At 38.9% G+C, this 288,358-nt stretch overlaps 1 protein-coding gene across 3 annotated transcripts; it reads right to left on the bottom strand.

Annotated features, from left to right (window-relative positions):
• Positions 1-66,689: 66,689 nt before the first annotated feature.
• Positions 66,690-183,492, bottom strand: PRKD1 (protein kinase D1). Of its 3 annotated transcripts, XM_081313028.1 has the most exons (19): positions 183,073-183,492; positions 113,546-113,684; positions 104,960-105,091; positions 100,751-100,911; positions 99,892-99,915; positions 92,097-92,307; positions 88,831-88,908; positions 84,832-85,033; positions 83,979-84,102; positions 82,728-82,805; positions 80,637-80,916; positions 80,063-80,115; positions 79,563-79,635; positions 78,464-78,570; positions 75,077-75,238; positions 74,200-74,298; positions 71,623-71,890; positions 67,536-67,621; positions 66,690-66,963 (listed from the first exon to the last, which is right to left on the bottom strand). In XM_081313028.1, exons 1-19 carry the CDS (start codon positions 183,265-183,267, stop codon positions 66,745-66,747), a joined length of 2,691 nt encoding a protein of 896 aa, XP_081169154.1. In that variant the 5' UTR covers positions 183,268-183,492; the 3' UTR covers positions 66,690-66,744. The 3 variants fall into 3 exon arrangements, with proteins under 3 accessions (XP_081169154.1, XP_081169155.1, XP_081169156.1); XM_081313029.1 differs by lacking the exon at positions 99,892-99,915; XM_081313030.1 differs by lacking the exons at positions 113,546-113,684; positions 183,073-183,492 and adding an exon at positions 107,990-108,176.
• Positions 183,493-288,358: the final 104,866 nt, after the last annotated feature.

Raw genomic sequence — 288,358 nt, 5'->3', positions numbered from 1 at the left:
TTCCAATTTTACTTTTGAGTATTTAAAAAGCAATGTGGTGACTGGGTTAATCAATAATTCAATAACAAAATCATTAGTGCAAATCTCAGGTTACAACATCAGATATTTCTACTCTTTTTCCCTTAACATTTGCTATAAGATTGCCGGGAGAAATATCAACAACCTAAGAGATGCAGATGATACCACTCTAATGGCAGAAAGTGAAGAGGAACTAAAGAGCCTCTTGATGCGGGTGAAGAAGGAGAGTGCAAAAGTGGGCTTGAAACTCAACATTAAGAAAACCAAGATCATAGCATCCGGCCCTCTCAATTCTGGCAAATAGATGGGGGGGAAATGGAGGTAGTGACAGATTTTATTTTCCTGGGCCCCAAGATCACCGCAGATGGGGACTGCAGCCAAGAAATTAAAAGACGCTTGCTCCTGGGGAGGAAAGCTATGGCAAATCTAGACAGCACACTAAAAAGCAGAGACATCACCCTGCCAACAAAAGTGCATATAGTCATGGCCATAGTTTTCCCAGTTGCAATGTATGAGTGTGAAAGTTGGACCATAAGAAAGGCTAAGCGCCAAAGAATTGAGACCTTTTAACTATGGTGCTGGAGAAGACTCCTGCAAGTCTCTTGGACTGCAAGGCGATCAAACCGGTCAGGCCTAGAGGAGATCAACCCTGACTGCTCTTTAGAAGGCCAGATCCTGAAGCTAAAACTCAAATACTTTGGCCACCTAATGAGAAGGAAGGACTCACTGGAGAAGAGCCTAATGCTGGGAAAGATTGAGGGCAATAGAAGAAGGGGATGACAGAGAATGAGATGGCTGGATGGAGTCACTGAAGCAGTAGGCGTGAGCCTAAATGGACTCCAGAAGATGGTAGAGGACAGGAAGGCCTGGAGGAACATTGTCCATGGGGTTGCGATGCGTCAGACATGACTTCACAACTAACAACAACATTCAAACTAGTACATTTCTAATTATATCAACTCAATAAAGACATCATTCTTACATTTATCAATATATTTTTAGCTTGTACATATCTTAATTACATTCAATATTCATAAACAATCCATATCCTGTTATTATTTTTTACATAATTTTAACTTCTCATCAATATTCCAATTTAACCTTTGATATCCATAATTTTCAGATTTTGGGTAACCAAGATTTTCCTTATCTCACTTCATAACAAACTATAATGTCCAAAATACACATTTTATCTATTTAAATATAATGTTCTATTACCTAAAAGTTATCTATTTCCCACCATATTAAGTCATCTACTTAATAATACAATATCCCCTTTAATAAATCAAAACCATTATATATATTGCCTGGGTTAATCAATAAGTCAAACATATTCATGATAATTAATTTTCTTTTCCTTTTTAGATCCAATTTTTCAATATTAGACAAATCAAATCCTTATTTTCAACTAGTTTCCAGCTATTTTAAATCTAATAACCAGAATTCCCCTTATCTCAACATCTCCCTTTAATCCTCTAATTGACAATATAAAATCCCCTCTAGTGAATCAAAACCCTTTTTTTAACCTTATTCTAGCTCTCTTCCTTTGCCAACTAGGCTTCCATATCAGTGCTTTTAAATCATTAAATAAATCTCCCTTCATTCTTATATATGTTAGTTGAATTAAAGAAGACTATTTGATTGCCAGTTTTCTGGAAGGACTAGCCCATTTAATTGTCGCGCTGTTATTCCAGTCCCCCATGTTTGCTCTGATATATTTATCTTCAATTCAATCTGTTCTTCTTCTTTCTCAAATTTCTTCTGATTTGTATAGAAAGTCATTGCCATTTTCAGTGTTATTACTTCCTTGTCTGGGTTTTCCATCAGCTGTACTTGTTGGTCAATTGAGTCTTCTGTCTTAGTATTTAATCGTTCCACTTCTTCTGTTGTCTTCTGCATTGTTGGTTCTTTGGTTGTAGTCAAAGTTTGGTTTTGTGCATCTAAGCTGGCATCTTGATCTTTTATTTTAGGTCTCATTTTATCACAAGCTGAAGGAATAGTTTCACGTATTGCTTTCAACATGGCAAGAATTTTTTCCTGGTCTTCATCCATCTTTCACGTGTCTGTAAATAATCTTTCTAGTAAACATTGTTTGTTAAGCAATAGTCTGTAAAAGTTTATATTCACAGTTCAAGAAGGCCAATTTTACTGCCCAGCTGTTCTTTTACAGTCGAATCTCTCACCGATATTGCCAAGGTCAAGAAAGTCTTATCTATGTTCTGGCTCTGAGCCAAGTCTCTTTTTAGGAAATAACAAATTGCCATGTCAAGCTTCATCACAAAATGTCACTGATACCATTTAAGTTTTGTTTTTTTTGTTTTTTTAAAGTCCCGAATTTTTCTAATTCTTCTTCCAGTTTTATTTCTTTTTTGCAGATATAAACAAAAGCCTCCAGTAAAGATAGGAAAATTTTTGGTCCCCAATTTTCAGGAACATATGAATCCAATTAGATTGAAATTATTATTTTTAATGCTTTGATTCCCCTGGGTAGTAAGACGCCGCTATTCTTAGAGGGTGGGATAAAAGTTCCTTTCCCTCTCTCCTCACAGGGGGAAGATACTTCAAAGAGCTTTCACAGGAAGAAAGTACTTAAGGTAAAGAGAAGATAAGATCTCACCCACTTTCATCCGTGTTGCTTTCAAAGTGCTTGGTAGTAAATTTTACTTCGGCTGTCAGCAGCTTAGTGGCGAGCCATATTGCTATGGCTGGTCTTTCTCCGTCAGTTTGAAGAGCTGCCCCAGATAAGAGATCAAAGAATGACACGTGCTGCAGCTAGACGAATGAGACAAGAGCAAGAACAGCAGAGAGTTATGATGGCATCTCAAAAACCTACTTACAGTGAAGCAGTGGGAGGAGTGAGGCCAAAGAGAGTGCAGGTGATTTTGGAAGAGGCGCTCCAAAAGCTTCAGGTTGCAAAAGATGGCGACAAAGCTTCTAACCTGGAATGTTAATGGTTTAAATTCACCACATAAGAGAAAGTATTTCAATATCTAAAGCAATTTAAAAACGATATTATTTGCTTACAGGAAACACATATTCGAGCGGTTGATCAAAAGTACTTGGTAAATTTTAGGTTGGGCACACAGTTTATTGCTTCTGCGCCTGATAAGAAAAATGGAGTTGTTATTTATGTTAAGAATACTTTAACAGTGAGTTTAATTGAAGCAGACAAACAAGGAAGATATGTTATAATTGAATTATTAATAGAAGGCAAGAAAACGCTTTTGGTTGGACTATACGCTCCTAATCAACAGCAAGGAGATTTTTACAATTTACTACACAGCAAAATTATTCAGTGGGATTATAAATCTTGTATTTTTATGGGAGATTGGAATGGCGTCTTGGATGTACAAATGGACAAGGGAGGCCTTTTTAAAAGCACGCCAAGTCATGCTAAACTGCCTAAATCTTTTTTTGAGATGAAGGATGAATTGGAATTGAGAGATGTTTGGAGAGAAAGGAACTTACAAGAAAAAGACTTTACTTTTTTCTCCGACAGGCATCAATCTTTCTCCAGGATCGATTTTGTATTAATTACTAATGATTTTTAACCTAGGATTAAGAAGATCAAGATTTGTCCAAGAACTATATCTGATCATAGTCCAGTATGGTTGGAGATAGAAAAAGATAATGGAGATAGACGGTCTTGGCGTTTAAATGAAAATTTGTTTAGATACCAGGAAAATGTGGAAGAGTGTAAAAAACAGATGAAAGAATTTTTAAAAATTAATATGCATAAAGGTACTTCTATTGAGATGGTTTGGGATGCAAGTAAAGCTTATATGAGAGGTGTATTAATATATTTGAATAATAAACATAGACGTAAACTGGAATTTAAGAGGAAAGAATTAGAGGATAAAATTAAGGAAAAAGAAAAGGCTTTAATTCTGAATCCATCCGATGGGAAGATCAAAGAGGTAATTACTTTATTAAGGGGTCAGTTTGATACATTAATGGCAGATCAAGTGGCAACTAACTTACAGTATGCTAGACATAACATTTTTTGTAATGCTAATAAACTGGGTAGATGGTTAGCTTACTTGTTAAGGAAGAAGCAAAAAGCTCGTAATATAAATAGAATAGAACATAAGGGTAAAGTAGTGTATCAGCAGAATCTTATTAAAAAGACTTTTGTTGATTTTTATTCTAAGTTGTATGCTAGAGATAAGATTAGAGATGTAGATATAGATGAATATTTGATAAAAGCCAATATTCCTGTTCTTACGCAAGAACAAAAGGAAGGGATGAACCAATTGATAACTGATGAAGAATTTTTTTTAGCAATTAAACAATTAAAAGTGGGTAAAGCGCCGGGAACTGACGGTTTGACCGCCGTTTACTATAAAAATTTACAGTTAGAAATGGTGGAACCTTTAAGGGAACTGTTTAAGACAATTCAATTGGGAGGAGGGGTACCTCCATCATGGAAAACTGCTTTTATTTCATTGATCCCGAAGGAAGATCAGGATGCCACCCAAGCCAAAAACTACAGACCAATATCGCTTTTAAATACTGATTATAAGATATTTGCAAAAATCTTAGCTAACAGATTAATGAAGGTAATGCAACAAGTGATTCATAATGATCAAACTGGATTTATAAGTGGTAGACAAATGGAGAATAATGTGACACACATTGTAGATCTATTGGAATTTTTGGAAAGAAATAATCAGATCCCCGCAGCGCTGATCTTTTTGGATGCTGAAAAAGCCTTTGATCAATTGGATTGGCAATTTTTGATGAAAGTATTAGAGAAAATGGAATTTGGGGAAAATTTTTTACAACCTATTAGGGCAATATATCAAAAGCAAACAGCCCGTATAATAGTACATAACAGTTTGACAGAACCATGTAATATTGAAAAGGGCACAAGGCAGGGGTGTCCGCTGTCACCTTTATTATTTGTTTTAACATTGGAAATATTACTGATTAAAATACGAGATTCGAATAAAATCAGGGGAATCCAAATAAGACATCAGGATTATAGATTGAGGGCGTTTGAGGACGACCTGGTTATTACAGTAACTCAGCCGGATTATTCAGTTGTAGAATTGATGGAGATAATAATGTTATATGGGAAAGTTTCTGGATTTAAGATAAACATACAAAAAACTAAAATATTGTCTAAGAATATGACTGTATCACAAAAGGCTGTTTTAGAAGAGCTAACGGGATTTGAAATAGTTAAAAAGATTAAATATTTGGGGATATATCTGTCAGCCTCAAATGTGAAGTTATATAAAAATAATTATGAAATGTTATGGGGAAAAATACAAAAAGAATTAGATAGTTGGAAAAAATTACAATTATCTTTATTGGGAAGAATTGCAGCAGTGAAAATGAATGTTTTGCCTAAATTTTTATTTTTATTTCAAATGATACCTATACTTAAAAAGGATTTAAATTTGGAGGAATGACAAAAAGGAATTAATAAATTTGTCTGGGCAGGGAAAAAGCCACGAGTTAAATTTAAGATAATGCAAGTTACGCGTGAAAGAGGCGGTCTTAAAATGCCTAATTTTAAATTATATTATGAGGCTGCTGCTTTGTCATCGATAATTTAATTTAATTTAATTAATTTAATTTAATTTAATAATATTTGTATACCGCCCTTCTCCCTGAGGACTCAGGGCGGTTCACAGGGCAGAATAAAATACTAAATACAAACATTAAAAAGAGATTAAATGATTGCCCGAGTTAAAACAATTGGAATAAAATTCTAAACACCAAGTTAAAATTAAGACACCAAAAATAAAAAACCCCACCAATCCCCATCAGGCTAGGCCGGCTTGAACAAACAGAAACGTCTTGAGATCGCGACGAAAGGAGCGAAGATCGGGCGCCATCCGGAGCTCTACCGGTAGCTGATTCCACAGCTCCGGGGCGCCCACAGAGAAGGATCTCCCCCTGGGGGCCACCAATCGACATTCTCTGATCGGTGGCACCCTGAGGAGGCCCTCTCTGTGGGAACGCACAGGGCGCAGGGAGCTTGATGCCGGCAGCAGATGTTCCCTAAGGTACTCCGGCCCCATGCCATGGAGGGCTTTAAACACCGTTACCAGTACCTTGAATCTCACCCGGAAGACAACTGGCAACCAATGCAGCTCACGGAGCAGAGGTGTAACGTGGGAGTATCGGGAGACTCCCAACACAACTCTCGCGGCTGCATTCTGTACAAGTTGGAGCTTCCGGGTGGTCCTCAAGGGCAGCCCCATGTAGAGAGCGTTGCAGTAGTCCAGACGAGAGGACACGAGCGCATGAGTGACCGTGCACAAATCATCCCGGCTGAGATAGGGCCGCAACTGGCGCACCAGGCGAACCTGGGCGAAGGCCCCCCTAGTCACAGCTCCTATATGGTCTTCCAAGGTGAGCCGTGAATCTAGGAGGACTCCCAAGTTGCGAGCCCTATCTACGGGGGGTAATAGTTCACCCCCCATAGCCAGAGGTGGAATGTCCGAATAAACCCGGGATGAAGGTATGCAAAGCCACTCAGTCTTGTCGGGATTGAGTTGAAGTCTGTTCCTCCCCATCCAGACCCGAACCGCCTCCAGGCAACGGGACATCACGTTGAGGGCATCACTGGGGTGGTTTGGGGTCGAAAGGAAAAGTTGGGTATCATCAGCGTACTGATGATACCCAACTCCAAAGCCACGAATGATCTCACCCAGCGGTTTCATGTAGATGTTGAACAGGAGAGGTGAGAGGACCGACCCCTGAGGAACTCCACAAATGAGAGACCTCGCGGTCGACCTCTGCCCCCCTGCCAACACCGACTGCGAACGTCCCTGGAGATAGGAGGAGAACCACTGTAAGACTGTGCCTCCCACTCCCAATCCCCTGAGACGCCGCAGCAAGATACCATGGTCGATGGTATCGAAAGCCGCCGAGAGGTCTAATAGGACTAGAACAGAGGAATATCCCATGTCCCGAGCCCTCCAGAGATCATTCACCAGCGCGACCAATGCCGTCTCCGTGCTGTACCCGGGCCTGAAACCTGATTGGTATGGGTCCAGATAATCCGCTTCATCCAGGACCAGAGGGAGCTGATGCGCCACCACACTCTCAACAACCTTCGCAAGAAAGCGAAGGTTGGAGACAGGACGAAAGTTGTTCAATACAGCTGGGTCCAAGGCAGGCTTCTTGAGGAGAGGCCTCACCACCGCCTCTTTCAAGACGGCGGGGAAGCTACCCTCACTCAGAGAAGCCGATATAACTGCCTGGAACCAGCTGCGTGTCCTCTCCCGGGCTGCATAGACCAGCCAGGAAGGGCACGGGTCCAATAAACATGTGGTGGTGCTCAGCCTCCCCATGATCCTGTCCACTTCCTCCGGAGTCACAGAATCAAACTCCTCCCAGGTGATATCGACAAGACCGCCCGTGTCCTGATCGTCAGACTCTGCCCAGTCAGAGTCCAGACCGGTCCGAATCCGAGCGATTTTGTCCGACAGATGTTGGTTAAACTCCTCGGCACGACCCTGCAAGGGATCCTCCCTCACCTCCTGATTTAGGAGGGAGCGAGTCACCCTAAACAGGGCGGCCGGGCGATTATCTGCGGACGCGATAAGGGTGGCGAAGTGGTTAGACCTCGCCTCCCTTATCGCAGCGAGATAAGACCTAATGTAGGCTCTTAGTCGCAATCGGTCGGATTCGGATCGGCTGGACCTCCAACCGCTCTCTAGGCCCCGTCTCCGACGCTTCATCTCCCGGAGCTCCGCAGAGAACCATGGAGCTCGACGGGATCTGCACCGGGTCAGGGGCCGCAGGGGTACAACCCGGTCAAGAGCCTCAGTGGCCGTCCTTTCCCAGGCTTCCACTAAGGCATCTGCCGAGCTGTGAGCAAGGGAGGCAGGTGGGGACCCCAGCGCTAAGTGACTGGTTTAATTTAACACAAGGGAGATTATTAAATCTTGAGGGTCATGATTTGTTATTTGGTTGGCATGCATATTTATTGTATGATAAGAAGGTGGATAATGTGTTTAAGATACATATTTTAAGGTATGCTCTGTTGCGAGTTTGGAAAAAGTATAGACATAAGTTAAATCATAAGATACCAATTTGGGCAATACCGAAACTTGCAATAGAAAATATAAATGTGGGATTTAAACATGATGAGACTACATATAAGGAAATCTTAAGTTTAGAAAGGAATGTATGGCAATTAAAGCCATATAATATTTTAAAAGAAGAAAAGATTGTACAAACTTGGTTTCAGTATGGGCAATTACAGACAAGATGTAAAGAGGACCAGAAAGTTGGCTTTTCGATGACTGATGAAAATTTGGTAAAACAAATTAGAGATCAAGGTCAAGCACATATAAAAAGGATATATAATGCATTGATAGAAATTGACTCAGAAACGGAACTTGTTAAAGATTGTATGATAAAGTGGGCCCAGAATTTTCAAGAAGTTATAACAATGGATACTTGGGAAAAGATTTGGGTTAGAAATGTAAAATTTACACAGGCCCAAAATTTAAGAGAGAATTTTTATAAAATGTTTTATAGGTGGCACTTAGATCCTAAAAAATTAGCAAGTATGTATCCGAATTGCCAGCCCAAATGTTGGAGGTGTGGCTGTGAGGATGCAACGTATTTTCATATATGGTGGACTTGTAAAAAGGTTAAAGCTTTTTGGATTAAAATTTGGTGGAATATGCAAAAGGTATTTATTTATTTATTTTATTTATTTTATTTCCATTTATATCCCGCCCTTCTCCGAAGACTCAGGGTGGCTTACAAGCTTAGCAGTAGCCTTCATTCTATGTATATGCCTGCTTGTTAGGGCTTTCACACACACCCCAAGCGGCATTATTACAAAGTCAGCTTATTGCCCCCAACAATCTGGATAAAGTTTTCTCCGCAATTGTTTTTATTGGGTATTATTACAGATACTACTGTCATAGATATAAAGTTGATGTTGAATTTAATTACGGCAGCAAGACTTTTAGTAGCACAATATTGGAAGAAGGAAGAACTGCCAACTATAGAAGAGTGGACTTTGAAAGTTTCTAATTTGGCGGAAATGGCAAAGATTTCAGCATATTTGAAAGATCAATTGCAACAGAGATACATTGTGGAATGGAGAAGATGGATTGAATATATTCAGAATAAATATGGGACTAAAAAAATATCATTTAGCATTTGAATAAGTAGTGGATTTTTATGACGTATAATTAGTTAGTAATTATTTTATTAATATTTTGAATATGGAGAGTTAAAGTGTGATAGAATTTAATGTTTTATTATTGTTGTTAGCATATTTTAGATTATGCTTGTTTGTATTATTATACCCTGTATTCAGCTCTAGGATGTCGGGGAGGGGAGAGGGGAGGGGAGGGGGGAGGAGGGGGTTTTTTGTATTCAAAAATGTATTGTAAAACTTTTCAATAAAAAAAAGAGCTGCCCCAGATCAAGCGGAAGGGCTGCCGCTCTTCCACGATCAAACAGGAGTCTTCTCTTTGCTCGTCGCCCCTACAGGGTGACTTTTGACCCTTTCCAGGGTCCCCCAGCAGGATAAAACTGGACCCTGGAGACAAGAGTCACTTCCATGCATCCACCAGGGCTGCAATCACAAACTGGAAGTCAAATTTTGCTCTATTTTTGACTTTATATCTTTATCTCCTTCTCTTTGTGGAATTTAAATGACACCTTTTAAATATCGTTATGGCACAACTAAAAAATTATTTGTTTCTTTCAGCATTCTGGTAATATTAATCCTGTAATATTGCAGACCCCTTTGTCTGCTTTCCTCAACCAACAATTTAGAATCACCTCTCTTTTTAAAAGAGAGGTTGAAATATCCCTGACATTTATACAATTCGTCAAAGCTGGCCATATGGTAATTTTCACCTGAAAGTATATTAGCATTCTTAGGCCTCTTATATAACAGCATAACTTAATGTGTTCATCCAGTAATAACTGTGACATCAAGAAAAATGTTTTGAAGTATGGCCTGATGAAAGTTTAACCAACAAATCTATACTTGCAGATTTGTTGTGCTCTGATTTTACAAAAAAAATGCAGGCTGTCCTTGTTTGACAATCACAATTGGGACTGGCAACTTGCTTGTTAAGCGAAGTAATTGCTAAGTGGAACTGTGACTATACATATGGTATCACTTCTGTATTCCTTTGCTTTACCAGATTCATCATAATGTTACTTCTTCATCATCATGTAACTTCAGTCACTAAATGAGGCAATTACTAAATACCTCCTCTCTCTTCTCTCTCTCTCTCTCTCTCTCTCTCTCTCTCTCTCTCTCTCTCTCTCTCTCTCTCTCTCTCTCTCTCTCTCTTTCTCCATTTGTCTTGCAAATAAGCTAGCCCTATGCCATGTGGGAGTTTATAGATGATGAGCAGGACTTGAAGTCAACACTGAGTCAAACACACACACACACACACACTACCAGTGCAGTTTGCACTAATATACCTATGGAAGTGCCAGAGGCATGGTGTCTCAGTGGTTAAAAATATTGAATTTGTCAGCTGGAAAGCTGACAGCTTGGATTTGAGATCCAAGTGCCATGCAACAGGGTGAGCTCCCATTACTTGCCCCAATTCCTGCCAACCTAGCAGTTCGAAAGCCGCTATATAAAACCCTAGTAAGACCACAACTTGAATACTGCAACCAGTTTTGGTCATCATATTACAAAAAAGATGTTGAGACCTTGGAAAAAGTTCAGAGAAGAGCAACTAAAATGATCAAAGGCCTGGAGACTAAAACATATGAAGAACAGCTGCTAGTCTAAAGAAAATAAGAAATAGGGGTGATATGATAGCAGTATTCCAGTATTTGAGGGGCTGCCACAAAGGAAAGGGAGTCAAACTATTCTCCAAAGCACCAGACGGCAGGACAAGAAACAATGGTTGGAAACTGACCAAAGAGAGATGCAACCTGGAATTAAGGAGAAACTTCCTAACAGTGAGGACAATTAACCAGTTGAACAGCTTGCCTTCAGAAATCGTGGGTGCTCCAACACAGGAGATTTTTAAGAAGAGACTAGACAATCATTTGTCTGAAATGGTATAGGTTCTCCTGCTCGAGCAGGGGGCTGGACTAGAAGACCTCCAAAGTCCCTTCCAGCTCAATTCTGTTCTGTTCTGTTCTGTTCTGTTGAAGGAAAAGTCTTTATCATGGTTCAGTCCAAGCCGGGAATAAACAACATGGTGACTGTTTTAGAAAGAAGGTTGCAGTTTATTAAAGAGGAGAGCCATGGCTCTCCTTTTCAATAAACTGCGATGTTCTTTCTAAAACAGTCACCATGTTGTTTATTCCCAGCTTGGACTGAACCATGATGAAGACTTCTTCATCAATTCTATTCTATTTTATTCTAAATACATGTATATAAAAAGGTACTACTTTGGTGGGAAGATAACAGCATTCCATTCACCATGGCCAGTGGTGGGATTCAGCCGGTTTGCACTAGTTCAGACATGTCAAACACAAGGCCCGGAGGCCGGATCTGGCCCGCGAAGTGGTTTCATGTGGCCCGCGAAGCCATCCTGGAAACAGTGAGGAAATGGCCCCCACTGCCTTGGCCCTGGCCCAAAGACCCTCCTTCTGTCAGAGACCCTCAGATCTGTCCCACTCCTGCCCAGGCCCCCATAGGCACCCTTGATGTGAACGATGTAGAGCTGGCCACACCCACCCAGTAGGCCATACGCACTCTAGCCACACCTACCCAGTAGGCCATGCCCACCCTGGCCATACCCACCCAGCCCCCTGACGGCAACCGCAATGCTGATGCGGCCCTCAATGAAATTGAGTTTGACACCCCTGTACTAGTTCAACAGAACTGGTAGCTAATTTTTTGTTGCCCAGGCCCACAACAGACCTCCGGAAGCAGCATCCACACAGAGAATCAGTTGTTCACATATTTGAATCCCACCACTGACCTTGGCATATCATTATGCTGACCACATGACTACAGAAATGTCTTTGGACAATGCTGGTTCCCTCAGCTAAGAAATGAGAATGAGCATCGGAAATGACTGGACAGGGGAAATCTTTACCTTTACCTTACCTATGGAGAATAAGGTTGAAAAGGAGATAAGATTATCCCATTCTAGCCAATTCATTCCTTGACCTTCATATGCTACAGTACAATTAGACACCAAGCTGATGCTATTTCAGGGAACTGAGATTTATTTTGAACCAGTGTTTACATAGGATTGCACTGTACCTATATTTGTATAAGTTTCTATTACTAATTTAGGGATTTGGCCCACAATATATATAAAATAGTGCTACTGGATAACATAAAGTAGAATACACCTGTTTAGAAAGGAAACCTGACCTGAGTCTATGTAGTTGCCTCAAGGATCAAGAAAGTTGAATTAGCAATACCATTTTAACATCACCGTTTTGTATATATAATTAGTTCTAAGAAATCAGCAAACAGCAAAATATTTACTTCAGTTTTCTATGTTATCATCCAAGTAATAGTTAAAAAACTTTGTAGTTAAACTACACAATACATAGATATATATTATTATGTTGCTCCAGCACTTTATTTTATTTTTATTTTTTTTGCTTCATTTCGCATGTATACCCCTCAGCAAAATCCACATCAGGACATCACAAAAGAGACTGGAGCAGAATAAACCTTATCCTTTTCTCTATCTTTTCCATTTAAAATTTTGATTTCATACATCCTTAAGGTGGGTCATGTTTGCCTTTTGGTTTTAATTTAAAATACAGGTGCACGTCAATTTTGGCAAAGCAAAAGAAGCATCCTAGCACATTGAGACAAAAGCCAAGACCTTGTGATGTTATCTTTCCTTAAGACTACTAAGCTTTGTTCTTCTTTTCTTTTTTACATCCTGTATAAGCATTTCTAAGTGAATCAGATCCAGGTACCGCCACTGATTGTGTTGTGTAGCATGCCCTTGGGCTCTACTATGGTGGGATCAGAAAGATGGTACTTGATGCTATTTTCCTTGGAGCATTTATGCTGAGCTTAGTGGTGTTGCTAATTCTCTATACTGCTGATTGTGAAGATACATTACAGCCATTTCATTTGGCAACATGGATCAAACAGATTTAGCCTTGTGCACAAAAAGGGAAAGAGTGAGCAGCAAACAAAGTGGCTGTTATCACTGCTGTATCTTTTTATTGGACAGCAAGGAAGACAAGGAGGAGTATGACACTGATGCCAAAGGGTCATGAAGAGTACCCATCAAGCATTGTATCTAAATGCTGCTTCAATCCAAAGAGATACTTAAGACTTATTTGATCAGTTTTGACATTAATTAACCTTGGTCAATTTCTTCTTGAGTTCCATTGGCAGGCAGAGAATTAGATACTGTGGGTATGTACATATAACAGTACTCAGATGCAAATGTATTTTTACCTGTGGAATAAAAAGAGACAATGTATGTATGTATGTATGTACTGTATGTATTCAAATTTCATTTACATTCTGAGGAGTTTTTAAAAGTGGTTTCCTATTCATTTAACTGGGAAATTACTATTTTAGTTCTCACTCTTAACTGATTCCTTTTGTGTTCAGTGATGTCACTTGTCACTATATTAAGTGGGCTGTGTGTCATAGTGACATCAATTTGTCTTTTGAAAGACTATTAATTGGTTATATCACTAATATGATTAATTCAAGGAACATTGTTCACACATTCAATTACCTTTAGCAACATAACTGCATGGTCAAATCTGAATGGCAAGGCTGAGATATCAACAAGTACAATTGTGATATCATCACATTCACTCTAAGTTTCAGGAAGATGAAAGTACATTGAAGTGAAGCATACAGTAAACAGAAGTATTGTGGGCTGCTACAAGACTCATTCCTGAATCTTCTGCTCTTGATATTTTTATTATGGGCTTCGATGATCAAATGGAGAAAATGTCAGCAGATAACAGATTTGATATATATATAGCTAACCTTTTCCAAAAAGACAGACAGAAAATCTAAAATGATTTTGACAAGGTAGAAAAATGGTACAGGATGGATAAAAGTACTTGTAGAAAGGATTTTGGAATAAACACTGAGGATCAATTGGAAAGGAAAGGAAAGGAAAGGAAAGGAAAGGAAAGGAAAGGAAAGGAAAGGAAAGGAAAGGAAAGGAAAGGAAAGGAAAGGAAAGGAAAGGAAAGGAAAGGAAAGGAAAGGACATTTTAAAAAATGTCCATGAATTTTGCATAAATATGGATTATAATGATTCTATGATTTACTCCTCACCTGAAAAGTTTCTTGGTATTGTGATGCTTTTAAATTTTAGAATACTTACATTTTCACCTAACCGAACAACTTTTGTTTCACTTATTAATTTTATATATTTTCCATGCTACGATCTCTCATACTAAGATTATTCAAAGTAATTTTCTTAATCAAATAATTTTAAAAAAATTATGCATGTTCATTTGCCATTACTTACAACTGTGGCTTTTAAAACAGCATTCCTAAACCAGAAAATGTTAATAATATTCTGAGATAGATTTATGAATGAATTAATTAGATATTTTAAAATATTGTTCATATCTCTTGCTAAAGATAATTCCATGTTACAAAACTTCATAAAGTAATATACTTTCAGAAGCTGGACATGTTGTCCTCATCTCTCTGTCCATCTCCGTCCTGTCTATATGTCTCCAGTAGGTAGTTAGAGACTATATATTCATTTATTCATGATTAATGCTCATTGTGTCAGTACATCATGTTCTTTATCATATTTTCCTGCAAAAGAATTTTCTCCAGTGACATTACGTTAATTCTGACGTTGTTTATGTCACCTGCTGAAAAAGGGTAGGGGAGAATTACCTGTGGCCAGATTTTTCCCTATAGCCCAGAACTGAATTTTTATTTGATTAGAATTGCAATTATAGCTTAGTTGTAAAGAAAGCAAATAATCCAACTTTGATGACAGAATCAAAGGTTCCTTCCTTTATCACGCAGTATTCAGTTGCATCTACATTTGGAAGGCTGAGCCATGGACGCTACAGAAAAGTAAATTATGACCTGAGATTGGGGAGAACTATTTCTGTCTTTAATTTAAGAGCATCTTGTCTTTTATAGCATTTACCATCAATTTTTAAAATTTATTTATCATGCTATTGATTTATTTCATTTGATTTAAAATAGCAGAAAGACACAAAGTTTATTAAAGTTTCTTATTTATTTAGATATACTGACAAATCACTGTTTGGTGAATAGATTAAGGAATATGCTCAAGAGAGGAACAATGCATATTTTAACATGAAATATTTTTAGAGTGTTAAAATAGTCAGAAATATCTGAAAAAAAAGAAATAATGCTAGATAATTGTTTAGCCTTGTTGGGAATAACACAGTAGCATACGATTATATTTATAATGCTTTAAGAAAACTGTTGCATGAAATATTTTGTTTAGCATTCATTAAAACTGTTAATACACTTTTATGGGCTATATTTTTAATGCACTTCATTGGTATAATTTGGTTATGTGACAAGAAGGAAAGAGTTTGGTGTTAAAATGTGATAGGAAATTTTACAGCAATGTGAGTTTTAATTTGTACTAGAGTTGTTTTCTTAATCCCACAACCCATCTTTTAATGATTGTTATCCCAATTTCTATTTTTTAAGCTCATTTTGTCACTGTTTTGTAACAGAAACACTGTAAATATTATAGATGTGGTAAACTATTATACTTGTTTTCTTATAAATGAAATGATCTGTGCCAACACTGACAAAATGAATTAATGTGTTACTAAGGCAACAGTCACATTATATGTTTTCTCTTTCACAGTATGCAGTAGAGCATATGGTTTACTCTTAATGGAACACTAGCTTCTCATTAACATACCAGTAGCAATGTCAGAATGTTCAAACTATCCTAACAGGAATGGGGGGAAACTTGTATATTAGACTCTTTCAGTTATATTGAGAAGAAGGTGATTTGTCTTCAAAGCTACAATATTCAGCTAACACAGACCCCTTTTTCTTCACATTACATTTCCCTCTCCCCCCCCTCCAAAACTTGATACTTGTTAGGAATTTGAACATAAATATTTATTTATTGCAAATAATGTATTACTCCACTTAAAATAATGTGTGACATGGATGCTTTGAAAGAGTTCCTGAGCAACTGTAAACTCAATGGGTTTTTTTTAAAAAAGGACTAATTTTTCTCCTACTCTTCAACATTTACAATATAATGACGCCTATATTCATCAAGGAAAATGCACTAATGAAAAAAATGAGCCGCAGTTCTTGGTTATTTTTATTTTCTTTTATTGGCAAGTAATGAGGCTGTAAATAACACACAATGAAACAATGAACTGAAATTTTTCAACTCTTTGAATTATCTCATATTGTTTATTGTATATTGTCCAATATTATTTATTTGAGTGAAGATACACAAACAGATCACAGCAGTGAGTGGAGGGGGAGGGATAACCAATTCATTTCAATGAAGGAGCTATTACAAAGACAAAGGGGGTGTGGATTCGGTTTGGATCCCTCTATTGAAATTAAGGAAAGCCAATCTTTTGAGAGCTTCATGTATATGTCCAGAATAAATTGTTAACTTTAGGTTACATTTATTGCAATGAACCTAAAACTCCTTTCACATATTATTCCTGTTGTATAAAGGGAACATCCTACATACATTGTAAAGTCTCCATGTCATCTACTCAGCATCACTCATGCTGCTTGGATCTGTTTTCAGGGGTCTGCTTATAAATGTGGCTTTGTTAAAGGGGAAAGGTTCCAGGTAAGTACCTGCTCATAAAAATTGGGATAATAATGCAGGAGGTCTTCTAGTCCCATAAATACTTATAGGCACATGTAATTTGTCTCTATGTGGGTTCTTTGGCTTTAAAATAAGTTATTTTTATTTAGAACCAGTCATCTATTGAGAAGAGAGGGAGGGAGGGACGGAGAGTTCAGATGAATAATTCCTTTTAATACAAAGAGAAATATTACATAGTTGGTTGCTTGCAAACATTGTTGTCAGATAATTCAAACAGGATCTCTTCAAATGCATTAAAGCTGAACAATGTTATTCTTCATCAAAACTGGCGCCAAGGAACAGGATCAAAGTGGCAATCATAAAGGACAATAGCACTGCAAATCTAAAAATATTAGTGCTACAAAAATTAATTCCTATCTCCTTTGTGAGTCTACCAGGTACCTTTATTAACTTGATTTACCTTTTACAGGTGATAAGAGAACACCTCTGTCAATCACCTCTGTAGCAATTCCTTTCAAGATTCCCCTTAAATATTAAGGAGGCTATTTCTGTTGCAGAGCTGAATCGGGTAGTTCAAAGAGGATACTCACGCAATTGTCCTCCATCCCTGCACACCTATACACACATTGGTAGAGGCATTCCAAGTGCCAAGGGATGCGGAAAAAGGTAAGACATTCCTCTAGAGTACACATGTGGTTCTGTAGCTGTTTTCACCTATTATACATGCAGTTCCCATTTTGTTCTCTTTTAGAGTAAATAATAATGTGCACATGACAAAAAAAGAATGGCATGTGTTGAAAAGGGATAGAGTGCCAGGCATGCAGTTATAACTATCTTGAATTTTTTGAACTACCCCCTGCAGATACCCCTGCTGTTTGCTAGCATCAAGTTTTTACTGTTCTCCATTTTATTTCTTCTCTAAAGTAATACACTTTACCAGTTATGTCAATGTAGCAAACCATTTTGCAAACTGATTTTACTTTTTTATTTTTATTTTGTCAGACACTGATTTAACAGAAATGTTCTGTTCTTAGGAAGCATTAGGATCTCTAGAGTTGAAGAAAAACTTGTACAGTTAATCCATTTCTTAAATTCATCAGATTTTAGGCAACATTCAATGTTTTACTCATTGAATGTTGCCAAATATTACCAACCCTTTCTCCTACTCCATAAAATTGCTCAGAAATAATCACAACCTCCCAAAGCTTATGTCAAGAGGTACAAGGAAAAAGGAATCCATTTCACAAGTAGATATAATTCTATTAACATAGTGGCACAATTGGACATGACCCTAAAATAGCATTCTTATTATTAGTTATTGTTATAACAAATAACAAATTGTCAGGGAAACCATGACAATTAAGTAACTGATATCCTTACTGAATATAAATTATTTCATATAATAATAATAATAATAATAATAATAATAATAATAATAATAATAATAATAATAATAATAATAATAATAATAAGTTGGAAGGGACCTTGGAGGTCATCTAGTCCAACCCCCTGCTAAGGCAGGAAACCCTATACCATTTCAGACAAATGGCTGTCCAGTCTCTTCTTAAAAACGTCCAGTGTTGGAGCATTCACCACTTCTCGAGGCAGGTTGTTCCACTGGTTAGTTGTTCTAACTGTCAGGAAGTTTCTCCTTAGTTCTAGGTTGCTTCTCTCTTTGACTAGTTTCCATCCATTGCTTCTTGTCCTGCTTTCAGGTGCTTTGGAGAATAGCTTGGCTCCCTCTTCTTTGTGGCAGCCCCTGAGATATTGGAACACTGCTATCATGTCACCCCTCACCCTTCTCTTCATTAAACTACACATACCCAATTCCAGCAACCGTTCCCTATATGTTTTAGCCTCCAGTCCCCCAATCATCTTTGTTGCTCTTCTCTGTACTCTTTCTAGAGTCTCAACATCTTTTTTACATTGTGGTGACCAAAACTGGATGCAGTATTCCAGGTGTGGCCTTACTAAGGCATTGTAAAGTGGTATTAGTACTTCACGTGATCTTGATTCTATCCCACTGTGTTGGCTTTTTTGGCAGCTGCAGCACACTGCTGGCTCATATTTAAGTGATTGTCCACTAGGACTCCGAGATCCCTCTCACAGTTACTACTATCAAGCAAGGTACCACCTATACTATACCTGTGCATTTGATTTTTCCTGCCTAAATGTAGAACCTTACTTTTTTCACAATTGAATTTCATTTTGTTCCATGACCAGTAGGCCCAAGTGCATTTTTGATATATCTCTTACTTAACATTTTATTAATTAAACAATAGTGCTTCACAAGAGTCTTCAATAGGATTGCAGCTGCATAAATTCTGCCTCCAACCTCATAGAAGGAAATCAAGTACATTCATCCTGTTTTTTTCAACCACGACTGTGTGAAGATAATTTGACAGAGTTGCAGACCAACTCAGCTTTCTGCCTATGAGACATCTGCCAAAGGTCAGTGGTTTTCAAGGCAGAATGCTCATTAGGACAACAACTAACAACTGTTTGGCTTCAACTTCATGATGTGCAGGGCAATCACTGAAATAAGTGAAAGGCGGGTGTATGTGTGCCATGGTGTAAGAGGGAACTGCAACTTCAACCCCTCAGAAGGATATGACTCTTTAATATGGCTTCAGGCTAGGATGTGATAGATAGACAGACAGACAGACAGACAGATAGATGATGGATGGGATGGGATGGACAGATGGATAGATAGATGATAGATAGATAGATAGATAGATAGATAGATAGATGATAGATAGATAGATAGATAGATAGATGATAGATAGATAGATAGATAGATAGATAGATAGATAGATAGATAGATAGATAGATAGATAGATAGATAGACAGACAGATAGATCATTTTTTGTGAGCTGCCCACAGTTGCTTAAGATGGGCATCCATATCATTCTTTTCAACAAATAAATAAAATATTCTTTTGTAGCCATGATGTGTTGAGTACTTGGGAGGTTTCTGGAAGTTTGAGATAACCAGACTAGTTAAACTGTCTAAAGTCAAGATTGGAGATTTACAGAAAAGTTGTAATTTGAGGTGCTGGTTGCTTGAGTGCCCTCTACTAGATTTTGTCTGTTTCTACTTCACAGTTTTGGAAACACTGGCCTATAGATTCATTCTGATGCCTATTTGATTGTAACTGAAATGTCAGTATATTTATATTTAATTTTGCAGATATGGATTCCACTTACTTCTAGAAACTTTGGGGGATGGTATTACCTTGTTTCCCAATCAAGTAGATTTGGATCATGTGGGACATCTGCTGAAAAAGTTCTGTGTTTCTCCAAAGTTATGATGCTTAAGTAATGCTTTGGAAGGTGTGGTATATCTAAGTTCGCCACAATAAAGTTATGGGTGCAAAGGCATAACATCTCTTGGGAATTAGTGAAACTACCAGCTTCTAGTTTCAGCTTTGAACTTCAAAGCTGAAGAATGAAAATTAATAATGGTGCTTTCTCTTTCCATCTATATTCTCCTATAATTATTTGAGATTTCCCTCAGTGCCCAAGCACACCAGTATTAAAGTAGTCATTATATCTAAGGTGTCTTGATAAATTAGCTAATCTTGTATTTTGTCTGACAGTGAACCAATCAATTAATTCTATCTCATTCCACTGTACATCTTGAACTAGCAGTTGAATCTCTGTGGCATATTCCTGCATTGAATGCTCAGCCTATCATAGGTGGTAGATCTCATAGTTGTCTGTCACTTGCTTGAAAGGATGTTGAAAATTAACCTTCAAGCATGCCGAAAATTAGCTACACTTCTTACAATAAATCCACCTTTCTCAAAGTGTCATTGTATTGTTTTCATTGTTTATTTGTGCTCATTTGGATGTTTGGATTTTTAAGTGAGGACTGCATGTTAAAATTACACGAAAGACCCACCGTGGAGAAATAGATTGTGAAAATGTCAGAATTCACAGAAAAAGAACTCAGAAAACTTACTTGTTTGGTCAGAGAATTAAATAACAAAAACTTTTCTGAAAGACTTGAAATCTTATGTAGACTTTTTACTGAGGGAAGAAGGAAATGAAATTATTTAAGGATTGAGAAATTAAGAAAGATGTAGATTTAACGGGGGTGAAAAGGACTTGTATAACATCTAAGAGGAAGGAGGAAAAACCACAGGTTGTCCTCAACTTTTGACCATAATTGAGACCAAAATTTCTGTTACTAAGGAAAACAGTTGTTCAGTGAGGTTTGCCCCATTTTACGACCTTTCTTGCCACAGTTGTTAAGTAAATCACTGCAGTTGTTAAGTTAGTAAGGTTCCTAAGTGAATCTGGATTCCCTGTTGACTTTGCTTGTCAGAAGGTTGCAAAAGGTGATCACATGACCCCTGGACACTGCAATGGTCATAAATATGAGTCAGTTGCCAAGTGTCTGAATTTTGATTACATGACCATGGAAATGCTGCAAAAAGTCATATGTGTGAAAAATAGTCATAAGTCACTTTTTTCAGTGCCATTGCAACTTTGGTCATTAAGCAGACTGCTGTAAGTTGAGGACCACCTGTATTAGAACAATCCCAAATAATAAGTGCCAGAGGTCATAAACAACAAATTCCAAACTTACAATAAAAACAGTCAGCTAAGAACATCAGTATATAAGACAAAATATCTGTTCATCTTTGGGAGAGGGAGAAATGGGAAACGTTGCTTTGGTGTATTAAGTAGCATTACCAGTGTATTACATTGTTAAATCATATGAAACAAAATATATATTTATTTTTAATAAAAAAATGCAGAAAAGAAAATGCATCAAGAGGGAATCCTTATGGGAGCGCAGAAATCCTCTCTCCAAAAGTAATGGCTTTGATCAAAATTAATATGGTATTGCTCTTGCAGCTTTGATTTTACTTTGCTTTTGTTTTATTTCTATTCTCCCCAGTCACCCTCCACATATTATCATAAAGATAAAAAACAAAAAGCTATCTAGTACACAAATAAATTGTGCTGAGCAAATATATTTTTCAAACCACAACTTTTTCAGTACAATGTATACTATAAGCTAGTACAGCAGGAAAAAAAGACAACCTGGTGGGAGAAAAACAAGGTTTTAATATTAAAGTGTGGCAATTTCATTGAATCATCCATTGTAGGAAACTATGATCTCCATACTCATTCTGTGTGTCTGCTTGTTATGATTGTCATTATCAATAACCAGATGTTCAATGTATAATTCACCATCAGGAACTTCCACAACTTTACTTAACTCTTACTTTTTTCAGTAATTCTGGGAATAGACTGGCTATAACCTCACATATCAACATACTCATTAACAACATGATGAAATCATCTTAGACTTGCTGGGAGGCCCCCATTAGTTACATTTTCAAAATAAGTAAACTCCAATCTTGCCTTCCAAATATTTAGGAAAAGGCAGCTCTATTTGGAAAGGGACTTTGATCCCAGTTGATCTAGTAATTGTGTTACTAACCTTATTGCTGAAACCCAAATCCCAAATGCCAATGAAGCATCTTTATCAAATATCATATATAGAGTTGAGCTTCCTAAAGCAATGTATTGATTAAACTTTTTTTTCATCAAGACAAAATAATGTCTCTGTATGGTTCTGTGTCATTACCAGTTCTAAACTCTCTGCTCATTAGGCAACAGTATTCTCACTCCTTATTCTCATCTCTTAGAATAGTTGTAGTTACCATGAATCTCTACCAAACTAGATCTTAGGGGAATTTACAATATGTTTTGTATGGAAGAAGGACATGAATATTTCATACAATCTGATAATTCTGTGAGAAAACTGAATATACAGTAATGCTTTTTTTACCTTTAGGAATCTTACAAAGATTCATGAACTAAATTTTCCATTATTTTAGATTCAATTCTTGAACATTTATTACATGATTTGCTGATTTACTCTGAGGATTCCTATCTTCGTTATGTTTGGATTTGTGTCAATTCTCTCCAAATTAAGCTTGAAAAATGTGCTTTGATATTAGACTATTCTTGGGGCCACTATATTTTTTGAAGAATTCTTGATGGTTCCAGCTAAGACATAGTTGGTTTGGTCTTGAGAGCCCTCTCTGCCCTGGAAGTCCTTTCTCATGAGGCTCTAGCAGCTAAAAGAAAGGAAAAATTTCTGCTTAATAGATTGAATTCACATTTAGCAATTTAAAAAAAGGTAAAGATTTCCCTTGTCCAGTCATGCCCAATTCTCACCTCCATTTCCTAGCCAAGTGTTAGCTAAAGACATTTCTGTTGTCATGTGGCTAGCATGACTATACACATGGAATGCTGTTACCATCCCACTGAAGTGGTACCTATTTATCTTCTTGCATTTGCATGCTTTTGAACTGCTAAATTGGCAGAAGCTGGGACAAGAATGGGAGCTCACCCCATCACATAGTACTTGGGTCTCGAACTGCTGACAAGCCCAATGTCTTAACCACTAGCCCACCATGCCCCCATGCTCTGCAATAGCAAAAGCCTAATATATAGGCTAAGGCACTTTTCCTTCAGGGGACATCTTTGCCTCTTTCCTTCACCTTTTCCTGGGAGATGGAAGAGCTTTGAAAAGTCAGGGTTAGGGTAAGGTTTTAAACTAACCTATTCTAAAGTATTTTTCCTTGATTCATTTGCTACCTATTCACATGACCACACTACTAGTTCTATTACTACTATTTTCCAGAAGATAATGTGGTATTAGAGGTTATTAATTTTTTATTCACTTGTACTTCAAAATCTTTAAATATTTTAAATACAATAGTACCAGCAAATACATATTAAACTCTGAAAAAAGAAAAAAAGTATAAAAAGTAAAAAAATGCAAAGAAAGAAAAATAAAAATAGGGCAAAAGGAAAGAAGTAGAATAAAGAAAAAGAAAAGAAATATGTAAATAAGCTACTTTTAATCTACATCCCAAATAAGAGCAAATTTGATAACTCATGATCCCTAAAAGTTACAAATAAATATTTCTTCTTCTCATAACACATTCCTTCTGTATGCAAAACCATAAATCAATTTTTCAGTTCGCAAACAGTTACCTCAGCTTTATAAAAACATGTCCTATTTTAAGCTTGATCAAACAAACCATTTTATATTCCTTTCTTTTATTTCTAACAATGTTGATCTTTAATTCAGATGCTACCTTTCTTCTTCGATATGTCTTCAAAGCTTTATAGATCTCTTTTGTAATCCATGGAAAGTTATTATCCAGGTCATTGCCATGATTTCTTTTGTATTTCCTCTTTGATTTCTAAAGCCTTAACCAACTTCTTTTGTGTATTCAGTAAAAAGCCCTTATCAGGGTTCTCTTAGATTTTTTTCTATACTGTACTGTAAGTGTAATACATACATTTTCCTATTATATTTCTAGTTTGAATGCCTTGTCTATATTGCAAACCATATTTTTTATCCAATATTTCTGATTTCCCTATTTTTGCATCAAGTAAAGGTCTCTTGCCTCTGTATGACTTGTAATAGTTTTCCTCTGCCACACAAATTTAGATATATCCTTCTGCCACTGTTTAAATAATATATCACTTGTTTAAATAGGTATTGTCTGAAACAAAAACATCATTCTAGGCAAGATATTCATTTTTATCATAGAAATTCTTCCCTGCAATTACATGGTTTCTCCCATCTTAAGATGTCTTTTTAAACTTCATTCTATGTTTTAACATAGTTATTTTGAAATAACATACAGTACAATTTGTCATAGTGATACCCAGATATTTTACCTTCTTCTCAGTCTTAAAACCTGATTCTATTTGATCTTCTATTTTTTAACATTTTCAACTTCTGTTCAATATTCTTATGCACAAAATTCTTTTGATTTGCCTATTAAGATTCAATTTCCTTTAAAGGATCTTCCAAAAACTACACAAATTCATATTAAGAATAAGGAATAGTTACAAACCCAGGTATTTGAAAATACCTTTGTGGTTGTCAGCACAAAGGAGAGAGTTTCCTCCTTTAAATTTCTGGGAGTCTACCTCTGCGAAGATCTGACCTGGAAAGTTAATACAACCCAGGTGGCCAGAAAGGCCCAACAGAAACTTCACTTTCTCAGGGTCTTGTAGAAGAACAGGGTAGAACAATGGCTTATGACACTCTTTTACCAGTCTACTATAGAGAGCGTCCTCTCGTACTGTATTGTGGTTTGGTATGCTGGTCTGAAAGCCGCGGATAGAAAAGTATTACAGAGGGTGGTGAGTACAGCACAAGACATTGTGGGCTGTCCCCTGACACCACTGGATGACATCGCCAGGGCTCGCTGCCTTGGAAGAGTGAGGAAAATTCTCAGGGATGACTCACACCCTGGACGGTATCTCTTTACTCTCCTACCATCAGGTAGGAGATATAGGAGTATAGTCAGCCATACCAACAGGCTGAAGAACAGCTTTTATCCATGGGCTGTTAGGCTTTTGAATGGGAAATAATTTTATAAACTTTATGCATAATTGACTTGCAAGGCCGTTGCATTGTGCAATTAGCTCACATGGTGTAATAAGATGGAGGGTTTGTGTCACTTTAAGTTGGGGGTAGGGGCACGAAGGGAGGCTCAGCCAATCTCAATGTATACATGGCTGTACTTTGACAATAAAGATTCATTCATTCATTCATTTGCATAACAGATAAATACAAAGAGATATTAGAATTTTGTCAAAGGGAATATAAAATAAAATGAAGAGAAGAACTAGTGGCAGAGGAATGTAGTTGTCAATAGTTTTCTTATGCACTGTTTTTTTTTTTAAAAATATTAAAGTAGACAAACAAGTTTACAGTTTCAAATATTGTAAGACTGAATTTGAATTGTGTACAAATGATGAATATGAAATTATTACAATGTATAAATTTGATTGAAAATTGAAACAGAAGAAGTGAAAAATGTACGACAGTGGGCTAAAATTTTGCCCATAATATATAAATAAAACAGTGGGAAAATATGTAGTTAAAAAGATTGAAATTTAATTTGTTATAATTTTAAAGAGAATTTTATACAATGATATACTGTTAGCAGAGAAATTAGAAATAAGGGCATTTCACATTTATGTTGGAAATGTGAAGAACATGGAGGGATATTTTATCATGTTTGGTGGAGGTATAAAAAAGCTAAACAAATTTGGATTCAGATATATACACTGGTTCAGAGGATATAGGGGTTTTAGATTTTAATCAAGGAAAATTTAATCTATTTTAATTGCTATTAATTTTTGTATTGTAATGTTGTTTTAATTGCCTTGTGAACCGCCCTGGGTTCTACAGGAGAAGGGCGGTATATAAGTTTAATAAATATAAATATATATTTTAAAGATTAATGTACAATTGAGACTAGAGGTTAATCTTTTGAGATTGGACAAATAGAAAACAGTTATGGAAGCTCATTTTTGTACATGGAAACTGCAGCGAGATTATGGTATGCACAAAGATAGAAAGATTCAGCATAGAGCAGGGGTGTCAAACTGCCGGCCCATGGGCCAGATGTGTCACACAGAAGCTGCGCCCACCCCATTGTCAGCAATGGCAAAACAGTCCTGATACATCACACGACATAATGTGACGTCACGAGTTTGCCATGTCTGGCATAGACGAACGGTTGGTGAAGATGACGGAACTTGCTGAGATGGCCAGATTGACTTCCTTGATGGAGAGAAGACAGCATCTATATTTATTGCTGACTATCAACTTTTTGCATAGAACAGAAAAATCAATAATTTATGATTTGTGGGTATGATGATTATACAAGATAGATTATAGAAAGAAAAGACTTGTGTTGTAACCATAGGGTAAGATAAATTTATAATTGCATTCCGTATGATTTGCAGTAATCATAATAATTCTTGTTCTCATGAAAAGCTATTGGTTTTTTAATATGGTTAACTCCAAAATCTTATAGTAAAAGTTGTGATATTTCAAATTTGTCTGAATTCTTAATTTTTTGATAAATTACTTCAAAATCTTATTCAGCATTTTGTCTTTTATTTCAAGTTCTTTATGTTCTTAAACTTAGAGTTAATTTTTCTTTTATTCAGAAATCAGCTACTTTTCAGACTTTCACACGGTGACTTTTCATATTTATCATTCCAAAGGCCTCTAACAACCTTAATATATTTAAATAAGCAATTTCCAAACGTGATTAGAAGCAAGGTTAATGAACTTAGTGTCCTCGAAAAGGTGTCAGCCATAGATGTGAGCTTGATTATTATTACCTTCATCTGTTGGACTCCGATCTGCTGGAGACTCTTTATGAAGAGCAGCTGTTAGGAGCAAATGTGAGCAATTCCCATTCCTTCCTTATCCAAACAGGTTCCAAAGAACATTCATCCATTCTTTGCTCTTCACAGACATCTCTACTTTCCATGAAATGTATTTAGATCACTATGGCTTCACTGGAAATCAAAACCACACATTTCTTAAGTTTGAAATCCCATATTTTCATCATAGTCAGAATCTGTATGTAAAACAAATAACACATGTAGGGCATACATATCTCATTCAGAATTATTTATTTTAAAATGCATTTTGCATGGCAATATAAGAACTTTCACTGCCAGGGGAAAAGTTGAGATGCTGTTGTCCACATTCTTGTGCAGAAATTGATTTGGATTTGTCATTAAATCTTATTTTAGCAACAGATTGTTGTTGTTCAACAATCAAAAGAGGTTCTTCTACTACATCTGAAGGCAATGACTTAGCATACCAAGAAGTAAGGCTCAGCGAGGGAGAAAAGCCAGGCCTTCAAAACTTTATGGAAGGGTAGGAGAGTAGAGGCCTGGTAAACTTCAGAGAAATGTTAAAGGAAAGATTATCCATTCACACATAGTGCTATGTCTGGATTTTTAATCATGTTTTGTTGTCCAGGTTCAAATATAAACTAACCATAATTAATATGCATACTGTATGTTTATCCAAAAGCAAGCTACATTATACAAGACAAGATTTAAACATCTGGTAAATTTCAGTCTTCTTATGAAAGCACAATCATTTTGACTTCAGATTCCCATAACATGGCTTCAGTTTAATTTGGAACACTATTGCAAAATATGATTTTCAATGTATTTTTTTACTTCTGAGATATACCCCCCTCCCCATATTTTCTTCAAACTCTGGGCCATTTCTGCAAGTAAGAGTTAAAGCAAGCATATTCAGTAAACCTACGTATATTCTTGAATTCTGCCAGCATGCAGAGACAACACCCTAATGGCAATTTGGAAGCCAGAACTCAGCAAGTCACCAAGTGCTAAATGTGCCTCAAATACAGCTCCCCCAAGTTAAAAGACAAAAGCTAGTTATACCCCCAAGTGTACATGTGTTCATATATACATAAACATCGTCAGAGATAGCTAGCACAACACATCTGTTCTTTTTGCAACAAAAATTACTATTCAAATGGGAGGAGTGCAGGGTGCATTGTAGCCATTTGCCAAATAAACTTTTCAATGTATCAGGAAAATGGAAAAAATGCTGGAACAGGGTAATCAGAGAATGGAATTAAATCTTAAGAAGAGTTATTAGGTATTGGGACTTTTTAGCTTTATGAGCAGAAGATGAAGAGAGGCTACGATAGCTAAGTTCAAATACTTTCCTGGAAATAACTCTTACTGAACTCAGAGAGACTTCCTTTTGAATAAACATGTTGCTCATTGCAGAATTTGTTATAGAGACTAATTATTTCATGATATATGCACGACAATTATAGTTGCTTAATGATGTTCCTGATTTGAACGAGATAATTAAAATGTGTATCCATATGACCCTCAGCTTCTGTCAGTTTCCTAGAGCTCGGAAGCTGACAATATTCTCTGTTTGTTTAGGCAGAAGGAGTTAGTGTTCCATAACATTAAAGTAAGCTTTTTGAAGGAGAAGTTTGGCTTTTAAATCCAAGAATCAGCAGTCCTGATGCAAATTATGTTCCATGTCATCTAGAGTAGGGGCCTGCAGGAATGCGAGCTGTTATTTCTGTGTGGTTGTTTTTTTCCCCCCTTATGATAAAATGTTCCTCCCCCTGGTGTGAAGTCTAAACCTTCTTCAACATCATGTAAATCGAAGCTGTTTCTTTCCACAAAGAGAAAATTAATTAGAAAGGAAAAGAAGCCAGCATGCTTATCGTTTGATCAGGTCCTTGACACAAGTAGTTCATGCTTTTCTTTTTTAAAAAAAAATGTCTCAGGCTTTTCATGTACACCTGCACTGAAGGCCTCATCAGTTTTATCTGAGTGGAATTATTAAGTTCCTCTAAGCTTGTCCACTAAAGAGGTGTCAACCGTGATGATGGAAGAAGGGGGAAAAAATCACCAAATGTCTTTAGCTTTCTCTGGCTGTTTGTTTTTGCCCTCAATTGGTAAGGAAACAAAAAGGATTTTAATCTTGTCAAACAAAAGCCCCTGAGTAGCCAGAGGCATCTCACTGACTACGCTCCAAGTCTTCTCGTTTCAGGTTGCAACATCTTCCTCTTTTGCTGATCCACAAGACTGCCTTTCTTACCTGGGGCTTGAAATGGTGAAGTGTGAAGCTCTTCTTTTTGTTTTGACAGGTGCTCTTTGCTAAACATCCAGTTTGCATGGGTGGTGCTAATACATGAGGGTAGGGGGAGGAGAAGAGAGAGAAACAACTTTGGGTATGTTAATGACCACAGTTAGCAAACCCCTGACTTTAATGTGTTTTATTAGCTAGCTTCAGTTTTAGTTCTTAGGGTAAAGTGGAGAAAACAAATTACACTGATAGAAAGGGAGTGTGAAAATTGTGTTCTTTGTTAAGAGCTTCCTGAACATCTTCTATTTCTTTCACCCATCCCCCCCCAAAATCTAATTATGGCTATGATGGATATCAAATCAGCAACTTCCCACTTAGTACCCCCTTGGTACTAACTGCAAACATGGAAAAAATACTTGGTCAGCCTGGATGAAGGCCAGGTGCATTGTGCTGCCTGTTTAGCTAATACCTTTGGCTATGGTAAATGATAAGTGATCCTGGGCAATTTACAAATTATTTAAAACATTAGAAATAAGAAATTAAAAGGATAATAAATAAAAAGGGGAGTAAAGATGGAAGAGCAATGAACTGGATAAAAAAAGGAAAAGAAAAAAGAAAGAAAGAAAGAAGTAAGAATACAAGAAAAAGAGAGAAAAGAAATATCTAAAGAAGTGGCTTCCAACCTTCATCACAAATATAAACAAATTTAGTAGCAATCACTAAAGTTATAAAAATTTATCTCTTCATCTATATTCTATCTCTTATCTAAAACTAAATCCATAAAGCCTCATCTTTAAGTCCAGGTGTTAGCAGAAAGTTCATAAAGAATAAAAAAAAGTAATACTATATTTTATTTTAACCTTGATCAAATAAATCAACTGTATATTTCTACCTTTTACTCTTTAGTTCATTCAAATCTTGTTGTAGGATTTTGATTTCTCTTCATTTCTTCTTTGTCCAATTACATAGAGTCCTTCAAGCTTTTAACAACCTCTTTTGTAAATCCAGTAGAAAAATGTTGCTGAGATCAATCTCTTGGTTTGTCATTGTATTTCCATTTTTAATTTTAAAACTTCATCCAGTTTCTTTTGCAAATCCAATGAAATAAGCTTTTTCTAAATCATTCTCTTGGTCTGTCAGTAGTAAGTCCACTTTTGATATTACCTCTGTCTTATCAGCTAAAATTTGTTCTATATCTCATATTTCTTCATTAGCATTTTTGGACATAGTCTGCTCATAGAAGCAGATTGGTACTCACATTCTTCATATTATGGCTACTATTACCTGATTCTATAATCATACTGCAAGCATGCCTTTTTTACCTAAAATCTTTAATCCTTCTACTATCCAGTTTTGAAATCATGAAATGATTGTTATATGTTATTTCTTGGGGGGGAAATAAAAAGGGTCTACTTTCCAGGAAAAGTTGTTGGTACTTTATAATTAATTCAAAAATCTTATAATATTTTCAATATTTCAATTTTATTTGGATGCTTAGTATGTTTATAACTTTATAAGATCAAAATCCTATTTAGCTTCTCACTGTTTATTTCAGATTGTTACATTTTTAAGGTTTGAATTAAAGTTTGATTTTGTTCAGGATTAAAGGCAGACTTACCCAGCATTTTCAAATGTACCATTCCAAAAATTTCTAAGAAGAAGTTACTGAGCAATTTCCAAAAGTGATTAGAAAGTGAGGTTTGCAAACCCAGCATCCTTAAAAAGTATCTGCTGGACTTGCAAGCAGGATGGCTAATTCTTGGTCTTCAAATCCATGGAAAACATGGAGTAGTCACCTGAAGCATATGTGAGCAATCTCCCATCTTCTCTTCATCCAGTTTCCAAGAAACTGGTCTATTCACCAGGTTCTTGGTCTTTGTCATAGTTATCAGCTCTGCTTTTCAAGATCCATCTTCAGTTCACCATATCTTTCCTGGAAGCCTTTCATTTATCTAGCTATAAAATACTATGATTTTGGTGGTTAGTGAATCCCCAGGTAAACAAATTCTTTTGTTTGCAAACCACTAAATGGGAACATCCAGTAGCACACCTGATATATATGAAAGACTGAACTGAGTGATTTGTTCTTAAGGATAGGCACCCAAGCCACAACAAGCATTCTCAGTGTGTATCATCCATCTGCTGTGCAGGAGTTCAGTTGTCTGAGTACTAGAATGCTCTTGAGCATGATTTTAAGCTTAGATAACTCTGGATCATTATATGTACGATTTGTGCTACTTTAGCAAGCAGTCAATAATCAGTCTATTTCATCAATTTTTGTTGCATTCAACAATGCAATGTTTCATGGGCCTTTCTCTAATTTTTTTTGCACCTTTCTCTAAAATGCATATTTTGTACATAATATGCTTCAGTTCATTTACTGCATTCTCTCAGCACCTGAACTGTTGTACTGGAAGAATTCACCTTCCATGCAGAGACCATTTGATCAGGAATCACTCAAGACTTCAATGTCTTCATGGAATTGTAAAGTTGTCTCAAAATGTGTTATGCTCCTTATACAGCAGAATTTAGCCTTGATTTTTTTTTAACAACAAGAATTATTATGGAGATAAAAATGATGATCTTAGCAGTAAATAAAGTGTTTCTGAATATTCTGAATAGTGCACGGGTCGGCAACCCGCGGCTCCGGAGCCGCATGCGGCTCTTTGAGCCGTCCCCTGCGACTCCCAGCTGCCCGGTGCGCGCGCACCTCTTCGAACGGGCAGTGGTGCGCGCGCACCTCTCCAAATGGAGAGTGGCACCGCCCGTTAGGAGAGGTGTGCGCGCACCTCTCCGAATGGGCGCAGGTGCGCGCGCACCTCCCCAAACCTTTGGAGAGGTGCGCGCGGACCTCCGCGCAAACGGGCAGCGGCGCCGCTCATTGGGAAAGCTGCCGCGGCCCGTTTGCAGGCTGCCGAAAGCGGCAGCTCTGCAAACGGGCCGTGGCAGCTTTCCCAACAAGCGGCGCCGCTGCCCATTCCGAGAGGTGCGCGCGCACCTCTCCGAACGAGCGGAGGTGCGCGCGCACCTCCCCAAATGTTTGGAGAGGTGCGCGTGGACCTCCGCGCGAACGGGTAGCGGCGCCGCTCGTTGGGAAAGCTGCCGCGGCCCGTTTGCAGGCTGCCGAAAGCGGCAGCTCTGCAAACGGGCCGTGGCAGCTTTCCCAACAAGTGGCGCCGCTGCCCATTCCGAGAGGTGCGCGCGCACCTCTCCGAACGAGCGGAGGTGCGCGCGCACCTCCCCAAACCTTTGGAGAGGTGCGCGCGGACCTCCGCGCAAACGGGCAGCGGCGCCGCTCAGCTGCCGCGGCCCGTTTGCAGACTGCCGAAAGCGGCAGCTCTGCAAACGGGCCGTGGCAGCTTTCCCAACAAGCGGCGCCGCTGCCCATTCCGAGAGGTGCGCGCGCACCTCTCCGAACGAGCGGAGGTGCGCGCGCACCTCCCCAAACCTTTGGAGCGGTGCGCGTGGACCTCCGCGCGAACGGGTAGCGGCGCCGCTCGTTGGGAAAGCTGCCGCGGCCCGTTTGCAGAGCTGCCGAAAGCGGCAGCTCTGCAAACGGGCCGTGGCAGCTTTCCCAACAAGCGGCACCGCTGCCCATTCGCGCGGAGGTACGCGCGCACCTCCGGTCGTTCGGAGAGGTGCGCGCGCACCTCTCGGAATGGGCAGGGGCGCCGCTCTTTGAGGAAGCTGCCACGGCCCGTCTGCAAAGCTGCCGAAAGCGGCAGCTTTGCAGACGGGCCGTCGCCGTCGGGCAACCGGGAACCAGTTCCATCTCATTTTTAAAAAAATGGCAGCTGCGTGCGTCCGCGCATGCGCAAAAAACCTTTTTGCGCATGCGCGTGCATGGACACACGCACGCGGCTCCCTCTTTTTTTAATTTGTGATGGAACCGGTTCCCAGTGGCTCTTTTTCTTTTTTAGGTTGCCGACCCCTGGAATAGTGAGATCTTGGAACAGATATTTTCATTTTTCTAAATTTAGAAAAAACATCCTTTGTCTTAGGACAAAATTAGGACAAAATAAAATATACAGTATTTTCCTAAATGGTTTCAGATAGTCTGGCACCCCGATACTTTCTGGTTTAAATCATGGAATCTAGGAAAGGGCATTAGAAAGAAAACAGCACAGGTGCAACACCAAGCTAGTTAGTTGAGAAACGAAAGATGGGATAGAGGTAACAAAGGGTCAGATACTTGTCTGCTTATCTTGGCTCTTACCCTCTGCTTTGTCATATCTCCCTATGCAGTGCACACTTTTAATTTAATGCAATTTGAAAATGTTAACATGATCCTTAATATTATGAAAGCAACTATGTGAGTGCTTCACTCTGATTTAAGCAAGTAAGGGAACACTTCCTGAGTGAATTGAATGCATTGATTTTATATCTTTATGAGATCCAATTGTACTGGATTTTTTATTATCAAGACACTAATATTTTAGCAAGTACTTGAACAATTAGTGACCCTTGAACTCTAACTGCTGGCTGGATACATTTTAATCCAGATCCACACAAGCTTTGGAATTGAAACTTTTAATCATCCTGGGAGACTCTCTTTGCTGGGAGATAATAAATGAAATAACATACTAATATTGCTGAACCCCTTGCTCTGCTAGACTTCTCCCTGAAATGTGACACTATCAATGGTTTTTTGCATGTATACTTCAAAGACAACTTTACTTCATGCCATTTCCACCATGTCAAATTGTTTCTTGAGGCCTGGGTCTTTTGTTATGTTAACAAGAGGGTTATTTCATTTTTAAAAAATCATTCTTGGCATATTGAAACATCTAATTAGATTTCCTCTCATTAGATGGGTCTTCTACCAATGAGATGCTACAGAAATCCTATTATAGATAGTTGATGTTCAAACATAAGTTAGTCCACCAAACTCTGAAATTATACAAAGAGAAGTGTGAATCTCTTTTAATTATTTATTAAAATATCTAAACTATAAGTTTGCTTTAATCATAATGCCCCAATGGTTTGGGGGGAAATTCCAAATACTGAGCAATCAAAGACAGCCAACTCACATTACCCCTATGATTATCCATTGTTTTTTTTCAATTGTTTTGTCATTTCTGAATCTTCATGACCTGCTGGACAGTAATTTGTCACAATTGCCTGATAGTAACTGTGCCTTTGAATACTTCTAACCCGAGGCTTGTGTTTGTCAGATATAGTGTCCATCTGTCTTATTTCTTTTGGCTTCTTTTTTTATTTCTATAGATATTTTTTTTCAATCATCAGGTTCTTCTCCATTTCCATGCCCAAAATATGTAAGCTTTAGCTTCATTATTGGAGCATCTACTGAGCTGTCTAGTTTCACTTCATCTAGTATTGAATGACTTGTTCCTCTTGCTGTCCAAGACACTCCCAACAATTTTCTCCAGCACCATAGTTCAAAGGCATCTAGGGCTATGTAAAGCTGGGAAGGGTGATTTGATTTGACAAAGCTTTAGTTGAATTATCCCATCAAAGCAGATTCACAAATCGAAGCAGAGATGTACTGTGAAGCAGTGAACTGAGTGTAGCTGCTTTGAAGTGTGTTGAAGCCTTTTAGAGAATATTGCAGATTTGATAGCAATTTCAGTTCCATATATGAAGAGTGCCAAGGGAGAGTTTAGTAATGCGAGGGGCTATTTCATATTAAGATGAGTAGCTAGCCAATCAGTTTAGTAGCTCATTAATTTTTCTGCCATTCAGAGTTATTTTTGGTGTCAGGGCTGATATTGTTTCAGTTCTCAGCTTCTTTAATGTGACCAACTACAAGTATAGCTTTGCTCTTGCTTGGCCTAATAGAATAGTACACTTCTGTGTTGATCCTGCCAACACAATTGAGTTTCAACTCTCAGCATGCTAAATATGGGTCTATGTTTTTATTCTGTGCAATCTGAGATACTTTTCATCTCTTGAAAATGAATAAACAAGTGCCAGGCTTACAGTTACAGGCACTGCCCCAAACTTCTTTAAGTCTTAAAATATGGCAAGGCTACATGTGACACTTGTATAATGCCAGCTTTATTTCTATGTCATTATATTTAAGTTTTGATTTGATTGGTCTGGTTTTAATTCCAGTTCAATTCCAACTGACTGTGGGTGGCTTGCAAAGTAAAAAAAAACACCAAGTAAATACAAATACAAGAAATATTAATCCCCAAAAGAATTACAAAAGAATTACAAAATGGCAATCCAGACAATTTACCAATTTGAAATGGTAAGGTGTCTAATCTGGGAGAATAGCCAGATTTTCAAGGACTTCTAGAATGCCATCAGTGTGGGAGCCCTGATCCAGATCTCAGAGGGGACCTCATTCCAGACAGCATATGTTATTACAGAGAAAGTGTGCTTCTTGGTTCCTGATAGATGATACTGTCTGATTGTACTGGCTAGGCAGAAACTATAGAAAATATCCTATGGTGTCAGCCTGTTTCAGCTTCTGCTGCTTCTGCCAATTAATTACAACCTGAAACCTATGACTGTGGCAGAAGACTTGAGTCATGCCAGTGATGAAGAATGGGGACAAGTCAAATTTGCCAACTAGCTATGCCAACCCTCCTGGTACCTCAGGAATCATAGTGATCAAAGGCAGGAAATCTAAAGCAGTTCATAAAATCATTTTTCTAAATCCTGCCCAGAAGACACTTTTTCATATATATATATATATATATATATATATATATATATATATATATATATATATATATATATATATATATATATATATATATATAAGAGAGAGAGAGAGAGAGAGAGAGAGAGATAAATAGATAGATAGAGATAGAGATAGAGATAGAGATAGAGATAGAGATAGAGATAGAGATAGAGATAGAGATATATAATGTTAAAATAACATTTTTAATATTTAGCAAACAGCATGTTGTCTGAGTTCATGTATTTAAAAAACACTGAATAATAATAAATTAATTATCATAAATGATACATTAATTAATCGCTCAATAAGAAGCCAAGCTTCTTATGCAATCATATTGACATTCCTAATACCCCAACAAACTCACTGATTAGAGGCAGCAAAGTACCTATCCCATAAATGAGAATTCAATAGTTATTCTTCTGAATCATGCCAAACCTTCACTACAGAAAATATACTGGGCAGATTAAATGTTACGGTAAGTTTTAAAACAAATTTCCTGTTTCCTAAAGCTAAAATTAGATTCCCTGCATGCCTAAAGTAGGGAGAAGGTTTAAATAAGTGCTTTGTGAACAGAATATGTGACATCAATGTGAATAGTAGGTCTTCATATCCTCCTATACCATGTCTCCCCGAAAATAAGACCTGGTTTTATTTTTATTTTATTTTTTGCCTCCAAAAGAGGCACCAGGTCTTATTTTCGGGGGCAGGGGGTATCTTTTCCACAGTCTCACCTCACAGTGGTAGCAGAGGAAATGCCTCTGCAGCTGAGAATGAAGCTCCAGATTGACATGCGCAGCACCCCACCCCACCCACCCCACCCCGGCCTGCATTTTGCCATCAGAGGCCTTCCAGAAGGGCTTCTGCAGCCGAGAACTGAGCTATGGATTGAATTTGTAGCTTGTTTCTTGGCTGCCAGAGGTCATACCAGAAGGCCTCTGACAGAGAAATGCAGGCCGGGGGATGCTGCAGAAGTGGTGAGGCAAAGCAGGTGTCAATTCGGAGGAGGCCTGGCTACAATCATAAATGGGTACGGGGCATGTGGGGCAGGTCCACCCTCCCACCCCTGCCCTAGTTTGATTTTTAGGTGTGTGCCTCACCCAAAACTAGGCGCTTGTTTTCGGGGTACATCTTATTTTTGGGGAAACACGGTATTTATACCTAAGTAGGAAAAGAAATATTGTGCAGAAGTGAAATTGTGGAAACTTCCCAAGCAATGGAGATCAATCAATGAAGTCTATTATTGTCTGTTGCTCTCTGCTCAATTACTAGTCAGGTAGAATCCATTTGCACATAAAAGTAATAGATATCAGAGAAAGAAAGATCCACACAAAAGAACAATAGAAATCAACATGTTAGGAGTAGCTGTAGTCAAAACTCCACATATTAGGAAAAATTTCATAATATGGATTTCCCTATTCTTAATTTGCAAAAGCAACAGTAATAGGATTGAAAAATATGTGCAATACTGATATGAACTGTGTGTATCCCTAATTAGAAATATTTATTAAATGTGGAATAAAAACTATTTAGGTAAATAAATGTTACTATGAAAACATGTTCTCCCCTGGATTTTAATTTCTTTCCTAAATCTCTGGGATGTGGGCACCTTCATTTGTGAAATCATCTAACATATTTCTGATGGGTGTTATTGATCAGAAACAAGGCTCTGTGCTCTCTGATTAGTTTGTGGTACCATTATGTAACTTTATGCCACAATAATAAACAGGACTCTGTATTCTATACTTAATTATTTTTGCCTAAAATTAGCCAAATAATTCAAGTGCTCTTGAAAAAAAAACAGTCAGAATTACCACCAATGTCCTGCAGTACTTCAGTGAATAGTCCATGTAGTGGTGATAGATAAGGTGTTTGACTTTAACTATTATCTAAAGGTCATCTGGGAGTTTGAACTCCAGAGGTGGCAGCTTTACTATATTGAATTCTATAGCAGATACTATGGATGACAATCAAGTTGCTTTCTGGAACAAAAACAGAAGAGTCTGTGAAGTGCAATGTGGTGTGTGAAGCACAATAAGTCCTCACCATATATGGTTTATCATATGTAAATTTGACTACCAACAGGACATTTCTGTATATTAAATTGTTTTGCTTGACCTTCTAAATCTACCAAGGTATGCTGATGTAGGAGAGTGATTGGCAAAGCTAGGGGGAGGAGTTAAACAAGGCATCAATTTAGAGTCCTTATGTAGCCACAAAAGAACAATCCACCCTCATCCCCACCTTTGAATGTCATTGACATATATCTAAATCTAACCTGATGCTGACTGTTAGTTGAGAAGTTTCCTTTACATAGGTTTTTAGCAATAAATCAATTAATTTGAACTTTCATGTGTGGACCTGGTTTTTCACACATGACAGTTGATACAATGGTTCTATTCATGGATGTTGTGGGATTAGGGTTTAGGGCATTTTAGTGTAAAAACAAGATTCGTTTTCACTTTTTCTGGAAAAAGAATAGAAAACCCGCTTCTGGAGGAAGAAATGGTGGACTGAAGATGGCTCCACATAAAGCAGATCTGATAACTACAGCAAAATGAAAAACCAGTGAGTAAACCAGCTCTTCAAAATCTCTCCAGACACATGTGCTTCAAGGGACTTGAGATTGCCTACAAGTGCTCCAGGCAGCTGTTCCTCATGAGGAGTCTGCAAAATGGTGGTCTGCAGTAGATTTAGAGCTCTGGGAGACGAGGGAAAAGCCATCTTGCTCAAACCTTGGTAAGCACCTTTGAAAGGACATTAAGTTTAATGTTGGTCTGTGGCCATAATAAAAATTATATTACACTAAGTTTACATGATTTCTTTTCTAATCATTTTGAGAAATTGCTTGATAATTGCTTTTCAGCTATTAGAAACCTTTGGATGGAAAGCATAAGGTGAGTTTCCTTCAATCCTTAGCAAAAAAAAATAACTACAAATTCAAGAACTTTAAATATGGGAATAAACAGCAAAGTATGATTAAAACTTTGATTTTAGAAAGTTACAAATAAGCTAAGAGTCTGGATAAATTTGAAATAAGATTTTGGAATTAATTATAAAGAACAATTCTGGTAAGAATAATATTTTTTAAGTAAAAAAAAGTAATAAGATAGAAGGATAGATTTAAAGGAGAACACATATTTTTTTTTACAATTACAGAATGAAACATAATATTTTAACATTGGACATATTGCTGCATGTTTTTCAACAGTAGTTAGAATGCAATATTGCAGGATGACTCTGCCCACTTCCAAGAGTTTGACCCTGACTGGCTCAAGATTGACTCAGCCTTCCATCCCTCTGACGTCAGGAAAATGAGGACCCAGATTGTTGAGGGCAATATGCTGACTGTGTAAATGACTTAGAGGCAGCTGTAAAGCACTATGAAGTGGTATACAAGTCTAAGTCCCATTGCCATAGACTCACCACTGGATCTTTGAGGTTCAGGAGGGTTTTTGTTTTGTTTTTTAAGAAAGAGTTAATGCTGCCTACTTTTCTTTCTTAAGACTTCACACCGCAGCATGCCTTTGGGGTCTCTGGGGTATTTGAAACTTCCCATGAGGCAATTGCTGCTCAGGAGGACTTGAAGAGGCTGGAACCACTTTGGATCATTGTATAAGGGAGACAGTTCTTTTACACGAACCCACTCTCCAGGCCGCAAGAGGAGGTGCTTCAGAAGCAAGTGGCAAAGCAGCTTGAGCTTGTGCTGAGATAGAGGATAGAACCAGTGCCAGACTATGTAAATATTGACTAACATTCATTTCATCCAGATCAACATTTTTCAATGTTGCTACAAATGGTCTCCCATACATCATCAATGTGCTACAAATGGTCTCCCATACATCATCTCAAAAGGGGACAAAGCAAGTTTCCCAGAGGGTGCAGCCAAATGCAAGTTAATGCAAGGGGAAGGACCTTTGGCCAGGGGAGACTGGTTTCCTGACAAAGTTTAGCTACCTGAGTCTTAAGGGTTTGGTTCATTCGTTCAACCTTGCCTGAGGCCTCGGGCCTATAACTAGAATATAGGCGCCAGGGGATTTTCAAAAACTTGCTCACCTCTTGGGTTACTTGTGAGGTGAAATGTCTACCATTGTCAGATTCTAGTCCTTTAGGGACTCCAAATCTGGGAATAATGCTTCTACTAGAGCCTGGATTACTTCCCTGACCTACTGAGTGGCTGTAGGGATTGCCTCTGGCCACCCAGTGAAAAAATCAACAAGGACCAGGAAGTTAGACTTGACCCCACATTTTGGCATTTCAGTGAAATCAGTTTGCCAGGCATCCCCAGGGTATCGAGCAATCCAAAAGTGCCCAAGAGGCACAGCTTTTCCACCCCTGGAGTTGTTTCTTTGGCATATTTCACAATGATCAATGGCCTGTTTGCAGACTGATTTTAAATTGAGATTTGCATATCGGTTCCTAAAGCATTTAGATAGAGGCTTAGGTCCCGAATGCAATGCCTGGTGAGTCCTAGTTTATTTATTTATTTATTTATTTATTTATTTATTTATTTATTTATTTATTTATTTATTTATTTATTTATTTATTTATTTATTTATTTATTTATTAATGGGATTTATATCCTGCCCTATCTCCCGAAGGACTCAGGGCGGCTAACAACAAAACATATAATAAGTACAGAAATTAAGATAAAAATTAAATTTAAAATCATCTGTGCAATAAATTAAAATTAAAAACTAAAAATAAATTAAAAATTGTAAATATAATTAAAATGCCTGTCAGTCCAGGTCAGCCTGGTGGAATAGGAGTGTTTTGAGGCCGCGGCGAAAGGACTGGAGATCTGGGGCCATCCGAAGCTCAGGGGGGAGCTGGTTCCATAGGACTGGCGCTCCCACAGAGTAGGCCCTCCCCCTGGGGGTGACCAGCCGACATTGCCTAGCTGATGGTACCCTGAGGAGGCCTTCTCTGTGTGAGCGTACTGGGCTATGGGAATTCGTTCCCGGCAGCAGATGGTCCTGCAAGTATCCCGGGCCTAAGCCATGTAGGGCTTTAAAGGTAAGTACCAGCACCTTAAATCTCACCCGAAGGGCAACCGGTAGCCAATGCAGCTCACGCAGGAGGGGTGTAATATGGGAGTATCGGGGTGCTCCCATCACTACCCGTGCAGCTGCACTCTGCACCAGCTGAAGCCTCCGGGTGGTCTTCAAGGACAGCCCCATGTAGAGAGCATTACAGTAGTCAATACGGGAGGTAACGAGTGTGTGGGTGACTGTACGTAGGGCATCTTGGTCCAGAAAGGGGCGCAATTGGTATATTAGGCGAATCTGGGCAAATGCCCCCCTAGCCACGACTCCAATATGATCTTCAAAACTGAGTCGTGAATCTAGGAGGATGCCCAGATTGTGTGCTCTATCAATGGGAGGTAACATCTCTCCTCCTATAGTTACAATTTTCCAAAGACATTGGTGGGGTAACTGTACCTTTCCCTCAACCACCCACCACCCATCTTCCCATTTATCCTTCCCATCCAAGTGATCCCATTGATCATAAAGGGGAGGCATTGTTTCAAGAGGGTCTACTGGAAGAAGGGGAAGGACACTGTTGGGGGCAAGAGGACTACATACGGCAACTTGTTTTGCCCAATAGTTGGCAGACTTGTTTCCCAGAGGTTGCATGGTTTAACCTTCCTAAACTCAGGTTCATTTACTTGGCGCAAACTACTTTTCCTGTTCCCAATGAGTCCCTAGAGATTTCTTGAACTTGTCCCACAAGACTTTTTGGACCTGTCTCTACCTACCCTGGAGATTGTCAGTTCGGGGTTGACCAAAACCCTCTTGTATATAGGACAACCAGTTCGGAATCTGGTCAAAAACCCTCTCTTATATAAGCCTACTTACAAGGGCTACTATACGGGGGACCCTCAACAAGCAGGCACTCCAATACCTATTTCCAAATATTTCTCAGTTCCTATTCTCAAATATTCCTCAATTCCTATTCCCAAATATTCCTCAATTCCTATTCCCAAATATTCCTCAATTCCTATTCCCAAATATTCCTCAGTTTCTATTCTCAAATATTCCTCATTTCCAGAACAATTCTATATACTTACACAGTTCTTCTGATATCCTTACAGCGGACTTGAACATTGGGAAGCCTCCTATTAACATTCAGGTTCAAGCAATGACAGGTCTGCCAGGTGCTAGCTGGGCCATGGTCACAGGGCTAAAAGGGCCAGGAGCGCTCTTGTCCTCATCCCCCATTTACACCAGTTTTCCTGGATGCTATGCTGAAGGTCATCTTGAAGGAAACCTCAGGCCTCCGAGCCATCATGCGATCCAGCAAAATCACAACCCACTGCCAAGAAGACCACCGGTTGCTTCAAATGCGGGAAAGAGAAATATCACACCGCAGAATGCCACCTGAAGAATCCCCAGGAGAAAGCAGACCGGACATCAGCCAGAAAATCTGGAAAGTCACCAGCCAAACCATGAGAGCCAGCCATGAAATGCACCAAATCCATAGAGTTTCCCCCCCTCCACCCAACGCGGGAAGGGAACTCTGGCCAACACTGCGGGAGCTTCCAACTTCTCAGACAACAACTCCGAGGATGAGCCCATGGTAAGTGGACCCATCGTGCCCCTCACCCAGGCAGTGACTATACTAGCCCCCTCCATGCCCGAAGCTGTCAAAGTTAGGGCCCTAATAGACTGCATGCATGCATTGCCTTATTAGTCCAATGCTGGTGGGGAATCTGAGCATTCCGGGGAGGAGGCTGAAGAAACAGATCTCATTCAGTCAATTAGATGGGTCCATAGCAGGGGGAATGCCAGCCACTAGCCACATTACCAATCCACCTCACTCTGATAAAGTGAGGAGACCATAACATTTGTGGTAACCCCAGGCATGGAGTGCCCAATAATAATAGGGATGACGTGGTAAGTAAAATGGAACCCCCAAGTGGATTGGAGGACAGCTGAACTCAGATTCCCAAAGGGAGATCGATTGAACCTGCCATCCCAGGGAATCCCCCAAAGCCTCGAAATGGAAAAGGTGGTGTGAGAAGAAAAATCGTAACCCAAGATACTTGAGGAGTACAGGGACCTCGCTGAGGTTTTTAGCAAGGAGAGGTCAGACGAGCTACCGCCTCACCAACCCACAGACTGTGCAATCAAAATTAAGCCAGGAGCAAAGCTCCCAAAACCCAGATTATACTCCATGAACCCCAAAGAGCTACAGGAAATGCAGAAATTCATAGATAAGAATATGGAAAGGGGTTTCATCGAACCAGCTTCCCCAAAGAAAGAAAGTAGCAGCCCCAGTCCTGTTCAGGGAGAAAAAGGACAGCACCCTGTGCTTGTGTGGATTACCGCGCTTTGAACGCAGTAAGCGAAAGCAATCTGTACCCTCTCCCCCTCATGAAAGACATGTTGTCCCACCTATCAAAGGGGAAAATCTTCACCAAACTGGACTTAAGGGAAGCCTATTACCACATTAGAATCAAAGAAAGGGATGAATGGAAGACCGTGTTCAACTGCTCTATGGGATGCAGTCCTGTCGTTTGGACTGCAGGGAGCTTCCACAGTTTTCATGCAATTAATCAATGATGTGTGAAGGAGCACCTATACAAGGGGGTCCTAGTCTATCTGGATAACATCCTTATATTCACAGAAACTAAAGAAGAACATACAAAATTAGTCAGAGCCATTTTGAAAAAACTGCAAGCTGCTCACCTTTACGCAAAACTATCAAAATGTGAATTTCAGAAGGAAAGGATAGATTATTTGGGCTATCAAATATCACCTGAAGGCATCAAGATGACCCCTGAAAGGTTTAGGCTGTACTAGAGTGGGCGCCACCCCGCAGGAGAAAGCAATTACAAAGCTTCCTAGGGTTTGCCAACTTCTATCGTCAGTTCATCCCTTCCTTCACCCAGATAGCCCTGCCCATCACAAATTTGTTAAAAATGGAAGGGGGAGGCTTGACCAAACCTACCCACTCGTTAAATTGGACAATGGAATGTCAAGCCACATTTGAGAGACTAAAGAGGCTTTTTTCAGCTGAGCCAGTTTTAAAACACCCTAACCCAGACAAGCCATTCATGATCCATGCAGATGCCAGCAATGTGGCCGCAGGGGCTGTTTTACTACAAGAAAATGACAAAGGGGCATTGCAACCCTGTGCATACACATCCTGAAAACTCTCTGACATGGAACAACATTGGGCGGTGTGGGAAAAGGAAGTGTACTCTGTGAGGTGGGCACTCATCTGGCGGCATTTTTTGGAAGGGAATAAAATCCCGTTCCAGGTCTGGACAGACCATAAAAACCTGGAAGCCCTCAAAACACCTAGGAGACTCACCACCAAACAAGCCCGGTGGTCACAACATTTTCACCAGTTCACTTTCACAATTAAACATTTACCAGGAAGAAAGAATTTCCTGGTGGACGCCCTATCCCACATGACCCAATATAATAGCGCATGACCCACCACCTCCAAACCACTCATGACTGAAAGGCAAATGGCAGCATAAGTAATCACCAGAGCCCAAGCAAAATTAAAGCAGCCATTAGCCAGCCAAGCGGGGATTGAATTCAGGAAAGCTTTGGAAACCGATGTTTGGTTCCAGAATCACAAGAACCTATGCACAATCACAGATGGCTTACCCTGGGTGGGGGAGAAGCTGTACATTCCAAAAACCCAAAGAATTAATTTTATGCAATTCTGCCATGACACAAAGTCAGCGGGTCACTTTGGGTTCGTGAAAACAATGCAGTTAATCAAGAGACAATTTTGGTGGCCATCTATGAAAAAGGACATTGAGAGCTATACGGCCAGTTGTCCAACCTGTGCAGCTGCCAAAAGACTGTAAGAAAAATCACCCGGACTACTACAACCAGTGGCAAGCCCCTCAGCGCCATGGAAGGAAATCTCCATAGACTTCATAGTAGAATTACCAGAGAGTAATGGAAACAGAGTTATCTGGGTGGTCACAGACCTATTCTCAAAAAAGTGCATTTCATTCCTTGCTCAAAGATCCCCACAGCTAAAGCTTTAGCAAAACTGTTTGTTCAACACATTTACAGAGTGCATGGGGCACCTCAATGTATAATATCAGATAGGGGAGTACAATTCACATATGACTTTCGGAAAGAGTTTTTGTCCCTTCTGGGGACCACTCAGGGGTTGTCATCTAGTCATCATCCTCAGACAATGGTGGGACGGAACATTCAAACTCAGTACTTGAACAATATTTAAGATGCTTTATAAATTTCCAACAGACAAACTGGACAGATCTACTCCCCTTTGCAGAAGTTGCATACAACAATGCTATACATTGCAGCACAGGCTACACTCTGTTTCAAGTGGCTACTGGCCAAAGCTTCAACCGCATGCCAGAATTAACTCCCACCGAACCAGCCATTCCATCATTAAAGGAATGAGTTATACAATTAAGGAATACCTGGCCAGTGGTTAGATGAGGCCAGACAAGCTTATAAAACACAAGCAGGTAAGAAAAGAGTCGAACCAAAACCATTTTCTGTAGGGGATATGGTGTACCTTTCCACAAAATACCTAAAGTCTTTGCAACTATCCAAAAAGCTAGGACCAAAATATGTGGGACCATTCCCAATCAAAAGGATCATAAACCCAGTGACAGTAGAATTGGAATTACCAAAAACCCTCAAAGTCCACCCAATTTTTCACTGCAGCCTATTAAAACGACAGCAGCAGTCACCTTTATGACCAACCATTCCTCCACCACCTCCTCCCATTATGATCAAGGGGAACAACATTTTGAAATAAAAGAAAACCTAGATTCCAAAAAATACCATGGTGCAACCCAATACTTAGTAGCATGGAAGCACCTTCCCTCCTCCCAAAATGAGTGGGTTCACAAACACATTAGAGCCCCCAAACTCCTAAAAAAGTTTCATACTGACTACCTGAACAAACCTGACTAACCTCTGTACATTTGTTTTGTCTCTCAACAGGTGGATCTCTCATATTTTTAAGGGGGGAAGGATGTCAGAACCCATATTTTTCCTGCTTGCCTATATTTCCTATGTTTCCCTGACCCAAATTCCATTCTTTTTTCTCCCTGGGTTCTGCCATACTCCTGGAGGGGAGGGGGGAGTGCTTGCGGGTTTATTGCATTGACCTCCTCTATTGCTACAATGTAACACTTGCTTTCCTGCATTATTTCTCTCTGAACTTTGTTTTCTCTAAACTGTCAGCTTGAAGAGTGGGGGAGGAAGAAAGGAATGTAACTGGCTTATCTCTGCACTCTCAAAAGAAGGTGCAAAGAGCCGCATAAACATCGCTATTACAACCAGAGCCTGCCTGATGTTATCTCCCCTTTCCCATTGATGGACTTAACACCTGGGGATTGGCCAAATTGAATGGACTGGACAAACTTTGGGGTAGGGTTTGCTTGGGGACACTTTAATCTATCGATTCACGTGGGAAAACCTCAGATCCTGTCTATTATACCTGCTATCAGCTTCTCCTAATAAATGTTCCTTTTGTAAGAGTTTGCTTCCATGAGTTCTGCTTTCTTGGGATGAGGTTTTGAAGTGGGCTCTGACAACTGAAAGCCATTGGGAGATCCAAAAGAACAAAGTTGAGCCCACTTCTTCCATCCAGAGCTCAACAAAGTTTATACCAAAGTTTATATCATTGCTGCATCAAGATTGAATTGCTAAGATGCTTGCTAACCTCTGTTGCTACTCAATTTGCCATAGAAACAGGGAGGAGGGAAAGCCTGGGAAAGAAACAGGAGTTTCAAGAAGCCATCCACTGACTGTGGGACCCAAGGTCATCAAAAGCACGTGTCTGATGGAGAAGTAGACACTTCCCATTACAAACAGAAAGAATGTGATTGGGCAATGTGAACACATGGTGGGTGCAGGTTATGAAAAGCCATTGTTAACTAAGCAGAATTTTGCGTGGGAAAACTAGAGTCGATTTTGCTTCTTCAGTGCTGGTATGCGTATTCAGTAAAGATTATCTCTTATGGCACCTTAAGGCCGTAGAGTTTCTTCAGGTTTGAATTCGCTAGCCAGATGGTTGACATGCTGTTTTCATCTCACATCCATGTCTTAAGCCTGACTGAAATGGAACCAGATAATCTGTGTTCTCTAGGGCATTCTGTCATTTTAGCCTCACCATAGTAATCATAATCTTTTCTGAAAAGATAAGACAATCACTATCTAAGTTGGCCAGATCCACCTAGAATCTCTTTAAAGTGGGAGTGGTCATGGTCACTTTTCCTCTGCTTCACTTCACAGATTCAGACAAAGACCAGCACTATTGGTCCTGCAGCTTCATGAACATTGGTCATGGATCTAACCCATGGGTGATAAAATTCACATCGCAAATCATTTTTATCAGTTCCTGAGAATTAACAAACTGAATTTCGTTCCAGATAACTTTGCAAGACTTTATCCCATTCACCTTTGACCTTGCTCATTTTGAACCATAAGTGATTTTCAGAGAAATGAAAAGTGAGCAGGCAACAGAATTTCATTTTTAATGTGGGCCAGTGTGCTCACAGTAAAAAATGGCAATAAAGATAAATATCTTGTTTTGTTTTGTCTTGCCTTGCCTTGCCTTATGTCTTATCTTATCATCTTGTCTTAAATGTTGCACAAAGTTCTCACAGCAGCACTCAAGAGACCTTCTTACACCTTATCCCCCAATAGATGCATGTCATTCAGAAAATGACTGCCAGAACTCAAGCCACTAAAGCATGGACAGCAGAGGATTAATTTTGCTTCGCTACTCTTATCAATACAACTTATAACTGAATGTGAGCTCTTAACCATATGTTGTCCAGTTTACCTCCTGCTCTCTTCATCCCACAATACTTTGGGAGAAATCAAGTCCTTTTTATCCGGGATCTATGAACAGGAAGAGGCTTATCTAGAGTAATGTCATCAAGCACTCTAGTCTTCTCCATCAAGTGCAATAAGCATTCACTTCTGTTTCCCAAGATACCCAGCCATGCTCACCATTGCTCACCATTGTCATCCAATCACCCCACTAAACTTCCTCAGACCAGGTTTTATTCTGACATAGGACTCCAAGGACACAATCTTCCACCAACACCTCTGATATGTCCAACAAAAATTTCAGAATAACAACATTCCATCCATTGGAATGCAATCATTTCAGATTGTTGTCCTTGATCACAACCCCCAAGATGACCTGGTATCAATTACCATTTGGGTTTGTTTTTTTTAAGAAAAAAAAGTTCAATGGCTCGTATCAATAAAACAGGTGCTAAGAAAGTTGAGTGGTGGCTTTCTACCACTCTAGCCTGCCTATATAAAATAATAATATCTGGAACTGTCTTTTCTACTTAAGACAAAAATTCCTTTGCAAAAGAACAAAATAACCTTTTCTTCAGAAACCAATTCCACTTTACATTATCAGTTTTCCGAAACATTTTAAGTTGGCCAGCCCGCTCTATTTATTGTATTTGTGCTTGCCAATGCTCTTTTATGTTGGCATTTTATTGTTCTTATTGCATTTCATGACTCCATGACTTTTTTTGGTATTTATTATGCCTTCCCTAGATATCTTTTGATGAAAGACAGTTTATTAAAATACAGTCTGATTCATTCCGTGCTTATCTATAAGGAAGCCCTACTGTGTTTGGTTGGGTTTATTCAGAGGTAAATGCACAGGATTGCAGTTTGAGAAAGAGACAACAGAGATAATCTTCCAATAAAAGAAACCTTCCTCCCCCTCCCCCCCAACAGCCTTTTTCATTTCACAAGTTGCTGCAGATCTGACTCAAACCATCCATTGCTACCTACCTGCCCTTACTACCAGAACATTAAAGCTTATATGAAAGACTGCTGGAGTGAATACTAATTGACAGGATTGGGCCCATGATGAACACCTGGGGCTGTCAATACATTCAGATAAACAGATGGCTGCAAGGAGCTTGTTTGTGGTTCTCAAAATTATTTTGTCAATGGTGCCATCTCCTGGTAGATAATTGCTAAGAATTATCTCCAAAATGCTTTTGCCTCTAAATCCCCGCTAATATTTATTATCATTATGCTAAAATTGCAAATTTTACAAGAAGAGAACTAGCTTAATCTAGTTGCCTTGACATTTTTATTTTCTCATATGCAACTGCTAAGGTGGTTTGGTTATTGCTGTTGTTGTTCACAGTAGTAATAGTGTCAAAAGATCATTCAAAAGCATCATTCAATAGCTCTTTGTATAATTAGATTCTTTTAGGAAAAATAGGTTTCAGCAAATGTGTTTATCCCCCTTTTTCAATTTTAGTTGCTTTTAGCTGAAATACTTTATGTATTTATCTTCAGTGAACATTTTAGAGAAGATAACTTGTGACAGAAGGGTTAGCCACAGATATCTTGGGCAAAATATGTTTGACTAATTTAATAGAAAATTGTTACATCAATTTTTTTCCCTTATAAGGATTCAAACCTGATTGACTGAAATACAGTATCAGTACTGAAAAAGTAGCATGATCTATTCAACTATTCACCCATGTTTGCCACCCTAGCTCTGGATTTAGTCATGGCTACATCAAACTTGATTTTATTTTTGACTAGGCTGGGACCATGATATAATCAGAAACAGAGAATGGCAGTATAGTCTCTCAGCATCCTGTCCCATATGTCTTCTCTCAGATGGTATATGTAGATCCTAAAGTTAAATAACAATACAGTAAATAAAAAATAGTGGCTGAAATCTTTTGAAGTCACCAAACCATCTACAATTTGGGAAATCCCCTCTTAAATTTCACAAGATTTTGTTGCAGATGGTCAAAATCTCATAAGGTTTTAAGAAAGAATGGCCATCCTACAGCCTCTCAAAAGATTTAGGACAATTTAAAAAATACTACTCAGATAAAAATGGATAATTTGTAAGAGTTTTTCATTGATCTGGGAAAGGTTGATGAGTTAGAACCTGCTGCATTTAAAATATGGGCATTCATTAAGATTTAGACTTGATCTGTTAATCTCTAACAATTTACAAACCTGTGATTTTTAGTGTCACAACTTTTGACCATCATTTAAACATCCACCTTTACAAATAATAATAATAATAATAATAATAATAATAATAATAATAATAATAATAACAACAACAATAACAATAATAATGTCTTCATGTGGATGCAATTGCACTTATATAGGGATGCTTCCTTCCATTCTTTCTGGCACAAAGAGCCTTGGTGGTACAATGATCAGAATGCAGTATTGCAAGCTAACTCTGCTGATTGCCAGCAGTTTGATCCTGACCGGCTCAAGGTTGACTCAGCCTTCCATACTTCTGAGGTTGGTAAAAAGAGGAACCAGATTGTTGGAGCAATATACGGACTCTGCAAATGACTTAGAGAAGACTGTAAAGCACCATGAAGAGATATATAAGTCTAAGTGCTATTGCTATTGCTATTCACATAATACCAAACTAGGGGTTCAAACACGCAAAGAATCAGCAGCTGCAAACACAAATCTACCCCCTCCTCCTTAGTGAATATTTAGGCATCAATAAAACCAATAGAGGTAAAGAACTTCATTTTACCCCTTTAAAGTATTTCTTTATGACTATTCTACCCTTTCATCAAGAGATTCATAATAATATGTATAGTATCCACTCTATCTTCTGCATTTTATCCTCTCCAAATTCTCTGAAATAGAATATTTCTGGCACAAAGGTATCAAATAACCCTCCCTGATAAATAAGAATTTGAACTTTTATTACACTTGTCTGACCCTGACATAATAATCATATTACCTGTCATAAAATGCACTTTCCATTTTTAAAAGTTTTATTTGGAATTGGGCAGGAATAAAAAAAATCCACCACATCACCACATCTGTGAACAGAAAAAATATGTAGATGACATTTTTAAACCAGATCTGAACAAATTCTTCTATATAATTTATACAATTTCCTTAGGGCAGAAGGTCCCCTAGTGGTGACATATCACAAATGAACAATGGAAAGAATTGTTTCTTAAGTTTTTCACTGTAATTTGATCAAAGCAGAGGAAGCCAGGGAGGCTGCAAATCACTGGAGAAATAATTGTACTTTGAAAGACAGGAAATACATGCTTCTTGGTTACTCTATGGCACCATATTATGATGATTTTATCAGGAATTTATCTTAATTTAAATTTTTATCTCGTATATTTTATTGTCCACATATTTTATATATTATATAAAATGATGTTCTGCTTAAACTTATATTTGTGTTTGTATGTATAATGTGTTTTATTAGTGTTGTACTTCAGTGATTGCTTAACCTCTGCCATGTGCTAAATAAAAATAAAACCTTCTAGCTAAATAATTGCAAACACATAATGCTCTATATATATGCTCTTTGGAAGAATTTCTAAAGCAAGTTTGCATGAGAATTGCTAGAGAAAAATATGAAGAGAATTTCCTTGTCAGACTATGGTCCAAAATCTAAGCCTATATTCAGGCATCAAAAATGAGTAAGGCTATATTCCACTAATCCAGGGTCAATATCAACTTCCAAGAGTCAACGTGACTATCCATTATTATTATGGCTCATCACACAGTCATCCAGATGTTTAGACTGGATTTGACATTTTTATCCACATTCAAGACTTTCTTAAGGACCTGGAATAGGCAGATGTTGATGGAATAAAGATATCATCACAGGATGCAAGCTGTTCCAACTAAAGCTGCCTTTTGCAATTGACGTTGTGATTTGGTCAATGCCAGTGGTGTTCAAGTGGTGCTCCAGTTGTTTTCAGATTGCATCCATGATGCCTATTACCAGTGCTTTTTTTGTAAAAGAAAAAGGTGCCGGAACTCACACATGTCATACAACCTGCCTTGCCTACCCTACAAAGTTCCATCAAAAAACGGTGCTGGAACTCCGTTCTGAGCGTTCTATGAGAAAAAAAGCCCTGCCTATTACTATTGATACTAACTTTACTTTCTTTTTCTATAATCATTTTATGCTGTGATTTTCTCCAGTTTTTTCTCTTCTATTCTGCTGTCTCTAGGTACTGTAATGTCCGCTATCCAGATATTTCTGTCTTTGTTATCGACAATTGTTAAGTCTGCTGTGATATGAGAAAGGTGCTTATCTGTTTGAATTCTAAAATCCCAGAGCAATTTAGTTTCTTAATTTTTTATGATTTTCTCTATTTTTTGGTTCTGTCAGTTCTTGCTTGCAGGCAAATGATAGTTCTTGCAGATCTTCCATTGAACCATTGTTGTTACTTTGTCATGCCATTGTTGGTGATCATTCTGTGTACAATCTTGCAACAGCTGGAAATGAATAGCATTCCCTCTATCTTCCACATTCTATCCTCTCCAAATTCTCTAAAGTAGAATATTTTTGGCACAAAGTTATCAAATAACCATCATTGATAAATAAGAATTTGAACTTTTATTGCATTTGCTCAAGTCTGACATAACAATTACACCACCACGTTGCCTGTCATAAAATGCGCTTTCCATTTTCCAAAGTTCCATATGGAGTTGGGTAGGATTAAAAAAAAAATCACCACATCAGTGAACAGTAACTGGTCCGCTATTGGTTCAGATATTTTGCAGAGGCAGCATTTGAACAATTTGAAACTTCATGAAGAGGTCAATGAGTTGAAAAGTCTGTCCTAATGAATTATAGCCATAACTGTCTTTGGGAGAATTTAGTAAATCTAAGTAATGCTGGAGCTACTTTTTCCCAAATGGAAAACTCAGTTGCTTCTGACTACTGTATAATTTAAGTGGATCATAACTAATTATGCTTTTCCAGCCAAGATATAAAAATGTATTAGTGATTTGAGTTTGCTAATTCAGTAGAGTTATGAATAACATTTTGTGACCATTTGAGTAAAAAGAGAGACAACTATCTTTATTTAAAAAGTAAATTCCATATATCTAGGACTCCAGAGAGATACAAGTCCTGCAGGAAGTTTGAAAATATGCTTTAAAATCTCTAAATGTTCCTGATAAGTGATAAACTAATTGTTTAGCTAAAACAAATAACAGGATTTTTTGGGGGGGAAATGTTTACAACCTGAGATTCTTGGTAGAGACTTTATCTAGATTGAGATGGAGGCTTTACAGCACCATTCTGGGTCAGGAAGGCAGGAAAGGAAGGAAGGAAGGAAGGAAGGAAGGAAGGAAGGAAGGAAGGAAGGAAGGAAGGACAGCTTTCTATTAAGAATTTGTCAATCAATATATCCTGAGCTTCATAATTTAAATTTATGATAATTAGCCAATTTCAAATTAGATTATATTATTCTTGATAAGTACTTTTGATCTTTGGTGTTGGAGAAGACTCCTGAGAATGCTATAAACAGCCAAGAAAACAAACCAATGAATCATCAAATGAACTAACCCAGCCCAGAGTTCTCAATGACCAGGTGCAAAGTTTCCTACTTCAGACACAATGTAAGATTGTCTAGCTCTCTAGAGAAGACTCTACCAAAGAGAAAGATGGAATGAAAGAAGGGGACAATCAGCAACAAGATTGATGGAGTCAGTTAAGTGATGAGTGTATGGTTGGAAGATTGAAAGGCCATATCAGGGACACATCATCATAGAGAAAATATGTCTACATGATTGCTAAGTATCAACAATGGAGGCAAATATACGTGTCCCAGGATCATGTTGCAGGATACAATCTAAGTCAGTCACCAGGGTCAGAGGTTTAGTCTTCCAAGCTTTCAGACTCATGCAGGAGCCCATCCTCAGGGAACATCTCTGTGTGTCACATTCTGATAGAGAGATCCAGATTGGTTCCTGCAGTCAACAAAGACTTTATGGCAAATAATCAATCAATCAGTTCCTGACAGTAAAAAAAAAGTAAGTGTGTGTGTGTGTGTGTGTGTGTGTGTGCATGTTTAGTAGACTCTAAAACAGGAGAACACAATCTGAAATTGAAGGCCATTTCTGAATTTAAAAGCCTGAAATACACTTCCCAGAATGTTATCGAAAAGTATCAAAATATTAAATACATAGAGAATAATCAAACTAATTGTTGTTGTTAGCTGCGAAGTCATGTCCAACCCATCGCGACCCCATGGACAACGTTCCTCCAGGCCTTCCTGTCCTCTAGCATCTTCTGGAGTCCATTTAGGCTCACACCTAATGCTTCAGTGACTCCATCCAGCCACCTCATTCTCTGTCGTCCCCTTCTAATTACAAACTACTTAATTATAATATTGATGCATAAAATATATTAAATTATTTAGGTTTTTTCCTCCAGGCCCACTTACTGCTTCTCAAATGCAGTCCTTGGTCCTAGACACTGTGAATTTCTACCAGTTTTCCTATCTTGCTTCTTAAAATCTATAGGAAATGAAGATTTTTTTAAAAAAAACCTGTCTTTACAATATTCATCATCTAAACTACACTCTACCTTCCAACTAGAATTATAAACTCGAAGGAGCTTCATCTATTAGTTCCTACTCTCCTGCCAAGTAGGAAAAATGCATAAAGCTGAGCATTTAAACTTAACTATGGATGCATGGCAATTCATAAACTTTTATTTAACTCCATTTGGATGTAAACACAAATTATTTGAAATGGAGGGCACAATGGCTCAGTGGGTAAACATGCTAAGCTTGTCAGCTGGAAAGCTGACAGCATGAATTTGAGACCTGAGCACCCTGCGATGGGATGAGCTCCTGTTACTTGCCACAGCTCCTGACAATCTAGCAGTTCAAAAGCAAGAAACTGTGAGTAAATAAATAGGTACCATTTTGATGGGAAGGTAACTGCGTTCCCTGCACCTCGGTGTATAGTCATGCTGGCCACAGAAGCACACAAAGGGTCTTCAGACAATGCTGGCTCTCATGACTAAGAAACAGAGATTCTGCCCTCCAGAGTTAGATGCAACTGGGTAAGGGAAAACTATATATATATATATTTAAATTATTCTAAATTATCCTATTTGCTTGTATATATATTTATGTGCATATTCTTGCTCCTGCTCTCTACAAAACTCTTTTTTGATTTGAACATCCAGTCTTGACATTATCTAAACTATTGTTGCTAATAACAGACAAGAAAGTGATTTTCAGATTGCAGCTACAGTGATGAGGATCATGGCCAGGAAGGGGAGGACATTGAATATAGGATAGGTCTTTACTAGCAGTCCTGGAATTCCAAACAAATTGGTTTTTAAAGGCCTATAAAGCCTCCAGTAGTCCCAATGCAAAGAGAGATCTTCATAGAAAGGTCTCACTAGCAAGGCTATTCAATAGCAATTGGTCCAGTTTATGACAGCCAGTTGTTAAATTGTCACATCCCACTCCCAAAAGAGAAAATTCTGAACTTTTGCTGGAGAATTCTGAGAGTTGAAGTCCACACATCTTAAAGTTGCCAAGGTTGAATATTCTGGAGATTGTTCTAGAGCACAGGTTTCAAACTCGATCACATCACATGACATATTGTGACATTTTTTTGCCTTTGCAGAGTTGGGGTGGGCATAGCCGGTGAGTGACACATCAGGCCCATGGGCCACCAGTTTGACATCCCTGTTCTAGAGGATTCAAACCCTTTCATTGCTTGTAAAATAACCAGATTCTGTTACCATGAGGAAATAACGCATAACTAGTGACAAGAATGACCAATTCTGTTTTATTCATCACATCAGGCTTATTGTGTTATCTTGTTTGTTTGAGGTGACCTGTATTTTTTCCTTTACAGATTGTAATGTTTCAGATTTATACTTGCACTTATACTTTATATTTGCACAGTTAATTAACATGCCATTATGGTAGCATATCATATTTATTGTAGAGAATTCTTGTTATGTTAGCATTTTACCTCACCTTACTATTGTGTTGTATATTTTAAAATTTTGCTGGTGATTGATTCAATAAACTTAATAGTAGTAATAGCTCTAATTGTATTGAAAATACTGAGATTTGAGAAAGTATATAATAATGTTTCATTTTTAATTCAACTTGATGCACATTATTGTGATTTTAAGAATGACAGTGTATCCTAATTTTTCATGTACATGAATGCTTATTTAGTTCAGTAAGATTTTGGGCATAAAATCATCTTACCTCTTAGCTAGTAAAGCCTTTAAAACTATTTTTTTGACTTAACAGAGAATCATATCAGCAATATTAAAAAGAAATTAGGAAGGGAAGACCTAATAAGGAAAATACATCTAAGCACTCATATTTCTATCATCCATACTCAAGAAGAATATCAAATTATTTTTTCAGTTCTCTGAATAAAGTATCAAGACCAATTTTCAAAAGTCCTTTATTATCAAGAAACACCATCCAGCTCAAAGAAAATTCTTTATATGGAAGATTTTTTTTCCTGTCACTCTTACATCCCAAAACTGCTGCATTTCTCACAGGTTTCAATTTATCTTTAGTTAAATTGTATTATTTTGAGTAGATTCCTGAGTTTATAATATCAGGATTTTACAGGTCAGCCTGTTTGAAATTTTACTGGTTCATGGCACCACCAAGTTTGAAAAACTCTGTTTTGTTGGTGTGGTTATGACTCACTACATGTTCTACAAAAATGACTATTATTAACTACACTAATCTTTCTAATTTTGAAGATATGTGGCAAATTGTTGGAACCACATCTTGCTTGCTTTAAGTAAACCCTTGCTCAGTTTTGAATTACATAAATGAAAACTAACACTAAAATAAGAAAATCATGTGATGTTATATTGCTAAGAAATAAAAATAGTTTACAATGAACTGCCATCCAGAAATGTAGGAACTAGGTCCCTGATCAAAGGAACATATTTTCTTAAGGCAGAGCAGATAACTAACTGAATGTCTAGGTAAAAACTTTGAGAGATTGAGTGCTTAGTGAGAGGCCAAGGGATCCAGAGAATCCTAAGCCAATTTCCCACAGCAAACCCCTTGCAAGGATTCCCAGATAATTTATTTATTTATTTATTTATTTAGTTTTCTATACCGCCCTATTCCCGAAGGACTCAGGGTGGTTTACAGGGCAGCATATAAAAGACAATATAAAAAGATAATATAAAATTAAAATGAATTAAATTAATTAAAGCCCAACAATTAAAACAATATTGAAAAGCTAAAACCCCTTCAGTCCAGGCCTGATAGATCGAAAAGCCAGGTTTTCAGGTCCCGGTGAAATGAATGCAGATTGGGGGCGGTCCGGAGTTCCACAGGTAAATCATTACAAAGGGCAGGCGCGCCCACAGAAAATGCCCTCCCTCTGGTGCTATAGAAAAAAGTGCTATAGAAAAAAGAAAATAAAAGCTAAGAAGTGAGGTCATGACAAACCATACCGGTCACTGTGCTACAAGTAGCTAGGGCAAAACCAAAGCAAGATGACCAGTATGGTTTGTTATGGCCTGTTCCTGTTCCTTTCTTAGCTTTCCTGTTTCCAGAATTGATCCAAATTAATAAAAACCTCAGGTTACGTATAAGTTAAGCATGTGGTCAAGGATATGTCGCTTAAGGTTTAGACTAGAGAAAATCTTTTCTTATCAACAAAGGCTGGTGTGCTGATTCCTGTCATTTCATGATATGTGATCATGCTAGCAAGAAGAAATCTAGGAAGGTGTACCATTTATGTATAGCAACAGTACATCCAGTGTGTGTGTGTGTGTGTGTGTGGGGGGGAGAGAGAGAGAGAGAGAGAGAGAGAGAGAGAGAGAGAGAGAGAGAGAGAGAGAGAGAGAGAGAGAGAGAGAGAGAGAGAGAGAGAGAGAGAAATAATCAAATAACTGTGCTTCTTAGTATTACAAAGTATATATGTAAAATACTCTTTCCTAAATATAAAAATATAGGTGCAATGAAATCCAGTGCAGGTACTAAATGATATTCAAATATTTGCCAGATACTGATTTCATTAATGAAATCCTGTCCACTGTACTTACTATTGGAAGCTGCTAACAGACTTATGCAAATATCTAAAATAGCCACAAGGTGGCAAGGTACACAAATACACTAACTCCAGCAAGAGAGAGAGAGAGAGAGAGAGAGAGAGAGAGAGAGAGAGAGAGAGAGAGAGAGAGAGAGAGAGAGAGAGAGAGAGAGAGAGAGAGATTTATACTCCTTTCCAAGAATATCTAAATTAATACACTCATAAAGAAGAAGTTGGTAGTAATAATTTCATTTTAAGGTATCATTTTGCATGATTTTTTTAAGTTGTTGAACTTCAGCTATTGTGTTATTTAAAAGTTTCTTTGGACACCTAAAAACTTTTTTAAAAATAATATTTTTGGAAGTATAGTAGAAAGGGGGCTCCTGGATATCTTATGAGTTGTTGGATGTTCCTTTAAAAATTTCCTGTGGCATTAGCATTACATCTTTTCAGGTAATTCATAATATTCATTCCTCAAAGATGAGGTGAAGCAATAATTTAAATTGCTCTCTGCAGCTACAATTAAGGTAGATAGATATTTCCAATATTGAGGAATCATTCGGGACTGATTTCAACATACATAATAGCACATTTTTAAAAGGAACAGAATACTGATCTAGCCCACTGAAATGGTATTTTTTAATAGTAATTTAGACAAGACTAGTTATTTTAAGGATTTGTCTGCATACCTGCCTGACTGATTTGCCAACTGTTCTGATTTCACCAAATAGGCTTTTTTTGTTTAGCTATGAAGAAAAATGAGATGTATTCTCTTCATTAATAATGATGCATGCTAGTATAAAAATATTTTATACGTTTTCTAAAATTTGGCATATTCAATAACCCAAATGAAAAGGTTTGCAGAGAAGAAAGTATTGCTTTATTGAGAAAATGCCCACTTTGTTATAGTTTAATGAATAATAAACATTTGTGGAAAAGTATATGTTAAGCCAGTATCCATCTCTTTTTCTAACTTTCATCAGAGAAATAATTCTCTTGATCTTCATCTGTTTATTCAGCAAACTAAGGAATTAATAGAATCTGTCTCATGCATACATTTTCTTCAGCCTGTGAACTAGAGGATTATGGGTTGTATTTGGAAAAAAATGAAATAACATGGAGGGATGCCAATGGCCAAAGAAAATGAGAAGCAGAATTTCCATAGTGCCATCACTGCTATTTTAAATGAAAGATGATGTGAAAGACCTCAGACTGAGATCCTAGACACTCTCAAAATTAGAGCAATATAAATTGCTTCTACAGATAAAGTCCAATATATACTTATACACTATTCTGGAAAAGCTTGGTTGGAGCTACAAATGGGCTATAAGATAGTTCATGACATTATAATGGCACCTTTCTTTAGCTGCAGCCTCTAGATGTGATGCACTTCATAATATGGGGCCATTCTGGATAGGTAACACATCAAGCGCATCAGACTGGTGAGGGTGGTCTTTCTTAGAGGAAGTGGGGGAGGGTGGTCCTGAGTCAGGTACCATGAGGATCTCTCTCATGGTAACCACATGGAGAGGTCCAGATAGTTTTCTAAGCAAAATGTTTGGAAGTGGTTCACTGTTGCTTTCTGCCTGGAGCTGATAGAAAGGAGCTTATCTCACTCCTATTCAAGTATGTAGTCTAGCATCTTTTTAATGGTTTTTAATGGTTTTTTAATTTTTGTATCTGATTTTTATTGTGTATTGCCCTGTTCACCGCCCTGTGTCCTTCGGGAGAAGGGCGGTATAGAAATCAAATTATTAAATTAAATTAAATTAAATCTTAGTCACTAGATCAAACTATATCTTTGTTAAATTACAGCTCCCATATCCAAAGTCAAAATGCTGACAAAAAATGTTGACAGTGATCAAATGCTTTCTGGAAATTCCTAGATATGCAGTTTTAGTTTTTCTAAAGCTCTCTTAAGACTTGCATTAAGACTTTATGCAATGTTATGAGATGATAGCTAGATGGGAAAGAGAGAGAGGATAGATAGATAGATAGATAGATAGATAGATAGATAGATAGATAGATAGATAGATAGATAGATAGATAGATAGGTAGGTAGGTAGGTAGGTAGGTAGGTAGGTAGGTAGGTAGGTAGGTAGGCAGGCAGGCAGCAGGCAGGCAGGCAATTTTTCTGTATCAGGGCAGGTTATGCCTCCCCAAAGCAATAATAGAGGAAAATGTGAAATGAAGATTGCATACTCTTTCAAATTTGAAGTAATGTAGTTCCACTAAAAACATTTCATCCAAACAATTTGCTTTGTTTTGCTCCAACCATAGAACAGTCCACATATGTTTTATTTTGAGTGTAAAAAAACTTGAAATAGCTCTCAAAGTTTCAAACATTCAGTGTTTCTATAACCAGAACATTTGAAACACTGTGCTATACACAATCACCAACTTTTTTCTGACCTTTAAATGAAGTTTCACTATGCATGTATTTTGTTTTGAGCTCAAAACTTTGCAATGGTTGTTCTGAGTTTCAACTCATTTTGCATATGGGGCAGACTGGACAGCTGGTGCCTGAAGAAAGGCTGAAACAAGCAGTCAGTGATTAAAACAATGGGAAAGCATGGAATTCCATGATGGGAAATCTCAAGGGCAGCAAACAAAATTTACTGTAAGATGATTTGCAGCCTGCAACACTTGGACCAAGAAGTTAAAAAAAGAACAAGAGCATATTTAGATTGAAATTGTTTTAGCGAGTCATACTGTGGCTACAGAACTCAAGTTTCATATAGATGTTCCATGTATATATTTGTTTTTAATCACACCCTTTTCTATTCCTAAAAAAGGTTAGGCTACATAACCCAAACACACAAATAACAACATGTTCATTTCAGCACAATAGTCACCTCATTTCCTCTACCCTTGCCAATTCCTTCTGTTGCACTTTCAAGGGTGTAATTCAAAGCAAGCTTTGGCCATGAAATATGATCCAGTTTCTGAGTTGGAAAGCAAACATCTGATTCAAAATGCAGCCTTTTGAAAGATTATACTAATTTGCACCCTCTTTTCTATCAGTTTTAATTTCTAGGTATAACTTCCAACAACAAACAGGTTTGGTAAGTTTTAAAATACAATGAGAGTTAAATACTTTGCAGATTTCACGTATCCTGCTATTGTCAGAGAAAATTTAACTTAATTATAATAATTGTGAAAAATTCAGCTATACAAAAGCCATATTTGTGCTGTTTTCTTGCATGTATCTCCAATTTTGACACATTTTCAAAGGCAACTTCTCTTGGAGACCATTATTGTTTGTGTGTGTGTGTGTATGTTTGTGTAGAGTAATGATTCAGTTGGCATTCTATGATTAAAAGAATTTTAAATGAAAACAATACAATAGAAGATAATGAGACAGTTTGTGCCACATCAGAGGAAGTTGTTGGTTTTTCAGTTGGCTTTATGTTTTCTTTATATTCCACATCATTTAGACACAACAAAGCATAGCTGATTTGTTTTGAAAATATTTGCAAGAATATTGAATATGAATTTTTCTTTACTGGATTGCCCAGTTCAAAAGGTATCTTCTTCTGAGAACAAATAAAGTAGCTTAATATTCTTTGATGAAAATAAAATAGAAGCAAGTGAGGCTTAAACCACCCTAGAACTTACTTTTATCATAGGAGTTCTAGATAATGGTTTTTCTATATTTGAGCTCAGGAGAAGGCAACTGATGCTGTTTCAGCATTGGACATAATGCCTGGGGATGAAGTTAATTAGAAGTCCAAAACATCTACAAAACACCAAGTTGCCTACTGTATTTCTTCTCAGCTGTGACAGAAACATGTCTTCTGAGCTCAAGGAAGCATGCTGTGCATTTTCCTCTATAGTTTCACAACAGTGTCAGCAGGTTAACTTAGCAGCTTATATCCTGAAATGGCTTGTGATGTTCAAAACAGCTCCTTTCATTCACAAAAAAGATTCTAAGCCCATGGTGGCGAACCTATGGCACGCGTGCCACAGGTGGCACACAGAGCCCTCTCTGTGGGCACGTGCACCGTTGCCCCAGTCCTAGGCCTTCAGCTGGGTTTTATAAAACCTTTTCGCTTTAGGCCTCTGCTGCCGTGTGCAAAAAGAAAAAAAAGGTTCAATCAATTAATTTCAACTTCTCACGGGGAAAAAAATATCTTGCAGAGTTGGAATTGATTGATTGAACTTTTTAGTCCCATCCAGTCTGCTGTTTACCACCGCAGCCACGCCTACCCAAGGGGCCACATCCACCCAATGGGCCACACCCACCCAATGGGCCATGCCCACCCAGCACCCGATGATTCATAAGTGGGTTTTGGGTTGCAGTGTGGGCACTCAGTCTCTGAAAGATTCACCATCACTTTTCTAAGCCAATGGTGATTCTTACTGGCAAAGAGGAGAAACTCTAAGTCAGTCTTACCTTAACACCATTGGTTACCTCAGAAGATACTCCAGAATTTCACAACTCAGGGCCTCACAGAAATAAATTTCACTAACAAAAGCAACCTATGAAATCAGTTCTACTCCAACTTCTTTTTTTCCCCAGCAGGCATCTTTTATGTAAGCTTGCAGGTCACATATGTTTTTCTGTAGCTTGCAATGTTGCTCTGAAGGGGTGGGTTAGAATGATAGACAATGTCTCACTCATGGACCCTGCTTAGAGTGCTGCTATGTGTGAGACATCAGCTTACTGAGCCTGACTGGCTCTTTCTTGGGATAGCAAAAGGACACGCTTCCACACCCAGGCAAGGCAGTCCAGGTGGAGCTGCTATACTACTTATATCAAATGGTTATACCGGGACAGCAATCTCTACAATGGCTTCTTCTCATTGCAAATTTGGGATAAGGATGTCTCAGTACTAAAAAGCTTATCAGTCCAAGAAAATGGCTGTACATCTGATATCTTCTTAGCAGGGACTTGATGCTAGTGGCAGAGAGCTATGACAATGACAGTAGTAGTAGATGGAGTTGTAGAGTTCTAAAAATTTAATTAATTTGATAAATAGGGCTTTTCTGGAGTTGTCAAGTTGCTGTGTCACCTATGGATTCATTTCAGATTTTTTAAAATAATTTGAATAATTGGTGCTTGATTGTGTGGTGATATTTTCTTCATTTTTCATTTGGATAGCTTTATAAGGTGAGAGTGGAACGTCAGTGTTGTAGCCCTGGGCTGATGCCACAAGAGCCTCAATTTTATCACATTGTTTGTCTGACAACTGAGAAATACTGTATGCAGTGGAAATGCAACTGCTGAGAAGAACATTTAAATTGGGTATGCTCCTTGTTCAAGAGACGAATGTATTGGATGCTCACTTCTTTACTCTGATGTTCTGAGGACATAAAAGTCTGCATAGATACAGGTAGCCCTTGACTTACAGCAGTTCATTTAGTGACCATTCAAAATTACAACACTCCAAAAAGTGATCTATAACCATTTTTCACACCATTGCAGCATTTCCAGGGTCATGTGATCATCTTTTGCGACCTTCTGACAAGCAAAGTCAACAGGAAAGCCTGATTCACTTAACCGTGTTACTAAATTAACAATTGAAGTGATTCACTTAATAAATGTGGCAAAAAAGTTCATAAAATGGGGCAAAATTCACTTAACAAATGTCTCACTTAGCAACAGAAATTTTGGGCTCAATTGTGGTTGTAAGTTGAGGACTACCTGTATAGGCATCATGGGTTACAAATAATATGCTATGATGAGCATAAACTGTTGAATGTTATTTCATAGAATAATTTTCTACATTTTTAAAATGGTTATATAAATTCCAAAATATTACCATGAAAAGATTTTCATTATATATTACATTCAACATTTAATTTGTTTAACATTTTCCAAGACTGAGCCCTTAAAGTTACTTTCAGTGTTAGGAATAAAACTTGGCCAAATAAAAACTTGCTATCTTTTATCTTGCACCAAATAGTTTTTCTTCATTATTTAGAAATGACAATAATACGTCACAAATTTGAAAATTAAAGATAGAATTCACTTCTATCTGACCTCTCTCATTTTGGGATTAAAATACTGTAGTATCTCTTTTGAATGGGATTGTGTTCTTTCTGAAGATCCAAATTCATAATGTTTGTCTATGGTCAACCACTATAAGCTTTTCTAAGCATCTATCTTAGCATGTGAAAATGTAGATAATTCAGGATGCAGTTTGATTAAGGGCACCACTGGGATTATTTGGTAAGAGCTTAGGTAAAGTTCCCCCCGCACATGCGTGCTAGTCGTTTCCAACTCTAGGGGCCGGTGCTCATCTCCATTTCAAAGCCGAAGAGCCAGCGCTAGTCCCAGGACGTCTCCATGGTCATGTGGCCGGCATGACTAGATGCCAAAGGCGCACGGAACACTGTTACCTTCCCACTGTAGTGGTCCCTATTTTTCTACTTGCATTTTTACGTGCTTTTGAACTGCTAGGTTGGCAGAAGCTGGGACGAGTAACAGGCGCTCACTCTGTTACACGGCACTCAGTTAAGAGCTTATCTGATCATAATTGTTCATGTCTTATTTACTGTTATTGTGGGGTTTTTTCAAGTCAGTTTTTACACCTCATGAATATTTGTTAATTCCTGGAGTCTTCTTGACAATATTTTTGGAGGTGGCTTGCTTTTGCCTCTTCCTAAGACTAAGAGGTTACAGCTGGCTGAAAGTTGCCTAGGCAGAACTAGAAGTCATGCCCTTCTGATTTGTTTCTTTCTGGTGGCTTTACCACTATACCAAACTAGCTATTTATGCCTTAAATACAACTCCTTAAAATACTGCAATGCGTTCCTTGTGACCTTTGAAATGAATATAGAGCACTGCTCCTGAATCAAGATCACATTTCCAGATTGTTTACTTTAATATATAAAGAAGCAGTTCGTGGTGAGGTTATACATTGCCTTCTTTTGTGAAGTGCTTTAGAATTAACTCTGTTAATATGCTTTGAGCCAGTCTGGTGTAGTAGCGACCATGCTAGAAACTGGGCAACCATGAGTTCTAGGCTCACCTTAGGCACAAAGTCGTTCCAGTGACTTTAGACCAGTCAATTTGTCTCAGCCTAGGGACAAGGCAATGGCAAAGCACTTCCAAAAACCTGCCAAGAAAACTACAGAGACTAGTCCAGATGGTCACCAGGAGCCATCACAGACTTTTAAGGCACAAATTGAATTAGAGGCAAGAATTATAAATATACAAGAGTGTCATTTCTCTACCAATTTACTCCTAACACTCTTTCCTTAGACAATTCTTGTTGCTTCCATCGCTACTAACTTTGCAAGTCCCAGTAATAGCTGCAGTTTTCTCAGGCATTTACTGATCTTCTGCTTGATGTAAAGAAGAATCTTTTTGTCCTTTTGTTTTGCTGGCTGGTTTGCGGACACAGATGGGCAGTATTTATAAATACATTTTAAAAATAAGTAACAGATTTACCATTAAATAAGGTCTAGCAACTATTACTCAAAGGAAGTGGAAATGCATTATAAAAAGTTAGCTTTGAAGAATTACTAATGGAATAGTAAATAGCTTGGATTGGTATGCTGAGAGCACCTGATCGTTTTTGCACATCTTAAAAATGGATTTTGTTCTGGGACTGTAAGGTCATTTCTTCTGGATATAAGTATTACATCTCAATCAGCATTTTCTTCTGTCAATGACATCTGCTACTGATCCTTTTATCCTGGTATGTAAGTTCTACAACCTGAAAGTAAAATGAATTAAATGTACAATGGATGTAATCTACCTCCTACTCTCATTCCCCTAGAATAACTACAAATCTTTACTAAAAGTGACTGTCATTGATCTTTGCAAATTCATTTATCCAAAGAGACAACCCCATAAATGGCCACTGAATCTCAACTGTACCTGCATTGAAAAAACAACAAGCTGATTGCTAAAGCTGGTTTTATGAAAAAAAAGCATTGCAGGTAATTCCAAAATTGATCAGATCACAATAATATCTTCAGGATAATTATCTTCAGAATCACAACATTGCTTTGTGATTACTTTGAAGAGAATAAATAATCTAGTGCTGTGCCAACAATTTCCCACACTTCTTTCCTTTACTCTGACGTAAAATACATTTTGATGAAAGGACTGCCACTCAGGCCTTTATTTTAGTTATAAGATGGCTAAGGGATATGTATGAATGTCCTGCCTTATTATACAACTATATTTTCAGTGTTCTACAGACTCTCTGTAAGTGCAGCCATCACATCCTGCATCATCAGTCAACAATAAAATAATTTCAAACGTTACCAGAAGTAGTTCTGAAGCACACGGAGGAAAAAAAAAAAGCAGAAACCTATTTTGTGAGGCAACAAAAGTTTTGGGTTAGAAAGTTATTTTGCAGAGTCTTTATAAATATTATTCAACAAATGCTCTCAGGTTAAGCCTGGCAAGCATTGACCCTGGCAAAGTAATTCAAAGTGTTGAGTGCTTTAAGCAGAATTTTATTCAAAACATTCATGAAAATATCATTTTGCTCAGCTTCTAAATGTACATTTTACAGCAGACTTTTATAAGAACAAGGAAATAAGCTATTAAGAGGAGGCTGCAGTTTCCATTATAAGGTGTCCATGCTTGAAAACAGGCTGCACCCTTACTATGAAACTGTACAATTTCTATTCATGCTTCCTGGTATCAGGATTCCAATACATTATTTCATGGCAAAAACAAAAATCACAAGTCCTTAACTTTATTTAAAAAACCCAGTAAAAAGTTGTTCATAGAACAGTAGTAGTAATCTACTCCTCAAGAGTTTGCAAACAATGCTCATTCATGCTGCACATAAAACTGAAGAACAGCCAGTTCCATTTGAGACAGAAGAGTTTGAATAAGAGAAAATCTTCACCTGAAAAGGCACAGTGGAAACAGGTCTGGATGCTTAACGTATAATAGAAATCATTCACAACAACAGGTGAATTATTCCTGGGAACTTTTTTTGTTAATATAACACATTTGTTCACAAATAATAATAACAATAGTAATAATCTGTTGATGTGACTTGGCAACTCCCATACATCAAATGGTGGCAACAGCATAACAGCTTTGTTCCCATCAGACAGAAATTAATGGCATGTTCTACAAAGCAAAAGTTAAACATGACCGTATGTATTTATTAAATTCCACAGTGGTTTGACAGATTGTGATTCAAAGGATGCTGACACGCTCACTGAGCGTTTTCAACTCTGCTTCTTCTGGTTCAGGATTTTCTTTGTGTTTAAGGCTCCGACTCATAAGGTGTGCTGGATACTGCAAACTATTGTCTCCTGCATATTGTTCCCACCGGGAATCGTCACTTTCATGGGTGATATAACGCTCACCTATTTTGCATTCAAGTTCTCGTAAATCTAGCCAGGTTTGGTAATCCTGTAAGACAAAATAACAATCTTAATTAATATTAAAAACACTGAGTGTATAAAGAAATAGTAAACCCTTCATATTCTTAGTAATAAGAGATATGGCGCCCCTTACTTTTTAAATGTTCAGATAAAGATTCATCTCAATATGCAGATGGACCATTAGTTCAGCTATTTCAGTTTAATCTATGTTACAGAATTCCTAGGTCACTGAGGCTTGTGGGTCGGATTTGAAATCCAATCATGTCAGAGATGCCAATTTGGGGAAAGATGATGTACACTAAATGGCAACAGTCTTCCAGGATTCTGGCAGTTCTGAACCCAGGACAATAAAGTATGTAGTGCATCATAACTTCTTGTCATCTGGGCAACATTGTGTACAATTCAGGTAGAATTACACTTGGATTCTGGAAAGCTCATCATATACTGGACCAGCCTGGACAGGAGGCTATTAGCATTTAAACCAGCCCTTTGTTTTTCAAATGTCCAGGTAATTGTGCTTACATTTATAGCAATTGTGGTAAACTGTTATCTTAACTAAAAATAAAAAAGCGGTAAAAGTTATGAAATTTATAGCATTACCTGCAGCCAGGGGTGGCTTAATGTCTTATCCACACTGTAACGTTTTCTCATTTTAACTTGCAACAAATTATTTATGAGATCAATAGCTAGAGAGAAAACAAAATACAATTTCAGACGACACAATCTCTAAAATATGCTTGAGTATCATGCTACCACAAAGTCAAAATAGGAAGGTCAAACTTATATAGAGTAAACCAATCCTTAATAATACTAAATATGTATAAAAAACTAAAATAAAAGAAAACTAGCGTCACTCTATATAAGCTAGAGAGTGATGGATTTTAGAGTTTATAATTGTTAGTATATGATTGTTTATGATTGCTTTTTAGATATATACCTTGTATTTTGCTCTGGGAAGTCGGGGGGGGGAGGGGGGAGGAGGGGAAGTAGGGGGGGGAGGCAGGGGAGGGAGGAGGGAGAGGGGGAGGGGGGAGATAGGGGGGAGGTAGGGAGGGGAGGAGGGAGGGGGAAGGGGGGGGGTTTAAAGGAAAACTGTATTTTAAAACTTTTCAATAAAAAAAAAAAAATAGGAAGGTCAAACAAATAATTCAGTTTTTGTCATCCATTGTGACCAAAAAGTGTAGCTTAAATGTGTTAAGCAGAGAAGTTCAATTGAACAGAAAGGCAATTACATCAGTCTTATTTTGACATTTGATTCAACAACTTAATGGGCAGGACCTTAACATACAATATACACATTCTCGTTTTTGCTTTTCTCTGTGCAGTTTCAGTGTTATATGGTTAGTATTATGGTTAAACTTGACAGCCAGCTGGGCATCAGCTGAGCCTTTCCTAGCAACAGTATGCTATTGGTCCGGCCATTTTGGCGGGATCCTTGAACTATGTGGATTAGCCGGCGGCTAGCCGGCAACTGTATATAAAGAGCGGATCTGTGGAGAGTTCCCCGTTCCAACCACAATAAACTGTTGTTCTAATGCAGCATCCTGTCATCTGTGTCTGACAGTCAACCCACAATACACAACAGTGGCGACGAGGGTGGGATACTGCTTGAGCTGAAGCACTAGCTGAGTCACAAGAGCTGAAGCACGGACTACGGGAAAGGAGGGAAGAGTGAACTCTCCCAATTACATTCCTTCCCATCAAGCAGTGACCAGACCAGACCAGAATGACGCAAATTGGACACGTACGCGAATTTGACGTCCGCCACCCAGGGCAATGGGGACAAGTCCAACTACTTCTTCTTCTTCTTCTTCTTCTTCTTCTTCTTCTTCTTCTTCTTCTTCTTCTTCTTCTTCTTCTTCTTCTTCTTCTTCTTCTTCTTCTTCTTCTTCTTCTTCTTCTTCTTATTCTTATTATTATTATTATTATTATTATTATTATTATTATTATTCTGTCACCTCCGCTAGCTTTAGTTGTTGGTCAGCTTTCCTAGGGCCCACTTCACTTCACATTCTAAGATGTCTGTCTCGAGGTCAGTGACCACCTCATCGTGGTTATCAGGGAATTTAAGCTCATTCTTGTATAGTTCTTCTGTGTAATTTTGCCACCTCTTCTTGATCTTTTCTGCCTCTGTTAGGTGGTCCTTTATCATGCCTATTTTTGCATGAAACATTCCCTTCATCTCTCCAATTTTCTTGAAGAGATCTCTGGTCCTCCCTATTCTATTGTTTTCTTTTATTTATTTGCACTGTTCTTATCTCTTCTAGGGACGCGGTGGCTCAGTGGGTTAGGACACTGAGCTTGTCGATCAGAAGGTCGGCAGTTTGGTGGGTCAAATCCCGAATGCCGCGTAGCAGAGTGAGCGCCTGTTACTCATCCCAGCTTCTGCCCACCTAGCAGTTCGAAAGCACGTAAAAAATGCAAGTAGAAAAATAGGGACCACTACGGTGGGAAGGTAACAGCGTTCCGTGCTAGTCATGCCGGCCACATGACCACGGAGACGTCCTCGGACAAGCGCTGGCTCTTCGGCTTTGAAACGGAGATGAGCACCGGCCCCTAGAGTCAGAAACGACTAGCACGCATGTGCGGGGGAACCTTTACCTTTACCTATCTCTTCTATTCTCTGGAATTCTGCATTCAATTGGGTGTATCTTTCTTTTTTTCCCTTGCCTTTCGCTTCCCTCCTTTCCTCAGCTATTTGCAAAGCTTCCTCAGACAGCCATTTTGCTTCCTTGCATTTCTTTTTCTTTGGGATGGTTTTAGTTGCTACCTCTTGTACAATGTTGTGAACCTCCATCCATAGTTCTTCAGGCACTCTGTCTATCAGATCTAATTTGTTAAATCTATTTGCCACCACTACTAAATCAGGGATATGATTTAGTTCATACCTGAGTGGCCTAGTGCTTTTCCCTACTTTCTTCAGTTTAAGCCTAAATTTTGCAATGAGAAGCTCATGGTCTGAGCCACAGTCAGCTCCTGGACTTGTTTTTACTGATTCTATAGAGCTTCTCTGTCTTGGCTGCAGAGCACATAGTCAATCTGATTTCTCTGTTGACCGTCTGGTGATGTCCATGTGTAGAGCCGTCTCTTGTTGGAAAAGAGTGTTTGCTATGACCATCGTATTCTCTTGACAAAATTCTATCAGCCTGTGCACTGCTTCATTTTGTATTCCAAGGCCGGTTATCTTCCGGTTATCTTTTGGCTTCCTAATTTAGCATTCCAATCCCCCATGATGATAAGGACATCATTTTTTGGTGTTAGTTCTATAAGGTGCTGTAGGGCTTCATAGAACCGGTCAATTTCATCCTCTTCAGCACTGGTGGTTGGGGCATAGACTTGGACTACTGTAATATTGAATGGTTTGACTTGGATTCGAACTGAGATCATTCTATCATTTTGAGGATTGTATCCCAGTATTACTTTTCCTACTCTTTTATTGACTATGAAAGGCTACTCCATTTCTTCTGAGGGATTCTTGCCTGCAGTAGTATACCTGATGGTCATCTGAATTAAATTCACCCATTCCTGTCCATTTTAATTCGCTGATTCCTAAGATGTTGATGTTCAGTCTTGTCATCTCTTGCTTGACCATGTCCAGCTTTCCTTGATTCATGGATCTTACATTCCAGGTTCCTATGGAGAAAAAATCTTTACAGCATCGGACTTTCCTTTCACCACCAGACACATCCACAGCTGAGCGTCCTTTCAGCTTTGGCCCAGTCGCTTCATTCTTTCTCGTGCTACTAGTACTAGCCCTCTGCTCTTCCCCGGTAGCATATTGGATGCTTTCCGACCTGAGGGGCTCACCTTCCAGCATCATATCTTTTGCCTTTTGGTACTGTCCATGGGGTTTTCATGGCAAAGATACTGGAGTGGGTTGCCATTTCCTTATCCAGTGGATCACATTTTGTCAGAACTGTCTGCTATGACCTGTCCGTCTTGGATGGCCCTGCACAGCATAGCTCATAGCTTCGTTGAATTACGCAAGCCCCTTCGCCACGACAAGGCAGTAATCCATGAAGGGGATATATAGAATATGATGTTTTGTTTTGATTTTTGATAAAAATAAAGGAAGAAGGAATTCACCCACTTTTTATTTAAAATATAACAATAAAATAATAAATTGAATATCAGCCACAATGTTGTCTGTAAGGTTTTAATTATATCTTTTTAATATTTGTATTTATGGATAATTATGGCTCTTATTGATAGATAACAGATATAAGTATCCCTTGACTTCAGATCACAAATGAGCACAAAATTTCTATTGCTAAGTGAGATGTGTGTTAAGTGAACTTTGTCCCAGTTTATGACCTTTCTTGCCACATTTATTAAGTGAATCATGACAGTTGCTAAGTTAGGAACATGACTGTTAAGTGAATCTGGCTTCCCCATTGATTTTACTTGTCAGAAGGTCGCATGACCTCAGGACACTGCAACTGTCATAAGTATGAGTCAGTTGCCAAGCATCCAAATTTTGTTCACATGACCATGGGGAAGTTGCAATAGTCTTAAGTGTGAAAAACATCACAAGTCACTTTTTTCAGTGCCATTGTAACTCTGAAGAGTCAATAAATTAAGGTACATTAAGGACTACCTATAATTATATTTTGACATCATCTATGAAAAGGCAGAATATCTTGTTCAATTAATAGATATATAAGTACAAATATAAATGAATAAATACCTCCATGAGAGATTTCCTTCCAGGGATTAGGTGGGTACATAAAAGCAGCATTCTGGATTTGATCATGAATATCCTCATCTTCATTGAATGGAAATGTACCACTGAGACTAACATAAATAATGACCCCCACAGACCACATATCAAGTGATCTGTTATATCCTTTGTTTCTCAGAACTTCAGGAGCAAGATATGCTGGTGTACCCACAAGTGAACGTCTGAATGACTTCTCTCCAATAATCCGGGCAAAACCAAAATCACAAAGCTTCACCTATTGGGTACAAAAATTGATGAGATAACTCTTATGAAGAAGGGCCATATCCAATATCAGATAAATTAATTTTTACTTATATAACAGGATGTGCCCCCTTCTTTCCACATGCATCCCACTCATTTACTGTAAAAGATACTCTCACCTACTGGGGAAAGGTGGTAGGTCAGTACTTGGTGTAATATCAATTTTGCTAGTGGACAAAAATAGTTGGAGCTAGAATCCCTGTATATTTATAGCTTCAAAAAAGCAATAAACTAGGCACAAGAGTTTCAGTTTGGCATGGGAATTTAGTACACAGAATATTTGATTTGTGTTAGCATTGTGCATGTTGGTACTGTGGCATTTTAATAGTAACTTACTAGGCTTCTTTATATCACTGATGCATTCTCATAAATTGTACTAAATACATACAAAACACATTTCTTTAAAATCACGCTTCAGAGTGATATTATTATAGTTCATTATGGTTCATCACACAGTCAGCCAGATGTTCAGACTGGATTTGGCATTTTTGTCTACCTATCAAGTCCTCTCAGGCAGATGTTGATGTTTTATGGTATTAGAGGTATCACCACAGGATGTAAGTTGTTCTGAGTAAAGCTGCACTTTGCAATTGACTGTGATTTTGCCAATGCTGATAGCATTCAAGTGGTGCTCCAGTTCTTCTGAGATTGCACCCAAGGTACCTATTGATACTATCTTTGCTTTCTTTTCCCACAGTCATTCTACTTCTAGTGGCAGGTGTTTGTATTTTGTTATCCTCTCCAATTCTTTCTGTTCTATTCTGCTAGCTCCACGTACTGTCATGTCCACTATCCAGACTTTTTTTTCTTTCTCATCAAGAATTTTTAAGTCTGGCATGTTATTTGGCCTGTCTATTAGAATTCTGAAGTTATTATTATTAGTGGTAATAGTGTTGAAATAATTTTTACATTCATGTAAAGCAATAATTGTAGAGCTAAAGAGAGAACAGAGGAAAGGAGTAGTAAATACAGTTTCTTATAGAATGTATATGTAACTAGTATCAGACTATACATTTCCCTAGAAATATAAATAAATTACCGTTCCTCATATATTTGTAATACAAATATTTGGTTGATTGCTCCATGCTCAAAAAAGCTTTTATTTAAAAAAATAAAAAAATAAAGGCAGGTATGTATGTTTTCTGACTTAATTAATTGTTCTTTGTTATTCAAAAGTTATATAGAGAAAGATGCATTGCTTTAAAATTAAGAAAACTATTCCAGGAGAAAAGGAGGAGGATGCTTTATCATCCTAGGAAATCAACCAGTAGCCACTAGGACTTTGGCTTTGACCACCACCAGGAAGAACATGTTTCATCTGTGTTCAGTCTCTATATTTGCAAGTGTACTATACTTCATAGAGAGTTTACAGCAAAAATTATGCAGATTTAGATACTCTTAATAAGACCTAGCTTGATTTTGGGGGATGGGCCTAATATAAGCCATACCCCCAAAATAAGCCCTAGTTTTGGGGTGAGGTGCACGCCTAAAAATCAAACTAGAGTGGGGGGTGTGTGTGGAGCTGCCCTATGTGCCCTGCACCCACTTACCAGACCTCCCCTGAATTGACACCTCACTGCCCTTGACAGCCCACTTCTTCTGCGGTGTCCCTGAGCCTGCATTTCGCAGTCAGAGGCCTTTCTGGAAGGGCCTCTGACTGAGAAATGCAGGCCAGAGCTCCATTCTCAGCTGCAGAATGAAGCTGTTCCTTCAGCCACAGAAGAAATGGGCGGGCTGGGCAGGGCTGTTGGTACTGCCATCACAAGGTGAATGGAAAAGACAACCCCCCCCCCAAAAAAAAAAATAAGACCTGGTGCCTCTTTTGGAGAAAACAAATAAGACCAGGTCTTATTTTCGGGGAAACATGATACAATCTGGAGTTCATCTTCACATAACTTCATACATATTAAAGTTTATTATTATAAGAGGCGATGATAATGTCAGAATTCCCCATTACAGTTAACTAACTTATGTATAGATGCACACAAAGAAAATCTAGAAAATCTCATGCAGGTTTTCACATATAATTTAATCTATATCCATATAATTCATGTTAAAATCAAGATGCATTGTTTCACATCTTGCAATTTAAAAAAGTATAAAATGATAAATGTTACTGGTTCCTTAGTTATGTTATTGGACTATGGTCATGGAGAGCATTATTGGAACAAAGAATTAAATCATACTTAAAGCTTGAGTGTCATAAATCAGTTTCAGTAACTTGTAATTTGTTTTAATAAAGGATTGAATTATATTACTGCAAAGAAAAATACTCTAACTTGCCTGTGGAAAAGGGTCAGCTGATGCTAGCAATACATTCTCTGGCTTGAGATCACAATGAACAATGTTTTTAAAATGAAGATGCCTCAAAGCGACAAGAATCTGTAAAGAAACAAATTAACTGTGCTGTAACATAGAAAAACCATTCAATATTTATTTATATATTAATACATTCCTAGAAATGTGATGTAACATCAACAAACACAAAGATTTAATTGAGCTCATTTTAAAAAAATATTTTATGATCCTTTTCCAAATTGGAGAAACAATTTACAAACTGAGAGGAACATATTAAGTTTCTATAAAACATCACCACTACTCTATTGCTATTACTGACTCTACAAAAACGTTGGCTCACACATACTGTCAGACTAATTCAGGAAAAGCAGTTCAGCAAATTCTTTGCTTAACTTAAATTGCACTGGAGAATTTGTTCAGTTTGAATTTAATATCCAATTACCAATTCACACCTTCTGAATCAATATATGAACAATGCCATAGTCATTTTTGGTATTCACACTTCTTAAGAGTTTTGCACAGCAATATTCCAAACAAAAATATGTATATTGGTGAAATACTATAAAGGAAAACTGCTTGTAAAAATGTGTTGATGCAAAAATGCATGCAAAATGTGTAAATTAGGAGAAACACACATGAAATATCCTTGTAAACTTTTTTTAAAAAAAACTGCAAACTAATGTAGAAATAGGACAAAACTGAAAACACTACAAGCCAAACAATGCCAAAATTTGCTTGTACATTCATCTCTAAATGACCTCTTTAATACATAAAGAATTTTTTTAAATATATTTTATTTATAGAATTGAATCTTACATGAAATGAAGTATCATATTTGATCTCCATCCTAATAGGCTCTTACCTGTGTAATTAAAAACTTGGTTATCCGCTCTGGCAACCTTCCTTTTTCACTTGACAAAATCATCTCCAACATATCTCCATGGAGCTTCTCCATAACAACAAACACCCTTTCTGGTGTCTCGAACATGCATTCCAGATTTACAACACCTAGGTGATGCAGATTCTATAATAAAAGATAAACACTATTTAAATGAGCCAATTTGTCTCCATCCAATGACAAGTTTCAGGAAATATTAGGTTATTGTTCAGCCATTCATTTTTCAAGTCCCTTGGTACCAGCGTAAGTACAACAAGGCAGGAAGAAAATACATTAGTAATGCTGTGCTAATTAAGTACCCAGGATAGCACACATCTGCTTAAAACATGTTAAAAATTTGGTCTGACACATTAACATTTTTCTCTAGATAGGGAACTTGGCTGTTTTGTTCTAATCAAATTACAGGTTGTGCTTGGCTCACAACAGTTCATTTAGTGACCATTCAAAACTACAACAGCATTGAAAAAAATGACCTATGGCTGTTTTTCACATTTATAACCACTGCAGCATCACCATGATCAAGTGATCAAAATTTGAATGCTTGGCAATTGGCTCATATTTATGACAGTTGCAGTGTCCCGGGGTCATATGATCAGCTTTTGAGAGCTTCTCACAAACAAAGTCAATGGAGAAGCCCGATTCACTTAACAACGTGTTTCTAACTCAACAACTGCAATGATTCACTTAACGACTATAGCAAGAAAGGTCATAAAATGGGGCAAAACTCTCTTAAAAAATGTCCCACTTAGCAAGAGATATTTTGGGCTCAATTGTGGTCTTAAATTGAGGACTGCCTGTATTTTATAATTTACAAAGTAATGTTCCCTCTTGTCATGTCCCCATCGGAGCCTGAATCTGCTGAGGAAGATGAGCTGGAACTGGAGCCGAGGGAGATTGAGGGAGAGGCGTCATTGGAATATGGGGAGGAGCAGGCTGAGGCAGGCCAGGGCCTTTCAGGATTGGCATGGCTTGAAGGCAGGGAGGAACAGGGGCAGGATGAACATAAGAGACAGAGCTCAGGCCCGACTACTCGGGAGGAGAGCACCCTGCCCCTCTTCACAAGGCACACCTGGGGACTGAGACTTAAGGAGACCCTGTGGGGAGGGGCATTTGTTGGGAACAAATGCTGAATTATTGGAGGTTTGTGTGCCATTGACGACATTGGAAACAACTCTCGAATCTCTTTTTTATGTGTTGTGATTTTTCCTTGTAAACCCTGAAGCTCTGACCATTGGAATGGCTGACAAACTTGATTTGGTGCTCCAAACCTCAGATTGAATGTTGGCTTCTCTTCTGAAACTACTCAGGCAAGCAAGTATTTCCACAGACTCCTTAGATTTGGATGTATGTTTCATATAAGGAACAGCTGCTGGAATTGGGTATGTCTAGTTTAATGAAGAGAAGGACGAGGGGGGACATGATAGCAGTATTCCAATATCTCAGGGGCTGCCACAAAGAAGAGGGAGTCAAGCTATTCTCCAAAGCACCCAAACGCAGGACAAGAAGCAACGGATGGAAACTAATCAAGGAGAGAAGCAACCTAGAACTAAGGAGAAACTTCCTGACAGTTAGAACAATTAACCAGTGGAACAACCTACCTCCAGAAGCTGTGAATGCTCCAACACTGGAAATTTTTAAGAAGAGACTGGGCAGCCATTTGTCCGAAATAGTATAGGGTTTCCTGCCTGAGCAGGGGGTTGGACTAGATGACCTCCAAGGTCCCTTCTAACATTATTATTATTATTATTATTATTATTATTATTATTATTATTATTATTATTATTATTATTATTATTATTATTATTATTATTATTCTACTTGGTCTTGAGTAAATTGCTATTCTAATCTAAAAACTTTTGAAACTAGTTGCAGGCAGAGGCTGCTGAAGAGGGGTGTGTGTGTGTGTCTGTGTGTGTCTGTGTGTGATTACTTGTTCTGGGACTTGCCAGAAACGTGGGAGCATTTGGGGAACATTTGGAGCAATAAAGGGGTGGTTTGAACTGCCAGCTGTGCCGTGCCCTGGGCCATCACACCTGCTCTTTAATATTTACTCCAGAGATATGTAGTGATGACCTATAAAGCCCTAAATGGCTTGGGTCCGGGATATCTGAGGGAACACCTGCTGCCGGCATCAAGCTCCCTTCGTCCTGTGCACTCCCACAGGGAGGGCCTTCTCAGGGTGCCGCCAGCAAAAGACTGCCAGCGGGTAACACCCAGGGGGAGGGCCTTCTCTGTGGGTGCGCCTGCCCTTTGGAACCAGCTGCCCGTAGAGCTGAGGACTGCCCCTGACCTTCGTTCATTCCGCCGGGACCTGAAGACCTGGCTCTTTGAGCTTTCCGACCAGGACTAAGAATTTTAATTTTAATTTTATTTTAATTGGGTTTTAATTGGCGTTTAACAGGGGTTTTATACTTTATTCAAGGACTAAATTTAATTATTTTAATTGTTCTTAACTTTTGTAATTTGTATTGTTATTTTAAATACCTTGTGAACCGCCCTGAGTCCTATGGGAGAAGGGTGGTATATAAGTCCAATAAACATAAACATAAACAATCTCCAGTTAAGAACCAGGCCTAAAGACAAACTAAAATGTTTCTGTGAAGTGAACTATGATGAATTAGAATTGACAGTGGAGAACATGTTCCCCATTAGCATCCATCATATAAAATTCTATGAATTTGCCACGAGTGTCTCTGATTTATTAACATTTGGAAAAACAGCTTGTCTTTAGCATCTATGCTGTATAACCTATTCCATTAACATCTAACTGTAAAACTACGTACACTGCCTCATTTCAGCTTAGTGTTCACATCTAGATCCAGATACAGGAAAGCTTTCTTGCTGTAAACACTGCTGCTAAAATTTAGATAATTTTGAACGTAAGATGTCATCTGCCCATGTTCAAGGGAGAAACTCATTTTTCTCTTTCTTTCTGTTTCTTTTTCTTTCTTTCTTTCTCTTTCTCTCTCTTTCTCTCACACACATAAACATTCAACAAGCTCCTCCCTTTTTTAAATGACTGATATGGGTTAATCTTACACTGTTACATTTACAAGTAGAAACAGAACCTTAATAAGCACTGATATATATATGAATTATAATTGTCATGGATTATCTTACAAATGTATATTAACTACTATAAATACTGGTCATTTTGATTTCCAAATTCCTGTCTTTAAAATAGATTAGAAATTATCTAATAAAGAGACATCACTTGAGAACTTTATCTGGTGATTCAGCGTAAAATTAGTTCCATAGATTTCTCCTGCTGGAGCCTTTCTCAGCAAGTTTTATTGCCCTGCTCCAAATTAAATACATACAGGATATAATTGGTAATTAAATAAAAGATACCTGTAAAATTGCAACCTCATTACGAAGTTGGCTTTCTTGCTTAGTTGGAAATCTCAGTTTGTCAATGATTTTAATTGCTACATCTCTTCCTGTTTTCCGATGTTTTCCTGTTTGATGAAAAATATGCCAATTAACATGATCGGTTCTAAGAAGCAGAGCCTTCTTAAAATTCACTTTTTTCTTTTCTTAAAATCTAAGTTTTTCCTTTTACAATGGAAATTTTTCTCGTCCAATTAACAATTAACCCAAGGCAGGTTTCCCCAACTAGAGACCTTAGCATATTCTAGGATAACAATACCCATCACTCACAACTACATTTCCCACATCAAATATAAAGAGGAAAGGCAATATATCTTCACATTTAAACTTTTTAAACATTTCTGATGGGACAAAAACAGTACATGAGAATTACAGAAGAGAACAAGATAAGAACAAAGGTTATGAGCCATTCTCTCTTTCTTGCTCTGCACAATAATTTTTATAGACATTTACAAGAGCAAAGACCTATGATTCTACCCAAACTACATAACAGAGTTTCGTTTGCAAACTCTGCTTCTACATTTTGTAAAATGTCAAGAAATTATGACACTTGTCTAAGAACTATAGACAACATAGTTCATAATTTTGCCATGCAAACCAGGGCACTTGAAAGTGCCACTAGTCATAGTCCAGTGTGTGTACATGTTTCCCACAAGCTATTATAGAAAAATAATAGAATATGAGGAGAATATGAGAGAAGTCTCAAGAGATCATCAGCCTGACGTCTTGCTTTCAAATGAATGTAGCAAGTTTTTACTTTTTAAAAAAGCAGCACAGTAATCCTGACAGGGAAGTAAATTTCTCTGAATTCAAATTCAAAGAAATAAAAATGCAAAAGAAAGTATTGCAAAGAGCTTTCAGAATCCTATAATCATGAACAATATTTCTCACATTAAACAATCTTGTGCCACTTGTTAAAAATGACTAAATAATTATTCTGTCTTCTGTTTAACATGCAATTAAATTTTGCATAACTTCCTATTATATAATATAAAATCTAAATTCCTAGAAATCCTGCATTTACATTTCATTTCCCCAAAGTATAGGTAAAGAGTCTTACCTCCGTAAACAATTCCAAACTGTCCAGATCCTAAAACGTCATCTGGAAATATTTGATACACTGCACTGATATCCTGGGAATACAAATTTTTGCAACTTGAATTAATTTCTTGAAACTTAAATTAAAACAAACAGCAAACAAACATGCCACTAAATTCCGCACAAAGGCAGTATCCTAAATTTTGGTCAAGGAGGTTTAAATCAATTTTGGTCAAGGAGAGTCAATTGTCCAATCTGATTTTGAGTACGGTGTCAGGCGGGTACAGTAAAAACAGTGAAAACACCAGCCTAAGGAAGAGCTTTCTCTTGTTAGGTTCATTTAATGTCTTCTGTAGTTTCTGAGATTAGCATAGCTAAGATACTTAAATACATATGTCACTGTGAATGGAATTAGATTTGATTTGAGAATGTCTTCATTTATTTAACTATTCTTAAATGCAGGTAAATAGGGGGGGGGAATCATACTGCCACAATAAAATATGGAAATAACTAACGAATTACCACATTTTCTTGGACTTCACAATTGGATACAGAAATGCTTATGGATATATTTCCTAGAAAGAAAAGATCCAATCATTATTTTATAACATGTAATATCAAATAAAAGAATATTACAGTATTGTAAACTACAACAGCAGGTAGTCATGCATGCATTTGTGAGAACTTGCCACATGCAAAGAAGAAAACAGGAATAAGAGTAAGGCATAATATATTACTTCTATGTAACCAAAGTAAATTAGAATTAAATTGCAATGAAAATATATTTAGATTTTTGCCTGACTCTGCCCTCTTCTGACTCCGCTCACCTGATAGCACTGACTTGAACCTTTGCCTATTAGTATGGACCTAGGTGCTGGGGTAAAATGGAGAAATCCATTTTATTCTTTGCACTAGTGTATCTACTATACTTTTTAAACATTAGTTCACTACCCAACAAATTGTTTCTAATAAATGTCTGTTGTTGTTGTTGTTGTTATGAGCCACTTCAGTGTTGTGGAGATGTCAACTGAGTCTTTAACTGGTCTGGGATGTTTCTGTGGTATACCTGAATAGGGATCAGAGACCTCAGACTTACTGTGCAAACTTGGTCCTGAACCAGTGGATGTTCCTTTGGGAATGACAGGCATCAGGGCATGCTGGATTGCCATCTCCCACATTCTCGCCACATCTGGGCCACAACCATTTGTGAGAATGCTGTTATTAGCTGAAGGACCTGGTAGGTTTTCAATGTTTTCCCCAACATAATAAACCACATTAGCTGTAGTTATTTCAAAGCAGTGGGGATTTGCTTCTTGTGGTAAAAAACTCAAATTTTTTGCAGGTTCCAGGGATAGTATTTCAGACAATGGAATTTCCTGTGAAGAACGGTTATTCACGTTATTCCAAGACTTCTTTTCCAAAGTTTGTTTATTCTTTGCAGGACTGGTGTTCTGCTTACTTTATATAGCTAAAAACTGATTTGTTCCCAACTTTTGAGAACTTAGTGAAATCCAGTTCTCAGCTCATGAAGTTCTATCTCTTCTATGATTTTCTGGTCCTTGCATCTTGGTACTCCACCTGGGGAGGAAGCTAAATGTTCTTTACAGGGTCAAACTTTGAGAATCAAGAGCTTAAACTTATCTTCCACTTAACAAACTAACTTCTAAATCAGGGGTTCCTAAACTTTTTGCCACAATAGCTCCCCTTAATCTTAATGTCACACTTCCTTTAAAAATTCAAATACAAAGTGAATACAACACAATGAAACTTTGGGAACGGTAGATTTACGATAGGATTTATGGTAAGATCACATGACCAGCATGTCTGTATGCCGAGGCACATGGAACACTGTTGCCCTTCCACCAAAGTGGTACCTATTTGTCTACTTTCATTTGCATGCTTTCAAACTGCTAGGTTGGCAGGAGCTGCGGCAAGAACAGGAGCACATCCTGTCATGTGGTACTTGGATATCGAACTGCCAACAAGCCAGCCTCTTAACCACTAGGCCACCTGGCCCCATAGATTTATTCTAACAATGGACAAATAAGAGGTTCTTCACACTTCCTCTGGACATGATCTATACCTCCCTGAGGAAGATATACCTCACAGTTTGCAAAACCCTGTTCTAAATAGCAACAGCTCGATCCTACCTCCCTCACACCTTGTTCCTAACAATCTACATATCCCTAAAGTTTTTTACTTTCTTTATTTATCAGATTTTAAAACCACCCATCTCCCTCACAAAGGGACTCACAAATATTCTGCTAGAATCCAAATAGTACTTTTAGCCAAAATCATGGTTAATATTAGAATAACTGGAAAGATAATTGCAGAGTTTTCTTTACCCTTTCTTCTTAGAAACTCCAATTAAAAAAAAAGCTCAGAGAAAGGTTAGGTTTAAATATTACCTCCAGTATTTTGCATGGCATCTGCCGATTTAAATATTATAATTATGTTTAGTAATTAAATGATAAATATTGGCGTCAATAGTGATGTATTAGACACTAGGTTTTTACAAATCATTTGATGAGCTGATTTGCTAACTACCCCACTGGAAATGTCTTCTGGGCATGCAGATGCATGTCCAAAAGATCTCGGGAGGACCTGGAAGCAGTTGCTCTGAGCTTTCAAAGCAGCTGCAGCTGCTTCATGGCTTTGAGAAGCAGATCCAGAGGGATGTTTAATTCATCAGTAAAGACTCATCAGATAATTTGCTCAGGCTTACTAGAAACATTGGAGAAACTTGGTAATATGAGGTTTAATTTGAGGTTTGGAAACCCACAATTTCCACACTAAGTTTATTAAAAATGTATTTTCTTGCTCAGATTCAAACTGGAGCTGAAATCAGATTCTCCCAAATCACTGTACTAATGGGAAAACTAAACCAAGTTTCTTTCCTAGAATTAGCATGTGAAAGAGGAAAGGACCTTTCCCACTCCTAGCAACTAGATAACCTTCTTCAGAGGGCAACTCTCAGTAGTGTCATAGGCTGTATTATTATTATTATTATTATTATTATTATTATTATTATTATTATTATTATTATTATTATTATTATTATTATTATTAATTTGTTCTTTTGTTTTCATATTGTGCCCACCCAGAGTCAATTGGAGTCAGGCAGCATCCAAGTCCAAATCAGTAAGTATGTAATTAAACTTTGTATTGAACCTGAAACCATTTTTACCTTGTAATATTTGCTTTCAGTTTCATTTTGAAACAAAGTGATACATTTGCTATCCAATCTCCAGTAGTGCCGCTTTCTCTGTATGGAAATAGAAAATTAAAATACTTTCATTATAGTAAAGAATGCAGCAATAATGAAATAATGCAATGATGCAGATTTATACTAATAAGTTAATACAAATAAGTGCTTTGGAACATCATTTTATATTGCCTAAAAGTAGTATGCTAAATCCAATCTCCAATAGTGACACATGTTTCTCTGCATGTTTCATTATGTTATTTTCTGAAGATTGCATTTTCCACTGGGTAACATTTATCAAATGTTTTCTTTAACTTTCCTTATAAATATTTATTATAAAATAACATTTTGCTTGCCAAAATTTATACAAAGTTTCTATTTATCGTTTCACATTAATTGATCAGATACAGACTGATTAATATACAACATTTTGAGTCAAAACTGGTATTATATGTGAAATCTTGAAGTGTTAGAAAAAGGATATTTATTTATTTATTAAATTTATATATTGTTTTCTAATTATACACAGGGTACTGTTCAAAGCAAGAAACTAGTGTCTATTACACTGCCTGTTTATAAATCCAAGGTGTCAGGCAATCAAGATGTTCTTGACCAGCAGTCCCCAACCTTTCCAGCTCTGTGGACCTCCGGTGGCAGTGGGGAGAAAAGAGGGAATGGATTTGTGCACGCAGCGCCTGCGCAAATGCAGCTTCACGAACTTGCCCACTGTTTGTGTGGTCCAGTTCCCAACAGGCCGCAGCTCAGCACCAGGCTGTGGACTGGGGATTGAGGATCCCTGTTCTTGACTTCATACTAACCAACATAAGCTGATGGAAAGGAATCGTGAAATATGTGGTGGAACATATTTATTCTTATAGACATCAATGAGAAAAGATTACTCAGTACAGAAATAGCTCCCTTTATAACCAAATCTTAAATGAAATGTTACAGTTTAGAAAAAAAATAGATGTTAGATGTTATTCCAATACATACAATAGGAAACCTATTTTGTGGGAACAACTGAGTTTCCCTTTGTACACTACCTAAGTTCTTTGAATACCATCCCAGGTTGTTTGCTTTTTGTGTGACTTCTGAAGTACTTTGTATACATGGAAATTAAACTACAGCACACACAATGTAATCATGAACAATAAAAGACTTCTGCAAAGTAACCTGAATGTTCTTTATTTTAGTGTTAAATAAATGAATAGGTTCAGCTAATTACTTCCTTACCAAACTGTCTTTGCTTGTGTAGTGAACCATCCATCCTTCTTTTATTACTGTACTACTTCTCCTTTTTGCATGTTTGACAGATTGTACCACTCTCATTAATGGTATATTATTGCTTGTTGCAGGGCTTGAAAAAAAGAACAGTAAACTGAATAACATTATTTGAATGAAGTTTTCAAAGAGGGACAATTTAAAGGGTTACTTGTTCCACTCAAGTAATTCTGAACAGCTATTTATTGCAGCATAGTAATATCTAGAATTGCATTCATTTGTTACATTTATGAACTTACATAGCCCCACCCCAACACAGAAATGTCACTAGAAGGTTCTGAAAGGAGCTACATGGCTACCTGTTCGATATAATCAAATTGGTTTTTGCACAATGCAGAAGGTTGATCTAGATCAGGGGTGTCAAACTCACAATGTCACATGATGTGTTGCGCCGTATTTTCCATTGCCGGCAATGGGGTGGGCGTGGTTTTGGCATGACGCATCCGGTCCACGGGCCAGCAGCTTGACACCCCTGATCCAGATCATACATAAGAAATCTTATATCTAAATGACTCATTCAGTACAATAGTATATATTACAATAAAACTAACGTGGAATTTTAAATTTAGACATGTATCATATTAATTCAGTATATTACTTAGAGAAAAGAAACCCAAGGTGGTAAACATATCAAAAAGACCTTCCTCCTCCTTTCTCCACAACAACAACCCTGTGAGGTGAGCTGGCCTGAGAAAGTATAACTGGCTCAAGGTCACCCAGCTGGCTTTCATGGCTAAGGCAAGACTCAGTCTCCAGCTATCTAGCCCAGTGTCTTAACCACTAGATCAAACTATGCTAAATTCACCTGATCATTCTGTTACTTTCATCATGGTCAAGATCAGTGTCCTGCATGTCTCCACTGTCACCTGGATTCACAGTCACCATCTCAGCATCAGGCACCATAGAATCTTCCATTTCATCTAAGAGGCCACTGTTTCTTTCACTGTCATTGTCATCACTTCCTTCTTCCATCACTATATCAGTCTCCATTCCTGGGCTAAGCAAGTCTGAAATGTTTAAAAAACTACATTGGTTTAGCAGTCTGGAAAAATAGTTCAAATTTAATTGGCTACATTATCCCACATCACATAAGTAAACCTCATCTCATCCTCAAGTCTCTAAATCTGCTTTGGAGGGCTCTTTACCTTTGGAGCAGATCTTTCAGTTGAGGGAAGGAAGAATAAAATTTCCTTTTTCTTTGGTAAATACAAATTTAGTCATTGGCTGAAACTAACTGAATAGAATATTATATCTATATCTACCTTTATGCCTAAAATAAATGTAGAAAATCAAAAGTGAAACTACATCAAGAATATTCTTTAATTTCTACAAAAATACTGTCTTGTACTTGTGACCATGAATTAGCATATTAGCCAATGCCAAGCATTCTTCCTATTAATAAACAAAAAACAGCACAACAACTTTTATACACAATGTAGGAATATGTAATGATTCACTTTATCTGTGGGATGAAAAAGGTCCTAAAGCTTGTCCCAAAAGTGCTTTTTCATGAGGCAACTGGACTTCCTTGGTTGTTGTTTTTTTGAAGACATTTTGCTTCTCATCCAAGAAGCTTCTTCAGCTCTGACTGGATGGTGGGAAAGGAGAGGATTTATATTCCTTGCAGACAGCTGGTCATTTGCATTCTTTTAGAGCAGAGGTGTCAAACTGCCAGGCCGCGCCCACCCCAGCTCTGGCAATGCAAAAAAAGTTGTGATATGTTGTGACATGTCATGTGATGCAGCAAATTTGACAGCCATGTTTTAGAGAGTTGTTGATGTCACCTGGAGGTTTATCTGTGTTGTCAGGGTCACCTGAGTAGTGCAAATGGCTATGGAGCCTTCATGGAACTGTTGAAAGGACTGTGTTATAGACTGAAGATAGATGATGTTGTATCTCTCCCCCTCTGTTGAGAGAGGGCTGTCCAATTTTGACATAGATGGCCTCTTTGACCCCTCTTTCAAACCAGTGGTCCTCTCTATCCAAAATGTGGAACCTGCTGTCTTCAAGAGTGTCCTTTGTCTTTTAAATGCAGATGGACCACTGAATCTTGTCCTGATGGGTTTGTTCTCCTATGTTGTGTCATGCATTTATGAAGTGGTTGTTTTGTTTCCCCAATGTACAGATCTGCACATGGCTTATGGCATTGTACTGCATATACCACATTGCTCAGTTTGTGTCTGGATATTTTATCCATGGGATGGACAAGCTTCTACCTTAGTGTATTCGTGGGTTACCTGATGAATATAATGTAAAGATAAACTATTCCACAGATGCATATATATATTGTTCTTGGCAACAATATAGAAATAGTTTGCTATGGTCAAGGGTATTGACTGCTTTCAATATTTTTCAATTTCTTTGCCTAATATAACACTCTCTATTTTCTTGTTCATCTTTCATTCATATCTATTTTTTAGCTTTTTAAGATCAGCTAATATTGGCTTCCATCTGCTGTAATCAGATGCACATAGGTGAAAGCAACATAAGTGAGTGAAAAGTATGAATAATAAGTAACATGTCATGTAGTAAGATGTAACTAGCTTTTAATCTACATTTATCTAATTGTATAAATAAAAAAAAACAGATTAAGCCAAAATCTTCATAGAAACTGTTCAAAAAAGGAGAAGTCACTGATGAAGGAGCAGATCACCAGGTGTTATGAAGGAGAGGAGATCAAATGATGATGAATAGAACTATTGACAAAATTAAACAACATTTTAGCAGCAATACTGTAGCCCACAGTGAATAAAATAGTGCATTACAATATAAGAGATAAGCCTGTAAAGATGTAAGAATACATACGCATTTTAGAAAAATATCCACAGATTACAACAAATAAGATTTTATCAAATCAATGGCAACATATAAAACTCAAATCTTTGTCACACCATATCTTAGATATTCATTTTCTAAGCACTGAAAATGAATCTAAAATATCACAATTGAATATTTCACAATAGTTTCTTACCAGCTTTATTCAATATTGTAAGCACACTAGGGAAATCGGCCCTTCTTCTAGCATCTTTTTCTGTAAGCGTACATGTTTTGTGCCAGAAAGAAATTGTTTTTCTTAATTATCTTTAGTTAGAATAATATAATGCTGTAAGTACCAGTACTGTTATCTTGCTTCTCTCTCTGGAATGAATTTTCAATAAACATTTTTCTTATCCTTGGTTGGTTATTTAAGGATGGCAAACACCCTTGTGTAATTTCCTGAAAGTCATTCCCATTTGGCAGACATAACAATTGCAGAAGCAAATACAGTTTGCCTATAAATTGATTCATTTTGGGGTGATTCTTCACAGGAAAGGTTGCTTCTAAATACTGAAAGACAGCACTACTGAAAAAAGTCTTTTATAAATACAACATTGATCAATTATTATTATTGGAATATAAATATATTTTTAAAAATCTGTCAATAGAAACTGTAAAATTAGAACTCTTTATTAGGAAGTCTGGGGTTCTTAATTCTCAACTTCATGATAGACCTTGATTGCACTGACCCTAGCATGTATAATAATTAAATGTCTCATTTATTTATTTTTTGATCAGTTGTGGGCAACATTTTTCAGACAGAAGGTCATTCCAAAATTGTTGAATAATACTGTATGCCAGAAGCTATATTCCAAAACTGGGCAGACACAAATCAAGAAATGGCTTTGGCTTGTCACTAATCCCAGAGTTGGTCCACGTTCTGCGGAAGAACATCTGAGAGCTGCTTTCTTGTCTCCAATATGAAATTCATTTAAGTTGAAGCATTAAAAATTACATATAACAGGAAGATTTATTTTATTTTTTTAAAAAAATTATATATTCATATTTCAAACTTCGATTGTCTTATTTATTATTTATTGACTAGAATGGTTAAAGACTAGATTATTACATTTACAGCAAGTGTATTAATAGCTTATTCTCAGTATTTTAAGTGTTTAAGCCAAGGCTTATTGACATACGTATTCTTTGACACACTATGATCTAAGCAGAATAGCAGAACAGAGTTGGAAGGGACCTTGGAGGTCTTCTAGTCCAAATGGTTGTCCAATCTCTTCTTAAAAACTTCCAGTGTTGGAGCAATCACAACTTCTGGAGGCAGGTTGTTTCACTAATTAATTTTTATGTCAGGAAATTTCTCCTTAGTTCTGGGTTGCTTCTCTCCTTAGTTTCTATCCATTGCTTCTTGTCCTACTTCAGGTACCTTGTAGAATAGCTTGACTCCCTCTTCCTGAGATATTGGAACACTGCTATCATGTCACCCCTTGCCCTTCTCTTCATTAAACTAGACCACAGGTCTGCAACCTGCGGCTCCGGAGCCGCATGCGGCTCTTTCAGCCGTCTCCTGCGGCTCCCAGTCCTCTGCCATGTGCAGTCCAAAAAAAAAAAAAGTGGGACTAAAAAAGTTCAACCAATCAATTCAAATATGCAGGGTAGGTGCATATCTCGCCTTGGCTCCACTCTTCAGTCAAACCCTGTTCTGCGCATGTGCACATGTACGCGCATGTGCACACATTTTTTGCAGCTCCCAGTATTTCCTTTTGTGAGGGAACCGGTTCCGAGTGGCTCTTTCACTGTTTCAGGTTGCTGACCCCTGGCCTAGACATACCCAATTCCAGCAACCGTTCTTTATATGCTTTAGCCTCCAGTCCCCTAATCATCTTCATTGTTCTTCTCTGCACTCTTTCTAGAGTCTCAACATCTTTTTTACCTATGTTTTTTTTCTTCATCTCACTAATAAATGACTGCTGGGGTTTTTTTTCAAATATTTTTTAGAATACAGAGCACTAATATCCTTGATGCAACTTACCTCCGTTAATGGCTACTTCTCCAAGGCAATCATTCGGTACTTTAGGTGCACAGCGTTTGTGACAGTTGAATCTACAATCTTTTTAAAGAAAAGATGTATAATTTGCACAAATTGCTTGGTTATAATGTGACAGTTTCAGATACAAAGAACATTGTTAAAGCTGGCTATGAGACAGTGGTTCTTGATCCAGACAACAGAAGTCAATTCGAGCAAACCAAGGTCTGATCCTATGGGGAAAAACCGGGAATGAGTTCCAGATATTTCCTCCTCTTCCTGGAATTACTTCCCTGCCAGCTCTTCCATGCAATTCAATCAAGTGGCTGCTCCACAATATAGGATCATATAAAATATATTTGTAAGCCTATCTTTAGAAGGCAATGACAAAATAGATCTAAATAAAGTATGACATTTCACATCTTAAAAAAGCTTTGCTTTATCTCAATTCCAGCAAGGATCATACACTAAGAAAATCTGCATTCTATTTGTATATTTGTACCATACTTTTTGCATCTTATATTCAGAATCCTCCAATATTTTGTAACTTTTATTCCAATTTTGCTACACTGTTACAGAAAGTTACTATGATGGACACAGTAGGATTTCAGTCTAATTACGAGAAATCTTATTCTTCACTCCTCTACAGCATATGAAAGTTTCATAAGCAGCAAAAATACATTCAGGGACACATTCAAGCATCAAAGCTAAAATAACTAATTATCTTTCAGTAACATATTTCTGAAAACTTATTCGAAGATTCAAGCCTATTCACTGTATGGTGCAGTAAGCCATCAATTGTAGAAAAAAAATTCCCATAAACACACATTTCTTAAAGACCTGCTGTTAAAGACATGCTGTATTGTACTTCCAAACAAGAGCAAGAGCACTTACATTTATAAAGTGCTTCATAGAGCTTTACAGCACTCTCTAATCAGTTTACAGAGTCAGCATATTGTCCCCAACAATGTGGGTCTTCATTTTACCAACTTCAGAAGAATGGAAGGCTGAGTCAGCTTTGAGCCCTGTCAAGATCAAACTGCTGGCAGTCGGCAGAGTCAGCTTCCAATACTGCATTCTAACCATACCATTTTATTCCAAATTCTGCCATTATTTTCCCTAGGCACAGTTATACTAATCCTGGTTGACGCACTGACATCTTTGCATGGGGGAAAGCCTTTTCTTAGCTGTAAGGAACAGATTGACATATCAGTCAGTCTTACAATCACTCTATAAACACGTACATCTGTATTTTATTATTTCTCCATTTCCCACATCTACAATCACTCTATAAACACGTACATCTGTATTTTATTATTTCTCCATTTCCCACATCTACACCTTCAGTCTTGAATAACAATAATTACTTTCTTTTTAGAAATTTATGAAATGAACTTTTATAGGATTTATTTCAATTTTACTGTTCCAAATATTTCTCTATATCTCTCTGTATAAGGTATATCTATATATCTAAAATATTCATTATACATCCCCTCACTAGAATGTCATCCCAAATTATTTCATTACTTCCATTTTTAATTCCATACTGCAAGCCCCTTGTTTAGTCTTTTATTATTTTTATCAAAGCTCCTCCACATTTTTTTACATATTTTTACTGTTCCTTACTGTCCTTAACTGCATTGTTGCAACTATCTTTCCCCCTCTATGCACATTATAACATATCCTTCTTCTATCCTAATTTCCATTATTTTATATGCACTTTATACACCTCTTTACTATTGCAATTCTTTCAATCAAATGATGCTCTGTCCCTGTTCAGAACTTTTCATTATCTTTGTATCTTTCACTGTGTCAGTCTTTTACCATACTCAGATCAGGCTTGTCAATTCATTCTTTTTACATGTCTGTGCACTGATAGATTGTTTAAACTATGCATTTTAAACAGATTTTTTTTTCTTAAGAAGGTATTAATCTGTCACTATTCCTCTTTTATTGACTCTCCCAAAGGCCCCTGTATTTCTTTTTCTGCGCTCTGTCTTATTATGCCCCCATTCATTAATGACATCTAGCAACATGAGTTTTTCCCATGAATTATCCTACAAACAGTTTAGCTTCCATCCTTTTATTATCACTATTAACATTATTATCAGTTTCACCTATTAGCACTTTGATTCATAATTCAACCTAAAACTTTACAGCCAAGCTTTTATACACAACCATTCTTCATAGCTCCATTGTACAAAATCAGGCTACTTTCAATCAAATCTACCATCCTTTTAGTTTGGCAAACATACAGCACAACTATTTGATTTTATTTCATTAACTGATGTATAATTTTAGCATTTATTCATCATAATCTTCCATATATGGTTATCAGTGGATAGGCACATCCATATTAATTTTCCATCCATCAGCTATAATATAGGTCAATCAAAGCCTTCACATAGCAGCTTTTAATAAGGTAGACAATATATAGACCAGCTTTATTCAGCTTTATACATTAGAACAATGTTTCTCAACCTTGGCAGCTTGAAGATGAGTGGACTTTAACACCCAGAATTCCCCAGCCAGCAGGGCTGGCTGCGGAATTCTGGGAGTTGAAGTCCACTCATCTTCAAGCTGCCAAAGTTGAGAAACCTTGCATTAGAGCAGGGGTGTCAAACTCAATTTCATTGAGGGCCGCATCAGCATTGCGGTTGCCCTCAGGGGGCAAGGTGGGTATGGCCAGGGTGGGCGTGGCCTACTGGGTGGGCGTGGCTAGAGTGCGTATGGCCTAGTGGGTGGGCATGGCCAGCTCTACATCGTTTGCATCAAGGGTGCCTATGGGGGCCTGGGCAGGAGTGGGACAGATCTGAGGGTCTCTGGCAGAAGGAGGGTCTCTGGGCCAGGGCCAAGGCAGTGGGGGCCGTTCCCTCACTGTTGCCAGGATGGCTTCGCAGGCCGCATGAAACCACTTCGCGGGCCGGATCTGGCCCCCGGGCCTTGTGTTTGACATGTCTGCATTAGAGTATAATAATTGGGAGAGACACTAGAGACATCTAGTGCAAGCTATATCTCTAGTATTCTAAGCTAATGAAGAGTTTAGCATAGCTGCAAACAAACCAATTGAGACTTTGCTCTCCACAATACTATATTTCAACCTGACATACTGTTGCCTGTATCCCACCAGCTAGGAAATATATCACCAGATAATTCAGGACACAGTAGTAACAAATAAAATATTAAAATGTTTTAAAAAATCTTTAAAACAAATGCGTTATTATCATACTTGCAAGTGGGTAACATATTTGTTTCAGTTCTAAATTGCTTACCTTTGCACTGTAAGCCTTGTCTAAAAAGTCCTTTAAGTAGCTTTTTGCAGTACTGACAAACTGTTGGCCTTGTATATGAGTGAATGACAAAAGTATGAGGCACTTTAACCTTGCAAAGCAAAATCTTGTCAAGCTGAATAGGTCGCCCAATGTGTGATTGCGAATTAGACCTCTTCTCTCTTCCAAATGAAAAGTCAGGTGGTGTTTTCTGCTACAATAGGTCAATAAAATACATAAAGTCATTTTAGTATGGAAGGTATTTTTTGCATACGGGTATGGCTGACTGATGAGAACAAATACGTTTGAAATGATCATATTGGTCTCCCTTTATTCTTTGTTAGCAAGCCAAAAAAATTACACACACAGACACACACACACATGTTTTCGTAAATTCTCACGGGTGCAGTTATGTAGGTCTTGGTGTATTCGGGTCTTTTCCCGTGTAGGATGCATTATACCTCGCCAAAACAGGAAAAGATCCGAATACACCAAGACACACACACACACACACACACACACACACACACATATGATATATATTCCACAAAGCATTTGTAGTGAAGCAGCCTTAAAGAACATCAGAAATGGACTATTAATTGAAACTTCTGGACATAAAAATTCTACACTTGACCAAATAACCCTAAATATGGCTTCCAATTTTAATTTTAGCAATGCGATTAATTTTAAATCCAATCACTTCTCCAGCATATTATTTAGTAAACATGAATAAGTGTGTGTGTGAATAAAATACAATAGAATACATGCATAAGAAGACTGTATACTTTTAAATACAGAACAGTGATATCCTTAAGTCATTGTTTAGAACTGACTAGATGAGTTGAAGAGAAAAATGGAATTAAACTTCAAACCTGTGTCCATTTCTACTGCAGATGTATAAACTGTAACCTTTCTGCATTTTATTTAATTTATCAATTTGTTTAATCAAACAGAAATATTTAGAATGGTTTTTGAATGTATCCTTACATATTGGGACAGTTTAGTCCAACATAATTAATGTGTAATAGGCACTGCTTCCCCTTCATGGATTACTGCCTTGTCGTGGCGAAGGGGCTTGCGTAATTCAATGAAGCTATGAGCTATGCCGTGCAGGGCCACCCAAGACGGACAGGTCATAGCTGAGAGTTCTGACAAAACGTGATCCACTGGAGAAGGAAATGGCAACCCACTCCAGTATCTTTGCCATGAAAACCCTATGGACAGTACCAAAAGGCAAAACGATATGACGCTGGAAGATGAGCCCCTCAGGTCGGAAGGCGTCCAATATGCTACTGGGGAAGAGCAGAGGGCTAGTACTAGTAGCGCCAGAAAGAATGAAGCGACTGGGCCAAAGCCGAAAGGACGCTCAGCTGTGGATGTGTCTGGTGGTGAAAGGAAAGTCCGATGCTGTAAAGATTTTTTCTCCATAGGAACCTGGAATGTAAGATCCATGAATCAAGGAAAGCTGGACGTGGTCAAACAAGAGATGACAAGACTGAACATCGACATCTTAGGTATCAGCGAACTAAAATGGACAGGAATGGGTGAATTTAATTCAGATGACCATCAGGTATACTACTGCGGGCAAGAATCCCTCAGAAGAAATGGAGTAGCCTTCATAGTCAATAAAAGAGTAGGAAAAGCAATACTGGGATACAATCCTCAAAATGACAGAATGATCTCAGTTCGAATCCAAGGCAAACCATTCAATATCACAGTAGTCCAAGTCTATGCCCCAACCACCAGTGCTGAAGAGGATGAAATTGACCAGTTCTATGAAGCCCTACAGCACCTTATAGAATTAACACCAAAAAATGATGTCCTTATCATCATGGGGGATTGGAATGCTAAAGTAGGAAGCCAAAAGATAACTGGAATAACAGGCAAGTTTGGCCTTGGAGTACAAAATGAAGCAGGGCACAGGCTGATAGAATTTTGTCAAGAGAATACGATGGTCATAGCAAACACTCTTTTCCAACAACCCAAGAGACGGCTCTACACATGGACATCACCAGACGGTCAACACAGAAATCAGATTGACTATATGCTCTGCAGCCAAAGATGGAGAAGCTCTATACAGTCAGTAAAAACAAGACCAGGAGCTGACTGTGGCTCAGATCATGAGCTTCTCCTTGCAAAGTTTAAGCTTAAACTGAAGAAAGTAGGGAAAAGCACTAGGCCAGTCAGGTATGAATTAAATCATATCCCTGTTGAATATACAGTAGAGGTGACAAATAGATTTAAGGAATTAGATCTGATAGACAGAGTGCCTGAAGAACTATGGACAGAGGTTCGCGACATTGTACAACAGGTAGCAACCAAAACCATCCCAAAGAAAAAGAAATGCAAGAAAGCAAAATGGCTGTCTGAGGAAGCTTTGCAAATAGCTGAGGAAAGGAGGGAAGCAAAAGGCAAGGGAGAAAAACATAGATATGCCCAATTGAATGCAGAATTCCAGAGAATAGCTAGAAGAGATAAGAATGCCTTCTTAAATGAACAGTGCAAAGAAATAGAAGAAAACAATAGAATAGGGAGGACCAGAGATCTTTTCAAGAAAATTGGAGAGATGAAGGGAACGTTTAATGCAAAAATGGGCATGATAAAGGACCAAAATGGCAGGGACCTAACAGAGGCAGAAGAGATTAAGAAGAGGTGGCAAAATTACACAGAAGAACTATACAAGAATGAGCTTAACGTCCCAGATAATCACAATGAGTTGGTCACTGACCTCGAGCCAGACATCCTAGAATGTGAAGTGAAGTGGGCCTTAGAAAAGCTGAGCAACAACAAAGCTAGTGGAGGTGACAGTATTCCAGCTGAGCTATTCAAAATCTTAAAAGACAGTGCAGTAAAAGTGCTACACTCAATTTGCCAGCAAATTTGGAAAACTCAACAGTGGCCACAGGATTGGAAAAGATCAGTTTACATTCCAATTCCAAAGAAAGGCAGTGCCAAAGAATGTTCAAACTATCGCACCATTGCACTCATTTCTCATGCTAGTAAAGTCATGCTTAAAATCCTACAAGCTAGACTTCAGCAGTATGTGGATCGAGAACTACCAGAAGTACAGGCAGGATTTCGAAGAGGCAGAGGAACTAGAGATCAAATTGCCAACATACGCTGGATCATGGAGAAAGCTAGGGAGTTCCAGAAAAACATCTACTTCTGCTTCATTGACTATGCTAAAGCCTTTGATTGTGTGGATCATAACAAACTGTGGCAAGTTCTTAAAGAGATGGGAGTACCAGACCATCTTATTTGTCTCTTGAGAAACCTATATGCGGGTCAAGAAGCAACAGTGAGAACTGGACACGGAACCACTGATTGGTTCAAAATTGGGAAAGGAGTCCGGCAAGGCTGTATACTGTCACCCTGCCTATTTAACTTATATGCAGAGCACATCATGAGAAAGGCAGGGCTAGATGAATCAAAAGTTGGAATTAAGATTGCCGGAAGAAATATCAACAACCTAAGATACGCAGATGATACCACTCTAATGGCAGAAAGTGAAGAAGAACTAAAGAGCCTCTTGTTGCGGGTGAAGAAGGAGAGTGCAAAACTTGGGTTGAAACTTAACATTAAGAAAACCAAGATCATGGCATCTGGCCCTCTCAATTCCTGGCAAATAGATGGGGAAGAAATGGAGGTAGTGACAGATTTTATTTTCCTGGGCTCCAAGATCACTGCAGATGGGGACTGTAGCCAAGAAATTAAAAGACGCTTGCTCCTGGGGAGGAAAGCCATGGCAAATCTAGACAGCACACTAAAAAGCAGAGACATCACCCTGTCAACAAAAGTGCGTATAGTCAAGGCTATGGTCTTCCCAGTTGCAATGTATGGCAGTGAAAGTTGGACCATAAGAAAGGCTGAGCGCCAAAGAATTGAGGCCTTTGAACTATGGTGCTGGAGAAGACTCCTGCGAGTCCCTTGGACTGCAAGGCGATCAAACCGGTCAGTCCTAGAGGAGATAAACCCTGACTGCTCTTTAGAAGGCCAGATCCTGAAGCTAAAACTCAAATACTTTGGCCACCTAATGAGAAGGAAGGACTCACTGGAGAAGAGCCTAATGCTGGGAAAGATCGAGGGCAATAGAAGAAGGGGACGACAGAGAATGAGGTGGCTGGATGGAGTCACTGAAGCTGTAGGCGTGAGCTTAAATGGACTCCAGAAGATGGTAGAGGACAGGAAGGCCTGGAGGAACATTGTCCATAGGGTCGCGATGGGTCGGACACGACTTCGCAGCTAACAACAACAACAACAACAAGGCACTGCTTCCTTATGTCATTTAGGAAAATCCACCTTCAAATGGCTCAGTAACATATATCAGGCAGTTCTAGAATACTCCCTGCAAGTGGTGGGATTCAGCCAGTTCGCACCAGTTTGGCAAAACCGGTTGCTAATTTTTTGTTGCCCAGGCCCAGAATGGACTTCCGGAAGCAGCATCCACACAGAGAACTGGTTGTTCACATATTTGAATCCCACCACTGCTCCATAAGAAAATGAAGGAATGCCTTAATTCTTTCAACAGGTAGTCCTTGACCTACTACCATTCATTTAGTGACCATTCAAAGTTACAACGGCACTGAAAAAGTGACTTATGACCATTTTTCACACTTATGAATATTGCAGAATCCCCATGGTCATGTGATCAAAATCTGAATGCTTGGCAACTCGTTGATATTTATGATGGTCACAGTGTTCTGGGGTCATGTGAACAATTTTTTGCAACCTTCTGACAAGCAAAGTCCATGAAAGACCAAGATTCACTTAACAACCGTGTTACTAACTTAACAATGCAAAGTGATTCGCTTAAGAAATGTGTCAAGCAAGGTCTTAAAATGGAACAAAATTCACTTAACAACTCTCTTGCTTAGCACCAGAAAATTTGGCCTCAGTGTGGTCTACGTCCAAGACTACCTTTATTCTCTCATCCCTTGAAGCTCTAAGAATCTACGTTCAGGGCTTGCAGGAGCTGCAGACAGATGCTAGATTCACGCCTTCAACATAATACATTGTTTTTGAACCCAAATTATCACAGAGCCTAAATGTTATATATACATCCCTATTGTTATAAATAAAGGTTATAAATAAATCTTTTTTTCCAGAGCAACAAACATGAATTCCCCAAAATAAAATACAATTAGAAATGTTTCATTAACATGAATGGTAACACTAGGTCTGAAGTTTTCAACAGAAAATTATATTATGTTGCAGAAATATGAGATGGTGTTAGACTTCCGGAGAAAAAAAGAGGAACCTGCCCCACTTTACATCGGGGAGGACTGTGTAGAGAGAGTTCCCTCCTTTAAATTTCTGGGAGTCTACCTCTGTGAAGATCTGACCTGGAAAGTTAACACAACCCAGGTGGCTAGAAAGGCCCAACAGAGGCTTCACTTTCTTAGGATCTTGCGGAAGAACAGGGTAGAACAACAGCTAATGACCCTCTTTTACCGGTCTACCATAGAGAGCGTCCTCTCATATGGTATTGTGGTTTGGTATGCCGGTCTGACAGCCGCGGATAGGAAAGTATTACAGAGGGTAGTGAGCACAGCACAAGACATTGTGGGCTGTCCCCTGACACCACTGGATGACATCGCCAGGGCTCGTTGCCTTGGAAGAGTGAGGAAGATTCTCAGGGATGACTCACACCCTGGTCAATATCTCTTTACTCTCCTACCATCCGGTAGGAGATATAGGAATATAGCCAGCCGTACCAACAGGCTGAAGAACAGCTTTTATCCGTGGGCTGTTAGGCTTTTGAATGGGATATAATCTTATGCAGAGTTGACTTGGGAGGCCGGTGTGTGGTGTAGTTGGTTCACATAGTGTGGTGGGATGGAGGGTTTGTTGTCACTGTGTGTTGGGGGGAGAGAGCACAGGGGGAGGCTCAGCTAATCTCAATGTACACATGTTGTACTTTGACAATAAAGGTTTATTATTATATCTGCTAAAGCTCAGGTATCTTGTATCAAAGTCATAGGGGATTTTTTTTTTAAATCCAGTATGTTTTGGTTAGCTACAGATTTCTTTGGCCCTGCTTCCCCGGGTAGCTAGCCAGAATTCCTGACTTGGGAAGCTTGGATTCTGACCAGGAAGCAATTGCTCAGATTACACTATGGAAACTACAGAAGCCAGCTGTTTGTCAGGCAATAAGCAAATTGCTTCCATTAATTTGCAGCAAGTATACTGAGTCTGGGCAATAATATCCTTGAAATACTTCAAGAACCTTTTGCAATTACTGTGGAGGTTACATGCATGTGCAAATGCTACAAGTGCCACATTGCCAAATGTTTTAGAAAAACTGATCAAATCTAAACTATCCTTTCAACAGCAAAACTTCACTATGTAGCAGTTCAGCTTTGGCCAACTATAACCAAAGTTGTGAAATAAAAATATCCATAGATCTTCATCCCCCAAATACAGGATTGTCAGCCACAAAAGGAAAAATAAATGGTGGAAGCTGCTAAATCTGAATAGGCAGCCTTAGGCCTCTGAGCTATCTGTGGCCTTTCCATCACCACTTTTGGGCTCCCAGAGTTCTCAGAACAGTGCCATAATGCAAACTGGCAATGTTTAATATTGCTGGGATTTTTTTCCCAGAAATGAATCCTTAAAAGAGTTAAGCTGTTCCTTGGAATTTTCATTTTGTTATTTTGGAACCACATTTCATGAAGGTATACAAAGGTTTTCAGTAAACACAGACATACAGACACACACACACATATGTGTGTGTGTATGTGTGTGTGTGTGTGTGTGTGTGTGTGAGAGAGAGAGAGAGAGAGAGAGAGAGAGAGAGTTTGACATAGTATATTTTTGTTTTGTTTCAAGATATGAAAGCTGAAATGTCACCTGAAATCCCAAAACTAATAACCTTCCCAAAGCGTTTTCTCCAAATTTCTATTTCTGTCAACAGATCTGCTTTCAGATGCTTTCTGTTTACTGATCCTATTTGTTTGCAAAACCTCTAATGCCCAAAGCATCTTAGCCCTTTTAGCACAGAGCTTCATCTTTTTCCTCTTGCATTGCATTTTCTTCTTTAAAACTTTTTTAAACTAATTTTTATTGAAGAAATTTTTAACAAAGTAAAAAAAGAAAATAAAGAAAACAGTAAAAGGATAAAAAGGAAAAAAGAAATAGAAAGAAAAAATATATATTAGTGCTTCCAAGTTTCTTGACAAGTTATACATTTAAATTTTGCCCTAAATTACCATAATTTCCTTCTTTCTATAAACTACCCTAATCTCCAAACCCATTAATCACAAGTTCATTTTTCTCTCCATTCAACTAAATCTTTTACTCCAAGCACCAGAATTATAAGTTACTATTCTACAAGATTTGTTTCAATTTAATAAATACATACATAAAATAATATTTGATAATGAAAGTTTTGGAAGAATTAGGCTGCAATGTACCATCTCTTAAAACATCGATATTTTCCATTACGAGCCTTGTCTTCTGGCATTAGCTATGTTATGATATAGCATAATGAAGCCTTGTCACATTATCCATATCCCTACATCTGGCTGATACATGCAAAAATATGCCTTTTCCACTTAAAATAATGGAGCATAATGCATCTGGAACTATAGAAGAGTTTCTCAATGTTTTATTTCTGTGCTGAGAATATATGTTTTAATCATACTATTATTATTATTACAACTTCCAGTTGAATAGAACTAAAGAATCATGATTTATCTATAACCTTATATGAAATTTGCAGCAAAACTAGAAAGGCCAAATTCCAGATGTCTTTTGATATGACACTTTAAAGGGAGAAGAGGAAATAACAAAAACCCACCTCAAAACTGGGGCTTGCAGGAATCTAGAAAATGAAGACCACATTCAGAACAAGGGAAAAAGAAAATGTAGAGCAATATTATTTAGAAAGTAAATATAAAGTTTAGAACAAAAAGTAAAAAACTGAAACTTGCATGAAATTATTTAATGTGTGCTTTCTCATTTCCCAATTGGTCATTTTTAAAATGTGTACAGATTCTATACAATTAATTGATCAAGTTCAGGAATACCCCCAATTGAACTAATCTGCCAACAAAATAACTAACAACAAAGATTTCCTTGTTTTCTTTGCTGCTTCTTACAATAAAAGAGAGAGAGAGAGAGAGAGAGAGAGAGAGAGAGAGAGAGAGAGAGAGAGAGAGAGAGAGAGAGAGAGAGAGAGAGAGAGAGAGAGAGAGAGAGAGAGAGAGAGAATTCTTCTGTGAGAATTAAATTCTGCTCATCCAAAGTTGGGTGTTTGCTATTTTTGAAAAAACATAAAGTTGTATAATTTAAAATTTGAACTTTAATACCAGAAATGAACTACTGTAACTTTTCAAAGTTCAAAATAAAAGAATGGAAGTAGATTGGAAGGCTCCGCATGCCTAAAAAAGCTAAGGAATGTTTTTTATCCCAAACATGTTTATCTTGCTGGAACAGTTTGATACAAAAATTTGGAAAATTCTCCCATACTGAAGAAATAAGAAGTAACTAAGATTTTTTCTCCCATAACTGTTGTGCTGTTTCTACAATGAGTTTGGTTATGGGATTCCAAAAGCAGTTATGCTGGGACACACATGTGAAAAGCTCATCTACACTAGAAAAAAATATTTAAATATATTCATTACTTGGCCTATTTTCAACATTTAGATATTCTGTACCTGGAGTCCTTCATCTGCAGGTGTAGATGAAAGTTCAGCAGACATTGTTCTGATATTACCAAGTCCTGTTAATGAAACATTTGATAATCGTCTCTTCCGGACACAACTGCAGTTGTTAGGGATTTTAAATGCACATCTCTTGTGATAGTTTAAGCCACATCCTGAGAAGAACATAAAAAACTATTATGCCATATTACAATATGATGGAAAAATTGAAATCAAGCACATAGAATACTAGTAAAGGTAAAGGTGTGCTAGTCGTTTCCAACTCTAGGGGCCGGTGCTCATCTCCATTTCAAAGCCAAAGAGCCAGCGCTTGTCCGAGGACATCTCCGTGGTCATGTGGCTGGCAGGACTAGACGCCAAAGGCGCACGGAACGCGGTGGCTCAGTGGGTTAGGACGCTGAGCTTGTCGATCAGAAGGTCGGCAGTTTGGCGGGTCAAATCCCGAGTGCCATGTAACAGAGTGAGCGCCTGTTACTCATCCCAGCTTCTGCCAACCTAGCAGTTCGAAAGCACATAAAAATGCAAGTAGAAAAATAGGGACCACTATGGTGGGAAGGTAACATAGAATACTAGACCTTTATAAAGAAAAGACTAACTTTTTTAAGTTTACATTTTTAAATAACAAAAAAAATGTACAGGTTCACCAATGTTTCATGGTTTGTTTCTGTAACACAGTCTTTCTCATCAAAGCAATTTTTCATACTCCGGCACATACTAACGAATCTCTAATATATGGATTCCATTTATGCTGTCAAGAGCATGCATTAAAAAGCAATTAGATTTGAAAAAGATTCTTCACTTAGGGATGATCTAACACATCTTATATTAGTTTCCCTTATAGAAACTAGATTTTTTTTTTTTCTGAAGTGATCCAAATTCAAATCCATATTTAGTAAGTAAAATAAATATGCAACTTTTCAACAAATAAAGCAATAGCACTTAGACTTATATACCACTTCACAGTGCTTTGCAGCCCTCTCTAAGCAATTTTACCAAGTCAGCTTATTGCCCCCAACAATCTGGCTCCTCATTCAACCTCAGAAGGATGGAAGGCTGAGTCAACCTTGAGCCATGTCAGGAGCAAACTGCTGGCAGTCGGCAGAGTCAGCCTGCAATACTGCATCCTAACCACTGTGCCACCACGGCCCCTAATATCCTTTTTCTTCTTCTTTAATCTTTCTTAGTGCTTTATCAATGTATTTAAAAAAGTGTTCTGTTTGTAGTATTTATGGTTATAAAATTGTTTTTACCATCACAGAGTCTGGCTAACTTATTGATCACCATCAAAATCTACTCTTCAACCTGTTTCTGTGGACTTCTGTGAACCAGCATGAAAAACCACAACTGTTGTTTATAGGAAACCAGCTAACAAGGAAGGTTTGCATATTTAGTGGTCCCTTGCAGGGAGTGTCTTTGTACATGCAGAAGATTGATGAAAAAGATGGGGAGGGGTATCTTTGTAAGAAAAGCACTGACCACAAGGAAAATGACCCTGAGAAGCAGCAAGTCCTCCAATGACCATGTTGTGTAAACAAGAATTCCTCGTACTCTTCAAGCACACAGAAAGCAACCTTTTCAATGTTATTTTATTAATTGACTTATGCTTCCTACGAGTTCCAGCTCACATAGTATTTGCCATAGAGTACCCTTGGCCTGAACCTTATTTGGACAAACAACTGGAGTTCTCAAAGCCAAAATTAAAGATGATTTGGGCACCATAACAAACACAAAATTGGAGCCCTTCTAGGAAAAATAATTCAACTCATATTTAACTTTGGGGCAATAAAACCCTATTGAGCTTATAAGACAGAGTTACATTTCAAAAAATAACAAATAGATTTTAGTACTGAACAATCCTAACTACAGAAGGAAAACATTCAGTACCTTTTTATTTAAACATATTCCTCTTTAAAAGTTTGCCCTGGCAGCTCATTGGTCTCCTTTGCACTACAAACAGCCACAACTGCTATTAACATCAGTCAGGTTTATAGAGCACACCAGTCAATTAAGCTCATGGACATTCCAGAAGTTAAAACAATCCTGTGCTTAATTTTGTGTTTGTGGTAGTCTTTCTTTATTCACAATAGAAGTGAATGTTTGGTACATGTTCTAAGAATGTTTGTGTTACTTGTAGATAACTGTTCTTGTACTTGTTACAGCAATATTCCTACCTTTAAAAGCTAAGTTCAGCAAACAGATATCTTATTCCTTTTTTTATAAATGATTTGCATTTGTAACATGAGGCTATTCTGTTTTAGACCTTTACTGACTTATTTTGAATATACACAAAGAACACTGACCATTTTTAGAAATATTGTTATATCTAAGTTGCAAGTCATTCTAGTGAAAAAGGAATACACTTTTCAAAATATGTTGGGGCAAATAAAAACTTTTTTTTTGTTATTGCAACTTGGAATTCCTCACCCTCTCTTTTGTTTAATGTACCATCAGAGAAGCCAAGAAAAGACTATTGTTTGAAATAAAATCTTGGAAAGCTGTTTTGCACCCAGTATGATTTGATGAAATATAAGGTAGAATTTTATATTCTTATGGTTTTTCTATGGCAGGCAAAGCCTGAATGGAATGGCAAAGATGGATTGGAACTAGAACTAGACTGAATTGAGAATAAACTTAATAGCTCCTACTGATTGAGCTAAATAGCATATATGGAAAGTTAAAGGATCCAATACTTAGGTCCTGCCCAGATGAATGATCTTACTTTCTCGGCAATCATATTTAACAATAAAGTATGTCTTTTCTCCATATCCGAAAATAAGACTGGATCTTATTTTATTTTTTATTTTTTTTGCCTCCAAAAGAGCACCAGGTCTTATTTCAAGGGGATGTCTTTTATACTCACCTCCGGCACCGACAGCCCCACCTAGCTGGTCCACTTATTCTGCAGCTGCATTCCAGGCTGCATTTTGCAGTCAGGCCTTTCTGGAAGGCCTCTGCAGCAGGGCTCCAAGCTATGGATTCAATCCATAGTTTGGTTCTCAGCTGCAATGGCCTTCCAGAAAGGCCTCTGACTGCAAAATGAAGACCTGGCTGCAGAAGACACCGCAGTAGAAGGCCGGCAAGGAGAGGTCTGGCTGTGTGGTAAATGAGTGCGGGGCATGTGGGGTAGCTCCACACCCCCGCCCCAGCTTAATTTTTAGGCATGTGCCTCACCCTCAAACTAGGACTTATTTTGGGGTAGGGCTTATATTAGGCCCACCTGCAAAAATCAATGTAGGGCTTATTTTCGGGGTAGGTCTTACTTTCAGGAAAACACAGTATATGCTCCAAAATATTTATATGTATATATATATATATATATATATATATATATATATATATATATATATATATATATATGTATATGTATATATATGTTGTTGTTGTTGTTAGTTGCGAAGTCGTGTCCGACCCATTGCGACCCTATGGACAATGTTCCCCCAGGCCTTCCTGTCCTCTACCATCTTCTGGAGTCCATTTAGGCTCACGCCTACTGCTTCAGTGACTCCATCCAGCCACCTCATCCTCTGTCATCCCCTTCTTCTCTTGCCCTCAATCTTTCCCAGCATTAGGCTCTTCTCCAGTGAGTCCTTCCTTCTCATTAGGTGGCCAAAACATTTGAGTTTCAACTTCAGGATCTGACCTTCTAAAGAGTAGTCAGGGTTGATCTCCTCTAGGACTGACCGGTTTGATCGCCTTGCAGTCCAAGGGACTCGCAGGAGTCTTCTCCAGCACCATAGTTCAAAGGTTTCAATTCTTTGGTGCTCAGCCTTTCTTATGGTCCAACTTTCACAGCCATACATTGCAACTGGGAAGACCATAGCCTTGACTATACGCACTTTTGTTGGCAGGGTGATGTCTCTGCTTTTTAGTGTGCTGTCTAGATTTGCCATGACTTTCCTCCCCAGGAGCAAGCGTCTTTTAATTTCTTGGCTGCAGTCCCCGTCTGCAGTGATCTTGGAGCCCAGGAAAATAAAATCTGTCACTACCACCATTTCTTCCCCATCTATTTGCCAGGAATTGAGAGGGCTGGATGCCATGATCTTGGTTTTCTTAATGTTAAGTTTCAACCCAACTTTTGCACTCTCCTTCTTCACCCGCAACAAGAGGCTCTTTAGTTCCTCTTCACTGTATATGTATATGTATACATTGCATATATATCATTCTGAAGCATGCCAAATACATAAAGGTAGATCTTTCACTTGCCTTCACATTTAAGTCCTTGACGTACAAGCCCCCAGAGCATTTCTCCACAGTGGTCACAGAAGGCTGGTGCTCTGTAGGAATGGACAAACAGAGCATGTGGCCGAATCTGAAAGTCTTCAAAAGTTGCAGAAGCTGGTGAAATAAAAGATAATTGAAGATTTTAAAAGATGGTGATTTAAGAGCTACATATATTTTATCACTGTTTATTGTTCATCTAAACAACTGAATACTTGAGTCTGCCACAGGAGTATACATTTGTTGACTTTTGTTAAACTGAAATGCAAAAGTTTTAGGAGGATAGTAATAATGAGTGGAGCACCTAGAACAGTTTACTTAGAGTTTCCAAAGTGGTCATCAAATCATTTGCATGAGTTCTGCATCTATAGAAACCTTTTTAAGGATTATTTATTAAAAGCATTTTAGCTAAACATGCTCCTAAAGAATATTGTAAATATTATTACTGCCCTGAGATTTATAATCTAAAAGATATGGCAGCGAAGAAAAATGGAAGAGGAATTGTTTAGAAATCCAGGGCTCAGATTTAACAGGGAAGCTTTTTCTCAATCCAGCAACAAAGGTATGGCTCCTTGTCTTCCTACTTACTTCCAGAAATTAAGAAAGAATAGAGAAATATATGTCCCAATGAAGAAAGAAGGATTAATTCTTTATAGCCAAAAAGGTGGGAAAAGCAGCATTTTATCCCTGACTGATATAAGGCAAATCCATTCACACAACACAAACTTGATAGCCTAATGGAATAAAAATGTTTAGATCAACCACTAAATGGAGGATAGTGTGAATAAATTGAAGGGCTCAGAAATAATATATATGTTAGATGTCTTCTCAGAAAACAAATGCAAACTGGTTATCAACTAAGGTAACTTCATTGGTGTTAGCGAGTATCAGGCTTGTTCCCTGTTTATTTGCAGAAGGTTGCCCTACCAGTATTGGTTGGGGTTGGGGTTTTCTCCTTGATAATTCCTTGATTAAAGTATTGGTTTTGTTTTGTTTTGGTTTAAATATTGGTTTGTGTGCTTCCCTGATGTATCAAAGGGAATGCAGGTGACCCTCACTTTCCTATCATTTGTTGAACAACCACTTGAAGACACAATGGCACTGAAAAAGGAGACTTACAATGGTCCTCACTGTTGCAACCATTACAGCATAATTACCATTTGCAATCTTCACCGCTGACTTCCATGTCCATGTGGAAACTAACAGGAAGTTGCAAGCTGCAGGCACATGATGCTACACTTAATGACTCACAGTGATTCACTTAATGACTGGGAGTAACATGAGTTGGATGTGGTATATGACATTTCACTTTATGACCCCATTACTGAGCAACAGTTGCCTGCCCCAACTGAGGTCAGTAAGTGAGAATTACCTATGTACTCCAAATATGTTAAGGCATCAGAGATCAAGGAATTTTTTTCCCCTGCAAAGAGGACATCACTTCTAAACAAACAATAGCTTGGTTTTTCCATGGGTTATATTTTGGTTCTCTGACTACTACTGTGGCCTTCACCAATTCCAGCAGTAATTTCTTCTCCTGATATTGTAGATAGCATATTTGAGTTAAGCTAACAAGGACTTACTTTAGCTTTGTTTTGAAACATGTTTTTGTTGTTAAACAAGAAGCCATAAACAACAATAAAACATGAACATTTAGTTTCTTCTCTTGATGTACAAGTGTGTTCATTTCAACAGACAGGGTCATTTTCGGCAGATATTCAGATACATGTACAAAAATATTAGTTTTAGCTTTATGCACCTATGTGTTTTAACAGGCATTCAAATTAAACTGTTCTGTTCATGATAGGCACACAATCCCATGTATGCTTACTCATAAGTAAACATAAATAGGAATAATTCCCAATACTGCAGCCTCTGTTACTGTAACAATTTTATTATACAGCCTTCATCCTAATATTCCAAGTCAGTTGATAGGGAAATAACTGACATATATCTTATTAAAACCACTGTTTGTCCAGCAAGGCTCTCTGCAAATTAATTGTGGGATTATCACAACTCATATCCTTGACATAAAATCAGAATGAGTAAACAGACTTGAGACTAAACCCAAACAAAAATGACAATTCAAAAAAAGTTAAATCAATCAAACATGTTTCCTATTAATTTATCTCATTAAGTAGGGTGCATGGTAAGCAGGGCTTCAAAATGAATCTAGTTTTTTTTTCAGCTGCAGCATGTGAAGATAAAAAAAATTAAAATAACAGTACATTGGAAGGCATGCAGAGTGATTCTTCCTCACAAATGAGCAATACACACCAGCATTAAAATGGGATAAAGACAAAAGAACGCTTATGATATCTATAAATCAGCTTTTGTTACATTTAAAATAATTTGAGCACAAATGTTAAAACAATCTGAGCACAAATGATGAACACATAAATGCATTTAGAAGTGAATTATGTGAACCAATAATCCATAAATATACCTGTAATGCAATTTTAATTGTCACAGGAGAAAAAGAATGTAGTACCAAATTTAGAGAAATTGCAGTGGAAACATATCTATGAAATATTATTCCTTATAATCCAAGAGCAATTGAAAATCACAAAGAGATCAGTTGTTTATGTTAACTAGCCCTATATATTTTTGTAATGTAAACTATGCATTTGATAATTTAACCTAGCTTTATTTAACAAAAATATAGTTCTAAAGCTTCTCAGCAATATTCCAGGGTGAATATTTAAAAGTAGTTTGTCCATACTTGAATGTATGCTTTCAAGGGATGTGCAAAGCTGTAAGGGGACTGCTTTGATTCCCAAAAGCTCCCATCCAATCACTCCAGGGAAGCACATTCATGAACATGGGGACATTTGTATATAGTAATGTCAGTAAGGCACAAGCCTGACCCTGTCACTGATGAAGGATCTCCCTCAGAGGGCCCAACCTTACCAGGTAGCTAATCCATGCCCAGAAAAGTCACATTCAGAGACAGCAAAACTACACTACCACACAAAGTTCAGTCAGGTATCCTAGAAAAGAAAATGGGAAAAATACCTTTTAAACAGCTTTTGAAAAGGTTTAGTATTCAGTTGGGGTACAACTCATTGCATTAGTTCAGGATAATTTAGGTTCTTTGTTGGGCAATTCAAAGGCTGTCGTACTATCCTTCACATCCCTACCTGAAAAGAGGTGCAGATAGAATATTTTAAAAAACTAAAGAGGAAAATGGGAAGACACAGTGCAGGGCCAATTTCATTTAACAAGTTCACTGCCCTAGCTACTCTCATCCTACTCTTTCAATTGATGAAGCAGTTGCAGGTGCTTTGATGCTTCTTTATCACAGCCTATAGATCTTTTTTTTAAAGCATTTTAATCCTGAATTATAAATTTAAATAAGACCCTTCTTTAATCTCAAATCTCTAGTTTAAATCATACTAGTGTAATTCACACCAGCAGAATACTAATTCTATAAATCTAGCCTCACTAAGCTCTTCGAACCTGATTAGAAACATATATATATATATATGGGATTGCAGTGCAATTGTTTTTCCTATTCATTTGAATGCTAAACTCCAATAAATCACTTCTTTTCCTTGAACATTTTTAGTTGCTTTACCTTCAGCCTGTGGATAAAATATAAACCTTAGAAACCTTACCAATACTCCACTATAGTGTGTTATTGAGTAATTTGTTTAATTAACATATGCCCCACAATAATTCTTTGGAAGGGTTTATGCCACTGAATCTATATACTACTAAAGATTTCATGTTTGTTTAAATTGGGTGAAATTGGAAGGTGCAGGACAACAATTATTTAACTAAGGAAATCTAAATATGTTGACTTACAGAATGCTGGAACCCATGATTCCCATGGGAACGAAATCTGAGACAGTTGTTGCCACTTCAGTGCCACTGTGCTACTGCTGTTCAGTGCCACCACTGCACTGGTCAACTGCAGTCAGATTATTCTCATTTTCAACATTCCCTGACAGCTTTCCAGAAGTTGATAGGGAAGCCAGAGGGAACTAATATGATGCTCCTTTCCACCTTACCACTAGCAAAATTAGTGCTTGGGGGAATCTGGTAGGGAAGGTCTCCCCCATCTGAGCAATCTCTGCCATTCCTTCTATGCTTGCACTGCATCAACTACGTGTACATTCCCTCCCTCCCTCCCACAATTAGCAGCAGCTACTTCTAGGATCTCTGCACCTCTCCAAAGTGTACAACTCAGGAACAAGCAGCAAAACATTGCACTCATTAGCAAAGTATGACAACAGTTGTGCATATGCAGCAGAGAAAGGAGCTAAGTCTTATTGAAACATCATTCTCTTGCTAGAAGCAACTCCAGCACCTGGCTTGCATACCATGCCATGACTCATGATATCCAGTTATTTACACCCTGGCTTGCCCTGTAAATAATCTGCTTGTCTTTGGACTGCAGACTTGGAATTCACATTTCTCACCTAAGTCCTTATCTACTTCTGATTGCTGTTTTCTGCTGCCTTGCAGAAGCAATTCTTCCTTAGGAACTGTGTCTGGCTCCTGAAGGGGTCCTAGGAAAGCCAGGACATCAAATTCTGTTTCATTCTTTAGGTAAGGAAATATGTCTGAAATGATGTTGTTGTTGGCAATATCTTATATAATGTGCTAATTCCCTGCTCATATCACAATAACAGTCCATTTCAGTTGGCCTCATTGGAATGTGTATCCTAGTTAATCACAGCCATCAACCATTATAGCTAAGTTCAGAAATATCAACTGATGATGAATAATCATGAATAAATGAAGTTTGCCACAACTGGCTGTCAGACTTGCAGTAAGATTCCTAGCTTGTCATCCTCCACAGTCTATCAAATCCAGTTAAACTGTTATATCAGAATCTAAAATATACTAAGAACTTTCAACTGGACACATCAATTGTTTTCACATGACACAATGAACCATAAACCAGCAAAATATAGTTTATAGCCTATCAGGTTGTATACAGTTTGTAGCCTATGGCTCAGAACAACATGTGAAATTAGAAAAAAATATGATAATTTGAAGAGACCATATTTAAATTGATCATCAAAAAACATGCTATATAAACATAGGGATCATAAAAAGACTGATTACATCACATTGAATTTGATTTTTTTAATGTGCTACACAATAAATATGCTTTCCACTTTGGTATAATGGTTTTTTAAAAAAAATTCTGCACAACAAACTATTTTCTACCAAGAAATAAAAGAATATCATCTACTTACCTGCCAGTCTATCTTTGATTCATAGAAGTTTGACATAAGTATGAATCACAAACTGACACAGAGATAAAATTAATAAAATATTTTTAAAACTGGCAGCATACACATGCCCTTATATTTGAGTCAAAATGTGGATTTGGGTGAATAATTTCTTATTTTTTCTTCCATACAATAATCAGTGCTACATTTCTTCCATATAAGAACAATTACTACTGTACATTCTTGGCAGTATATGAAAGAATGGGGTTTTCTTAATGAGATACATAGAAAAATAACCAATTTGTTAGACACCACAGAATAACATCATAGGAAAGCTTATAAAAATAATCCTGTATATGATTTGTTGTAGAGTGACTATACATAGGTTGTAAATGGTATGCTTACTAACACTAAAAAACTACCAAATTTCTATTTTCCATTTCTAATTGGAGATCAGATTTGCTCATTAGAGGAATATAGTTTGAACAGTTTATATTTTTAAGCTTACTTCTAGACAGTTACTAGTGCAATGCTATTTCATATGGTCCAATCTAGTGCTCAGATGCAGAAAAGGATTTTAAAAAATCATATTCCATCATTGGGTTAAAAGAGCCCCTATTAGAATTATGTGCAAAACCTCAATAACTCCTTCTAACCAGCTTCTCTTCTTAAAAAAAATGCCTGTATGAAATATCTCATTTTCTCTCTGATTACATTAAGTTGATATGCAATGATTTCCATGTGTCTTCAAGGATAAATCTGCAAAATGTAATTTTATATTGAATCAGTGCTGGTATAAAATTTAATATTTCAGATAAAACTATTACATAACAGTTTTCATTTCTTTCAATTATGTATTGCTGTGAATTTCATTGGCAAGTGGCATCAATCTGAGTTTTTAAAAATATTTTAATCTATTAATGCCTGAAGGAACAAACTTGTGAAAATTTCTCCAGCATTCTACTTTTTTACATTATATAAGAAACCTGTAATTTTACATGCCAGGGAAGACATCATCTCAAATTGAATGCCTATTCAGATTTATAGACCATCATTTTAAATGTACTTTTCCTTTCTGAACAAAAAAGAACAGATGTATGAAGAAACACATGAATTCTGATCCAGCGTTACTAAAATATGCTACTAAGTATAGAGTATGCTATTCTTTGTCTCTTCAAAAAGAAGAAGATGCTTATCCCTGTGGGATCTGTCAAATTCAGGATATAAAAATCTTTCACATAGTAGAATGTTTGGTAGGAAAAGAAAAGATAACCTCTACATCAAAATATGGATATTTTAAAATAACATATTTTCATATTATTTGAATGTCTTAATGTCTTACATCACATTCTATATCATTAACACAAATAGAACCAACTTTCCTAAATTTATAGCTTAAATTTCACCAGACAATATGGTCAAAAATGACTAAGGGAAAGAAGAAAATATATAGGCAAATGGCTTATCTAGATTCTGACTACATTTCATTATGTTGCAAACAATTACACTCAAAATACAATAATAAACAGGTTTATCTGGAAATAACTCAACTAAGCTCAAATAAACTTATGGAGTAGTACAATCATATATTATGTATCAATTAAACTCTTGATTTGTGCAAATTGTGAGAGAAAGGTAATTAGAATTTTACTTCTCAGGTGGTTCTACAGCAAGACATTGTCCCTGGCATCCAAACATTTAATCATCTGACAATACTTATCACATCATTTGGTTGAAGAAAAATTAAGCCACCTTCTTCAGCTAACTCTCTGTCCTAGCATAAAGCCCACAATGGTCCCCTATTAGATTGAGCATTTTAGTCATGATTGTTGGTGAATTTTCCTCATCATATCAATATTCATTAATTTATAATCTTCATATGACTCACCTAATAATAATTTAATAATTTATTAAACCTGCATGACACCCAACTCCCAATGACTCTTGGTAACTTACAGCCATCAAAAAATTGTAATAAAATCAACCAAAGATAAAAGATGGCAAGCATGGCAGACAGATGGAACGAAGCAAGGGATCTCATACCCCCTTGTCAAATGTCTAGGTGAAGAGCCAGGTCTTTACAACTCTTCTAAATAACACAGAATCAGAGACATCTAACTCCTGGGAGAACCGAGGGCAGGGGTTGTTACACAGAATATGCACTTTTAGGATCTTAATAGATGACATTGTTAATCAGAAACCCAGTATGCACCAATCCTGCAGGATTGAATTGAATTGACTTGGCAGATATATGAGAGATAAGCAGTCTCTCAGGTAACTAGGCCTAGGCCATGTCAATTTTATAGGCAACAACCACTAAGGTGAAGGTATGACATAGGCATACTCCCATGTAACACCTCTTCTCCGCGAGCTGCATTGGCTTCCAATTGCCCTCCGGGTGAGATTCAAGGTGCTGGTGATGACCTATAAAGCCGTAAATGGCATGGGCCCGGATTATTTAAGGGAGCACCTGCTGCCAGCGTCAATTTCCCATCGTCCTGTGCGCTCCCACAGGGAGGGCCTCCTCAGGGTACCGCCGGTCAAGGATTGCCGACGGGCGATCCACAGGGGGAGGGCGTTCTCTGTGGGCGCACCTGCCCTATGGAATCAACTGCCAACGGAACTCCGGACTGCCCCCAACCTTCGTTCATTTTGCCGGGACCTAAAAACCTGGCTCTTTGAGCTATCTGGTCTGGACTGAGGGGTTTAATGTTTTTAAATTGTGATTTAATTTTTGTGGCTAGACTTAATTTAATTTATTTTAATTTTATATTGGATTGTTTTTAAATTTTGCCTTGTAAACCGCCCTGAGTCCTTTGGGAATAGGGTGGTATATAAACCAAATAAATAAATAAATAAATAAATAAATACATACATACATACATACATACATACATACATACATACATACATACATACTGAGGCATACCCATTGCTGCTCATGCCACTGCATTCGGAACCAGTTGAACTTTCTAGGTTGTCTTTAAGGGAAGCTCCATATAGAGCATGTTGCAATATACATTTATATGGAAAGGCTGTTTCTGGATATTTAGCTTCTAATTCTAATTTTAAAAGAAATGATCTTTTCTCATAGAAAGAATTGAAATCAAATTGGCTAAATGTTCTCCATTATTAGAAATGTTGGTTGCTACATGCAGTCACCTCTTTCTAAACTGTTCTTTTCTTTTTAACATGGCCGTGCATTTGTTACAGTACATTTCAAATAAATATTTCCAATTTAGGATTTGTATTCTTACTTGTTCTTGCACTGCAGGAAAGGGCAGAATACCACCTACTTGCCCTCTTTTATTCCCCACATAATTAGTAGTCATTGAATATATATTTAAAGTTTTTAGGAAAAAAAGAATACAAATAAATATTTTACCTGATAAGACAACTTCAACCAGATCACCCTCTTGGATATCAACAGCTGATTTCACCAGCTGGAGTATATTTTCAGTAGTTGGGTCATGACGAAAAAGCAGGATTTTATCATACATCCCATAGAAGCCACATTCAGGAAACTGTAAATGGATAGTATCGAGACTTTATCTCAATTATAAACAGTATTTAAATATTATATTTTTATGAATTATTAGTTTTAACCTAGAAAAATCAAAAGTAATACAATCATTAGTTGAGAAGCTCATAATAAGTATCTCTTTCCATAAAGCTGTACATATAATTTCTACAATTTTCAGATAGACATTTTAGACAGCACAATTCCTATATATTCATCATGGAAATATACTCTTAAATATTTTTTTAAGTGAAAGCACTGTCCCAACCACATATATTCCTCATAAAATCCAGAAGTATTTTCTATCTCAGATACATATTTATTCTCTTATACAGTAGGTCATTTAGTCTCAGTACATCCAGCAAGTCATTTTGATGTGAAATAAAACTATGATATATAAGAAGCTGTAATCCCAGAGATGCTTTTTCACGAGGCAACTGGACTTTCTTGTTTTTCTTTCTTTGTTTTTTCTTTCTCTGAGGTGAAGAACCTTCTTGGATGAGAAGTGAAACGTCTTCAAAGAAAAACAAGAAAATCCAGTTGCCTCTTGAAAAAGCATTTTTGGGAACAACTATGACCTGGATGACTGAGAATCTCCATAGACAAGAAGCTGTAATATTTTGTCAGACAATAGATCCATCTGTTTCTTGACAGCTCTTCATGATTTCAGTGATACCAAGACCTTCTCAATTATTTATCTTTAATATTGCACAATGCATCAAAAGTCACATAAATTTTATTTGCACAGTACAACTTGTCCTTTCTTTTCCTCTTCTCCACCGTGTATTTTCCAGTACTTCTCAAATCTGCTATGGTAGCATTCTGGATCACTCCTGGTAGCACTGAACCATGTTTCCCTTCCATGTACAATCACATCTGCAGAGTCCACCTAATTTTGGCAGATACAAATTGATGGAAAAATAATAAAGTCCTTGAAGGATGTTGTTCAATCATATGTCACTGAGTTTCTTGCCAACTTAAGAAGTTGTAACAGAAAATAGTTAATCATGAGTAAAGGATAGCAATTAAGGAAAAGAATACGTTTGTTGAGTAAAGATGGTTATTTGTTAATTTCATCCCCTTTTATTCTACTTTCCCTATTTCAACTAAATGAGCTGACATTCATACTTTTATGCCAAATAAACTTCCATCTAGAAGCTGTTTTGTGTTTCTTCCATAATTTTTCAAAAAATAAATGATAGGTCTTAAAGATTATGGGGATATTTCCCTATACAGACCAAAAGCATAATAATATGCTAAGCTGGCAACTAGTCCAGAGCCAGTTGTATTATGGTAATAATTGTCCTTTGGCAGAAATAGAGTGAACAGATGCAAAGGGAAGAGCTTTCCCTTGTAATAATTTTTTTCTTCCCAGTTATCTATGGGGCTTCATCCTAAATCCATAAAGTGGTAAATGAACTTCCCATGCCAAAACAATATCCTAAATGTTCATAGTATAACTTATGATCTTGAATTTATCCCCAAAAGAAATCTGTCAAGAAATATTTGCATCAAAACATTTGTTTAATATACAAGTAAAAAATCTTCCAATTATTCTACCTCAAGAACCTGGTAACATCTAGCCCCAAGTGTCTTAATTCTCCCACAATCCCAAGTTGCTCTACATCACACAATATTAGAAAATAAATCAATGATTTTGGCATTCATAAAATTGTGTGAACCATGAAAAGTTTGAATATCAAAAAATATTATAGTCTTCTGTGCTTTTTGTCATTTAATTCTTTTAAAAATGTATGATTTAATTTTTGGGACTATAGGTACTATTTTACTAAGCTTTAATCTAAAAATAGATTTGTCAAAGCTTTATTCTTGAACACAATTTACTCTGCGCTCCATGAATGGAGTCTATAAGCCTAGTCCTGAGGGAAAATATTTTAGAATCATGACAAAAAGAGGGTTCATGGTTGGTCTAATAATAAATTAAACACTTTAAAAGCTAATTAGTAAATGACAGAAGATAATAAACACCCTGTACATATATCTCCATCAAATTTATATGGCTGCCCATGTGACAGAAAGTGACTCTGGGAAACATGTAACTCTCCTGAAAGAACAATCTATGGATATTTTCAATCATCCAGGTCATGGTTGTCCCAAAGGTGCTTATTCCAAAAGGCAACTGGACTTTTTTTCCCCTTTAAAAACATTTCACTTCTCATCCAAGAAGCTTCTGAACTAAAGAAGCTTCTTTGTTGAGAAACAAAACATTTTCAAAGGGGGGGGGGAAGTGCAGTTGCTTTTTGGAAAAAGCTCCTGAAAAAACAGTAAATTAACAACACTGAAGCAAATTCCATTAAGAACTGTAAGATTTATTTCCAAGTAAATAGGCCCGGGTATAGGGTTCAAGATTTTTTTTTAAATCATCACACAATCAAACAATAATGCATAGACATGTACATATAAATGTATTTACAAACAGTGGCTCAAAGATATAAAGTGCATTTTGTCATCAAAACTGAAATACTGTCTATGTTGACTCCATTCATGGTATGCTATACACAGATTGGATTTCTAAAAATATTAACTTTCAACTTTCAATGGAGTATATTTTAGCATGGAATTACACAATGAAGGTTTTTCAAAAGGCAACTGAGAACTTACATGGAGAACTGATTTCATAGTTTTTGTTTTCTCATCCATTGTGTATTACTTAAGAGTGTAAATGGCCCCTAATTTTGCATGCATATAGAAACTACATCTCCCTTCTTTAAGAAGGCAGGAAGGCTTTACAAAATTAGTTCTCTCTTTTAGGATAAGTGATCAGTTCTTTTCCTGCAGAAGAACAACAGGATTAACCATCATTATAATTTTATATAGCATTTCAGCAATAGTATTCTGTACTGCATTCCACCACTCATTTTTACTGTTCAGCTGGCCTTTCAAATTTTCTCTACCTCTCCTTTTTCACCTACCTTAGCTTATTAGTTCCCTGCTGATTTCATTCAGTTTTCTAAAGTTAATTACTCTCACTGAGTTCTGCTGTTGCCCTGTTTTCATGAAAGCTTCATAATTCTCTTCATTCTTCATATTTTGATGGTATAGTACTTTCTTTGTTTTAAGGGTTCCCCCCTCCCACGTAAATTTTAAATTATCTGTTGATTGGTTCTTTTCCTTTCAATTTCCTTCTTCCCTTGGAGTCTTTCAGAACTAAAGCCTGTTATAGCTTTCCTTTCACTCTTAGCAGGCCAAAAACCTGCAACCTCTTTTCTTTCAGCCTTTAAATTCTTTCTTTTGGTAGGACAAGGATGAATTTGGCTTGTTAAAACGAAAACCTTTTGTTCTATATAGTGCTGTGACAAATTTTGCCACCTACTTTCAGGCAAATCTTTGGTTCTGTAAAATACATTGTTTTTTACCACTTTTTTTTGCAGAGAGGGAAGAATTTCTTTTTAAAACATTGCAGAGGTGGCAAGAAAGGTTATTTTCGCACTGTTAAATGCATAAGGTGGCAAAGAAGTCTTTTCTCTCACACTTTAACACTAAAAATGCCTCAAGTGTGTTTAAAGCACAGCAACACGTCACTCATACAAACTTTTTAAGTCAGGGTACCTCCCAGAGCAATCACATAAAGAGAATTACCGGTAAGCTGAATACCAACACTGGATCTTCATACTCAGCTACCATTTTGTGCTTTAATTTCTTGCAATGATCTTGTGATTTCATAATATTGTGTCATGACCTGACTAGTACAGAAAATATTAACAGAAGTTCTTACCACCAGTAAAGCACGAGAATGTAATGTAATGTAAAACAAAATATCCAATCGCTAAAGTACAACCACTCCATTTCCATTGGACATTTCTAAATATGATTTGGATGGATAATCCATATATTGCAAATTACCTAAGGTACAGTAGTACTTTACAACAACAACAACAACAACAATAACAACAACAACAACAACAACAACAACAACAACAATAATAATAATAATAATAATAATAATAATAATAATAATAATAATAAAGTTGGAAGGGATCTTGGAGGTCATCTAGTCCAACCCCCTGCTCAGGCAGGAAACCCTATACCATTTCGGACAAATGGCTGTCCAGTCTCTTCTTAAAAACTTCCAGTGTTGGAGCATTCACAGCTTCTGAAGGCAGGTTGTTCCACTGGTTAATTGTTCTAACTGTCAGGAAGTTTTTCCTTAGTTCTAGGTTGCTTCTCTCCTTGACTAGTTTCCATCTGTTGCTTCTTGTCCTGCCCTTGGGCGCTTTGGAGAATACCCTGAGTCCCTCCTCTTTGTGGCAGCCCCTGAGATATTGGAACACCGCTGTAATGGGAGACTTCAACTATCCAGTTATCAACTGGGAGACAAACTCTGCAGTGAGTGGGAGATCAGACAGATTCCTAACCAACCTAGCTGACAGCTTTGTCACCCAAAAGGTGAAGGAGGGAATTAGGCGTAAAGCTATACTGGACTTAATTCTTACTAACCGAGAAGAAGTGATAGAGGGAGTTGAAGTTGCTGGAACCTTGGGTGAAACTGACCACGTCATACTGGAATTTAACATACCGTATATACTTGAGTATAAGCCGAATTTTTCAGCCCACTTTTTGGGCTGAAAAATTCCACTTCGGCTTATACTCCAGTCAACAAAAAAAACTTACCGAGGACTTGTGCGCGGCCGAGGCTTTGGTGCTTCCGGGATCGCCCGCACCTCTCCCAAGCCACCGCCGTCCGAGACCTGCCGAAGTTTGGGGAGGTGCGCGCGCACCTCCCCAAACTCCGCGCCTTGCCTGCCTGCTTCTTTCCGCAGCGGAAAGAAGCAGGCAGGCAGGGCGCGGAGGAACGGAGACTTGCCGACGTTTGGGGAGGTTTGGGCGCCTCCCCAAACCTCGGCAGGTCTCCGTTCCTCCGCGCAGACCTGCCGACGTTTGGGGAGGTTTGGGCGCCTCCCCAAACCTCCCCAAACCTCGGCAGGTCTCCGTTCCTCCTGCCGACCTTTGGGGAGGTTTGGGCGCCTCCCCAAACCTCCCCAAACCTCGGCAGGTCTCCGTTCCTCCTGCCGACCTTTGGGGAGGTTTGGGCGCCTCCCCAAACCTCGGCAGGTCTCCGTTCCTCCTGCCGACCTTTGGGGAGGTTTGGGTGCCTCCCCAAACCTCCCCAGGTCTCCGTTCCTCCTGCCGACCTTTGGGGAGGTTTGGGCGCCTCCCCAAACCTCGGCAGGTCTCCGTTCCTCCTGCCGACCTTTGGGGAGGTTTGGGCGCCTCCCCAAACCTCGGCAGGTCTCCGTTCCTCCTGCCGACCTTTGGGGAGGTTTGGGCGCCTCCCCAAACCTCCCCAGGTCTCCGTTCCTCCTGCCGACCTTTGGGGAGGTTTGGGCGCCTCCCCAAACCTCGGCAGGTCTCCGTTCCTCCTGCCGACCTTTGGGGAGGTTTGGGCGCCTCCCCAAACCTCCCCAGGTCTCCGTTCCTCCTGCCAACCTTTGGGGAGGTTTGGGCGCCTCCCCAAACCTCGGCAGGTCTCCGTTCCTCCTGCCGACCTTTGGGGAGGTTTGGGCGCCTCCCCAAACCTCGGCAGGTCTCCGTTCCTCCTGCCGACCTTTGGGGAGGTTTGGGCGCCTCCCCAAACCTCCCCAAACCTCGGCAGGTCTCCGTTCCTGTTTGGGGAGGTTTGGGCGCCTCCCCAAACCTCCCCAAACCTCGGCAGGTCTGCGCGGAGGAACGGAGACCTGCCGAGGTTTGGGGAGGTTTGGGGAGGCGCCCAAACCTCCCCAAACAGGAACGGAGACCTGCCGAGGTTTGGGGACGTTTGGGGAGGCGCCCAAACCTCCCCAAAGGTCGGCAGGTCTGCGCGGAGGAACGGAGACCTGCCGAGGTTTGGGGAGGCGCCCAAACCTCCCCAAAGGTCGGCAGGAGGAACGGAGACCTGCCGAGGTTTGGGGAGGTTTGGGGAGGCGCCCAAACCTCCCCAAAGGTCGGCAGGAGGAACGGAGACCTGCCGAGGTTTGGGGAGGTTTGGGGAGGCGCCCAAACCTCCCCAAAGGTCGGCAGGAGGAACGGAGACCTGCCGAGGTTTGGGGAGGCGCCCAAACCTCCCCAAAGGTCGGCAGGAGGAACGGAGACCTGCCGAGGTTTGGGGAGGCGCCCAAACCTCCCCAAAGGTCGGCAGGAGGAACGGAGACCTGCCGAGGTTTGGGGAGGTTTGGGGAGGCGCCCAAACCTCCCCAAAGGTCGGCAGGAGGAACGGAGACCTGCCGAGGTTTGGGGAGGCGCCCAAACCTCCCCAAAGGTCGGCAGGTCTGCGCGGAGGAACGGAGACCTGCAGAGGTTTGGGGAGGCGCCCAAACCTCCCCAAAGGTCGGCAGGAGGAACGGAGACCTGCCGAGGTTTGGGGAGGCGCCCAAACCTCCCCAAAGGTCGGCAGGAGGAACGGAGACCTGCCGAGGTTTGGGGAGGTTTGGGGAGGCGCCCAAACCTCCCCAAACAGGAACGGAGACCTGCCGAGGTTTGGGGAGGTTTGGGGAGGCGCCCAAACCTCCCCAAAGGTCGGCAGGTCTGCGCGGAGGAACGGAGACCTGCCGAGGTTTGGGGAGGTTTGGGGAGGCGCCCAAACCTCCCCAAACAGGAACGGAGACCTGCCGAGGTTTGGGGACGTTTGGGGAGGCGCCCAAACCTCCCCAAAGGTCGGCAGGTCTGCGCGGAGGAACGGAGACCTGCCGAGGTTTGGGGAGGTTTGGGGAGGCGCCCAAACCTCCCCAAACAGGAACGGAGACCTGCCGAGGTTTGGGGAGGTTTGGGGAGGCGCCCAAACCTCCCCAAACGTCGGCAGGTCTGCGCGGAGGAACGGAGACCTGCCGAGGTTTGGGGAGGTTTGGGGAGGCGCCCAAACCTCCCCAAACAGGAACGGAGACCTGCCGAGGTTTGGGGACGTTTGGGGAGGCGCCCAAACCTCCCCAAAGGTCGGCAGGTCTGCGCGGAGGAACGGAGACCTGCCGAGGTTTGGGGAGGCGCCCAAACCTCCCCAAAGGTCGGCAGGAGGAACGGAGACCTGCCGAGGTTTGGGGAGGTTTGGGGAGGCGCCCAAACCTCCCCAAAGGTCGGCAGGAGGAACGGAGACCTGCCGAGGTTTGGGGAGGTTTGGGGAGGCGCCCAAACCTCCCCAAAGGTCGGCAGGAGGAACGGAGACCTGCCGACGAGCCGCGGCCACACAGGGTATTCCTGTGTATTCAGGCTTGCAGAATGGCGGATCGGCTTATACTCGAGTCAATAACTTTTTCCAGTTTTTGGGGGTGAAATTGGGGGTCTCGGCTTATACTCGAGTCGGCTTATACTCAAGTATATACGGTAATGCAAACACTAGCAATAGAAAACAACCCAACCAGTGTTTTAAACTTCAAAAGAGCTGACTTTAACAAAGTCAGAGAGAACCTAGGAAAGATTCCATGGATGAAAAATCCTAAAGGGGAAAACAACCCAAGAAGCATGGTAAACTCTGAAAAATGTGATCATAAAAGCCCAGACCAGCACAATACTGCTGAAAAAGAAAAAGAAAAAATTCAAGAAGAAACCAACATGGCTGTCCAAAGATCTCTCTGACAAACTGAAAGACAAAAAGGACAAATACAAAAAATGGAAAGAAAGGCACATAACTAAGGCTGATTATCAGCAGACAGCCAGGACATGCAAAGATGAAGTCAGGAAAGCAAAGGCTCAGAACGAACAAAAACGTGCAACAGAAATCAAGGATAATTTTAAAAATGTTTCTTCCAACATATTAACAAGAAAAAAGTCAAGGAACTGTAGGTCCACTAAAGAGAGAAGTTGGCAAGGAAATAACAGGCAACAGGGAGAAAGCAGAGCTGATTAACTCATACTTTGCATCAGTCTTCACACAAAAAGAAACTAAAGCCCAACATATAAAAAAAACTACTATAAAAGACAAACTAGAAATAAAAATTAAAATAAGCCAGAAAATGATAAGAGAACATCTATCCGACCTTGATGAGTATAAATCACTGGAACCCAACAGATTACCGTACATCCCAGAGTTCTGAAGGAGCTAGCAGATGTTATCTTAGAACCATTGCACCACATCGTTCATAAATCCTGGAGCATCAGGGAAATATCTGAGGATTGGAAAAGGGCTGGTGTGGTTCTCATCTTCAAAAAAGGGAAAAAAATGGACCCAGGAAACTACAGACCAATCAGTTTAACATCAGTACCTGGGAAGATCCTAGAAAGGATCATCAAAAAAACATCTGTGAATAACTAGAAGCAAACAAAGTTATAACTAGTAGCCAGCATACGTGTGTTAAAAACAGTTCGTGCCAAACCATTCTTTGATAAAGTAACTAAACTAGTAGACCAACGAAATACTGTGAACATAGTATACTTAGATTTCATTTGATAAAGTAGATCACAACCTACTCCTTGGTAAGCTAGAAAAAGATGGAATAGACAACATCACCACCAGATGGATCTGTAGTTGGCTGGCAAACCGTACTCAATGAGTAGTCCTCAATGGCACCTATAAAGCCCTAAATGGCATGGGTCCAGATTATCTCAGGGAGCACCTGCTGCCAGCATCAGCCTCCCATCGTCCTGTGCGTTCCCACAGGGAGGGCCTCCTTAGGGTTCCGCCTGTTAGGGAATGCCGGTGGGTGATTCCAAGGGGTAGGGCATTCTCTGTGGGCGCGCCTGCCCTATGGAATGAACTGCCGGTGGAACTTTGGACTGCCCCGGACCTTCGCTCGTTTCGCCGGGACCTGAAAACTTGGTTATTTGATCTTTCTGGCCTGGACTGAGGGGGTTTTAATTTAACTTTAAATTTTAAATTTTAATTTGTTTTAATCGTGGGCTAGTCTTAATTTAATTCTATTTTAATTGTATTTATTGGTATTGTATAATTCGCCCTGTAAACCGCCCTGAGTCCTTCGGGAATAGGATGGTATAATTAATTAATTAATTAATTAATTATAAATAAATAAATAAATAATAAATCCACATGGAGAGAAGTAAGCAGTGGGGTACCACAAGGTTCCATCTTAGGCCCAGTACTCTTCAATATCTTCATCAATGACTTAGATGAGAGAATTGAAGGGGAACTCATTAAATTTTCAGATAACACCAAACTGGCAGGAGTAGCCAACACCCCAGAAAACAAACTCAGGATCCAATAAGATCTTGACAAACTTGAACAATGGGCCCTATCCAATAAAATGAGTTTCAATGTGGAGAAAAGCAAAGACTTACATTTAGGCAGGAAAAATCAAAGGTACAAGTATAGATTGGGTGAAACCTGGCTTAAAAACAGTAACTGTGAGAGGGACCTTGGAGTCCTAGTGCACAATCACTTAAACATGAGTGAGCAGTGTGCAGCAGCAACCAAAAAAGCTAACACAATCCTGGGTTGTATAAACAGAGGCATAGAATCAAGATCATGCAAAGTATTAGTACCGCTTTATAAAACCCTAGTAAGACCACACCTGGAATACTGCAGCCAATTTTGGTCACCATATCACAAAAAAGATGTTGAGACTTTGGAAAAAGTTCAGAGAACAGTAACTAAGATGATTAAAGGCCTGGAGACTAAAACATACAAAGAACGGCTGCAGAACCTGAGTTTGGCTAGTCTAAAGAAAAGAAGAAATGGTGACATCATAGCCGTATTCCAGTATTTGAGAGGCTGCCACCAAGAAGAGAGGGTCATGTTATTCACCAAAGCACCAGAGGGCAGGACAATACTGATCAAAGAGAGAAGCAACTTGGAATTAAGGAGGAACTTCCTGACAGTGAGGACAATTAACCAGTGAAACAGCTTGCCTCCAGAAATTGTGGGCACTCCATCACTGGAAATTTTTAACAAAAGGCTAGACAGTCACTTGCCTGATATATGCTTGAAGAGGGGGCTGGACTAGAAGACCTCAAAGGTCCCTTCCAGCTCTATTCTATTCTATTCTATTCTATTCTATTCTATTCTATTCTATTCTATTCTATTCTATTCTATTCTATTCTATTCTATTCTAAAGTTCCCAGCTCACTTTTCCCCTTTCACTGTGGCATTGCATACCAGTCTTAAAAATATTGCTTATTCCAGCAGCCTATCATTATGTAAGATTATGTAAGAGTTATTTCGTTACAAGATGGATGGCAAATAAATTCAATCAATAAATAAAAAAAATTAATATACAAATAGCTTACTGTATTCCTTTTTTCTGTCTATTAGTTGCTACAAATAGTTATTCCCAATTCCTAGGAATTCTCAGCAAGTCCTGAGTTTAAATGTTAACTTTTATCCTTACACTTTTGCTCCACGTACCTAGGTTAATGAAATATGCGAATTCAGTCTGTCTTTTGTTCTGTTAAAACCTTCTGCTTCCCAGCCTTTGCCTTTATTTGCTAAAGTCTGCAACTCTGTCCCTGTCTTACTTTGATGCAAGCTTCTTGGAATTTAATCAAAGTTAGTTTTCACAGAACTTTATTTCAACTCAGCTGTCTCTTTCTCTATATATCTGCTTAATTTTTCTTTGTGCTTTTAGTGTATCTGTTTATCTGCAGGCCTTTTTTAAACTGTGCATTTTATTCTCTCTGTTTCTTAAATATTAACCTCTACCCCTTATGCTATTTTCTTTGTATGTTTTCACTCTCTCCTACCCCATTCTACCCGAAAAAGTCTTTCCCTGAGAAATTCAGAAAAGCCCTTTTTTAGCCTTCCTTTTATAAAAATATTACAAATTCTTCTCTTGTATTTTGTTTTTAATTAGATTTATCATCCCATATTAGTCACTTATTTTGCTGATAGCTTCATATAAATATGAAACCCATCTCTTTTTTCCTAAAGTTTTAAGATATTAATTGTAAGATTGCAGGCTGCGGCTTCTACATGTCTCATAATTTGGGAATAAAAACAATGACAAGCTAATACAGATAAGAAATAAGCATCGTGTGGGTGAGTAACTTGTTTTAATTTTAGATGCAATTTTCTTGACCCATTTTTAATCTTTGGAACTAATAAAATTCAAAGATTTAATCTTTTCTTCCTTCAGTTTTAGAAAACTCCTTGATACATTATTTCTAATTCTGTGATGCTAGGCCTCATGAACTGTTTTGCAGTTGCATCTCCATTCAGTTATCTAAATGAAACTATAAAATGTTGGCAAGTTCAATACTATATGGAAATACATACACATACAGTACCCAATATCCATGTTTTGGTAAACTAATATTATCATCTACCCATACACCTGACACCCACACAAATTAAAAAGTATCTTTGATTCAGCCAATATAATCATGGCCCTACTAGATTGAATCAATAGTCTATCTGTGGTGGCACAATGGTGAGAATGCAGCATTGCAGGCAAACTCAGCCTATAGTCCGGAGTTCAATCCTGATAGGGTCAAGATTGACTCAGCCTTTCATCCTTCCGAGATTTGTAAAATGATGACCCAGATTGATGGGGGCATTAGGCTGACTCTGTAAATCACTTAGAGAGCTCTGTAAAGCACTATGAAGTGGTATATAATTCTAAGTGCTATTGCTATTGTTATCCACCTCCAGATCCTTTTGCAACAGTGCTCTGTGACATACCTTCCAGGAAACCCGCGTAGAAAATATAGAAACTCAAAAATAAGTGTGTTTCTCTGTTATTCAGGCCCAGCTGATATTCTACAATATATTTCCACTGAGTAAAAACCTATTCAAAGGCCCATTCACCATGATTCTGCCGCTTTTCAAGCCAACTAAACTAAAGGCCAAAAGCACATTCTTAAATTAATGATGTACTGCAAGGAACTTGTTGTTCTTCTGCAGAATCTCTTGTCAATCCAATATCCTCATCAGCAATGCAGCCTGAGAAATAACTTTGATGTCCCTCATGCTACTATTGGTCAGCAAGTATTGTGTAAATCATAACTATTTCTGCCCCTTTATCTGGAAAATACAAGGCAAGGATAACCATGGGAAAACATTTGTATTCTGCTATCCCTTTACTTATGTGTACACACAAAGCTGTTATCTATTCATTCATAACAATTCCAATTCCATTTAGTCTGCCTTAATTTTCAGAAGTTTCATGGTAATAAAGTGGAAGGTGGACAAGTCATTCCGACAGTGGATTTCCAACCATCCTTTGGTTACCATGGAAGCCAAAGCAAAGGCTTTGTAAAATATTAAACATTTATAAGCAGAATAAACAAGCACATCACTTGAAAGCAGACCAAGCACATTACTTGAAAAGACTCAATAGAAAATGTGTGTGTGTTTTCCCTTTAAAGAATTTCAGTTAATAGAATTATAGACAATGTAATAAAACAATATAGAAGACAAACACATAATGATATCTGATGCTGATAGCAAACTCATTCTTAGGGAGAAAGAGTACACTCTTCTTAACAGTAAATTAAGTAATTATTTAGTATTTATACATTCTTCTCAACTTTGCAATGCAATTCTCTAACAAAAAATATCTTCAAAAATATTTATATTGAAGAGAATTGCCACACAAATGTATATTAGTGAAACTGATATATACAAATATCTTTGTTAGGTAAATTGCTTAGAAAATATATCTATTAAGCAAAGAATTAAAACAAAAAGACTCATATTAGGAAAAGTAAGTACAAAATATGTATTGATTTCTATATGAACTCCTTTGATTAAAAATGTACAAATTAGAGGATTGTGCAGACCATTCCACATTAAAGATGCAAAACTCAAAAGTATGGTTTGTTTCTTGGAAGGCATCTCAAAATCTGCTAGGTATATGTATGTATGGACATGTCCAATGAGCATCAAAAAAAAAGCAACCAAAAAGTTTGGGAATGGCTCCAGAAGGATTTCTTTAAAATGAATGACAAGTGGAAAGGTTATTCAATTTAGATAATTGTAAATAGATGGAAATAAGTACAACCTCTCTAAATTCATGTATAGATAGCTACATATATAGACAGGGACAGTACACATACACAGTTATTGGAAACATTTGGTCGGTCTGTGGAGTCCTTGATGCTTTCTGAGCTTGGTTATTTTCATGTAGACATTTCATTACCAGACTAGGTAATATCTCCAATACTAGAATGGTGGGGTTGCCCTCTGTTTAATACAGTAGCTTACTCTGTCAGTGTTGGTGAATGTGTGCGGGTTTTCTTGGCAGCTCTTTGATCAGGCTCTTGTTTACTGCTTAATTGTTTGTCTGAATTGGTAGTTCCTTGATTAGGGTATTGTTTACTGCTAACTGTTGGTCTGATGTTAATCTCTTAACATCAGGATTAAAATTAATCAGATGTTAATCTCTATTGTCTTGATATTGATTGCTGGTGAGGAAGTGAATGGCATTTTTGTTTCCTAATCAAGAAATGACAAGAAGAAAACTACATTCCTACCATCACTGATAGGGCAAGCCACAGTATATAAACAGCATATACAAGCCTCACTCCCCTCTAGCAGGGAAGATGTTACCTAATTGGGTTATGAAACGTCTGCAAGAAAACAACCAAGCTCAGAGAGCAACAAGAACTCCACAAAAAAGATTTTAGAGACAAAATGACTAGCTCAGTGAAGATAGCAAATTCAATGGGCAACAGCTAAGAAGAAAAGCAAACTACAGTCATGCTCAAAATTGTTGGCACCCCAGAAATTTTTCCAGAAAATCAAGTATTTCTCACAGAAAAGTATTGCAGGAACACATGTTTTGCTATACACAGGTTTATTCCCTTTGTGTGTATTGGAACACAACAAAAAAAGGGAGGAAAAAAGGAAATTGGACATAATGTCAAACAAAACTCCAAAAATGGGCCGGACAAAATTATTGATCATCTGGGTTTTCAGTTTTCAGAGTTGTTTCATCTACATAATGCAGTTTATTGATGTTTGTTCTTCCAATTTTAAAAACATTCTTCCAAGCTACCCTCAATATCTGTTTAGCATATAAACAGAATAAATAATGAGACCATTAATCTCTTATCCTTCCTTTACTGATTTAGAGCTAATCTGTTTCCTCATTTTCCATTTTTACTGTGGTTTCCTTTCTTTATAGGTCTATAAGTATCAGTTTTGCATAAGGATAATGAATATTTTGGGATTCCTTTTTTTCTAAGGACATTCCACAGCTTGGCCTACCAACACTGAAAAACTGAAAAATAGCAAACAGACTTTCAATATTCAAAAAGGGAAACGAGAAGGAAAACTACACCTGTTTAATATTTGTACTGGGCAAGGTACTGGGGAAAAACTGTACTCAGATTAGAATTAAAATAGTTCCAGTCTACTTGGGATTGATAAGTCAATATTTGGAAATCTTAGAAGAAAGGTTTGTTGTTGTTGTTAGCTGCGAAGTTGTGTCCGACCCATCATGACCCCATGGACAACGTTCCTCCAGGCCTTCCTGTCCTCTACCATCTTCTGGAGTCCATTTAGGCTCACGCCTACTGCTTCAAGAAGAAAAGCTATGTTAGTCCATAGTAGCAAAAAATCTAGGGTCTGGTAGTACCTTTTCTAACTAACACATTTCATCAAAAGGTCACAACAGATACAATGTTATTTTTAACATAGTAGAATTGTTAATTGATAAGGTACTTGTAATCTGACTCACATGTAACCTGCATCTGCATAACCAATCTTTTTTCCCTTCCCTCTCATTAAAGTCCTACACTAAGTCACCCTAAGCCAGAGGTCTTCAAACGTGGCCCTTTTATGACTTGTGGACTTCAACTCCCAGAATTCCTCAGACAGCCTGGCTGAGGAATTCTGGGAATTGAAGTCCACAAGTCATAAAAGGGCCAAGTTTGAAGACCCCTGGTCTAAGCATTTGATGAAATGAGCCACAGCTCACAAATGTTTTAAGGCTTTTAATTAAATTTGTTAGTTAGAAAAGGTACTACCAGATCTTTCTGATTTAGGGCACTGTGTCCAGATGAAGAACATCATGCTTTAAAGGGGGAATAATGATTTCAGAGAACAGCCAGGTTGGTACAATGTCTGGAAAACAAGCTTTATGAAGAGGTGTAATGGAGCCTTGGTGGAGCAGTGGGCTAATGCCTCCTTAAGTAACACCAGCTGCCTGCAATTAGTGCAGGTTCGCATCCCACCAGGCTCAAGGTTGACTCAGCCTTCCATCCTTCCGAGGTAGGTAAAATGAGGACCCAGACTGTTGGGGGCAATTAAGCTGACTTTGTAATAATGCCGCTTGGGGGTGTGTGAAAGCCCTAATAAGCAGGCTTATACATAGAATGAAGGCTACTGCTAAGCTTGTAAGCCGCCCTGAGTCTTCGGAGAAGGGCGGGATATAAATGGAATTAAAATAATAATAAAAAAAATAATGAGTCATGTATATCTTGTAAAGGAGGAGACTGAGAGGAGATCTGCAACTATCTAAAAAGGTATCACATGCAGAAAGGATCCATACAGAAGGAACTGCCTGACAGTAAGATCTATTAGGCAGTGGGACAATCTGTCTAGTAGTGGTGGATTACCTCCTCACTTGAAGTTTTCAAACAGGGACTAGAGGACTATTTATCAGGAATGGTTCTCTGGATGATCAATAAGGTCACGTGAAAATCATATATTTTATGACACCTTATCACACAAAGAAAAAGAAAAGTATTAAAACAACCATATGATTTACATAAATGTAATATTGGCAGAAGTGCAACAAACAAGAATAAAATAATGTTGTGAATAGAGGATTAAAGCAATCAATAAAGTGCTGATTATTTAACAGACAAGAACAGGAAAACAACAGTACAAGAGGTGAAAACATTTTAGTAAATGACAGGGTTGCAAATAACAAGACCCTTTATATTATACTTGGAGCACTTAATATGAGTCCAGAGTACCATGTGATCCTAGACCATGAAATAAATTTCCAATGCTGTAAACCTAAGGATATAGACAAAATGTTTGAAAAAGTAGCTGAGCACTGTGATTTATCATACCTAAAAAAAGTGGCTCCAGATAGCAATTAAAACCTCTTTGAGAAAGAAGGCGATCCCACATTCCTAAAAAACGTTATCATATTTAACAAAAGCCACCATTGACATAAATAATAATTATACTTTAGTCATAAATTTCTCTCCCATAAATAACATGGGTTGGACTAATAAAGCACCTCATATGAAAATCACTGGTAGGCTTATTATACCTTATGGCCCAACAAAGATGAAGCAACTTTATTGTAAGCCGCCCTGAGTCTTCGGAGAAGGGCGGGATATAAATGGGATTAAAAATAAAAAAAATAAAAAAAATATTCCTACACAGAAGATTGATTCTAAAAAGTGGAAGTGGTTTCTGCAAAACCCCTTTTTTGTTCCACATGCTTTTTAGAATTAGGAGGAAGGTGATTTATACAGTTAAGGGCCACAACATTTTGCAAGACTGGGACCATACACAAAACAAATCCATGCTCTCTCTTCAAATAAAACACAGGTTGTCCTCAACTAATAACCACAATTGGGACTAGGATTTCCCTCATACTGTAAGTCATTGCAGTTATAAGTCAAGTCATCACATGACCAGACCCAATTTTGAGACCATTTTTACAACAGTCATAAGTCGAGTCAGACGGTCATAAATTAAGTAATGCAGTTGTAAGTGTGAATCCAGATTAACCAATGGCACGTGTTGCTAGAAACCAGCAAAAGACATTGCAAATCACAATCCCACATCCACAGATGCTGCAACCAGTCATAAATGTGAGTTGGTTGCCAAGTGCCTGAATTTCAATCATGTGACCATGGGGGGGTGCAATAGTTCAAATAAGTTCAAATAAAGGTCTGAGCTGACTTTTGCAGATGATGTCATTAATTTGCACCACGGGGATTAAAGGACTACCTGCACTTAAAAAAAAAGACTTAATTGCACTCAAGGGCAATGATTTGAAAGCACTGAAAATCATGAAATCACCATTTGCTACCAAATATCAGGGCCAAATCCTGGGAATAACTGCAGAAGAAACTTTAGGAGCTGTAGAAGAGGTTGGGAAAGGAACTGTGAGAGGTCCCACATAGTACCTAACCTTGACCTCTGTCACACTTTGGCAGTGTGGTTTCCACAAGGAAAAAGGATTACAGGTGCTTCTCGACTTACAACCCCAACTGAGCCCAGAATTTAAGTGAGAAATTTGTTAAGCGAGTTTTGCCCCATTTTACGACTTTTCTTGCCACATTTGTTAACTGAATCACTGCAGTTGTTAAATTAGTAATACTGGTTCCTAAATGACTCTGACTTCCCGGTTGACTTTGTCAGAAGGTTGCAAAAGATGATCACATGACTCCAGAACATTGCAGCTGTCATTAATACGGACCAGTTGTCAAGCATCTGAATTAAATCATGTGACCATGGGGATGCTGCAACGGTCATAAGTGTGAAAAATGGTCATAAGTCATTTTTTTTCAGTGTTGTTGTGATTTTGAACGGTCACTAAATGAACTGTTGTAGGTCGAGGACTACCTGTACTCACTCCTGATTTAAACAAAGCCAATATATTATATAGAAGAAATTGAAGAGGAAGAGGATTTTGTTTATTTGACTTTTAAACCTCTCTAATCGTGTGACTTCTGGTGCATTCAATTTGAACAGACAAATCCTTGCTTCCCAGGATTCCCAGGATACAATCTACCTATGAGAAAGCAACACTAAGGAAAAGGAAATAACGTGGCCATCTATATCTCTATTTATAGATCTCTCTATTTAAAGCTTGAAACAGTAGAAAATAGAATTTAAGAGGAAAAGACCGAAATTACATAGGAGAAGTTGATTTGGAAAAGTCTTGAAGAATGGAGTGGTGGCACCATGTAAGTGTTCATACAGGCTTGTGAAACAAAATGTATATTACATTAGTCACCACCTTTGTATTAAAATGTTAAGAGTTTTTGTTTTGTTTTTAAACTTTATACTGTATTGAAAAGTCCTTTAAAGAGCTGCTTTGTAGTAAATATTCTCAAATGAACAGACTCAAGCCTACACATCTGCATTCAGTTGAAACTATTATTCTTAGCTGATTATCAAAAAGAATAGAAGCATATTCTTTTGGTACAATGTAGATTCTTTTTCTTTTACAAAAACAGCACATTCATGCCACATTCTTTTCTGCCCTTCAGTGTTTTCTTGGGGCTTGCAAATACTTAAAATTTGTCTTCCTTTCCTCCCCAGGACTATGGAGTGGTTTCATACAATATAACTGTTGACATATTATATTCAGTTTGATAGTGGGTGGAAACACAGCCACCCCCAGTCAATCGTCACTGACTTCAGAATAGTTGACAACAAAATTCCATTTGTCCTGTTTGTGAATCATGCTATGAATCTTTAAAATTGTCTGTAATAAATAAGTTCAGGCAGTTAATCTTGAATGACTGTATTTTAGTATTCACCAATACATACTTTAGCCTAACACCCAAATAGCTTCATTCTGCAGAAATTTTATGTAATAATTTATGCACTTTGTTTAATTGTAATTCTTGCTTATGTCTTATTCTTTCTTAAATAAAATTGGGATTTGAGTTAACAAAAAGAATTGTCTGTAAAAGAGAAAAATCCCACTCTACATTTCTTGCATGATTCACTAATTTGAACATGAATGGTGATAGGATTAAGGCAAGAGGTTAGTAATTTATACTAAGATGAGGTACATTCTTCCTTAGCAGGAACTCTGACATCTTAGATTTTAAAATTTGATTTGAATTTTTCAAAATTCAATTTCTATACCCACCCTACTTAACTACGCAACTCTAGGTGGCTTAAAATCTTCTAAGATTTTATAAACTTATAAAATTAAATTATAATTAAAACAATGGAAACATCCATATAATAAATGAGTACAAACACTCTTCGAACACTGAGATGGATCAAAAATAGTCATTTATTGCTAAAAGATCATAATAAGCAATGAAAAGTAACTGTTTAAAGCATATCTACCTAATCTAAGCTTTCGCTGGTCCTCTGCCAGAGTCATCAGAGAAAGCACTGAAGCTTTGATAAAACTGTTGGTAAGCCTGTTTGGTTACGCGCTCTGCTCATTGGCCGCGTGATGGACCTTGCTCTAGCCAATCGCGACTCATACAAAAAAGAAGATACTGATCATGCAACAACTAGCCGAGAAGACAAGGAATGATCTGAAGACAACCCCAATTGAACAGATATGGATGAACCAAGGAAAGAGAGCGCCGCAACACACATACACACCAACACACAAAGAACATCCAAATACAGCAAGATCAACTAAATCATATAGCAGAAAGCAAGGGCGGCATATAAATAAACAAAAAACATTGGGGTGGCTAGTCCAGGGATCAGATAAAGATCAGTGGATAAGCACTGAAAGAAAGTCATACGTGCAAGTGAATTGGGGTGGGGAGCTGTTTGCAGAAATCACGGAAGGGAGTCAAGAGGGAAACCCAAGCATAGCACAGAATGGCCAATCACAAGCAAGGAGGGTAGAGAAGGAGGACACAGAGAACAAGGAAATACAAATACCAACTACTATGACATTGGATGAGGAACAACAAAAGAAAACAAGATCAGTTAAGGTTGTCAAACTAAAACAGATAGGGAGGAGAAAGATCTAAAAAAGGGACAGTAAGACCGGATTACAAGGGAAGCGATGCGAGACAGTCAGAACAATCACGATTGGCTAGAGCAAGATCCATCACATGGCCTATGAGCAGAGCACGGAACCAAACAGGCTTACCAATGGTTTTTCAAACCTTCAATGCTTTCTCTGATGACGCTGGCAGAGGACCAGAGAAAGCTTAGATTAGGTAGATATGCTTTAAATGGTTACTTTTTATTGCTTATTATGATCTTTTAGCAATAATCGACTGTTTTTTATCCATCCCACTGTTCGAAGATTTTATACTTTAAGTAAATATGCCTGGGATTCGTATTTTTAAAATTATTAAGAATTTTATATATATACTGTATATATAAGATCGGCAGTTTGGCGGGTCGAATCCCGAGTGCCGCATAGCAGAGTGAGTGCCTGTTACTCGTCCCAGCTTCTGCCAACCTAACAGTTCGAAAGCATGTAAAAATGCAAGTAGAAAAATAGGGACCACTACGGTGGGACGGTAACAGCGTTCCATGTGCCTTTGGTGTCTAGTCATGCCGGCCACATGACCACGGAGATGTCCTCGGACAAAGGCTGGCTCTTCGGCTTTGAAACGGAGATGAGCACCGTCCCCTAGAGTCAGAAACGACTAGCACGTGTGTGCGGGAGAACCTTTACCTTTACCTTTACCTTTATGTGTGTGTGTGTGTGTGTGTGTGTGTAAATTTTTTGATTGCTAACAAAGAATTAAAGCTATCCAAAGGATTTACACAAATATGAGCTGTCACTGCTGTGACTACTGCCTGTGGATGGCCTTGGGTTAGGCCGAAACAGGAAATAAGATTTGTCCCATGTTTGGGGCCTAGCAAGGTATTCCAAATACTTAACAAACGCTTAACATACACACACACACACACACACACACACACACACAGTTTCTTACAAGTTGATTTCTTATCATTTTCTCTTTATGTCCTCTCAGAAACTCCTTCACTATTTTACAAAATTCTTCCCTTTTGTAAATCCAAGAGAAAGCAATCCAAGTCACTCTTCTGATTTATTTCTATATCTCCTTTAATTATCAAGACTTCATCTAGTTTAAATCCAGCAAGTCATTTTTTCCAAATTATTCTTATTTTGAAATATTTAAAACTATATTCAAATCCTCATTCAAATCAGCCTCATTCTGTTTTATCCAGTAAAATCTGTTCCTCTTCCATAACTTTTGGAACCATTTTTACAATAGCAGACAATCTTAAGATTAATTTCTGACTGTATTGTCCCCAAGTATCCTTGAATCTTTTTACAATGAAATAATGTTGCTCTGTTCTGTATTAATGAGTCTCTACTTCTTTAATTATGAACTTTATTTCATTCTAGTTCCCTGTAGTCCATGGGTCCCCAACCCCTGGTCCATGGACCAGCACTAGGTCACCCATGCCAGAAACTGGGCCACACAAACAAGTAAAGCCCCATTCGCAGAATGCAGGCATCACGTAAAACCACGCCCCCTCTGGTGCGCAGAAAACCCTCTCTTCATGGAATCCTGGTGCCTCTGCTGTAGTCAAAGAACCTTATCATGTTCATTATCCCTTCACCAGGTCATCTTTCCCTGCACTTGTTGGCTCAGCATCAGTCCACCATTATGTCCCATTACTTTGTCTAAACAGTTTCTTTCTACTTGCTTTGCAACTGAGTTAATTTTTGACCAGAAAGCTTGCTGTTGTCCATTATCATAATGTAGCAGTCAAGAAATATGTAACCTCACATGTTAGATTGCATTCTTTTTAAGCTAATGCTTTTTCAGAAGGATGTGTGATTGTTAATCATTACACCAGCTTAAAATCCTCCATGCATTTTAACGTCTTAGGCTTTAACTCATGTTAATTTATTCAGCACACATGTCAGCCCAGAGCGGGTATTTTGAAATAATTATATCAGATAAAGTCACATCTTCTTATAATGTTCTTACTTCCTACTTCACTTCGTGATTGTCTGAGTACAAAATGGAACCAGGAGATCTCTGCATCCATCTCTTATGTAAATCTCACTTCTGGAGAGACTGAGCCCATCATGACATTGACAACTGGATTCACCACCATGTGGAAAATTTGTTTTGTTTTGTTTTGTTTTGGTTGGTTCTTACTGGGTAAGAACTGTTATTAGCCAATGTAATTTAAAAAGTGTACTTTATAGTCAAGTACTTAGTTAACAATATAACACCTATGGGAACCATGACGTTCATTACGGTTTTAATTATTTTAAGAACAAAATCTTGCAACATTGGAAAATCTTATGAAATTTCATTGTTCTCATGAGATATCAAGGTTAAGATAATTGAAATCTTTGGTGACATATTCAAGTTTATGTCATTTTAACAAACAAGCATGGTAACTATACCATGATATAAGATTATATAATAATTGGCCTGATGCTAAAAAAGATTATTGAGTTCTATTTTGGCATTATTTGTCAATCAATTTATTGTGCCTTACTTGAGGAACTATGCTTGGTTTAACATAAAATGTGAATTCAGCCCTAATTTCCATATTGCCTTACACATCAGTTTCACACAAATGTTAACTAATGTGAGAGGTTAAATAGAACTGTTAAGGATCTCAAAGATAGCAGAGAAATCCACCTGCATTACTCCTGCAAATTCAAGAGAATGCAACAGAACTGCTATATAGCCCATATTCAACACATACAAAATTTCCAAGAATATGTTTAAAAGATTCAGTATGATATAGTCTCAGATTGTGTTATTTCCTTGGTCAGAAAAGGTCACTCACAAGATAGGCAATGCAGTTTTAGTGCCCAAATCAAAACCATGAAATTCTAATTGCACCATGAATTTTGGATCATCCTTATTTATATTTATACAGAGAGAACCAAAAATTCAGGACTGGGATAAAAGAACACAAGCTATGCTTATAGGAAGAGTATATAATGAGTTAAATTACACCAATGCCCTTTTTAAAAAGCAAAACATTTTTAAAAAATAAAATGTTCTGGCAAGAATAAGAAAATAAGAAAAGAATCCTTTGGGCTAATATAAAACATGCAAAAATATGTAAACTTAACAAAAGAGCTTTGGATTTTTTTTCTCCATTGTGAGAGCACTACAATTTTAGCCAACTAGTAGGTGTTACTTTTGAACAAAATAGAGCTGATAAAGCCATACATTTCTCTACTATAAATATAACAGTCATTTTTCAAGAAGGTTTCAGAATATCAAGCTCTCTTTAAAGCTTTCAGAAATTTGCATAACGACTCATGCAAATAAAAGGAAAACCATATTTTTTTAAAAAATCAGTCAAATTATAAAACCTGTACTAAGTTCTAATTTTAACATATTTTGCAATTTTATGATTCAAAGTTCTAAAGAAATAATAAAACTATTATGCCTAGCAATAGTTATGTATTTATACAAATACATATAGCATATACATATAAATACCCAAGTATATACTACAATTAGCAAATATCAATCATTCTATACAAGTAGCACCAAGTTATATCTTTTCAGAATGTAGTGCATCATTTTCCCAATAGTGTAAGAACTCAGAAAATAACTTAAACTAGTAATTTCAGAGGCAAGACCAAAATATCTTGCTTTTTTTAGAATGTCCAAAGACATTACATGATATTCTTGGCAAGTCAGAAGTTCCTTTTTATATTATCCATAGTTTTGGACAAAGTGAACTGACCTCCAGAAAGAATACACTGAATTGAATGAGGTGTACCTCTACTAGTTTCATTAGAAATGATGAAATAGTTTCATTAAAAGTGATAATTCAAACTGATTTTTCCTGAGTAAAATAGAAGAGTCATGTTATTAGTTATGTGGTAAAAAACACAAATTGGTACTTCTTGGCTAGAGATTCCAAAGTTTTACAAGCAACTTCTATGTTTGTGGTAAGGCCATTAAACTCTGTACTACCTGATGTCTACATAAGCAACATTAAAACAATGGAAAAGATTAAAAGGCAGCTGATCAAAAAGTGGCAACAAAGACAGAACTAATATAGGATGTCCCAAAAGTCTTAGTACAATTTATGTTTCAATGTTTTAAAATTCCATTAAGACTTCATATATAGTCTATATGCATTCTGTCTATAAATCCTATTCTCCTGCTTTAAAAGTATAGACTCCTTCAAATTAATCATATCAACACAAACATGCAGTGCAGTGATTGCAGTGCAGTGTACAATCATGCAAAAATATTTGCTAATACTTTTTCCGAATTTTTTTTCAACTTCCCAGTCAAGCCTGTTCCCCTAGCCTTCCATGGTGATCTCCAATCTAAGTACTCAACGGAGTGGATCTTACTTAGCTTCAAGCCAAACAAAGTCAGCTACAGTAAGTGTTGACACCTGCCAAAACCTACCGTATTTTCCGGCGTATAAGACGACTGGGCGTATAAGACGACCCCCTACATTTCCTGTTAAATTATAGGGTTTGGGCTATACTCGCCGTATAAGACTACCCCTCTTCCAACGCACACCAAATAAAAATTAAAAAACATCAGATTTGATTTTAATATGGTAATTTTAATTCAAATGCTTATGACATGCAGGTGCTTAGTAGGAAAACTGTCACTTATAAACATAAGGCTGTTTGTCATCAAACATGTAAACATAAAACAGTGCAAGTGGATTAAACTATAATAATAATAATAATAATAATAATAATAATAATAATAATAATAATAAGAAGAAGAAGAAGAAGAAGAAGAAGAAGAAGAAGAAGAAGAAGAAGAAGAAGAAGAAGAAGAAGAAGAAGAAGAAGAAGTTGGAGGGGACCTTGGAGGTCATCTAGTCCAACCCCCTGCTAAGGCAGGAAACCCTATACCATTTCAGACAAATGGCTGTCCAGTCTTTTCTTAAAAACTTCCAGTGTTGGAGCATTCACCACTTCTAGAGGCAGGTTGTTCCACTGGTTAATTGTTCTAACTGTCAGGAAGTTTCTCCTTAGTTCTAGGTTGCTTCTCTCCTTGATTAGTTTCCATCCATTACTTCTTGTCCTGCTTTCAGGTGCTTTGGAGAATAGCTTGACTCCCTCTTCTTTGTGGCAGCCCCTGATTCCAGCAACCATTCCCTATTTTCCTAATTCACTTTTTCACTTTTCCTAATTCACTCTAAAGCTTTCCCTGCGCAGAGCCTTAAGTAACACAAGCTGCCTTGTGCAGGTTCGCATCCCACCAGGCTCAAGGTTGACTCAGCTTTCCATCCTTCCAAGGTAGGTAAAATGAGGACCCAGATTGTTGGGGGCAATAAGCTGACTTTGTAATAATGCTGCTTGGGGGGGGGTGAAAGCCCTAATAAACAGGCATATACACAGAATGAAGGCTATTGCTAAGCACATTGAATTGTGCTTTAAATTGTAAGCCACCCTGAGTCTTCGGAGAAGGGCAGGATATAAATGGGATTTTAAAAAAAAGACCAAATGGGAGATCCGCTCCAGGTTTTCCAGCCAGCCCGCCCAGTTCCTGAGTCAAATGTGTCCTTAGAGCTAAGCCGCTGCTCTGGCTGCTGGCTTCCCCACCTGCCTTTCAAGTTGGGATATACAACAGCTGGTCTTCAACTTTAGATGAAAAGACGCCCAGACCCCAGCCTGTAAAAAATCACAGACTGCAGCTTCTTCTCCAATTGGTCCTGCTTTCCCTGCGCAGACTAAATGGGAGATCCGCTCCAGGTTTTCCAGCCAGCCCTGTCCCTAAATTTTCAGCACCCAGCGTATAAGACGACCCCTGACTTTTGAGAAGATTTTCATGGGTTAAAAAGTAGTCTTGTACGCCGGAAACTACGGTAATAAAGGTTACATACTTTAATAATGACTGAAGAGGATATTTTTCAGGATATTTTCAGCTTGGAGCTATCCAGGGTCCTGCAACCCAAGTCTGACCCCACCTACCTGGGTAAGACATACACAAATACTGAAGGCTTTAATGAAACTCATCAAATGGAACTTAGAAAATGGATGACTGCTCATTTTACCAAGCATTAATTGCTCTTAATATGTTAATCAAAATTCTCTCTTTGTTAAAGAATAAACTCCTGCAACACTGGTAAGCTTCTCCCCGCCCCCCACCTACCCAAAATCTAGGTTAATGGTTGGAATCAATCTTTCTTTAGACCAGGGGTGTCAAATTGCCGGCCTGCGAGCCGGGCGCATCATCCGGAAGCAGCGCCCATCCCATTGCCAGCAATGGCAAAACCATCCTGATACATTGCACAATGTTTGACATGTCTGCTTTAGACTGATTTCCATTTCATTCTATTATATCAAAGAAGAAAAATTGTAAATCAAACTTGGAGGAATTCCACTGTCTAATTGTTAGCATTATTAGGATTGTAAATATCTTCAAGACAGCCTAATATGCTTCTTCAGATGAAAAAATCCCAGGTAATATAAAGCTCAAAAGATTAAAACTAGTATGAACTGTGCTCAGAAACAAAGTAGCAACAAGTGAAATTGTGTACAAATCTATGTCACATATTCAGTCTGACTAGTGCCATTCAACAGTTTCAAAGCCATAGTTGGATATAATAAAATGTTTAGAAAATATTTCTAAAAGTTTCACCATAAGAAATTTCTTGTCATGGTCCCTATTGCAGAAATAAAAGAAGGTTATTGTCTTGATAATCAACCTATCAAAGTCAGAATAAGGTCACATCAAAGGAAAATATCATTTAAGTGTGATAGTTTTAATATTAAAATGCTCTTAGATTTGCATTAAATATATCAAACCAAACCTGTTTAGGCAAGATAGGGCACACATGTAAATAAAATAACTTGATTCTAAAGAAAGATCAATTTTATATTACACTTCTCTCAGTAGACTATTTAAGTTTTAATGCACATGAATTGGTTAAAAGACTGTTTTATACATTATGGAAAAGCAAACTTAGTTATCCACCAAGTGTGCATTCAACAGATGTTCAAAAGCCACTCAAAGCTAGTTTCTCAAAATACACCTGTATAATTTAACAATATTTATCTTTTATATGGTTGTCAAATACAATGCATGAAATCGGTATATATTTATATACAGGTAGTCCTCAATTAATGACACTAATTGGGACCAGAAGTTATTTCATTAAGTCAACTGACCATGCAACTTAGAGAAGGCAATTCCAGCACTCCTTGCTGCCATTGTTTAGCGAGGACAGAGAAGATCGTTAAGCAAGGACCTCACGTAATGGCAACTTCCGAATTCCTGCTGGATTGCCCATTGATTTTGCTATTCAGAAACAAGCAGGGAAGGATGCAAATGATAATCACATGACTGCAGGATGCTGCACCTGCCATACAGATGCAGACCAGTCACAACTACCACTTGGTTAATGCCTCTGTAAGCATGGTCACTGAATGAGGGATCATTAAATGAGGACCACCTGTACATTATCTACATTTTAATGGAAATTCTGAACATTTTAACGTGAAATATTTTAATAACAATTATGTCATAGAAGAATTCTAGATAAGTGCATTGTGTATGAAGAAGGAGAAATATTCTAAAAGGACTGGAAACAAGAAATGTGCCAAATAATAAAATTACCTTTTTAGTCTGTTCTATCTAAAATAGTTTTTTTAAAGGCTATTACTAGAGTAGTAATTACTAATTTCTGAATAATTGTATTTGTGTTCTTCTAGAGGGTAGGTATGAGAATGCAGCTGTCAATTTTTAGTATCCAAAGAATCATAAAGTAGTTGTTTTCTCTTGCACAGTAGCCATAGTAGTAGCACAGATTGATTTTGAAACAGATGGCAGTTTTCAAAAATATTTTCAAACACCACAAGAAAGACATCCATCTAAAGAAGAAGAGAAAAATTAAAATATTCTGCTGGAATTGCATAAATCTCCTAAGCTGCTCTTTAGATCCCAATGTTGACTTCTTTTATATGATATCCTAAAACTGATCTTTGATATTGCAATGTCCATCTCTATGTTATATAAAGAGCAATCGCCATTCCTTTTTATATATGTAATAGTGCCAAGAAAGCTAAATGAATGAACAGTCTGTGATAAGCAATCCCATTTTAAATTGAAACATAATATATACATAGTTAATCATGATAACTGGGACCAGGGTTCCTAATTGACAGGTTTGTATCTTGTGACCATGTCAAATTATGACAGTTCCGGTTGCCATCATTAGGCAAATTCCTTTTGGTCAATAGGTATGCCATCACATGGTCACCATCTGTGACTTCCTGCTAGCTCCTCATTGGCTTTGCTTGTTGGAAGCTGGTAATGAAGGTCACAAATGATGGTCATATCATTGAGGGATTCTGTTATATCATAATTGCAAGCTGGTTGCCAAGCACCTGAATCACAATTATGTGACATGGGGGCACTGTGCTGCAACTATGACAATTGCTTATAAGTGTCCTCATTCAACACTGTTGTAACTTTGAATAGTTGCTGAACAAGAGGTCACTGAACAAAGATTACCCATGCAATACAATACAGTACAATATAATGCCATGAAATGCAATACTCACTATAGAATAAAGTAGTGGAGCAAAAATAAGACTTAATACTGAAAAATATGCTGAATTTCCTGCAAGTACATTGGTATTATAGCATACTTTCCACAATTAATGGATACAGTGTTCCTTAAGCAATATCACCAAAGCAGTTAGTAGCTATGGGTTTTCAGGATGCATTTAAACTTGAATTTCTTGTGTAATATTGTTATAACTGTAACAAACACCTAGTTGGGAAAGTAATCTGGGATTTTGTAAAATTGTGATTTGATATTACCTGAAAAACATATATTATAAAATATTGTATTTGAATGATAACTATACATATATAGACAGCTGTTTTGTACTTGATATGCATACATTAACAACAACAACTTGAATGTACACCAATCGGCATACATCAAAATGAATGTTTGTTTTTAAATATACAGGTGATCCTCATTTAATGATCCCTCATTCAGTGAGCATTCAAACTTGCAACAGTGCTAACAGGTGGTCCTAGCTAAAACCAATCCTCATAGTATTTTGGTTTGAGGTGCCTGTGGTCATGTGACTACCATTTGCAACCCTCTGATGTCCTTGCTTAACCTGAGATGATTCACTTAACAGTGGCAACCAGAATATCAGAATTTCTGCCACTAAGCAACATGGTCACATGATGTTGCATTATATCATCATGTTGTTTAAGAGTGGAAATTCCAGTCCTAATTGCCATCATAAATCAAATATTACCTATAATGATCAACTCATACATTGGAAAACATTTTATTTTAAAATAAGAGTTTCTGCATCTGAGTTTTACTATCATGGTGTCACAAAGACAAAGAGAAAGGGATGGAATGAGAAGAAGAGAAAGAAAAAACTAAACTTATACAATTACTTAGAATTACAATTCTTATGTTCCACTCTATTAAGGGAACTTTCAGAACTATAAGCTCTCAGCAGGACCATCCACTGTTTGAATGAAGTGAAGCTCTAGTTCATACACTGTACAAGTACCAAATTTAATTTTACATTATATTATCAAATTTACATTATATTATATGAATTTATGAAATAGGTTTTCAATGCATAATGGAATCCTAAAATATCTGTAATCATAATTTACTTAACAAAACTACCCGAAAGCTCTTATTTATGGTATTATTATGTTAGGCAGATTTATAAATGCCAATATTATGTGAAATTATCACCCATTACTTGTAGTTATATCATTTTAATTCTCCTTCTCTCATCTCAAATTCAAAGCATACATTTGAAACCTACAGAGATCCACAGATTTCTTTTTTAAACTAGCACTACATGCATCAACTCATGTTACATTACATTCAAGAGAAGTACTAGTGATTCCCATCTGTACATTATCTGTTAGGATCAATTGTTTGCATTCATATGTTAACCTTAAGTATCATAACAATTATATTATTATAATTATAAAATCCCCTTCATGGATTACTGCCTTGTTGTGGCGAAGGGGCTTGCGTAATTCAATGAAGCTATGAGCTGTGCCATGCAGGGCCAGCCAAGATGGACAGGTCATAGCAGAGAGTTCTGACGAAACGTGATCCACTGGAGAAGGAAATGGCAACCCACTCCAGTATCTTTGCCATGAAAACCCTATGGACAGTACCAAAAGGCAAAAAGATATGACACTGGAAGATGAGCCCCTCAGGTCCGAAGACGTCCAATATGCTACTGAGGAAGAGCAGAGGGCTAGTACTACTAGCGCCAGAAAAAATGAACTGACTGGGCCAAAGCCGAAAGGACGCTCAGCTGTGGATGTATCTGATGGTGAAAAGAAAGTCCGATGCTGTACAGATTTTTTTCTCCATAGGAACCTGGAATGTAAGATCCATGAAACAAGGAAAGCTGGAAGTGGTCAAACAAGAGATGACAAGACTGAACATCGACATCTTAGGAATCAGCGAACTAAAATGGACAGGAATGGGTGAATTTAATTCAGATGAGGAAGCCAAAAGATAAACGGAATAACAGGCAAGTTTGGCCTTGGAGTACAAAATGAAGCAGGGCACAGGCTGATAGAATTTTGTCAAGAGAATATGATGGTCATAGCAAAAACTCTTTTCCAACAACCCAAGAGACGGCTCTACACATGGACATCACCAGACGGTCAACACAGAAATCAGATTGAATATGTGCTCTGCAGCCAAAGATGGAGAAGCTCTATACCAGGGGTAGGCAACCTTGGCTCTTTTATAACTCATGGACTTCAACTCCCAGAATTCCTGACCCACTATAGTTGGCTCAGGAATTCTGGGAGTTGAAGTCCACGAGTCATAAAAGAGCCAAGTTTGCCTACCCCTGCTCTATACAGTCAGTAAAAACAAGACCATGAGCAGACTGTGGCTCAGACCATGAGCTTCCCGTTGCAAAATTTAGGCTTAAACTGAAAAAAGCACTAGGCCACTCAGGTATGAACTAAATCATATCCCTGATAAATATACAGTAGAGGTGACAAATAGATTTAAGGAATTAAATCTGATAGACAGAGTGCCTGAAGAACTATGGATGGAGGTTCACAACATTGTACAAGAGGTAGCACATAAAACCACCCCAAAGAAAAAGAAATGCAAGAAAGCAAAATGGCTCTCTGAGGAAGCTTTGCAAATAGCTGAGGAAAGGAGGGAAGCGAAAGGCAAGGAAGAAAAAGAAAGATAACACCCAATTGAATGCAGAATTCCAGAGAATAGCTAGAAGAGATAAGAATGCCTTCTTAAATGAACAGTGCAAAGAAATAGAAGAAAACAATATAATAGGGAGGACTAGAGATCTCTTCAAGAAAATTGGAGAGATGAAGGGAACGTTTCATGCAAAAATGGGAATGATAAAGGACCAAAATGGCAGGGACCTAACAGAGGCAGAAGAGATTAAGAAGAGGTGGCAAAATTACACAGAAGAACTATACAAGAACGAGCTTAAAGTCCCTGATAACCACAATGAGGTGGTCACTGACCTCGAGCCAGACATCCTAGAATGTGAAGTGAAATGGGCCTTAGGAAAGCTGAGCAACAACAAAGCTAGTGGAGGTGACAGTATATCAGCTGAAGTATTCAAAATCTTAAAAGAAGATGCAGTAAAAGTGCTACAATCAATTTGCCAGCAAATTTGGAAAACTCAACAGTGGCCACAGGATTGGAAAAGATCAGTTTACATTCCAATTCCAAAGAAAGGCAGTGCCAAAGAATGTTCAAACTATCACACCATTGCACTCATTTCACATGCTAGTAAAGTTATGCTTAAAATCCTTCAAGGCAGACTCCAGCAGTATGTGGATCAAGAACTACCAGAAGTACCGGCAAGATTTCGAAGAGGCAGAGGAACTAGAGATCAAATTGCCAACATACGCTGGATCATGGAGAAAGCTAGGGAGTTCCAGAAAAACATCTACTTCTGCTTCATTGACTATGCTAAAGCCTTTGATTGTGTGGATCACAACAAACTGTGGCAAGTTCTTAAAGAAATGGGAGTACAAGACCATCTTATTTGTCTCTTGAGAAACCTATATGCGGGTCAAGAAGCAACAGTGAGAACTGGACACGGAACCACTGATTGATTCAAAATTGGGAAAGGAGTCCAGCAAGGCTGTATACTGTCACCCTGCATGTTTAACTTATATGCAGAGCACATCATGAGAAAGGCAGGGCTAGATGAATCAAAAGTTGTAATTAAGATTGCTGGAAGAAATATCAACAACCTAAGATATGCAGATGATACCACTCTAATGGCAGAAAGTGAAGAAGAACTAAAGAGCCTCTTGTTGTGGGTGAAGAAGGAGAGTGCAAAAGTTGGGTTGAAACCTAACATTAAGAAAACCAAGACCATGGCATCTGGCCCTCTCAAATCCTGGCAAATAGATGGGGAAGAAATGGAGGTAGTGACAGATTTTATTTTCCTGGGCTCCAAGATCACCGCAGATGGGGACTGCAGCCAAGAAATTAAAAGACGCTTGCTCCTGGGGAAAGCCATGGCAAATCTAGAAAGCACACTAAAAAGCAGAGACATCACCCTGCCAACAAAAGTTTGTATAGTCACGGCTATGGTCTTTCTAGTTGCAATGTATGGCTGTGAAAGTTGGACTATAAGAAAGGCTGAGCACCGAAGAATTGAGGCCTTTGAACTACGGTGCTGGAGAAGACTCCTTCGAATCCCTTGGACTGCAAGGCATTCAAACCAGTCAGTCCTAAAGGAGATCAACCCTGACTGCTCTTTAGAAGGTCAGATCCTGAAGTTGAAACTCAAATACTTTGGCCAACTAATGAGAAGGAAGGACTCACTGTACAACAGCCTAATGCTGGGAAAGGTTGAGGGCAAGAGATGAAGGGGACGACAGAGAATGAGGTGGCTGGATGGAGTCACTGAAGCAGTAGGCGTGAGCCTAAATGGACTCCAGAAGACGGTAGAGGACAGGAAGGCCTGGAGGAACGTTGTCTATGGGGTTGTGATGGACACGACTTCGCAACTAACAACAACAAATTATAAAATATCACCCCTAAATTTGCCTGTGATTGCAAAGCACTCCTTAAGCTTTAACCAGGAATGTATTCTAATGAACCATTTTGGACCAGCATAGAACAGAATACCGGTGTTCAAAACCATTTGCTAGCATAGTTAAAAATTATCTAATTGCTAAACAAAAATTTAGCCATGATTTAATAAAGGATTATTGATTAAGTTCATATTTACTTTCCAAGTTTCAAGTATCTTGGTTATCAGCCACGGGGAATAAATTTGATGACAACAACTATAACAGAATAACAAAGTTGGAAGGGACCTTGGAGGTCTTCTAGTCCACCTCTTGCTCAAGCAGGAAACCGTATACCACAGGGGTGTCAAACTCGCAACATCACATGACGTGTCATGACGTATCGTGACTTTTTTTGCATTGCTGGCAATGGCATGGGTGCGGTTTTGCCATGATACATCTTGCCCGCGGACTGGCAGTTTGATACCCCTGCTATACCATTTCATACAAATGGTTGTGCAATCTCTTCCCACAAATTCTGAAGGCAAGTCATTCCACTGATTAATTATTTTAACTATCAGGAAATATCTCCCTGGTTCTGTATTGGTTCTCTCCTTGATTAGTTTCTATCCATTGCTTCTATCTTAGGGTATAATGGCTAATGATACTTTAACAGTGTGGATTGTTTTGTGCTAAACAGCTTTTTATATATAACACCTCCTTCATATTTTTGTGTTATGCTCTGAAGCAACCAAATCACCTTTTGATTCTTTCCTCTATATATTGATACTTTGACTCTGTGATAAATTATTAGTTAGGTCTCCTCATCTGCATTTTATACAAAACTTCATTCTTTCTCTATTGGAAGAAGGAAGAACTGCCGACTATAGAAGAGTGGACTTTGAAAGTTTCTAACTTGGCGGAAATGGCAAAGATTTCAGCATATTTGAAAGATCAATCCCAACAGAGATACATTGTGGAATGGAGAAGATGGATTGAATATATTCAGAATAAATATGGGTCTAAAAAGTATCATTTAGCATTTGAATAAGTAGCGGATTTTTATGATGTATAAGTAGTTAGTAGTTATTTTGTTAATATTTTGACTATGGAGAGTTAAAGTGCGATAGAATTTAATGTTTTATTATTGTTGTTAGCTTATTTTAGATTATGCTTGTTTGTATTATTATACCCTGTATTCAGCTCTGGGAAGTTGGGGAGGGGGAGGGGAGGGGAGGGTTGGGGAGGGTTGGGGAGAGGGGAGGGGGAGGAGGGGGCTTTCTGTATTCAAAAATGTATTGTAAAACTTTTCAATAAAAAAAACTTCATTCTTTCTCCAAAAGAAAAAGAATTTTTCTTTCTGGCTGCCCATGATTCTATACACAGTGACATTATTAAATAATTAAATGGATCTTTAATTAGGTAAGACTATCAAAAAAGATAACATATTTTGCATAAAAAACTGCTACATATTAAAAACAGGGACTGTAATGTATGCAAAACAACAGATGTTCTTATAGATATTTTGGGCTTTTCTCAATTTAATCTTAAATGAATAGAGAGAGAATTTAAATTGTGCTGAATCTTATTCTCCTTTAACTACAGTTACCACCAGATAAATGTTCCTACTTTCCCCCATTGCTAAGATTTGAAATGGAATATCTACATTTATAGGGAGCCATAGTCACCATCTTGAATAGTCTTACTGTATCTGTAACCATAGGGCTTTACTGTAATCATAGATGTCAGGCCTGTCCTAGCTTGGGCATTTAGAAAAGAAAGACCTTTGACTCAATTTGTAGCAAAAGATATACTTTTACTAAAGCCAAGTGGTTACAGTGTAAAAAAAAGCCAGATCTGAATATTCCCACATAAAGCTGATAGTTTTCCCTTCTCCCTTGCTCTCCCCACTTTGGTCATTTTGCAAGTGTCCAATAGAGTTCAAATTAGTTGTTAGGTTTGATATCTTTCTGGTGGGTGTTTGCATTCCATTCCCAGGCCTGTGTCCTTAGATTGTTCAACCATAGTCTCTGGTTCACATTTCTGGTTCCTGTCACTCCCCCTCCCCTTCCCAATATCCTCTTTTTCCCCCTCCCACATTTATGGCAGACTGCCATCAAAGCGAAGCAGGGCCACAGCAGTGTGATGGCAAATCTGACAATAGAATTTTATTGTTCATTTAATCTTCTTTCTTTAATTATCCATTAATAGTATTTGATTTTAGATGTTAGCCAAAACACTTGCATTACAATGCTTTTTAATCTTGAAAACATATAAGGACACAAACAAAAATTCAGATTTCTCACAAAATACTTTCAGCTACACAGAAAATAGGACATGTGTGGATTTCCAATAATACATTAAAACCAGCGGTGGGATTTAAATATGTGAACAACTGGTTCTCTGTGGATGCCCCTTCCAGAAGTCCATTCTGGACTTGGGCAACAAAAAGTTAGCTTCCGGTTCTGCTGAACTGGTGCGAACCAGCTGAATCCCACCACTGATTCAAACTTTGTATTATTCAAAATCTTACATAATGGTTATCATTATAATATCAGTGCTGGGTATCATCTTTACTTTTTTGTTACTCTAAATAATACTCAGTAAACTACAGAATAGTAGAAATTAAAACCTATGCATTTGTCTCCATGAAGGAAAAGAAAGACAGAAAAAGTGTAGGAAGGAAATCAGGAAATGAAGGGTTTTTTAAAAAAAATCATTATACATAAACTAGGAAATGGTGAGGGGATCTTTTTCTTGTGAAGAATCTCAACATCTTTCAATAAGCATTAAAAAAATAGCCAAAAATAAGCCAAAAAAAGTAGAAATTTATCTTAATGCAAATTATGCAATTCTCTCTTTTTAATGCAGTTACTCTTTTTTTCAAATTAGCACTACAGATTTAATAAAGTGCACTGTTGGCTGAATTATTCAGATTAATGCTCAATTAATTCTGGTGACAGTTTAGAATGGCAGATTGTAGATGAAGCAATCAGTATGACAGTTCCCTTTTTTAAAAAATCAATACAAATTTGAACTTGCTATTGAAAAAGAAAATGACATATCCACAATGCAACTTCAATATTATTAAATGTTCCAAGCTCTCATAATTCTAAGTTGCAACATTTCTTGTAAATTCTGTTAAATTTGCAAGACAGCACCACTAAACAGTTGCTGCTTTGAAAATACCTGAGTTACTATTGCATTTTTTGAATATCTGTATATACAATAAAATCACTACAGAAAAAATATATTAAGAGAAAGAAAACATCAGGTTGTCTGAATGGTACAATTTGCAATGTGGAAGAATCAAGTATAAAATTATTTATATTATTTACATAAAATTATGTGGTTCAAGAGTTCAGCAGAGAAAACAAAAGCATAAATTTGATCAAAAACAAAAGTTAGCTTGAACTTTAGCTTTAATAACTACTACTTCTTAACGTCTGCAAAACTTATTTCACATTTTTTACTTTATTAATACTTGTTCCAGGTATGTACTGAAGCAAAGAACCATAAAAATGAAATCTTTGCCAACAAACTTCCAAAATCACTTATGAAAAAGCAACACTTTATATTGATAAATTTAAATAAATTTATATTCCAACTTTCTTAACAACTGAAGGAAACTAATTTTGGAAAAGAAAATATAGTTTTAGTTGAAAATCCTTATGCAAATGATAAAAAAAGTGAAGCTGAGAACTTTGAAACCTTAAAAGTAGCAATTATGTTAATATTGATTTAAATAAGGATTGCATTGATGGTGCTGTTACACTTCTAAAATAGCTACATTAAAAAAGGAAACAAGCCAATAGGCAGCTTTTATAAATTTAAAATGATGACAACACAATACATTTAACATCTCATTTTAAGTTTGCATAATATAAAATTAAATTGAAGTTCTAAAGATTTTGAATTATAAATATTAGACTCTTGTGCATACTATGTACACATAATTTCAGAAATATTAACCAATTAGAATTTACCCAAATTATTAATAGATTAATATTAATATGATTAATTTTCCCTAGTTTTCACCAACTGCATGAAACAGTTGGATCCAGACTGTTATACTGAAAAACCTTAAAGCAGTGCAATGGGGGTTATACACAAAATAAATGTATAGTTTTTCCCAGCCATAAAATTGTTTCAAGACTGTATCTGCTAAATGTTAAAAGGTAATTTCTGGTAATTTCTGATGTTACCAAATCAGAAATAAACACACACACAATGCACATAGACATTCTAATCCCATAATTATGATCTGCAGTTAAATTTTGGGTTTGGCTAAGTAAGAGCACGTTGTGTCCTAAGATCAAACTTGACCTAGATGATTCAGTGGATATGCCCAAGTCATTTCCTTGGCAACAATATGGAAATGCTACTGTCATCCTTCAGGATTCTTTTCTGATTTCACCCTCCCCCCCCCAAAAAAAAAGTTACTAATGACATTAAGATACTTTAACTTTGGATTTAATCAATGTTTTCAAGCCTAGCCCCCAATTATAAATGGCATCATTACGTTTTGAAAATAAATTCACTAATATTAAGACCCTATTTGACTTTAGATATTTTTCTATTACTATGTAAATTCTTAACTTTAAACTATATTGAAATTTTGTGCTTATTATTTGTTCCAGGTTTTAGGAAAAACAAATTCCAATATTCTGCGCAACACATTTATCTACTTGGTAAACATTTATTATTTTGCAACATGTGTAAAAAGGTAAAGGTAAAGGTTCCCCCGCACATGCGTGCTACTCGTTTCCGACTCTAGGGGCCGGTGCTCATCTCCGTTTCAAAGCCGAAGAGCCAGCGCTTGTCCGAGGACGTCTCCGTGGTCATGTGGCCGGCATGACTAGACGCCAAAGGCGCACGGAACGCTGTTACCTTCCCACCGTAGTGGTCCCTATTTTTCTACTTGCATTTTTTATGTGCTTTCGAACTGCTAAGTTGGCAGAAGCTGGGACGAGTAACAGGCGCTCACTCTGTTACGCGGCACTCGGGATTCGACCCGCCAAACTGCCGACCTTCCGATCGACAAGCTCAGCGTCCTAACCCACTGAGCCACCGCTCATGTGTAATCCACCCCAATTCCAAGTGTAAGTGGCATACAACATCAAAAAAAAATCCCCCAAAAAAGAAGCCATGTAAAAAAACTGAACCCAGAACAGCATCACAAAGAATAAAAACCTCCAATAACAAAATTATCAGCAATAATTCAACTGTTCCCAGTCACTGGAATACACCTGTAATGTGGGAAGGCGAGATCTGTGGGGAGAATTCCATATGGTAAAGCTATGAAAGCTGGTATCTCATCTACACCTTGTAAATCCTATAAGGGGCGGAAATTTTCACCCGAACCATTCCATGACCACACTAGATAGACAAATTCAATTCTGGCAAGGTGTTACCTGAAATCTCCCAGATTATTTCCTTTTTTTCAGGGAGCTACCAGGACTTTAGATGACCCATATATCTTGGTCCTTGGCAATGCTAGCTGGACAGTTGGTAGTTGAAATCTACAGTAACTGAAAATCATCTAGCTTTTAGCCCAAACTTATAGCATATCTTCAATCGGCCATGTATTAATAGATACAGAAAATGAATCACGTGATCAAATTCAATTCTAAAAAATAGGATGTACTGTATATTAATACAATGTCCTTTTAACTGCTTATTCATCAAATTCATTCCACAAGCCTTTTATGGATACTGTAAGTAAGAGACACTGTGAACTGAGAGAAGAAATTATTTGTAGCTCAGAATTTATCTCTGAGGGGCTTTGGTGGTCTCTGAGCTTGGTGGCTTTCTTGCAAATGTTTTATTAGCAAACTAGGTGACATCATAAGTGCACATAAGTGCACATCTGCAAGAAAACCACCAAGCTCAGAAAGCACCAAACACCCCACAAACAGGAAACTAAAATCCTGTTCAGAAATTTACCCAAATGTAGAACAAAATGTTACATGCCAATCTTGCCTTTATATTCTCCAGTTTCAAATACTGGATGACTTATTGAATGTTATTGTCCAAAAAAAGCATACTGTATTTCTCCAAACACTAATGAAGTATTATTTGTGAACATCCAATATAATAAGGCTAGACCCACAATCCTGGAGAGCATTCTGCCACTTCAATATATTCAAGACTATGGTAATATAAAGTGAGTCAGGCCCTGGTGATGTCACAGACACAGCTATACAGTTTTCTTGGGAATAATATAGAAAGATTTGTCGTTGCTTTCTTCAGGAAAGTTTCTCTATGTTCTACATTGAAAGAGTGTACAACAAAGAATATAAAGTTAACATTTATAATATGTTTTTCTTAGTTAAAATCAATAGAATTTGAGTTTGACTCATTTACTCTGAATCCAATCCAACATGGTTTATTTCATATTACCCATTAAACTGTATTGGCTTCAAAGCTGAGCTGGCTTTTTTCTGCACAATATATTTTACAACATAAATCTTTTAAGAAAATGTCATCCACATCAACGCAAGGTCTGTGTCACCTTTTATTTCAGCAACAACAAAATCAGCCTTGAAAAATGCTTCAGGCCAGGTTTAAACCATTGACTGCAACTGCCAAAACTATTCCTTGGTTTCATATTAAAGAAACTGTGTATCCAAAAATAAGAAAATGGTGGGTTTTAAACAATGTGTAAATCAAGTAAGAAATAAACGTGTGTTGTCTTCTTAAAACACCCCTTCAGGAAGCAACAGATGAACAACTAAACCTGGAATACAATCAACTTAAAGCATTATTGGTGAACATGTGGCCTTCCAATTATTGCTAAATTTCAGCTTTCAGATTTCTTCTCCATTATTCATATAAGCAAGAACTTATAGTTCAGTAACATCTGAAGAACCATAGATTCCCACTATGGCTTTAAAAAAACAAGTATAACATTCATAATTATGTTTAATTAACCAAAATAAAAACTTATCTGGAAAGAAAGTAATGTTCATTAAAACAGACGGGAGAGTATTCATCTGGTTCGGAGAATCAATCTTGGAGCTTCAGAAATGTCCAAATCCAGTATAGTCCACTTCAAAAATAACCAATTAACCTGGATAAATCTGGGTATGGCAGATCTATTTTGCAGCTCCATTCTTCCATCCTCTATCAGGAGAATACAAATGGGTGTGATTTTTATTGGCATTAATTTTCAGCAGAAATACAGCTTTACAAGAGTATGATGCAATTGCACAGAAAATACATAATTTTTTCAACTTGATAATTGACTGTATGGTAGGAAATGGTCATACTACATTTCTGAGAGGTCAGTTAAGGAGGTTATGTATAAACTGAAGGGAAGGAGGCCCTTCAAGAATCTTACAGTACTTTGTGTTGCTTAAATTTAGAAACCAGAAATAATACAATAATATAATTCATTCATATATTTGTACTACAACTCCTAACATAGTGACTATGTTAGGAGTTGTAGTACAAATATATGAATGAATTATATTATTGTATTATTTCTGGTTTCTAAATTTAAGCAACACAAAGTACTGTAATGTCCAGGTAGGTGTAGGATAGAAAACATGCAGTACTTTCAGGCAGATAGACAAATATAGCAAGGATCAGCTGTGTCAAGCTAATGATTAAACAAAGTTCTCTCAAATCCAAGATACATTCACCCATCCAAGCATTCATTGTAATCAGGATAATCAACGGTACCTTGATGATTACAGGTCTTTGAGTATGTTTCAGACAGCTTCAAAAATACCACCTGTGATACATATATGAACTAGAAGATTGAAATAATTTCATTTTCATTCCATTTCCATACTTTGGTCACTCAAAGATTACTGAAACTTGATTTCTAGAACTCTACCTACAAGATATAACCCCTATATTGTTTTTTTAGATATAAAATGTGAATCAACACACATATTTAAGGTTTTGATTCTTAGTTTATTCCATACTCAGATCTTCAATGACTTATTAAAGAAGTTAAATCACATTTACACAATAAAAATTGAAAGGAAAAGTTTTGGCAAAATAAAAAATGTGTACATTTGGTTTACAAATCAATTGACAATTTTGAATTCTTAAGACTGAACTGTCTGAAGTTTATATTATTGTTTACAGTAATTATCTACATTTCAATTATGGTAAAATATGATATAGACACATATTTGATATGTTTGTTGAATGATTGATCAGATAATATTAATTCAGCAATATTACAAAGCTAAATTTTTAAATGCACATACCTAAAAATCCCAAATTTTCACAGAATGTAGAATTGAAGATAGTACTGCTAATTCAGGCTATCCAGATTTGTAAGTAGTAATGATGTGATGGTATTTGAATCCTGTGCATATTATTCACTATACAAATCTTAAAATAGCAGTTCTTATGTGTTACAAGACTGGCCTGTGAATGCAGTAGTTAAAGCACATTGTCTAAGCATCTGGAAAACTAAAATCTCAAAGACCTCTTCTTTCTAAACATATCATTAGATAATAAGGGTAATCTCAAATTTATTTAAAGTTATGGTAGTGAGCTACATGTAGAAACTTGTGTATTTACGCGTATTATTTAGCAACCTGCAAACATTAGCTGTCAATCTAAAAATATTTTACTTAAAAGGAATATGGATAAAACTATTGAATCATCTTGCATGACTAATTTGACTTTAACATTGCAAAAGCAGCATTATGATTAGTGTTATACAGTAATCAAGAGTTTTGTTATTTCACCTACAAACTATTTAGAGATCCTGTTAAGACCTCAGGACATTTGTATACATTGTCTTGTTTATATATCCTATGTTTAAGTCCTATAATACATCAGTTACCCTGCTTTAACCTGTGCAAGTTTTCTGAATGCCACTTATGGAAATTTTTCTTTATGAAACCTTCTCACAAAGTAGCTGCCTTATTTACCTTTCTTTTGTGCATTCAACTCCTGGTGAGTGGACACATTCCTGCAGTTTTCTTGGCAACATTTTTGGAAGTGCTTCACCACTGCCTTCTTCCTAGAGACAGAAAGTATGAGTGCCCCGCCTGGCTTCATGCCTAAGGCTGCACTACAACTCATAGTCCCCCAGTTTCTAATCCAGTTTCTTTAACCACAACAAGAAACTGGGTCTCTTTATGTGCATAGTGGTATAATGGTGCTGGACTAAAAAGCAGGAACATCCACATTCTAAACCTCTCTTAGCTACAGAAGCTGGCTGGATGACATTCAGCCAGTGACACTCTCTTTCAGCTCTAGATTGGGAAATTTGAAAAACATCTATCCACCAGCCATAATTAGCTAGCACTGCAAATTTACAGTCTACAGTATAATCTTCAGTGGTGAGAAATTCATCCTGCAGTGGATTGATGAAGGCTGATCATTCACACACATATGCCAAGGAGGCATGGAACCTGACTGGTGGTGATCAAAATATTGCAAGGTACTTTGGAGATCTTAGAATGCCACAGTGGGAATTCTGGTATCAAACTGTTAGAAATATTTGAAGCAATCCAATATTCTGCTCTTTCTCCTCTTCATCATCTGCCTTCCTGCATATATTAAACAGGCTTGTAGATGTTAGAATCTCATACATTGAGAGCTTCAGTTTTCTTCCTTCCATTGCATCAATATTAGAGAAACCTTTTAACACCTCTGGGAATTAACCCTGTTGCCAGTGCCATTGAATATCACTGTGGTAGTCAATGTTGACTGGTTTCATGCGATGAGGAATTTTATACCTATTTACAGAAATAAGAGCACAGCACATATGATCATATTTTCATGGGAAATTCAAGACTTCCTGAGCATATAAACTCATTTGTACAAAGAGTTTAACTTTTTATTAATCAAAACTGTATTGCTGATGAAATGTCCCAAAGACATGTGCAACAGTCTTTTCACTTTCTAAAGAAAGATGTGTTATAATAAAATTCATTTTATTTTATTTTCCTTCTTCCTTCTTTTCTTGCCTTTTCCCCTCAAGAGGATTCTGAATAAGCCCCTCAAGGTGCAGTCCAACAAGAAATGAACTCTTTTTCCAAATTGTTGAAAGGAGATGGAGAAGAATGGTTCAGAGAACGGAGATCTGAACCAAATTTCATGTTTTATTCACCTAGTAATATCTTCTGCTTACATGTTAAATTAATTGATGGATATCAATGGTACTTCCCAATATGGATGTGTCTGTTTGGTTTCTGATTCTACATTCCATTTAATCCCCAAAATGTGTTAGTCCAATGAAATAGCATCTCAAACTGAATTTATAATAAACAAATAAATATATATATATATATAAATAATTCTAATTAAAATGGTAGCATTTTGTACCAACATCATTAGAGACATGACTACATATCTGCAAGTTTACAAACTTTATTTAAAAAATATGACCTTTTAGAACTTGTCATCTTCTTAGAACTGATGACATATCTTCCTCACAATTTAAATCATAAATTTCAAAGTAAAATTCTTACTGCCAAATGTACTTTTCATATCATGTTCAGCCTTTCTAATCCTACTGGAGCTTCAGAAAGATTGATGAACATTCTTTGAAAAACTCACGGTTCAAATTTCCCCTGTAAGTTTCAAGAAATTAATTTAGCTCCTTCAGTTTCAGAAGTAACATTTTACACTGAAGAATCCAAGAGTATTTGGGTCTGATTTTATGAGTACTTTCTTACAAAAGAATAAATAGATTTCTTAAAGAAAAAATGTATTTTATCTATGCTAGTGGCATACAGTTCACTAAACAGCAGGGGCACCAAAATCAGGATTAGCTGAAATCTCCCAGTGAGACTAATTTTCTTATTCATTTTTCTAAAGTAATAATTTGTCTGAGGAATGTATTACCAACCTCATGAAGCCTTTACAAACTTGCAGGGCTAAAAGACAATGCTCTTTATAAGGGACATTTCAACAAATGGATCTCTATAAAGCCATTATCAATTAATATATTATGAGCCATTATTTTTCAAGAGGCTTAAGAGTTGCCTCAGCTGAAATGCTTTGTTACACTTTAGGCTACTCATGCTTAATCCCCCTTAATTTTGCTATATAAAATCATGTTTTATCTCCTTTGTGAACAAAGGAATACAACAATTATTTCTTCAACAACCTGAGAAATCAAAGAAAGTTACCGTATGTTACAGTAAGTAATGCCCACAATTTTAGAGCTGCAATTCTCTCACTAAGTTTAACTTATTCAATTATGTTAGATTCTTGCATAGTTACTTAATTAATCATGCAAAATTTCTGTCTTCCATGTTAAAAGTCATTAGAGAATTTTAATTACTTATAAATATTTAGGAGCATCCTTATCAGAAAATTTCCTAATAAAGGGGAATATATACATGAATTCATATACAGCAAACATAGACTGTGTATGCATGCTTTATTGTAAAGTTGTAATAATAAAATTATAGCATCTAGAAAAAGGCCTGGTACAGGAAGCTATAGACACAGGCTTCTTCTCAGAATATTTGTAAATTAAGTTTTTCTTATATAGTTCCTACATTCAGGGAATGAACAATAGAAATCAGCAATGGTACAGTTTAAAAGTAAGTGCATTGCATAGCATCACAACCACGGCAAAATAAAAATCCAAAATAAAATCACAGCAGCAACAGAGCACATGGACAATGCATAAATAGTACATAGACTAGAAAGGCTATGGTGGAAGTTCAAGGTGATAGATTTAAGTTACTGCTCCCTAACTCAGTACAAAAATGAAGAACCATTTCATTAAACTCTCTCTATGGAGGTTTACTTTGTTATCCTTTAGGCAAGAGATAAAAACTTTTCTTCTAAGCCTTTCTTAACTGAAAAAGCTTTTAACCACCATGAGTTTCTGTTTATCCTTGACCGTATGATTTCTATAATGAATTTTGAATTTTACAGTTTTAAGTGTATGTTGTTTTGAATATCTGGAAAGGGAAACAATTGCATAAAAATAAAAACAAATGATATTAAAACAAATGTAAAACTGTTGACATGACAAGGTTATGCAATTTACTGAAATCAGCTGGTATATTGTTTCAATTATGTTAACTTTGTTCTGCTGTAATTGCAGAACATCAGCCAACAATATATAATTCTGATTGTTCATACAAAACGAAAATCAATAGGCACCATACAAATAATGCCATCTCATTACAGGATTGCATACAGATCTATGTTTTTATTATGATGGACTAAAAAGCATAATGTCTGGTTCAAGCTTTTGTGCTGATTTGAATCTCCTGGTAGTCCTCTTGTGACCCCCAAGATAGACTTACTTACTAAATAAATATAATTTTTGTTCTATAAAACTATGTTGTACCAACTTAACTTCTTTATTTTTATTCACATAATGAGCATTATAAAGCAACATTTGAACCAATTTTTTAAAGCTCAAAATGATGTTAAGAATCCCAGAAGCCTAAGTAATATATTTAAAATTGTATGCAAAGTAAAACTAACTGTATTGAAAATCCATGATCATATCAACAAATCCATATTGAAATAGGAACCTTATCTATTTTTAGTACTTTGAAGTACTGCAAAAAGAAATTACTGGCACCATAGTATCTATAGCATTCAAATCAAACAGCCTTGACATGTGAGGAAAGAAATGAACAAGAGAAAAGCAAGCAAAGATCCAAAAGTAGATCTGAGGAACCAATAATGGTTAGTTCTAATGAATCATACTACTATATATTATGCCACTATGGCAAGTAGGCATTTTTCTTCATATACAAAGTAAAATATCTTTGCTTAACTTGGAACTCCCTACATGTTTGACTAATTGTAGTCCAATGCTATTGAAGGGTGACAAGCAGGGCCTTTTTTGCCATAGAACGCTCAGAATGGAGTTCCAGCACCTTTTTTGGATGGAACCTTGTAGGGTAGGCAAGGCAGGTTGTATGACATGTGTGAGTTCCGGTACCTTTTTCTTTTACAAAAAAAAAAGCACTGGTGACAAGTAAAGGGAGATTATAATAAGCTCAAGCATACAGTATATCAGTGTTTTTCAACCTTTTTTGGGCAAAGGCACACTTGTTTCATGAAAAAAATCACGAGGCACTCCACCATTAGAAAATGTTAAAAAATTTAACTCTGTGCCTATATTGACTATATATAAAGTAATTCTCTTGAATAGGAATCAAATAAACACAAAGAAAGTATTTTATAATTACTTTATTATGAAATAGTAAGTAAACAGAAATATGAAAAATTATAAAATACTTTATTCAGTGCGCAATCTGGGCTTGTTTGGCTGAACACAAAGCTGATATTCTGGCTGGAATCGAAGAAAGACACACGTAGCTCTTCGTCAACAGCTCTCAGTCTCTCTCTGTATTTAGTTTTTCTCTCCGCTACTGTGCTCGGGCGGGAAGGAAGTCGGAAGATGATGTCCTACTGTGATAGGTCCAGGTTGGAGTCTGGACCAATCACAGCCCGGACATCAGAAAAGTGGAGGGTGTCCCCCTGAGGAGCGCCAATCGGCGCCCCTGCTGGCCGAGGGCGGAGTCAAAACCCCACCCCCCCATACCCAGGACACAGTCCGGCGCCCACCTAGTGGGCGAAAATTTGACATTTTTTTAAAAAAAATCTTTCGAATTTTTAAATTTTTCCCACGGCACACCAGGCAACATCTCGCGGCACACTAGTGTGCCGCAGAACAGTGGTTGAAAAACACTGCAGTATATGCATGATACAGCTGCAGTAATAAGAGCATAATATGAAGCACAGAGATATAAAATCATCTGTCTCTTCAATGGCCAATTCTGAAATGAATTCACAAATGTTTTCTGAACATCATCTCAAAAAATGCTTTTACAATGCTCCTAAATTTTTAGGCAGTTTCATTCCATTTTCTCCCTCCATCCCCAACGTTGATTACCCTTATCTTTAGTATATAATAATATGACTGGAAAACATCCAGGAAAAAAGTCCTTCTTCCAAATAATCTCCCTCTCTATAACAAGCAGTTCATACTATGGAGGAGCCAGAACTGCTTTGTATGGAGCAAAATACTCTCACCCTCCTCTGAATAGGTTCTGAATCTACCAACTGCAAATATAGTTTACTTATCAAAATAAATACTCCCTCAAGTTCACTTTAACTCCTGGTAACTTCATGGACACACATATCCAGCATATTTTTCCAAATTGTGATTTCTCCGACAGCCTGGGATTTTCTAGTAGTTTCCCATCCAGTTACTAACCAGACTTGATCCTGCTTTGTTTTTCCAGATCAGTCAAAGTCAGAGAGTTGCCTCACTCTACCTAATGGTAGGTCATATCCAAAAATACAATATTTTTAAAAATGGGTGTCATTGTTGTTCCCTTCAGTTTTATGAGTCAGTAGCAATTTCAGGGAGATATTAAATTGAATCTTGAAACTACCAACTTTTTTGCTTTCATTTTCCATCTGCTTTTTCATTTTTTTCCCATCTATCGCATCCTTAGGGAATCAAATCTATTTTACACTAAAGATGTTTTCCTTTTGCGGTATAAAAGTATGTATTCTTGCTTATTCCATAAGTTGCTTTACAGGACTCATTCCCCACTCCTGTCTTTGTACTACCGTATTTTGCCTTAAAAAATGGATGCTCATTTTTTTCCAAAACTGAAATAGAAAATGGGTACAATCAAAACTGATAATATCCCTAGTTTGAATTCTTTCCACATTCTATTCAATCCATGAAACAAATAAAAACCAAGATTAGTTTGCAGAGTGTGACGAGTGCACACACACACACCCTTCAGCTGCAGTTCTGTGTCACATGCATCCATGCATACTAATATCTTAAAATGTGATGCTGGGAATTGGAGACAATTGCTCCTATGCTGCAAGGCACTTGTAAGATGTCAGTAATATCAGAGCAAACACCATGACAGTCAAATCCAAAATGTTCACTTCAGCAAATCAAATATTTAGTCACATGACCTGCAGATGTCAGGAAAAAAATGGAGTAGGGAGGAAAAGAAGATATGCACAGTATGTCTCAGACTGGGCTATTTTTGAAGATTTTTTTTTCTAATGATCAAAGTCACTTCAAGGCGGGATAAATCTTCAATTGCTTGTATTACTAAAACTTTCATAAAAACACTTGAGTTTGCAAGAATTACAAGACATATTACTGTTGTGAGCCACTCACAACTGTGTTTTGATGGACAGTGATACAAATCTTTTAAATAAAAAAAATAAAACAGGCATTCCAAGGCAATCAACAACACAATATTAGATGGCAGGTAAGCTTAACCAACAGGAATAACAATCCAATATGCTACCTCTTCCACAATACAGATATGCTACCTCTTACACAATATTATTTGTTCTGGTGAGTCTGTCAGCAGCTTTTGTAAACTTTGGCAACAGCAACATTGTAGATCAAAACAAAGGCACCTCTGGAGTGGCTGGGTAGATATGCTTACAAAGAACAGGTTTTTCAACCTCTTTAATATCATCGGAACTTGTCCAGGAGCTGAAGAAAATGCTACAGTCAGAAAGCAATTCTGTCAAGTTTGGAGAAAGCAGCAGAAACACAGATGTCACCAGTCAGCTGTTGAATGGTTGTGCATACTTGCAATGGAGGAGCAAACCATCCATGTTTGATGTTGGGTTATAGGCTGAAGACAGCAAGTGATTCTTTATTAGTGCTAAATATTTATTCTTCTGTGGTTCAGTGGTGCCAGAATACTAGGGCAACTGTGTAACATAAGGAAGCAACAGGGTCAAGCCAGAGACCCAGTTGGATGATTTTGCAGCATCCATCATCATGGGCAGCAGCTATAAGGTTGTGCCATTGGGACCTTTTAGCTGTTCTTCCTCCTGCTGGCAGTGCCTTCTATGTTATTTACATTTACATTACCAAATGAAATTAAATCACCGAAGACTAAGATTTATGTTCTGTACATTGAAAGATTAGGGTGAATGTTATTTTAAGACTGGTGATGACTGAGTTCATTTGTTTTCTTTTGAATATGAGAAGGACTGGTGGATAACAATATCCCCCTCAGATCATTCTAAGCTGTAAATGAGTTAGAGTAGGTTTTGTGCTCCCAATTACTTCTCCTGACATTTATTTATTTAGCGTATGGCTGGTCACACACAGAATTAAAAGCACTTCATATTTACAAGTTAGAACAGTTAAAACAATTTTTTTTAAAAAAAGAAGCAATTATAAAACCTAAGAGGAAAACAGAAATAACATTTCAGAGTTTAATGTTGAGTTTGGAGATCCAGTCAGTAGCTGCCGTTGTTACGCAGAGGAAGTCCTAAAAATCTCCTGGGTATCTTCTATTAGTGCATTCCCTCACTATATGTTGGATAGTCTGTCGGGGAGCCCCGCAATCACATTGTGCTGAAGGTGTCTTTCCCCATACAGCAGGTATGGGATTGGAAGTGACGTTTTGTCTCTGATGGTGTATCTGATTATTGTTATTGTTGTTGTTATTGTTATTATTATTATCAGATAATAACAAGACTTGGCAATGGCTAAGAGCAGGAAAGTTAAAGAAAGAGACCGAGGGACTAATTATGGCTGCACAAGACCAAGCCTTAAGGACAAATGCATACAAAGTCAAAATTGAGAAGACAGCAACAGAGAGTAAGTGCCACCCATGCAAAGAAGCTGAAGAAACAGTGGACCACCTGGTAAGCTGCTGCAAGAAGATCGCATAGACTGACTACAAGCAGCAGCATGACAAAGTTGCAACAATGGTGCATTGGAAGATCTGCAAGAAATATCATTTGCCTGTAAGCAAGAACTGGTGGGATCATAAAAAAGAGAAAGTCATAGAAAATGATAAAGTTAAACTGCTCTGGGACTTCAGAATTCAAACAGACAAGCACCTGCAACATAACACCCCGGACTTAACAATTATCGATAAGAAAGACAAAAAAGTCTAGATAGTGGATGTGGCAGTGCCTGGAGACAGCAAAACAGACAAAAAGAACTGGAGAAGATAACAAAATACAAAGACCTACGAATAGAAATAGAAAGACTGTGACAAAGGTAAGCAAGGGTAGTACCAATAGTAATAGGCGCCTTGGGTACAATCCCAAAACAACTGGAGCACCACTTGAACACCATTGGCATTGACAAATTCACCATTAGTCAATTGCAAAAGGTGGCCTTACTAGGAACTGCTTCCATCCTGCAACATCTATAATACCATCAAACATCCACATCTGCCTATCCCAGGTCCTTGGTAAGGACTCAATAGGTAGACAAAAATGCCAAATCCAGTCTGAACATCTGGCTGACTGTGCGATGATCAATAATAGTAATAATAATAATAATAATAATAATAATAATAATAATAATAATAATAATAATAATAATAATAATATAATGTTGGGAGAGACCTTGGAGGTCATCTAGTCCAACCCCTGCTCAGGCAGGAAATCCTATAACATTTGAGACAAATGGCTGTCCAGTCTTTTCTTAAAAACTTCCAGTGTTGGAGCATTCACCGCTTCTGGAGGCAGGTTGTTCCAGTGGTTAATTGTTCTGTCAGGAAGTTTCTCCTTAGTTCTAGTTTGCTTCTCTTCTTGATTAATTTCCATCCATTGCTTCTTGTCCTGCCTGCAGGTGCTTTGGAGAATAGCTTGACTCCCTCTTGTTTGTGGCAGCCCCTGAGATATTGGAACACTGCTATTATGTCCTCCCTCACCTTCTCTTCATTAAACTACACATACCCAATTCCAGCAACAGTTCCTTATATGTTTTAGCCTCCAGTCCCTTAATCATCTTTGTTGCTCTTCTCTGTACTCTTTCTAGAGTCTCAACATCTTGTTACATCGTGGTGACCAAAACTGGATGCAGTATTCTAAGTGTGGCCTTACCAAGGCATTGTAAAGTGGTATTAACAATTTATTTATTTAATTTAATTTAATTTAATTTAATTTAATTTAATTTAATTTAATTTAATTTAATTTAATTTAATTTAATTTCTATACCGCCCTTCTCCCGATGGACTCAGGGCGGTGTACAGGGCAATAAAAATACAATAAAAATACAATATACAAAAGTTAAAAATAAGATTAAATAGAGCTAGCCCATTACAATAAATAATTAAAAATACTAAATAAAATACCCCAAACCCATTAGACCAGGCCGGCTTGTTCAAATAGGTAAGTTTTCAGATCACGGTGGAAAGAGCGAAGGTCAGGAGCCATCCAGAGCTCAACCGGTAATTGATTCCAAAGGGCTGGCGCGCCCACAGAGAATGCTCTCCCCCTGGGGGCCGCCAGCCGGCAGTCTCTGACCGGCGGCACCCTGAGGAGGCCCTCTCTGTGGGAGTGCACAGGACGAAGGGAAGTAGACGCCGGCAGCAGGTGCTCCCGTAAGTAATCCGGACTCATGCCATTTAGGACTTTATAGGTAATCACCAGGACCTTGAATCTCACCCGGAGGGCAACTGGAAGCCAATGCAGCTCGCGGAGTAGAGGTGTTACATGGGAGTATCGGGAGACCCCCATCACAACTTGCGCGGCCGCATTCTGCACCAGTTGAAGCCTCCGAGTGGTCCTCAAGGGCAGCCCCATGTACAGAGCATTGCAGTAGTCTATACGAGAGGTCACGAGCGCATGAGTGACTGTACACAGGGCATCCCGGTTCAGATAGGGTCACAACTGACGCACCAGGTGAACCTGGGCAAAAATAGATCTTGATTCTATTCCTCTGTTAATGCAGCCTAGCACTGTGTTGGCTTTTTTGGCAGCTGCAGCACACTGCTGGCTCATATTTAAGTGATTGTCCACTAGGACTCCAAGATCCCTCTCACAGTCACTACTATTGAACAAGGTACCACCTATACCTGTGCATTTGGTTTTTTCCTGCCTAAATGTAGAACCTTACTTTTTTACCATTGAATTTCATTTTGTTAGATAGCACCCAGTGTTCACATCTGTCTAGATCCTCCTGTATCTTAAGCCTATCTTCTGGAGTATTAGCTACTCGTGCCAGCTTGGTGTCCTCTGCAAATTTGATGAGTTCCCCATCTATCACCTCCAAATCGTTGATGAAGATGTTGAAGAGCACTGGGCCTAGAACAGAGCCCTGGGGCACTGTTCTAGGGCCTAGAACTGGGCCTAGAACAGAGCCCTGGGGCACACACTTCCTTCCATGTAGATGTAGTTCCATTGAGGACCACACGCTGAGTATGGCCAGTCAGCCAGCTACGAATCCATCTGGTGGTGATGCTGTCTAACCCACATTTTTCTATCTTATCAAGTAATAGGTTGTGATCTACTTTATCAAATGCCTTACTGAAGTCCAAGTAAATTATATCCACAGCAATCCTCTGGTCCACTAATTTTGTCACTTGGTCAAAGAATGCAATAAGACTTGTCTGGCATGATCTGTTTTTGACAAACTCATGTTAGACATGACTTCTCCTGGCACTCTCAGGGAAGGTCTACTACATGTCCTAGCCCCTTCTAGTTCAGTCCCAATGGTTTGGGTAATTTCTGTCTCCTTTCCAATCTTCTCTTTTTAGTGAAGGTTGCAGTATAGATGATTGGGTTGCAGTTTGAGAGAGTTCTTGAAGAAATGGATTATCTGGATCCATTCAGTTATGTTTAAGCTCAAATACAATAGCAAACAAGCATTGCTTTCACCCATGGATCACTGGTGGCAGGACTAGAATAGGGGCAGTGCATCTTTCTGTCGTAGTTGATGTTTTGGTGGCTTTCAATACCATTTATCTTAGCATTCTTCTAGATATTTTCAGGGGAATTGGGAGGCAAAGTGTTACAGTAATTCTCTTTCTTCCTCCAGGACCAGTTCCAATCAGCGTTTATGGGGAAGGAGAAGTTGAGACCTCCGTCTTTGCTTTTTGGCATGGAATAGGTACCATTGGAGTGAAAGATATCCAATGATACATGCCCTGGCTGCCCAAGTGAGTGCTGATATGCTTATTTTCACAAGTACAAGTGCTGCTTTATTGTATTTTACAGTAAAATTATCATTCCATTTAGCTTTTGTTCAATTTCCATAAAAGGCTTCTGTAATATGTTCCACAATAGCAAGAGAGCGGTTGGAGATCCAGCCGATCCGAATCCGACCGATTGCAGTTAAGAACCTTTATAAGGTCTTATCTTGCGGCGATAAGGACGGCGAAGTCTAACTACTTTGCCGCCCTTGTCGCGTCCGCAGATAATCGCCCGGCCGCCCTGTTTAGGGTGACTCGCTCCCTCCTTAACCAGGAGGTGAGGGAGGATCCCTTGCAGGGACGAGCCGAGGAGTTCAGTCATCATCTGACAGACAAAATTGCTCGGATCCGGACCGGCTTGGACTCTGACTGGGCAGAGTCTGATGTGGAGGAATCAGGCGGTCTTGAGCATGTTATCTGGACTGAGTTCGACCCTGTTTCCCCTGATGATGTGGACAGGATCATGGGGAGACTGAGCTCCACCACCTGTTTGTTGGATCTGTGCCCCTCCTGGCTAGCTTATGCGGCTCGGGAGGGAACACGAGGCTGGTTCCATGCAGTAATAACTGCTTCTTTGAAGGAGGGTGTCTTCCCTGCCGCCTTGAAGGAGGCGGTGGTGAGACCCCTCCTCAAGAAGCCTGCTTTGGACCCGGCTGTTTTAAACAACTATCGTCCAGTCTCCAACCTTCGCTTTCTGGCGAAGGTTGTTGAGAGTGTGGTGGCACATCAGCTCCCTCTGTTCCTGGAGGAAACTGATTATCTGGACCCGTACCAATCGGGCTTCAGGCCCGGACACAGCACGGAGACGGCATTGGTCGCGCTGGTGAATGATCTCTGGAGGGCTAGGGACAGGGGTTGCTCCTCTGTCCTGGTCCTATTAGATCTCTCAGCGGCTTTCGATACCATCGACCATGGTATCCTGCTGCGGCGTCTCAGGGGGTTGGGAGTGGGAGGCACCGTTTTACGGTGGTTCTCCTCCTACCTCCAGGGCCGCTCGCAGTCGGTGTTGACAGGAGGGCAGAGATCCGCCCCGAGGTCTCTCATTTGTGGAGTCCCTCAGGGGTCGGTTCTCTCGCCTCTCCTGTTCAACATCTATATGAAGCCGCTGGGCGAGATCATTCGTGGTTTTGGGGTGGGGTATCACCAGTACGCTGATGATACCCAACTTTTTCTTTCCACCCCGAACCAACCCAGTGATGCCCTCTCCGTGATGTCCCGGTGCCTGGAGGCGGTTCAGGTCTGGATGGGGAGAAACAGGCTTCGTCTCAATCCCGCCAAGACTGAGTGGCTGTGCATATCGGCGTCTCAGGTTAACCAAGTTATTCCACCTCTAATGATGGGGGGTGAGGTGTTACCCCCCGTTGATAGGGCTCGCAACTTGGGCGTCCTCCTGGATTCACGGCTCAATTTTGAAGATCACATAGGAGCCGTGACCAGGGGGGCTTTTGCACAGGTTCGCCTGGTGCGCCAGTTGCGTCCCTATCTGGACCGAGACGCCCTACGCACAGTCACTCATGCGCTTGTGACCTCCCGTTTGGACTACTGTAACGCTCTCTACATGGGGCTGCCCTTGAAGACCACTCGGAGGCTTCAACTGGTGCAGAATGCGGCTGCGCGAGTTGTAATGGGGGTTTCCCGATACTCCCATGTAACACCTCTACTCCGCGAGCTGCATTGGCTTCCGGTTGCCCTCCGGGTGAAATTCAAGGTGCTGGTTATTACCTATAAAGCCCTACATGGCCTGGGTCCGGGTTATTTGAGGGAACACCTGCTGCCGGCATCAAACGCCCTTCGCCCAGTGCGCTCCCACAGGGAGGGTCTGCTCAGGGTTCCGCCGGTGAGAGATTGCCGGCGGGTGACACCCAGGGATAGGGCCTTCTCAGTGGGAGCGCCTGCCCTCTGGAACCAGCTGCCGGTGGAGCTGAGGACTGCTCCCGACCTCCGATCATTCCGCCGGGGCCTGAAGACCTGGCTCTTTGAGCTCTCGGGCCCAGGCTGAGGAGAAAATTTTAACTGGGGTTTTTAGTGTACAGGGTGAATTTAATGCTTTTTAACTGGTTTTAACTTTTGTATGTTTTGATTTTTAATTCCCTGTAAACCGCCCTGAGTCCTCAGGGAAAGGGCGGTATACAAATGCAACTAAATAAAAATAAATAAATAAATAAATAAGAGTAGTATCCAACTATATTAATATGGTTTTGCCGTTAATTTCAGTTCTGCAATTCTGCTCATCTCATTTCACCCTTCCGGGAATAGAATTCCAGATTAGCTATCCAGATTTCAAGTTCGTTATCAAATTCTCCACTAAATTTTTCACCACACTGAAAAATTGGTGAAATTGGGGAGAGGCAGTCTCTCAAATAACCGACTCCCATGCTATGAATGGTTTTAAAAGTCAACACCAGTACCTTGAATTAAACTCGGGGGAAAAAATGGTAACCAATGCAGTTCATGAAGCAAAAGTATAATGTGTGGTTTACGAAAAACACAAATAAATGTTCAGGTGCTGCATTTTACACCAACTGAAGTTTTTAGATACTGTTCAAGGCAGCCCCACATAAAGTGAATTGCAGTAATTCACTAGGGCATAAGTGACCATGAGAAGATCTCCTGGATCTAGAAAGAAGCAAAACTGGTGCACAATGTGAAGTTATGCAAAAGCCCTTCTAATCAGGACTGCTACCTGCTCTTTTGGGAGGAGTCATGATTCCAGGAAGACCCCCCCCCCCAGATTGCACAGAGTATCTGTTGAGCAGTGCAGCCCATCCAGGACCAAAAATGATAAAATCCTAGAACCAGATGGGCTCAAAGCCCAAAGCCACTCAGTCTTATCAAGCTTCAGTTGAAGCCAGATGATCCCCAGCCACACTATCCCAACAGCAAGTATTTTCTTTGCCAAAAAAGAATTAAGTCTCCCTGTTTATAACATCCAGGGATCTGTGACATTGTCAAATCCATTAATCTTCCCAATAAAGTCAGCATCACACTATGCTCTTTTTCTCTGTATTTACTCACTGTGACTATTTCAACAGAATTCTTCCTCTATTTCATGGTCTGCCTTTTCTTTCTCCAGAGATAAAGCTAGGCTTAAGAGTCTTTTTTTTTCAATTACACCTACATAACCATTTCTGTGCCTTTTCTAATGATCTTATTAAATGATCACTTCAGTAAGAACTAAATTTTCTGTTGTGTGCTTTACTTGAATTTCTGGGGAAAAATATATCTCCAGTGAATCTGTAAGAATTACAACATACACAGGCAGCTGAAGTAATCAAAGAACAGTACTAGATCACAGGCATGCTTAATCAACCAATAAGAATAATAACCTAGTCCTAACACTCTCTTCAAAAGGGACGCGGTGGCTCAGTGGGTTAGGACGCTGAACTTGTTGATCGGAAGGTCGGAAGTTTGGCGGGTCGAATCCCGAGTGCCGCGTAGCAGAGTGAGCGCCTGTTACTCGTCCCAGCTTCTGCCCACCTAGCAGTTCGAAAGCACGTAAAAATGCAAGTAGAAAAATAGGGACCACTACGGTGGGAAGGTAACAGCGTTCCGTGCGCCTTTGGCGTCTAGTCATGCCGGCCACATGACCACGGAGACGTCCTCGGACAAGCGCTGGCTCTTCAGCTATGAAACGGAGATGAGCACCAGCCCCTAGAGTCGGAAACGACTAGCACACATGTGCGGGGGAACCTTTACCTTTACCTTTAACACTCTCTTCTGCCTCTCTCGCTTTCTATGTATGTATGTGCACACATGCATACATACACAAAAATACATATATTCATACAGTACATAGGTTTAGAGGTTCTAATGATCAGAAACTACTTTATTAGCCTACTTCTGCCTTAGCATTGGCTATCAATCTAAGTAAGCATGGGAGCAAAAACTAAATAAATACCAATATAGTGCCAGAAATGATTAAATATTAGAAAGGAAGAAAGATGTTTTCAGATAACTTTCTGTATGCTTGTGCATTACATTATTCATGGAAATAAAAATGCTATTTTTAAAACCATCATATAGAGCTATTAGTATAAGGAATTGACAGGTTTTCATGGAAAAAACTGTCCATCTGGATGCATATTCCTGAAAAACACAGCAGTTTTCAAATCATTCAGATAGAGGAATTTACTAATCATCGTTGAATACAGAACAAAAAAAGCTAGCTGCCTTACAGTGTGTTTTCCGGATTTGGGGAAAGCTCCAGATCTACAAACTCTCAAGCTGTTCTCTTGAGACCATGAAGTTGGAATATCTTTACATAAAATATGAATACTACTATCTAGGCATTATCACTCCTGATATATATTAAAAAAGAAAACAAAAATGTCCTATAGCTCTCAAGCAGCAAAAAACAAATAGTTGAAACTAGACAGAAAACTAATCGATGTTACAGTACATTTAAAATAGAAATTTTTTGAAGGCGTTTCTGTATATCCCTATTTTAGTTTAAAATAAGCATAATTTTTGTTTTTAAAAAAAACCCTAGCTTGCAACAATTTGTGATTTAGTCTATCGGTTCTTAATACTTGCACAGATCTGCCCATCTGTGATAAAAAAAACCCTCACAAAATATTCAGTTCTTATATATTATTTATTGAAATGGAAACTACGAAGTTTATAGGGCAGGGGTGTCAAACTCAAGTTCATTGAGGGCCGCATCAGCATTGCAGTTGCCCTCAGGGGGCCTGGTGGATATGGCCTGGGTGGGCGTGGCCTACTGGGTGGGCGTGGCTAGAGTGTGTATGGCCTACTGGGTGGGCATGGCCAGCTCTACATCGTTCGCCTCAAGGGTGCCTATGGGGGCCTGGGCAGGAGTGGGACAGATCTGAGGGTCTCTGGCAGAAGGAGGGTCTCTGGGCCAGGGCCAAGGCAGTGGGGGCCATTCCCTCACTGTTTCCAGGATGGCTTCACGGGCCGCATGAAACCACTTTGCGGGCCAGATCTGGCCCCCGGGCCTTGTGTTTGACATGTCTGTTATAGGAAGTCAAACTGTTGGCTCCTTTCTCGTTCTCCAGGGCAAAGGGCCTCCAGAAACACTTCCTAGCCCAAAATGAAACTGCCATCAACACCAATTAGAATCTTTTGCTTACTGCAGGCTAACAGCAATAAATTAATAGTGTAAAAACCCATGTGCATATCCATATAACTTTGAGTGTAAACATAATATAGATGAGGACTAATGAAAACTGACTCAGAATTCTATTTTTAAGGAATTGCTTATTGCTAGCAACAGTATAAATTAATGACAACTATTGTTTGTTGTTTCCACATTCTTTTTTATAAAGTATTATCCTTAATTTTTCTCCTAGGCCTTCTGAATATCAAAGTCCTTGTCTATTAGACTGAAAAACAGGAAAAGAATGCATAATTTCTATTCAGAGAGATGCCATGCAATCTTGTCATTGCCAAAATAGTTCAGTAGCTGACAGGACAGGTTACATTTAGGGGAATTATACAAACAATAAGTAAAAATAGCAGCAATGAAAGGATACACAGGGGAATCCTGAACACTTAAGTCCAGGAAATCTGCAAAGACTAGAAACTATCTACAATACAGCAGGTTTGTCTAGAAATCACAATATAGAAACAAGCACATAGGGTAAGACATTCATCCACCAGTTTAACTGTTTCCAGTTGAATTAATCAACGTGTGGATTTGTGAGAGTAGCAGAATATTGGCATTAACAGAAGCTTCACTGAAGGACAAATAAAAGCAAAATTGCTAATTTTCACATAATGTTGATGAACCTATTATTTATTTCATTTCTCCATTCCCAAATAACTGCCAGTAAAAAGTTTTTCAAAACCAGTAATTACCAGTATGTAATCCAGCACTAGTTTTTCTTGGGAATTTGCCACTAGAAGGATACCAGATGGAGAGAACAAGTAAGCTTGCCTGAACTGAATATCTTTTTCACTGCATTATGATGATGTCACTAAAGAAACAGAGCAATGATTATCTGGAAACAAATGAAAGTTGGAGCTGAAAATGTGAAAATTCATCTTTTTCCTAATCTGGCCAACAAGTCTTGTCATGTTGTATTTTTCATTAATCTTTAACTTGAAGTAGTCATTCTGTTGCTTACAACAGTAAAAAACTAACATTTCAAACTAATAGACTGCTATGGATAACATTTACATACTGCTATATGATCACTCTCTTCTTGAAGCGATATTTTTCCAGTGCTAATAACGTCACTGGTTGACTTTTAAATCTTTTTTACCTACACTTAGATGATTTCCTACACTTAAGGTGATGAAAGAAAATGAATACTCACTAATGCAAACACTTGAAACTTTTAAAACCTTTTCAAATATAACTTCTGGAAAACATGGAAGAATTGTTATACTTAAAATACTACAGTAGTGATTAATATAAAGCATTTATGTCTATTGTTTGGCATTTCAGTTTTCTACATCTACCCATATGCTCTAATAGTTATCAGAATCAAAACATGCTTTTTGTCATTATTCATAGAATTTAATCTGGACGGCAACCTGGCCTATAATCTATAACCTAGTGATTTCCTGTTCATCTCATCTAACAGGAATAGACCCTACATAAGATCAGTCATTGTCAACTCTACATTGCCATATGTTGTGACCAACTATGCAGTTTGATTTGCCCACCCAAGTTCCCCTTAAAAACAATCATAGAAGAAGCAACTTCAATCATGAGCCAACTTTGTATAAAAAAATATTCCCATGTTGATAAATAGAAGTAAATGCTTTGGGTCACTAGATTTTTCTTAGGCCTGTATCCCTAACATTTCACATAACAGGTAGAATCTCTTTTTATATCATTAGAGTGAGGCAAGATTCAAACAACTGCCCTGGGCTACAATCTTTCAGCAGGTTATAAATTAAGGAAGCTCTTAATCTGAAGTGCAAGTCTACTTCAAAACATAAAATTTCTAACAGCAAACCAGATTCAGAGGAAAAGCAGACTTCATTGTCAGGGTGAAGAACACACACACACACACACACACACACAGAGAGAGAGAGAGAGAGAGAGAGAGAGAGAGAGAGAGAGAGAGAGAGAGAGAGAGAGAGAGAGAGAGAGAGAGAGAGAGAGAGAGAGAGACCAGGTATACAGGTAACAACTTGGATGCCAAGGTTCACTAGACAAGGCAGAAACATAGTTACGTAAAGCAGAACCCAAGAATCCAGAAGTCAATCAACACAGTCTGAGCTGTAACAGAAAACTATTTCAACACTTAACAGTGCTTGAGTAAAGCCTTAAATACACACTCTCTCAGCTTCTGCCAAGCACAGTTGGTGCCTATCAGACCTAATTACAAGGCCTGGCACTTCAAGCCCACATGCTACTTAGAAGCAGTGCTATTCCTGCTACATGCCTCTTCCCACAAATGTGCACTCCTCTTTCTGTCTTTTGCTTATGTCTAAAACCATAAGTGTTCCCATGAGCTAGGCAATCTGAGATTTAATTAAGATTCAAGTTTGTGAATTGGAACTTTTCAGTACCTAGAAATTCTTCCCTCTTTTCCCCCCACGTATAAGCTGTCAGATGTCAGGCACTGTCACCTAATTTTGCATAATGCTTTGAGTTAGGGATGCATAAAATGATTCAAATTTGAAAAGTGCAAAGTGGATTATTTTAGCCACTTCTATTTGTAGAATGGTCAAAGAACCTATTACAAGCTCAGTGCTTTCTCATCTATAGTGTTGTTATCATGTTGCAATACATGAACACTATCAAATCTTATAGGATCTTCTCTTGAAATCTTAGGGCACAATTGCTCTGAAATATACATATTCACACTTTTGAGGGAATCCCATGGATGCTATCTGAAGAAATTATGAGTGACATGATACTGGTGGGTGCTACATACCAATCCTTGCTCTTCCAAGATATTTAATGGAAGATGAAACTACCTGATCTCAAGGAAGACAGGTAAAATCTTCTTGTCAGTTCCTCTTCCATCTCTCTTTCACAAATATACATATGTTCACACATACAAAGTAACATAATGTAGCCAGATTAAACATCCTGGTGAATTATGCATCAAAAGGCTAAGGATTAAAACAAGAAAGCAGCAGAAAATTTGTATTCTAAAAATATTCTCTAATGTATCATCTGAACACTAGCTGGAAGATGGAATTTCTCATTTCATCAACTGAATTTTTGAAGGAATCTGGATCATGTTGATACATGTAAAACAGGGTAATCAATCACAGAAACATAATGGCCACTTTGGCTTTTGCTGGCCAACCCCACCCACAGAGACACCCCCTCCTTGGAGCCTTCCTATGTTCTGTCTTACTTGTTACCAGAAAAAAGAAACAGAGAGATATAGAAAAAAGAAAAGCTACGCAATTCCTTAGTGGTACTAGAAAGTGTCTATTTGAAAAATCATACAGTTAATAGCACTGAATGAAAATATGATAGAAAAAGTGATGCAAAGGTTTTTATCAATGTAAGTGTCATTGATACACTGCACACATACATACAGTGCCTCAATAAACAGAACTGGACAACTCGCCGTGGCCAAGTTGTTGTGGCCAATTCATCATGTCCAACTCGCCATGAGACAACTCACCACGAGACAACGTGCCACTGGACAATTTAATAATTCAATTTAATTTAAATAAAAAATCATTTTAATTTTTGTCATTCACATTTCATTCTATCCCTCCTTTTGCATCCTTTCTTTAATGATTCTATTCCAGCATTTCTTTGATATTAGAACACTTGTCCCTCAGCAAGTTGTCCCACGGCGAGTTGGCCGCAGCGAATTGTCATAGACCCTTTATAAATGTGCCAGCTCCATGGCTATTAGTGACTCTCTTTTATATATGTATAGCAACTCTGATTGTAAATACAAAATTCCCTGACTCTTCTAAGAACTTCCAGATTCATTTGGTGACCTGTCCCAGATGTATATCCTACAGCAAAAATCCACTAAAAAGTTCAGACTTCACCTTTATCTTCAGTAAAAACCATATCCCTTTCCTCACACTCACTTGTATGTATAATAAAGAATTTTACATTGTGAGTATATAATAATGGGCATCACAGTCAGGGTAGGCAGAGCAAATGGCTCCATATGGCTCCAATAAAAGTGCCAAATGCACCCTGCTGTCAGCACTCAAATTCTCAAGCACTGGGGAACTTAAAATAGAATCAGTAGCCTGTCATTAAATATCCAAATGCAAAAACAGTGGAGTGCACCAGGAAGCCAACTAGTAACACCTTGTCCACATGAACAACCAAAGTGTAGGTGTGTAATCACAAACTCACATCTCCTGTGGCTTACACATGATGTACATATACATCCCCCAAAAGTTTTCCTTTTCTTCTAATTTGTATCTGTTTTCTGTTCATTACCAACAACTTACGCACTAAGGTTAAAGGGTATACACTCCTTGATTAAATGCAGAAGAAAGAAGTGACATACAGCTATGGATAATTGCCTCACCGAAGGAGAAAGAAAGCCTGCAGAGCAAGTTAGGTAAAGACTCTAGTTGGGATGCAGCCAGCTAGCCCTCACTCTCTCTTCCTCTCCCCCCTCCTCTTTCCCACACAACAACTCCAATATAAAGGGAAAAATCTCATTGTTTTTTAGTCAAACTTCACAAGACTTCCTACTAAGTCATCCTTTTTCCTGAAAAGGCAGAAAAGACTGTTGCCTCTGGAGCTGAGAAAAAAATTGCTTATTTCCTTTATTAAAGCATACTTGAAAGTTTTAGACTTTACTTCTTATCTAACCAGACACCAAAGTTATTTTCTTTATGGTAATTCAACAAATTTGACTTGGTTACCTAAACTGATACATCAGAGCAGAAAACACATCGAAGGATAATTTAACATTATCCTCTGCCAGCTTTCCAGAAGTATTATTAAAGTTTAGTTTTAGTTTTAGTTTTATTAAATTTTTATACCGCCCTTCTCCCGAGGGACTCAGGGCGGTGAACAGGGCATATGATAAAAATACAAAACTACAAAAGTTAAAATAGAATTAAATTAATGCCCAAGATAAAACAATAAAATATACAAATATTTAAAACCCAAATTAACTCCCCATCAGGCCAGGCCAGCTTGTTCAAACAGGTGGGTCTTTAACCCGCGCCGGAAGGAGCGGAGATCCGGTGCCATCCGGAGCTCCACCGGCAGTTGATTCCACAAAGCCGGGGCGCCCACAGAGAAGGCCCTCCCCCTGGGGGCCACCAGCCGGCATTCTCTGACTGGAGGCACCCTGAGGAGGCCCTCTCTGTGGGAACGCACAGGGCGGAGGGGAGTTGACGCCGGCAGCAGGTGGTCCCCGAGGTATTCCGGACCCATGCCATGTAGGGACTTAAAAACCATCACTAAGACCTTGAAAGTTGTTGTTGTTGTTGTTGTTGTTGTTGTTGTTGTTGTTGTTGTTATTATTATTATTATTATTATTATTATTATTATTATTATTATTTTTAAAATGTAAAAATTTCAGCAATATCCAATTTTTTCTGTAGGTTCTAGTGAAGCTAAACAAAATATTGCTATAGTAGATTTTTGCTTCTTAATGCATTTCTAAACAAAATAATAACATGAACTTCACCTTGTATAGCTAATGACTAATGAAATCCCACTTTCGTCTGCAAACTGGGAAGACACTCCACCTCCAGGCATAAACAGAGTTTCCCTTTGATTAATTCTACATAGCAGAAATTATTAGAATACATATTTTAAATGCAGTTATAATAAATATAATAGCACTTAGCACTTAGACTTATATACCACGTCATAGTGCTTTTACAGTCCTCTGTAAGTGATTTACAGGGTCAGCATATTACCCCCAACAATCTGAGTCCTCATTTTACTGACCTCAGAAGGATGGAAAGCTGAATCAACTTTGAGCCAGTCAGGATTGAACTCCTGGCAGTGGGCAGAGTCAGACTGCAATACTGCATTCTAACCACTGCGCCACCACAGCTCTAGTTCTATAAGAAAGCTCTAGCTCAATTTAGCTTTCAACTATTTATATGCTATTTAAATTAACTAGCTGTTTCAGTTTCATGGGCAGGAATGGGAGGCAATGGCCTGGATTTTGGTGGGAAGGATTACATGTTCCTAAAGTTTGAAAATAATTAATGGAGTTGTTTATTTTATACTCTCTTCAGTATCCATTCTTCTTTAAATAAAATGTTGGGCTTACTTAATATAGCTTCTAAATAAGAGGTGTATGAAGAAATCCATGTTTCTTTCATATAAAAGCTACGAATCATTTCTTAGCATGTGTGGAAATGGTTAATACTTAATAACAAAATCATAGGAACTCAAAACATATAGTTTGATGCTTTTTGCTTTACAAGTGTTGACTCTGTCTGAATACAGGAAGAGAGGAATTGCAGAACAATTTCACAAGGCATACGTCTGGTACCCTTTCTTTAAGGGGCACAATGCAGTACCTTTTTTTTCTCTCAAAAAAACAAACACTGCCAGGGAAGTTATGTTGGAATGAATGCTGTAAAGAAATGTATTCTAGATTTTTATAATCAGTCATTCAATGTAAATGAGTAAAAATAAAAAGCAGATAGCAGTTTGCTCACAAACTAAGGAAGTTTCAGTGACCTTTTTATTGATATGGTGTAGGATCTTGCAGTTGAAGTTTTAGTCCTGTTTTGGCAGGAGGAATATAGCCAGAGATACTCCTTCCTGTATTTCAGCTAAAGAGATATACAGTATTTGATTCATTACATAATCGCATCACCAGAAATATATAGCCTCTCCAACTTCTTATGCTTCACCTGATTTTCCTCCAATATATTTTTTTCCTAGATCAGAAAACACGAAGGATATAAACAGAATTGGGGAAGATATATAATAGCACAAAAATCAACATTCTTCACCTTTTGAAATAATAAACAATTTTAAAAACCCGGAAAAAAGGTAAAGCATTCTGATATTAAGATCCCAAACCAAAGATACTTCCTCATGGAAAGAAAACTTCCAAGAAATTGGAAGTCGGATTGGAAGTCAGTACACAAGATCATCCAATAAAATCAGACCTAAGTACATTTCTTATACTTACTCTTTAACCATAAAGTCCAAATAGATACTTCTATATTGTGAAGGATTTAAGCTACTAAAACTAATAAAATGTGTTTATATCATATTTGGATGTAGTTGAAAAGCTTGCTATGGGTTAATCCTAACACACTGAAAATGGGATATGGTGTTTTAAAATTTCAGTCCTAACACTTTTGATTATATTCTGTTATATTTTATTTTTAAAAAAACTGTCAGAAAAGGTTAAGTTTGTAACCATTGTCTATAATGTGGTTTTAAGTGAAAGCAAATATAATGGCAACAGCTCCATCAAATATTGTGGATGGACACAGGTTTAATGAACAGGCTTCTTACAATCTTGCAGGCATAAAACCTATGTAATAATAGATATAAATAGATTTAAATAGAGGAAAGATCAAATTCAAAATGCTATCCTTGGAAACATGTTATAACAGTGCTATAGAATCCACATTTTCTTCCTATAATATTCTAAAAAAAGTTAAAGTATTAGATTTAATCAAAATTGCTCTAAGCCCATTGAGAACATAAAACATTTTATCTAAATAATCTATACAAATGTATTTATTTTATATAATTTATAATGCTGCCCGTCTCATACAAGTGACTCTCAGTGACTTACAAAGATTGAATATAGAAAAATCCCAACATATAATACCTGGCAACCAAGGATAAATAATCACACCACTCACCGAAAAACACATCAGCCACAACAGAGTTCATCTACCTCCTAGCCCTAATGCCTAGGAAAACAGCCCCAACATGCTTTGTTGTGGGGCTGGGACCATCTGAATCTCCAGAGGGCTGCTGTTCCACAGGGGAGGCAGTGCAATTGAGAAGGCATAGCTCCAACGCTCATCAAGATGTCATTGTTTGTTAGAAAGGATCTGGATTTGCACAAGGCCCATCATCCCGCATCATTACCACTATTACCACAAGACAAAAATCCCTGATATCTTCTCCCCCAGAAAATATAATCACCTTAATGGACCACCAATGTATAAAAGGGAACGATTGCACCTAGGCTGGGGTGACTTATTTTTCTTGTTTAGACTAAGAACATAAAACTTCCTACCCTATGTCACTTTCCTACTATATAAGCTGCGGTGAAAAAAATAAAGGTAAAATAAACTCTATCTGCACTGTAAGATGCATTTAATTGGATCTGATTCCGATTTTATTGCAAACCTTCCCCATCAATAATAAGTCAAGAATGTGGAAAGAATATGAGAGAAACATATATTTTCATCTCAAAGATTTGGGCTGCAAAAATCTGAACCATCACTGGATGGTTGCAAAGAGTTAGTGGTTTCTGCATCTCTTTGACTGATTTTTTTTTTTACAGAAAGCACTAACTGCAACAATAGATCAGTGATCAGGTTCTCCTTTCAAAGTTTATTATGTAAAGAGGTCACCTGGAAATTCCCCCAGCTGAAATTTAGCACCAATGCTTTTAAATTTAAAAGGTTCCTATCCACTCTGACATCATATTTTTGTCCTGAACAAAAAAGCCCTGATATACTTATCCCAATCATTTGCACCAAATTCAGTTTGTTACCAAACATAAACCTTTCCTTAAGCACCTAAAAGTTCACTGAGGACAATACAGGTGTTAGAAAATAAGACCTTGTTATTTCAGATATGTACACCTGTCATTTTTCCTTCAGTGCTAAGAGGTCTTAGCCTCTGCTACGGTATTTCCTTTAACAAGAAGTTAAAAGTACGGTATCTGTAATGTAGTTACGGAAGTCCCCAGTATAAAAGGGTAAAATCCAAAAGTATTTGTGGCTCCCGTTATCAGGTTCTTGGCTGTAACAGTTTGAGACTTCTGTCCTTATGCTCACAAGATTTGATATTTTTGCGGCATGTAATTGATTTCTAATAGTTTTTGTGAACCCTTCATTATTTCCTAATATGAAGTGCTTGGTACCTTACAGATTTCCACATTATAGTTTAACTGCCAACTTTTTCTTATTTCCAACTACTAACATCTTTCTGGTACTGCAATTTTATATGTTACCAATGCTTCAAATCACAACATTTTACCACTAGGAAAAATAAATAAAAACAAAATTATTAGCAGTACACATCACTCTTTCCTCACTATATCCCACCTGAATCATGCAATGCTATATCCGTTTTATTGTTTTCTAGGAAATAATGTATTTGTTTGCTGTAATAAAACTTTTAAAACAATTATCCATCTTTGTTCATAAACAAAAGGATTAGATCTATGCAAACTATAATCACCATGAAACAACAGCAGCAGCAACAATACAATTCTCCTCCCCAACTACTTAGTATGGTGCAGTGATTAGTCAGTGTGTTGAGTTTTAATGTGGGAAACCCCTGCTTGAATAGTCACTCAACCATGAAGGATGCTTGATGATGTCAAAAAGCTACAATGCATCACAGAATTGCTACTGTACAATGAGGGCAGATCATCGCTCTTGTGAACTTCCACAGTCTATTCAGTCTCTAATAAAGCAAATAAAAATTGGGTATATTGCAGCTTAATGCATAATCAATGCAAAACCACAATGATAATAACAAAACCACAATAAATTAAGATGTCAGTAAAAAGAATAACTAAGAATAAAGGACTCTATGGAGGCCTTGGTGGTCTCTGAGCTTGGCTGCTTGCTTGCAGACATATCATTATGTAACTAGGTAACATCATTCAGTGCTGATGATGTTACCTAGTCAGGTAATGAAATGTCTACAAGCAAACAACCAAGCTCAGAGAGCACCAAGGCCTCCATAGTTCAACCCTGAGCTGCATATATTGTTTTCTATGGTATTGACATTACAGGAATCTTTCACAGGCTACATCTGCCTTCTGATTTTGTCAACATTCCTTCTTAAACAGGTAGAACAGACACATATTAGGCAAACCTTTTCTGACCCTCAGTTGCAAACCCAAGGTTACTTGATTAGGAAAGTAGATTAGGGTACTCGATTACAAAATATAGTTCATTTCTTTGCAAATCCCTTTACACCACCATAAGAAGCATTAAAAGATTTCCTTCCAGACACCATCTTTATACCTTAAGCCTTAATTTCTCATTAAGACGACATCATTATCTTCTCACACACAAACAAACAAAAGAGGGAGAGGGGAAAAAACATTCAGTAAACAGGAAGTTGAATCTCATGGGAAACAAATGGTAGCTGGCTATGGATAAATAGAAATCTAATCAACTGTCATCAGGGGCTACTTTCTAAATCCATTTTATGCATCTGTGAAAATTGGCTGTTTCTTGAAAAGCCCATTCTATAACAAGCCAGTTCGTCTATAAAGTAGTACAAAGTAGTTCTTCATATCTTAAAAGGCTTTCTGTGAAACCACCAGCTGTTTGGAACTAACATTACCACTTTCAAAGAGGAAGGTGCAATATGTCCCCAAATAATAGCCCCTGCAATTTTACCACCTTCCAAACTAGGATGGAAACTCCTGGAAACCACATGGGGTAGATAGTGCTCTTGGGTGAAAATGGCACAAATAATATCATGTCAGCAATTCTGGGGTATGAATTACCCTATTTTCCTCAGCCACGTGCATTCATTCATTCCCATGTTCACCAAATCAATACATGTATTGATGTACCAAAGAAGGGGGAAATGTAATAGCACTCTCAAAGTGAAGGAATGGGGCTAAAGCAGATGATAGGGAAAGCGTGAGAAAGGGAGTCAAAATAACTTTTAAAATTTGGTATAATGGTTGACAGTTCCATAGATGAGCAAACAAGGCTGCTGCAAAATGCACATTCATCCATAAAAATACAGTACTGTATATCTTTTCAACGGAATAGGCATAGGGTTCGAGGCTGCACTTTTATTCACACGTGGTGCTCCCCAAGTTTGTTACCTCTGTTGCGGGAGATGTCTGGATGTTCTGAGAGCTCCTGACATATCCAAAGATTACTAGTTTGGGGAAACAATTAATCCAGGATTTGACTCAGCAGAGTTTAGCTGTTAGGGTTGCATTGCAAGATGCCACTTTTGTATCCTCTGCATACTTTTGGGAAATATTTTTTTTTAAAATCGGATTTATGGAATCCTCACATTTCAGCCCAGGAGTCTTCTTTCCTGGACTAGCTGCCGGATTCCATCTGTTAAGGTCAGAGCCGGCATTCCACATATCCCAGCTCTTACCGGCTTGCAGGCATCAGATTACTCGCCTGAGCACAGGCTGCCAAGCGTGCCGGCTTGTTTTGCTTTCTGGCTTGCAAAGTGGAAACTTTTATTTCCCAGCGGGCATAATGCAGGGCCGAGGGATTATTTTGACAGCTGCCAGTGCGCCCCTATCTCTCGGTTTCTTTCCAGCCCCTCCTACTAAACTCATTCCTGGACACAGGAGAAAGCCCCGCGGGTGGAGACGGACGAGGGAGGAAGAGAGGGAGAGAGAAAGAGAGAGGGGGAGGGAAGGAGAGAGAGAGAGAGAGAAGAGAGAGAGAGAGAGAGAGAGAGAGAGAGAGAGAGAGAGAGAGAGAGAGAGAGAGAGAGAGAGAGAGAGAGAGAGAGAGAAGTAAACTTTTTTTTCCCGCGCGTGGCAATCAAACTCTGCCAAGAGTCATCAAATAAATACAACTAACCACTAAGGAAAGCATAACGCGAGGAAAGCAAGGGGATTCGGTTGGAAAGACAAAGAAAAGACGCATCCCAACTTCATGACATTGTATTCTAGTCCGAGGACGTTGCAGTCCAAAGGAATTCGCTTTTATTAACTAAAATGAATCCCGGGCCGGGATTTAAACCTTCCTGAAGCGGTGGCCTCCGCCCCGCGCCCAGCTATCTTGGGAGACTTTGCCCAAACGAGGCGAGCAAGCGGGGACCGCGGGAGCCGGGATGGCAGAAGAGGCGGCGGTGGTTACCTAGCTGGGAAGGCCAGATGCTCTCTCTCTCTACGGTACAATCGGAGAGTCTGACGTCGCCCGCTCCCAAAAACCCAGCCGGGGAGGGAGGCGCCTTACCTTTTGATCGACGATGGAACAAGCCATTTCCCGGACGTGGGTCAGGCTGAACTCCCCCGAGGAGTCTTGCAGCAAGAGCACCGGCTCCCGGCTCAGGCCGATCTGAAGGTGGAAGGAGATGCCGCCGCCGCCGCCGCCGCCGCCGCCGCCGGGCTGCGAAGGACTGGGCGGCCGGATGACCGGCGGAGCACTCATCGACAACTTCCCGCAGCAAAGAAAGATGTGAGAGAGAGAGAACGCGGCTTAGTAAGGAGGAGTTTGCCAGAAGAAGTGGCCGCCGATAAAGTGGGGCTTTTGCAAACTTCCTTGAAGCCGCTCGGCTGGCAACGTGGAGGCGACGGCGGCAAAGGACGCCGAACGGACCTCGGCTACCCTTGGAGAGGAAGGCGAGCCTCGAGGGGGGAGCGCCTCTGCCGCCGCCGCCGCGTCTCCCAGCGCTCACTGGAGAGGGAGGAGGAGGCGGTAGCGGCGGCCACTGGGCGGTCAAGCGCGCTTTGCGAGAGAAAGAGGAAGGGCGGGAAAGCAAGCGTAGGCGCCGGAGTCACCACCCGGCGGCCTTGAGTAGCAACAGCAGCTCTGAGGCGCCTAAGTGGCGGGGCAGTGACCCAAACCCAAAGAGGCGGACCTCCCCTTCAGGTAGCCCAAACAAGTCCCTCTGACACGCTTTTCCCCTTGGCGCTCACTCCTCTTGTTTTTTCCCGCCCCGCTCGCTCCGCGGGGCGCTGAGTTGACTTCCAAGCTCGCCCCGACGCTTTAAGGAAGCGTCGACCTGCTTTGTCCCCGACAAGCGCTCCTGGACGCGACCTTGGCCTAACTGTGGGTCAGGGCTGGCTGCTCTGGCCTGTATCCTGGTGAGACTCTAGTGCGCTGAACAACTGACCAGTAGGTGAAGTTTAGTCCAACTCTGGCTAGAGAGAAAGAGTCACCTGGGTACTTCTGCTTATTTCATAGCTAGGAAAGTACAGGAGCCTGATTTGGAAAAGCAAGTTGGCAACCCTTTCTTCCCATCCTAACTTTGTTTTAAACTCCCTCTGCCCTGCCCTGTATGCCCTAGCTCTTTGCTAGCCACCTATCACAGCCTTTCTGTTTTCAGAAAACTCCCAACTTAGCTTTGGTTTTTCAGTAATTGCGTCTTTCCCATCTAGGTGCTTTCCGAAGGGGAGGGGAACTACAACTTCCATCTTCCCCAACCTGCATGGCACATTTGCTGAGGATGACAGGCTACCAAGTTGAAAAGGGTTGATCCCGAGAGAGAATGTTACATCCTCCAAGTTCCCTTTGATTCAAGTCAGTACCTTCAACGCTGCCTTCATCCCGGCTGCTAATGGTTCTTCCACAGTTGATGCTCTTGTATTAGTGAAAGGTAACAACAGCTCTGCTAGCAGAGAGAGCCAGAGAAAATTCTGAAACCTCCTGCTTTGTGGCTGCTTCTGAGCTGGGTTACAATTTTCATGTAAGCAGGAGCTTAAACCTGTCAGCTAATTCCTTCGAGTTGTCTCCCATCCAACAGAACAGCAGCGAGTGGTGCCATTACCCCCACCAAGAGGCAGTGACATGCAGAGAGGAAAAAGAGTGTGCTGTCACTACAGAGTTGAGGCTCTAGGGACTGTCCCTTATTTCAGCTGCTGCTGCCGCCGCTCCACCTCCCCCTTCATTTGTGACAGAAGAAGAACTAGCAAGAATCCCACCCACCACCTGTCATTTTTCTGTTTACCAAACATGAAGTGAGGGAAACATCCTATCTAGTGATTGTCATTTTCGGAGCAGAAGCCCTTCATCTACCAAGAAGGAGGAGTTTGTCTTTCCATCATGGGAACAAATGCAAGCCTACTTCTGCGTGTATTCCTGTCTTTCAAACAATAAAGGGAGGATAAAACACTGTCATTTGTTTAGCACGCTTGCATCCCATGCTTTCTCTAAAGATTGCTGGAAAGCCTCTTAGGAATATGTCTGGGGGAAAAGATTAGGCAATCATTTGAACTAAACAGGCTTTCAAATTTATTTTACCCTGGTCCAAGAAACTATCTGGTCTAGCCCACACTTGGTGCTTGCATTCCAAGTTGTCAGGTAGTAGGCTATCTAAGCTGTGCTGATAGTTATTTGTGAAAAGTATTTTAAGAGAAAGTAGAAAAAACAGGATATGCTTCATCCCTCCAAATTGTTTCTGCAAATATTAGATTAAAAATGTGGTTTTCTTTTTAGAATACCAAAATATTTTTATAGACTTAAACATCTGGAGAAGTTGCATACACTTTGGTGGGAAGTTTGTAACTGCAGACACATTTAATGTTTGCAATGCTTTTCAGTGTATTGTATTTTGTTTTGTATGTATATTGTAATGTTTTAGAGTACTTTTATTTTCTTTTTGCCCTGAGGCAAAAAGGATATCTGCATACATTTAGAGACAGTTCTAAAAGAAAAAAAGTAGCAAGAGTTCCTGCTGAAATACAACCCAATAATTATAAAGGCAGGACCAAGACATTCAGACGTAAGATGTAGCATACATTTTCAGACAGGACATGAGTTGTTGCTATACTCAGCCTGAGACAAGAAAATGCAGCCTCCCTCCTTTAAAAAAGTAAAGGTAAAGGTTCCCCCGCACATGCGTGCTAGTCGTTTCCAACTCTAGGGGCCGGTGCTCATCTCCGTTTCAAAGCTGAAGAGCCTGTGTTTGTCTGAGGACGTCTCCGTGGTCATGTGGCCGGCATGATTAGACGCCAAAGGTGCACAGAACGCTGTTACCTTCCCACCATAGTGGTCCCTACTTTTCTACTTGCATTTTTACGTGCTTTCCCTCCTTTACATAAACTAAAAACCTGGAAAAAAATCTAAGGAAGATCAAACTTACAAGTATTTGAAAAGAAAATATCATAATTGTAGGTTAGATATAGAAGTTGGGAATGGGGCACCACAGGGGGTAGAAATCACAGAAGAGTGGAATGACATGAAATTTTTCTCATGCACAAGTGCAGGCTACATGCAGTCATTCAAGTGGACACTTAAACAATACACATAAACAATTTGGATTCCTCTGAAATCGTATTCAAAGTATGACATACAAAAGAGATAAGACAACCATGAATGTCATGGTTTTGACAGATGAAACCCTTCAAAATAAATTTGAGGTATTGTTTTCCTTAAAGAATCTTTTATTCAGGAAACAAAGTGTTGGCACTACATAGTTGAACCCAAAAACTAAATTCCCCTCCCCTAGATACAAAGTAACAAAGTACAATTCCCATCCCCAATAAACAGTCATAAATCACATTCCCCAATTAGCTTGAAGCATGGGCTTTCTCCCCAGCTCTCCAGTCCGCCAAAACGTTATCAGCTCTGGACCCAGTTTGTCCTTCGATTCCCATAGCAGAGTTATTATTATGATGACTAACTGAACTCTCATTCCAATCCCCCCTCCCAGCACCAACTAATTCTAAAAGCATAGCGAAAATGGCTGCATTTTCGTCTGTTGTCAAAGCAAGAACATCCGATGTTAGCAGCATTGACAATGAGATTGTAGGGACACATGAAGAACTTTTCCATTCCAAATGTGGAATTCCAATCATTGTCCTTTTTTATCTCTTTCTATTCCATTGACAGGGATGCGGTGGCTCAGTGGGTTAGAACACTGAGCTTGTCGATCAGAAGATCGGCAGTTTGGCGGGTCAAATCCCGAGTGCCGTGTAGCAGAGTGAGTGCCTGTTACTCATCGCAGCTTCTGCCAACCTAGCAGTTCGAAAGCATGTAAAAATGTAAGTAGAAAAATAGGGACCACTACGGTGGGAAGGTAACAGCGTTCCGTGCGCCTTTGGTGTCTAGTCATGCCGGCCTCATGACCACGGAGACGTCCTCAGACAAGTGCTGGCTCTTCGGCTTTGAAACGGAGATGGGCACCGACCTCTAGAGCTGGAAATGACTAGCATGCATGTGCGGGGGAACCTTTACCTTTACCTATTCCATTGACCCAATAATGCTTGGAGAGTTTTCACGGTCATTTATTAATTTACTGGTAAAGTCATTTTTTTCCAATTTTAATTAGAATTACAGGAACAACTGAACTCAAGTGATATTAAAAAGTAATAGCAAGAGTAAATTACAACTTTTCAGAGATGTGGAGGGGTTGCTTTCTATTTCTCAATATCTAGCCTTTTTTAACAGATAGATAGATAGATAGATAGATAGATAGATAGATAGATAGATAGATAGATAGATAGAGTATTTGTTAAGTAATAATGAGTTGTCACAGTTGTGACTACAGCTTGTGGATGGCCTTAGGTTAGGCTGATACAGGCAATAAGGTTTGGCCCGTATTTGGGCCTGGCAAGGTATTCTAAAATACTTAACAAATACTTAATACATATCTCCCTTGCCTCTCAGCTAGCAAAGCGAGAAAGAACCTGTGGCCTAGAGGTTAAAACAACTGTCTAATGTGTGCAATCGGCCCAGGTTCGAATCTCAGAAGGGTATGGCTGACTGGTGAGAACAAATGAGTTTGAAATGGCCATATCAGTCTCCCTTTAATTCTTCGTTAGCAATCCAAACAATTTACATATATATATATATATATATATATATATATATATATATATATATATATATATATATATGTATATGTATATGTATATGTATATGTATATGTATATGTATATGTATATGTATATGTATATGTATATGTATATGTGTATATATATATATATATATATATATATATATATATATATATATATATATATATATATATATATATATATATATATATATATATATATATATATATATATATATATATATATATATATATATATGGATCTTTGGTCATTCGGGTTTTTTCCCATGTAGAATTGAAGGTGGGAAAAAACCCGAATGACCAAAGATCCACATACAAACACCCGCGAAAACCTCAGAAAACATATATATATATATATATATATATATATATATATATATATATATATATATATATATATATATATATATATATATATATATATATATATATATATATATATATATATATATATTAGACAAAAGGTTGAGAAGTACATAAAGATACATCTGTTTTGCACAATTTATTCATAGGATCTTCATAGAATCACAAAGCTGGATCATAGTTTAGGGTTATCTATTCTAACCACCTGTTCTGTGCAGGATCCACTAAAGCATCTGTGACCAAGGACTTTCCCTCCAGTTCTGTCTGAAGAACTCTTGAGCATGATTAGGCAGAAACATCCAGTCCATATATGGCATCTCTTATCGTCCTCCTTATCTTATATAGGCTTCTCTGGAAGCAAGTCATGTTTTCTTTCAAAAATGAAATTTAGAGTAGACTAAGTATCTTTTCCTGTTCTATCAAGGAGGCTTCGCACCAAATGCTAGACCAAAAATATTGGTTGGGTTAGATCCCAGTATTTATAGTTGTGCTAATCATGCCACTTAGGAAACTAGCTATCTGATTTGATAGATAGTGCTCTCTATCAAAAGATTATTGCCTTCAGAACATCATCATTTAGGATCTAATTTGAAACAATTCTGGTATCAGGCAAAAGACTTTATACCAGACTGCATAAAATGTAAACACTTTTCCATTCCAAATCAACCATGGGTGGTTGATTTCTTTTGATCATTATCTGTAGTATTTAATCACCAATGGATTACTTCAGACATCTTTAGGTGACTTACAGAATGAAAATACACCAAATTAGTGTCAGAACAGTTTGAAGTCATCACTTTTCAATTCTGAGAATTGTTCTTTCCCCCCCCCCATGCCTATGCAAAATAATAAGACTTTCATTTGCATTCTCTAAATACCAAATGACAGATGATAAAAAGGATAGTCTAGTATGCATGTCTAAATTTCAGGTTTATAAGTTGCTGTCAGTTTACTTCTGTTAAGCAATTTCCCGGTAAAATTGACATGACTTATGGCTGAGTAATGTTTCCCCAAATGAGAGGATATGGCCACACAGCTTAGGATATATTGTGTTATATTGTACTTACAATATGTTGTCATCAGTTTAGCTGAATTTAGGAAATTTTATAGTCCTTATTATTTTTCCACTGCCTCCATTCATCTCCAGTTCTCATAGAGTGAACAGTCTGGTGATTTTGAATGGCAACCCCTTGAAGCCCCAATCAGTATGAACTATCTCCAAAAGATCACATCAAGTATGGTATTTAAAACTGGGATTAAATTGTTTGGGATTCAGATAAAAGAAAAGCTACCAGAAGACAACTGAACTTATTGTCCCATTCTTTGAAAAGAACTAGAAATGTGGTTGTTCTAAACACTTTCACATTGTCCTAGTACTTTTTCTTCAGGAAAGAGCCAATCTTCAAAGTCGTAGCTATAAAGAGGTTTGTACAGAAACTTAAGCTAAATGGAGAATGTAACGTAAGAAGCCTGCACTACTCTTAAATGATACAATTTGAGTAGGAAAGTCACTATGTAATTATTCTGAAATAAACACCACTTCAAAACAAAAGAACTCTTGAAAAGCATGGCAAATTAAACTGTTCTGAATCTTGGACCCTTTTCCTTCAGAAATTGTTTCACCAGACTTTCTGGAGCAAGTATGACTTGGGCTTTTTTTGATGAAAAGGTATCTATTTTTTCAGCTTGATAAAAATAAAAAGAATTTGGGTTTATAATATATTTTTCCCCACAAACGTAAGCAACTAATTCAATCACAAAACCCAATCCATGTTAACAATACTTTATCTTCCCCTGTCACCTCCTCTGGCAAATGTGGGATGGGGGAAATCAAGCCAATAAGCCAGCATCACACTTGGATACGGCCTACTCAAAACTGTAAACAGAGTAACCTCCATATAAAATTCAGCAGTTTTTCATCATACTTAGAATTCTGATTCTATTCTTCTCATTATTCACATGTACACTAAGAAAAGTTCTTCATATCTTTTTAAACAAGGTTAGGCTAGAGAGTCATAAATATAGTCATAATTTCTACTTTAGAGTAACTAGTCTGATTTCAGTTCAAAACACATGATATAAAGAGTTTATGGGGAATCACAAAAAGGTTTCTGGGTTCTTCTGCAGGAAATATAAGTACATTTTTACCAATTGCCAGATATTTTTCAGTAGCAATATAAGAATTTCAGGGGGAAAGTAGACTGATTTTTGAAAGATTATTTTTAGAATTAAATCTTAAATTTAACTTTATACTAGCAAAGCTTGCTTTATCATATGCGTTGATAAGTTAGTGTTATCCAAATGAGTTGGACTATCATTCCATGTTGTAGTCCATTCTAGCATAATTTGAAGGTGCTATGTTAAGAAATGCAACTCTAACAAGTACTTTTGGGATTGCTAATTTTGGAGTTTCAAGTAGCGAGCTCTGTTTATTTTCCCATCATTTTCTGAACTATGAAAAATTGTGAGTTAATTTATTTAAGCATCTTGATTATTGGAGTTGTGTTTTTCACATATAAATGAGCCACCACAAATAAATTGAGAAGCATGGAACTTCCATATCTCTTGTTGTCAATTCAGACCCAGTTCTGAATAGGGGTAGATGCAGTTGCAAATCATTACTAGACAATGAGAAGCGAAATGAATCTCATGCATCAGTACTTTTAAAAGGGAGGAGGAGGAGGAGGAAAAAATATATCACTTCAATTATTCTTTCTGTCTGAAATTTGGCTAGGACCCAGTTCCATCCCATGCTTAATTTATTACTCAATTCAGCTTCATTGTGATATAAGAAGAATATTTGGCATTTCATATATTACTTCCAGGTATCCGGAGAAGCCTATTCAAATTGAAATAAACACTGGCATGGTATGATATTATTATACTCTTCTGAATTATGTCATTCAATTGCATATATTAAATATTTATTCATTTAATTAATTTATATATCCCCCCATCTCATTATCCAAAGCGACTCTGGGCAGTAAAAGTATACAGTACAGAAGAGATAAAAGCTAAATATATGTACTGTACATAGAGAAAGTAAACCTGCTTTACCTACGTATTCTGAGTGTTCTGCCCTGGAGCCTAACGCGTGAGGCTTCATTCAAACAATGGTTACTTGTGGTCAAAATGACACACAAAAGTGTAGTCAATAAGATAGACCTGCAATGTTTGGGTCCTTCTTTAGGTTCCAGTGGATGAAGACAAGATCCAATGATGTGACCCCGAAGTATAGCATCAGCTATCAAACATTAGAAAAACCTGAGAGACAGACAAGTATTCAAGGCACAAGGATAATTGGTCACATGGCCTCACAAATAATAAAAATAGCATTGCTCTCAGAAAGGTTTCTACTAAAGGCTGCTGCTATCCAGCCATTACTCTTCGGAGGCTCATTAAATCTGATCTAGATGGCCAGGCCATCTAGGAATATTGAGCTGTTCTTGAATAGAACTTTGTTCCCAAAGAGCTTAACCCTATAGTGTTTCTCCCCTGCAAAAAAGCATTCAGCATCCCTCTGCCTACCTATATTTACTGGGTAATCCTTTATATCCTGATGTGAAAGCATATCGTTTAGGCTATATCGGAGTCAAAGTAGAAGGTCCTTAATTACAGGACTTAGTAGGATTATATGGCCCTTCTTCTGGAGCAGCATCTTCCTCAAATCAGGTAGGAACAATTTGCTGTGTTTTATCATGGTTAAAATACTGAAGCATCCTGCGCATGTGGCTATCTTGAAAAGTGTCCAGAGATGTCAACTGGTAGAAAATACAATGGTTGGGTTCTTCTAGTAACAATAGGAAAGCCTGAAATAGTTATCCACTGCTTTCTGGGGTGGGGGGGGAGGAACTCAGAGTATTGCTTCAACTGTTAAAGTCCCAAATAGTTTAGCATTTAACTATTTGCCTTTGCACGAATCATTCCAGTTAGTAAAGTCAATTTCCTCAATTTATCACATATGCAGGAGAAAGTTTTTCCTATAATAATGTTCATAATATTCTTGTGTTGTGAAATAACATATCCTTCTCTCTACTTTAAAGAAAAAAGGCACAACCTTTTTCTTCAGTGAAGTATAATAAATTGATATTTTTAGTTGCTATTCAAGTTTTTAAACTCTTGGATAATCAAAACTTTTATGCAGCTGACAATGCATGGAGAGAGAAACATTAAAATTAGGACTGCAACTTTTATAAGACTGGTGCTTATATGAAAGGAAACAATGATAAGCTTTATTTAGGAGAAAACATGGTAATAGAAAATGGTAATTCTGCCTAGCTAAGAGCCTATAGTGTGTTCTGTCCTTTTATGGAGAGAGTGCAACTCTGGACTGCATAGGTCAGTGTCTGAAGAGAAAGAAAAATGAACTGACAGAGAATATCTGTCTAATCAATAGGACACATGTTGCGAAGGAAAATGCAAAATACATTTCCTAGACAAGGAAACTAAATAAAATGCAAAGTCCATCTGTTAACATTCTCTATATCAGCTAGACTTCATGGTCAATAGCTTTATAAGTGCAAAAAGGCAGTATATGCCATTGAATTCCAGTGCAAATCACCCTGACAAATGGTGGGAAAGCAGGATGAGAATTGAAATCTGGGAATACAGTACATTCAGAATGCATTAGAATTAAATATTCTTATAAAGAAAACTTCACATTATATTTATCAGGAGGTGACTTGCCCTGAACTGACAACATGTAAGAGTTGTAGTGCATCAAGCTGGAAAAGTTTCTTGTGATAGGAGGTAAGCCTCTGAGATCATCCATCCTAGTTTTTTATTGATTCACATCTTTTCCATCACTCAAATCTGAGAAGAGGTTATTTTAAACTGAAAGGGACTTAGGTCGGAATCAACAGGTACAGCTTACAATACTTTTAACATGTTACGCTTAAACTTCATATAATATCTAAATATTTGATTCTTCAAAAGAAAAAAATTGTTCATTCCCTGACCTTTATAAAATTGTAAACTAAATTGCAATCTGGCTTCTAATCAATTACTACATAATTGGTCTCTTGCTCCTTACCAAATATGAATGTGTTTACTTCTCTTTTCAAACAGAAATCTTAAAGGAATCCTGTTTAAAAATGGTTCCAGTAATAGAAGCATTGATTACAGTATGTCTGTGAAGAGCTTTGAACATCCCAAAATAAACAACTGATCTGTGTAAGAACTATAAAAATTTCTATGACATGAAACGTTACACAGAATTCTGTGCACCTGTTCTTTCCAAATTTAAGGTTAGGGAATTTAAAATTCTTGATTAAGAGTTAGAGCACTTTAACTCAAGTTACCTTTGCACCAGAGTCCTGCAATTTAGCTGAGCTAAACATGCCATTTTATAACAAAACTGTTATAATTGCTGGGTAGATTTTTTTCCCCTTTATCTCAAGATCAGAACTGTCTGCCAGTTAAAGAGCTGCTCTATGATTTATTTATTTATTTATTTATTTATTTATTTATTTATTTATTTATTTATTTATTTATTTATTTATTTATTTATTTATTTAGATTTATATACCACCCTTTCCCGAAGGACTCAGGGCGGTTTACAGGGTATTTAAAAGAAAATCCAAACAAAAGTTAAAACAATTTAAAAAGATTAAATGAAACCCTGAGAGAAAATAAAAACCCCAGTTAAAATTAAAAATTAAAAATTCTCAGCCTGGGCCAGAGAGCTCGAAGAGCCAGGTCTTCAGGTCCCGGCGGAATGAACGGAGGTCGGGGGCAGTCCGAAGCTCCGCGGGCAGCTGGTTCCAAAGGGCAGGTTCGCCCACTGAGAAGGCCCTATCCCTGGGTGTTACCCACTGGCAATCTTTAACCGGCGGCACCCTAAGAAGACCCTCCCTGTGGGAGCGCGCTGGACGAAGGGAGCTTGATGCTGGCAGCAGGTGTTCCCTCAGATATCCCGGACCCTAATGATGCTAGACATTATCCAGGTTCACTTCTGTTTCTACTGTTGTAACAAACAGGAATGATATGTAAGGACATAAATCTTATAGAACAGGAATACAAAGAACTTAAAAGTAGAAATATTCAATAGAAGAAGTCCTCAAACTGCAAGTAGCCAAGGTTTCTTTATCCACTTGTCAGTAGCATTGCCATCATTAAAGCCTTTGGGAATATAGTCCACAGTCCCTAATCTGAAGTTGCAATGATATTTACAACACAATACATATCATTGTTTCAATGGATCTTTTACTCAGTTTTGCATTTCAGTTCAGTTCTGAAAGATAGTATTAAGCGTAAAAAGTATTTCCATACTGAACATTTTTCGCTATGGTGCGATGAACTTTGCTTGAATACTTTATTTTTTAAATTTGCATAGGTCTAGCTTCACTTTGTATTTCCTTCCCATCAGAAGCCAAGCTTTAGAACAGACATGTCAAACACAAGGCCCGGGGGCCGGATCCGGCCCGCAAAGTGATTTCATGTGGCCCGCGAAGCCATCCTGGAAACAGTGAGGGAACGGCCCCCACTTCCTTGGCCCTGGCCCAGAGACCCTCCTTCTGCTAGAGACCCTGAGATCTGTCCCACTCCTGCCCAGGCCCCCATAGACACCCTTGATACGAATGATGTAGAGCTGGCCATGCCCACCCAGTAGGCCATATGCACTCTAGCCACGCCCACCCAGTAGGCCACGCCCACCCTGACCATACCCACCCGGCCCCCTGAGGGCAACCGCAACGCTGATGCAGCCCTCAATGAAATTGAGTTTGACACCCCTGCTTTAGAAGAATGAAGGGCATGGATCATATTTCAGTATTTCAGTGTAAAATTTCTTTAAACCAAACAGCCTATTCACATTTGACTGGAGGAATATAAAAACACCTTGTGCCATATATGCATTCATAGGGACACTACCAATTAGAAAAAACAGAGAAACATATTTGTGATCAATCATTACTGAAAAATGAAAATAGATGTTTGGAACTGATGAAGAATTGAGAAACATTGTCCTGTCATTTCTCAGATGACCTCTTGCTGCCCAAGTTTGATGCTTCATTTTCCTGCATTTCTTTAATTTGGAGGTGATAAATATTTTTCTCCTTCCTGGAAGTGGTTAACTGTTATAAATTTTAAAAGGATGAATTAAAAAAAGACCTGCATTGTAGATCATCCAGTACTTTCTTTTGTTCTTAAATAAATAGAAGATGGAAATAATGTAGCTGTTATGTATGTATTATCTTAAGGCATAATTTAGATGATAAAATCACTCTTTAAAAACGCTGAGTATTTTAAAGACGCATTAGAATTATATTCTAATTTCTAAAAGCCTACAAAATGGTTTCAAATGATATTGCTTATCCTACTTGCTTCCCTCAAGTCCACCCACAGTTATAGAACAGCAAGAGATTTGATGTAAAACTTGTGGTTTTTCTTTCTTATATTCAAATCTGCAGTTAGAAATTTAAAAAAAATGAGAGCAGGGGAATGTGGGTAAAAAAAAGGACAAATGAGAAATCAGCAGCAGGAGGAGTTTACATGCACAACTCTTTTTTTCTGAAATAAGATGTGCAGTTAGCTTCCCAATGCTGAGAGGTTACTGAAGGACATTTCTGTAACCCTTTCCTTAACACACTGAGAGATTTTTAATGGATTTAGTTTCCTTCAGTTATCTTTTAAATTGATTGATCATATTTAAAAAGGTTCTAATGGTTCAGCATTGCGCTTGGACAAAAGAAAGGAACGAGAATGAATGTAAGAAATAGGCAGGCAGAGGAAAAGAGGAATAAAGATTTGCAAGGCTGTAGTCACCTTGAAGAAATTTCTGAAAATGGCAATGAACTCTAGTTACCAGCCTTGACTTGATAGAAGTAGAAGACAGTTGACTCCCTGATACATAAAGTAGTTCTAGTAAATACCATTGTGGTGTACATTTAGTCCTTGACTTACACATTGGAATTTTGGTTGTAAGTAATGATGATTGCACCCACATGTCTGCACCTGATTTTGCCACCATTATTACAGCAGTCCTTAAACAAATCATAAAGTCATAGGTCCAAATTATGCAATCATTAAGCAAATTATGTAAACCCATTTTCCTGGATTTTCTGTCTGAAACCAGCAGAAAATATCACAAATCGCAGTCATGTGACAACTAGAACATGTTGCAACCAGGTGAGCTGGTTGTCTGCCAGAAATGCAGTAATGTGACCGTGGGTTGGGCAGCATGACATTTTATGATAGCTACAAGTGCTTTAAGGGCCATAAAGCATCCTTTCCTAGACCACCATAACTGAACGATCATTAAACTACTGGTCATATCATAAGCAAAAGTCTACTATTACTAGGAATACTGTAATTCTAGTAAGGACCATCATGTTATAAGTAGAAATAATTCTAGTAAGGGCCATCATGGAGAGTGAGTGTTAGAAAAATGATATGGAGAAAAAGATTTATTGGTTCAACAGGAACAAGCAATATGTTGAAAATTAAGGATTAAACAGGTTTGAGTCCTATCATGAAAACGATATGATGTAATCATTTCAGAGCAAAATCCACTTTTGAATCAATAAGCTCAAGAGTGACTCTTTTAGTATGTGTCAAACATACTTTAATTTAAGTATCAAAATTGATTTTCTGTAAAATTGGGTTTAATGTGGCCAGATATTTAGTTTGACACATAGGCTCAGATATTATGCCTGCCTTGAATTTGATTTCTAGGGTAAGTTACTGTTTTTGAACTGTGGCTGTCTGTGCTGAAACAGCAAACTACATTCAGACAAAAGGTTTTGCATTCTAAAGTTCAGATTTTAATTTTAGCTTGGTTCACCTGCTTACTGTACCTTTTAAGAAATGGTAGCCATTTTATAAAAGACTCTATTATAGTTTTTCAAAATCCTAAATGAGCCTTCAGTGGAAAAACATAAACACCATCATATCATGTCAAGTATATTAATACAATCAAGAAATTTGCATGGGTAAAAGAGTAACACAGCACTGCTACAACTCAGACAACCTCATGTTCAACTCTATGATCAAGGAGAGAGACATGAAGAGAGATTTCATCTCAAAAGGGCACAGGAAGTACCACACCATCTCTCCAGCATCAAATGTGGATACAAAGCCTGTGTTGAAGACAATCTATGTTGATCATTAATCAGTGGCAGGGCACATTCTTAGTGTATGAGAAGACCTTGATTTAAACTTGAGCTATAGTATCACAGTAAAAGAGCTGCATAAAGAGATATATACAGTTGAAATAAGATAATGTCACTGAGAAGATAAATGTGACAATAATCTGATTCAAGTGTTTTGGTCCTCTTCTACCTCAAATGCTTTCCATTTTTTCTCAGGTGATTGGTAGTAATTTGGGGTTTTCTCCAATTTTCCATCTAGTGACCTGTCCTGGATTTCACATCAAGTCCATAAAGTATAACGAAAAAAGTGTCAATTTTCTCTGACAAGGCCTGGTATCAAATTGAACCCTTCAGTACTATAATGTCTATCTCTTTCCCAGGCTCTGTTTCTCTCTCTGAAAAACAAAGCAGATCAAAAGAACAAAATCTGCTCTAATTACAGCATTCTACTTCTATCTCATACTCCCATAAGCTTTATAGATGCACTGGCTAGATTGATGTACCAACTGTGTAGAATATAATGGTTTTGAATACAAATATAATAGTGTCTTATTACTCTTTACATCTTGAGCTTTGAGAAATCAAATTTAGCAATAGATCATAGGTTTGGTGCTACCTCCATCAAGATCATCTTTCCCCCAGCATTTTGGATTGTACACATTCATTACTATATTCAAAGGTCAGTGTTTCCAACCATGTAACATGTTTAAAATGGGCAACTGGTCTTTCTTTACACCAGTTGTAAGTTACATAATTGGAAAGCACATTGATTCTGCTAAAATTAAATAATAATAATAATACATTAAATAATCAGCAATCTTTTCATTGGTTATAATCCTGGCTTTTAAAACCTTGTTTGTGTTCTACATGGAAAGAAGGAGAACATCTTTGTGTTTGGTTCAACTGAACTTGACAGATTTCAATTCCATTCATTGCTAGCTATGTATTCATAGATAGCAATGAATGGAATTGGAATATATGTATTAGGGAATATATATATATATATATATATATATATATATATATATATATATATATATATATATATATATATATATATATATATATATATATATATATATATATATATATATATATATATATATATATATATATATATATATATATATATATATATATATATATATATATATATATATATATATATATATATATATATATATATATATATATATTAGGGAAAAATTAATAGAATAGAATAGAATAGAATAGAATAGAATAGAATAGAATAGAATAGAATAGAATAGAATAGAATAGAATAGAATAGAATAGAATAGACCTTGGAGGTCTTCTAGTCCAGCCCCCTGTTCAAGCAGTTGAACCTACATCATTTCAGACAAGTCTCTCTCGTCTCTTCTTAAAAACCTCCAGTGATGTAGCGGCCACAATTTCTGAAAGCAAGCTGTTCCACTGGTTAATTGTCCTCACTGTTAGGAAGTTTCTCCTTAATTCCAGGTTGCTTTTCTCTTTGATCAGTTTCCAACCATTGCTTCTTGTCCTGCCTTCAGGTGCTTTGGAGAATAATTTGACTCCCTCTTCTTTGTGGCAGTCCCTCAAATACTGGAATACTGCTATTATGTCACCCCTATTTCTTTTTTTCTTTAGACTAGCCAAACCCAAGTCCTGCAGCCATTCTTCATATGTTTTAGTCTCCAGGCCTTTGATCATTTTAGTTGCTCTTCTCTGAACTTTTTCCAAACTCTCAACATCTTTTTTGTGATATGGTGACCAAAATTGGCTGCAGTATTCCAGGTGTGGTCTTGTTGTTGTTAGCTGCAAAGTCGTGTCCGACCCATCGCGACCCTATGGACAATGTTCCTCCAGGCCTTCCTGTCCTCTACCATCTTCTGGAGTCCATTTAAGCTCACGCCCACTGCTTCAGTGACTCCATCCAGCCACCTCATTCTCTGTCGTCCTAGTCTTCTTTTGCCCTCAATCTTGCCCAGTATTAGGCTCTTCTCCAGTGAGTCCTTCCTTCTCATTAGGTGGCCAAAGTATTTGAGTTTCAGCTTCAGGATCTGGCCTTCTAAAGAGCAGTCAGGGTTGATCTCCTCTAGGACTGACCAGTTTGATCGCCTTGCAGTCCAAGGGACTTGCAGGAGTCTTCTCCAGCACCATAGCTCAAAGGCCTCAATTCTTTGGCGCTCGGCCTTTCTTATGGTCCAACTTTCACTGCCATACATTCACTGTGGTCTTACTAGGGTTTTATAAAGCGGTACTAATACTTTGCATGATCTTGATTCTATGCCTCTGTTTATACAACCCAGGATTATGTTAGCTTTTTTGGCTGCTGCTGCATACTGCTGGCTCATAGTCAAGTGATCATCTACTAGGACTCCAAGGTCCCTCCATAGTTACTGTTTTTGAGCCAGGTCTAGCCTAATCTGTACTTGTACCTTTGATTTTTTCCTACCTAAATGTAAGTCTTTGCTTTTTTCCACAATGAAACTCATTTTGTTGGATAGGGCCCATTATTCAAGTTTGTCAAGATCTTTTTGGATCCTGAGTTTGTCTTCTGGGTTTTTGGCTATTCCTGCCAGTTTGGTGTCATCTGCAAATTTGATGTTCCCCTTCTATTCCCTTATCTAAGTCATTTATGAAGGTATTGAAGAGTACTGGGCCTAAGAAGGAGCCTTGTGGTACCCCACTGCTTACTTCTCTCCATGTGGTTGTAGTACTAGTGAGGACTACTCATTTAGTATGGTTTGTCAGTTAGCTACAGATCCATCTGGTGGTGATGTTGTCTATTCCTTCTTTTTCTAACTTACCAAGCAGTAGGAATTTAGAGTTCATAAATATTTGAAAGTGCAAATGATGAATAATCACATCACCTAAATATTTTTACATGCCACAGGCACCAGTTTAGATCTGCAATCCCCTTGTTCCCCTGTTGAGTATGTTTACAGAATAAAATCTAATTTTCTATTACACTGCTGTTGTCATATTAGCAGAAAGGTTTAGTTTTACCAGTATTTTAATCTTGAGATACCACAGGTATACTCTCCTACCTTAGACAATTAAAAGATAGGCCCAGTATATCCCACCAAGTATAATTTAGATATAGACTCCCAAATTTACATTTACTTATGTCCTGTCAAACATGGTGAGATTGTGTATTGAATAAATATACATTAGTATAGACTGTATTTTTTTGGATTTTAATCATGAAGCTGCTTCTCAACATGCATATTTATTTTCCATTTTTGGTGTTTTAATTTTATGTTTTTCCAGCAATAAATTTATTTTTTTCCTTTAATGTATTTTAAACATTGTTATACATTATATAATGGCAACAAAATTTGCAGCTCCCCATTCTAAAAGTATATGATAGGTTCTTAACAAATCAAATATTTTCTTCTTTTTTTAATATTGCAAGAAGTGTATCTGCCATCTACTGGAAAGAGAAGGACAGTGCATTCAAGCAAACACATCTGTGACCTTTAAATGTTTATAATTAATTTATTGTAGCCAGCAGTCCAACTGTTTTTAATTACAATACAGCCTAAAATCTTTATTATTATTGAGATCTTAATGTCTGTGGAGATTGAGATCTTAATCATCATTATTGAAATGTAAAAGTATGTACAGTATAGACCTGGCTTTCATTTTTACATGAGCTCATAGGGCAGTTCAAAAATTATGAAGTAAAAAGAATAAAAGAAATAAAAGAAAAGAAAGTAAAAGTGCTTGGTATCAACTAAAGCATAACTCACTGTAATTTTAAGAAAAAACAAAGGTTATGTTGGCTATACCTAGCTAACTGAAATGTGTCAGTGATAATAGTGTATGAAAGAATAGTTTAAATGAAAACCCAAATAGACAAGCTCCTATACAAGAAAGTCAGTAGTCCTGTGTAGCTTAAATTTACTTACATCTAAATAATTAAGCAGCTGAATTACATCTGGGAATATGCTATTCTGGAAACTGCAGTTAGGCACTCCAGCATGTCAGTTTCAGCAAACAAAAGGAGTTGGACTCAATATGTTTTTGATCAGATCCACTGAGATGCTTCTATTTTCCCTTATTGTTCTTATGCCCAACTGAAGGTTTAAACCCCTTTTTGTAATTTGCATTCACAAATGATCAACTGTTTCAAGAAAAGTATGAAAAATAAGAATCTGAAATAAGAAATAAGAATCTTAAACTATGCAATACAGCTAGTCTTCTATTTACAACCCTTCATTTAGTCACCGAAGTTACAGTGGCACTGAAAAAAGTGTTTTATGATGGTTTTTCACGCTTACAACTGTCACAGCGTCCCTATGGTCACGTGATCAAAATTCAGACACTTGGCAACTGGCTTGTACTTACAACAATTTCAGTCTCCTGTACTAATGTGATCACCTTTTGCGACCTTCTGACAAGCAAAGCCATTGTGTTACTAGCCTTATAACTGCAGTGGGTCACTTAACAACCATGCCAAGAAAGTTTGAAAAATGGGACAAACATCACTGTTTGGAAAGGGAAATTTTGGACTGAGTTGCGATCATAAGTCAAGGACTATCTATCCCAGCCCCTCCTTAATATGATATGTTAAATGAATTTTGTTGTTGTTGTTAGTTGCGAAGTCATGTCCGACCCATCGCGACCCCATGGACAACGTTCCTCCAGGCCTTCCTGTCCTCTACCATCTTCTGGAGTCCATTTAGGCTCACGCCTACTGCTTCAGTTACTCCATCCAGCCACCTCATTCTCTGTCGTCCCCTTCTTCTATTGCCCTTGATCTTTCCCAGCATTAGGCTCTTCTCCAGTGAGTCCTTCCTTTTCATCAGGTGGCCAAAGTATTTGAGTTTTAGCTTCAGGATCTGGCCTTCTAAAGAGCAGTCAGGGTTGATCTCCTCTAGGACTGACCGGTTTGATCATCCAAGGGACTCGCAGGGGTCTTCTCCAGCACCATAGTTAAAAGACCTCAATTCTTTGGTGCTCAGCCTTTCTTATGGTCCAGCTTTCACAGCCATACATTGCAACTGGGAAGACCATAGCCTTGAATATAGACACTTTTGTTGGCAGGGTGATGTCTCTGCTTTTTAGTGTGCTGTCTAGGTTTGCCGTGGCTTTCCTCCCCAGGAGCAAGCGTCTTTTAATTTCTTGGTTGCAGTCCCCGTCTGCAGTGATCTTGGAGCCGAGAAAAATAAAATCTGTCACTACCTCCATTTCTTCCCCATCTATTTGCCAGGAATTGAGAGGGCCGGATGGCATGATCTTGGTTTTCTTAATGTTAAGTTTCAACGCAACTTTTGCACTCTCAGGCAGGGTGACAGTATATAGCCTTGCTGGACTCCTTTCCCAATTTTGAACCAATCAGTGGTTCCGTGTCCAGTTCTCACTGTTGCTTTTTGACCCACATATAGGTTTCTCAAGAGACAAATAAGATGGTCTGGTAGTACCATCTCTTTAAGAACTTGGTTCTCTGACTAGCAAATTTATTTTATAATTGTACTTTAACTTGTGGTGTAAATTACATGGCAGTTCTTCCCAAACTTTCTTGTTTGAATCTGCCTGGTTGGATTGGTGGATTGTTTACTACAAAGAGAACAGTGGAGCAATGCTAACAGAAACCAGAAAAGTGATTTAAAAAAAGACAGAAAATACTACACTTATCATACCTGGTACTACTAGTCTTGTCCAAATAAAATATTTTGTGTTTAATCATACATTTCAAAGTTTTTGAATATAGTTAGTTTAGCCAGTGTTTCAGGTTATTTACTTGTGCACTAATCAGCAGGATATTGGTGATGTGGTACCAGAAAAAAGACTGTTTCAGATAAAACTTATTGTCATCACAAATTATGCACTGAAAAGCCAATAAAAGGCAAGCATAAATTAAATGTTCTCATCATTTATAAACTCTAGTAATATCTTTTTGCTCTGAGAAAACATAAGATTTCAAGCAGGCTAATATTTTTCTGAGTTGCTATGGAATTACACTTTAAAAAAATTATTTGAGCGACTCTAAGAGACAAGGGCTTTTCATACCGAAGAGGTGACACTCTATTTTATTGCACATCTGAAGAAAATGTAGACAGCCAGAATCCAAAGTTGCACACGAACTCTCACAGTCTCTCCAAAACAGAATGAAAAATCATTAATAGTCCAGATTTCAATCTCCCATAGACAGCTCAAGTAACAATAAATGAGTAATTTACTCTCCTGGCTTTGGAAAGCTTACACTTAATGGTTACTAGGGACAGGATAATGGTTCCTTAGTGATTACACCATGTTTTTCTACCACTTTCAAGGCCTTTGCTTTCTGCCCTAATGAAAAGACAGTCTTGGGAAAAGGAGCCTTTTTTTATTAGAGGTGTTCAGACAGACTGCACCAAAATAAAATGAACTCTTCTCAGGCTTATGTCATTTAGCTGGAAAATGGAACAGATTCATAAGATGCACTGAAAGCATTGGCTAATTCCAGAGATGTCTGGAAACTTAGTTTTAAAAGGTTTGGAATTAAATTGCTATTCTCCAGTCTTTCACACTCACAAAATGTTGTTTAGTCATCACAGTGATCAGGTTACTTATGATGTAATCTTTCTCCTGCCAAGAGCCTTGCTATGTTTAAAAGATCTTCTGAGACCGCGTTTTAAAAAAGGAGTGGGAAACATTAAGTGTACACTGAATTAAAATTAAACACAGTTTATAGAGTTATTCTCTATCCATGTTAATAACTGTATCATTTGACATTAAAAATTAAAATATGATAGCAATTTTTGCAGGACCTAGAGCTTTGGGAACAAGAAGTGATGTATCAATTATGTAAAGAGACCACCCAAATTTATAATAAATCTTATCCTGTTAAGAATCTATTTCACAAAGTTTATAACTATGGAAAAAGACTGTATGAAATTACAAAGGAAAACAGTTGACTAATTCATTGAATATGTGAGGGTTCTTCACCCCCAGCAAACAGAGAAGAGAAGAGTAAAAATCTGAGAACTGATCAGAGACAAAAGGAGGATCTCCTTTGTTAAGGATGAATAAAGAAGAAAGAAATTATTCATTTATAATATTAATTGGATAAAGTGATGCTGAATGAAAAATTCCATCATGGGCTTTTAATTTAATCTGATCTCTGACAATGTTAGAACCAAAACCTTCACAGATTGCTAAATCACAGGAGGAAACCCTTGTTGGGAGAGTATGGAGGCAACCAAAGACATTTACCATGGCCACAAACCCAGCTTTTGCTTATCAAGAAAAGCAAAACGGGTGGCCTGATGAACAGGTAGCTGGTTCCTTGTTCAGCTGCACTCTACTCCTGGGAATGAGGTGTCAAAATGCTGAGCAAGGCTGGTGAGGGGTAAGGAATATTTAAGGAGGAAAACTATAAAATTTGCAAAGGAAAACCGTCATGATGATTGTCTGAACAGCAACCAGCAAAAGCAAAAAAAAAAAAAAGATAGGACATCTTGACCAATCCAATTGGTTTTGTGGTGGAGGACAACAAAGTTTAGTAGTAATGGGTCAGATTCCATTGTCACTTTTTTTTCCATCGGAACTAATGAAGTCAGATTGCCTCCATCCCTCACTGGATATTCTCTGGTCACATGGGATTCAGTCTCATGCCAATTAGAATTTGAGTATATATGGACACTATGGAGATAATATGATAATATTATCTTGAAAAGAAAAAAGCCTGCATAATACTGTTCTATCTTGATAGTTCTCAATAACTTAGGTGATCTAAACTAACATCATTATTCTATTTAAAGTAATGTGAACATTAAAAATGAGCTTACATTCATGGCTAGAGTCTGATTTTGGGACCAGATGGAATTAGATACATGATAGGTTTTTTGACTTCTCATTCCACATAGAGAAGAAAGATACAGATAGAGAAAATTAAGAAATGGGACGGGGTGAATCAGGAGCATATGACTGAGAGTTGTGGGGAAATTCTTTTTTTTTATAGCAGAAGCTACAGTACATCAGTCAATAGTTGAACAATTGCTATTTTTACACAATTCTGTTTCATATTTCAAATGCATCCACTATCCAATAAATAAACCCAGATCAAGAAATGGCAAATCCCCAACTCATTTAATCAGTGTCAAAAGTCTTAAATATAAAGAGTGCGACTTGTGGAATAAGGAAGTAATAGCACATAAAATGAATTTGATAGGTTTATAGGTTTTTCCAATTAATTCATAATTCCTTAATTCCTTTTTAATTCTTATTTTACAGTATCACTATTACATAAACAACTATAAATTTATACTCCAGAAAATAAATAATGCACATTTTAAAAACTCTAAAACAAAATAAGCACATGAACATTAAAAAAATTCAAACTAAACACATGGCAATATTCCAGATCAACAAATTAATCCCTGTTCTTACAGAAGGCACATTGTTAAATATCATGCATATAGTTGAATATCAACAAACATATCCCAGAAGTCAAGGAGACCTTAATTTTATTAGGTTGCCTTGGGTGCAATTATCAATTTATCATAGGATGAAATTGATTCAATGCACAAGTAACAGAGAAGACAGCTTGCTTGACCAAGCTTCTTTGGGAGGAAAAAAGAATGGGATGCAAATTATATAAATAAATAAATAACAGCTTCATAAACTGAAGCAGCACCCAAATGAGAAACAGGTAATATGTTTCTGCGGATAATAGAGCCTAGTTTGCTATGGCTGGACTTGGAAGCTAAGATGAAGCCAACTTAGCACCAAGAATCTCATGAAGGAATTCCAATGGCAGATTAGAAAGTCAAGAAGGACAAGCAGAAGGGAGGGAGTAGCAATCTGCTTTTATGTGTCTTAGCCAGACCACATGAATAGGTTCATGAATGTACTGTCATTGAGAATGGATGTTAGATTTTATGTATTTATTTATTTTTATTTATTTATTTTAATTCCATTTATATCCCGCCCTTCTCCAAAGACTCAGGGCGGCTTACAAGCTTAGCAGTAGCCTTCATCCTATGTATATGCCTGCTTATTAGGGCTTTCACACACACCCCCAAGCGGCATTATTACAAAGTCAGCTTATTGCCCCAAACAATCTGGGTCCTCATTTTACCTACCTCGGAAGGATGGAAGGCTGAGTCAACCCTGAGCCTGGTGGGATGCGAACCTGCACTAATTGCAGGCAGCTGGTGTTACGTAGCCCACTGCTCCACCAAGGCTCTTTTTTTAATTGTACATGTGGGTGCACGCACATGCACACAGACATACACAAATACATACAATTGGCAGGAGATTTTTCTACGTTTTTAGCACCAACTTACTTGTGCAAATAAAATATACAATCCAACATATATGGGCACAACATCCAATATACAAGTTTTCCAGTCTTCCCCATACATATCAACATTTGACTACAATATAGTGTCATTCCTTTTCACAATAATATCAATAAGCTTAGGAAACAGTGCATACTAACAACTCATCTAGACATATCAGATGATGAACAAATACAATTGAGAGTCATAAGTCTTTTTTTTCAACCTGCAGTTGCTAAGAATTTCCTGAGAGATAAAAATCTTTCATGAGTAGTGAAATAAGGCTTCAACCTTTAAGGTCAAATGTCACTATATATTATTATAATTGCAATTTTCCACAAAGACAAAGACAGGGTTGAGACCTGTCAATGCCTATTATGAAGTGTGAATAAATTACATCTTGTCATAAAATGATGGATTTCTGTTAAGTGCCTTCCTTTTTGCTCAGTCTGTAGTGACCCTCATTTCCCCAGCAATTAACTTTGTTCACTTTGAATATTCAGCAGTGTTGACAAGGATGACATAATAAAACTGGATTTTATAAAAGGAAAAACATGTCACTTGGGAATCATTATTTCTACCTGAAAATGTGTTGTATAATACCAGATCTTGACAAAGCAAGAACAAAGCATTTGGCATGGTTGTTTAAATTGTTTTTAAAAATGGGGAACTGTTTGAGTTGCTATTTATTTCAACTGAAACATTTTGTTGGAAAAGCAACAGTAATTTTAGCTAGATAACATCTTGGGAAAAAGTTAATATACAGATGCCATTCCAGATTCAGAGGGAAAAGTCATATAACAAATTCACAGCATGAAGGCCATTTTGAGTCGTTAAACTGTGACAGCTATTTGTTTTTCATATACCTTACATCACCTTGTGGATGAAGTGTCTGAGTTTGTTTCCTGTTAAAACTTGATCTGCACAGTTATTATTCAACATTATGGGAACTTGGAAATAACCCTTTTAGAAGATTGCCACAGTATTTACCACTCTTAGCAAAGCTGCTTAAGCTAAGGAATTAAAATGAAGTTGTACTACTACTGTTGCCATGCCACTGTATCGTTTTGCCATTTGACAATGAAAACCTTATTTTAAGTTCCTTGGTCCTTAAAAAGGAAATCCCAGCAACTCCAGCACGAGGAAAGCCTTGGGCCAATATTACAGTATAACATGATTCCATTCACAGAAGATGCCTGCTTGGAACAGCATAGAAATGTAAAACCGCCACCATAAATTACAGTACATAAAAATAATTCTGATTTCCTGGCATCTAGGCGAAGATTAAAACGAGGTTTATAAAAGCACAGAGTTAACGGAAGATTAGAAAAGAGACCTACCTCCAGCTCTATGTGATTCTGTAGCTTTTAAGAGCAAGATGTTGCTTGAAGTGAACTCTAAAGGATGATATTGCATAATTGCCATAACTCCACAAAGGAGAATTAGACATTTTGTGGTTTTTCTGTTATCACAGTTTTTGTTGGCACACCAACAGTTACTCTGAAGAAGAAGAAGAAGAAGAAGAAGAAGAAGAAGAAGAAGAAGAAGAAGAAGAAGAAGAAGAAGAAGAAGAAGAAGAAGAAGAAGAAGAAGAAGAAGAAGAAGAAGAAGAAGAGGGATCTGGTGAGACTTTCACATGCATTTTCTAGATTCAATAATGTGATTTAATCTATGCAGAGCTGTTTTGGAAAACAGAGAAAAACAAAGGCACATTTTTCTTCAGAAATAGGAAATGGTATCATGTCTTCAAGTGATAGGGCAAAGACTGAAGCCATGGGAGTTCTGAATTGAAAAAGGTAGTCAACTTGGAAAATAAAAAAGAACTTTAAAGGAGGAAGATAAATCCTCCAAAATACTGTCATTGTTCTTGGAAATTGAGTTTTGGAGTTTGAAATAATTTTATACAGCTTTATAGTACAGGTTTGTTTTTGTTTGGCAGTGTTGTGTTGTTTGAGTTGGTAAATTAAACATGTTGTCAACCAAAATGCTTAATTCTAGATATAGTCTGTAGAAAACAAACAGATTTTCAAAAGCCTGCAAACAAAATCACAAAAAAGCCTGTGACATTCACAATTTAATACAAAAACAGAAAACAGCTACATTTACACCTCTGTGACATTCATGTTTAATGTAACTGGTTTGTAAAAATAACAAAAATGTCCATAAAGATCATATCCTATTTTGTTGGAAGAAACCCCTTGCTTCCAATAGTAGCTAGCTCTCTGGATGTTCAGAAGACCATATAAACAAGCAAGACATGGAGACAACATTCCTTTTCGAGCACCTTTCATGGACCCAAAGAACTGATTTTCACTGTCTTCTGTTCTCTAGAGCTTCTGTAGAAAAGGTATACTAAATAATCTAAAAAAGCAACATCAATTTCTTCAGTCTTGGTAGAAGTGTTAAAGATTAATTTCCAAAACTGATTTAGCTTTCTTCAGAAGTACAAAAAAAAAACAAATGGAGTATTTCCTTACATCTTTTTCTTCTAAATGGAGAAGGGAGGGAGAAAGAGAGAGAGGGAGAGGGAAGGAGGGAGGGGGGAGAGAGAGTGACTTAAATTTCATTTATATTTTCAAGGTTAAGGCATCAGCACGATAGATACATGGCACTAGTAGTAAGCTTTGCTGAGATAGTTTAGTCTACGTTAATGGTAAGTCTGAATATGCTTTTCTTCCCTTCCCTCTTAGACCCCAGTATGTTGAGGAAGCCTGAATCTCTTCTATATCCTTTTCCCAGGAGTGTTTCTGTGCTTCTTGCTTTTGTTACAGCTTATGTTACAAATATTTTCCTCAAAGTCATCTCCATTCTCTGTACAGGTTCATCTGCAACAAACTGAAGCATTCCAGCCCAAATGGACAGGACCACTTGAATTCCTAGGGAGGAAAAATGAACTTTTGAACTGAAGCAGAAAAACATGGAAGTTGCTTGAAGGTGAGTGAAGGATTGCTAGAAGACAACTTTGTCCATTTTAGCCGTCCATAAATGGTTGCCATAAAGATCACTGTCCAGATTAGATCAAAATCAGCTTCCGTTGGTATTCTCTACACCAGTGCTAACTAAAAAAGGCTGATTAGTTTTAAATGAGAACTTGGCTAAGACAGAAATGAAACCCAGAATACAAGAAGTTATTTCCCAAAAAATCACTGACATTCTGGTTCAAAAGTCAACTAATCTGAAAGCGGTACAAAACAGAAGCAGCAGCAGAATATAGAAATCATTTTGCATCCTGCATTTGCAAGATAGTTGTCTGCCCTTTGAAGTGTTGTTTTATTATTTCTTATTGTTTTTCCAAGAAATTAAAAGACGCTTGCTCCTGGGGAGGAAACCCATGGCAAATCTAGACAGCACACTAAAAAGCAGAGACATCACCCTGTCAACAAAAGTGCGTATAGCCAAGGCTATGGTCTTCCCAGTTGCAATGTATGGCAGTGAAAGTTGGACCATAAGAAAGGCTGAGCGCCAAAAAATTGAGGCCTTTGAACTATGGTGCTGGAGAAGACTCCTGCGAGTCCCTTGGACTGCAAGGCGATCAAACTGGTCAGTCCTAGAGGAGATCAATCCTGACTGCTCTTTAGAAGGCCAGATCCTGAAGCTAAAACTCAAATACTTTGGCCACCTAATGAGAAGGAAGGACTCACTGGAGAAGAGCCTAATGCTGGGAAAGATCGAGGGCAATAGAAGAAGGGGACGACAGAGAATGAGGTGGCTGGATGGAGTCACTGAAGCAGTAGGCGTGAGCTTAAATGGTCTCCAGAAGATGGTAGAGGACAGGAAGGCCTGGAGGAATGTTGTCCATAGGGTTGCGATGGGTCGGACACGACTTCGCAGCTAACAACAACAACAATTGTTTTTCTGTTTGCTACAACTTATGCAGTTGAGAGCTGATCTCTTACGCTGGCCTTCTGTTGCTCCTGTGTTATAACAATAAAGATCAGTTTTTTAGGCCTGGATGTGATAGCTCTCAACACAACAGTGTTGGACAACAACAGGGGTTTTCCTTAGAGCTGAAAGAAATTTGGTCCTTTTCTTAAGTGGATTTGGTCACAAATAATCTCCAGATTGGAAACCTGAACAAATCCAGTGTTAAAATGGTTGCTCCTGGACACCTTAAAAAGAAAGCATTTTTGTTTATATTATATAGTCATTAAGATCTCTCAAAATTTGAGACTTCTTAGAAGAAATTACTAATTTCTGACTCTGCTTGTATATACCACTGATCTTTCTTCTAATAGCACTGGGGCTATGCTTAGCCACAAGTTGCCAGAGGGAACAGAAACACTTATAGCTCACTGTTCTAGGCTAGGACCTCTGCTGAAAGAATTATACACAAGTAAGAGAGAAGGCATCAGGAACTTCCACAACTATCTTTATGGACATGTCTTTAGAATTCCTACTGATCACAAAGCCCTTTGGGGAATCATCTCTAAAATCAATCCCATATCTTTAATACCACCACTTTGAATGCATGTATGAGTATTTGTTTACTGTTTATAATTATATCCTTGCTTAAAAGCAGAAAGAACAATAGATAATACTGAAACTGTGGGTTGTCTGCCACATTAGCCATTAGGATTTGTTATGCCACCGTTGTTTCAATTTCTCTTCCAGCTCCCACTCCTACAAGCTGATCAAATTGCAAGACCCATTGTCCAGGTCCCCAAATTAACTCCTGTTTTAAATGGTATATAAAAGAGTTATCCAGATCAGGTTCTACCAAAGCAGATTAAGAAAATGATCATTGAGAGCTTTTGCTCATAAATGGTGTGATTTGATGGAGATCAGATTGTTCCAAAAGGAGATTGCTGAATTTTTAGCCACCCCAGAATTGTTCAGCCAGAAGTTGTATTTTGTGGCTTGGAATTTACTTGCACTGTAACAACTGTGAATGAATGCAACATATGAAAGGCTACTCAACATAATTCCGTAGGCAGCTACCTTTCTCTAGGAAGTGACCAAAATGCCAATATTCCATACTGATTTTGTAGAGTCATTTTTAAGGGGGAAAAAGTATAATGGTGAGGGACTCCTACTCTAAATGGTTGGTTTTAGCCCTCTCAGTATCATTCACTGCAACAATTAAAGCACTATATCATTTACAGGTGGTCTCAATTTACAACCATTCATTTAGCAACTGTTCAAAGTTTCGATGGCACTGAAAAAAGTGACCAGTATGCCAATCCTCCCACGAGCAACCCCAAGGTCATATGATCAAAATTTGGTTACTTGGCAACCAGCATGTATTTACAATGATTGCAGCACCCTGGTTCATATGATCATCATTTCCCAACTGGCTTCCAACAAGCAAAGTCAATGGGGGAAACCAGATACACTTAATGACCACATAATTCCCTTAATAAGGACAATGATTTACTTATAATATAGACATATAGCTTCATAAACAGTAAACACTAGCAAAAAGTATTTTCAATGGTAGTCTAACTGTAGAAAAGCAAAAGAAAGAAGACAGGCACTTTTGAACAATGGATTTGGAGATAGTTGTATAAGTATCTTGGTCTGCAAGAAGAACCAATCAATCCTGGACAAAATAAAAATGGATACTCCAGTGAAGAGCAAATAAAAAACTCATATTTTGGGGGTTTGTACTTGTCAAAGCTGAGGTTAACCTTTCATAAAGCTCTGAAGACCTGGCTGATTCCCCAGGATTTTGGATCAGAAGGTTAGGCAAGCTGTATGGCTGATGTGATTTTTAAGATCAGAATGTATTATTTACCTTGGATATCATGGCCTATTGTTTGTAACAGTTAGTTTTTAATCTTTGTATACTACCCAGAGTCACTTCTGTATGATGGGTGACCACATAAATTATTTAAATTAATAGGAGGAAAAGACAATGGATAATGTGAATGGAGGAATCTAGGTATTTGCACAAATGTCTTGTAAGAACATTAAGAGAAACAGCTTGAGATAGTAATGTAATCACTCTGAATTGAACCCACACTCCCAACCTTAGGTAATTAGGCAAGGAGTGACCTGGATTGGACTGGAACAGGGTGTATTGGAGGTGGGGAAAATCTGATCCTTCCTTTAATCTAGGTTTGGTTTTATTTATTTATTTTTACCTTCTTGATACAGTATGGTATTTAAACAGAAGAGGGGAGATAATATTGTAACACTGGTATTATATAATGATAATATAAATATGTCCTCAAGACATTAAAACTCTTCACCTGGATGTTAATCAGATGAGAGTAAGATGTTGAGTGGAAATGTGATTAGCTGGAAACCCTAGAGCAGGGGTGTCAGACTGCCAGCCCATGGGCCAGATGTGTCATGCCAAAACTGCGCCCACCCCATTGCCGGCAATGGAAAAAAAGTCACAATACATCACCACACGTCACGTGATGTTGCAAGTTTGACACCCCTGCCCTAGAGAGTCACAATCAATGACCACAGAGAGAACTGAACAAACTGTACCATTGTAGCCTTTGAAACAAGATTTTGTGGGTCCCTACATTCAGAATTCAATCACTGGCAATTCCAACACTTAGTATACATTCAGACTAAATAGCTGATTAACATGCAAGTTACAGAAAAACAGGGTATCTAACCTAGATCCTTTTTTTTTCAACATTGCAATAGATAATCTTCAACTGAAATTTAGTCCCATCAGGAAACAACTGGAAGGCTGTCTAAGCACCATGTGTATGTAATTATTTTGCCTGCTCCTCAAACAAGTTTAATTGGAATCTTAAACCAGCAAGGGGCAATAGTTCAGTTCATTAAAGGCTAACTATCTGAAAAGAAATTTAGAAAAAAATATATTTCATCTGATCCAGATGTATTGCCCAACCTCTGTCTGAGAATACCACCACAACACACTCATCACCAATGAAAAATTGGCTCATTATTTTACTCTTAAAGATACATTCGGCCACTGCAAGGTTTGAAGGCACTGATCATCAATTATTTCTCTAATTGTTTGGTCTGTTCATATGTCTCAGGCTAAAAGGGAAGATTCACTGAAGCAAAGAAAAGAAATACAAATAATTACTACCACAGTGAGAGATGTGATTTTGTATCCTATTATTTATCTTTTGTTTTCTTATGCTTATGACTTGAAGTCATTTGTATTCACGTACAGTCTTAAAAGCATAATACACAACAGTTGAAAAAACATCGTATGTACATTTTACTCATTCCAGAAGTCCAGAAATATCCCAGTTCTGAATGTCCTGCCAAATGAGATTTTTATTCAGTCCATTTGCTGTATTCTTAGATGCACCAATTGTCTACTTAGATTTAAATATGTTTTCAGTTAAAAATTCCTTCAAAAAGGGTATTTTTTTGGCTAGGCCTGCTATTCTGGAAGAACAATATAAAAGTTAAATCTTCACTTATGCCATTTGCCTTCTTAAAAGAAAGAGTGTGTTTCAGGCATCTTGTTTATTTCATCCCATTCCAGGAAATGAAAACAAACATGGACAAACAATGAGTGGAAGTGTCAGGAGTGAATCTACTACATCAGGAATCACTTTGCTCACATCCTTTCCTAACATCTCAGTATAGGTGGCAAAAGAAGGACATGGATGACAGTAGTAACTGGTTTAATATTACCACTAATTGCTGCATCCCAAGTAGCTTTGGAAAGCACCCTCCTGATGTCCATTTTGGACTTTATGTTTAAAAGAATTTATTCCATCCAATATCTTTGAATTCTTGCATCAAGATTTTTCCTGCTGCCATCTTGGATTTTTCTGCTATATATATATCATATAGGGCCACTGCCTTTCTTATTCATATCTTACTCAACAACATGAATCAGAGGTAAATTTAATAATTCTGTGAATGTTTGCAAGAATGGCAAATATCTGTAACTCGAGTGTGGGCTGGGGGTGAAGGTTCATTCTCCAAGGTTGTGGGTTGGTTTCCAAATGTTTCATTACCAGGCTAGGTAACAATTTTAGCAGAGTTTAGGGGATGTCAGTGTCAACGTTGTTCTAGTTATAAGGGCTTCAGGTGTGGTTGTGTCAAGTGAGGGTCTTGTGATGGGTCAGGTGTGAGTCATCAGTGAAAGTCTTGTGATGGGTCTTGTGAAGGGGAGGTTACATCAGGTCAGGGTCATTGGCAAGTGAACTGTTGATGGGGTGGCTTGCATGGGTTGGCTGAGGTCGGTGCTGTCTCTGGTTGAGTGTGCAGTTGATTTGGATTCTGAGGGGTTTGTAGGCTGGTTGTAGGACAATTATGTGAATGTATCATTATGCAATATGCAATAGATTGTTGTTGTTTTTTTGAAATGCATAGTTTTGCTACAAGGTAAGAATCTTGGTGCCATTCTCGCAGCTAGAATTTATACTTTTTTGAAATGCCCATAGACTAAATATGTTTTAAATGTTTCACTAGGAGTACTATCAATACATGACTAATGATGCATCACAAATTGGAATCTGACAAAAATATTTTCCCTTTTTCAACATTTTATTTTTTCATTATTTGAATGTTCTGGAAAAACAAAAAGTTAAATATTACTAAAAACAAAGCATATAATAATAATAACAACAACAACAACAACAACAACAACAAAGTTGGAAGGGACCTTGGAGGCTATGAAAACATGCTTAGTTAATCAGAAACATTCATTCAAGTAATTGATGAAACAGAGTTTTTATTAAAATAGGGATAGTTGGACCAGGAGATTCTGAGTATCAGTAACTTACTCCATATCCCTGACTTTTCCTCTTAGTCCTACAACAATTTATTTATTGTGAGGAAATAAGCATTGTTGTTAAATTACTATTGGCTTACATGTATTGCCAAAGAGATGGTACAAACCTACCCAGTCATGTTAGGTTTTCCAAGTAACTCTTGAAGATACCAGGCCCTAGAAGTGAAAAAGTATTCTCTAAAATCCATAAACAGGTTTTCCATTAGTTTATATTAATAGTGACATATATCTGATAAATTGAACATTATGGTTATTGCCATAAAGCTGGCATACAAAATAAATGGAATGGTAAGTTTGTGAATTTTTAGAAGCTAATGAAGGATAACTTGCTACATTTATGAAACAACAAAGCAATTTCAAAATACTTCAATCAATATCTTCAGGCATATATAATGTAGAGTTAAGTAAAGGTTATGGACAAATTGTTCTAATAAGTATAACTCAAAAAGCAGGTTCTTGCATTGCACTAGAAAGAATGATCCCTTATGTTTTTTGTGTCAGTGCTCTAAGAGATGTGTTTTTAGAAAGACAGCCAGGATTGAATATGATTTAGCAAAATGGGGAGAAATCAGTTTGTAGAATCCATAAAAGGCCCCATACCTTTCCTCCCATAATTTGAGCACTGATTAACAAAACCATCTTGTTTAATTTCACAACAAGAGTTTTAAAGATTTATGTCTTTGGTAAACAAGGACCAAGAAGTCAGAGAGAGCAGCAGATCATTTAAAAGAAATATGCAATTACTGAGTTTAGCTTTTCTAACATGTAAGGATTTTTATATGCTTATATTGAAAAGAAGAAGAATGGATCCAATTTGATGTGTGTAAAAATGAAGACTGGAGTCTTATGTCTTTATTTAATTTATAAACAGGCTTACATATATTGTCACCCTGTTTTTAAAAAGATTAGATAGATAGATAGATAGATAGATAGATAGATAGATAGATAGATAGATAGATAGATAGATAGATAGATAGATAGATAGATGATAGATAGATAGATAGATAGATAGATAGATAGATAGATAGATAGATAGATAGATAGATAGATAGATAATATAAAAACAATATCCTTAAAGATTTCTTTGCATTATAAAAATGACAAAAGGTGTGTTTAGTAACATGCTAAATATATTCAGTGGGATTCAGATTCTGTTGGAACTAGAACTAATTACACACCAGAAGTGAACTTTGAAATTTCATTTTAGCCTGTTGTGCCTGGGGAAAAAATAATCTCTCTCTGCAATTTATTACTACACTTTATCTTATAGATAAACAGTTCAGAGGACAAACATAATTTGCAAACCAGTTGACAGTGTGCAATGTTCAAAATGTCAGCTCTCCTAAATGGACTTTCTTGTTTTAATGATGGAGTTATTCTGGCTCTTTTCTACCACAACAATTCAATCAGAGACAAAAGGCTGAAATACAGCATCATCAACACTTCCACTGAGCTTCAGATTCAGTCAGAAATGTGAGTACTGGACTACTTTATCAACTTAAGAAATATTGTCTCTCTATAGGTGCAATTTAAGTTGATGTAATAGTTATACCACAGTTAAATTGTGGATGAGATCACCTTTGTTACAGCAGCAACCAGAAACCAGAATTTCTGTAGCCCTAGTTACTATGTCTTGAGGTACAACACAAGGATGGCAATACCAATATTAAACTTTGGGATCACTTTCCCCAAAAGCATCCCACTCTGTTTCCCATCATATCTCCCTCTGCCCATTACCACCCTAGTAGCCCTACCTGTTCTTCCCTCCCCAGCCCTTATAATCTTCCCAACCCTAGCTGTTCCATTCTCATGCCAAAAAGCTCCAACATACCAACCATACCAACAGAGATTGTCACAAGCCAATATGTCTTTCACTCAGAATTCATTAGCTCAGACACCAGTTACTCCACCACTCTCTTCATATCAACTTGCAATCCATTCCACTATATGTGATCCATTATAACCTTTTCTTCTCTCACCCAAGTGAGGGAAAGCCACACCAACCTACAGGCAGGAGTAACCTAAGCTCTGCTCCCACTACCTTGTCTCTTACCAAAGAAGAAACAGCAACAGCACTCCATAGAAAAAGCCCCCAACGACTCCCATCAAAACTCCTCAATTCAAAGTTCTAAAGTCCAATGCCCACAATAACAACTCTTCCAGATGCATAGCAGGTCACTTTAGAGAGGGCTAAAATAAAAGTTCAGAGGCCTACTTGCTGAACCAAGATGGAGGAAACTAGTGGAAGAGCTGTAACTTGCGAAACAGCACTGATGATGTTACATAGTTAGGGTAACGAAATGTCTGCAAGAAAACAAGCAAGCTCAGAGTGCACCAAGGACCCCTCAAAACAGCCACTGTTCAGTGTGGTCCAAGAGCAGCCACAGGATGCAGGCTACTTCCATTCAAAAGCCTCCTTCCTACCGCCATCACATTAGTACTGGAAATCAGTTCCACAAGCCTCCTTCAGCTGTTTCTGCAATCCTGCTACTCCTCAAAGACCCAATTGCAGCCCAGATCTTAATGCCATTATCATCTCTGCCATCTGGGAAAAACTCTCCAGATCCATTGTTGCTGTTGCTGCTCTCCATAAAAAAAAAAAAAGTCTAGTACGCAAAATTTTGGGTGATCAAAATTTTATTAGTTTATTCAAATATAATATAAAATATAAAAATACAAGAGAAAGCAATAGGAAAAAAGGAAGGAAAAGGGAAGGGGAAAAATGTAGGGCAGAGGGGAAAAAGAAAGAAAAGGCATTGACTTCTGACTCCTTTTGGTGCAATAAAATTGGGTGATAGCATAAAAGCTCAATTTTTACTTTTATATAATTACATACTGTATACTAGCCATTTCTATAACAACGAATCTATCTAATCAGCAAAACCCAAAATCACTTTTTTTTCCACCTCAAGCACACAGTCCAAAAATGGTTTTCGAGTAAAAACAAAATTAGATGTATTCCATTGCCACTAAACAACTGATCAGCAGTGTGCCTGCAAAATTCAGGTCTCTCTAAATTAAATTGTTGTCATACTTTTATTTTGGAAATCCCAAAAAGCAGAACAGCTAACTTTGCTTCTATATTCTAAAATTGCGAAAATTATTTGTTTGGGAATATTTCTATTGTTATTCCCATTGGTTTAATTTCTTTGGCATATTTTTCAAACTACCAAATTCAATTGCCACTGTTGTTGACAAATTTTGATTTGATCTGATTGTTTTCACACAGCTTCAGAATATAACTCCAAGCCAATCCACAATAAAAAATACAAAGCAGATGATGAGAGAAGCCGAAGGCTGGGAAAACAATAAAACATAAATGCAACCTATTTGCATTTAATTCTGCACACATGGAATTACACAGTATTTTAAATGCTTTGCATGATTGCATTTGGTTTATTTCAGTATGCAACTGTCAAAGGCCCAAACATTCTAATTAACTGTTTAAAGTTTTCTCTGATGTGGCTACTTCTATGTAAATAATATATATAATTATGATGAACCTGTGCAATCCTGTTAGTAATATTGTATTTTCTCTTTGAAGCTTTGAGAATTTAATTCAGCAACATGATGGACTCCTGCTATCATGACTACCTCTCTCTAATAGCAAATTCAATAACTTTTTCCCAACAGAAATGGATCCAGAAAGGCAAGTGTAAAAAAAGAAAAAGGCATTAAATAGGCCAGTAAATATTAAATTAAATAGGCCATAAATATTAATATTTATGGAAAAGGCAACTTGGCTCAAAATAAAAAGTGGAAAAATGAGGAAAATAGAAATAAATTACTCAAACATCTAACAGCCTACAGTAAAGAAAACCTAATTGGTCAAATAGGTGATTCAGATGACTGGTATATGTTGTGTGTCGATATAATGATAGTATGCTAAAAAAAGGAAGAAAGATATAAAATGTTGCTTCTGGTGAATAATGATAAATTATTGAGGTCTCCGAGGAGGTTTATTCTGAAAACCACCCTGTGAGGATTCTTTGCTCTTCAAGGACCTATCAGGCTACAGCACAGCAAATCTGTACAAAGCATTGTGGAGATAGTCCTTGATTTATGACCACAATTGATCCCATATTTTTTGTTGCTAATTGAGACATTTGTTAAGTGAATTTTGCCCCATTTTATGACCTTTCTTGCTTTCTTAAGTGAATCACTGTCCGAAATGGTATAGGGTTTCCTGCCTGAGCAGGGGGTTGGAATAGATGACCTCCAAGGTCCCTTCCAACTTTATTATTATTAGTTGTTAAATTAGCAACATGGTTAAGTGAATCCTGTCTTCCTTTGTCAGAAGGTCGCAAAAGGGGATCGCATGACCTCGGGACACTGTAACCATCATAAATACGAGTTGCTAAGCATCTAGAATTTTGATCATTTACCCATGGAGATGCTGCAATAGTCATAAGTGTGAAAAACAGTCATAAGTCACTTTTTTCAGTGCCATTATAACTTGGAATGGTCACTAAATGAACTGTTGTAAGTCGAGGACTACCTGTATTGCAAATCATACCTTCCCCAAGGATATTGCTGTTGGGTCAACTCCACCCTTCTAGGTTTCGCAAGGTGATGTTGCCAGGTAAATATGTCTTTAATACTCAGTCCTTAATACTTATTGTTGTAGTACTCAGTTGAAAGTCTCAAAGTCTTTAACACACCACCTTTGCCTTTTTCAAATGTTCTCGCACTAGTTGTGATGAGTTGCTTTCAGTGTGGTTGTTCCTCTTCTAGTTGCTACTGGGCTCCCACCAGGATCATCAACATGTCCTTGAAAACACAAGAATGTGACTCTGTTAGGCAGGCAGCTGCAAATCCAGGTTGAATGCCTATGAATACAGTTCTTCTGAGGGAATGGATGAATGCCTGTGGGAAGGAGGGAGACACTGCATGACCCCAGCTGCTTTTGAAAGAGCGGACAAGGGCCCCCAATTACACTCAACACACCAATGGTGGCAAGAGAGGATTCCTTAACAGAATCTCTCTCTCTCTCATACACTGGAAGATTTGTGCCCAAGGCAGGAATACTATCAGCTATCAAAATACCTTTCAAAACAGTATGTAATATAAATAAATGGAGTTTCAAGAAAAACAGGAAACCTCATCTTTTGCAGAACAATTGTTGATGTTTATTAATGCGTAAGAGTAGATTCAAAAGCAGTCAGAAGAATTTTCATTGTTCTCTATGAAGAGACAGTAGTTACCACTCTGGCAAAAAAAAAAACCTCTGCTGCATTTTTGCCAATCTCATTCAATTTGAGAGAAAAGAATTTGATTACTTCCCCCATTAAGAAAAAGATAAATTGCCAATGATGTGATAGGTGTGCCTTTCAAATTGAGTAAAGTACATACGAAGAATCCTGACTTCTATTAGGATTGTCATCTCTCTGTGGACTCACTACTCACATCTAAGGAGAAATAACCTGAGGAAAACCATGAGGATTTTTTTTGTCCCCATCATCCTTTTTCTTCCATCATCATCCTCAAGTTTAAACTTTAAAAAAAAAGTTGCTGGGGGGGAAGGAAAGGGAAGAGAAATGGTTCGTGACTACTGGTACCATGGTACCTCTGATTGAGTCCTTCTACTTGAAGAGAGCAATTTATCTCTCTCACCTGATAGGTCAAACATAATTGTGTTAAGTCATGGATGGAGTCAATTCCCTTTGCCTTTTCAAATCTTACAACTTAGGGCTTTGATTTTGGACTAGTATTACAGCTTTCAAGTCCATGAGAGAGAACTGCCAGGAAGAGGAAGAGCAAAACAACAGCACAAGACTGGAAAACTTCAGGACTAAATTCCTTGGGAATAATGTCTTCTCAGTGCTCTTGGGAAACCTGTGCTATCAGATGCATCTGAGTGATTTCTAATCATTTCTCCTTAAAAAGATACACCCTCACTCAGAAATCAGTAGAGTTCTGGAAACAATACTTTTTCATCCCAGTCATTTTCCTAGTTTTGACTATCAACCTGTCCCTTGACTATGTGCTGTAGTTGATTCTCTCAATTTAGGGTATAAATCTTGTATTTATTTATTTTTTATTCCCAGGCTCGTCTTTAACCATCCTTGTCTTTCTACAACTGACATGTGGACATCTCTCACCTGAGTTTATCTGCTGGACAGAACAGCTAGCCAATATGACCTATACAAAAGTGGCTTCAATAAAACACAGACAGAAATGAATGGTTTCTCTAGAGTTGGGGAAAAGGTAGTTGTCACCAAGGATTAATGTTGCCTTTGGTGGCTCTTTGGGTCTGGTTGCACATTTACTTTCATGAATGTGGTGACTTTTGCTTATTCTCTAGAAATATTTTGGGAATCTGTATAGCTAACAAAAATAGCCTGAACTGAACATCTCTTTTTCTCCCAGAGGTTCATCACTTACTTAAAATTATCATTACCTTATTCCTAATGTATCTTAAAATTAAAGCATTGCCCAACAAATAAAAGGCAGGGACTCCTTACTGAGTTTTAGTCCAACAGGCCCAAGAAAGATCTCTCAGTGGGGAAAAGAAATCACTAAGGGTTCATTCATAAAAGTGTAGGACCAGACATGTTCTGGATTGTTTTTCAGTCTATTCAAATAACTATGCTAACTCTGACCCATCACACAAACAAAGATACATTTCTTATGTTCCTATTTTATTTCTTTAGTAACAATCTTGTTGCCTTAAATGCACTCGTGACAAATATTTAGCTAATATTTCAATTCACCTAGATAAACAGCAAAAGTAAAACAAGTCATGTTTCCATGCCATCATTGGTAGAATTCCTGAAGAATGTGTGAATATCAGAGATGAGGATGTTGGTGTTAATGATGTCTACATGATACTGGGACAAACTGAATTTGTGTGTTACTTTAGGCAAATTTGACATTGGCATACCACCATCCATTTTCTTAGATAGAGCCTATTTCCATCACATGATTGCTTCATAATTTTCTCAAAACAGGGATGATAAGACTTTCAGGATGTATGAAAAAATTTTGTTTTTCTCTTCTGTACAGCATCACTCCTGTTCCATAACAGTAGCCAGGAAGGGGAGGCAGGAAGAGATAAATAGCAAATGCTTAACAGTACTACCAGGCCTTGTGCCCCTATTTAGCTACATTTTTCACTAACAACATGTCAAAATTCCCATATTATATGGAGGAAAATCAAAGTATGCAATCCTTAATTTAAAATATGCAACCTTCTTCTCCAAGGAAAACTGAATCATTTGTTAAAGGCATTGTATTTCCATTACTGCTGGATAAATTTTGTCCTCAGTATGAATGCTAGAGCAAGCCCTCCAATGAAGAAAGATGAATCACATAACATGGGACAAATGTGTCCCTCTGGACTTCACTATATAGGTGCTCAAAGTCACTATATCAGGGGTGTCAAACTGCCGGCCCGTGGGCCAAATGCATCTTGCAGAAGCCGCACCCACCACATGGCCAGCAATGGCAAAACCGTCCTGATACGTTGCGTGATGTCATGTGACGTCGCAAGTTTGACACATCTGCACTATATAGATATTTTCCCCCAAATTGTAAATCATCTGTGAGCCAGGATTATTCTACTAATTACAGCAAGAAGCTGTGCTCATTAGCTGTTCTCCTCTGGCTCACTGCACGAGCTAAATAGTCCGTAAATGAGTGAGCAATTATTATTGTATTACCACTACCAGCTACTGCTCATATCAAAATATCTGTACCAAATGTTGTGCTGTTGATATTCTCAAGTTAGGTATTTCAAAACATATTGAAATAGTTAATTGGGCAATCATTTGAAAGAGAAGGTGAATTAAAAATAGTATCAACAATTACATATTTGCCTAGATGCCAGAAAGGTGAGCACTATAGAAAACAATTACAAAATCTATAGCCAAGAGCTTTCCTTGAATTATGGAAGGTGTCCTATGTGCTCATATCCATTCTATTGGTAGAAGAAAAGGTGGATTGAGCTTGGATCTAGTTTCAGCTAGATTTTTTTTTAAAAAAGGAAGCAATTAAACAAATTCTTGTCATGCTCTGTTGCCTAGATAATGTTCTGTCTCCTTGATCATTGCTCAAATCATTAGCAGATTCATTGTATCAACCTGATAACACATAACTCACTCCTTTAGAGTGAAATGGCTGATCCAAGCCCTTCCTTTGGCATATTTTGAAAAAGTAGCAAACAGTGAGCTCTTTAGTGGATTAATGTTTTCATAACTAAGAAAGTCAGATTAGGAATGTGTTGCTTTTGATGACATAATCATTTGGCCATGTAAAAGGTACGCCATCACTTGAATGGATGAGCTGGGGCACTTTCAAAGAATCTTGGGCTGGGACTGAATTTGTCTTTAAATATACTTAGTGATAGCAGGCCACCTTGAGCTCCTAAAGGAAAGGTAGGTATGAATCTGGTTAATTAACAATCAATTTTGCTGATGCAGGATATCATGCAACTGAAGTATTTTTCATGCATCCATTAATGAATAAACCAAACACAATAAGTTGGATTGTTTCTGCTGTCCTAATGATGCTGCATGTCCTAGGTAGATTTGAACAGCATACATTGAGATGGATATTCCCCAACAGAATATCTATGTGCATATATAGTGCATAGTTTGGTATAAGTCCCACTTTACTGTATATTTAATCTGCAGCCCATGAAAAAAAATTGCTTTGCATTTGTTAGTCATCCTGTTAGAGTCAAGGTCCCAAGTTAACCAAGTTCACAGATATGCCTAACCAACCTTGATCCTGACTAGGCTTCCTCAATGGATTTCTAACTTTTTAAAATTTATTTTATTGAAATAAATAAATGGGAAAATGACATGCTATGAACAAATGATTGTAGGTCAAGGCCTACCTGTACTTTAATGAAGTTAAATTTGAATGAAAATAAAACTTTAGAATAGTGATTTTCTAAAGTATAAAATAGAAGAAATAGAAGAAAACAATAGAATAGGGAGGACCAGAGATCTTTTCAAGAAAATTGGAGAGATGAAAGGAACGTTTCATGCAAAAATGGGCATGATAAAGGACCAAAATGGCAGGGACCTAACAGAGGCAGAAGAGATTAAGAAGAGATGGCAAAATTACACAGAAGAACTATACAAGAATGAGCTTAACGTCCCTGACAATCGCAATGAGGTGGTCACTGACCTCGAGCCAGACATCCTAGAATGTGAAGTGAAGTGGGCCTTAGAAAAGCTGAGCAACAACAAAGCTAGTGGAGGTGACAGTATTCCAGCTGAGCTATTCAAAATCTTAAAAGACGATGCAGTAAAAGTGCTACACTCAATTTGCCAGCAAATTTGGAAAACTCAACAGTGGCCACAGGATTGGAAAAGATCAGTTTACATTCCAATTCCAAAGAAAGGCAGTGCCAAAGAATGTTCAAACTATCGCACCATAGCACTCATTTCACATGCTAGTAAAGTTTCGAAGGATTTCGAAGAGGCAGAGGAACTAGAGATCAAATTGCTAACATACGCTGGATCATGGAGAAAGCTAGAGAGTTCCAGAAAAACATCTACTTCTGCTTCATTGACTATGCTAAAGCCTTTGATTGTGTGGATCATAACAAACTGTGGCAAGTCCTTAAAGAGATGGGCATACCAGACCATCTTATTTGTCTCTTGAGAAACCTATATGCGGGCCAAGAAGCAACAGTGAGAACTGGACACGGAACCACTGATTGGTTCAAAATTGGGAAAGGAGTCCGGCAAGGCTGTATACTGTCGCCTTGCCTATTTAACTTATATGCAGAGCACATCATGAGAAAGGCAGGGCTAGATGAATCAAAAGTTGGAATTAAGATTGCCGGAAGAAACATCAACAACCTAAGATATGCAGATGATACCACTCTAATGGCAGAAAGTGAAGAGGAACTAAAGAGCCTCTTGTTGCGAGTGAAGAAGGAGAGTGCAAAACTTGGGTTGAAACTAAACATTAAGAAAACCAAGATCATGGCATCTGGCCCTCTCAATTCCTGGCAAATAGATGGGGAAGAAATGGAGGTAGTGACAGATTTTATTTTCCTGGGCTCCAAGATGGGGACTGTAGCCAAGAAATTAAAAGACGCTTGCTCCTTGGGAGGAAAGCCATGGCAAATCTAGACAGCACACTAAAAAGCAGAGACATCACCCTGTCAACAAAAGTGCGTATAGTCAAGGCTATGGTCTTCCCAGTTGCAATGTATGGCAGTGAAAGCTGGACCATAAGAAAGGCTGAGCGCCAAAGAATTGAAGCCTTTGAACTATGGTGCTGGAGAAGACTCCTGCGAGTCCCTTGGACTGCAAGGCGATCAAACCGGTCAGTCCTAGAGGAGATCAACCCTAACTGCTCTTTAGAAGGCCAGATCCTGAAGCTAAAACTCAAATACTTTGGCCACCTAATGAGAAGGAAGGACTCACTGGAGAAGAGCCTAATGCTGGGAAAGATTGAGGGCAATAGAAGAAGGGGACGACAGAGAATGAGGTGGCTGGATGGAGTCACTGAAGCAGTAGGCGTGAGCTTAAATGGACTCCAGAAGATGGTAGAGGACAGGAAGGCCTGGAGGAACGTTGTCCATAGGGTCGCGATGGGTCGGACACGACTTCGCAACTAACAACAACAACAAAGTATAAAAAGAGTTTTTTGTCAAAGACCCACCCTTGTTTCCACAATTTAGAACCAGAAGAACAATTTCCAAAAGGAAATCCTCTGGAGCAGAAGAAAAGTGTACCAGACCACTTTCCATTCCATTTTCAAAGGCATCTGCCAAACATGTAAAAACTAAACATTTTGGATTTCTTATTATAAATCAGATAACTGCCAAGTTATTTACAGGTTGCCAAATGGCTTGGAGGAAAAAGTCACTTGTCCAAAATATGCTAGGCTGTATTAAATTAAGGTACACTGAGAACAGTTTCTAGTTCATTAACTTTGGCCAGTTATATAATATGAAAAATGGAAAATCAGTTCATCCATGTAACATAGCTAGCAATGAAAGCAACAAAATATTTTAGTGTGGTGAGTAGAGAGATAAAAAAACAATTTTTGATTCACTTAACACTTGAAGAGTTATTATTTGTCAAACCTGTGCTATCTCCAGCAATGATGACAGTGGAAAAATGGGCATGTGGTACAGTACAGTCTTATGACATTTATTTATTTGTTTCTTTCAGTATATAAAAGTTTGTCAAGCTGAGAAAAAATAATCATTCTTTTCTTTTTCTGAACATTTCCTGCTTTGCATGCTTAAAGTTGTTATTTAACTAAAAGATCTGGCTAAAAGTTAAATCATTTAGCTGTCTGTTAAGTCCATGTAGCTTACAGTTGTGTTTACATGAAACTTACTCTCTCAGATCCAAACATTGCTTTAACATTTTTTTTAATGAGGAATGAAGAAGCTAAGTTTTCTGGTATGGATTTCTGAGCAGGTGTTGTGGTCTTTATATTGTGGTGGGAGATAATAATGGAGGCAATTTGAATGTATAAATAAATAAATTGAATGAGAACCAGCTTGGTGCAGTAGTTAGGTGCTGGCCTGGAAATCAGGAGATTGTGATTTTTTCAGGTTGGCACAAAAGCCAGGTGGGTGATTTTTAGGCAGTCATTCTCTCTAAGCCCAACTCAACTCATAGGGCTGTTGTTGTGGGTTAAATAGGAGGCATAAATATTAAGTATGACAGCTGCCTTAAGGTGAATATGAATATGCATAAAGTTGAATAAAAATTCCCTTCTCACCACTATGAGTGGAGACCTGGGCGTTTGGTTCTGTGCAGTATTTTGGTTGCTCCTAACATTGCACTCTTTTGGAGGGAGCTCTGATATTGTTCCTTGGATATGTTAGAATCACTTTCCCAGCTTAGGAATCACAGCCCTGAGAGCTCCTACCATGACTGGCATCACTTTGGCCTTTACCTTCCAAATGCCCTTGAAACTGTCCTTTGGGTACTGGTACCAGCTTCTCATACTCCTTCCTTTGTGGCTGTCACTTGGTACCATTACATTTATCACCATTGCTGCCTTTTGGTCCTTGTCTACTACCAAGATGTCTGGTTGATTGACCAGGACCTACCCAACCTTCTAAACCTGGAAGTCCCAAAAGGTCTTCTCCCTGTTATACTCCTACATCTTTCACTCTGCCACTATTTTTTGGATTGTCCCTGAGGCCTCTCTGCAAAGTCTGCACATTGGGTCTTGTCTAGTGTCATATGATCTGGTGCTTAGTGACTGTTCTTTTCTGCTATGTTCAGTGCCTCATTGCTGTCTTTTAGTCCAGCCCTTTCCAGCCACCAGTAGGATTTCCCAATGTCTGCTATCTCAGCTATTTATTGATAATACCTCCCATGAAGAATCTTGTCTTGCCAAAGGACTTCCTTTGGTTCATCTTCCTCCCACGTCTGCTGATTTTACTGATGAACTCCTAAGATGTTCTGGATTTTGTCCAGGATAGTGGCTTTGACATTTGCCAGATCCTGTCTGTTCTCTTTCCAGCTGGTGTACAATCTCTGGATGCTGGGCTTGGGATGAAAACATTGTGAGGGGCTTCCAGGTCTTCACAAAGGCAGCCTCCATATTTTCCTTTGACCAGCTCACTATATTAGCAGGTTGTATGTGTTGAACATTTTACAGCTGGTTAACATCAAGCATGGACAAATTAAAATGTGATTAGTAAAAGAATATATCCTAAGAATGAGAAAATTGCTCAAGCCATCACTACCTGGGCCATATATCTGATGAAATATATTGTAGTATTTGCACTATTAATTGGACACAAGTTAAACAGGACAGCTTGCATCAAAAAGAACCCATGAAAGTTAATGACTGTTCACAATGCATTACATTCCCATAGTGATAGAGATAGAGTTTACCTGTTCCACAGAAATGGAAGCAGACAAACTGTCAAAGAAGAAAATCATGCATTGGGCTAATTACATAAAATACAGACATGAAGAAGCATTGATGCAAAATTGGAACTTACTGAATGAGCAGAAAACTTAACATGAATCTCAAAATAATGCAAGAAAAACAAGAATAAATGCTGGCAAGGAAAAGCATTATATGGTCAATTTCTACAAAAGATTGAGGGGCAGGTGGCAATGGCTTATAACTGGAACATTAAAAAAAGAAGCCAAAGGGTTGATTTTGGCTGCTAAAGAGCAAACTATTCAAATTAATGCAATTAAATATAAAATTGAAAAATCATTGAATCATTCAAAGTGCGGATTGTGCAGAGGCAAAATAAACAGTACATCATATATGCAGTTTGTGCAAGAAGATCACACAAATTTGATTGTAAACAATGACATAACACAGTCATCAAAATAATTCACTGGAACATCTGCAAAACCTATGTGCCAGTAATGAAAAATTGGTGGGGACATAGAGTTTAAAAAGTAGTTGAAAATCAGCAGGCTAAAATATCGTGGGATTTCTGAATACAAACTGATAAAGTCTTACGCATATAATATACCAGATTTAACTTTGGTTGAAAACAAGAAAGTGGGAGGAAATTGATGTGGCATCCCAAGGAATAGTAGAATAGAAGACAAAGAATTGGAGAAGATCACAAAATATCAAGATCTGAAAATGAAAGTTGAAATACTCATAAACTGACAGTGGTGGTCCCTGTGGTTATCAGCACACCGGCTACCATTTTAAACAATTATTATATGGCACTTAGAAAATCTGCACATTAACAAAATTTCCATCTGTCAATTGGAAAAGACCACACTTCTTGGATCAACACATATACTATGCTGATACATTATGACATTCTAGATTCTTGGGAAGAACTCAATGCATATGAAGGCCAACACCCAGTAAAGAAACTATGATTTCACCTAGTTATGTGTATAGTAACAAAACTATATAATAACAAAAACAACAATAAAGGCTAGAATGGGAAAATAACATACAAAAAAAACATAAGCTCTACTCCATTATATTCCATCATTTAAAGCAGTGGCCCCCAACCTTTTGGACACCAGGGACACCCTCCCTGGGGGGAGGTTTTTCCGCGGACCAGAGGGGATGTGGTTTTGCCTACTGCCTGCATCCCACAGACGGGGCTTCACTTGTTTGTGCAGCCTAGCTTTTGGCATGCTGCAGCCTGCTCCCTGTCCACAGACCAGGCCTTGAGGATCCCTGATTTAAAGGACTGGTTTTCATCAAGATAAAATGTTTAATGACATAAAATATATTCACTTATGTTTGCTTCCTCTTGCCAGTGGAAAAAAATAATTTCAATCATATAAATAGCTGAATATATTGATAGTATATTAGTGAAGTTTCACTGCTTCTCTGTTCTTTCACTATTACAGAAATTATTAACCTGGATTTAATATATTACAGAAAAAAGAAATTGGCATAGGTACTTCATTCTTTCATTGTTGGCATACACATGAAGAAACAAATTAAAAAGGAAAAGCAATGAGGCTGAAAAACAGGCCAGAAGTGATGCTTGTCCCACAATTGAGGGGGGACACCTATAAACTGTATTGTGGCAGGTAGCTTTTACTGTCTCCCCACCTCTCATTTGCCAGGAGCTAGCAATTATTCCAAATGCTGCAATAGGAAATGTTATAATAGTAATCAGTGTATAAATGCCAATACGTAGACCTCACATGAAGCAATCTTTTGCAGTAGATAGAAGCCCTTTTATTTCTGTACAAAAAAGGGTTTAGATCTTCCTCAGAACCCCCCCCCCAAAAAAAAAACCTATGAATCAAGCAAAACTGTAACTTAAATAGAATCCGAGCATATGCTCATGTAGCATTTCTTAGCTGGTTACAAGGTGGTCACAAACTTGAGTAGACATCTGCTAAACTGTTTCCTTATCTACCAGCCCAGAGTCATCGTTTGTGACAGTCCTCCAGGTGTTGTTACTAAGTGAAATGAGGAAGATGATTAAAAGAAACAGCTGTCAAGTCCCTGTTATGGTACATTCTTCTATGGAAACCATGCCAGTATTTAAGTCTTTGGGGTACTAGGCTATCATGTTCTATTTCTCCCAGTCATGTTCAAAAAATCTTTACTTGATTTAAGTGCCATCCTAAATAGATGACAGACAGATGTGTGTGAGAGAGACAGTTTCTTTTTGTCTTCATTGTTCTTTGGATATTTTAATTTTATTTTTGAACATCTTGTAAAGCACAAAGGAATATAAGATTGTGATGAGATACGATGTAAATAAATAAATAAAACCATGTTTGTATATCTTTTTAAATTTTTGCTATTAATAAGATTTTCTTGATTATCATTGTTTTACTGTTTTTAAAAATACATCACAGAACTTTGATTGCATATTAGAAGCATATAACATAATTCAATAAACTAAATCAAATCAAATTAAAAAGCCCAGTCCAGATACATTCTGATATGTGACAACTTGAGGTCTGTAATTTTCATCAATATTGAGCCTCTTGTATTTAGTGCTTGCAACACTTCCACACCCTCCTGCTGCCAATCCAGCTGGAGACCGTAATGCCTCCCAGAACCCTTTGCCATTCTGCCCTAAGTTCCAAGAAGTCATCAACAAAAGCTTTGAGGAGATATCAACAATGACAAAAGGCTGCTAATTATTCAGTCTTGCTGTCACTGCAAGTTCCAATGAAAGCAAAGTTCAGCGGGTGAAGGAAAAGGAATCCTTGAAGGTGTCATTCAAAAAATGCTTGGGAAAGTTACGGAAGTAGAAAACTGAAGGAGTGTTGATGAGGAGACAGGTTTTTTTTAAGCTGCTAGTTAGCATATGCTGAAAGCCTCAGTGTCTGTGCAGAGGTCACATCATTAATTAATATACAGTCAAAGTGCCAGAACAGATGAAACCAAGTCATCTTCAAGGTTCTGAGACTCCAGTGGATGGTCAGATTACTGTAAACTGAAGTAAGCCTGTCAGAATGATGAAGTTGTGTAATTAGATGACTTTACCTTGTCAGTTTAATTTGTTAATATGATAGACATGCTTAGTTTTTAGTCAGATGTGGAAGAGTTCTTCTCTTTAGAACATAGAAGATTAGCGCAGTGTTTGTCAATCTTGGCAACTTTAAGATGGGTGGACTTCAATTCCCAGAATTTGCCAACCAACAAGGGTTAGGGTTAGGCTGGCTGGCTGGCTGGGGAATTCTGGGAGTTGAAGTCCACCCATCTTAAAGTTGTTAAGGCTGAGATCTTGGCAACTTTAAGATGTGTGGAAACTCCCAGAATTCCCCAGCCAGCGCTGCTGATAAAAAAAACCATAAAAACATTGCTGGCTGGGAAATTCTGAGAGTTGAAGTCCATGCATCTTAAAGTTGCCAAGATTGGAAACACCTGGGTTGGACAACCATCTTCCAACTGTGTTTTGATTGATTTTCTTGCATATAGTTGAACTAGGTGATCGTTATAGGCCCTTCCAAATGCTGACCAGCATAGAACATAGCAGCTCAGTAACAAGGATAAAATGGCTGCCCCGGGCAGTAATGAGCCAAATGGTGCTCAGGCAGGCAGTATTACAAACCAAAGTATTGATTAACTGTTCTGAAGGGCATAAGTCAACTCGCCTTGGAAAGTAGCATTTTTAAATCAAAGCTGCAAAACACAGATGTGAGAACATTTGCAATGAACTGAGGAGAAAGGAGGAGGATATCATCCATTCCTACGCTCATAAAGTGATCAATGGCTTATACTATGTTGACTATTTGTGATTTCAGTTGGGAAGCAGAAATTGATTTATGCTCCCATAGCCAAAGCTGTGTCAACAGATATCAATTAGAAATTCTAACCAAAAGTCCCCATAAAATGAAATACTAATTATAGTAGCAAAGGCTTTGGAGCAGGAGAAGCTACTAAATCCTAACCCTCTTAGATACTGCTGGGAGTTTATGCCATTATAGAAATACTAGTTAGAGGGTTCGCCTGCATTGTCCAATTGATCCACTGCCAGAAATGACAGTGCAAAAGTGGATGACATTAATCTATCACTTACCTTCAAATCAACCTCACAGACCTTCTGTTCCATTTCCAGAGTAATTTTATTCTGTTATGACACTTCAAGTGCCATTGCCTATTCACTTAGGTTTGCTGCAGGTTAATGCCAAAATTTAGCCACTTTGAGCATTTTTCAATTGAGCCAATGTTTATCATGCAGTCTATCCTTTTAAAATCTTTGTCTGGTGTAGCAAAAGTTCTCAGTTTGAAAGCTGGCAGAAATATTTACTTGTTTAATTTCTGGAGAAGATAATTTTTCTCCAGAGCTTTTTTTTTAATAAGTCCAGAAGGCACTAGAAAGTCCAGTACAAATCCATACTAGAAAATTCATAAGTTTGTTTTAGGTTATTTGGAACTAAGGATGAAATCCTTCTAACCACTAGTGTTTGGGAAAATGATAAAGAAAAAGCCTGGACTTTTTTAAAAAAAACAGATAGGAAAACCTAGCCTCTTATGAAAAATCATAATGGTTGTAGAATTATGAAAGAAGAATTTTATTGTTGCTGTTTTTAAATTGCTTGTTGTACTTTCATAGTTCTGCATTTTAACTCTTTAAACCTCTGTGTGTGTGTGTGTGTGTGTGTGTATTCCTTTCTCATCCCTAAGGATGAGTCGTCTACCACAGGGGTCTCCAACCTTGGGAACTTTAAGACTTGTGGACTTCAACTCCCAGAATTCCTCAGCCAGCTTGGCTGGCTGAGGAATTCTGGGCATTGAAGTCCACAAGTCTTAAAATTGCCAAGGTTGGGGACCTCTGGTCTACCAGAGACCTGAGAGTTTGAAGGTACTGCACTATTCCTAGCACTGCACTCTTTTGGATAGAGACCTCTGGCATTGTTCCTGGGATTTATTGGAGCTACTCTCCCAGTTTGGGAGTCATAACCCCAAAGAGTCCTACCACCACTGAGCACTTTGACCTTTAATTTCAACATATTTTTGAGATCCTCCTTCAGGCCCTGGTGTTTCTCCAGCTTCTCATGTGCCTTTCTGAGATTGTTGTCATTTGACACCCTATATCTACCACCACACATGTACACACACACACACACGCGAGAGACCACCGTCCCTCAGATGGTCGGGTGTGAGTCTCTCCTACTGAGATACGGCCCGGGGGCGCAGTTGGGCCTGCTGCTGGCATACCTACCACCTAATCGTGCAGCGGCAGCCCTGCCCAAGCTACTCGATGTCCTCTCAGGGTTGGTGGTTGAATTCCCAAAACTCATGGTCTTGGGCGACTTTAACCTACCGTCCCTGGGAGGATCGTCCGAACTGGCTCGGGAGTTCATGGCTTCCATGGCGGCCATGGACCTGTCGCAAATAATTTCTGGACCGACTCATGAGAGAGGCCACACCCCAGACTTGGTGTTCTTGTCTGGACGGTGGCGCGATGATATCGGTGGGGGTGCCACGACTGTTACGCCCCTGTCATGGACCGATCATCACCTCCTGCGGCTAGACTTCCCCTTTGCCACCCCCCGCCATGGGTGCGCGGTGCCAACCAGATGGTACCGCCCTAGGCGCCTAATGGACCCTGATAGGTTCCAGGCAGCGCTTGGGGACGCACATGCACTCCCTGCTCACAACTCGGCGGATGCCTTAGTGGAAGCCTGGGAAAAGGCAGCCACGGAGGCTCTGGACCGAGTTGTACCCTTGCGGCCTCTGACCCGGCGCAGATCCCAGCGAGCCCCATGGTTCACCGCGGAGCTCCGGGAGATGAAGCGTCGGAGACGGGGCCTAGAGAGCCGTTGGAGATCCAGTCGATCCGAATCCGACCGATTGCGATTAAGAATCCTCACCAGGTCTTATCTCGCTGCGATAAGGGTGGCAAAATCCAACTACTTTTCCACCCTCATCGCGTCCACAGATAATCGCCCGGCTGCCTTGTTCAGGGTGACTCGCTCCCTACTGAACCAAGAGGTGAGGGAGGAACCCTTGCAGGGTCGAGCCGAGGAATTCGGTCAATATCTGCTGGATAAAATTGCTCGGATTCGAACCGGCCTGGACTCCAACTCGGCTGAGTTGGAAGAACAAGACATGGACAATCTTGTCGACGTCATCTGGGAGGAATTTGATCCTGTGACTCCTAAGGAAGTGGACAGGATTATGAGGAGGTTGAGCTCCTCCACATGCTTACTGGACCCGTGCCCTTCCTGGCTGGCTTATGCAGCTCGAGAGGGGACACGAGGCTGGTTCCTGGCGGTCATCTCTGCTTCTCTGAGTGAGGGTCACTTCCCCACCGCCTTGAAGGAGGCGGTGGTGAGACCTCTCCTCAAGAAGCCCACCTTGGACCCATCCTCATTGAATAACTTTTGTCCAGTCTCCAATCTTCGCTTCCTTGCGAAGGTTGTTGAGAGCGTGGTGGCGCACCAACTTCCTCAGATCCTGGATGAAGCGGTTTATCTAGACCCGTACCAATCGGGCTTCAGGCCGGGCTACAGCACGGAGACGGCATTGGTCGCTCTGATGAATGATCTCTGGAGAGCCCGGGACAGGGGCCATTCCTCTGTCCTAGTCTTATTAGACCTCTCGGCGGCTTTCGATACCATTGACCATGGTATCTTGCTGCGACGCCTCAGGGGGCTGGGAGTGGGAGGCACGGTTCTGCGTTGGTTCTCCTCCTTTCTCCAGGGTCGCTCGCAGTCAGTGCTGGCAGGGGGACAGAGGTCGACCCCGAGGCCTCTCGTTTGCGGAGTCCCTCAGGGGTCGGTCCTCTCGCCTCTCCTGTTCAACATCTACATGAAACCGCTGGGTGAGATCATTCGCAGCTTTGGAGTAGGGTACCATCAGTATGCTGATGACACCCAGCTTTTCATCTCAACTCCAAACAACATCAGTGATGCCCTCGACGTGATGTCCCGCTGCCTGAAAGCGGTCCGGGAATGGATGGGGAGGAACAGGCTTCAACTGAACCCGGACAAGACTGAATGGCTGTACGTACCGGCAAGCCAGGATACTCAGAACATCCCATCCCTTAACATCGGGGACGAGTTACTACCACCTGTTGATAGGGCCCGCAACCTGGGTGTCCTCCTAGACTCGCAGCTCTCCCTGGAAGATCACATAGGAGCTGTGACCAAGGGGGCCTTCTCCCGGGTTCGACTAGTTCGCCAACTACGGCCTTATCTGGACCTGGATGCCTTACGTACAGTCACCCATGCCCTTGTGACCTCTCGCCTAGACTACTGTAACGCTCTCTACATGGGGCTGCCCTTGAGATCCACTCGGAAGCTTCAACTGGTGCAAAGTGCAGCGGCACGGACACTCTTGGGAGCCTCCCGATACTCCCATATCACACCTCTCCTCCGTGCGCTGCACTGGCTTCCAGTTGCCTTCCATGTGAAGTTCAAGGTGCTAACAATGACATACAAAGCCCTACATGGCATGGGTCCGGACTACCTACGGGAGCACCTTCTGCCAATGTCAACACCCCACCGCCCTGTGCGCTCCCACAGAGAGGGCCTCCTCAGGGTACCACCGCTCAAGGAATGTCGACTGGTGGCGCCCAGAGGGAGGGCATTCTCAGTGGGTGCGCCAGCCCTCTGGAACTGCTTACCAACTGAAATCCGGATGGCCCCCGACCTCCGCACCTTCCGGCGCGACTTAAAGACTTACCTATTCCAGCAGTCCGGCCTGGCCTGATAGCTCTGACAGCTCTAATTGGGGTCCCAGTTTGTTTTGCTTTGATTATTGTTTTTCAATACTGTTTCACTTTGTTGCCTGTCCTACTCTGTACACCGCCCCGAGTCCCTCGGGAGAAGGGCGGTTTATAAAAACAAATAAATAAATAAATAAATAAATAAATAAATATACAGAGAGAGAGAGAAAGAAAGAGAGGTGCATACACATGCACACTACACTATCTCTCTACAGGTAGGATAAAGTCCTACCTATAGGAAGGAAAATGGTTGACCATTGGTTTCATGGTACAGAAAGATGACAGGGCATGGTTCCAGGGGTACTGTTCGAAGGCCTACAGTCCAAACTAGATATCTTAAAAACTGTTGCCAAATTGTTTCAGTCTGAATATAATTCTGTTAAATCTTATTAAACTCAAGTATATGTCCCAAAGGATTCAAGCAATCCTCTTTTCTTTGTCCTTCCTGAACAGCACCAGAGATAACATTCAGAAGCTAGGCAAGAAGAATATAATGGCTATGATTAAAGAACTATGGGAAAGCTTAGCAGATATAAAAGGAATACAAAAAGGAATATTAGCTGTTTCTTTTTAGAGCCTGAAGGAGTTTATTACTGTAGCCCCCAGCATCACAAATATAGCTCTTGCTTAAAAGTTGAGACAATGAGTGCCAGACATAGTTGATGAGCTCGACTAGAGAACCAGACAACTGAGCAAAATACACAATAGCTTCTGGGATTTTTCAGTTCTTCACCAATATATTGCCTTAAAGCAGGGGTGTTAAACTGCTGGCCTGTGTGCCGTATGTGTCATGGCAAAACTGCACCCACCCCATTGCCGGCAATGGAAAAAAAGTCGAGATACATCGTGACATGTCACATGATGTTGTGAGTTTGACACCCCTGCCTTAAAGCCATTGCAACTTATTTCCCATTTCTCCATGATCTATTGTTCTAAATTAAATAAAGATAAAATGGAATATACAGAAGATGTTAAAAAACATGCCACAGTGACATCCTGCATATAGTAAGTTTCCTGGCTAAAGAAAGAAGGAAACAATGAATCTTCACTTCCAATAATTAGAAATGGATTGGGATGATTCCTGCTGTTTTGCAAATATATGCATTATATAATCCACTATTTGACTTTGTATCATTTTGGTACACATGGGGTGGGGGGAAACAGGCTGCTAATCTAGTGATCATAAAAAATGGGAAAAAAGAGCAGGATGAATGGATAATTTTAATTCTATTAGCTGGTATTTATATAGCAGTTCAACAGCATAGTCAATAATGGTGTATTCAGTGCCTTGTATTAATTTTTATTAATTCATATTTAGCTATCCCCATCATTGTGTTTACCACTTCACGTAGGGCAATATACAGGCACACTCTCCTGTGAAAAACACTGATGGTGCTGATAGCGCAATATTTTGTATATGCTGTGCAAATTTATGGGTGACAATTCCATCAGGAATTGCGGGCATAGAATGTGACAAAAATTCTGACTCCCTTTACCTAACTAAAGCAGAAAAAAAAGTTTCAGAATGTGACAAATAGGAGAAGTGGCAATTGTTAATTATCATGACACACAGCCCATCTGTAATTAATCCTTTTTTCTTTTAACAGGATTCTGCAACTGTAGCATAAAAAAAACAGGTCAGACGATGCTTTAATTAAGGCTGTGCTGTGTTGTTGCTTCAACAGCAACAAGAACTGTTTTTGTCTATAGGTGTGTGTGAATCACTACAAATATTTTCTTAACATCTTTGCAGAGTGCTGTTTAAGCATCTTTGTTAATGTTATGCCTCTACTGTAGGTAGTCTGATTGAAATTCAAAGTAGGTTTTTTTTTCTCCTTTCCTTCTCCTTACAGCCCTCTTAAGATCCATTAAAGCAATATTGGGGTTGCGATTCCAACTGCTATGGATGGGTGAAAATGAAAACATTGCACAGCTAGATCTGTGTAGTGAACAAAAATTGTCATCAGGATTACAGTAGAGTTTGGGGAGTAACATGAACACATTTTAATGACTTGTTAGATTTTATAGTATGGGAAAAATGTGAAATGTTACCCACCATAGTTAATTCTATACAGTACTTTGACACCTGGTATCTGAATGCAACACTCTCACAATTTCTGCCACTGTTGTCAAGATATTCAGTAATCCTTACAATTCTCTTGAGCCACATAGATAATTGAACAAATGTTTATCCAAGGTTCTCCCATCTTGACTTTACCCTACATGCACTTGAGATGCTGCCAGGAAGCAAAAATTGTGGCTACTCCTTTGAAAGTGAAACACTATCATCACAACAAGGTAAAAACTAACCTATGCTAGGTCTTTGCTTCACTCAAAAAACTGAACACAATTTTTGTGCCTTGAAGTTGAATTACATGTTTCTTAAACTGTATATTTCTGAGCCACTTTGGTGTAGTGGTTAAGGCATCAAGCTAGAAACTGGGAGATTGTAAATTCTAGTTCTGCCTTAGGCACAATGCACTGTATGAATCACTTTCTCTTAGAAGGAGAATGGCAAACCACATCTGCAAAACCTTGCCAAGAAACCTGCAGGGGCTGATCCGGATAGCTGCCAGGAGTCAACACTGACTCAAAGGCATAAAACACGATAAAACACTGCTCTAATCCTTTTTTTTCCCATAAATGGACAGTTCCAGCCTTAAATCAGATTCATACTTAAAATGGGAAAGGAGGTTGTCTTTAGTCCTTGACATATACACACACGCACGCATGCACCACACACAGACACACACACAAACTTGACCTGTTCAGTTACCTAATTCATGGGAATCTCATCATATGAAGGATTGAAAAATAATAAAAGTTGTTCTATCTCTTTGTGTTGCAAGTACAGTAACTTCAGAAAGAGATGAAGCCATTTCTTGACTCTGTCCACAGTAACTCAAGTCAAGCCAATGTTTGTCTGTTTGGCTCTTTTGTTTGTTGATTTAAAAAAAAAACACCAAGGGAACCAAAACTTTCAAGCTCTCTTTGCAGCAACTCTGAAGCTGCCTAAAACAATCATTCCCCATTTGCCTGGATGAATATTGTTATCAGACTAGATCCTATCTGGTCATATGTGCCACCTTAAGACAGAGAGAATGATTTTAATCTGAATCAAGCCTTCGGTTTCTGAAATCTGTTTTGCAAAAATGCTGTACTGCAACCAATGAATACAGATAATCACTGTGGGCATGGATAAAGTCATATTTAAATGTTATCATGGTAAACATCATTTGATGAATTCTAGACAACATTACTATATCTATTTAGGAATGATTGCCAGGGTGATTTAAATGTTTAGAAATGTATAATGCTAATTTTTTTTTAAAAAGGTAGCTTATAGTTTGAGAACAATATTAAATAAATATCATTATCATTTTGAATATATTAACTATCTTTTCTGGCATTTAGAAGGTACCTACCATGTTGTATTTTTGACATTAGTTAGCGTTTGTTTTTTCACTTAGTTTTTCCTTGTACGGTTTTGTATATGATTAATCCCAACTATCACCCTTGTAAGCCTTTCACATTGAATGTTTCAGCTAATGGAATTTTAAAAATACTTTATATTTGATAACAGTGATGGTAATGAATGCTTTTTACACTGGTTAGGAGTGTCTTGAATAAAGAAAGCAGAATAGTTACAGATTGTAAAATGTCAATGGTTATTTTTTTAAAAAAAAAGTCAAATGCAGGCAGCTCTCAGCATATTTATTTATTCATTTCAATTTGAGTAAGCCTTGTCTCATTGTTGATATTCTGGACAGGTAACAACAATTTAAAAAATACAACCTAACAGTAGTATAACAGTAAACACATAACTGGCAGCCAAGATAAAACTATAAAGAAACTTTAAAATCCAACATCAACATGTCCCACCAGATGGCACTCTCAAATGGTTCAGACATGCGGCAGACCTCGGCATCTGACTCTGGGGCAGATAGACAAAACTAAGGAAATATATACCTCAAATAACCCAGCCCATGCCGTGTAGAGCTTTATAGGTGATTATTAGACCCTTGAATTAAACCTGAAAGCACAGGGGAAACCAATGCAGTTTATGGAGCAGAGTTATACACTGAAGAGGTCAAGGAGCACACACAACTGCCTGTGCTGCTGCATTTTGAGCCAGCTGCAGCTTCCAGATACACTTCAAGGGAAGTTCCATAAAGCACATGATGAGACACGTATAGAGTTCCAGAGACCCACTTGTAATGTCCCCAAGATGACACCATTACAATTCAGTAGGAAAATGACCACATTTCAACTCATTATGTGTTCAGCCCTACCTACCCCAAAATGTCCTACACTCTTTCTGGTGATGGAACTATGTAATCGGATGGACTTTGGCTCTCCAAAGTTTGGACATTACATTGTGCCCCTCCCCATCCACATCTACATTGTCATTTTGTAAAGCAAAATGTAACCCTGAAGGAATAACAATGAAAGGAAGTAGTATTGTAGTTGCATTGAACATATCTATTAGCAAAGTGTCGTGTTATGGTTGTAAGTGTCCATAGAGATATTTGTATAACTCTATACAAATAGTACTATCTGCTAAAACAGAATTATTTTTTTATTTTACCCATGTAATTCAATGATTCCTAGTAATAATGGACTTTCCTTTCCAAAGGGAGAGAAGCAACCTAGAACTAAGGAGAAATTTCCTGACAGTGAGAACATTTAACCAGTGGAATGGCTTTCCTTCAGGTGTTGTAGGTGCTCCATCACAGGACGCTTTTAAGAGACTGGACAGCCACTTATCTGAAATGGTATAGGATCTCCTGCTCAAGCAGGGGTTGAACTAGAAGACCTCCAAGGTCCCTTGCAACTCTGTTGTTCTATTATTCTATTCTCTTAATATTAGCAATAGCAATAGACTTATATACCACTTCACAGAGCTTTATACTGTAGCCATCTTTAAGCAGTTTCCAGAGTCAGCATATTACCCCCAACAATCTGGGTCCTCATTTTACTGACCTCGGAATGATGGAAGGCTGAGTCAACCCTGAGCCGGTGAGATCTGAACTGCCAAACTGCTGGCAGCCAGCAGTCAGCAGAAGTAGCCTGCAGTTCTGCATTCTAATCACTGTGCCACCAGGGTTTTGCTATCTTGCTATTGCTATCCACTTCTATAGTTTTTGAAAGAAAGATACCCAGAGGAGACTCTCAAGTGAATTTCTTATCAATGAATAAATTACAGGCAGCCTATTAAAATATGGCATTTGTGGCGTTGTAGGTAACAAAACAGCAACTTTGACTTGTGTCTAAAATTAAATTGATTGGAAGCAGAAAAGAAACCTTCATCCATAAATTTGCAACAACTGACATGCAGTTTTCTCCTTATTTGAAACATCACCATTGGAATGGATTCTTGTGTTTTGACCCTAATCAGGAATTATAATGTAGCTGAAGTTCTCCATACATGAGAACATGGATTCCTATTCTGTCCCCATAGACTACAATTCCTCCATAGAGGAAGAGACAAAAAAACCCAATACTCTCCATCCTGCATGCAGAGAAGTCATCCATCCAGGATAAGCCAGAAAACGATTGTTTCCAACTTAACCTTTCACAAAATGGTTCAGCATTATTCCCTTCCTTTTATGTATTACCAGAATGATAGTGGCAATGTTTTGTGTGGATGGGATTGGCTTGAAACAAATATTGGAGGGATTGCTTCCCACCTTTGTCTTAGTATGCAATTAGTCTGAAACATAATCTCACTGAGTGCAACCTATGTTCAAACTAAAAAATTGTATTGATAATTAACATTTACACAAGTTCTCTAGAAATAGAATGTTAATTTTATATAAACATGGAGATAGTTGATAGACAGATGATACATTAGAGATGCACACACACAAACACACACACACACACACACACTTGGCAATTAGCACATTCCAGAAGTTTCAGAGTACAATTCCATGTAGGCCAAGACTACTCAAGGAAGAAGCCTTTATCAGGTAATGAACTGATTTGGACTGATCTCTCTCTCTCTCTCTCTCTCTCTCTCTCTCTCTCTCTCTCTCTCTCTCTCTCTCTCTCTCTCTCTCTCTCTCTCTCTCTCTGTGTGTGTGTGTGTGTGTGTGTGTGTGTGTGTGTAAATCCATTAATTTTAATGAGTTTTATGCACACCCACTGAATGCAGACTAGACATGTTTATTATTATGTTGTGAAACTGTTAAACCTCTGCTCTACTTACACAGTCCTTAGAAGCAGTCAACTGAATGTTAAGTAAACAGTTATTTTCTCTCTTCACTCTGCTAAAGCCTACTGGGGTAGTAGAGATGAAAGTCTTATGAATACCTTTGTCAAGATGAGCAAAACATAAACTAATTTTCTCAACAATGCAAGACTCATTTTGTATACAGAATCCAGTTGGGAGACAGAGATCTAAAGTATAAAGCCCCTGACACAACTACTTTTTGCGTCAGGCTCCAGGGTATCATAGCAAAATAGAAGTTGAGCAATAATGCAAGGTTGTGTTTTCTGTTTCCCTGTCACTGCTGTTTTTTAAGTACTGTGAAATTTTTTTCTAAGCCTTCCCTGATCTTCATCTCCATGGAGACAAAGACTCCCTTCTACATCTCGACAATTCCACAAGTTACATAGATATTTTCCTACATCTTATCTCTTTTGAGATGTTGGTGCCACCTCTGTAAATCTTACATTCATTTCTGTATCAATTATTTATACAGTACAATATCATGTACTTCCTTCTACCTTTCTTCTTACATACTAATGCTCAGCCTTACATTCTTCTACCACATCTCATTTTGTTTGTTTAAATTGTTGTGTTTAGTTTGTGTATGTCTCAAATTCACATTTGTAGGCAGACAACTGCACACCTGCCAACACAGTTGAATCCTTCTGAACCTAGCTTGAACCTTTGCATCTATTTTATCTAAGTTATTGGATCCTCATAGGTGAGAGGCACAGTGATCATCTCTCCCTCAGAAGGTTGAGAGTTCAATCCTAGGCAGTGACAGATCTTTCTCTATCAGGGTGCAAAGAGAAAATATCTGCTGCAAACACTGCAGAGGCATCAGGAAGGGCATCCAGACAGTAAATGCTCAGCTCCATTCAGTCATCCTAACCCCACCCCAAAGCAAGTGATTACAGGATTATAAAAAGAAAAAAAACCTGGATCCTCATAGGTAGGAAGAACTAAAAAATCCACTGTTGGCTTCATATTAGTAATCTTCTTGCATCCTTTTTCTCTACTCATTATATGTTATTACAGTGCTGTTTTCCCAAGGATTTGGAACCTCTATGTCATGGAATTAATCTAGGATGCCAGGCCAGTCTTTACATCCTGCAGGGGTTAAAGCAATATCCCTACTTCTAAAAATTCTTTCTCTGGTTCACTGCTACTAACCTAGCTATATTTTTCTGCTAATTTAATTTTTATTGGTTCATTTATTTATTTATATATTCATTCATTCTATTCAGGCTAATACTGAGCATAGTAGCCTGTACTGGAAAATGCATCCAGGGCAAACTCTTGCAAGGTCAGTTTTGCACATTCCCTCCCTCTCTGCCATTTGCTTTCTTTTTTCAGGAGAAAAAATATGCAGTTTTTAAAGCTATTTATCTAATGTGCAACCTTTTCCATGTTGTATCCTTGGCTTTGCCAAGACCAAGAGTTTGTCAGAGTGTGACACTTTGCAAGGTACTTTATATACTGTATATACAGAATGTATATATCTATAGCAGCAGTCTCCAACCTTTCCAGCTTGGTCAACCAGCAGCAGCAGGGAGGGGAGAGGGGGTGGTTTTGCCCATGCACACCGCTTTTACAAATGCAGCTGTACACACATAGAGACACACACACTTACTTGCCCACCACTTCTGTGGCCTGGCATTGGGCCATGGTCCAGGGCTTGGCGACCCCTGATCTATATAGTACCTTGTAAAGTATCATACCCTGACAGACTCTGGATCATTCACAACATTCCAAAAAGATCAAAAGAGATACATAATGCCTTTAAACATGTATTTAGTGCAATGCTAATAATCACCACCAGTCCTCTCTTTCAGTGACAGTTCCAAAGACTCAACCAAGAGTTGTTTTACTACATAAAACAGCTCATTCTTAACTGCCTTTTTTTCAGTCTCAGGGCACAATATGAATTGAACACTTGCCTGTTTCTTTCAATTGCTGCAACTGTTCCCTGTAAGGATGAATTATACTGTCTTTCTTTTCCTTGCAGGGAGACCTCAGGAGTGACATCTCCGTGCTTCTTCCCACACAGAGAAATGGATGGACGGGCAGAGCTCCCCTATGTTAAACTGCCAGTACAAGGAATGAACTGTATTTGGTGTTTGGTCCAGATTTAGTTCTCACTCCTCCTACAGTACAATTCTATCATTATGATAAGCTTTGGAAGAACCCAGGGGTTGTGTTTTTTTTAGAAAACAGATTGAAATCCACTTGATGTATCATATCTAACTATATTTGATGGCTGGAAAGCCATGACTAATTGCATATGGAATGTAATATAGCTGTTATGCAGTCATGTCCTTAATATACAGCAACACTTGATAAATAACATTCAGCAATTTAGCAGTTGGCAATTTTATGACAATTCACATTATAGTCTTTGTCAAATGCAAACATGCAAGCAATGCAAACAAATGTTAGGTGGGTTTTTTTTTAAAAAAAGAATCCTGAAATTAAACACAGTCATGAGTATCCAGATTTCCAGTTTAAAACCTGAAAGATGAAACTGAAAAAAGCTGGCAAGTTTGGGAAAATATATAAAGTAATTACATGTTTGGTATTCCCAGGCAGTCCCCCATCCTAGCTCTATTCAAGGCTAGAAAGTACAGCTATATCAAATCATCACTTAAGTTAGGTGCACTTCTAAAGATTAAAGTATCACAGGAGCATATAGAGCAAGTCACTCAAACTAATGGCTTGAGATATTCTGGGGTGCATTCACTGTGACACATATCAAAAAACCAGCTAAAGAAAGGCTCACCTTGACTGGAGCACTCCAGCCAATCAAAGACTGTCAAACCTCTTTCAGCAAAAGCCACCACAAATTATCACTTGGGTGGCCTTGTGCATTAATTAAGGGAATCATTGCTTATGCTTGCCTGCTTAAGGCAAGGCAAAGAAAAGCAATGCCTTCCCTTCAGCAGTTGTGCTCACCTTGCAAATTTACCAGGAGAGGTCACTATATGTGAACTTGGCGGTTCTGGTTTAGAAGTAGAAATAAAACAGTTCACAGGGTGTCTGGAACTGTGATAAAAGCCAAGGGCATTAAGCACATTAAGCTGGAAGTCTAGGTCAGTGATTAGTTATAGTACTCTCTGGGAGATTGGGGGAATGAAGAACATGAGGCAGAGAGCACAATTAAATCATTTTTATAACAGAGCAACTTCCGTTTGTATTCTGGTAACAAAATTCATTTATGTATTCCTTCCTTTATTTCAATAATGAATTTGCCTGTTGCAAAGCTTTGAAAGCACTCTACATAATAAAAAAGAATATATTAATAATAAAGCAGTAACATTTAAAATCAAACAATCAAATATAAAAACGGTAATATTTTAAAAGGAAAAGGTGCATAATGAGGAAGCAAAGTAATTGACAATTTCAAAACGGAGCTTTAAAAACATAAAGCTTACCTTGAGGAGAGAATGAAAGAGAGAGAGATTAAAGAGGTATTAAAAGGAAAGAATTTGAGACATCTGAACCTTACAAAATATTCTAATTTTAAGGTATAATAGCTCAAGAGAATAAATACACAGAAGCTTTGTGCCAGAAGATTTTTCAATAACTGTGATTTGGGGGCCACCACAGAAAAGATATCTGTTTAAAAGTCATCTGCAGAATCTCAACATTCAGATCAAGACCTGCCCATCCCCAGCTCCAGGGCAGAGATATGATCATGCTGAGTAGAAGCTCTTCTGCAGGTACCTTGAAAAAGTTTTCATGATGGAGGTCTCCTGAAGTGGTCTATACAAGCATCCCCTTGCACCTCCTTTGATAGAGTTTTGGTACTTGCAGATGTCTCTGCATTTGTTCCTTACATGTTTACCTCTCACAGCACCTCTTGCATACCCCATACACCCTCCCTGGCCCATGTAACCCATTTCCCCCCAACATGCCTTCCCCAACCCACACAGCACCACACCCCATGCATCCTCCCCAATCCATGCCACACACACCCATGAGCCTTTCCCAACCTGCACAGCACGTCCTATGTACTCCACACATTCTTCCCAATCCACACTGCCCCCTGCATACCTTCCTTGACCAACATGACACCACTTATGCACTCCCAAGCATCCCCAGGCACTCTTCTGAATCTGTGCTGTCTTCCCATGCACCCTACCCAAACTTCATGCACCTCTTGATACCCCCATGCATCTTTCGCAACTCATGCCGTCCACCCACATGCCCTCAACCTGCCCAGTTTCTCTTGCACAGAGCACCATACTCTCCCCAACCTGAGCCATGTGACATCTCTCACACTGACTTGCATACCTCCTCACTCTCTCCCCCACCAGGCAGCAGTTGCTTGCCTGTCCATGGACTTGGACTTGCAACTTCCTGCTGGCTTCCCCACTGGGTTTCTCCTTGCAAAGATGACAGGGAGGGAGGAGGGGAGGGAGGGAGGGAGAGAGAGAGGGAGAAGGAAGGAAGGAAGGAAGGAAGGAAGGAAGGAAGGAAGGAAGGAAGGAAGGAAGGAAGGAAGGAAGGAAGGAAGGAAGGAAGGAAGGAAGGAAGGAAGGAAGATTTCTGATGCTCTCTACCAGCTTCTCACAAGGAAATCCAAAGTGGAAGCAGTGAAGAAGTCAGAAGCTGCTTCTATTCTCACTGCTCTTTTGCTCATCCATGGTCATTCTCTTTCTCTGTCTGGATAAGGAAATATCTCTGAAATGATGACCCAACCAAGTGTGGGCTACCCAGTTTCCAAGTAAGCACCTTGAGTATATTACAATTAACGTACCCATAATTTTATGGATTTTTTAATTTTATACTTTTTAATGTATTGCTTCTGTTAATGTATTGTTGCATTTGTTCATTTAAAAATATACTAAATAACACCGCAAGCAGGTTTTTTCTGGTTCTTAAAATTAGGAAAGCTGACAGGCTTCCAGTATACATATAATTAAATGGTGTCCTCTGCTGACATCTAGTGGTAACTTACAAATATAAGTATACTTATATGTATCTATATGTATACAGTATGTATACGTTATGTATACAGTATGTATACGTTATGTATACACACACACATATACCCATACATACTGGTACATCACACAACAAATTTAGACTTACTGTAAATATTGTTCTCATTCAAAACTTGTAATATTTTATCCAAATATGGACAGAGAACTATTCTATGCAAAAGATGAGAAGCCATGAAGATACAAGATTTTATTCTATTGCTATCCACCAATCAGTGATAAGATTTACAATGATTCTGTACAGTGATGACACAGCCTAATTGCCATCAGTGAAAAACAATATTCACCATTCACCAAAATTATAGATGATTTTTCTGAAAGAAACAATCCCATGTTACTTCCCTTGTAATGGTCACTTCTCCATGGCAGACATTCCAATGGAACTCACAGGGTTGTTGCTGTGGGGAAAATAGAAGGAGGAAGGTGTGTTGGATGTGTTCACCACCTTCAGTTATTTGTAAGAATATTAAAGGCAGGAAAGAAAGAAAGAAAGAAAGAAAGAAAGAAAGAAAGAAAGAAAGAAAGAAAGAAAGAAAGAAAGAAAGAAAGAAAGAAAGAAAGAAAGAAAGAAAGAAAGAAAGAAAGAAAGAAAGATTCTTCTCCACTGGCCTTGTATTTGGCTAACATCAAAAAGATATCTCCACAAGGACTACTGATGGTGCACAGCAATGTTTCATATTAGGTAGAGATTCTGACTGTAAGAGCCCTATACGTTTATATCTTATAAGCATAGAAAATATTTCTCTTCCACATGTATGCATGATGGGAATGCATTTATGCATATGTGATTAGGTTGTAGCTACTGTATGCTAAAGTCCTTCCTCTCATTGGGTCCTTGTTTCTGAGACAGTTGTTCACATTGAAATAGAAATAGGCAGATTTATCTCCATTACAGGTAGTTTTTGACTTCTAGCTGGCTCAGTGGGTTAGGACGCTGAGCTTGTTGATCAGATGGTCGGCAGTTTGGCGAGTCGAATCCCAAGAGTGTGTGCCTGTTACTCGTCCCAGCTTCTGCCAACCTAGCACTTCGAAAGCACATAAAAATGCAGTGGGAAGGTAACAGCGTTCCGTGCGCCTTTGGCGTCTAGTCATGCCGGCCACATGACCACGGAGACGTCCTCGGGCAAGTGCTGGCTCTTCGGCTTTGAAATGGAGATGAGCACCAGCCCCTAGAGTAGGAAACAACTAGCACGCATGTGCGGGGGAACCTTTACCTTTTTTTAACTACCGTATATACTTGAGTATAAGCCGACTCGAGTATAAGCCGAGACCCCCAATTTCACCCCCAAAAACTGGGAAAAGTTGTTGACTCGAGTATAAGCCGATCCGCCGTTCTGCATGCCTCGGAGGCTGGATCCGCGCTCTGCAAGCCTCTGGGATCCTGGGAGGCCTAATGCAAGCACCAGCCCGCCTGCCTCAGGTCTCCCCCACCCCCAGATACTGGGCTTCAGCACAGCTGGCTGTCTTGCCAAAGAGAAACATCTGGGAAGGAAAACCCTGTCTTACCTCTTTCCCAATTCTTCCTCTGCCCTTCCTCCTACCAAGGTGTTCTGGGACTAGTTCCCTAGCCTTTTGGAGCTTTTGGTGTTCGCCCATCAGCTGTCTACGGGGAGGCAACAAAGCTGCCTCTCTAGGCTTTGAGAAAAGGCCCCTTGCACAAAAGGCAGCTTCAGGACGAGCTTCCAAAAACCCTTTCCTTCCTTAACGCCCTCCCCACCTTCCCCCAGAAAGCCATATTTCTTTTTTTTATTGAAAATTTTTATTGAAGTTACAATATTATCCCCTCCCCAACCCACCCCAGAACCCCTCCCCCTCCCCCATATTTCTTCAATAACAAAAACATAAAAAGCTGGTTGGGATGTACTCGCTGATTTCCCCCCCCCCTTTTTTTAGATGCTAAAACTAAACTCTCCCTCTGCCTTCCAACCAATATCCCTTTTTAAAATCTTACCTTGGCTCCAGATGGAAGAGTAGAGGAACTAAGCTAGTAAGGAGAGAATTTTTTTCTGCAACTTTTTACTCCTGAAGTAGTAGTAGTAGTAATAGTAGTAGTAGGAATAATAATAATAAATCCCTAAAAGTTGTGCCAGAAAATGGAGGACGCTGGGTCTTTGCAAGTTTTAGCTGTCTGTCAGACTGCCTGAAAAGGGCGGCCTTCAGGCAGCCAGGCAGACAGCTAAAGCTTGCAAAGACCCAGCGTCCTCCATTTTCTGGCATAACCTTCGGAGATTACTTTAAAAAAAAACAACAAAAAAAACCTTCAGAGGAAAAACAGCTGCAGAAACATTTTGTCTCCTTGCTGGCTTGGTTCATCTACTCTTCAGCCAGGAGGGAGTCCAAGGCCTAGAGAAGGAGAGCTTTGCAGCATCCCTATGGACAGCTGATGGGCAGACAGCTGAAAGAAGCAGGCAGGCAGGGCGCGGAGGAACGGAGACCTGCAGGTCTCGGACGGCGGTGGCTTGGGAGAGGTGCGCGCGATCCCGGAAGCACCAAAGCCTCGGCCGCGCACAAGTCCTCGGTAAGTTTTTTTGTTGACTGGAGTATAAGCCGAAGTGGAATTTTTCAGCCCAAAAAGTGGGCTGAAAAATTCGGCTTATACTCAAGTATATACGGTATTCAAAATTATGTGGGGGATACTTGCAACCTGTATTCAAAGTTCTGATGGCAGGTCCTCCCCCTGGCAGTCATCTGACCACATTTTGGATGCATCACAACTGATCTGCATTTATGGCTTGTTGTAGCATCCCACAGTTGTATGACTGGGATTTGTGACAGTTTTGCCGAAAACTAGTATTTACAAAAAAACAAAACAGGTCATAAAATCGGGTCAGTCACATGGGTACAACAATCATGACTTATGATACGGTGATAGGCAGACTCCAATATGGTCATAAATTGAGGATTGCTTGTATTATCTCTATGTCAGTAATGTATTTGGTCCCTGTGTAAATCCCTCCCACACGTCAAGAAACATTTTGAAAAATTGTTATTGGAAGCAAAAGAAAAAGAAAGAAAACAAAATTTCTCATTCTTTTTGTAGAGATGTATTAAGAAATCCCATATAATGCTGATGAGGACATTCTCTGGCGGGCTCAGGACAGGGGATGTTCCTCTGTCCTAGTCCTTTTAGATCTCTCAGCGGCTTTCAATACCATCGACCATGGTATCCTACTGCGGCGTCTCAGGGGGTTGGGAGTGGGAGGCACTGTTTTGTGGTGGTTCTCCTCCTACCTCCTGGGCCGCTCGCAGTTGGTGTTGACGGGAGGGCAGAGGTCCGCCCCGAGATCTCTCGTTTGTGGAGTCCCTCAGGGGTCGGTCCTCTCTCCCCTCCTGTTCAACATCTACATGAAACCGCTGGGTGAGCTCATTCGTGGTTTTGGGGTGGGGTATCATCAGTACGCTGATGATACCCAACTTTTTCTTTCCACCCCGAACCAACCCAGTGATGCACTCGACGTGATGTCCCGTTGCCTGGAGGCGCTCCGGGTTTGGATGGGGAGAAACAGGCTTTGTCTCAATCCTGCCAAGACTGAGTGGCTGTGCATACCGGCATCTCAGGTTAACCAGGTTGCTCCATCACTAATGATGGGGGGTGAGGTGTTACCCCCCGTCGATAGGGCTCGCAACCTGGGCGTCCTCTTGGATTCACGGCTCAATTTCGAAGACCATATAGGAGCCGTGACCAGGGGGGCTTTTGCCCAGCTTCGTCTAGTGTGCCAGTTGCAGCCCTATCTGGACCGAGATGCCCTATGCACAGTCACCCATGCGCTCGTGACCTCCCGGCTAGACTACTGCAACACTCTCTACATGGGGCTGCCCTTGAGGACCACGCGGAGGCTTCAACTGGTGCAGAATGCAGCCGCATGAGTTGTTATGGGAGTGTCCCGATACTCCCGTGTAACACCTCTTCTCCGTGAGCTGCATTGGCTCCCGGTTGCCCTCCGGGTGAGATTCAAGGTGCTGGTAATGACCTATAAAGCTCTAAATGGCTTGGGTCCGGATTATCTAAGGGAACACCTACTGCCGGCATCAACTTCCCATCATCCTGTGCGCTCCCACAGGGAGGGCCTTCTCAGGGTGCTGGCGGTTAAGGAGTGCCGGCGGGTGATCCCCAGGGGGAGGGCATTCTCTGTGGGCGCGCCTGCCCTTTGGAATGATTTACCGGTGGAACTTCGGACCGCCCCCGATCTGCGTTCATTTCACCGGGACCTGAAAACCTGGTTTTTTTATTTATCAGGCCTGGACTGAAGGGGTTTTAGCTTTTAATATTGTTTTAATTGTTGGGCTTAAGTAATTTAATCTATTTTAATTTTATACTATTTTTATATTGTATTTTATGCTGCCCTGTAAATCGCCCTGAGTCCTTCGGGAATAGGGCGGTATAAAAATTTAACTAAATAAATAAATAAATAAATTCTTGCCCTTTCTTCTCCTCACCTTTCCTCTCCTGGCACATTCAACATACATTTAAGAAAATACGAACTGATTTACATTAAAATGTATGACGGTAACTGTTAAGTCGTGGGCTCTGGTGAGCAGGAATGATGACACAAGGCTGAGTACAGAGAAACTCATTCTTTTATTCTTGTTGGAACTGTACTTGAGCTTGGGCTGCACCCAGCCACAATATATAGCCTAGCCCTAAGGTGGCAGCCAATAGGTTTGAACCTGCGCTTGCTGCCAGGGGCTGACCAATTGCAGGACCGGAGACGGAGAGCTAATGGCACGTGGTGTAACACCACAAGACCAATACATAACAGTAACTTAAGTAAGAAATGTCATTACAGAAAGCAGGGCATCCTTAAGATGGTCCTTACAATGGATTAGGAGTTCTATGATATATTTAACAATGTGTACTTTATTTTACAAGGGACGCGGTAGCTCAGTGGGTTAGGACGCTGAGCTTGTCGGTCAGAAGGTCGGCAGTTTGGCGGGTCAAATCCCAAGTGCCACGTAACAGAGTGAGTGCCTGTTACTCGTCCCAGCTTCTGCCAACCTAGCAGTTCAAAAGCACGTAAAAATGCAAGTAGAAAAATAGGGACCACTACGGTGGGAAGGTAACAGCGTTCTGTGCGCCTTTGATGTCTAGTCATGCCGGCCACATGACCATGGAGACGTACTCGGACAAGCGCTGGCTCTTCGGCTTTGAAACGGAGATGAGCACCGCCCCCTAGAGTTGGAAACGACTAGCATGCATGTGCGGGGGAAACTTTACCTTTACCTTTTACTTTATTTTATTTTAGTTCTAGTTCCTCTGCACCACTCAAAGATGATACAATAATTGAAAAACTTTAGGCAGCAGAAAACCACACATTGGTCAAATTCCAAAATATAAAGAGAGTAAAAAATGAAGGCAGATAATATCAGTAAAACATAGATGAATACCTAGATTTCAATAAAGCATCAGAAGTCTGACAGAATAAAAGTGGCTTCACCGGTTAAAAAGACTAGTTGGGAGACAGAAATATGTTTCACAGGATCTGTGGAGTCCCTTCTTGTCACTTTTATCCAACATCCACCCTAGATGGAACATTTTAAAATGGTGTAAGTAGCCCATGGCTCAGGAAAAAAATTACATGTATTTTAATAGAAGAGGAAGCAAAGACAGCTGCTTTGAGGAATTAAAATCTGCAACAGAGTAGCAATAGCACTTAGACTTACGGTATATACCAGATCATAGTGCTTTACAGTCCTCTCTGAGCAGTTTACAGAGTCAGCCTATGGCCCCCAACAGTCTGGGTCCTCATTTTACCGACCTCAGAAGGATGGAAGGTTAAGTCAACCTTGAGCCAGGCAGGATCAAATTTCTGGCAGTTGACAGAATTAGCCAGCAATTCTGCATTCTATGCACTGCACCACCATAAGCACTGCACCAGATTGCCCATTGTCCATTGTGATGCAAGCCTCATGTTTTTGAAGGTATGATGACATCACATGCATGTTCAAAAGGAGTAGGGATTACACTGCAGTGCTCCATCTACCATTTTGGTAGTGTAAGTAGTCCTTATTGTTGTTGCTGTTAGTTGCAAAGTCGTATCCGACCCATCGCGACCCTATGGACAACGTTCCTCCAGGCCTTCCTGTCCTCTACCATCTTCTGGAGTCCATTTAAGCTCACGCCTACTGCTTCAGTGACTCCATCCAGCCTCCTCAAGCTCTGTCGTCCCCTTAATCTCCCAAGTCCCTAGAAAAAGATATTTAGGATTTTAATAGTAACTGCCAACTCTCTGAACTGTGCTCAGAAACAAATGTAGACATTGCAGAAAAACTGGAGCATGGCCCAATATCAGTTTTGTTGTTACACTGTAATAAGTAACTTCTGAAATCTCTTTTTGTAAAATCCTCCAATATAGAGTGTATTCTATTTTCTTTTTAGTACAGTAGTCCCTTTTTAATGTAATTAAAGCTTTCCACATGGCCATCAGATTCACACGCAAACCCAACAGTTAGCAACATTTGCATACTGCTGGGCTTGCTCTGTTAGTTCCTCCTCTTTTCTCTGAACCATCATTGCTCTTTCTAGCTGGCTAGCGGGGGAGTGCTAAAAATGGAACCTAACCAGTATTCTGCCCCCCTCCCTTTTCTGATTAAAAGGAAACTAACAAAAAGCAAACGTCAACATGCAGACGCATCGCAAAGCTGCCTATCATGGTAACCAAGAACACCAGAGAAGAAGAGCAAGGTATCGTAGCATGTTCACTTCATAACCTTCAAAACCTTCTTTTTTGAACAAGCTGGCCTGGTCTGACAGGATGGGGTTGGGTTTTTTATAATTAGTTTTAATTTTTAATATGTATCAATTACTACGGGCATAGTTGTTTAATCACTTTTTAATTTTTGTATCCTGTTTTTTATTATGTATTGCCCTGTTCACCGCCCTGAGTCCTTCAGGAGAAGGGCGGTATACAAATTAAATTATTAAATTAAATTAAATTAAATTAAATAAGAAAAAGAAAAAATCCTAAATTCCTGTCAAAAGAGGAAGTTACAGCTATCTCCCCACCCCACCCCCACCCCAAAAAGGGCTGTTTTACTTCATCTCCTTCCGAGCAGTATCCAAGCCAATTAATTCCTGAACTTAATAAGCTCAGCAGGTAGGCCCACGAGAAACCCTGCAGCAATATGGAGAAGCACAAGGGCAGCAGTCAACTTGGTTCAGCGCTTCCGTTGCGTATGGACATTGTATCCAGATCTGACCATCTCAGGAGCAGGGGTGAAGAATACAGTAGTCAAAATTGAGCAAAATCAGGTTTGTTTGTTGCTGTTAGCTAAGCACAGGTAAATTCCAAGTACAAAGTTGCATTCCAGAGCAAGTCCAAAATGCAAGCTGGATTTTTTCAAAGCAAATACAACTCCATTTAAAAAAGGTTTAATCCCAAAACCGTAATCTGTCTCCCTTGGATTAATTTCAAATGAAATGAGTGCTCACCTAACCTATTAACATTTAGGTCCATAATTGGTTCTTTCCTATTGCATGAAAAAGATAACTGAGGTGAGTATCATTCACAAAACAATATCAATGTGTTCCAAATTATAATCTCAATAGAACATCATTTGCCAGAGAAATTACTTATACTATAGTATGGTTCCTTGCAGAAGCTTAAAGGCACTTGTTTTGCCTTTTAATTATCCCCAACTGCAAAAAAATGTGTTTTGTTTTTTTAAAAAAAAATCAGCAAGAGGTCTTGGTCCATTCATTCCCATGAGGATATTCTGAAGGGTGAAAAGGAAATTGGCTGCAGGTAATTCACCTATGCCATTTGTGTCTCTAAAAAATATCCCTCGCACCAACTTCTGGAATCAGCCTCAAAGAAGATATGGCCTGGAACAATGTCAGCCAAATCCTAAAAAAAATGTTAATTGGTGTTACAATTCAGAATAAATTGGGATTTAGCATTATTGTACAGAACAATTTCCATGGAGTGCAACAGTATTTCTCAGATTTAGAATTGAGGGACTAATAGTCGTCCAGATATTGTTGGATGTCAGGCCCAGTCAATATTATTAGCATTAAGTAATTATTGGAATTGTAATCTGACAAACTTTGAAGACCTACAAGTTCCTCGTGCCTGTTTTAGCCATTCTTTCCCAACAATTGAGCAGAACCACTGTTCAGAAGTACTCATCACATCCAAATAACGCAGCTCGTGGTATTAACAATGATTGCGTGAACTAGAAAAGCCAATGTTAGACTAATCTAATAATACTAATCTGTCTGACATATGGATCATCTTCTGTGTACCCAAAGGTTACTGTTTTGCAGTCTCTCTTATTGCATATCTAGTATGTTTCAGTTGCGTAGTACTTGTTTGCATATCATCCAATTTTTTAAAAAGGTAAGTGTTTTAATGCATATTTGAATATACTAATATCTCAGCTGCAAAAATATCTGACCAGATTTATCTGAGCTCAGAAATTAAGTAGAATCAGGACTACAGTAGTCCTTGGATGGGAAATTTCCCAGAAACATCAGGGCTGAATGCTAGACTGGGAAGCTCTCAGAAGAAGGGAATGGCAACCATTCCCACGTTGCTGCCAAGAAAATTATGTGACTGCGACCATGAAATCATTGTAAGTCAGGTTTGACTTAAAGATGTTATTTAAAGTATTCAGTACCTGGATTTTATCATTAGCTATGTTATACTTAATCCCCTCTCTTCTTCAGTTTAGTAAATACCTTCTTTTAACAAAACTTTTTTTAAAAAAAAATTATACTAAAAATGAGATGCTTTGTTCCCAGTTAATATAGATATAAGCTGTGCTAAGTAGTCTAATCCAGTAATTTTACCTTTCTTAAAACTTAAAAGTATGGACTAGTTATTTAAACACTCTAATTTTTAAAACATCCATTATACGTGGAAAAAGTAGATAATAACAAATGGAGATAAATAGCAGGTTCCAATAATGATGCATTGCATTACTCCACAATTTCAGACTGTAATCATGGCTGGGAGGGGAAGCAATGAATTCCCTAGAAATGAAACATGAAAACTTGGCAGTGTGCCTCAGAATGGGTCAATAGAATATCGGGTAGAGAGAAGGCTGGATCTTACTGAATAGAGAACTAATACAAAAAGGTAAGTATTCAAAATCCTCTTAGATGTGGGTCTTCGCCTGCAGCAATCCCCGGTCCCAACAGGGATAGGACAAGGAACAATTGAGAGAAAACTAAGAGACAATCAATACGAAAGGCTACAGAAAAAAAATCACAACTTTTTTTAGCCAGAGCGCAGAATGGCAAATTATGGGAAAGCAGATTCCAAATGAAGATTTTCCTAATACTCTAAGAAGGGGTGTCAAACTGCCAGCCCACAGGCTGGACATGTCATCCGGAAGCTGTGCCCACCCCATTCCCGGCAATGACAACCGTCCTGATACATTGCATGACGTCACGTGACATCGCGAGTTTGACAGGTCTGCTCTAACAAGAAGAGATATTTGATAATGGAACAATTACCAAGGAAGATAGTGTTTCCTCATCCCAGGGTGTGTTCAAGTAGAGAATTTTTGATCTGAAACTGAAAGATATTACTATGAGGCCCTTGTTATGGAGAGTTCACTCTGCATACTCTGCTAGAGAGAAGTTCACTGAAGATGGGCTCCAGTACAAGTTTGAAAGCTTGGAAGACAAAACCAGTGGTCCCAAGATTGGATCCTGCAACATTATCCTGGGACACATATATTCACCTTCATTCGTGAGAGTTTTTAAATACTCTAGGGTTGCACCCCAGAGAGATAGAACCTGTTCAACTGGTCTGTCCCAGGCACCTGGTGAACTCAACTGGATTTCAAAATAAGTGACTCTGGACTGAGGCCTTAATCATCACTTAGAATGAGATGGCAACCGTGACATCAGATAGGATCATACCTTTAGGGCAGACGTGTCAAACTTGCGACATCATGTGGCATCATGCGATGTAGCAGAGCTTTTTCCCTGTTGCCAACAGTGGGGTGAGTGCGGTTTCCTCGTGACGTGTCCAGCCCATGGGCCGGCAGTTTGACAACCCTGCTGTAGGGAATCTTTATCCATGTGAGCTCCATAGTTTTCAAAGAAACTCTGAGTGATGATGCAACATAAGAGATATCTAAAATGCTACTGAAGACAAACAAAGCATGAATCTTTTCAAGCACCAGTAAGCTTAGTTCACTGGCATTATCTTACATCAATAAGAGTGCCAAAACACAAAGTGTTGAACTATAGTTATATAGGTCCTCTGGGAGGTGCCTGTGGCAAATTTTTGCTCAGTTAGAGAAGTTCCCCAGTTAGGGAAGAGCTTGAAACTATTAGTCCAGATGAATTGGGCAGAGTCTTTGGAAACATTAACTCAGCCACCTTTGTTTTAAATGCATGTTCATTCTGGCTGGTTAACATCCTCTAGGTCAGGTATGTCAAACTGCCAGCCCATGGGCTGGATGCATCATGAAACCACGCCCACTCCTTTGCCAGCAATGGGGGAAAAGTCATGATACGTCATGTGACATCACATGATGTCGTGAGTTTGACATGCCTGCTCTAGGTCTGTGGTGGCGAACCTATGGTATGCATGCTAGACTGGGGACGCAGAGCCCTTTCTCTCAGCACACACGCCAGAGGGACGCTCCCCTCCTCCTCTCCATGTGCGCCTGACGAGTGGGAACTGGAAAGGGCAGGGGAACCAAATATAGCAGCGCTCTCATGGTAACAGCTGTGAGAGCTGGGCAGGGAGAGGGGAACCTATAAAAGCAGGTTTTGGTAGGAGTGCAGTGAGGGAGCAAGGGAGTGAGCAGATGGCCTTTGGAAGCGATGGTGGACTTGAGTTTGGAGAAGACAAGTAGGATGTGGTGTCCATTTGTGCTTTGCAGAAAGCTAGCGGGGGAAGGAGGACATGTACGTTTGGACTTTGGAGAAAGGGAAAGAGAGAGAGGAAGGAAGGAAGGAAGGAAGGAAGGAAGGAAGGAAGGAAGGAAGGAAGGAAGGAAGGAAGGAAGGAAGGAAGGCTGGGCCCACCACTGCTGCTGGGCAGATGCACAGCCAGGCCTGCCCAGGTGATGCCAAAGCCAGTCAGCCCTTCTGAAGGAGCATGGGGGGAGGGGGGAGAGCAGCTACCCCTGAGCACCACACCTGCCTTCTTTCAGGCTCCCTCGGCCTCTCCCTCCCTCCAGGCTGGGGCTGGTCAGATTCCCCTGGAGGCACTGCTGCACCCCTCCCTGGCCAGCCCTCCTCCTCCATCCTCCTTCTTCTGCGAGCGTACCGTGGCTTACCGAGGCAGGCAGCACCTCTCCCTGCACAGTCCTCAGGCAGAGGAGCCAGGAAGCCATGGTTCTCGCTCCCCTCCAGCCTCCATCTGCCCAAGACCCGATTTCGGCATGCCCGGCTGGCTGGCAATGGGCTAGAGAGCACCGGACAGTGGCAGCTGCCCCAGGATGAGCATTAGGTGGGGTGGGCGCTCCCAATGTCTGTGGAGGAAGAAGCAGTGAGGAGGCTCCACGCCCAGCTCAGTCCAGCCCAGCCCCGGCATGGCAAGTGAGGCAGAAGCCCCACATGCATCCCCTAGTACGAGCACACCCCTGACCTCCCAGGTAAGCAGAGCCACAGCATCTGTGGCAGAAGAGTGAAGGTGGGCAGCAGAAGGCACAGGGAGCCCCAATCCCAGCACAGCCCCTACCCACTCTCCTCCTCCCCCCCCTTGAAAGAGCTGCAGGGCTCAGGATCCTCCCCTGATGCCACCCACCCACCCCCAGGGAAGAAAACCATCACAAGAAACTCTTCTGTTTAACTTTTTTTCCTTGTCGCTTTTTGGAGCTTTCATCCTGCTTTCGTGAGACGGCAGCATTTGGGAGGGGGTGTAGCTACCTCCTTGCCCCCCAAGCCATCATCTGAGCAAGACACCCTCCTGCCCACTGCCCCACCTGCCAGAGACCCCCTGGATCTCCCCCATCCCTGCCCGGCCCCCACAATCATTCCTTCCCAGGAGCAACATCAAGTTGGCCATGCCCACCTTGGCCATGCCCACCCAGTCTGCCATGATCACCATGGCCATCCCCACACAATGGGCCATGCCCACACAGTGGGCCACGCCCACCCAGCACCCGGTGATACATAAGTGGGTTTGGGGTTGCAGTTTGGGCACTTGGTCTCTAAAAGTTTCACCACCACTGCTCTAGGTGGTTCAATCCATGTGATAATAAGAGGTGATGCCATGTCCTTTGAGACTATTATCTGCAGTCTCCTCAGTAGGCCACCACTGGACCCAATGGAACTGGACAATTTTCATCCAGTTTTCAACATTCCCTATTTAGGAGAAGAAATAGATTATCTGGATCCTTTTTGGTGCAAATTCAGATATGGTTAGATAGCATTGATCAAGTTTTAGATAACCCCTGGTGGGCTTACTCTAGGGCTAATGTATCCATTCTGGCAGTCCTTGACCTCTAAGTGGCTTTCCATCAGAATGTCATGGTTGCAAAAGATGAAACTCTTCAAAAGCATTTTGAGGCATTGTTTGCCTTAAAGAATCTTTTTGTCACGTCCATAACGGTCCTGGCCTCCTCTAACACCAAAACAGGAAAAAGAACGCAGGTAACCAAGAAACAGGAACACAAACCAAACAGATGCTGAAATGCAAACAAAGTTAGCACTGGGAGTGGTTTGCTCCCAGTGCTACCTAAATACTCCTCCCCTGCTGCTCCACCCTTCCCCTCCTGGCAGACCAGCATCCTGTTAGGTACAAATCCCTCCCCCCTCCCTGTCCGCAGTGTTAAGGATTGTTGTGCAGTGGTCTCCTTGTGCTACCAAGGAGTTGCACAGACAAGGAAGGGTACTGAGAGCAGTAAGAGTCACACAGTAACCACAAGAGTACACTGAGTTGTGAAAGCAAAAAGTACTTTACTTTTGAGGTGGTGTAAAAACAAAAATGCACGGTCAAAAATAAACAGTCCAGGTCATACACAATTGCAACAGTCCAAGGAGTAATCCAAAATACAAAGTCTTCTTACCGGTCCAGAGGTCAATACACAGTTGTACAGGTTTATCACAGTAGTAAACCAATAGTACAGCAAAACAGAGCAAAAACAGTAACAGTAGAGAGAGCAGTGAATTCAGAGAAAAAGAAGCTACGTTCCTAGCCCCCTCTTATGGCCATGAGAACACTTACACACCCATTGGCCAATTAACATCTTAAAGTCACAACATCATGGTTAATATATTTTCAACCCAACATTGTAGGCTATCACCATATGCCTAACACACAGTATTTGTTTGTCCTGCTCTACATGACACTCTGCCTCTTCTCCAGCTCCTCTGTTCGGTAAGTAACCCCCTGTCTCCTTGGATTACAGCCGGCTGGTGGGTGGGGAAAAGGTTCAGTCCCCTGAAATGTCCATTCTGTTGGTGAAGGCTCCCTCGGCCGCTCAGCTGTGCTGGAGCCGGTCTCCGAGTCTCTCAGCTGATCGGCAGTATCAAACAAAAGCGCTGGCATTTCCAACTGGTGAGCAGCCCCAGCAGGAGGTCGGAGGCTGCCACTGGGATCCCTCGCCATCTGCCAGCTGCATATCCAGCATCTCAGCTGCCCAGCTGATTGTCGGGCCCCTTGGCCATGCGGCGGCAGCAGCACTGACTTTCTGGCATTCCAGCTGGGCTGCGGAGCAGCTGGCGGCCATGTCCATGGGCTTACCCCCAACCAATGAATGTCAAGCCCGGAGCTCGACAGGTGGCTCCCTCTACCAGGGTTCCACCTGGAAGACAAGAAGATAAACGTAAGCACATGTCGAGGGACCGGCCCGCTGCCTCCCCCCCGGGGAGGTATCTCTGTACCAACCGACGAGCATGTACATCAGGTTCCCCTACCCAGGACACCTCCATAACAGGATACCCCACCCACCACACCAAATATTGCAGCTGTCCCTTCGGACCCTAGAATCAAAGATCTCCTGCACCTCATACTGGTCCCCTTGGATGGTACCTGGTCCCCCTTCTCCAGGCTTACTGGAGGTATTCCCTGCCGGTTTCAAGAGGCTACAATGGAACACCTGGTGTACCTTTTTCAGGACCCGGGGGAGATGTAGTCTTATGGTCACCGGGTTAATGACCTGTGTGACCCAGAAGGGGCCCAGATATCTAGAAAGAACCACAACAAACCAGAGGACCTCCCAATGATCCCCCATCTCCAAATGAACAGGTTCCATCACATGTGTAACTGGAGCCCCTCCCAGAAGAGACACGTCCAACTGTTCAAACCTAATGGGGTTGGTCAGCTTTTTAGCTTCGATTCTGACCTCGGCCACCATGGCTGCACTGATCAGGCAACGGGAATCGATCAAGGCCTTACATTCCCCCCACCGGCCTGTTTGGGGACACATCAAGATGATTGGGAGTGCAAAAGGCCATATGGGATCACTTACTATGGGGTCATCCACCAACTCCTCCTCACTCTCATACTCCACTAGTCAGCTTTTGGTAACTGACAGTGACTCTTCCTTCTCCTGGATTCTATGCCGGGGGGGTGATCCCCTCTGTTTGTTTGGCCACCCTTGATCTCTCCGGTCCCTTCTTAGGTGTTGGTGTGGGCCCACCCTTCCCTGGAGTAGGTAGGGTTCCCTGGGGGATGGGAAGAGGGCATTCCGCCACTTGATGACTGGGCCGTTTGCACCAGAAACACCTAAACGACATCCGGGAAGGAAGCCCAGAGGAGCTCGTACTGGGAACCGGGATCTTGTGTCCTTTATCCCTCGATTTCTCCCTATGGGGCACAGCCTGTTCCTCCCCTTTGCCTTGGAACTCACGCAGTCTCACATCGAGGTCCACCACCTCACAATACCATTCCTAAAGCCTACCCGGGATTCCCCGGACCACACATGCCTGGCGTAGGTCCCGGTCTAGGCCCACTCGGAACTAATGAATCAACAACTGTTCCAGCCAGGAGTGCAATCTGCCGGCGGCAGCAGCTGGCGGCCATGTCCACGGGCTTCCCCTCCCATCTGTTGAATGTCGAGCCCGGGGCTTGACACTTTTATTCAAGAAACAAAGTATCAGCACTACATAGTTAAAGAAAAAACTGAATTCCCCTCCCCTTGGCACAAAGTAGTAAAGCACAATTCCCTCCCCCAATTAACAGTTATAAATCACATTTCCCAATTAGTTTGAAGTGCCGGCTTTCTCCCCAGCTCTCCAGTCCACCAAATCTTTATCAACTTTGGGCACAATAACCTTGGATTCCCGTGGCTGAGTTATTAATGTTATGACTACCCAGACTGTCATCCACATTCCCTCTCCCAGCATCAACGAACTCTAAAAGCTATAGAGAAAAGATGGCTACATTTCCATCTGTTGTCAAAGCAAGAACATCCAATGTTAGCAGCATTGACACAGGGTATCCTTCTAGACCAGCTCAGGGAACTGGGATATAAATCTAATACAAAACAATCAGTGTTCAAAAACCATTCAAACAGTTCTGCCCAATCCAACAGGGATTGGAAATAAGGAACAATTGAGGAAACAGAACACGTTTATCTTTGAGAGAAAATATGATAGCACATTTCAGATGCTTGGTGTTAACTCTCCTGCCAGTTCCAGTTGGTGTTGATAAAGGCAGAGAAATTAAGGCCAAGACCCAAGCTTTGCAAAGTCCTTTAGGTCTCTCGTCTCTCCAAGCTCCTATTTAACACCAACATGAAACCTCTGGGGAAGTCTTCTGTCAACATGCAGCAAGGTGTTCTGGTGATGTCAAACTATCCCTCTTTGTCCCAGACCAACTAAGTAATACTTGTTCTGCCAGAGTGTCAGAAAGCTGTGAGGGTCTGGATGGGGAAGAACAGTTTTTAGATCAATTTCAAGGGTCCGTGGGTTTTGAGATCAACTGGATCTGTAAATTTTCCATCCAAAGTCATATTCAAGAAGTGGGCATTTTATAAACTTAATAAACTTATCTTTAATTAAGATGGTACTTCCTAGACAGAGCTGGTACACAGTTTGGAGATCTTGCTAAACTCATGCAGAATAAAAACCATGTTGGTGGCTAGGAAAGCTTTAGTGTAGATTTATCTTGTGTGCATTTCTAGACTGAGGAGTCCTTCTCACAGTAATGTATTCTTTAATCACCTCTTGGTTTGATTACTATAATGTAATGTAAATCAGGCTGCCCTTAGAGAGCATACTGAAGTTGCATCTGGTCCAAAATGAAGCAATGTGGATAGTTTTGGATGTTCCACAATACACCAAAGTAACACATCTGTGCTAGCTTCCAGGTGTTGGCTGTCATATACATGGCACACGGCCAGGTTATTTGTGAAACTATATGTCATCATTTGTTTCTGTTTGTATCACCAGAACCAGTATGGTTGGCTTTTCCAAATCCCCTCTATTAACAAATATCACCTTGTGGGACCTAGGAGTCATTCCTTCTCTCATATAGTCTTGCTCTATGGTACACTATCCTCATGAAAATCTAGATGGTCCTGACCATCTTCAGTTTTCATAAGGTATTAAAGACTTAGATTTTCCTCTACATTTGACCTGAAAGTTAGGTCTGTCTTGTTCTTGTCTTTACTATTTGAAAATTAAATAATGTTTAGACCCCAAGCAAGTGTTATACTATTATTTTGGATGTCTATTTTATAAATTATATTGTAGGTTCTAAACTTCTGTGCACCACCTGGAGTCACTGTGGTGAGATGGGTAGCTATATACATTGTTTAAATAAATAAATGGAAAGCCATCTGTCTTCCAGTATGCTTTAATTTGAGTTCCTGCACTGAGCAGAGAATTGGATTCCATGGGCTAGGGAGTGTTTCCAACTATAATTTTGTTTCTGTGATTTAAATGTTTTTAGTACCTAGGAATGTATTAAGGTGATGCTTGAATCTGTTTATTTAGTTTGTAGAACACATTTAGGAGCAGTCAGGCAAAATATTCCTTGTTTCCCTATCTTTGCAAGTGATTACAGAACCTGACATGAAAAGATTTTTCTCTGTTAGGTTGATAGGGAGAATCAGGTCTTCATGCTCCCTTCAGCTTTCTGCACATTATATAAGGAAACCAGATTATCCACATTGTCATGTAGCAGCTGGCTTGCACTTCAGAAATGCCCGTCACTAATAGGCAGCTAAGGAGAGAGGAGAAGGGAATTAGATAAGGTGCTCCCCTATAATAACTCTAAGCATGCTGGGCACTTAACAGAGGCCATTTTTTTCCTATTCTGTAACACTTATCTGTATAACTTCTTCAATTTTCACAAGGTGAGTATATGACCCAGATTAAATCCTTCTTGCTCTATGATCTGGAACTGAGCAAATGGAAGGTTGATTGACAAAACTCCAAATTATATCTGACTATTCAGAAAGTTGTGTCGATAGTGCAGCTGCTTATGGTGAAGTGATGGTTGATTCTTTTGCCAGGAAACTAGATTGATTGGAAATTCCAAAGGATATCAAGGTGAGTAAGTAACTCTCACCATCAGCTCACATAATAGCTTTGTCTATTGTAGATTAGCCTATGCTAAGCTTTGACCAATGCATAGCAGCTCTCAGATAGACTGGCTTTGAACCAAATAGATTGGATGTTTATCTTTGTAATAATTATTATGACTTGGAAGGATGAGAAATGGCATATACTGCAGCTACTTATACAATACTGCCACAGAAAAATGAAACCGTAAAATGAATGTTGATCAGACATCCAAATATTCTGGTTTCTCTTGGCATTGGACTTAATTCACTCAGTTTTCATGTTCCCTGAAACTAGCAAATTTATTTATTTATTTATAAAATTTATCAGCCACACATCTTACCATAGGCTAACTCTAGGCGGCTTAAGGTTGTTGTTGTTGTTGTTAGTTGCAAAGTCGTGTCCAACCCATTGCAACCCCATGGACAATATTCCTCCAGGCCTTATTTTGTACTGTCCATGGGGTTTTCATGGCAAAGATCCTGGAGTGGGTTGCCATTTCCTTCTCCAGTGGATCACATTTTGTCAGAACTCTCTGCTATGACCTGTCCATCTTGGGTGGCCCTGCACGGCATAGCTCATAGCTTCATTGAGTTATGCAAGCCCCTTCGCCATGACAAGGCAGTAATCCATAAAGGGGGCTTATGGTTACATGTTAGTTAAAACATAAAATGTTAAAATCAAACCTTTAAAAGAAAGACACATGGGGAGGGTGGCATGGAGTGGAGGGGAGATGGGATCTGTTATTACTCAATCAACCACCTCCACTGTGCTGTTCCCCCATTGGGATCCCAAGCTGACTGGCAAAGCCAGGTCTTAGGCCCTTACAAAAAGATAGGAGGATTGGGACCAACCTCACATTGAGGGACAGGATGTTCCAGAGGGCAGGAGCAACAGCAGAGAAGGCCCTCCTCCTGGATCCCGCCAGCCAGAATAATGGGGCTGATGGGACCCGCAGCATGCCTCCTCTGCCGGCACAAGCGGTACAGGCCAATCCCAGTGGGGTGAGGCAGTCCCTCAAGTAACCTGGAACCATGCCATGAAGGGCTTCAACTAAAGGTTGCTCCTCTGTCCTAGTCCTTTTAGATCTCTCAGCAGCTTTTGATACCATCGACCATGGTATCCTGCTGCGACGTCTCGGGGGGTTGGGAGTGGGGGCACTGTTTTATGGTGGTTCTCCTCCTACCTCCTGGGCCGTTTGCAGTCGGTGTTGACGGGAGGGCAGAGGTCCACCCCGAGGCCTCTCGTTTGTGGAGTTCCTCAGGGGTCGGTCCTCTCTCCCCTCCTGTTCAACATTTATATGAGGCCGCTGGGTGAGATCATTCGTGGCTTCGGGGTGGGGTATCATCAGTACGCTGATGATACCCAGCTTTTTCTTTCCACCCCGAACCAACTCAGTGATGCCCTCGACGTGATGTCCCATTGCCTGGAGGCGGTTCGGGTCTGGATGGGGAGAAACAGGCTCCAACTCAATCCTGCCAAGACTGAGTGGCTGTGCATACCGGCATCTCGGGAAAACCAGTTTTGTCCATCGTTAACTATGGGGGGTGAGGTGTTACCCCCCGTTGATAGGGCTCGCAACTTGGGCATCCTCCTGGATTCACGGCTCAGTTTAGAAGATCATATAGGAGCCGTGACCAGGGGGGTTTTTGCCCAGGTTCGCCTGGTGTGCCAATTGTGACCCTATCTGGACCGAGATGCCCTACGCACAGTCACTCATGCGCTTGTGACCTCCCGTTTAGACTACTGCAATGCTCTCTACATGGGGCTGCCCTTGAGGACCACTCGGAGGCTTCAACTGGTGCAGAATGCAACCGCGCGAGTTGTGATGGGGGCTTCCCGATACTCCCATGTAACACCTCTACTCCGCGAGCTGCATTGGCTTCCAGTTGCCCTTCGGGTGAGATTCAAGGTGCTGGTAATGACCTATATAGCCCTTAATGGCTTGGGTCTGGGTTATCTGAGGGAACACCTGCTGCCGGCATCAAGCTCCCTTCGTCCCGTGCGCTCCCACAGGGAGGGCCTTCTCAGGATACCGCTGGTTAAGGAATGCCGGCGGGTTATTCCTAGGGGAAGAGCGTTCTCTGTGGGCGCGCCTGCCCTCTGGAATGATTTACCCGATCTGCGTTCATTTTGCCAGGACCTGAAAACCTGGTTTTTCGATCTATCAGGCCTGGACTGAAGGGGTTTTATTTTTTATTTATTTTTTTATTTTAATTCCATTTATATCCCGCCCTTCTCCGAAGACTCAGGGCGGCTTACAAGCTTAGCAGTAGCTTTTTAAATATTGTTTTAATTGGGCTTAATTAATTTAATGTATTTTAATTTTATATTATCTTTTATATTGTATTTTATGCTGCCCTGTAAACCGCCCTGAGTCCTTCAGGAATAGGGCGGTATAGAAATTTAATTAAATAAATAAAATAAATAAATAAATAAATGATCAATGAAGAGTATAGGGGTATGGCATCATTTGTTGACAGGAGATATCAGATTTGTAAAATCCCACATTGGTCTTATTACTATAATACAAATACAAATGACTTAATCATATACTTTTTTTAGGCAGTTGATTTTACTACCATGTACCATCTGCACACAACTGGGACTGTCTGAATTTCTACTGTTGTGGATATTTTTACATTGTCCCACCAGTTTCAACCAATGCCACCTCCTGACCCACTTCAGTGTAGAATAGTTTCCTCTGGGATGATCTTATCCAGGTCACTGTTTCTTTTTCACACTCTTATGCACCTATGTACCTCTTATGCACCAAACCAACCATAGAGACATGGTGCTCAAACTGTCCATGCTTTCATAGGCCTCTCTAGGACTTTATCATAATTTCAAGACAGGGAATAATTAACAGCCTGTAGCACCATAGTATTTGCATTCTAAAGGAGCGCTCATATGTATCAATTATATGCATAGTTAATCTGCAGCTAGATGACTGAAAAATGATAGGCTACTGAACTAGTTGTTGCTTCTGAACTGGTTGTTGCACTGTTAGCTACTGGAGTGTAAAGGGCACTTTATTCCACCTGATATCGGAGCAGAATCGCAGGATCAGCTTGATTTTGTAAAGCATGTATCTGTTTTTGACCCATCTATTACAAGACTGCAATAGATTCTAAACTAAGTATTTCTTTTACTTTCTCCCCTAAAATATTATATTCAGCTGACTGCTTGCTATTTTTAAACATACATGACTTTACACTTTAGAACAAATGTCCTTTTTTAAAAGAAAAAAAGGAAAACCGCTTTAATATTTTCTTCTCCTAAAGGAAAGCCATTAATATTTAGTGTCAAAAGATTACATGAAAAGATGATGTTGTAAATCTAATACATCTTCTTCTCATGTTATCTTCATACTCTAAGTAAGCTTGTTCTGTGTCAGACATTATTTTTTATTCTGCAAAACATTGTTACATGAAAAAATCAGCCTCAAATCCTTTGCATCTCAAAATAGATTCTGAGCTTCTGTTTATTTATTTCTTTACTATATCTGTATCCCACATTTCCTCTGGGAGTTCAAAGTGATATATGCAAGGACTCTTTGCACACTTTATCTCATTCCAAACATCTTGTAAGATTGATTAAGTGATTAGGGAATGACTGGGCAGTCTCATTCAGTGTACTCCATGATCAGGTGGAGACCTGAACCAAGGGCCTTCCTAGTTCAACACTTGGTTCCTACTGTGGCCAATCAATGTGTATTGGAAGCTCAGAAGCAGAATATGAGCATAAGAACAGCCTTTTGTTCAAATTCCCATGCAGTGTTTTTCAGAGACATGGTGATAAAGTCATATGCTTGAAAAATTCCCTCTCAAATTTACTTGCACTGATCATAGCTTTCACACAATTTTAAAAAATCCAAATAAGCAAGCCCCTGTTTAGCAAAGTGTTAGGCTTAATTAGTAATATATATACAACTTTGACTGATTTATTAACTCCTTGTGATCCCTGCAAGGTAGACCAGACCAAGAAATACAAAGATGCCACCAATGACTGAAAACTAATTGTATATAGATTGGTTTTAGTAAAAGAATCTTACAAGTCTGATCGTGCTAAAATTCTTCCATCTTTTATATTCATGTGAATTAGGGGGTGTCTGAGATATTTTCATAATCCTCCCTCATGATTTGGGCTTATATAGTGTTTTTTGTTCCTTTGATAACCAATTTTCAATCTCTCCTTTTTATTCTGTACGCTTTTATTCTAATTTTTAAAATGTATTTAATTGAGCATCAACAAAACAATTGGTGATCCAAACTTCTTCTGAATCTTCCACAGTGAATGGAAAATACTACAATTCACCATTTTTCATCTTCCCAGGAAGGAATTAGGCATCTTGCTGATTTCACATTTACTCTTATGAGATGCTGATCACACAAGGAGATAATCAAGAGACTAGTATTTGGATTAGGGACATAAGGCTTTAACTGCTGTCAACTTCATTCCTCAGCAATAAATATTTCTCACATTGCATTAATTTATCTGGATCTAACTGAAATCAATAATCATGGCTTGTTATACATGGCTTAGCATGTTTTGTCAATAGATGTATGTAAAATTTCATGCATGTAACTATTAGATTAAATGTTAAACAAATACCGTATATACTTGAGTATAAGCCGACTCGAGTATAAGCCGAGACCCCCAATTTCACCCCCAAAAACTGGGAAAAGTTGTTGACTCGAGTATAAGCCGATCCGCCGTTCTGCATGCCTCGGAGGCTGGATCCGCGCTCTGCAAGCCTCTGGGATCCTGGGAGGCCTAATGCAAGCACCAGCCCGCCTGCCTCAGGTCTCCCCCACCCCCAGATACTGGGCTTCAGCACAGCTGGCTGTCTTGCCAAAGAGAAACATCTGGGAAGGAAAACTCTGTCTTACCTCTTTCCCAATTCTGCCTCTGCCCTTCCTCCTACCAAGGTGTTCTGGGACTAGTTCCCTAGCCTTTTGGAGCTTTTGGTGTTCGCCCATCAGCTGTCTACGGGGAGGCAACAAAGCTGCCTCTCTAGGCTTTGAGAAAAGGCCCCTTGCACAAAAGGCAGCTTCAGGACGAGCTTCCAAAAACCCTTTCCTTCCTTAACGCCCTCCCCACCTTCCCCCAGAAAGCCATATTTCTTTTTTTTTTATTGAAATTTTTTATTGAAGTTACAATATTATCCCCTCCCCAACCCACCCCAGAACCCCTCCCCCTCCCCCATATTTCTTCAATAACAAAAACATAAAAAGCTGGTTGGGATGTACTCGCTGATTTTCCCCCCCCCTTTTTTTAGATGCTAAAACTAAACTCTCCCTCTGCCTTCCAACCAATATCCCTTTTTAAAATCTTACCTTGGCTCCAGATGGAAGAGTAGAGGAACTAAGCTAGTAAGGAGAGAATTTTTTTCTGCAACTTTTTACTCCTGAAGTAGTAGTAGTAGTAATAGTAGTAGTAGGAATAATAATAATAAATCCCTAAAAGTTGTGCCAGAAAATGGAGGACGCTGGGTCTTTGCAAGTTTTAGCTGTCTGTCAGACTGCCTGAAAAGGGCGGCCTTCAGGCAGCCAGGCGGACAGCTAAAGCTTGCAAAGACCCAGCGTCCTCCATTTTCTGGCATAACCTTCGGAGATTACTTTAAAAAAAAAAAACAAAAAAAACCTTCAGAGGAAAAACAGCTGCAGAAACATTTTGTCTCCTTGCTGGCTTGGTTCATCTACTCTTCAGCCAGGAGGGAGTCCAAGGCCTAGAGAAGGAGAGCTTTGCAGCATCCCTATGGACAGCTGATGGGCAGACAGCTGAAAGAAGCAGGCAGGCAGGGCGCGGAGGAACGGAGACCTGCAGGTCTCGGACGGCGGTGGCTTGGGAGAGGTGCGCGCGATCCCGGAAGCACCAAAGCCTCGGCCGCGCACAAGTCCTCGGTAAGTTTTTTTGTTGACTGGAGTATAAGCCGAAGTGGAATTTTTCAGCCCAAAAAGTGGGCTGAAAAATTCGGCTTATACTCAAGTATATACGGTAGTCTCTTGCTCTGAATTCTTTTTTTTTAGCCCAAAACAGTGCACATGCAAATCTCCATAACAGCACTGGTGGAATTCAGCCAGTTTGTACCACTTCGGCAGAACCGGTAGCTAATTTTTTGTTGCCCAGGCCCAGAATGCACTTCCGGAAGCAGCATCCACAGAGAGAACTGGTTGTTCACATATTTGAATCCCACCACTGCATAACAAGCAATAAAGAATGCATTCCCATGCATCAGCCTAACTCTCAAATTAATGCCATTTCTTAGAGATTTCTACATATTATATATTTACCATCTAATACAAGTGTCTTCAAACTTGGCCCTTTTAGGACCTGTGGACTTCAACTCCCAGAATTCCTCAGCCAGGCACTCTGGCTGAGGAATTCTGGGAGTTGAAGTCCACAAGTCCTAAAAGGGCCAAGTATGAAGACCCCTGATCTAATATAAATGTGTCCCTTTTTTTCCCTGGAACAAGTACAATTCATTAATTGCTGTTCAAAATACTTCAAGTCATTGTTCTTTCTGCTTTCTAGAGAAGAAGGGAGTTCTAAATGAAAAACACCTTGACAACACATTAGTGGTCCATAACTAGTTAACAGGCACATGATCTGACTATCATAATTCAAAATGGGTGCAAATTTATACAGAGAGGGGGGGGGAATTAAGACCTCTCCTCTATATTCAGAGTGTCTGCAGGACATAGAAAATATGTTTCAGGTTATAGGAAGACAGATTCCAAGTAGATCTTAAGAAATGTTTCTGAAGATAAGAATAATGGAAATAATTACCCCTAACTTCATTTGGTGGATGCGTTCAAACCCAGACTAGAGAGGTGATCATTGAATTTGGATTCCTGTATTGAACAGTGACTTGAACTCAGCAGCCTAAATGGTCTCTTCTAGTTTGGTACATCTAAGAGTTTAAGCCCATTTCTTTTTATTTATTTATTAGATTTATTTGCCACCCATCTGACCTGAATTTTCCTTTTTCCCTACCTCAGTTTTTCCCTTCAGTATTCCACACAAGTACAGCAGGAAAGATTAGTTTCCCTTTGCAGAGAGGAGGTCTCACACTGCCACCTTGTGGCAGCAACACCCAGAAACTGGGTATCCCAGAGGAAAAAGTAATTTTGTCCTCCCCTCCCAGGCCAGAGAAAGTTAAATCTCCATTCTGACTGTCATTATGAATTGTGCTACCAGAGCTTCAGCTGAGGTAGAATAGAGCAAGGGAAATCACATTACAAAATAAGAGTGACTTTATTCTATGTCGACGCATAAGCAACATTTCTGTATCAAGTCGGTATGCTAGTTTTAACTGAGTCAAAACGAAGCTTGACTCTTGATTACTCGGCATTGTCTCTTTTGTTGAATACATTTCAGTTGGGGATGCTGCCATTTTAGACGTGACTTCTCAACTCTCTGTGATGAAAAAGCTGCCTCCCCATTAATAAAATAACAGAGATAGGCACAAATAGTATTTAGTATAAAGATGCTCAACAGGAGGGGTGTGAAATCTTCATCCTCCTTTCCTCTATTGTGCAGTATATTCTCTAATATTGTTGGCACTTTACCATTTTATTCCCCACCCTTCCCCCCATCCAGATTCCTTGTATGTGCTCATATAATTATAGTTTATTTAGCAGTTGATATGAAAGTTACTAGGACTGGAAAGTAAGGAATCAGAAGAATGAATCATTTTTATTCCACAACTTTAGCTACAAATTAACTGAAAAAGCTACACTAATCTTCTCTTTCTGGAGCTGATTCAATTCAGCAATGTGCAGAGCACTTAAAAACAATAAAAGAAATAACCTAAGAAAATGAAAGAAAATGAATTTCCAATTACTTGCCGAAATTGTAATAAATGCACTTGCAAAGCAAAGAGTAAAATGTAACTTTGTTCCATATAAATGGAGCTTGCCTTTTGTGCTTAATATAGTTCTCTTATAATTAGCTGAAGATTTGTTCTGGCTTGAAACAAAGTTCCTCCTTGAGATTGCTGTGCTCTGTGTATACAGAACTTTCCATCAAGGCAGGCTGGAGCGGCAGGGTTTGCTTTGACAGCCTTTATAATCTCTTTATAGAAATGAAAATGGGAAAGAACACAGCTGGTTCAAACAATGGAGCATGTTCAACATTAGACCAAAACACTGGAGATATTGCAAAATATTGCACAATTTATTTATAGCTCCCTGCACTTTTTTTTTAAATCACGCTGAAGCTTTTCTGCCCATGTCTCTGCGGAACAATCTGTCCTTTAATTAACTTTCCATTTCAGAGGGTTGCTTTTTAAGCCATTGGCAGCAGAACTGGCCTTGCAGTGGTGGCATTGTGCGCCACTGGAACGGAGTGATCTTTAGCAGTTGGATCCAAAATGGCACAGAAGCTAAGATTTTTTAGGCCCATATGCAATCTCAGACAGCCAAGTGCATTTCATGCAGGAAATACACTTGATGATATCCAGCATTCCCAGAGCGTAAGTAGCACAAATTATCCATTATAGTTTGTTTTCAGGAAAAGACTATCAGCGATGACACTAAACATCCTTTGCTCTTTCTTCCGCTTCTTTCTTTCCAGATCAAAATTGCCTTTGTCTTGCAAACAGCAATACTTAGCTGAAAGGCTTCAAAGTGAACTTCAGAAGCGTGAAAGGTTAATAGTTACTGGGAACCATTTTAAGTAAATTCTACATACACAGATGTCTTATACTGAGCAAGACATTCCAATGCTTTTGTTTATTCTGAATAGAAATGGTTCTCCAGGCATAAGCCTTCTAGAATCCTGAAATCTCTCCAGCTCAAAGTGACAGAAACTGAACCAAGGTTTTACTCTTAAATCTTAAACTCCGATTAGGTGATATGCATTTGGATGGCAATTGGATGGCATGGATTGCTGGATCAGATTGGCCTGATTCCAGCCAGGTTCTGCTTATCTTCATATGGTAGCATCTTAGCTTAATGTACGTTACACAGAACTTTCATATCTTACAATGCCGAAGATCCATCTAATGTAAAATGCCTTGTTACAGGACCTTGTTCCAAACTACCCAAGTTAACAGCCACTTAATCCACATTACAAAGAATTCATGGAAGACCTACATGCCATGACCAAAGTAAGTCAACATGAGAAAAGCATTTCCATATCCACCCAAATTTTAAAGATGGAGGGTCGTAATACTGTTCTTATATGAAGGATTATTGAAGCTCAAACCCACCTACTCTTTGTTGCCCTCCTGCCTTTATACATTAGTTTATAATCCATCTGCTGTATAATGTATTCCTTTATTGAATCCCACTGATTTAAAAGATAAGAGAGTGTTTGTTCTTTGGGTTAAAGTTACACTAGAAAAGCATAATTGTCCCACAATATGTTATCAACAGTTCAAAATAAATCTCACCAGCTGTAGCATGTGAAATGGCAGGTTGTGCACTACATGGGGCCTTCTTGCTCAAGTGTGTGCATTGACATGCGTGTGCCCTAGAGTCAAGATGCATCTGTCTCCCATTCCCTCCACCCGCCACTTTGGTAGAGAAGGAGGCTAAGGGAATGCAGCTGAAACTAGAAGAAAGACATTTCTAGCAACTGATGCTAAGAAAACTTTAACAATCATACCCAAAAGGGAAAATAGGAACTGGGAAACAGGAAGTGGAATTCCTACATAGGAACATATGATTATGTTCATAAATTCCTTCCCTAAAAATAGTTCTAGCTGCCCTATCACAGGTCCTTTAATATATACATGGGGGGGGGAAACCCTCAATTTTTATTTTGTGCATAACCCTGTACTTTCCTACCTATAAATACAAGTAGTCCTCAATCTACATGAAACCGCTGGGTGAGATCATTCGCAGCTTTGGAGTAGGGTACCATCAGTATGCTGATGACACCCAGCTTTTCATCTCAACTCCAAACAACATCAGTGATGCCCTCGACGTGATGTCCCGCTGCCTGAAAGCGGTCCGGGAATGGATGGGGAGGAACAGGCTTCAACTGAACCCGGACAAGACTGAATGGCTGTACGTACCGGCAAGCCAGGATACTCAGAACATCCCATCCCTTAACATCGGGGACGAGTTACTACCCCCTGTTGATAGGGCCCGCAACCTGGGTGTCCTCCTAGACTCGCAGCTCTCCCTGGAAGATCACATAGGAGCGGTGACCAAGGGGGCCTTCTCCCGGGTTCGACTAGTTCGCCAACTACGGCCTTATCTGGACCTGGATGCCTTACGTACAGTCACCCATGCCCTTGTGACCTCTCGCCTAGACTACTGTAATGCTCTCTACATGGGGCTGCCCTTGAGATCCACTCGGAAGCTTCAACTGGTGCAAAGTGCAGCGGCACGGACACTCTTGGGAGCCTCCCGATACTCCCATATCACACCTCTCCTCCGTGCGCTGCACTGGCTTCCGGTTGCCTTCCGTGTGAAGTTCAAGGTGCTAACAATGACATACAAAGCCCTACATGGCATGGGTCCGGACTACCTACGGGAGCACCTTCTGCCAATGTCTGCACCCCACCGTCCTGTGCGCTCCCACAGAGAGGGCCTCCTCAGGGTGCCACCGCTCAAGGAATGTCGGCTGGTGGCCCCCAGGGGGAGGGCATTCTCAGTGGGTGCGCCAGCACTCTGGAACTGCTTGCCAACCGAAATCCGGATGGCCCCCGACCTCCGCACCTTCCGGCGCGACTTAAAAACTTACCTGTTCCAGCAGTCCGGCCTGGCCTGATAGCTCTAATTGGGGTCCCAGTTTGTTTTTACTATTGTTTTTCACTATTGTTCAATCTGTATACCTACCTTACTCTGTACACCGCCCCGAGTCCCTCGGGAGAAGGGCGGTTTATAAAAACAAATAAATAAAATAAATAAATAAATAAATAAAACTTACAAATACAACTGGGACTGGAAATCTAGTCATAAAATACGAAGATCATAAGTCAAGGCACCTATGTAACTGGAAGTGATTTTACAACCTTTTCGGGGGGGCGTGTTCACTAAGCGAATGCCACAGTCGTAAGTGTGAATCCATTCATTTGAATGGATAGATTTTTGTCAAAAACTGGCAAAACATTTTTGCAAATTTTGGCCATGTGACCACTGAACACTGACCAGTTGACAAGCAACTGGCATGTGGTTTTAAGTCAACTAAGGGTTTGTTTTAGAAGACATAAACCATCTGTTCTGTGCCCATCATAAATTTGATCAAGCAATCAATCTATATTGAGCACTATCTGTATATCTCATTGAATCTTTGGAGCTTGTTACCATATATCTGGTTATTGTGGTTATTGTGCTGCAGGCTAATTATAGTGGATTACATTGAGTTTCATTTTAGCTAAGATTTTTAAGAAAACAAGTTTTGAGACAAACTGAGCAATTATAACAAGGATTTTTATGGAAGAGAAGATAGTAAGAAAATGAATCCAAGATGGACAGGAGTTCCTAAAAATAAGAAGAAATACTAAAAATAGAAGTGCTATTTCAGTGAGAAAATAAATCGACAACAGAAAAAAATCCAAAATTCTTATCAAAAAAAGCTTAATGAAAATTATGATTTTTAAAAAAAAATATGGAAAATGGGATGAATGACAAAGGAAGGTACATTTGGATAGTCTGGTTTAGAAGGAAGGTTAAGAAAAGTAAAGATTGTAATGACCCATGAATGCTAACAAAAAGAGTTTATTTATACGTTGTTCAAAATAAATGAAAAGGAAAAGATCTATATACAACTGTTCTGTATATGTGTGAGAGAGAAAAAAGGCAGAACTATTCAATCCTTATTTTGGCTTGGTTTTCTCTAAAATAGAGAGAAAACTGGATTAAATGGTCCCACCAATATCCATGTCCCAAGCCATGTATCAGTCCAAACACTTTGAATTGCACTCGGAAATAAACAGGTTGCCAATGCAGCTCCCAGATTATTGGTGTTAAATAAAAGGAAATTTCTGTAAACACATGGGTATCTGCCTTCTATGCATCAAGTGAAGTTTCTGAGTGGTTTTCAGGTGCAATCCCATTTGAGAAGTGATGAGATCATGAGCATTGTCAGTGCCTACCCTTTCCAAGAATGGTTGAAGCAGGACAAGGACTCTCCTAGCCATACCTTCCACTTTCTGCTCCAGCAGGAACTGGAGTCCAAAAATCCACCCAAATTGTGAATCAGCTCCTTCTGGAGGAATATGACCGTATCAAGAGCTAAAACTGAAATTATTCCAGAATCAGTTGGTCTCTCAATTAACAATCATTCTGTTTTGGGGCTTCCGGTGGCTGCGCGGCGCCGAAGACAGCCTTCCCGGGCTGCCCGCGGCTCAGCTGAGTGATTTTCGCCCGAAACAGCGCCGATCAGCTGTTCGGGCGAATTTGAAGCCCCCTCCTCGGGAGAAGAGGAGGGGGTGAGGCCCCAGGTAGGGGTCGAGTTCTCCGGGGCCGCCTGAGCTTGCAGCTTGGGCGGCTGAAGGATTGAACTCCCCCGTAGCCTGGGTCGCTCCCAGCTGGCCAGCGCCTCTGCTCCTGATTTCATGGAGCAGAGCCAGGCGTCTGCGACCACCCCTGCCTGAAGGAAGGACTATGGATTAAAAGGAGCAGGCAGAGCGGTACAAGAGGAAAAGGTGAAGAGGATTATTTTATTTTACTCTCGAGCTTGATGGAATTTTTTAAACTTTAAGTGAAAGTGCGTCACAATTGAAAGTTAAAGATGGCGGCTAAACCTCCCCCTAAAACTCTTCGGAGTGGTGGATCTTCTCCGGTGCAACAATCATCATTACAGGCGTTGCACCCTCCTGATGTATTGACACCGAAGGATTTACGAGATGCTTTGGATAAACATGCCCAGGTACTTTTGGAATCAATTAATCAATCAATTGGTGATAAATTTGCACAGATGGAGGAGAAATTGAAGAAGTTGGAGGAGAGAATGGAGGAGAGGATGGAACAGAAGTTCAGGGTGATGAAGGTAGACATTTTGTCTTCAGTGTATAAAGTGGCTGAATGTGTGGAAGATTTGGATGAAAAAGTGGAAGATTTGACTCAAAAGAATGCCATATTAGAAGCAAAAGTACTGGAGAATGAAGATTTAAGAGATAAAATGGATAGAGAATTGAGTCTTGCTCAATATTTCCAGATGCAGTTTGCCATTAGAATCAGAGGTTTAAAGGAGAATATTAAGGAAGATCTAAAGCAGCTGGTTTCTGAGGCTCTTGAAGTGGTATTGAATCAGCCAGCATCCGAAATAAAAGGAGGTATGGATAAGGTGTTTCGTGTGAATTCATGGATTGCTAGACAGAGAAAGTTGCCTAGAGATGTGGTGGTTTATTTTGCAAAAAGGGAAATTAGAGATGAAGTTATACAAGCTGCCTATGATACTAAAGTCGTGATTGCTGATCAAGAAGTTCTGGTTCTAAAAGAAATTCCTCCAAAGATTTTAAGGAGAAGGAAGGATTTTACATTTCTTGTGCAAGAGCTCAAGCAACGAGATATAAGGTTTAGATGGGAGATCCCAGCTGGGTTGATGGTGATGCATGAAGGTAAAAGGCACCGTCTGGTTACTGTGATGCAAGCGCGTGATTTTTACAATAATGTTTTAAAAGCAACCCCATTAACACTTCTGGAAGCTGCAAAGGGATCTGGAGAAGGAGAACATCAAGAGGCTGAAGATGGACAGACAGAGGAGAATGGTGCTGGAGGAGATCAAGTTATAACACCTTTGGATGATCCCAGAGAACAGAGGGTGACGCGTGCTGCTTTAAAACGATCAAAAAAGATAAAAGAACAAGAACAGCAGAAGTCTATGGAACTTTCACAACGTACTTACAGCCAAGTAGTGGGAGGTGGGAAAAGATTTGGGTGAGGAATGTAAAATTTAAACAAGTTTGAAATCTAAGAGAGAATTTTTACAAAATGTTTTATAGATGGTATTTAGATTTTAAAAAGCTAAGTATGTATCTGAATCATTAGCCTAAATGTTGGAGGTGCGGTGATGAAGACGTAATATATTTTCATATATGGTGGACTTCTAAAAAGGTTAAGGCTTTTTGGATAAAAGTCTGGTGGAACATACTAAGTTGATGTTGAATTTAATTACGGCAGCAAGACTTTTGATAGGTTAGTACTGGAAAGAGGAACTGCCGACCATAGCAGAGTGGGTTTTAGAGGTTTCCGACTTGGTTGAAATGGCGAAGATTTCGGCCTATTTGCAAGATTACTTGCAGGAACGCTATATTATGGAAGGGAGAGAATGGTTTGAGTTTATCCAGAATAAGTATAGGGTTAAGAAGTTTTATATTTGAATAAGGCTTCTTTCTTTGTTTCTTTTTCTATATTAGTTTTTTTATATATATATTTAATATTACTAAGGATTGTTTTATCCTATATAAGCTAGAGAGTGATAGATTTTAGAGTTTATGGTTGTTAGTATATGGTTGTTTATGATTGTTTTTTTTATACATACCTTGTATTTAGCTCTGGGAAGTCGGGGGGGAGGGGGGAGGGGGGGAGGAAGGGGGGGAGGGAGAAGGGTGGGGGAGGGGGGATTTTTTAAGGGAAAAATTGTATGTTAAAACTTTTCAATAAAAAAAAACAATCATTCTGTTTTCTTTGGGTTGAGCTTCAGACTGTTCCTCCCCATCCAGACTCTTACAGCCTCTAAACATAGAGTTGATATATTTTTTTCTTAATGCTGGCTTGTAATTAGTTAAAGCTCATTGGCTGCTTTACTTCAGACAGTGCTCAAAACAAATTTTAATTACTGCTTTTTAACTAGGGACTGCATTCTGTGTTTATTGATTTGGAAGAAAACCACTTTGAGCTTCCTTACCTTCTATAATGTTTATTTCTATGTGAGTACATGAATCATTTACACACTGATTGTATTTTTGAACAAAAACAGTGAGATAAATTATTTTCCCTGGCTGATTTTAGAATTAATGGCTTTCTCCTCTCTTCAGTTGTTTGTTTAGCTGAATGTAATACATTGCATAATGGTTCAACTGTTGTTTGTGTTAACATTTTTATACACCTTCCACATATTTCAGATTCATTTGTTTGAATGGTATACGGTTAAAGTTCTAAAACCACAGCAGTGTATACAAGGAATGGCAGAACTTTGGGGTGGAGTGAAAAGCGGAATTGGCCAAGAATCCCTATGTAGCCATAACTGAACAAAGTCCAACCCTTTTTGAGTGTCATTGACCCATATCTAATAAGGTTCTGACTGTTAGTTGAGAAGATTTCTGTGCATAGACTTTTAGCAATAAATCGGCTTAATTCAATCTTCATCTGTAAACCTGGTCTTTTGTGCATAAAAAGCAGCTTTTTTCCTTGTTAGAAATGATTTGTTGCATTAGGAATCAAGTATAAAAGTAAATAATTTAACATTTAACATCTCAACTCTACTGAGTAAGATATACTATATGAGCTATTCTGTGTAACAGAGATCAGTCAATATTCAATTCCTCTAGAAAATAAAAAATTCTGGAATCAGTGTATAAAAGTTAATATTGAAAAAAGTATGTTCCATAGTAGCAATATCTACCTCATTTTGAGAATCATTGCCTGGTATTGAATTGGTTGAGAAGGACAAATAGCGTGAAGCTTAGTACAGACATGGGCAAAGATCTGCTCAGCTATTGCCCCTCTTGAATATCCTTCCTGGAAGGACTATTTAGTAGCTGTATTCAAATGTATTCAACAACCTAAGATATGCAGATGATACCACTCTAATGGCAGAAAGTGAAGAGCAACTAAAGAGCCTCTTGTTGCGAGTGAAGAAGGAGAGTGCAAAAGCTGGCTTGAAACTTAACATTAAGAAAACCAAGATCATGGCATCTGGCCCTCTCAATTCCTGGCAAATAGATGGGAAAGAAATGGAGGTAGTGACAGATTTTATTTTCCTGGGCTCCTAGATAACCGCAGATGGGGACTGCAGCCAAGAAACTAAAAGACACTTGCTCCTAGGGAGGAAAGCCATGGCAAATCTAGACAACACACTAAAAAGCAGAGACATAACCCTGCCAACAAAAATGCTTATAGTCAAGGCTATGGTCTTCCCAGTTGCAATGTATGGCAGTGAAAGTTGGACCATAAGAAAGTCTGAGCGCCAAAGAATTGAGGCCGTTGAACTATGGTGCTGGAGAAGACTCCTGTAAGTCCCTTGGGCAGCAAGGTGATCAAATTGGTCAGTCCTAGAGGAGATCAACCCTGACTGCTCTTTAGAAATCCAGATCCTGAAGTTGAAACTCAAATACTTTGGCCACCTAATGAGAAGGACTCACTGGAGAAGAGCCTAATGCTGGGAAAGATTGAGGGTAAGAGAAGAAGGGGACGACAGAGAATGAGGTGGCTGGATGAAGTCACTGAAGCAGTAGGCGTAAGCCAAAATGGACTCTAGAAGATGGTAGAGGACAGGAATGCCTGGAGGAACGTTGTCCATGGGGTCATGATGGGTCGGACACAACTTCGCAGCTAACACCATTCAAATGGGCCTTATATTATGATACTTGCTTTCATTGTATGTTGTTGTATTTGCATATTTTATTGCTACTGATTTGCATGTTTCATTATTAAACGAAAGTCACTACATCAGATTATTGAGGGTCTGAATCATATTGAGGGTCACATAAAAGATCGACATTTGTCTTAAGGCAGCTATAATGTGAGCTGCCACTGTCAGATCATTCTGATAACGTTTTTGGTTGGCTGGTACTGTCCTCCTATTAATGAGCCTTGGTGGAGCAGTGGGCTAATGCCTCCTTAAGTAACACCAGCTGCCTGCAATTAGTGCAGGTTCGCATCCCACCAGGCTCAAGGTCGACTCAGCCTTCCATCCTTCCGAGGTAGGTAAAATGAGGACCCAGATTGTTGGGGGCAATTAAGCTGACTTTGTAATAATGCCGCTTGGGTGTGTGTGTGTGAAAGCCCTAATAAGCAGGCATATACATAGAATGAAGGCTACTGCTAAGCTTGTAAGCCGCCCTGAGTTTTCGGAGAAGGGCGGGATATAAATGGAATTAAAATAAATAAATAAAATAAATGTAGGTTGCCCCACACTAGGGTTTTCATTAGTTCTAGAGGGAGCTTAAGGCTTTCCCTGAGGATCTTATGGGCACTTGGGCTAAGACCTTAGTCACAACCTGGAATGGGTGTAGCTGAGGCTTTAGACTAGATTATCCCTAAGCAGCTTTTTCCTCTATGCCAATCCCAAAATACTCATTACTTTTCTGATAACTACTGGAAGATGAAGAACCATTAAAAAAATGCTTGAAATGCCACTGGAGGGAGACAAAGAATACTCTGATCAAGCATAAGTAAGAGGTCACATTTAGCATTACTTCATGGCAATAAGGGCAGTGAAATAGAATTATTTCTGTGCCCTTATTGCATATTCATCTGACTTACAGTGACTTGATCCTTGCTAGGGAAACATACGTAAATCATAGGGTTATCTATTGGGCTACTATGAAGAATATTCTTACTATCTGGGAGATAAAATTACTCAGATTAACTCAGAGTTGGACTCCAAGAGAAGAAACTTTATTTCAGTCAGTCATCAGGCAAAGACTTGGACTCCAACTGGCAAGTAGAAATGCCTTGTAGCTTTATCTGAGATGGATATAAATCTGTGACTCCTGATGAATAAACAGGATCCTTCAGACTGTGAACTCAGCCCATCAGTTTACTTGATCCAGGTTCCTCCTGTATTGTAAAAGCTGTCAAGGAAGTGATCTGTGGCTGGATCCATGCAATGCTGTTCGCTTTTTTGAAAGATGAGTAGCCCTTTCAGAATTCTCCTCCTCAAGAAGTCAGCATTGCAGGCAATTTTCACTCTGTTGCAATCCTTGCCTTTTGGGAAAGATTCATAAGGTAGTTGGGCTTTGGTTCCAGTGATTGTGACATAAACATATTACCTGGATCCATTTTATTCAGATCAGGGTAAAGTATTGAGACAATGTTCATCATCTTTATCAATGACTTTAACAGAGCAGACTATGGGTAGTGTATTTCATTGTTTAACCTCTTCATAATTCTGAATATGTTTAATTGTAGTATCTTTCTGGATAAACTGCAGAGTTTGGTAATGAGGGAGACTTGGGTTACAGTGATTTTCCTCCTTTGTCTATGGCCAGTTTCAGCCATTGTTGAAGGGAGAGAGAGATATCCAAGTACTTGGCCCTTCACATGTGAGGTACTGAATGGCTTGACACTCTGCCCCACCTCCTTAAACTTCTAGGTGAGGTGATCCCTTAGCTTTGATATGCTATCATCATTATGCAGATGCTTTTCCAATTATATACAGGTATGATTATCTACAATCATAATGGAGCCTGCCCATTACAGTTGCAAGAGGTGACAATCATAGAGTGAGATTAATGATCCTTAATGACCCTCACCCACTGCCTCCCTGATGCCATTGTTAAACAAACAGGCAGGTTGTTAAGGGAGCATGGGATACCTCATGGATGTGGGAGGCCCTGCTGGGTCCATAAAAGATGCAGAAAGCAGAAAAACGTTTGCAAAGCCAAAAACAGTCTGAGCAAGAGAACTCATCTAGATTAAGGCCCAGTGTTATGTTCCAACACCAGGAGGCTTCCTGTAAGGACCCACCTCAGCTAACCATCCAAGAAGGCAGAACTCTTGAAACAGGCATTGTCTCAAAAGGAAATTTTTATTAGGGGGTAATGAAAATCCCACTCAAACAGTATAGTTAAACCAGCAATATTCCTCCTCCCACCAGAGTCATAATGTCCATTTGAAATCCAGCCAATCCACAGGTGGCAGGATGTGTGGGTAACTGGCACAGTTGGTGCACATCTCAAGGTCTTCTCCAGTTTCGTTTCTCTGTAACCGTCTCCCTGATAAGGGAGACACATTCCTTTCTTAAGTGGATAGAGGTGGGAGAGGAAAAGTAGAGAGCGAAGGTTATCCCAAGCGAAATCAAATATTCCCCCCTCAGGTAGAATGGCAGGCCCCAAAACACAAGCACAAGAGTATATATGCAAGGTAGACAATAAGGATTTGGGTACCTGACATACAGCCCCCCCCCCAGAAGAACAGGAAATCCACCTAAAAGACAAAAAGGAAAGGGGAACACACAATACAGGCATACTAGGCATAGTCGTCCAGCCTAGGCGAGTTCAAATCACCAGGACCAGATGGATTACACCCCAAGGTTCTCAAGGAACTGGCAGACGTGATCTCAGAACCACTGAACTATATTTTTCAAAGATCCTGGAGCACTGGGGAACTACCAGAGGACTGGAAGAGAGCTGATGTAGTTCCCATCTTCAAAAAAGGGAAAAAATAGATCCAGGAAACTACAGACCTATCAGCCTGACCTCAATACCTGGGAAGATTCTGGAAAAGATAATCAAACAACAAATCAGCGAACACCTTGATGCAAACAAAGTCATCACTAAAAGTCAACATGGGTTTGTCAAAAACAGATCATGCCAGACAAATCTTATTACATTCTTTGACCAAGTGACAAAATTAGTGGACCAGAGGAACGCTGTAGATATAATTTACTTGGACTTCAGTAAGGCATTTGATAAAGTAGATCACAACCTACTACTTGATAAGATAGAAAAATGTGGGTTAGATAGCATTACCACCAGATGGATTTGTAGCTGGCTGACAGGCCGTACTCAGCGTGTGGTCCTCAATGAAACCGCATCTACATGGAAGGAAGTGTGTAGTGGGGTGCCCCAGGGCTCTGTTCTGGGCCCAGTGCTCTTCAATATCTTCATTAATGATTTGGATGAGGGGATAGATGGGGAACTCATCAAATTTGCAGACGACACCAAGCTGGCAGGAATAGCCAATACTCCAGAAGATAGGCTTAAGATACAGAAGGATCTGGACAGACTCGAACACTGGGCACTATCTAACAAAATGAAATTCAATGGTGAAAAAAGTAAGGTTCTACATTTAGGCAGGAAAAATCAAATGCATAGGTATAGTATAGGTGGTACCTTGCTCAATAGTAGTAACTGTGAGAGGGATCTCGGAGTCTTAGTGGACAATCACTTCAATATGAGCCAGCAGTGTGCTGCAGCTGCCAAAAAAGCCAACACAGTGCTAGGCTGCATTAACAGAGGGAAAGAATCAAGATCAAGTGAAGTACTAATACCACTTTACAATGCTTTGGTAAGGCCACACCTGGAATACTGCATCCAGTTTTGGTCACCACAATGTAAAAAAGATGTCGAGACTCTAGAAAGGGTACAGAGAAGAGCAACCAAGATGATTAGGGGGCTGGAGGCTAAAACATATAGGGAACGGTTGCTGGAATTGGGTATGTGTAGTTTAATGAAGAGAAGGGTGAGGGGTGACATGATAGCAGTGTTCCAATATCTCAGGGGCTACCACAAAGAAGAGGGAGTCAAGCTATTCTCCAAAGCACCTGAAGGCAGGACAAGAAGCAACGGATGGAAACTAGTCAAGGAGAGAAGCAACCTAGAACTAAGGAGAAACTTCCTGACAGTTAGAACAATTAACCAGTGGAACAACCTGCCTCCAGAGGTGGTGAATGCTCCAACACTGGAGGTTTTTAAGAAGAGACTGGACAGCCATTTGCCTGAAATGGTATAGGGTTTCCTGCCTGAGCAGGGGGTTGGACTAGATGACCTCCAAGGTCTCTTCCAACTTTATATTATTATTATTATTATTAATTATGTTTATCAGGATATTGAGAATGGAAGCATCTCAGAAGTTTAGGTGCTCTAACATGTTTCTTGTACACCCACTCATTCTGGGCAGAAGGTAGATTCTTCCAAGCTACTAACTCACCCCATGGTGTATTCAAGAGTCTAAAATGTCCTTAATTTCAAAGTATTGTTCACCCTCAACCATGATAGGTGTGGGTGCCTGAGGTGCAAGAGATCTAAGGTTAGAAGTGACCTTTGGTTTGAGCAAACTGCAGTGGAAAACAGGGTGGAATTTCCATAAGTTCCTTGGCAAGTCTAATTCAACCATCATAGGATTAATGATGCGTTTGATAGGGAAAGGTCCTACAAATTTAGGACCTAATTTCTTAGAAGGTTGTAAAGACTGCAAATACTTCGTGGAGATGTATACTTGGTCTCCAACTTTATATGGTTTTTGCTCCACCCTCCATTTATTGGCTTGAGTCTTATAGGCTTCTCTGGCTTCAACCAGAGCTTTCCTGACTACTGGCCAGGTATTTTGTAACTGTTTAATCCATTCCTGCAAGGACGGGATTTCAGGCTCCTTGGTAGGGAGTTCAGGCATGGTCACAAATGTTTGACCATTAGCTACTTGAAATGGAGTGAAACCTGTACTGGAGTGCACAGCATTATTATAAGCCACCTCAGCAAATGGTACCAGGTCAGACCAATTGTCCTGCTGATAATTAATGAAACATGTCAGGTATTGTTCCAGAACTGAGTTCAGTCTCTCCCCCATTTGTTTGAGTATGATGTGAAGATGATAACCCTTGACTAGAATCCATCAAATCCAGAAAAGCTTTTCAGAACTTAGAAGTGAGTTGAACCCCTCTGTCTGAAATTATACATTGTGGGGCCCCATGAGTTTACCTAAAGCTTTTGCAGTTGGGATCTTGGGACATGGAATGAAATGAACTTGTCTAGAGAACAATCCATTATGACCCAAATTACAGTGTTTCCAGCACTCTCAGGCAATTCCACAATAAAATCCATAGAGATCTCTCTCCATGGTGCTGACGGACTAGCTATTGGTTGAAGCAATCCTGGAGATTTCCCTTGCCACCATTTAGCAACTGCACATGTGGGGCAGCTGGCTACATAGCTTTCTATGTCCTTTTTCAATGCAGGCCACCAAAATTGCCTTTTAATGAGATGTAAGGTCTTTACAAATCCAAAATGTCCAGCAGTTTTTGAGTCATGCCCTGCTTGCATTACTTTAAGCCTTAAGGCTGCTGGACATAAAGTTTTTCTCCAATCCATGCTAATCCATCTTTTAACAAAAACAGGTTATTGTGGTTTTGAAACCACTCATCGGTCTCTAACGCAGTTTTAAAATCCTGTAACAAAGTCTTTCTGACAGGAGCCACAGGTTTCAACTGAGCTCTGGTGGTTACAGGGGCTGCTAATTGACGAGGATGTAAAAATGGTTTAGCCACCTCTGGTTTCTTACTGTTATATTGTGGTAATCTGGATAATGCGTCAGCCAAAAAATTCTTTCCCTCAGATAGGTAATGAATAGTGAAATCAAAACTATGGAAATGTTGGGACCATCTTGCTTGTTTAGAGGAGAGATTCCTGGGGTTTTTTATGGCTTCAGGATTCTTATGATCAGTCCATACTTGAAATGGTATTTTACTCCCTTCCAGGAAATGCCTCCAAGTGAGGAGGGCCCATCGTACAGCATAGGCCTCCTTCTCCCAAGCTGCCCACCTCTGCTCAGTCTCTGATAATTTCCTAGAGGTGTAAGTACAAAGTTGTAATTGTCCTTCTTTATTTTTCTGCTATAAAACCACTATCACAGCCACATCACTGGCATCCACTTGAATTATAAATGGCTGTTCTGGGTCTGGATGTTTCAAAACTGGCTCCATAGAAAAGAGTCTCTTAAGTTTCTCAAAGTCTGCTTCACTCTCTGCTGTCCATTTTAATGGTTGACTGGGTTTTGGCTTATTCCACCCCCCTCTGTTTTTAACAAGTTTGTGATTGGGAGGGCAATTCTTGCAAAAGATGGGATGAATTGTCTGTAAAAGTTCGCAAATCCTAGGAAACTTTGGAGCTGTTTTCTGGTTTTGGAAGAAGCCCAGTCCATGACTGCTCTGACTTTCTCTGGGTCCATCTCTATTCCCTCTTTAGATATTTGATAGCCCAAGTAATCAATATGATCTCTGTGGAACTCTCACTTTGACAATTTGGCATACAGTTTGGCAGAGTGCAATAGGGATGCGGTGGCTCAGTGGGTTAGGACACTGAGCTTGTTGATCGGAAGGTCGGCAGTTTGGCGGGTTGAATCCCGAGTGCCACGTAACAGAGTGAGCGCCTGTTACTCGTCCCAGCTTCTGCCAACCTAGCAGTTCGAAAGCACGTAAAAATGCAAGTAGAAAAATAGGGACCACTACGGTGGGAAGGTAACAGCACTCTGTGCGCCTTTGGTGTCTAGTCATGCCGGCCACATGACTATGGAGACATCCTCAAACAAGCGCTGGCTCTTCGGCTTTGAAACGGAGATGAACACCGGCCCCTAGAGTTGGAAATGACTAGCACACATGTGCGGGGGAACCTTTACCTTTACCTTTACCTTGGCAGAGTGCAGCTTTTTTAGTACCACTCTGCCCAATTTAATGTGCTCATCTTTGGTTTTGGTGTAAATAACGATATCATCTAGGTAAACCAAAACCCCTTTATATAGGACCTCGTTAATCAATTGCGTGAATACTGCAGGAGCCCCTTGTAGTCCAAAAGGGAGAACTTTAAATTGGAAGCAACCAAGTGGGCAATTGAAGGCAATTTTCCATTCATCTCCTTTCTTTATTTGTATGCGGTAATAAGCTTCTCTCAACTCTAGCTTGGAAAAAAAATCCCTTTAGATAAGTGCGCTAACATGTCTTTTATTAAAGGTAGTGAATACATGTTTTCCATGCACACAGCATTCAGACTCCTGTAATCCATACACAGACAAAGAGAGCCATCTTTCTTTTCTCTGAATAATACAGGGGCTGCTACCCAGGTTCTAGCTGGCTATATAAATTCTTCTTGATGAACTTTCCCAGTTTGTCTAACTCCCTGGGAGTCAGAGTACATTTTTGGTTTGGGCAGTTTTACCCCTGGGATAATTTCAATAGTACACAGCCTATAGACCGGTGAGGAGGGAGTTCATCCACTCTCTGTTCGCTGAATGCTTCAGCCAAATTCTGTTGGGAGGTTTTTCAAGTCTGACTCACTGAGGGCACAGGCAAAATTGTGGTGTAATCCACATCTCCCACTATTTTCTTTAGAAGTGGGTGGGGCTGCCCCTGTGGGAATTTTAACTGTCCTTCCCTCCAGTTGATCATGGGGTCCCACTTCTTTAGCCAAGCCAGTCCCAGAACTAATGGCCATGCCATCCCTGGAGCCACAATAAAAGCTAGAGTCTCTGCATGGTGTCTCAGGTTAATATATA

This window comes from Vipera berus, assembly GCF_964194415.1.
Source record: "Vipera berus genome assembly, chromosome: 1".
NCBI lineage: Eukaryota > Metazoa > Chordata > Lepidosauria > Squamata > Viperidae > Vipera > Vipera berus.
The sequence above is the reverse complement of the archived record's forward strand: the minus strand, read 5'-3'. Positions and strand labels throughout refer to the sequence as shown.

Bases quoted from the DNA above. Each gene is read 5' to 3' on its own strand.
- PRKD1 (XM_081313028.1), bottom strand. From the start codon at position 183,267: ATGAGTGCTCCGCCGGTCATCCGGCCGCCCAGTCCTTCGCAGCCCGGC. The intron at 80,917-82,727 runs GTAAAAATGGTT...CGTTCTTCACAG, and splicing joins CTGAAAGCAAATATTACAAG to GAAATTCCATTGTCTGAAAT. The intron at 79,636-80,062 runs GTAATTCGTTAG...TTGTATTCCCAG, and splicing joins GTGAAGTCCAAGAAAATGTG to GATATCAGTGCAGTGTATCA.